The sequence below is a fragment of the Dermacentor variabilis genome, chromosome 7 (assembly GCF_050947875.1).
Source record: "Dermacentor variabilis isolate Ectoservices chromosome 7, ASM5094787v1, whole genome shotgun sequence".
Lineage (NCBI taxonomy): Eukaryota > Metazoa > Arthropoda > Arachnida > Ixodida > Ixodidae > Dermacentor > Dermacentor variabilis.
The window spans coordinates 87,612,993-87,857,608 of NC_134574.1; the positions used below are offsets into that span (position 1 = coordinate 87,612,993).

Sequence of the window (244,616 nt, forward strand, 5' to 3'; positions counted from 1 at the left end):
TGGATTGGGAAGAATTGGGGATAAAAGTTAGTGGAGAATACCTTAGCAACTTGCGATTCGCTGATGATATTGCCTTGCTTAGTAACTCAGGGGACCAATTGCAATGCATGCTCACTGACCTGGAGAGGCAAAGCAGAAGAGTGGGTCTAAAAATTAATCTGCAGAAAACTAAAGTAGTGCTTAACAGTCTCGGAAGAGAACAGCAATTTACAATAGGCAGCGAGGCACTGGAAGTCGTAAGGGAATACATCTACTTAGGGCAGGTAGTGACGGCGTATCTGGATCATGAGACGGAAATAATCAGAAGAATAAGAATGGGCTGGGGTGCGTTTGGCAGGCATTCTCAGATCATGAACAGCAGGTTGCCATTATCCCTCAAGAGAGAAGTATATAATAGCTGTGTCTTACCAGTACTCACCTACGGGGCAGAAACCTGGAGGCTTACGAAAAGGGTTCTACTCAAATTGAGGACGACGCAACGAGCTATGGAAAGAAGAATGATAGGTGTAACGTTAAGGGATAAAAAAAGAGCAGATTGGGTGAGGGAACAAACGCGAGGTAATGACATCTTAGTTGAAATCAAGAAAAAGAAATGGGCATGGGCAGGACCTGTAATGAGGTGATAAGATAACCGATGGTCATTAAGGGTTACGGACTGGATCCCAAGGGAAGGGAAGCGTAGCAGGGGGCGGCAGAAAGTTAGGTGGGCGGATGAGATTAAGAAGTTTGCAGGCATGGCATGGCCACAATTAGTACATGACCGGGGTTGTTGGAGAAGTATGGGAGAGGCCTTTGCCCTGCAGTGGGCGTAACCAGGCTGATGATGATGATGATGAATGGTATCGTAGAGGGTACCGAAGCAAGAGGTGCGCCCTCCCACAGTTTCTAGCCACACCGCGTCAACCAGAAGACGTTATAGCACTTCAATAAGTACATTGCACTCCCACACTCACTGGATACAACGCATACGCCGACAAGCATGACACCACCAAAGCACCACTAGCTGCCATCTTTGTGCCCAAACAAATCACAGTGATCGAGCCCACGCTCGACAGCTACCATATTCCGCATGTTCTCTTAGAAATTGTACCTAGGAATCGATGTGAAACTAGCTTTTTACTTAATATCTACAGTGCACCTAATTCGCGACGAGGCGACAACGAACAACTTTTTTCGGCCGCCATTAAACAAGCGAAAAATTGATTATTCTGGGAGATTTCAATGCGTTCCACCCAGCCTGGAGGTACCAAACAGAATCTCCAAAACGCTGCGGCCCAGCCCATGCCATGAGCCTTCATCAATTCACTCTGCAGACAGAACCTGACACACCGAGCAGAATGGGCAACAGCGCAAGCAGGGATACCTGCCGTGACCTAACAATGGTCAAAGAGTTGTCTCAATGCTCCTGGAACAAGCTAATGGAGAATCTGGGCAGTGACCACAGCATTCTAGCCACAGAAGTCCAACTGGTGGACAAACGCACACCAGAACGTCCAATTAAGATAACGTACTGGGACGCTTTCCGGCGCAACAGAACCAAATCTCAACAACACGACGCCATCACTACACGAGTGGACGCAACAGCTACAAGAAGATTTTAAAGCTGCCACTAAGCAACTTACTGCAACAACGGAGACATCGGATGTGGACAGACGTCTGCTCCATCTGTGGGATGCTCGAAGAGGCCTGACCAAACGATAGAAAAGGCAGCGGCACAGCCGTAGGCTGAAACAAAGAATCGCCCGGACCACAGCAGAAGCTGAATAATACGCCACCAGCCTCACTAGTAACAATTGGCACTACCTCTGCGACCGCCTTAATGGCAATGGCACACTATGTACTTCCGAAACGTGGTCCCTCCTCAGAGCACTACTCAACCTAACGCACACAAAAACGCAAACAACCAACAGCGTCCGCACTATGATCCACAAAGAACAAATGGTTGATGATACTCTCCTCCAAACACGGAAACAGATACATCGCTACAGGTCACCGACCGGAGTGCAAAGACCATCCACACGAGGAAGAAACCCAATTGGACGGCGATATTACAGAGACACAAGTGAGGGCAGCCCTACACGGCATAAGACGTAACACGGTGTCCGGAGCAGACGGCATTCACTATGCACTGCTACGCAACCTCGACGATCAGGCCATACGGCAACTCACTGCATACTACAACGACAATTGGAAAAACGGAATGCTTCTACGGGAAAGGGGAGACGCCGATATTACCTTAATTCTGAAACTCGGGAAACCGCTGTCCCTCCAAAATCTGAGACCCATATCCATGACTTCGTGTATTGGCAAACTTTTCGAGCACGTAGTTCTAATGCGCCTCCAGCCTCACCTCGAAGCGAATCAATTCTTCCCCAATAATTTATTCGGCTATCGACCAGGTCTGTCGGCGCAGGACATACCCCTACAACTTAAGAAGGATGTTGTGGATAGTCCGAGTGAAGCTCTAACAAGAGCCATTCTGGCGTTGGACTTCAAGGGGGCCTTCGATAACGTCTCACATGACCCCATTCTAGACAATCTTGCATTCTCCCGATGCGAAAACGCATCTGCGATTATGTCCGAGCCTTTTTATATGACCGCACAGCCATCATCGGCCTAGGTGATATTCGGTCGGATATCATAAAACTTTCCGACAGAGGGACTCCCTAGGATTCGGTTCTCTCACCCAACCTGTTCAACGTGGCGATGGCAAAGCTACCACCGCTCCTCGACAAACTTCCGAACCGGCAGGACGTCCTGTTCGCCGATGATGTTACAATCTAGGTGACTACAGGATCAGACGGCGCCATTCAACACGCACTACAGGAAGCAGTAAATATAGTACAACAGTATGCAACAGCCGGTGGACTCACCTGCGCAGATGAGAAGTCGGAGCTCCTGCTTGTATTAAAGAAACGCAATAAGGCCGATGTTCCACCAGCCATCACATTGCATCTCAATGGCAACGTTATTCCAAGGGTAGACAGACTAAGTGCACTAGGCCTTCACATACAACACAGAGGGAAGGCCACACATACCCTAGAGATGTTCTGCCAACAACTTACCCAAGAAACGCACATGATAAAGCGCATTACAAACCGCCGACAAGGACTCCAAGAAGAAGATGTACTCCGAATTGTGCAAGCACTCATAATTAGCCGATTAACCTACACCCTCCCCTATCAAAATCTGACTCAGATTGAGATGCACCAGATAGACACCCTCCTCCGTACGGCAATAAATACAGCGCTGGGACTACCCGAACACGCATCTACGCCGCTACTACTACGGCTGGGGGTGCATAACACCATCCACAAGCTAGTCGAAGGTCACCTTAACAGCCAATTGCAGCGTCTGCAACGAACAATGCAAGGGTGCCACATTCTATACCGGCTAGGATACCAAACACCAAGAAAACCACAACAGGAAAACCGCACACTTCTTGCGCTTAGCAGTTGCAACAATATTCACGTGGCCCCAGTTCCAAGGAATATGCACCCTGACCGTCATAAAGGCCGAAGAAAGGCAAGAGCAAAAGCCCTGGCTCGATTCTTTGGCGATGACACATCGATCACCGACGTGGTCTGCTACCCACAGAAACGTGCCCTATGTCTAGTCGTACTAGATAGTACAGACATTCTGAGGACTTGGGCCACGCTCAACACTGTGGAGTGCGGCACGGCGGAAGAGGCTGCTATCGCCCTAGCCATCGTACACGCATCAACCATGTTGGCACCGAATGGACCCATCACAGCGGTCACTGATTCACAAACCGCCTGCAGGACTTTGGCACAAGGGAGGGTGACACACTACACACACCGCATCCTTACCTCATTTCACCCCACAGCGTTACACAGGGTCCGCTTCGTCTGGACACCTGGACACGCCTCTCTCCATGGTAATGAACGCAGAAATGCGGTAGCCCGAGAGCTTGCTGACCGGGTGCCATTGGAAGAGCTGTCCAACCCAAACGGCGCACTGACAGAAGCACTGAACTACACTTGAACTCTAAAATATTACAGAGATACCAGGACACACTTCCCTCCACCACATAATTCCCTTAACCGAGAAGATGCCGTCGCGTGGTGACAGCTTCAAACTAATTAATTTCCCTGCCTCTTTTATCTTTACCTCTTCCACCCCGCACAATATCTCTCATACTGTCCCTATCGTGGAGCAAATCCCACAGTATACCATTACACCTGGGAGTGCCCACACCCTCCGGGTTACTCCCCTATTCGTTCACCTTCACCTTCCTCCTGGGAGACTGCGCTAACCAGCTCAGACCCGTAAGAGCAGCGACGGCTGATCCGGCGGGCACGCGGAGTGGCGCGAGCCAATGGGGCCCTTAACCAAGGGCTCCACCCTAGGATGAAGTCACCCATTCTCATTACAAATAAATGTCTTTTTTCTCTGTCTCTCACCTGGTCAAAATTATTCCAGAGCGCTTCCCTATGGCTTCCCTCACAACACATTGCGCAGTTTTGGTACGTCGAATTCCATAATATTTTAAAAATAGTTTAGTGTCCCTTTCGATAGGCTAACAGTGAGCATTGTGACTGCACAAACCTGGTACAGGGTCGGCACAAGGATGGATTTTATGTCGCGCACGTACGTCAAGCTGTTTTTGAACTCGAAATCCGAAAGGTCCAGCTCAAGGCGGGTGGGTGGGTTGGCGGCCATCACCGTGTAATGGTGCCTCAAGGCCACTACCAGTGTCTTCAGGAATGGGTCAGACTCGTCCAGGCTTGGCGAGGGACCCTCATAGTTGACGCGCGAGATCTTGAAGCCTTCGCCCGCGACGACGTCCAACGACGTGTTGGATACCAATTCCCTGGCCTTGACAGCAGTAGTGTGCTGCAGGGAAACAAGGTGACCATCGCAACGTTTTGGTCATCGAGGGGCTAGATGCAATCGACAATAAATTGTGTGTATAAAATAGCATAGGCTTGCCCTAAAAATCCTTTGCTAAAAATTAAATTCAGGGGCTTCACTTGACAACACCACGACCTGATTATGAGCCAGGTCGTAGTGGAGGACACCGGATTAATCTTTCGACCACCTGGCGTTCTTTAACGTGTTCCCAATGCACAGTATTCGGGCGTTTTTGCATTTCGGCCCCATCACAATGTGGCCATCGCGGTCGGGATTAAATCCCGCATCCTCCACCTTAGCCAACGGTGGAGGTCAAAAACGCCAAAGCCACTGCGTCGACCCGGCGGCTATCCTTTGTTTCGTACTTGCAAGCTTGTTACTTGACATTACATCCCGTTTCAAACGGCATTAGACGTGTCAAACAACTTATGGAAGCTTTTGTTGCCAAAGATACTCCTGGGTACCTCAATTTTGATATTGCAATTTATGCCGTAGGGCATACTGGCACCAATAAAAGAAAGTATTGAATATTTCATCTCATCATCCAGGGTCGTCTTTCTCGAATATTCATATTCTATTCAATTAGAAAATCTTGCTACTCGAACGTCCCTAATTAAGAAGAAAAGACAAAAGTAATTAGAAGGCCGAGCCGTATTCCTAATACAAACTAACAGTCAGATGCTGTCAATCTCATCGGGAACAGGCTCTAAAACATGTTTTCCATTTTGTGGCGTTAACCAGAACTAACAGAAAACCGAATCTGATAATGTTCATGTCACTTCGAAGCGTTGTGCTAAACATACGCTGTGATTTTTCTCATTTGCAAGCTGAAGAAGTTGCTGCGAAGTAACATCTGGCACAAGAAGAGTAAAAAAAAAAAATAAGATTTGCAAGGCCTCAAGGTTGTTCAGAATTAAGCATAGCTCAAATTAAACGATGTTTGTTTACCACCGAATTTGTCCTTTACAGACTTTGAAATGCCCATGTGATCGACGTTTGCAACCGAGCAAAGGGTTACAACTTGGCACGTAAGAATCAACTTGATGAACAATCGATATGTTGCCAAGTATGCAGAGCTAAATATCATGTATACACAACCAACACAACGTGTATCATAGTGGCTATACCGTTGTGGCTGACGCGGAGACGCTGCTTGTGTCCCAGTAAGAACGTTTGGAGCCGGACCACTCACACAGGTCTGCTAGATAAAATACGTATGAATACATAGGCATACGTATGAATACATAGGTATACTAATTAAATGCTTCTACCAGCTACCCGTATTCTCCAGCCTGTAATTATTTCACGAAAATCGCCGTTGCACACAGCAAATTCTGGATGAACGGAGGCTGCAAAATATGGCGGAGCTCTCAGAGGAGTTCGTCATGGCCCTAGGCCTTGAAGCCCTAGTAAGTAATACTATGTGCCCCAGAGCACTCTAAATAACTTACAATATTAGCTGCGCAATGTAGCAGCATAGCGGACGACCGAGTCAGACGTAGTGGATGCCAAAATGTCCCGATGGTCTGCTCTCGCGTGAATTCATACGTGCGTACATGTTCTGCTCCTACGAATTAGAATTGAAAGTTTTTCGTTGCTAAGTGATGTTATTCGTAAATGAAGTGGTAAGGCTGTCTTCGTTAATACGTCTGTCATCACGGCGACATGGCATCTGCTCTTGCAGAAAGGTTGAGCATATGTGCGTTTACGTGAATAGGGGCCGTTGTTTGTAGAAAATATATCATTTAGGATTGTTTCGTTGGTTGGTTACGGTGTTTATTGCAGGTGGCGTTAGCCTGGTAGTCTGGCTTGGCACTGGTTCCGCCTGTTCATCTCGCTGTTTATGAGTTCATTGTCGCGCAGATATTCGAGTGAACGGTACGATATTTTTTTGGGAACTATTATCTGGCATTCGAGGAACATTATCTGTTCCACACACACGTTTGTAAATGCTCTTGTTTGCAGGTTTTCATGTGAAATGTTACTTTCTATCCTGAATCGACGGCCGGACCAAATGATATTTTGCACGTCACCAATTTCGTGACCTTGTACGCGAAGCGGAGCGGTACCTCACCAAGTTCTGTACGACATGCTGGAGTGCAAGCCGATGAGCTTATTACTTCATCAATTAGAGTGGCTCCCTATCGGTTAAGCCCCTTGAATACACACGGCTCATGTGGCGAGGTTCAAAGCGACCAAAAGTGACTGCTAATTACGTGCTTTGACAAAAGGTGGTTCATCGGCGCTCTCACTGTCGATAGGCTTGAGAGCGCTTCTTGAGCAATTGCACCCGCTCTTTCATTCCCAGGAATATCAACACAGAAAGGTATTCACGGCAGGACAACACTGCATGCGTTGCTTCTCGAATTCTTGATGAAAGTCAGTGATTCGCGACAAAATATGTTGAGACGATCACCGCGGAAGATTTGTTAAAATGAGGATCTCGGGTCCACATAAACAACAGTGTTCCATGCACAGGGCACCATTCGATCCTGCGTAGCTCCGCTTCGAAGCAGGAGTCTTTGTGATTGGAGATAAATAAGGCCAGACAATTTAACCGGCCCGGCCGTGTGACCACAAAAAAAGGTATCCAAAATGCAGCAGCGCAGGTGACTTCAGCCACGTTGGCTGTACATGCAGGTAATCTTGATACATGCAGGCAATCATGCAGGTGTACATGCAGGTAATCTTGACAACTTGTGCCTAGGTATTCAAGTACTGAAGAGCGTGCCTCTGAAGAAGATGTGAAGTGCTTGGAGGATAATCCGGAGATGCTGAAATCACAATTATTGTCCTATAGCAGCAACCCAGGCGGATCACTCCGCTTCCTCTATTTAAAATTATTGATAATGATGGCGCGTAGTGTAAGTAGTAAAATAATGACAACTTCTCAGCTCATTATGAGAGGCCCAGTATCGATAAGTGGGCTTGAAGAGAGGAAACTGCCCCTGCGCTACGTGCGCTAGCCGATCCCGTTGGCACCCAGACTACACATGCAGATGTCTTCCTAGATTAGCATCATAGCTGCTTGATGATAGCTCCTTGAAGAAAGCAATGAGACGCTTTCGTAATGTCCTGAAAAAAAGACGTTTCGAAAGACCGTCATCTATGAAGTACTCGACGTGGCTCAACAAACCTAAGACGTTGTTTCGGGCGCACATTCTTTCCCATAATCCAGCCGTACAAATTGGAAATTGCTGATTGCGTTCTATAAACCAATTATACCTTGTGTAGAATGTTTCTCCGAAATGTTGGCCATGAAAGAAGTTAACACTTGGCGCTATAATGCTTGCTCTACGGCTGGCTAGGGCTTTCGTGGTCCGGTAAACAAAGACCCTATAAGACCGGTACACCTATGAAAAGCAGACGCAGTGAAACGTTTAACGCGCCGAGCGGCCGTCAACGCGCTGATTGCGTACATTCATCCAACTGAACACTTGATTCTTCTCCTCGATGATTTCCTTCGCGGACTTGAGAATGTTGAAGATGACGCCCTTGCTGCCGACCGGCGCGAGCAGCCGTGCGGCCAGGTAGGCCCAGGTGAGGCCCAGACACTTGTGGGTAAAATGGAGGCAGTAGAAGCCCTTGCTCACGTCGTCCTTCGAAATCTTGTTGTGCTTGGACAGCACGTAAACCACGTCGGCCTCGAGGATGGTGGCCAGGTAAAAAGTGGCATTGCGCAGGCCATGCTTCACCACCACCTGCATGGTGTGTGCGTGTGTTTGTAGAGGGAAGTGCTCACCGCGAAAATGGGCGCGCCTCTGATGCCAATTTGCTTAAGTTTCTGAATTCGTCCTCTGGATTTTCTGTTGCACCTAACCATCGAAACAAAACCCTTTAGCAGACACGCCGACATTTACTAAGCACACATCAGTAACTGAGTTAAATTGAAGGGACACTACTTTTGCGAGGATTTACAACTACAAAACTAGGCTCCTTGCAAAAATTTTAAACGAAACATGCAGATACATTTATCAGGTGCGTTGATTACAGGAAATGCTAAAGGTACCGTTTCGTGGCAGTGCGAGTCCCACCTGACGTGAAAGTCTCCGTCGCTATCTGGGCCTTACGAGGAGCGCATCGGCGTCTTTGACTGCTATAGCGTGCAACCGAGAGATGATTCGTACCGAAAGCCGGCATCTTCAACGGTGGCTTCTCTGATAAGTGCCCCATTAATTGTCTCGAGTAAGCGGACGCCAGTGCGTTGCAAGGGGATGCCTTCTTGCACACGTTAACCTTACATGCATCAACGAAGAGAGGCTAACCTGATTCGAAGCAGACTTTCGAGCAAAAAAGAAAAAAAGAACTGCCGCTTCGGTTTGTGTTCAGGTTCTACGGGCTCCGATTTCATTCCGGGTTCGCCAATCCGTTTTAAACTATGAACCGCTTCGAGAACCGGTTCAGCGTAGTAAACTTGTTTCTTGCCTTATGACGACACGCTGCACAGAGCTATCGACTTGTGAGCCCGGCAGATGCGCAAGCTCTCTCAGGAGGCCGCAGAGATGGGCTCACTGGTGCATGAGAGAAGGCACGTACCCGATTTCTTTGCATCAGTATCATGAAGTCCAATGCGATACATCTAAGCAGGCACCGTACATAAAGAAGGCCATGTTCGGCAGGGACGTCACAAAAAGAGTGCGGCACGCGGTGCAGCGCCCCCCACGCATCCATCCCTGAGCTCGCTCCTTCATGCGTTTTCTTTTATCGTGATCCATGCTGAGTACAGGCCAAACAGCAGAAATTCACACGGGTGTTCGAATCGCGAAACTTTCGGATCGAATAGAAATGCCTGAGGAAAGTAACCGTCGAATATCGAATTAGATATTGAATATTATTCCCAATTCCAAGTGAAACGATGAATTTCTTGCAGTCTGCTGGGTAGCAAAATGATTATTTGCACTATTTGATACCCGTACACCAGAGGTGATGCAGTGTGATCACATTTGGTGCCAGCTGAAGGAAGGTAATAAAAATCTTGGGCGAACCAACGTCCAATTGAAGTCAATGAAAGGCAACGTCTTCTTGAGCGAGTTGGGGTTGAGACTAGAGTGAGTGAACCAGGTAATTTATTGTGAGAGTACCGCAGTTCCCCTCCCACTTCCTGTCCCCCCCCCCCCCCACTCCAGAGCTTCTTCATTGTGCTGCAGGGTCCGGCGGACGCGCGAAGACAAGCAGTTTCGAAAACGACAAGCACTAGGGAAACAAGAACGGGGAGGGAGGGGGGAGGGCCAGCGTGATGCGGCATGCAGCATGACGTACGTTTAGATAAAGCGGGGGCTACTTGCGCTACCGACACTGCGACGGATTTGGTGCTTCGAGCTAACTCAACAGGGGCGTACGTAAGGCCAACGTGTGTGCTTGGGAGAGAAGAGAAAGGAATTGCAATGACTTTAAGGACACAGCGTCGATCCAGGCGTTGAGATGTCGACAACGCGAATAGCAGTCACGCGGTTTCGTGCTGGATCCTTCCCCCCTCTATATTTGTAGTATATAGTTCTAAGCACGATGACATGAATAAATATTTTGCGTTGCCACTATGCCCGCGGTTATACCGTTGACTTTGTAGAAATAGAGATGTTTGAAAACAGCCGAGGCACCTTGATTAGAAAAAGTGAAAGCGTTTTCTTTCTCTCTACAATGAATTACACAAATACGGAGAGATTTTCATGTAAATATCACAAACATTTATTTAGTTAGAGCGCCTGTGTCAGCATGCGATGGGCTTAGCCTCCATTCCTTGACGACTGTGAAGTAAATTTTCCTTTTGCTTCAAGAAATTGCTACTGGACAGGCGGTAAGCTTGGAGTGAACTATACCGGGTGCCCCAGTTATAATATGCACATAGGTAAATAAAACTCGGATCATTCTACGTGGTTAGACAAGTGCATGTAATTTGGTGTCTTGTTGAGAAACCGCAACTAATTGTTTACTCCCTGAAATTCACTTATTTCTTTAAAACTAGATAACATACTTTTTAATTATTCTAATTGTCAATATTTCATTTAGGCGGTTGTTGATAATTGTAAAACACGTCAAACTGACTTGTTTCCAGCAATGTACGCATCACGTGCGTACTTTTTCGGGAAAATAAAGAAAGCCCACGAAATCTGAAAAAAATATTCCCTGTGCCCGTGCACTGAATACCAGCGCCACCAAACACTTTCAGTGGGATAACAAGCTGTTAATCGCAGGCTCGCCGTTCCGGGTGGTGCATTGCCTTGACCTTGATACGGACTAATTGCTCGTAGCTGCTAGCACGTCGTGAAAGGCTATTTCTATTTGCCGGAAAAAGTAACACGCTACAAAAATACCCTGCAGGAAACATTTATTTGTTAGGCATTTTCCAATTTTTTACGACCTCCTAATTGACATCTTGGCAGTTAGAACAAATGAAAAGCTAGCTTGCTGATTTTATTACCCATTTGTATGTCCATGACTAAAAAAAGATTACTGCAGCTAGCTCAAGAAGAGTCTAAAGAACACGCACTTGGTCTTATTCGTGCAGAATGATCCGTGCTTAATAAACAAAAAACTCGGTGCATGACAGCTGGGACACCCTATATAATGTGTGCACGTCGGTGGCAGGAAGAATTCACATTATATTACTAGATAACTTACAACTACAAACTTATATTTCGTAGCAAAGACAGAAGCCAGCAACTAAGATTTCGTTCAGTTGTCTGCCTTTCAAAACAAAAACGAAGGTGAGGACACTGATGCTTCTGAACAATGAACAATGTCAGTTTGTGCTAAACACCGCGGCAGTCTTTCCCCCGCACATGCACGTGACGCAGTCTTGCGCTTACTTTGCGAGGACGAAAAGTCTGAATCACGCATTTTGTGCATCGGGAATCGTAAATATCGAACAGCGTCGTAGTCTGCTTGGAGAAGCCCAATGTACGATGAACAATGGCACGCAACAAAACAAGATTCATTTTACCGTTTACAGCCTTCCTTACCACTCTTTGAGAAGAGATGGCGGCATTCATTAGCCATCGCAGTGTTATTGTTACAAGCACCGTATTGTTACATGAACTGGTTGGCTTGGCAATTTTTCCTTTTCCTAGGATACCATCTTTTTTTCTTTCTCTCTATATTCTTGCGTGTACACTTTACGACTTGTCTAGTAATAGTACCAAGCTGACCTAATGGCCGAATCAGGACCTCCAGCAGAAACGGTTATTTTGCAGAGTGCTTGAAGCAACGCTTCGGGGCTCCGGAAAACCACCTTCTCCACTGACGAGGAGTGCGCCTACATGCACGTTACTGCGGAAAATAAGAGCGAACGACCATACTTCGTTACCATTCGCTCGAAGTACCAAGTCATCTCGTAGGTAAACACCTGCGAACATAATGGCTTTGCTCAGAGGCTGCCTCTTTTCAACGCCGTGTCCACCAATGCACTGCGGAAAACATCAGGTAGGGCCACATAATACCTCAAACGCCTCAAGGCCTTTAAAAAATTCACGAGGGTTGTAATGTGGGCTTGTTCGAAAAATGCCTTGAGGAGGAATAGAAAGCAACTGGAAAAATAAAGAAATAGAAAGGAGCAGTCTTCACGTTGTTTGTTTTGCTAGTGCACATGGAATAAGATTACCACTTTGTGCCATGGAAACTCGTGACTGGTGGTACGATTGACTACGTCGGTAACCAAGGCAGTAGTACTTGGAAGTGCCTTCGATTACGTAATCTAAGTACTGTTTTGAGACAGGCCCAAAAGCCACGTAGCGAGAGGCACTTGCGTTATGCGGTCCACTCGGCCTCCGGTCAAGGCGCCGATCTTCGCGGAACTCTGCAACTGATAAGCACCAGCGTTTGACCGTTAAGCGAGACACCTCAAGGAATGGTGGAAATGGTTTGAAAATGTTGGACACGGTGTTCTCTTCAAATATTTATCTCCTAAGTTGTCCTTATGCGTCGAGAGAATTGTTTGGTTAGCTAGATAATAACTTATCTGATCTGCTGAAATGACACTTGCCTGCAGGTTACTTTATTTTGAGACAGAATGCTAACTCAGACTCCACTGCAGCACCTACGGTATCCTCATCCTCAGTGCATGTGAAAGGTGATGCTGTGCGCCGTACAGCATGCCGCACCATATCGTAACAGAATTGAAAAATGAACCACCGGTCAATTGCGAACATAAAACGCAAGCTGTGAGTTGAGATTCACCTTCATCAACAATTATGGTAAACGTTTCACAAGAGAAAAAGTTGTGTGGTGTCTGACTTTACTCGGCTTCATCGGCCGTTGTATTTAGATGATTGACTAGTTAATTCGATGATGTACAGATTACGGCGCCAGCGTTTCGGTCACCTGCATAGCGGGCTTGTAAACGTTCAAGCCGTGGGTTTTTATGTTGTCCGTGGGCACGATCACAATTCTGTCGCGCTGTGAGTCGCGCACAGATGTCACCCACTCTTCGACCGAGACTCCAGTGACCATGTCAGTCACCACATCGCGCAGCGGCAACTGTTGCTCCGCACTCCTCCTCAAATCGAAGATTTTCCCAACTTTGGCGTCCATGTCCGCGAGGAGCTGTATGTGGGCATCGGCGTTGGTGAGGTTCAGCCAAGCCTGGTTGAAAACAAACACGAAGCAAGATGGTAATGTATTGCCGCGCCCATCACTTTCGGCAGTAGAGCACCAATATAGATACAGTATTATGGCTCTATAGGTAGAGCAACGACACAGGCAGGAACAAGGACCATTCGCGTTGACATAAGACAGTTGTAATGTCACTAAAGGCCGACCTCCGTGGAGTGAAATGAGCGACGAACTTTTGGCATCAGCCTCGCGGCGACGACCGCATGCCGTCCAGCGTCCAGAAACCGACTATTCGCCGCCTATCAGCTTTTTCCGGATGGTCGTCGCCCAGCGAACGCTGCCACCTGAAACGGTGGCGCGCGGCGTAGAGCGCGGACCAATGAGATTGTAGCACAGCCATTGGCTTTCCTCGGTCGCTCGAGTCGAGCTCATGTGGCAGCAATGGGCAGCTCAAGTTACCGTCCAAAGCCAACGCACACGAGCGCGTTCAGGCGTGCGTATACGTTTCATTTGGAGCGTATAGCGTAATGGCGATTTTAGGTGACCGTGCCCGGAAACACAAACGCGTCATCTGACGAGGGTTAGTCGCTTGCGCATCCGCTATCGCATTTCACGCGCTTTGTGGACATGGCACCACTGAAAAGCTGCTGCAGTTCTTGATCGACGATGACGAGCTCGAGGAACTGGACGTGGGGCGATGGAGGAAGCAGCAGCAGTTTAAGTTTTTGATGCACGCTGTTCCGTCTGTTGTCAGAGGTACCGCGCCACACGAATTGCTTCTGCTCCGCGATATGCCGACGGTAGTAACTTCTTTATTTATATAATTCTTCTATATTTCCTTTATCTATGCCCCACTTTAACGTATGTAGTCCATTGCAGATCGCAGGCTGATGGAGAGCCTTATGATTCAAGGCATTCAGAATTTTGCGGTTAACGAATTATGTGGCCAACCAAAAATGACTACGTACCAGTGCGTTTGACAGGCACAAATCTTGCAGTCATTGCCATGTTTTGCCCAAAGCAAGAGTGCGTGTGTGAAACTAAACAACGCTTGTCACACGTCAATTCAGCCTTGAAAGTATGAAAGTGTGAGGGCGGCGGCAATACGTCACCTTGCCGCAAGCCCTAGCAAATGCAAGCTCCCGCGTACCATCTCCCAGGTTGGAGAACGTAGAGCACGCTCCCTCATCGCGCACCGGAAGTCTCTTTCGGCCGTTAAGTTCATTTAGAGCTCCATCTGCCGACTAAAACACCCTCAAGCTCCTTAAAGGGGCCCTGAACTACCTGTCGGGCTTGGTCAAAAAACACAGTCCGCGGATAGCATACGCTGCGGTGAACATCTCAGCCAAATTATGCAGTCGTGAGCGGGCATGGATCTCGCGAGCGGAGCGTGAAGTCACCGTTCTCTCAAACGCTTTCTTTTCAACTGAAGCCTGCTCCTCACTCTTTTATTCACGCTTTATTTCGTAATGCCCATATACGTGGCTGCTAGCGGCCAATAGCTTATATCAATCAAGCCGGGTTTTTTGATCGGTGCGCTTGTTCCTACTCTGATTGGGCTTATATTTGTTGACGCAGTTTAATAAACAGGTTGAAGTAAGCGAACATCTGATTTGCAACTTCGATAATAATTACGTACTTCCGGAAGAAGCCGACTATCGTCTCCTCACGCTCGGCCGCGACTGCCAGCGTAGGAATTAAACTGTGGCCACCCTGGTTATCGGCGGCGGAGTCGTCGGGTCGCTCTAATCTCGTGTAGTTTCATATCCTCGACTAGCCTCGAACCACGCGAAACTTAAGGTCAGGCAACATGGACCCCGTCTGGTCAGAGGCCTTCCCAGACTTAGTTTCGTCTGCCATGCGCAAGTTGGATGTGGCTAATATCCGTTGGTCCAGCTGGTGAAGGACAAACCTGGTGCGCACCACGTCGCACAGCCAGACAGGAGCATATGGGCGCGAGCGCCCCTTCTAGCCATGTCGTGCACAAAGCAAGCGCTGCACTTACAATGTAGCTGCAATCTGCTACGTAGCGTAGATACCACGGCCACCGCGGGTTGCCGCGACGAGTCCACTGGCGGAGTGCACTGCGGCTCGCTGAGGATACAGTGTACTAGTACCGAGGATAACCGCGATTGGCAGGTTTGGCGCGTCCTAGGCGCCAAAATCGGAAATAATGTCGTCTACGTGAACACCCAAAATCAAAAGTGAACTGTGGGCCACGGTGACGTTCAGTAGGCGGGGCGTTGTTGGCACCCCATAACCCTCACAGAGCAAATCACTGAAGAAGGAGCGGGAGCACCGCGAACGGTATGTTTGCTTGCCAATAACTCCCCTTCTGCTGAACGCTTTGAAGAACTTTTTGGGAAAAACTGTTTACTGAGATACCTTAATTTACCTTCAAATGCATTTCTCGACTTCTCTTGAAAGGGGTTCAGGGCCCCTTTAAAGTGGCCCTGAAACGCTTTTGGAACATATTAAGAAGACGTTTCCGATCTGTCGATCTGTCACTGAACCTGTGAGCCAAATATTACTACATGCAGCAGGGAATTTACAATACCGTGTCAGAAACAGCAAAAAATCGCTTGTTCTCACTTCCTCAATGCAGCGTCATCGAGAGTAACGGGAACCACTTACGCTATTGGCTGACATTGTGATCGTGAGAGCATTCTCAGTAACACATAATTGCTAATATTGAGTTAAATAAATAAAGTTTATATATGTATGCGATCTTAAAAAGAGAGAAAAAGTTCAGCGATGATTACGCTACTCCCTAATGCGACATTTGAGCGCAGCTCTATATGTGTTTTCGTTTGAACGTGCCGCGAGGACGATGTCTCGCGCGGCACGTTCAAAGGGACCGAAGCGTGGTGCGACTGCCTCAATAATCGGAAGATTGCGAAAGGTGGTACGCGGGCGGGGATAGGGCGTAATTCCCAGCATCCGCCGCAGACAGACCTGCGTTCATGCAGCGCTTTGCAGCGGGGCTAGCGCACTGCTCTAGCTGCGCGCGCTCCTTGCGCCATATCTCGTGCATGGTGCGAGCCTTGCTCTCCCATTGTCCTACAAAGTCGGATCACGTCCTCTCGCCTATCCTCTCGCCCCCTTCCTCCGCGCAGTGCCGTTGCGGTGTCTCTCGCCGCTACCGTCCACTCCGCCCTCGCTGTCCTTTCTCCCGCTGTCGCGGCACTGTCGCGGTGCCGGCGGCGGGCGCTCCTTGCCGCCTCGCGCGTGATCCACGGCTCTCTTCTCCTCTCCTCTCCTCTCCTCTGTCTCCCCGTCGCGTGGCTGTACGGCTGTCAGCCGTGTCTCTCGCTTCCCCGTTTGCGGGGCGCGTTCCTCAGTGGTATTTGTCGCATCTGGCAGTGCTTGCGCCTGGCTGCCCTTCTCCCGCCTCCACTCTTGCCCTATACTTCACCTTACCGCAGTGCCGTTGCGGTGACTCGAAAGACAGCTATAGCGTTTCATCCCCTTAGTTCTATTTCCCACCCCAACCTCGTGCGGCCACATTGAGGCCTGTCTGTGAGTGAATGAGTGTGGCACCTCAACCCAATACCCCTATTCTCCACCCGTTTCTTCATGCCACCTCAGAAGAAGCAGTCAATAATAATTGCTAAACACAACACCCCCCCCCCCCTTTGAGCGGCGGTGACCCACTATAGGATGGCGCGATGGCGCGTCGTCGGAGCGCCGGCTTGATAGCGGCGGATCGCAGTGTGTGCTGCCCAATCCGAAACGCAGAACCGCCTCCGTTCGGCACTGCGTGTTCTGTATGCGGTTGCCTGTTGAAATAAGGCAGCAGCTGTGCTCAAAGATCGCATTACCTAGAAGCGTAATCGTCGGCCAATTTTTTGTTACCTTTTCTTGTACTTCAAATCCTGCGCGCGCTGCGTAGCTTCAATGAAATTAGACATAGCTTGACTTTCGTCTTTAGGTTAACAGCTTAGAAAATGCCGAAGGTACCACTTTTGCTTAGCCAAACAATATGCTATGTTAGAGAGGTTGCTCCGTTTGCTCCAGACCTAAAGAGCTATCAAATTATTTATTTAATTATTTAGCTCAAGAGCTAACTTCTCTTTTCGTTTACCATGGAGAATAAATTAGTCGCGTGGTTGTGGTAGGTTTACTAGTTGGACGTTTTTTTATGCCTAGCAACATGTGCTTTTCCTCTGACTATTCTGTATTGTATTGTTTCCCTGTAGTCTCATATCTGTCAGTGTTCATTAATGTGCTTGTAACCTGCAAGGGATGGCGTCACTTTGAAATTGTTGCTCCATTTAGTAGTGCCGTACAATAAGCATTCCTTCATTTATGCGGTGTCTGTTCTATGTGGCTCTACACGAAGTTGAACAGACAACAGAACCGCTAGTATTACCTTGCCTGTAACGTTACTGGTAAGTGCAATGTAACATTTCAAGGAATTAAATTTTTTGCCCTTAGAAGCATGCAGTCAATTAACCGAGACCGATATATCAAATATAGACGCTCTAACTAATGTATAAAAGCATCGGAATACCGTGCGGATGCCCATCGTCGCGAGCAACGCATTCCAGTACTGAAACTGCCCGCTCATATATATCAGTATCCAAGAAACCGAAACCGGAAGTTAGGCGTTAGTCTTCCGTCTAGCCCCTTTGTGTGCTGCAGTCAATGAGCCGCTGGGTTCTATGGGATTGTCCTATTTACAAGTCCTTCCTATCTCTACGCTACGCTTTCTTTCTGAACAGTGAGCGACGCAAACAGTGGAAATGCTTCGTCGGCCGCGGCTGCTAAACGAGCTGCCCATGCAGAGGCTCAGCACCGCCGCCGAGAGGATCCGGGCGTTCAGAATCACATTATTTGCCATAGTGCATCGCGAATTAAAAACACCTAAACAACTGCGCTCAAAATTCGCATTAGGGAGTATCGTGGTCGTCGGTGAATTTGCAATCGCGCTCTTCCTCCTACATTTCTAACACCGTCTTTCGTCATGGCTACGCAGGGTAGAAAACCGGGAACACTGACGTGGTTAACCTTCCTGTCTCCCCTTTTTTTTCTGTCTCGCTGCTCATGAGAGTACTTCTCCAGCTTGCTAGTGCACCTTACCTTGAGGATTCTATCGAAGCTCTCGCGAGTCGCGTTGAACGGCTGTCCGAGCTTTTTCGACAGACTGTAGCCCTCGGTTATGTACAGCATAGGGCGGCCAGCCTCGGAGATTAACCGGACGTTGAACAGCGTGGAAATGCCAACCTGCGGCGGCATGGCGTAAAGCGTTGACCTAAAGATTGCCGTGAGTGTACGTATATCGAGGGTAATCGAGGCAGCCAATTCTGAATGCTGAACGTACTCACCTATTGGAAAAAAAATTGGCAGAACCCATCTCACGATGAGTGCCAACGGTAACGTGCTTAGCCTTGAATACAGCGACCCAACATATGCCCACCGTCGAAACGCTTTCAGTATGAGGCGTGTAGTGTAGCAGCATGAACCTCGGGCGTCCCTACGAACACTGTGCCATCTAGCGCTGCCGCCGCGAATCCTGCGTGTACACGTGGTCTCCCGACATACATGGCGCGTCATGTACATGCGCTAAGAAACGCAACCACCGAGCACATACCGAGTGCATTCATTGCGCAGCTTGCTTAAGCGTTGGCGTGAAAGGCTTTCATGAAAAGAGGCGAATACCCAGTGTATTTGTGGTGTAGCTTGCTAAAGCATCGGGCTGTTGTCCTCGAGGTACCCATGTGAAGAGGGCTCGATTGTGCCCTGCACGTAAGAAATTGCATATGTGCTGAACTGATGCTTTGCACTGCAGATGCTGAGCCGTCTATAGTCGCCGCCATAAAGTCCACGCTCAGTGCTAGTTCGACTCCCACCGGGCACCGTAAAAATAAAAATAAAAAGTGGAAGTTTCGCCCGCAAGGCGAAGCATCGATTGCGATAGTAAATTAGTGAACAGCCATACGAAGGATAATAGTTTTATCGGCTGTATAAACTTGGAAACATTCGCTTACTAACTGAATTAACAAGCATGTGGTGACAGCGCGCTCGAGCGAACATCAATACGTCACACTCGATGAGCGCTGACGCTCGCTGTCAAAACGCTGGTGTGAGCACCGTAACAGCAGCAGCGAGCGAGCGAAGTGACCGCGCGGTCTACCATTTCAACCCAAGAGCGGCGAGCACACAAAGCGACCGTACAAAGCACAGACTTGTCGGCCGACTCGAAGTGGCCCCCCCTCCCTCCCACGCTGCCTCTGCGCTTGCTTCCATATACGGAAGGCGAGATTCAGCCGCGATAATCAGTTACCCTTTCGCCCGGTCGCGAAATGCGCTGTTGCTGCAGCAGCAAAACGCCGCCCCCTCCCCATCCCTCCCTCTAATCCCCAACGGCTTTTCGCGATAGGGAAGCTTGCGCGTTTGCTCTCATCTTTCTTTCTTCGCGCGCGCCAGATTGAGCCGCGATCGTCGGCTTCCCTCGCGTGCTTTCTCTCGCACATACAGCATACAACGCGCGGCGACAGTGCTATCGTCCTTGGAGTTTACACGGAACACCACGGCGATGGTGACGGCAAAAATGCGCTTGCATTGTCCATATAAGTGCTACCGCAATAAAATAAATATTTCTTCTCGTCATGGAATGGCACATTCGCAGTGGCAATTACATAGTTGCTGAAGTTGGCGTCCAATACGTTCATTGAAGAGCAACACATACCGAGTGACACATACAAAACGCTACAAGTCAGCGTGGAAGCAGTTAATTGAAGAGTGGTACATACTCATGCCGCATACCCAGCCGCGCATGAATCACTGCAGATGAGTAGCTAGGTAGGTACCGTTGTTCGAAGGAATTAACTCCAACGCCGACTCGGAGCACTGGGTATGTGCTAATAGGTCTGTGCTGTTCTTCAATAAACCTCTTTGATCCAAACTTCAGTCACTCGGTATGTGCCAGTAGGCGTGCCCCGCTTTAAGTTAACGTCCTTGAAGCCAACTTGGGTAACTTGGTATGGGAATATGCCGCTCTCAGTGACGAACAAGATGCCTTCATTTCCTGGGATGCTGAGCAGAATCGAACCTACGTCACAAGGAGGATTCCTCAAGGACAGCAACCCGACGCATTATCAGTTACGCCACAAATGCACTGGTTATGTGTCGCTTTCGATGAACGCCCTTCCCGCTAGCTCTTTAGCGAGCTGCGCCACGAATGCAATGGGTACGTGCCGCTCTTCAATAGGCTTCTCGCCAACTCGGCTCACTGAGTGTGTGCCACTGAGTGTGCGGCACGCGAGGGAATAATTTTCCACGTTCGCAGTCAGCGGTGCGCCATTTCTCTCGTCTCGGAGGCTACGTGCCAACTTCTGGGCAGCGCCCATAGATTGCGCAGCGTGTCAAGAATGGAGCGCGAGAGGAGCCCGGTTGCCGCATGACGCGTTTCTCAGCGTTCGCACCCACCGGTGCGCCGTGCATTTCGGAGGCCAAGCGCAGGCTTCGCGGTGGCGCCGCAATATGGTACCGAGTGTTCTTAGGGAAGCGTGGAAGAGGGGTACCGGAAAAGGGTCATAAATAACTCGTTTCGATGGTGACGTCAGGCCGCGTCGCTATACTGATTCAATGCAAGAAGCATTACCGTCGACGGTCATGGTAACTTGGGTTCTGCCGATTTTTTTTTTTTACTCGTGGGGTCAAAAGAATATCGGCCACCTCTGCTTGCTCTCTAATCCACACCGTTGCCTTTCTGTGTATTAACGTCACGCGTAACTTCTCAAGCTTCTTTTTTACCTCCAAGTTTCTGTGTGATATGTTAGACCCCTTATGTTTCCGTAAATCATACGTAGATACCCACATAATATATATAATATCCAAATCATATAATCGACATATTAGTACAGTGAAGTCTCGCATAAAAACTTTGTATGAGCGAATATATTGTCCCGTGGTAGTGACGGTAAAGAACACAGTAGCGAAAATAATTTTTTTGGTGAACCTGTGCCGACAAAAAGAGGCTACACCTAAAGCACAAACATAGCGGCGAACACAGTCGGCGATCGTCGAAACCTGCACAGCGGGTCAAGGGCGTCAGCTTTTATGCATGAGCCATCGAACGTTCCAGAGTAATCGCTGGTGCCCGCGTGTCTTCCAGAATGTTCTACACCACTCGCGTCGCGCATACGGGCAATCTGATTACACAAGCTTCGGCGACGACAACGGATAGAACCATCAATAACATTCCAGAAACTTTCGAGACATGCAGGCGCGTCAAGCGCTGAGCGATAACATTTGTTACACGGTGAAAAGCGCTCACCCATAAAAAATAAGTTCAGGAGTCAATGCCCCCATCTCAAAAGGCATCGTGCCGATGCTACAAACATAACAGGCGAGTGACACACATAAGGACGCTTATTAAACAAAAGTAACAAAAGAACGAAGTAACAAAATCAAAGGTAATACAATCCGAAAAAAAGCCCAAAGTTGAGCTATACAAAGTCCCACAGTTCATTAGCGCGGGTACAACGTCTTAACCGCACAACATCGACTACTTTGGGTCGTGAGCGGCGCCGTTGTGATAGAGAAATGCCGTCTGGCACGACGTCATAGACGAGTGCGCCCGTACATCGTATGATCTTGTATAGGTCCGAAATAGCGGCGTAAAAGCATCTCGCTAAGTCTTCGTCGGCGTATGGGGGTCCAAACCCAAACATGGCATCCGGGCTGGTACTCGACGTAGCGTCGTCGGAGGTTGTAGTGTCGGCTGTCGGTCGTTCGCTGGTTCTCGATCCGCAGACGGGCGAGCTGTCGGGCTTCCGCGCACTGAATATAGGCGGCGACGTCAATATTCTCTTCGTCGCAGACGTGCGGTAGCATGGCGTCGAGAGTAGTCGCCGGGTTCTTGCCTTGAACCAGCTTGAACGGCGTGATCTGTGTTGTTTCTTGCTCCGCCGTGTTGTAAGCAAAGGGTACGTATAGCAGGACCGCGGCCCATCATTGTACTCGACGTCGACATACATTGCTAGCATGTCGGTGAGAGCCTTGTTCAGGCGCTCCGTGAGACCACTCGTCTGCGGGTGGTAGGCAGTTGCCCTCCTGTGGCTTGTCTGGCTGTATTGCAGAATGGCTTGGGCGAGCTCCGCTGTACAGGCCGTTCCTCTGCCGGTGATGAGGACTTCTGGGGCACCATGTCACAGAAGGATGTTCTCGACGAAAAATTTCGCCATTCGGCTGCGCTACCTTTCGGCAGAGCTTTAGTTTCAGCGAAGCGGGTGAGGTTGTGCGTCTTTATGACGATCCACTTATTTCCGAATGTTGACGTCGGAAACGGTCGCAACAAATCCATCCCGATCTGCTTAAAAGGTCGGCAAGGAGGCTTGGTCGGCTGTAGTAATCCCGCTGGCCTTGTCGGTGGTGTCTTGCGTCGCTGACAGTCTCGGCATGTCTTGACGTAGCGGGCGACGTTGGCGGTTAGGCGCGGCTATCAGTAGTTATCGCTGATAACCACTGCAGTCACTCTGCTAATCTTTGTAGTCTTCTGACAAATACTTCGTACAAGTGGTGACATTATACAAGTGGCGACCTTTCTCAAAAGCAGACACGCGAATATTCGTCGTTTTCTGGTGCGTCAGGCCTTAAAACCCGCAAGGAAAGATCACTAGAAGCGCTTTGAGCGCCTTCGTCCCGTTGTCTGCTTCAAAAGCCAGTGTGCTCACTTCTGCAGTTTGCGGGGCTGTTCGCCAGCACGTCGCTGACGCGCCGCTTGCGCCTTACGACGGCAGCCCGGTGCCTATAAGAATCGCCAGCCGCCGCGTTCCGGTTCTTTTTACAGTGCTGACCAATTGTCCCCGCGACCTTGTCCTCGGAATATAGACTTTCTCACGGCGCATTTCACTCTGATCGACTCTTCCGCTGGTACCCTTGGCCTCGAACGTCCTCTTCTGCCGCATATTTGTGCCAAACTTCCGAACAATTTCAGTACGACCGCCTTCGTCCGCCTACTACCTTAAGATTGTAGTTTTGTCGATTTGTTGTGATGTTTCCCTCTGCTCGATGATGAAAACGTCGTCGCACATGTTCCCGGTGGCCTTTTGATGCGCAATATCACTGTGCCCCACTCCGTCCTAACTGTCGCTGAAAACCGAACATACCTCCTCGTCGTGAATTTTGGCCTGACAAAGTAAGTTCTACACTAAGGCATATCGGTGCCACGCTGCGTGCTATAGCAAATCGCCGCTTCACGACTTTTTCAGTAGACGTCTGCTCTGATTGTTCAGCATGTCTACGGGATGCAAGTTGCCGTGGATTAAGGAAAAAGAAGGCAGGGAGCACACTGCAACGCGGTTGAAACCAATTAAGCCTGGTGGCCGAACACTTGATCACACGTCAAAGTGCTTCGTTGGCTTTAGGGCTCCCGCTCTGCAGGCAGAGCCATGGCAGGGCGGTTGAAGAACCATGCAAGAAATAGCATATAAGAAGCTGAACGCACCCAATAAAAGCTACTGCCATAGCTACTACTAACCAAACATCTAAGCAAATATCGATTTTTGTTCCATGATCTCGACGCAAGAGGTCGCTTGTTGGGTCACCACTGCGGCTTCTGGGAGCATTCGCTTACCAAGGCTGGCTGCGTGACATGATGCTCCGTCCTATATTTTTTCTTCCTCTATGCAAGCTGCCTAAATGCCACACTTAATTCAATTATTGCTGCGAACCTATTGCCAGAACAATCAGCAGCTCTATAGCGCCTTTTGTTTCCTACCGTGACATCTTCTACCTCAACAATCGACAATTGGGTCAGGCTACACTTGTTAAGCATCATACAGCAACTAGCATACTGGTGATGCTAGTCTCATTTAGCGCAGGCCCTGTCGAGTTTCTGCATCAGAGCGTCAGGTTATTCAAGATGAAGTGAACAAGATGCTTCCCAAAGGCATTGTTGAACCCTCGTCGAGCCCTTTGGCATCGCCAATGGGCGATGCCAAAGGCCACGTGGCATTTTTGCGCAGATTATAGTAATACAAACCGAATTCCCCAAAATAACCTCTACCTCTTGCCTCGCATTGACAACGCCCTCGATTGTCTTCACGGTGCTAACCTCTTGTCATCAATACACGTCGGTCTAGTTATTGGCAGATCTCTGTGGACTAATAGGACCGAGAAAAGACCGTGTTCGTCACCCCTGATGGCCTATGTCAATGCAGTTGTCATTCGGTCTATGCAACGCCACAGCAACATTCGAACGTATGATGCACTCGTCAATGGTTCAAATGGTCAACATGCCTTTGCTACCTAGACAATGTTCTCGTATTTTCATCTACATTTCAGACACACCTTGAGCGTTTATGAGCGATTCGTAAGTATTCCACACGGCTGGGCTACAACTGAGTTCAGCGAAGTGTAACTTCGGTTACCGGCAGTTTACAGTGCTGGGCCACCTCGTCCACGCTTCCGGTATTCAGGCAGAACCGGAGAAAATTCATGCTGTCAGTCTTTTCCTGTACCTAAGTCTGTCAAAGACGTCCGAAGTTTCGTAGGGACTATGTCCCTACTTCCGACAATTCGTGAAAGATTTCCGCAGCGATTGCCCGACCACTTACTGACCTGAAGAAGGGTTCGCCGTTTAATTGGGGCCCTGCTCAAACTGCTGCTTTTGCCCACCTCACCAAGATTCTCACCACGCCACCTATGCTGACCCACTATGAACCGTCCTATTCTACAGAAGTCCATACCGATGCCAGTGGTCACGGGATTGGAGCCGTCTTAGCCTGACACACGGGGACATGATCGTGTTATTGCCTACGCAAGCCGCCTCCTCACAGCATTTCAGCGCAACTATTCGATTACAGAGCGTGAATGCCTGGCTCTCATCTGGGCGGTTTCCAAATTCCGCCCGTACTTGTGCCGCGCGCACTTCTCTGTAATCACGGGCCATCCGCGTCCTTCTCGCTTTCGTCACTTGGCATGGTAGTTGGGCTGTGTGGCTACAAGAATATTCCTATACAGTAGTGTACAAGTGGGGCCGCCTACCAAAACGTAGACTATCAAATTATCCACTCGATGAACCACCCGCCATTCATGACACCGATACCGACGCTTGCGTTTTCCTCGTTTCTCAACTGTTCCACGTCGTCGACGTGCAACGCGGTGATGCCACCTTACGCATCATCATTTATCACTTGGTATCTTCGCCTTCCGTTACGTCCCTTCACTTGTTTGTCCTCCGGGATGGTGTATTATAAAGCCAAAACTTTTGCCCCGACGGTCCTGCCCTTCTCCTCGTCATTCCTAAGCACCTCCTTTACGTTGTTCTCGATAAGTTCACGGCTTATCAACTGCCGGTCACCTCGGCGTCTCCCGCAGTCACGAACGGATTCACCGACGTTACTTTTAGCCAGGCCTTGTCCGCTCTGTTCGGAAATTCGCTGCGGCGTGTGAGAAATGCCAGAACCAAGAAACACTATGGAGGCTCCCTGCCGGGTGCCTTCAACCGCTCGACGTCCCGTCGCAGCCGTTCTTACGCGTTCGCTTAGACTTACTTGGCCCTTTCCCTTTATCCGCGTCTAGCAACAAGTGGGTCAATGTGGCGACAGATTACGCCACGTGGTACACAATCGTCAGAGCGCTTCCAAGAAGCTGCGCTAGGGATGTCGCTGATCTTTTACACAACGTCATTTTACAACACTCACTGATCGTGGCCGGACATTTCTTTCTAAAGTCCACGCCGACATCCTGAAATCCTGCTTAACCAGGCACAAGCTGACTACGTCTTACCATCCACAAACTAATAGTCTCTCTTAGCGGCTGAATCGAACCCTGAGAGACATGCTTGCAAAATGTTTCCTCCAATCATACTGATTGAGACCTTGCTCCACCCTATGTCACATATGTCTATAATTCTTCGCGCCGCGACATTAACGGTTATTCCCCGCTCTTTCTGTCATCCAGCCGAAAACCAACATTGTCGCTGGATGCATCCCTTCCATCCGCCGCAGCAAAGGCCATCGAATATGCACTTGACGCCATCACCAGAGTAGCCCAAGTACGCAATATTCCCCACGATCGCCTCTTGACCTCCCTAGAGAACCAAAGGTACTTGTACGATCGACGACACAGAGACGTGCAATTTTCGCCTGGGTCCCTGGTACCCCTGTGGTCCCCGACCACAGGAGTACGTTGGGATGTCCGAAAAGCTCCTGTCTCGGTACACAGGCCGTGCCGTGCGTGCCGTGACCCCCGTTAGGTATGAAATTGCCCAAGTCAATGCCAGTGCTTCATCTGTCCCGCATTCCACTGACGTTATGCATGTCGCACGCCTGAAACCTTATTTCTCTCCGATTAACACCGACATCTAGACGCACCGGGGCGGTGCCTCTGCATGCCGCCAGGGATAATGCTACATGCATATTGCGTGCTTCTTTCGGATGATCCGAGTGGGCATCCCGACGAAGAAGACGAACTGCTCCGGGGTCTCGAGCTGTCGGCTGAACTGGCCAGCGCTGCAGTTACTTTTGTAAATATACATTGTAAAGAGGCTTCACTGTTTCAACTTCGTTCGCTTAATAATATACTACTATTGCATATGATACTTACTGGTGTTTTGCGATAAAGGATCTTGGGCGGATTTCATGGAAAGACATCGTAGGGACCCATCATGCAGAGCCGCTTCGTGTAACTGGGGGTTCACTCAGGCGTCAAAGTTGTATCGCAACAAAAAAAGAACGAAGGGAAAAAATAACAAAAGACCGCCCCATAGTCTGCCTAGTAGCACATGAGGCCAATTAGAGCTCACGATATGGCTGTATTTGACCGCGTCCTGAATATCCCCGTTTATTTCCTTTGCACTAGGTACAGCTCAGACGTGTTCTGGAGAACACACAGTGTATATATATGCATGGTATTAAGCAAAACAAAACCCGAAATGCCACCCTTCAGTGAGAATTTCACTGACAACGAAGTATCATTTTGGTTGGAAGAGCCAGCAACACCGCGGTTCAAGAGCTGCACATTCAAAACACAGGGATTATGAGATGTTTCCGGCTTGACACTTGCTTCCGGTGCATGCAGCCCTCGAAAGCATTGCCGTCGAGATTTGTTTATGTTTCTCCAAGGAAGTGGGCCCTGGGCGCTGGACTTGGACACCCCCTATATAAACGAAACACTCAGTGGTCAATTCAAAGGGCGGCAGCAGCTTGATTCGAACGCTGCGTGCAGCGGCCTTGGGGAGATTGCAGAAGGGACAAGTCTGCGCACACTCCGCCCACCCATGAATATGACTCTCAGTACAGCTATTATGTGGATACATGCTACTACACAAGAAAAAGAAATGGCAGAAACAACATTTCATTGATCATTTGCCCGTGGCCTGTAAAGCGGCGTCGACCTAATAGACTTCTCTCTCCCCCCACCCCCACCCCGCTTTGTGTCTTCCTTCCGCGCGCTCTGCACCGGATAGCTGAGCTTCCCTAGGCAGGAATTTTCCGTGCCAGGCCTTATGGCAAAACACTGAAAAATAATTGAGGGGCGGTTAACGGTAAATACGAGAGAAATGCGTGAGGGTTATGTCGCACATCCTTGAGGTCACGGTTGCATGATTTAAACCAGATTGCGAAGCGTTGTTCGAGAGCTCACTCGGCACGTTTTACGTCAAAGAGGAGCGAACTGCAACTTAACCCCGTATTCATAAATGCGCGTTAACTTGAAGCCATGCTTGACTTGGATCTAAATGACACCTGGCATGAACGTGCCCAAGACGCTCATTGTGTTTTCTGCGGCTCGTTCACGTCAGGCGTTATTTGGAATCAAGTCCAGCATGGGCTTCAAGTTAAGATGCATTTAGGAATGCGAGAGTTAGTGGTCCGAAACAGGCCACCATCAGTCGCATGCATGCATGCATGCATGCATGCATGCATACATACATACATACATACATACATACTTACATACATACATACATACATACATACATACATACATACATACATACATACTTACATACATACATACATACATACATACATACATACATACATACATACATACATACATACATACATACATACATACATACATACATACATACATACATACATACACATACATACATACACACACATACATACATACATACATACACATCCACACACACACGCGCGCGCGCGCGCGCGCGCGCGCTTTCCTAAGTTTTTTTGTCACCTCTCGACCTCCTTGAAGTGACCGGCTTCCCACTGTTCACACCTTCACTTTTTATAATTTGACACATCTAGTCCTAACACTTAATAAGCAGCATCAACTTCAGAAGCCGAATGGAGAAATAGCGTACATACATATAATCTGGAGGCCCGCTTCCGTTCTAGGCGACAGCTGGCTCAGCGGAGCATGCACAGAGCGGGCGCATCTGGAACATATCGCAAAGAACCACTCCCAGCAGCCTGATAGACGCACCTGCAAGGACTGTCGGACGAGGTAGCGCACCACATCGAAGAACCGTGCTGCTTTCATCAGCTGCGCGATGTCGAGGTACTTCAGCGCATCGTTCAGCGCGTCCTCCAGTATCACTGGCTCTGACATGAACTTGTAGCAGGTGCTGCGAGCGGGCAAGGAACGGGCGCAGTTGGTTAGAAGAGCGAGCGGATGTTTTATAATTCACTTCGGAGAGAGATAAAACTCCTTAAGAGAAGCTTTAGCTCGGGTCTAACTCGGACGCGGCGTATTCAAATACATGTAAAATGCAAAAACATTTTCTGAGATACATACCCCTACCCCGATTTTAATTAATTTTTTTGCATTTGAGAAAGTTAAATTCTAGTGACTGTTGGAAGCGGAATTTCGATTTCGAGTCTAATTTTTGTTAACAAGATTTTCAAAAATTTAAAAGTAAAAAAAATAGACGCACCCATGTTATAAATTAATAGATCTGCATCAATTACGCGGTTCTGTAAACAGCATCCACTATGTCATTGAAAGCGCACAAATTTCATCTGTCATTTTATATCTTAGGCGAATTTGTTACGTTGTGCACGTGGGTTCCGCGAAATTTGTATTTCCATTTTACTAAATTTTTTGACATCCATGCGTAACATATAAATTTTGTCCGTTTTGATGAACTGTTAGATGCAATTCACATAATTGTGATTTAATTTTTCATTGTTGAGTTAGAATGTTGTAAACGTCGTAGTTGCGTTCTCCGAAAATTTTCAATTTTTGCTACCTTTTAATAAAGAATTGGCGACCTAAGTCAGGAACTCTAAAGCAACAGTCAATAGATTTTGAATTTTCTTTTGAATGCAACAAACCTCGTCAAATTTGATGCCGTTCGTTGCCGAGAAAAACGAATTCTCCTTTTACATGATTTATATAGGAGCACCCGAGCTAAAGCTTCCTCTTAAAGCCCTTAGTTACTTATACTTGGTAGAAACACAGTTTGAGCACATTCATTGCATCTTCACAATCATTAAATACACACGAGAGCAAAAGGGGGGCCGAATTCACAAAGTTTTTCGTTCGTAAGTACTGCTTTCCATTGGCCGGCTTCCTAAAAATATATCGGTCATTGCTCTGGCAGAAATCTTTGGCGTGCAAGTGTGTGTATATTTTTGTGTTTTCTTGTTTGTGTGAACACGAGCGCAGATTTGGAATCCCATATCTTTAAGCGAGTCTTTCTACATCTGCGAATATGGATTCCATGCCTGAACACGAAGTGCGGAATAATTAGCAATTACTCGACGTGAACTGTACTGCGCAGCATAATCCACTTTAGAGATCTGCCTTGCACAAATGATTATTGTCAAAAGAAAGAAGCGACCCCGCTACGTGGCAACGTATACTAACGTCACTATAAATATTGGTAGTTGACCTCTTAACTCTTCTGAATAGCGCGCTTAGCAAATTTTAATTTTAATATGGTTAACTGCTGGAAGCGATATATAAATTCTGACGGTTGAGGGCGCTGCTCGCATGTCATCTCTAGTTACTGTATATGCTACCGTAGGTAGCAGAGTTGCGCGTAGGTCCGCCATCTTGCCTGAGAAGCAACCAAGTCTATGCGGCGAAGCCGCACTCCGTTTTTGCAGGCGACATGCCTAGCGTATCGTCGATCGACCGTGGGCGCTTTTGCATCGCTGTGCACCGCTTTTCCGCCTAATCGCAAACAAAGCGCATCGAAACAGCTGACTGGATTAGATTGTGAAGAAAAAGGCGCTGCCCTTTTTTAGCGCGCGGCATAAGATGCAGCGCGTATATTAGTTGTTTTTTGGACTTGCATTTCCATGTGCACTTTCTCCGCCCTAATAACGCATGGGCAATCGCGTATCTAGAATAGATTCTGTATTCTATATACGCCGATCAGATGCACCATTCGTGAACCGCGACGGTAACGATTAGATCGCACCGAATAAACTTAGGGAATATGGTGATCTTATTTTATAGATTCCGGAAATGCTACAAAAAGTTTTGTGCGAAAAAGCTACTTCACAAAGTAGTATAAGGTTCGAAATAACATAGCGTATTAAAAACTGGACAAACGTTAGTAATTGAGGTGAACAATCAGATACGTTAATAACTTTCATTCGCTTGAATACTGCTTGGCACTCAGGTTTTGTTTCAACAGAGATAAATACGCTACTAAGAGCAGTGCAGTGCTCTTTTAGCATGTAAACAGTAACAAAAAGCACCGAGCCGCAACTGCCTCTTTTTTTGGCAATAAAATCACAATGCGAATTTCAGAGAAAAAAACAAAAACACTAGTGTATGTGCGTGCAAATATTTTTATGTAGTGAGCTTTATCAAGTGGTGCTCTTTCACAAAGGGAACTGTACTAAATATAATGAGGCCCATACTTGCTTATGTGCCATAGCTCTCGACATGTAGCCAGTCTAAAATATTACAGGTCAATCAATGACCAACCATTGATATTTCGACTCTGGTACCCCATTAGATCTTGTGTAGGAACATATCCATCTACCAGCAAGCAATGCATATCAGCTACACTTGCAAGTGTGATTTCATTATGTGCCTTTTCACTGCAGGGATTCCAAAAGTAGCCTTCTGTGGGAGTGTGGCGAAAGTTTTTCTCACACGATTGACATAGCTACATTATAAGGAATAATTCAAAACACAGTTAGGCCCTTACCGTATGTTAAATGACGACATTCATTCCTCTTGCATCCTGCTTCACATAAGCTGTAGTAGATTAAATATATTTACTTAGTAGTAACCTCTTTCATATTCAGAAATAACCCAAGCAGTGCATAATCATGAAAATGTGAGCTGGCTTTTTTACGACACTTCGGTGAAAGCAGTGTGGTGCATCACATGCAGAAAACTGGTAATTCCAGCTAAATCTCCTGTATAACTCTACGTGCTTCCATTACTTTAAAAAAAATCCGGACTTGCAGTAGCTTTTAATATTCCAGCTGTGAATTTTTTAGCACAGCCCAAGAAAGCACGTAGCTGTTAGTCAAGCAATTTCATCTCATACACAGTTGACGCAATAGGCAGCTGACTGAAAATTTGTTTGTTCAGGTGTCTTTACCTGAACACCCTTCACAATAGTTTTACAAAGGAAGAAAAACAATTACTGCAGTAAGGTGTAACGAGGCAGGCCGACGAAACAAACGTGAGATGCGCTGCGCACGTTGCGTTGTTGCTACGCAGCTAGCACGCACGTGAACAGCGAACGGCAAGATCGGCCGGATTGGATTTGAATTTGACTGGTGATAACTTGTGTGAATCCAGTTCGCTGCAGCGGCGGCATCGGGAAATACAAAAATTGGCCCGAACATCTGTTTCTCCGCAATGCACGGTTGCTTGGCTACCACGTGATGACGTTCTGCCAATAGAGGCGCTAGCGGCGTGATAAAACAGACGCGCAACTCTGCTACCTGCGGTAGCACATACAGTAACTCTAGTCATCTCCTGTTCGCACGTGCGGACGCCCATTCACCAAGCAAACCGCCAAGCTCCATTTCTCGGAATCATGTCCTCGGCGCGGGAAAATGGCGGACATACAATAACCCGGAGTTTTTATCTTGCAAACAATTAGGCGTTTACTGCTACTTTAATATATTAAGATTTATTGTCAGGATCGCACATTATTGTCGTGATTGTTCAATAACATTTGACGCTTTTACTATTTTGGTTGGTCAAGAAAAAATTATTAGCATTGGTCGGCATTCAGCGAGTAATGGAAGCTCGTTTGGAATACCGTGATTTTCCTTACTATAGATACCAGAAACGGCTGTGACCTTAAAGCCGTCACGTTTTGGACACCGCTTATGAGGGGGAGCTCAGCCGATGGTAAGTTCGAATTTCATTTTCAAGTGAAACTTTCGTTGCCTACCATTCCTTTTGGGTGCGGTCTGTAGGTCGCAGGTCGGGCTCTCTACGAATCAATTTAACCTCACTATAAAAAAAAAAATCAGAGGACACCTAAGCACTTCTTATACGTTGTGAATGCGAAAGCATGAATGTCCAACTGAAAGCCGCTGAGCGTTCCTTTTAGTTATGAACTCGTTGGGTAGCGAGGGCTTGAGACACGTGGCTCGTTTTCATTTGGCCTTACCGAGGCGCAGTTAGAACGCCGGTGAGAACTTGCGTGGACAAGCGACGCCCAGATAATACAGGCATCCTAGAGCGAGAGCGACGGTGACGTGGCGTCGCGGCGATTCCTTCTCCCCTCAAGCAATACTGCGGCAGCAGTTGTTCCCTTTCGCCCGCTCTGCTTCGCCTAGGCGCGCTCGTGCTGTGGAGTCGCAGCCAATGAAAACTTAGGAACCGTTTCGCTGCTACAGACGACGGACGCCCGCTTTTTTGCTCAAAATATGATCCGTTTGACACAAAGAAAAGGAAGCGCGTCCGGTGGCGGGATTCGAACCTCAGCCCGCCAGTGCAGCAGCAGACCGATGCTCAACATCCACATGTGTAAGCAGTGCAAAATACGAGGTCAGAAGAAACGACACAACACAGCGCCTGTGTTGGTGACCTTCCTTCTTAAAAAGCTTGTTCTTGCAGTCGCGTCGTAGCACTACAGCCTGTTGCTTCTACGTAACTTGAGGCAAAGCGCAAGATAACACATGACTTTGTTGCACATGGTTACCCCATATATACCGTAGTATTACAAGAAGAAGAAAGACACCTTCACAACATAGATCCCGTTTCACCAAAATTATTGTACTATTGTATACAGATGAAGTAATCATGTGCAACAAAAATTCAGTTGTTACAAGCGCTGTGCCTTTGTTCCCTTCTGTTGTCCTTCGTGCTATGTTGCACTTTGCCTAAAGTTATGCAGTACCAACTAGCGCACCAGGCTGTTCTCTTGTCTCTACTGCAGCGCGCATGTTCCTGTCGTTGCATGCGGGGGTCATTCGTGCTGCCCGTGCTACTCGCGCTGCGTGTGCTCTTTCTCTCTCGGTACTCGCGGCGCTGGCGCTGTATGTTGAAGAGCAGCGAGCGCAGTGGTTGCGAAACGGCAGTGCGTAAACTACAGCGCTGTTTTCCTGAAAGTGTCCGACGCAGAATACCTTTCTCGCGACGGGGTCAAAGAAAAGCGAGCGTCTGCTGGCCCTGTTGTTTTGGTACGGCAGATAAAATGTAGACGTAAGACGTAATTACAAAGGTCAAGTATGTTACGCACATGAGCAACAACATCTTCTGTAACATCAAACTTGAAGTATATGTCAGTTCAATTCAATATAAGTCACAGTGCTTAGAAATGTGTGATAAAAAACGAGTACTGTTTGCATGTATCATTATGATGTCAAGCACGCTAATAACGTTCCTGGGGTGTTGGGTTCATGGAGTGGCATTCATATTTCTTGGTACTTGCATCTGTGAGCAAGCTATCACTTTTTTGTGCTAGTCTGCCTGAGTAACGTGGGTGGTTCTTTGGCAGAGAGAGAGAGAGAGAGAACAACTTTAGTGAAAATGCCTGCAGAGTCGGTTAGGCTCCCTCCACGCAGGGAGGACAAGCTTTTACCGCGACGCGGCCACTACGTCAGTCTTGTGCATTGTGCTCCTCGAGGTCTTGGTTCCTCGCTACTTCCGCGGATCCGAGAGGGCCGCCGCCCCCTTCCTGGGGGTGCTGCCCCCCTTCTCCTCGGTTTCGCGAGGTCGCTGCCTCTCTAGAGCTGCCGAGACCTGCTGGACGGCCTTGAGTTCTGTATCTTGGTCATCGCTCCTCGTTGCAGCCTCTAGCTGCGGCGGGATCGTCGTCTTCTCGCTGGCTTCTCCTGGATTTATACTACAGTCCCAAAGGATGTGAGCCGCGGTGGCTCTCTCCTTAGCGCACAGTCTACACAGGTCACTCGCGTACACGCTTTGGCAACATCCGATTTCAATGACTTTGCAGACAACAGTCACATGTCCTACATCAAAGAAATTATTGTGCGATCATAACGTCGTTACGCGCTGAAAAAAAATTCACGCAGAAACTCCTCTGGGAGTTGTCTAAGCATACGTAAGAATAGTGCCGCCTGCTCATGTCCACGTAGCCCGGTGTCATTATAACTATAATGATCAGTGTAAACGACAGCGCTGCGGTGACACAAACTGCTGCTGGCGGCGCCGCAAGGTGAATTGACGACGCAAGCAAATTACTACAGGTGGCGTTGCCAGGCGCGATGATGACGTTCCGATCATTACAAACTGTTATCGCTCCTTAGAACTGGAAGGGTCTTTCTGCTGGCATTGTTGACATGACTTGTCCGTCTTTACTCCAACAGCGTGTGACGGGTCCTTTTTCCAAATAGCTAACGATGCGTACATAATGTGGAACTTCTGTAACACGCACTCCTTTATGTAATAACCACTCCAGGGGGTCTTGAGCAATGAACTGAACAGTGCGCAATTACCATTTGTGCAAACTACTACAGCTATATCGTTCTGTCACGCGGCCACCTCACAGGCTGGTCGACCATGAGGCATAATTTCCTGAAAACACTCATGACATTTGCTCTTTTCATTGCTACCAAAACATCGTATTGCAATTACCACGTTTCCGGAGAGCGCGATCAACCGCGACAAAGTTTCGCATCAGTTGGTCCTGCAGCGCTCTTCCTCCAGGAAAGGTGCCGCATTGAGTGAACGCGCCCGAATACCTTGCCTTGACGTCACGGCCACTCGACTTACTTATTACTCGATGTGCATCAGAAGAAAACGTGCGCACAGAAAAATGTGGGATTTCACCTGGCACAGTGCGGCGTTTATCTCGTCTGCGAATTTCCCTGAAATATACAGTTTGGCGGGCTGGTCTCAAGTGTTTCCGAGGCTGTGGTGGCACTGCACGACGCAGTAGTACTGCCTTCCAGGCTTGCGCGATATCGAGGTCGCACTTTCCATTGCGGAAACGCAAGCCATGCACCAGCAGCATGCGTGCATAGGCCAAAGGGCACGCACGTGCTCCGATGATAGGGGCCGGACGCGACCGCAAGCTTTCGTATCTGGTCGCTAGTGGGATAAAACGGCACTTTGCACTGCGACGGAAACTTGAGCTTGTCTCAATTATTGCCGAGCACAAGACCTTCACACGCGACAAAGCTCGCGCGCGACTTTTTCCTTCGTCTGCGCCTCTTGTGAAGCCTACACCGTCATCTTCATGCAGCGAGAAATAGAAAGCAATCTCTAAAGACACGCTCTGCCTTAAAGCACGCGACGGAAGCACCCCGATGACGTCACAGGCGCCATGTATTGGGCGCCACTTATGGATAGATGCCTAGACAAAGGGAGATGTAGCATTTTTTTTTCAGAACCTGGCAATAAACAGTGTCGAGTGTTATATTGAACAGCCGCGGACCATAAAATGCGACCTTTCTGCGAAATTTGTGCAACAGGGCAGACGTAAGCGCAAAATCGCGTTTCTGATGCGCAGGCAAAATCGCATGTCTCACGGCTTCCCAAGTGCAGCGCTTGATGAGCAACTGCTTCGCGTCGTTTCTCGGGAGAGTAGTGCTCGCCTGTATATGGGTCTCAGGAGGTGCATGCCGTGACGTACTTCCTCAGTGCGCTTGATCTGCCGCATTTGAAAGAGCGTCGCGTTGAGCCTGAAGAGCGCGTCCAGCCGTGCGTCGCCGTAGAAGCTGCCTCCTTTCCTCTGCCACAAGCCGCACACGTGGCCGTAAAAGTCGGTGCACGGGTCCCTGGTGTAGTTGAGCAGGTTGTCCAGATACTCCTTGGCGTCCAAGCACTCTGCGCAAGCAAGGTCCGCCACCCGGAAAGCCTTTTCGCCTAATTTAAACAAACCTAAGTCTACCAGAAGCCTACAAGAAGTCTCAAGAGGACAGGTATGAAACGACGACTGGGCGCCTGCACTCGCGTCTCACATTGTTTCGAAGAACTTCTTTTGAGCGTAGCTTCCAAGGAAACCAGCCGCATGCTCAAAATAATGTATTATACACTATCTAGAGGTTTATCACGTCTTGCAGTGGCACTTATTCTTGCTCTAGGGAACGCACCCTTAAAGGGTGCGTTTCCTACGCACCCGTAACCCCGTACCCGCACCCGTAAACCCGTAACCCCGTAAACGCACCCGTAAAGGGTGAGTAGAAACCCACCCTTTACGCGAGTAGTTCGTTGCGTGCCATTCGCAAGAATAGAAAGGTTGAGTTCCGCTTAAGAAACCTCCTCAAAGATGCTGCTAGTGCATAAACTCCGCTGTTTTGTGCTGCCAAATCCGCAAGGACTTCCAAAGCGCGAGCCGTGGCCGGAACGCTTACGGGGTGGAGTGGCTTACGCTAGCAGGAAGCTCCCTCTGACAATATATATATATATATATATATATATATATATATATATATATATATATATATATATATATATATATACACATATATATAGGTCGTTCTGCACTTTTAGCAGCTGCGGTCATCCTCTTTTCCTGGACACGATTTTTATGTCTCAGGAAGCGATAGCGTTGAACCCCGGTTTTAGAAATCCTCGCTTCACGGTCTGTTTTCTTTACTTTACGAGCAAATTCGAGATCCCAAAATGTTTTCTTGAATGCGTTTAGTGTATCTACTAATTCAATCTTACAAAGATAAGTTGACCATCACTCCCGATTTTACAAATGACTTTGAAGAAAAGAGGTAGTTAAGTTGAATTCCTAAAATATCTGTGCTCATATGGTGACATGCAACTAGGGGCGAAGCAAAACAGCCCATAATCATAGATGGCTGTAAGCATGCGTTTTAGGAATGTTCCACGACGAAGTTAGGTCGTATATACACCCGCCGTGGTTGCTCAGTGGCTATGTTGTTGGGCTGCTGAGCACGAGGTCGCGGGATCGAATCCCGGCCACGGCGGCCGCATTTCGATGGGGGCGAAATGCGAAAACACCCGTGTACTTCGATTTAGGTGCACGTTAAAGAACACCAGGTGGTCGAAATATCCGGAGTCCTCCACTACGGCGTGCCTCATAATCAGAAAGTGGTTTTGGCACGTAAAACCCCATAATTATTATTATGGCAGCTTTCAACAGGCAGCTTTCAGGTTCCTGCGAACAGGCGCGCCCCGGTGGAGGACTCTCGCGAGCTACGAGACCTGCGTAACGTTCTCACTGAAAAGCCATAGGCAGGCCAAAATAAGACACGTTCGCTAATAAATTGGTAATTTAACCGATGCGTTCGAGTATGTTTTGATTTTGCGAAAGTTTGACGATTCCTCGTCGATTTCATAAAGTCCTGGCTCAACTGTGACACATGGGTCTGGCAAAGAGTGCCGCAGAGTAGATTGGCAGGCTATGTAGTTGGCGCTGCATTTTTCTGCGCAGCCGTTTTCAACCTGCAAGGAGCACATCCTGCTATTCCAAGTCGTGCCGCTGCTTGCTGTTCTCGTACATCCATAGTTTGAGTGCAGTCCGTGAGCGTATTCAGGTCAAATACAGGTTTCGCGGTATGATATTGCGCGTAAAACTGCGATGTTAATCACGATCAGCATGATATCCTTTGCTTATTTTCTTGCGGTCCAATTACTTTTCGGGCACCCATTAAATACGGTATTTCATTGTTCCGATTAAATTTGAGGGCCACTGCACTTATTCCTCACTTACTCGGTGCGGGGTTTCTTCGTTCCTCCTCCTTAGTTGTCGAGACTTGTCGCCTCGTAGCCACGGATGAAACTGGCACGCGTACAGCTGCTGCCGCTTTTACAAATAAATCGTTGCTATGCAACGTGACGTACAGCCAGTCGTCTAAAAGCGTTATCTACCACGAAAGATCGAAGGAAAGCAACGTTACCAGTATTCGCTCGCTCGGTGACTGCATCTGCGCCCAAATGGGTATAAAACACCTGGCTATTGCACTGAGGCATCCTGGTAAAATAAGTATTGGGTTTTACGTCCCGAAACCACGGTCTAATTATAAGGCACACCGTAACGGGAGACCCTGGAAATTTAGACCACCTGGGGTTCTTTAACGTGCACCTAAATCTAAGTACACGGGTGTTTCCACATTTCGCCCTTATTGAAATTTGGCCGCCGTGGCAGGGATTCGACCCCGTGACATCGTGCTTAGCAGCCCAACACCATAGCCACTAAGCAACCACGACCAGTGTACCGTGGTTCGAATCCCACCACAGGGTTTTTTTACCGCGATAACGTTAAGGGCTTCCTGTCGCAGAAACTCCGACGTCGGCGTCCCAAGTCCAGCGTCCACCGTCTTGACGACGCTAGACACACCACGCATACCCAGCCACGCAGACCCTCCGTGTAGCGCAAAGACGTTACTAAGTGAATTTGCCAAAGTGAAATGCTTGAGAAAATTGTAAAGTATGACTTACACACAACCTACAGACATGATCGCGTCGGGTTGCAATTTCACTATAAGAGAAAACATAATTCTGTTACGCAGAAACTCAAACACAAACACCTTTGCAGCGTTTCTACCTTTCACAGAGCCGCGCGCGCCCGGTTCCTTGCAACACCAACCAGATAGCGCTTGTCTCCGCGCATGTGCGGCCCACGCAAGAGGCCGCGTTTCTATCAGAAAGCTCGCCTTCGTGCATAGTGTCAGCTGCCAGCGTTTCCCGCTAAACATTACGTTTACCTAAGCTACAGTTGCCGAAGCGTGAGAAGCAGTCAGGGATCTTTGAAACGATATTGTGTTCCTCGCTTAAAGGCTAAGCTTAAGCGTCCTCCACATTTTTTTCTTGCTGATGAGGCCCCGCACAAGCCACACAGTAAGCTACGTACCACAATACATAGAGTTTCGCACAAAAATTATTAGCGGCAACTATGACGTCAGTGTCCACAGGAGTTGCAAGTATGGCGACTGAGACTTGGCTTTGCCTAAACTTCGTCCATTTGGTTACAGACGGTGTTGCGATTTTTCGCACCACAAATTTAGTATGCTCAAAAAAAAAATATATATATATATACGTACGCAAAAGTTGGCAGGGACTATGCACGTGGGCCGAAATGTATTTCCTTCCTGCGTTTACTGAACTGTCATTTCTCAGAAATTCAGCAAGGTAAATTAAAGAATAACATCGCAATATTACCTGAAGGATGAAATAAAGTATGTAATTCATTTCTTACCCCTATTTCCAACGATAGCTATTATCAGTGCCAGAGTTCCATGTAATAATTTCTGGAACTATTTAGAAATTGAGTTTACATTCTGTAGTTTTACGTATCAGTACTACACTGTAAAACAAAATTGCACCCTTTGGTCTGCATCTTGCCACACAACAATAAACGTCATCTGTCTTGCCCGCATTTCCTTTCATAAACGCTGCGAGCCCGGTTCTTCCCAGCAATGAACGGCATGCGCGTTACCAGCGTGACAAGCATTCCCGACAGGAAAGTAGCGGGCGCGGCGTTTTCAAGAAAGGCAACGCAAGCAAGGCAGATGATGATTACCGTTGTGTGGCAGATACCTTTGTCTGAGAGTGTACGACCTGAAACGCGCGCCGTAGTTGGGGGCTCTGGATTGCTGCAGTGTGTTTGGAAAGAGGCAAAGAATGCTTCGCATTGATGAAAATTCCGGCATAACCCATCGGATGACGATGACTGTCGGCGTTGATGCCATTAGCACTCTAGCAATGCAGCGACACACCTATAACCACCGCCGCAACGCTCTATGTAAAAGACGTGCACTGCAGTCGGACTCTTATCTCGCGCTTCGCTGTGGACACGCGGCGCTCTCTAGCGGCACGCGAGCAACCTACCGCGCGATGTCCCTCATTTTACGCGTATCCGAGACTGCCCCTGCGGCGTGCCGGTGCGCGCTACAGTCGGATATTAATAGAGAGTGTAATTTAGGGGACGCAAGCGGCTTGCGTACGCAAGAACTAGGGGCGACGGTACTGCGCATGCGCGGGCCCCTACGCCAGGGTCTGCGCATGCGCAGTACCGGCCCCCCTAGTTATGGCGTGCGCAAGCCGCTTGCGTCCCGTAAACTAAAATTCTGTAATTAATCCCTAATCCCAGGCGTTCGTGGCGCAGCGTGCTTTGCCGTCAAACTTTTGTGCTCGAGAAACCCGTGCGACGCGGGTTGGTTTCCACCCAGCGCCAGAGAAAATTAAAGGATTAGATTTGATTGAACCGCGGCGTAAGAAGATAGACAGACACCAAGTGGTCGATGTAGGCTAAGGCTGCTAATCGAAAAGGATACCAATGGCTAACAGGCCTGCTCACTATCGCAGACTAAGTTAGAGTTAATCGGGTACCAAGAAGCTTAAAGCTTATTCCCGTGGCCGCACCATCGGTGATGCATGCGATGGTCTCGGGTATGTTGGGGCCGCCGACGAAGAAAACGAAGATTAGGATGGCCACGAAGACGACGAGGAACCCGGTCACAGTCAACACCACGAACAGAGACATCTGGTCCTTGCTGCTCAGCGTGGTCTCCGAGCTGCTTTTAGACCCGCCGGTGCCTACTGTAATGTGTGCACGCACTGTTTTCAAACGTCACACCAGTGGCACCAGGCTGTTTCGTGCATATAAGAGCCTTCTACAATAAATGCTATAGGGAACTTGTGCGTTATCTACAGGAGCAACATGCGTGGCGATTCACCCAGCATCGGGTGCGCCAGCATGAGGTGCATCGAAGGCAGTACATGGATTGACCTAAACTTGGTCCTTGCGGTTTCAAGTGACATTGTGACTTTGCGATGTGATCATACTGTACGATATATTGCTGTATAAATGCAACAATCTGCAATGAATACGCATGTACACAGATGCCAATTGTCCTGCTGTGTTTAGAACATTATAAGTGTCTAGTAATTTAGAAAGATCAAGCGTAGGAAACGACGTTACAAAAAGGTTTGAAGCCACAAGCACAAAGACAAGACAAATTGAGGTATTAACCATCGTAGCTTAACGAACGCAGCGCCAGAGTTCCCTTTAATAGCAGTTGTTGTGCTAAACTTTCTGTGCGCCGTTTCTTTGGCGATTTGTCGAACTGCGTAAGCATGAAAATTTGTCCATGCGTAAAATGTATGTTAAAATGTAACGTTGGCATCATCTCAAAGGAGGGTCGCGATCTTGTAGCGATGTTTTTTTTTTCCGATTCCATTTCTTTTCGCACATTTCGCGCTTCGTCAGTCAACTGCAGAGCAACACTCCGCCCAAGTTTGCAGTAAACTTAGCCGGCCGCAAACTGTATATAATAACTATGCCATAGGACCGAGCGGAAAGCATCTTTAAAAAGCCGCGGCCTAGCACGCCACAACAAAAGAAACCCATACGGGTCCAGTGGAAAGGAAGTTTCACAGTTGAACTACGGATCCTCGTCCGAGGATTGGACCTGCCATCGCCGCATTTCCGGGGCAGTTGGCCTACCTCATGCTATCAGGGAATGAATGAATCTGTGGTTTTTATTGGCGCAAGGGCCAGGTATGGCCAAAGAGCGCCATACTTCGCAGTGGAGTGATGTATTGTATGAAGTTGATGTGCCATGGCTGTAAAGGGGCCTAAAATAGTCGCTGTAAAGTACGTAAAATCTACTTGTAATATCATTATGGCGATGATTAATGACGTGTGCCTTAAGCCTTATTGCACATTGCGACAAATGATATGATATACGCAACATGTCAGAGGCAAAGATTGGCCACAACACTACGACCTCATCAGAGCCCTTGAGACACAAGGGCCTGGAGGCATGTGCTATAAAATACTGCTGTCGCAGCGGCATCCTGTGGAGAGATGGAGCGCTACGAATGTATGGGAATAATAATATGTAGGACAACATCATTCAAGAAAGCCAGGACTGCTTTTGCGTTAAAAAGTGGTTCTTTGCCAAGAAACAGCCGAATGAAGTGGGGTGCAATAGCGGTATGCCAGAGGAAGATGTTTCTCTCTCTCAGCTTCGGCTTCCCGGCACTCCAGCAGGACGTGGAGGACGGTCAGCCTCTCCTCGCATCTACCACAGTTGAAGGTTCATTTCAAGAAAGTAGAAAATTATGAGTCCCAAATGTGTGTCCTGTTGTGAGATGACAGAATATGACATCTGTTCGCCGTGATTTTGTTACGGAGAGCCAAAAACCTAACTTTGGCTTTATGACCTGCAGCTTAGTATTTGTTTCCACGTCCCACAAGCGTTGCCAGTGCTTTCGCAGCTTCCTTCGTAAGAAAGGCCTCAGATATGTGGCAGCTGGGACAGCAACGGTAGATTTAATAGCTTCCGATGCAATTGATGTTGCCATCTCGTCCGCCAGAACATTACCCTCGATGCCCTATGCACAGGCACCCAGCATATAATGACATGCTGGTTGGATATATAAGCTTTACACAGGATGGAATAGACTTCATTGAGTACTGAATTTTTGTGCTTACAGAATGACATCAAGGTATTCACGACACTTAGGAAGTCTGTATATATAACTGCTTTTTGGAGTTTTGATTGGCTTGTATGCTTCACAGCCGACAATAGTGCGTAGGCCTCGACCGTAAATATACTTGTTTCCGGATGCAGTACATCGGATTCCGCGAAGGCTGGACCGACGGCTGCATAGGACACCCCGTCATTTGACTTCGAAGCGTCTGTGTAGAACTCTGCGCAGGAGTGCTTGTACTGTAGCTCTCGAAAGTGCATTCGGATTTCGACCTCTGGAGCGTGTTTTGTAACTTACCGAAACGATATGTCGCATTCTACCACCTGCCACTCCCAAAGAGGTAACAGCTTGGTTGGAGGCATTAAGCAATGCTCGAGGAGTGGGACATGCATTTCATTGCTAAGCTCCCTCACACGCAGCGAGAAAGGCTGTCTTACAGAAGGGCGACTACGGTAAAGTGTAGCACACGCCTCATCGTCAACGGTATAAAAACATGGATGTTCATGATTGGAGTGTATTTTGAGAAAATATGTTAGGCTGATGTAAGTTCTCTGAAAATGCAGTAACCTTTCATTTGGTTCTGCATATAAGCTTTCAATAGGGCTTGTCCTGAAAGCGCCAGTGGTTAAGCGGATACCTAGATGGTGCGCAGGATCTAGCATCTTTAGCGCGCTGGGAGCGGCAAAGTTATATACTACGGCGCCATAGTCTAATCGTGATCGAATTAGGCTTTTGTAAAGATCCATCAAACCCTTCCTGTCGCTACCCCATGTAGTATGGGATAGAAGTTTCAGTAAGTTCATTGTTTTTCGACATCTTTCTTTAATGTGTGAATTGAAAGTAAGCCCAGAGTCAAGTATAATACCTAAGAATTTATGCTCTTTGTTGACAGGTATTTGTTGTCCACGCAGTTCCGCACAAGAATCTGGAACCAGGCCTCTCTTTCTTGTAAATAGAATGCAAGTGCTTTTGTGGGGGTTGCTCTTAAAACCGTTTTTGTCTGCCCACTGGGACACCTTGTTCAAGCGCTGCTGTACCTGTCTCTCGTATACTACGAGGTTACAGGATTTGAAGCCTATTTGAATGTCGTCCGCGTAGACAGAATAAAATTTGGCCGGTAGTAGTGAAGCACGAAGTGCGTTCATCTTAACGATAAAGAGTGCAGCTGAGTACGCCTCCCTGGGCCACAACAGTTTGTTCTATAAAAGGTCGGTATAATTCGTTGCAGATTTTCACGCGGAAGATATGATTCGACAAATAGCTTTCTATTGCGCTTAACATATTTCCACGGATGCCCATTCCCGACAAGTCTCGCAGGATCCCGTAGCACCACGCTGTGTCGCACGCCTTCTCCATAGCGAGGAATATCCTTGAATGCGCACAAGGTGACCGGTTGTCGACCGTCCTTCTCTGAAGCCACACCGATAAGGATCGAGCATATTGTTGAGTTCAAGGAAATGTATGAGCCAACGATTAATCATTTTTTCAAAAAGCTTACACAGGCAACTTGTAAGTGCTATCGGGCGATAACTTACCGCCGAGGAAGGGGCTTTACCTTGCTTCAAAACAGGGACCACAATCGCAGCCCAAATAGTATTGAAAAGTGCGAGTAGTGTAACCCATGTGTCAATGTGCAAGTTTTTGATTATGTCATACATGACTCTGTCAGGTCCCGGCGCAGAGCGCTTGCGTGCGTTCAAGGCACCTCTCAACTCGGCAATACTGAAAGGCCGGTTATACGGTGCATTCTGTCTGCATTTACGTATGACTGGTTTACCTTCTTCTATTTGTTTGTGTTTAAGGAAGGATTGAGAATAGTGGATTGAGCTCGACACACGCTCAAAGTGCTCCCCAAGAAAGTCTGCTTGATCCTGCAAGGTGTTCCCTTGGTCGTTCACCAGAGGAGACAGGTTAATTTGCTGCCCTTTTAGCTTTTTGAGCTCATTCCATACTTTTCTCTCTTGGGTATACGAATTGATTCTCGAAAGAAACTTGTCCCAGCTTTCTCTCTTAGCCTGTCGTTGCGTGCGCCTTCCCTGCGATTGGACAAGGTCTTCTGCCGTTGGGTATCGGCACAGAATGTCTCATGCTTTCTTTTGCTTTTTCTGCGCTTGTCTGCAGTTATCATTCCACCAAGGAACTCCTCTTCGACGCGAACGACCTTTTGTTTGACGGATGAACTTTTCTAATGCGCCAATGATAGAGGCGGTAAAATATGATATGGCATGATGTATAGTAAGATTATTTATAAAATCTCGTGACAAATATGTGCATTCCTTAAAAGGTTCCCAGTCAGCTGAGGCCAGCTTCCAGCGAAGTACATGCGGAAGGAAGTCATGTTGTATTACTAAGTTTACAGCTACTGGAAAGTGACCACTTCCGGATGGATTTTAATTACACACCATTCTAAATCATGGAAGATAGTTGAAGAGCCGATCGACAGGTCTATTGGCGAGTATGAATTATGGTGAGGATTATAGTACATTGGTTCCTTCTTATTGAAGAGACAAACACCGGAGTTTAAAACGAAGTTTTCAATAAGCCGTCCTCTCGCGTCTCATCGGGAGTCTCCCCACATTGTGTAGTGTGCGTTAAAATCTCCCACGAGGCTCGGGAAGCTGATCAGTGAGGTTGTAGAGGACGGCTTTTTCGAGATGATGGTTAGGGGATATATAAATGGAACATACATTTACTAATTCATTAAGAAGAGTGGCCCGAACTGATACTGCCTCAAGGAGCGTCTGAAGGGCAATGGGTCGGCAAGCGACAGACTTGTCGGCTATTATTGCTACACTGCCGGAGGCGTTAGCCTCGTCGCGGTCTTTCCAGAAGATGGTGTATGTACGAAGAAAATTAGTGTTCGTAGGTTTCAGATGTGTCTCTTGAACACACGGCAGCTTTGCATTGTGTTTGTGTAGTAGCTCTGTAATGTCGTCGAAGTTACGAAGGAGTCCACTGGCATTCCACTGTTGTATCTGTGTCTCCGTTTTGATAAATGTGTTGTGTGCTGTGCGTTTAAAAGATAAGGATTAGCTCACGGGCCTTTCCCAGGCGCCGCGACGCGAGCTTTGTCCTTTTTGGAACGATCGAGAGAGGCTCGCCGCTCCTTAGGCGCTGGTGGCGCCGTCTGGCTGGTCGTTGTGTCCATTGCATCTTGCAAGGCGCTGGACACGCGCTTTTGCAAGCAATTTGTTTGCCGTGAAGGCCTCTTCTCGGTTGAGGAGCCCTTTGAGACCACCGGCCCGGAGGGCGATAGCCCCTTCTGTTGGGGCGGTGGAGCAGCACTAGCTGCAGAAGCCGCGGGGGCGGATGGCGTCACAGCCGCCTCTCTGCGTGAGGGTCGGACAGCCGCCGGGGGCCGTTGTGGCGCTGCCCCCTGACGCGCCACATCGGCAGAGCTGTTCCTAGGCAGGTATGAAACCCACCTGCGTGCTTTCTTGAACGATATATTCCCTTTTACTTTCAGGGTTGCTATTTCTTTGTCTTTCTTCCACGATGGACATGACCGCGAGCACGCGGCGTGCTCCCCATCGCAGTTCACACAGTGGAGAAAGTTTTGACATGATTAAGAGGTGTTCGTTAGCACTGCATTTCGAACACGTCCGAGGGCCTTGGCAGTTCGGTCAACTGGGGTCGAATCGCTGGCACTTAAAGCATCCTAGAGGATTTGGGATCTACGGTCTGACTTGTATTTTCACATACCCTGTCTCGATAGTGTCGGGCAGGTTGCTTGAGCCTAACGTCAGCATTAGGTGCTTGGTATCAATTTCTTTTTCGTCAGGCCTCATTTTAATTATTTTGACGCTGTTCACGTTCTGATCATTCCAACACTCTAGAAGTTCGGCTTCAGACAATTCTAACAGATCAGCATTGGAGACAACGCCGCGGGAAGTATTCATAGTGCGGTGTGGGGTCAGTGTTACTGGGACACCCCCAAAAGATACAAGTTTGGGCAGTTTTTCATGTTGTTTCTGATCTCGGAGCTCTAGAAGGAGATCATCACTTGCCATTTTCGATGCTTTGTAACCGGGATCGAAATTTTCCGTCATATATTTCGAGACGACGAAGAGCGAGATCATTCTCACCGTCTTTCTAGGTTTGTCAGAGTGGATTACGTGAAAGCCGGGAAAGGTCTGTGTACGGTTGCTGAAAAACTTAGAGACATCTTCGGTGGGCCCTCGTTTCTGAGGGCGATCAGGAAGTGGGTGAAACAAGTTTCCATGAAAAGGCATAAAAATTCAGCAACAACGCCGACCGCCCACCACGGAGCCTAACGAACGGACGCGGCAGAGCTTGCATACAAGTCTGCACGACGCCAGTCGTACCCCATCACTATAACCAAGTATGGTGTACCCAAGGTAGGTTAGCCACACTGGATTAACCCTTGCCGCCAAAGAGAAAGGAAGTAAATGGAAAAGAGAAGATGACAGGAAAGGCCGAAAAGTGACAGAGAGAGACGAAGACTTGAGGAGAGAGAGACAGGAAAAGGCGACAGCCGATTTCCTCTAGATGTGTCAGTCTGGAGGTGCCGTCTATGTGAAGCACAGGCCGAAAAGATGTGTTGCCTCCGGCGAGGGGCCTTGAAGGTCCAAACACCCAGCATCGGCTCAAGCCCCAGGGTCCCCTTTTCCCTAGACACGGCTAAGCAGCGTACGGCTACACGCGGGCGGGTCCAACCCTAGTGTGATCGGGTACGTGGTGTCGCAACACATCAAACACCTGCTCACGCAGAAGCCCCTGCGGGGGTGCTAACAGGGAGCCTAGCATATGGTAAGACGAGAATGAACAGGGTTTGGCTATGCCTGACACTTTCAAATGCCTCCATGTTGTCTAATAGGTCATTCTGTCATCTTTGTTTGGCTCCTGGTGGGGCCTATAAGCTTCCTTTGCTCAAATCGCGCCGTCTTGTCGAATTGGCAATCCTGTCATTTTGGTTGACTTATGGCGTTGCCAAGCTTTCTCTGATCAGTTCAAATTTTGTCATTTTGTCCAAATGGCCTTGCTGGTATCTTTCATTGGCGGCTGCAAGGGCCAAGCTATGTCTAATCGGCTCAACTTGCGCCATGTTGTGGAATTCTGCCATGTTGGCGTCCTGAGCCCATCGCAAAAGGGGCAGCTGGACCGTGAGCCACTCGAAGATGGCAAGATTGTGAACTCGACCATATGGCCGGATTTGACCGTGTGCAGCCGGGAGGATAGATCCAAAGAACTAGGAGAGAACATCGCGCAACGCGGCTGAAGCCACACGTACAAAATAAGAGATCGGTCGTCAGAATGCGCGGTATGTTCTAGTGTTTTCAACTCTGCAGGCCAAGCTATACGGCAGTGCGGCCGAGCAAGTGGGCATCAATTAAAAAATACCATTAACCAAACGTTCCCCGCCAATACGATGAGTTTACAAGGTTAAGTTGTCGCGCCGATACTGCTAGGGAAAACGTGAAGGGAATGACTTCACGGAGGATGCGACTTGCCAAGGCTCTCTGCGTTACGTAACGCTCTTTCCTACTTTGTTTCCTCACTCCATAGTCTTCAAAAGGGCAACCCATGGGGCTACGAGACCTGGCCCAGGAGCTGCACGTTCTGAGTAATGCGTGACTTCCAATGTGCGGTAACGGCTTTTTTTTGTTCAGCTTCAGTATGAAAAACGTCTGCTTTTGCGAGCCTTTCGTGACTCATTCAACGGTTTTCCAAGCGGGGAATCTTGCACGGAGGCTGCTTTAGAGCTACACTGTCAGCAACTAGAGTCTGTATGCGACCCGGAATATCGTTACCATTCACATATAGGCAGCTGCTAGAAAGCGTTATACCGCCGTTACCCGAGAAGTTTCAAAGCATCTCGAACTAAGTATAGTTTTCAAAAGATGAAGGCCCACAGAGACTGCACACTAATGGAGAAAGAACAATGACCATGAGAAGGTACTACTTGCAACTGTTTATTGAGGTCGAAAGCGGCTAAATATATAGCCATGGGGAGAGGAGGGAAGAAAAAGAGGGAGCACTGACCATGTGAATGCGCACACGCGAGAACACAGAAAATGTATAGCAATGGAATCACAAGGTTAACCAAAATCTAATACCTATCTAAAACGCGCTTTCATTTCTGTAAATGTTCAGGGACAGGGTGCTGACCCAGGCGTTCCCTCTTTTCTTAATCTGGTTGGCCTCCAATAGTCTGGTTGGCCTCCAATAGTCCATGCGTCACAGTATCTTTTCTTTTAAACATGATTGTTGCATAATGAAGCATTGCTTCACATGTTTGCTTATTCTCATTCCCGCAGGCCTTGCAATGAAGCGGCAACTTTGAGGCACTCCCATTTTTTAACGAAAGTTTGTGCTTTTCGAGAACGGATGCGATGACTTCGGTCCAATCCCGAATATCGCACCGGTGAAGCGGCGGCGAAACGTCAACGAGTTGCAGAAGATCCGGAATTACGAGCTCGCGTTACCGAGCAAAAGCGTGTGCAACCAGACGCGTCGAGGTCGAGGTTTACAGAGGTGAAGACGCGCTGGACGAAGATTTGCCCTGTGTACTTGTGCCATCGGACGACGACGAGGAAAGAAATTACTGATAGTTAAAATAAAAGAACAAGACATTATACATACTTTAGTGACCGAGTGTTCGTTGCTCTGTGGAGGGCTAACGACGACACCAAGCAGAAAACTTGACCGAGGCTGGAAGCATAACCATGCAGAAAACTTGGTCGAGTCTCCAAGCATAACCAAGCATAAACGTACACGAACCAAGAATAACCTAGGCGGGGCCATCAGCTTCGCTGTTTGCCCAGTCCTCGCACCACTAGTGCGAAGCTGCCCCTATTTATTTTCACAAAATCAAATTGAATGGGTCTCAGCGATGCAGGTTCTACAGTTTCATTAGAAATGTTAGATTGGTGAATGTTGGTACCATAGAATTGCGCTAATTTACCAAGATTAATTGCAATCAAGCAAATCGTGAGATTTAGAACGCCGTAAATACATAATCAGACCAACCAAGATATTGGAAATTTGGGCTTGTTTGTCCGTAATCTTCGGGTGGCATACCGCAGAGGCCGAAACGACCACAAAGAGAAGGACAAGACGATACACAAAGCGCAAACTACAAAGAAAGGTTTATTTTTCCAGAGCACAATTATGTGCGCTCATACAGAGCCGGCCACCACGAATGCGCAGATGATTACCTCCTAAGAAATATAAGTTCCTTATAGGAAAGTTTCAGAGATTCGGTGCTTATGCACTTAGGACCTAATCTTAAAATAGTGTTACGGTGCATTTGGGCAGGACCGTGCGCGCCAGAGGGAGACAAAGAGGAAGTGGTAAACCGTCTCCTGGAGCTCTGAGACGTGCACCAGCCTGCGCGCTTAGCAGTTACCTGCACCATGTAAATAGTTGTACACACATTTGTGCATCGGGCTTCCTCTTCGTAACATTGATTCGTAACAACGTCCTCTGAGGTAACTCCAAAGTGCTTTCCGAGACGTTTAAAGTAGCAAAAGCTGCGCATCCTGGATTCAAACTGTGCACCTACAGATTGCTAGCCAGAAGGGTTACCTCTAACCAAACCACCCACACCACCAGGGGACTTCAATACAGCACCTTAGGGGTGCAGTAGCGCCTCTCGCTGCTCTAATAGGCTGACGCCACGCTGTTAAGCGGTTCAGTTTGTCTATAAATCGGCGCCAAGGTGAAACAATTTAAGTAAAGCTAGCAGTAAAGTGTGAAAGGCGGGAAGGAGAGACGAGAAAAAAAAGTTGTGCATTTCTCCTTTACGACCGGGGTGCGCCAATTCCACAATGAGTGTTCTGCTCTTATCGGCAGAAGACCCCTCTGCATGCACGCGCGAATGTTTATCGCAAACGATAACTGCAATAAATAGTGCAACCTTACTGCGCATAATAAAGCGTCGGCCCCAGTGAAACACCAGCCGAAAACTTGCGCCTGAAGAACTATGGTTGGCTGACACGTTATGACTCGCTGACGATTGGCAGATGCCCTATAAAACAGCACCGAGCTGAAACAACGTAAACGAAGTCAGTCGTAAAAAAGCGAAAGGAGGGGTAGCAAGTGCATGAAAAAGTGTCTTTCCACTTCACCGCCACCATGTATACGTGGAGTAGCATGTCGGCATTCATAGCCGACCATGACCATATGACGTGTTTAAGAAATGACTTTGGCGCAAACACCTGGGAAATGTGCACTTATGGTTTTATACTTTCTTGAAATCTTTTCATGCCCAAACACTCTTATATTGTGCGAGGTGTATGTTTCATAGAAACACTCTTTTACCACCCTGACATTAATGAAATGGTGCAGTAAGGGTTTTCTGCTAGGAAGGTATCCATTTTCAATATCTTCAGAGAAAATAAGGGCGACAAAAGGAGGTTTCGACATCCAATTCACCGTCGAGGGTGTATTTTTCCCTAGTGTGTACTTTAATTCCTGTAGGAACCACAAAGAAAATTAATGTGGGAAATAACAATTCCAGTGATTCTGCTCCGACAATATATGTAGGCTTGTTGCCGCAGAGCATTGGCTTTTCCGAAGGTTCCGGAAATGTCCCCACATTGTGGCGCACTACGGCTAGGTCCTTGTCCATACCTCTCTAGGCTGTGCATTCCAAGGCTGCCTACATTGCTTGGGGGGCGTGAAAAGAGCATTCGAATAATCTGCCATCGCAATTTCCACACTTAAATATATGAAAAATAAATAAATTATCATCTCACAAGCATTCTACAATATGCACAGTTCGATAATGTACAGCGGCATTTCTCTATTTTATTGTTCTCATGCACCGAATACGCATTTGTGACGTCACAAAACAAAACTAGAAAGGCCGAAGAGGTGGACTCCGTCTAGAAAATGGTCTTCAAGACCACTCACCCGGCTTCAAGGACTTGCGGAACTTGGCCAGGGCCGCCGCCACCATCGACCTGCGCTTTCTGTGATGGCGCTTGCTGACAGCCTCCGCCTCACCGTTTTTCCCGCCTGCGACGCCGTCGGCGGCAGCCGAGGTAGCCACGCGACCGTGCGCCTTACTCTTGCCGCGCTTCTCCGAGGTCGGGAGGGAGCCAGCCGTGCGAGGACTGGTCCCGCTAATAACGGCAGTGCTCGGTCCCCTCGTCTTTGGACTCGCGACGCCCTTGCTGGGACTTATGACGCCCTTGCTGGGACTTATGACGCCCTTGCTGGGACTTATGACGCCCTTGCTGGGACTTATGACGCCCTTGCTGGGACTTATGACGCCCTTGCTGGGACTTATGACGCCCTTGCTGGGACTTATGACGCCCTTGCTGGGACTTATGACGCCCTTGCTGGGACTGACGACGCCCTTGCTGGGACTGACGACGCCACGGTCCTTGGCACTCGCGACAGGGCTGCGCGGACTTGCCGCGCCGCTGCTCAAATTCGCGGTCCCCTGCGGCGTTCCGACGGGCTCTGGCTTCGAGTTCGGCATGGCGGACTTCGCGACGGCGGGCCTCGGGCTGGACGTTGGTGAACCCAATTCCTCGGGTTCAGGGTCAGTGCCGCCGGCTTTGGTGGGTTTCGGTCTCACAGCGGTGGCCCTTCCTCTGGCGACACCGGCGTCCGGTTTCTGGCTGGCGACGTTGCCCTTGGGCTTGAGCTTAGGCCTAGCACCCTTCAGGTTCGCCACCGCGATCCCCGGGCTCGCGGCGTCCAACTTCGCCTTGCTAGGACTGCCGACTTTGGGTTGTTGGAGGGGGCTCGACCAAGCCGGGGCCTTCGGCAGAGCGTTACTGGCAGCGCTTCCAAAAGCATCGACCCGGTATTCCTGCATCGCCATGCACGCGGACGTGCGAGAAACCTTTACTCCTAGAGGCCCCGATTCATCCGTTTATTTTATTTATTTATTGTGCACTCAGCAAACTCGTTTCGGCAAACTCGTGCCAAGCAATAAACGTTCCATGAGGGTGTTGCGGAGAGGCAACCTACTTTGTATAGTTGACTGTCCTCTTCAGCAACTCAGAGTATATTTTGCTATGAAGTTTAATTATTTGCAGAAAACTAATGAATGTTTGCAGTATTGCTTTAAACGCAAAATTTTCGAAACAGTACTTCCAGAGCCCTTTGTTACATAATTGGTTTAAATGATGATGGCTGCTGTTGTAATTTTTCTAAGCTTCAATAAAGTGCTCGAGATTAGAAAATGCACATTAGAGGCCTCAAACAGGCTGCCAACGAATTATCGATGCTGAACGCACACCGAAGACATGAACAGGCCTTGAGCAGCGGAGATTAATCGAATACATTGGTATTGGCTTTCGCTAAGTAATAGAGGGACGGGAGTCAGGGGATATGCGATATATAAGGCATGGAAATTCCTGAATTGAACGCGAAAGCGTTAAGAGCCCTGTCTCGCAGAAAGTATAACGTTGGCGTCCAGCGTCCAGCGTCGACCGTCGTCTCGAGAAATAATCATTGCGGTCCACTCATACCCGACCACGCAGGCTCTCCGTGTAGCGCAAACGAGTTACTGAACTAATCGGCTTTCGCAAAGTAAGATGCGCCAGAAAAATCGTAAAGTACGACTTACACACAAGCTGCAGACATGATAGCCTCGGCCTGTAATGTGAATATATGAGAAATGATAATTCTGTTACGCGGAAACTCAAATACACACCGCTTTTTACGCGATAGTGTTCTCCAGCTGCCATTTGAAGCCTGTCTTAGTAGGAGCGGAGGTGGGAGGGGGTGGGGTATTTGCACGCCATCAAAAAAAAAAAAAAAATGACCACAAAGCTGGCCTGCGTGCATAGGGTCCACCGCCAGCGTTTCCCAGTAAACATTACGGTTACATAAGCTGCAGCTGCCGGGAAGCGTGAGAAGCAGTCAGGGATCTTTGAATACTAACGCGTCCCACTCTTAAAGACGAAGCCTGTGGGTCCTCAATTTTTTTTTGCTGTTGTTGACAGACAGCGTAACGGGCGAGGTAGTTCTGGCTGTGGATGGCGACGTATCGAGGATGTCAGTGGTGGCCATCGACTATCGTTGTTTGTTTGCTTTTTTTTTTCGGAGCCTATTCATGCGTTCGGTCTGCGTGCTGCTTCGAACATTCGTTGGCAGCCTGTTTGAGATCCGCAATGTCGCTGCGCGCAAGCGCGTAGTCACGTGGAACATCTTCGAATATTGCGCACTTTATTTGCAGCCAAGAAAAAATTAAATCCACAGCAGCTATCCTCACGGAAAGTAATTATTTGGATATTTCCCAAAAGGGGCTCTAACAACTTCACCACTGAAAATATCGCGTTTAAAGCAATATTGTAAAACTTTGTTATTAATTTTCGGTAACTAATTACCTTAGTTCATAGTAAAATATACCCTGAGTTGCACAAGAGGAAAGCGAGAACTACTAAGCTGCTCGAATTTCCCTAGTGCACACGTCGATCTGTTAATGCTTCCACGGCATGAGTTAGATAAAACATGGATAGGAACGTAGCAGATTTGTCATATGCACTTGAAACCCGATTACATACGGTTACATAGTACGCGACCCTTAACTAGCGACATATTTGCGCAAAATGAATTCCTTTAAAGAAAACACATTCGATCAACCGAAATTTTAACATCCCATACCTAGTATATTAGACCGCATAAAATATTCTTTTTTTTGCATATGCTTTTCGAACTTGTCTTTATCGTGTGGGCCAGGATGCTCGGCAGCATGTTCGGGTGTAACCAAGTGTAGTGTGCAATACGGCGCATAACGCAATAGCGAAAACAGAGCATTTCAGCCACGGCGGGAAGCTTCTCGTAATAACCGTTTGTTGTATACGTCTTCGGACTTATCGAATTACTTGATAGACCGAACCTTTGGTACATTTCACTGTAATCAGGTTTGATTGCACATATTGATAAGGAGCCCACCTGGTGCCACCATGTTCTACACTGCACTGCAGATGGCATTTCCCACATAAAGTAAATAAACTCACTGAAGATCCATGAGGTTCCCGAACACTTGTGTCACAGCCGAAAAAAAAGTACTGCATGAAAATCGGTACAAATGAAACATGAACAGGTCAGCGCTAAATTTATCGCGTTCAGTTGTTCCCGCTTCCGTCGCTTGACGAGTTTTTCGCATTTCGACCCCACGAAAATGCGGCAGCCACGGCCGGCAATCGAACCAGCGACCTCGTGTTCGGCCGCGTGACGTCATAGGTACGTATGAAAGTAGTTGGTTGATTAAAGCACGCGTTATTAGGTTTTTTGTATCTGACGTCATATCTGCGGACCAGAGACGTGTAGCGGTGTGGAATTGAACCCTCGATTGATGATTTCGCCGTCTGCCACTTCATCGTTTTCCGTTCGCCTTTCATTTGTCCACGAATGTACGCGTCGATGGTGGCACGTGGCAAGGCACCCTGACGTGCTTAAACATTTCTAAGATTCAAATTCCGGTTAGAAAGATATCCACGTGAACACCTCCATATTCAGCATGGACTGTTGTGGGGTCCAGCTATAAATCGAGAGAAAGCAGCCTTCATACTCAAGCATACTTTCCGTTTCTAGGGGGGGGTCAGCCTTTGAAAAAGCACATGCCACTTCCCACTCAATGCTGGGCGAACCTTTCCTCCAAGTTTGACGATTTTTAGAATTAAAATGGTGGTTTGCCAAGAAGCTGCGAGGACTATAACTGGAGTGTAGAAGAAACAACGGCCGAGATAGGCTACAGTGCCCGCGATCATTGGCGTCATGCAAGTATAATCCCATTTCTTGAATAGCCATTGCACACAGCCGCACACACACAAAAAAATATGTATATGTAAGTGCTTCAGATTACACATTCACCGTGTCGTTAAACAGATCAAGATCATGGCGCACTGCTGACGACAAGCCCATCTGTTTTCACTGCTGTCGAATCGGGCACATTTCTCGGCACTGTCGCAGTCGCTGGACTTCCCCGACCCGGTCTGCTTATACTGCCTACTCTCGCCGCTCAGGTGGCCCTTCTCGTACCTATGCCGCACGCTCCGATAATGCCGCCACTGATTCTCCTGCACCGAACCGACCCTATTCTCATTCACCTTCGCCCCAATGACGACAATCTCGCTCTTTCCAGCCCCGTCGCTCCTTTTCGCCGACTCCCTTCGGACGCCGCTCCCAGCCGGAAAACTAGACGATGCAGTACCTCGAGGTGACGCTGCATTGCTCCCTACGCCGCCAAATCCTCTACTAACGTTGCGCACTCATATGAACCTTCTTGACGTGCAAGTCGACGGTGTTTCTGTATCTGCTCTTATAGACAATGGGGCGCATTTGTCGGTAATGAGCGCTGACTATCGTAACCGGCTCAAGAAAATAATCACGCCCGCCACGACGCCTGTTGTCCGTGTCGCCGATGGCGGAACAGCCCCCGTAATTGGTATGTGTACCGCCCGCGTCTCCTTCGCCGATCGCTCCACAATCGTGCTATTCACAGTCATCGCCCACTGTCTCCACGACATCATCCTCGGCTTATACTTCCTCTCCGCACATTCTGCTCTCATCGATTGTTCCGTCAGCACTCTCAGCCTTGACCTGCCTGTTCTGGATGCCGCTGAACCACACCCCAGTCGCCTCAGTTCCGTCGACTTCGTTCGCTTGCCACCATCGGCACTGACTTACGTTGACTTAGTGTCATCCCCACCAGTGCCCGATGGTTACTACATCGCGGCTCCTATGCAAGACGTCCTACTTACACACGGGATCACAGTACCTCACACCGTTTAATTGCGTCTACCTGCCAGTGGTCAATTTTGGCTTGACGACACAAGTGCTGCCACGCGGGATGTCTCTGACCCAGCTTTGCTCATTCGAGGGCCACTCAATAGCATCTATTGCAGTAGACGACAATTCAGCCGATCCTCCTCTACCATCGCAGTCGGCAACTTGTACCATCGCCGACTTACAGAATATGATTGCGCCCGACATGCCGTGCGAGCACGCTCGTGAGGTCGACCCCGTTCTGTTTTCCTACCAGGATATTTTTTACTTTAACGATCGTCCTTTGGCCCAAACTACAGCTGCTAAACATAGCATTAATACCGGCGATGCCCCTCCTATTCATCGCCGCCCGTATCGAGTGTCACCAGCTGAGCGTCAAGTTATTCACGCCGAAGTTCGCAAAATGCTTGCCAAGAAAATTATTGAACCATCATATAGTCCATGGGCGTCACCTGCAGTACTGGTAAAAAAGAAGGATGGCTCATGGCGCTTTTGCGTGGATTATCGGCACCTTAACAGGGTTACCAAAAAGAACGTGTATGCCCTACCTCGGATTGATGACGCCCTTCACTGCCTCCACGGTGCTCGCTACTTCTCCTCTATTGACCTTCACTCCGGCTACTGGCAGATTGCCGTGGACGATCTCGACCGCGAGAAGACTGCTTTTGTAACACCCGACGGTCTTTATCAATTCAAAGTGATGCCGTTCGGTCTATGTAACACTCCTGCCACTTTTGAACGCATGATGGACTCCCTTCTTCATGGTTTCAAATGGTCCACGTGCCTGTGCTACTTGGATGACGTTATAGTATTCTCCCCAACGTTCGCTACGCACCTCGAGTGCCTTTTGGCAGTCCTGGACGTTTTTTCGTCGAGCCGGTCTGCAACCGAAGGCATCGAAGTGCCAATTCGGCCATCGCCATATTACCGTCCTTGGGCATCTCGTTGACGCGAACAGAGTGCAACCGGACCCAGGCAAGATCCATGGTGTTACGCACTTCCCTGTTCCGGATTGTGTCAAGGATGTGCGCAGCTTCATCGGCCTTTGTTCGTACTTGCGCCGTTTCGTGAAAAATTTCGCGGTCATAGCGCGACCACTAACCGAGCTTTTGAAGAAAGACGCCCCTTTCCAGTGGGGCGATAACGAGGCCTCTGCATTCTCGCATCTAATCGACTGTCTCACAACGCCCCCCGTTCTGGTCGATTTCGATCCTTCTGCGCCCACCGAAGTCCGCGCTGATGCCAGCGGTCACGGAATTGGCGCAGTACTGGCACAACGCCAGCGTGGCAACGACCGTGTTATCGCTTACGCCAGCAGGCTCCTCTCACCCTCCGAGCGCAGCTATTCCATCGCTGAGCGTGAGTGTCTGGCCCTAGTTTGGGCGGTTGCGAAATTCCGCTCATAGTTATATGGCCGACCCTTTTCTGTTGTCACAGACCACCACGCGTTTCGCTGGTTATGCTCACTGAATGATCCTACAGGAAGACTTGGGCACTGGGCCTTACGCCTCCAAGAATATTCGTATACTGTCACCTATAAATCTGGCCGACTACACAAGGACGCTGACTGCCTGTCTCGCTACCCGGTAGACGAGCCTGACAACGCCGACAGTAGTAGCGCCTACGGCATTTTCTCTGTGTCTTCCTTCGCTAACATCACCGATGAGCATTACCGAGACCTATCGCTGCGAGCACTCATCGAGCGTCTGCGCTCTACACCTACCGACGCATCCGATCGCCGATATGTCCTTCAGTGGGGCATTCTGTATCGAAGAACTTCCTCCCTGACGGCTCTGATCTTCTTCTTGTCGTGCCAAAACATCTACGACAGACTGTGCTCTTTGAGGTGCATGACGCACCCGCTGCAGGACATCTTGGGGTAACCCGCACGTACGACCGCGTCCGCCGCCGCTTCTAGTGGCCTGGTCTCGCTCGCTCCGTCCGTCGCTATGTTGCTGCCTGTGATCCCTGCCAGTGTCGGAAAACACCTCAGATGCTACCTCCCGGTCATCTCCAGTCAACCACCGTCCCTGTGGAACCATTCTTTCGTATTGGATTAGACCTCCTCGGTCCCTTTCCCACGTCGTCCTCTGGGAACAAATGGGTAGCCGTCGCAACTGATTACGCCACCCGATACGCTATCACGCGGGCTCTCCGTACCAGTTGCGCCACTAACGTCGCGGACTTTCTCTTGCGTCTTCGTACGTAACAATATCTACCGCGGCGGGTTAAAGGAGACGAGAAAATAAATGTTGTAAGCGTACGCTAATAGGGGTCTTGGGGGCCGTCTCCTGCTGGGTGAGGTCTTCCGCGACGTTCCTTCTCTGCCCGGGGGTAGGCCGTGTGCCTGGGCCGTTCGAGCCGACGCCATCCCCATTGCGGCCAGAATTGGTACCTGCTTTGGCACCGAGTGCTCCAGCGCCGCCAGCCTTGCCCTCTGTGCCACGGCCTGTGCGGTTTAACAGCAATCCTACAGTTAGAACCACATTTCGCATCAGGAAAAGGCACGCGCCCATTAAATAAGACTCCATACCTGCGCAGAAAACGCGAGCGGATCGTCGAGTTTCGTGCAAAAATCTTAATAGAGGGAATTCTGACAATACCATCATTCAGTTACCAGGGCAACGATGGTTAGTAGGTTTATTTGCCCAATCTCATTGCTTGTGGCATAGATTTTGTTGTAGATTATTTAGAGTACCAATTATTAATAAAAAATTTCTACACTAATATAGTAGTTTACAAAAATATTATTTAATTCTTTATTTTTTTGTACATTGTACAATGGACCGAAAAAAAGGTAAATAGGTTGTCCTAATTTTTCCTGATGTAGAAGGGTTGTTTCAGCATTAGAGAGTTAACATGGGCTCTTCGGTACCCGCTAAAACACCTAGAAAAAGAGTGCAGCTATAGTTTAGAAATGTGGTGAAGCTTGGAAACGAGAGCATTGAATTTAAACTTTCGTGCAGGTTTAGTTAAGCCCCCATACGAGCTAGTCAGAATATTGAAAATTACCTTACAAAATTGAAAACATTTATTGCAGCGCCTTCATCAGAGGAGTTCGCCCTCAATCACAAGGCGGGAGATAGGTCTATATATGGACCGGTCTATATAAGACCGATATATATAGATATATATATATAAGACCGGTCTATATATATGGACCGGTCGATATATAGAACGGTCTATATATGGACTGGTTTATATATGGCGCCGCGCATGGCGTCGCTTTCAATCGGCGCCGTCACTTCGGTAAGTTCTGTCATACGCTCCGATTGACGAAACTTCGAGTTCGACTTCACAGTCAGTAGCTGCACCCGGCACGTTCGGACGTCCACGCAAGTACGCGAACGAGGCCGAGGCACGGGATGCAAGAAATGATACAAGACAACGCGAAAACGGTATCATTACGTTTAGTAAAATGAGTCGTAATCGGGAAGATGTCACAATGCCTTCGCATTCATACACGCAGGGATACCTAAATGACCTTGACTTGTTTTTGAACCACTCAAGGAGTTTAATGTCTGAAAGTGACACTGCCGCTACAAGAGACTCCCTATGGAGGGCTACCATTGAACTTTGCTTACTTGTGATTCTTTAACGAGCTCTAAAATCATGCTACAGGAATTTCTTATTACTGTTTTCTTTTGCAACTGCTCCCTTCGAAATGGGGCTGCCACGGCCGGGAGGCGAACCTGCGACCTCGTGCTCAACGACGGAGCAGCACAGCTACTGATTCACCGCGATGGGTGCTACAAGTTTCTCACCAGCCAAGCACGAACAGGCACGCTACGCTTGAAAGAAGAAACTGCTCTTAGCTCGCCCCAAACCCGGAGGCACACACAGGTTTGTGTTGCGTAGTTAATTTATGTTACTGCAACGGTAGCTAAAATAAAGGCACAAATAAATACAAAGATGTGCCACATTGGTAAATTGCGCTTCTAGGTCGGCAATTATGTATTACCCTGACAACAGGCATAATGTCGCGGAATGGGAGCGACAAGGAGCAGATCAGCAAAAAATAATTTCCTGCAGAAACCATCTCACGAATACTGCTGACGTTATATTTATTACTGTCTATTTGACGACCCACCGTAATGCTGAAGTCACTCTTACACTTTGTAGTGGGGAATCTTTCGCCTAGATGTTAATCGCACTGACACACCCGCTGGCCTCAGCGCCGCTATAGTCTACAGCGTCGCTACACCTTGAAACGCCACAAAAAAATTCACTAAACACGGCCTCCCAACCGCAGCAAGTTATGTCCTACTGGCACTGTGGAAATGGGTTTAAGCATATCTGATTTCTAACTAACTACGGCGTTATTCCGCAGGGGCCTTTTTCAAGCGTTACGTTTAATTGTCATTGACATCTAGAAAAGCGCGGGTTCTCGCTTTCATCAGTCAAATGATGAAATTTCATTTTTCATTTCGTAAGCGAGGCCCACCATTTAGGGGCTATGTATCAGGGAGCAACAGCTCGCCAAAGTTGGGGAAGCAGGTTAAGAAAGCTAATCGCATTAAAAATGAAACAAGCGCGGCGAAATTTCGAATATGTGTACGTATACAGATTTTTACACGTCGTACAAGCAGTTATACCCGAAAACAGTTATTGCCAACACTCATTTGCTTTCATGGCACGGTTATATAAAGTTATTCTCTGCAACCTGTATTTCGTTTTTGAACCGCTGCCGCATTGCTTGTGCAGCCGGAATCGGGCCTCACAAACACTTTGTTGTTGCTGCTATTCGTCTTTTTGAGACCACATTACTTTGGTCGGCGTACTTAGTGAACAGAGCATCCGTGTTTTACTCGGAAAGTCCTCTTTCTAACCCTTAAGACCAAACCACTTCGGTTGGTGCTCTGTCTTCCCTTTCCTTAATATTACACTTTGCAGTTCATGAGTTAGCACAACGTCTGTAAATACCAGCGCGTTATCTTGGTCTGTAACAAGGTGGGCATTCGACCCAGTTGTTTACATTTATCTTGTTAGCAGGATTACAGAGACATTTAAACGTAGAGAAAGAGAACAACCTACAGCCTATTTCACGTTTGAAAAAGGAAAAGACGGAAATAATTCGCAATTGTCTGTTTTTTCTCGCGTGGAACGCTTCCATAATATCACGATCCCTCCCATTTCTGGGTTAAAAAATCAATTTGACCTACTAAAGACTTGCTGGCTAACAACTCTGGATGCAATCTGTGGAATTCCCGAATAAAATAGGAATACTAACTGAATATCCTAACTACGCCAAATGCACAACGTCAAGCGCATAATTCTTTATTAAAGCAAATGGGCTTTTGGAAGCGTTCGGCTATTCGCTTACATTGACAATCACCGAAGATTCCTGCCCAATTTTTCTCTTTTCTAACATGCCCCTAGGAGTAGGACTCAGAATCCCATGTTGTATCGAACATGCCTACCGCCCCACGAGAGGCCGTTGAAGAAAGCTTGACTCGCGAATACACGTATAATTTGTTAGCAGCGGCATATTGCAAGAACTTTAACTGCGAACGCAATGTACATACCTCTCGAAGACTTTGTTCTGCGGGACGACTTTCCTGCGGTTGGCTTAGCCTTGCTGGCCATGTTCAAGCCGCCCTGCGAGTCTTGCCGAGTTCTGCGAAAGCCACCGTTTATCGACAAGGTTAAAGTGGCGCCGACGGGGAAATGCCGTCACTGTTCGAACTAGCCAAGTCTTTGCACTGGGATGTCCTCGGTATCTATACCACCTACGTTCAAAGCACAGAAGCCTGTGCTTCTGCGTATGTTATGCGTATATGTAAACGTTCTCGTCCTTCGTGGAGAACTGCCTGAGCAAATGAGAGTTCAATGCAGCTCTGTGGCTGAGAAATTATGAAAATCGCCCGCTCTGTCATTTACGTAATGCAGCCAGTATTTAAAACCGATATTTGCACGAACAAACCTTTTCGTAAAGTCATTTTTGTCCGAAAACAATCAACGATTGGAATGCCCTACCTGGAAATTCCCACTGGTTACAACCAGCCACTTCATGAATCTTGTTGACTGTATCCCTTGTATATATTTGTATGTTTGCTTTTTACTATTTGCTCACGTAGTCCCCTCCTGCTTGGACAGATGTCCGCAGTATTGTGAAAATAAATAAATAAATAAATAAATCTGCCTTGAAAAGAAAAGTAGGCAACCAGTGCAGTATGGCATGAGATACCTCGAAGTAGACGTCATTGATGAAAATCCCTCCGCTGAGCGATTTTCCGCTTTACTTTGTCCGCGAAGTCTCTGTAAGCCACCGTCGCCATAAAACTGTCACTAAGTAGCGCAGTGCACGAAGAACACTTTCGTGAACAAATCCGAGTCATGCACTGTTCACAGCTCGTTGGTGTCGCCTCTAGCGGAGGTCAGGCGCAGAGCCTCGTCTCTCTACCCTGGTCACAACAATAAGGAAATGACAAGTATGGAATGCAAAAAGAAGCCATTCCATGGACGCAAAGGCCAAACCACGGATTAATTCAAGATTCCTGTTCATGTCCTACACCTGCCTCGATTCCTTTAAGCGTCTTCGGTGTCCCGTCAATACCACTTCAAGGAGGCAATAAGGCGACAAGATAAATAGTCGAACTACGCAATTAGAGTCGTAGAACAATATCAACGCGCGACCAGGATTACAAAGTAGGACTATTTCCGAGGAACTAAATATTTTTACAGGATAAAGGAATAGCCTTGGGGCAGTCCATTCACGCACCTTGAGATTATTGAAACCTTGACCTGACAGGGAATGAACACCGACACCCATTCGGTCAATCAAACCTTGCAACAAGGAAAAAAAATCATACAAGTTACAAACTGACCCACTTACTGAATCGGCGTTAACGAGAGCACTGATCCTTCGAGGTAGATCGCGGGTAATTGCTTTTCCTCCTTGCCAAGAGTTGCTCGTCACGGCTTCTTTAGGGAGCAGAACACGAACGACGAGAGGCAACACCTTGCGAAGTTCTTCTTCTTTGACCTACCGCGTTCTCACGCGCTCGCGAGATGGCACGTTGCTGTCGATTTCTTGCTGCTGCTGACGTTTTTAGACTTTCGAAAGATACCTATACAATGTCTATAGGTCCTTATAATTTATGCCTAAAAAACACGCATTCCCAAAGATTAAAACCGCTGTTTATACATTTCGTTTATCCTAGATATGCAGTTTCGGTTCAACGGGCTTGAGCTGTTTGCAGAGGAGGCAAAGTTATGTTGATGACAATGACGATAGCCTTGGCGATATAGAAGGCGTTACCTCTTACCTCATACCACCAGCGGAGATCGACTGAGGTGCAATATAGTCTAGCTTTTTCCTCTCTATGATACTTTTGCAATGTGTGTAAAGATTTCACTAGGGTATTGTAGGTAGATCCCATTTATTACTACATTTTCCGGCTAACCTCGTCCTCTTCTTTTATCTCTGATTACCCCCTTGGCGATGTGGATCGCCAACATTTACATTGGCGCAGTCGGAAACAGGAACCTGTGGAGAAGAAGATGAACGTCGTGTTCAACAAGAGACGAACTACCATCGAGGGCTACAAAGCAAGTGACGAACATGGCGGGCCACTCGAGGATATAGCCACGATTAATGTTCTATGGAGCGTTCCAAGTGCCCCTGTGTTTGCAGCTGACGACCCCGTCACTAAAGGTACCGTTCCTGCCGACAATAAACAAGACGACTCTGCCTCAAATACTTTATACAAGTGCTCCCAAATAACCCAAATATACCCAAATAAACTTATTTCATTCACTCACTCTGAAACTCGTTTTAAAGGACCCATCTTAATCCATTAAACTCAGCCAGCTGTAACGCTGCCGTACAGTGATATAACCGTTCTGAGCGCACTGCTTGACCTTCAGAAATGCCAGGTGACGCAACACCAGCAGCCGGTAGAACTTCTTGTTACGCTGTGAAGATCTGGAAGCAAGAGAGGACAGCCTTCCTTAAAACCAGACATATTTGATGGAAATTCGTGCGATGTACATACCTCACTTCATTTTTATGAGTATGCTTGCTCCCGGAACCAATGGTTGACCGACGAGGATCGCATACAGGACATGCGGGCATTTGGGTGTGGCAACGCATGAAAATCGTACGATCTTCGGTTAAGTTCACAGTTGAATGAATCATGGAATGAGTGGAAGGATAGTTTCTCTCGAGCACCCAAAAATAGTCCCGTGTAACTTTGCAATAACGCCATAATATAAAGAAAGCAAGCAATAAACGTCAGAGAGTATGTGTTGGAAAAGTGGCATTTAATTTGTACAGTCGAGCCGAAACTTCTAGAATTGTCAGCTATCGCCCTAGTTATACACGGTATGGCTAGAGAGTGCCACAAACTAGTTCTAGCTAGGTCGCCTAGCACAATGGGCCAACTGCGTCAGTCACTGGCGTACGTTATGAGAAGAGATTTTAATGGGCCATCAAAAGAGACAAGAGTCACGACTCTAGACAAAGCGACAAATCCACGTGAGGCTCGGTACTTCATAACCAGCCATACCTCCAAAAGTCCAAGCACCAGAGAATCTCATCAATATGCTGAAGAAGTGTTGTTCCTTGTTAAATCAGGCGTTATGACAGTGCCGATGCTTGTAAACAACCGAAACATGTCAGCATTGATTGACACTGGTGCTTCCGTGAGCCTAATTAATGAAACTATAGTGGAGTCAACCAGCAACATATCCGGAAAGCCTATTCGTGTGTTTAGCTACGACGGTTCTTCTCGGGATTACCATAAATGGACAACAGCAGCTCTTGAGTTTGAAGGGCAGAAGTTCAAGGTGGAAGCGCATTTCGTGTCAGCGGTGAACTTCGTCTTTCTTTTGTCATGACCTGATATGAAGAACGTGAAGATCAACATACTATGGAATGATGAGGTGACTATTAAACAACTTGAGCAAGATATGTATTTCACGGAAAAACCCGACTAACGAAAGCCATCACGCGCGGAAGACGTGCCGCTGAAGTTGCCAAAGCTAATCTGCATTGGGCCATATCCCGAAGCCACAACCACGATTGAGTTGCCGTTCTTGTTGCGCGACAGCACAGTCGTCAGAAAAAAGCTGTATAGCCTGAGCCACGAAAAAAAAGTATGGCTAAGTCAAGAACTTCAAGGCATGTTAGAGGCAGGTATCATTAGGCCATTGACATCCTGTTTTGCTTCCCCTATTACCATTGTACCGAAGGAAGATTGATCATTCCGTCTGCGCACTGATTACCGAATGATAAACAAGCAGACCGATCTTTTTCCATACCCGATGCCTAGGATAGATGACATCATTGATGAGATTGGAGGATGCGAATGGTTTTCACGTATAGACTCATGCAAAGGTTACTGGCAAGTGCCACTGAAAGACGAGACTAAAAAGTTTACGGCATTTGTCACACCATTCGCCATCTACGAGTATATTCGGTTACCATTTGGCTGGAACATTTCCGGGTCGTGGTTCCTGAAGATGTTGAATAAAGCGCTGAGCAAATTCATTGGAAAATTTTTCAATGTATATGTGGATTATATCATTGTCTACTCCAGGACAAGGGAAAACCACGAGGAGCATTTGTATAAAGTATTTGAGGCACTAAGCACCGCACGACGTAAAATTAACATGAAAAAAGTGAACTTTTTTTTTGCAATAAGGTGGTTTTCCATGGAAGAGTGTTTGACGGTGAAACGAAAAGCACCAAGGAAGAGAGTGTTCACCTCATAAAGAAAATGGTTAAACCGTATGATGTGCATTCCCTCCGAGTATTATGGGGACTGGCGGGTCATTTCCGTGCATTCATAAGAGACTATGCCAGAAAAACCAAATGTCTCACCACACTGACCCAAAAGGGCGTGCCATTCATGTGGTCAGAAAAATGTGAGAATCGCTACACTGAGCTTGCCCGCATCATTTCATCAGACACTGTATTAATGCTCCCCGACTTCAAGCTGCAATTTGAGCTCTATACCGACGCATCTTACTATGGGGTAAACGCCATCCTCTAGCAGCATGATGTTACAAAGTACTAAGGAAAGGAGCTGAGGGTCGTAGGTTACTACTCTTCCACTTTTACGAAGACACAAGAAAACTATGCAACAACGGAGAAGAAAGCAATGGCGGTGGGTGTTAGCCTTGAGATACTTCAGAAGCTACCTCGAAGGCAACCACTTCAGACTGTTCACAGACAACCAGACGTTGACGTACCTGTTAGAGCTCTCGCAGCCGAAGGGCAGAATAGCTCGAACGGTTAGTGAAGCACAACAATTAAGCTTTGACGTCATACATCGCCCGGGACAGAAACATCAAAATGCCGATGCCCTATCTCGACTCCATGTGCAGCATTAAACTCCAACTAGAAATATAAACCTGTTACAGCTTTGGGAAGGTACACAGGAGAGGGAAGTAAATAAGGGCAAATTACACGTCCCGGAGAGCAAATTTCCGACAGTGCTGAAGCTTTACCACACTAGTCCATAGTCAGGAGGACACGACGGATTCTGGAATACATACCACAAAATATCCCAGCGTTTCAATTCGGGAAGCATGAACAAGACATCACAAATTATGTGAAAACTTGTCCTCAATGTCAGCTTGTTATAGCCAAGTACAAGCGTAGAGGCAACAGGATGGTATTGTCAGAGTATTACGATATCAGCTTCGAGGTTGTGCATCTTTATTTCGCTGAAATCAAAAGGAAGGGGGAGGGAGTTAGGAGCATGCAAGCATTCCTTGTGGCCGTGGATGAGTTTACGCGTTTTGTCGCCGCTAAAGCTGGAAAGGAGGATGCAAACTGCATGATATCATTGCTGGAACGAGAATTCTTCAAGAACATCAAAGTTGTCGTCGCAGAGAATGGCCCAGCCTTGAAAAACGAAAAACTGCAACTTTGGCCTGAGAAAATAAACATCACCCTTCGCTTCCCAGCACCTTACCATCCTGAAGCGAATTCCCTTGCAGAGCGAATGATAGCGGACTTAAAGAAGTACATACGATTATACCCCGAACGCGAAGTCGGCTCGAAATGCCCCTTGGAAGCCGCCGTCGCACATGACGCCAAATCATATACAGCAGGCTTGGGATGCAGCCCACATTTTGCGGCGTTTGGCACGAGCTCATGCATACCAGCGGCTACGAATGTGGCATAGTAAAACATATTGATCTAAAGGGACAGCCCAAGACTTCTCATCAGCGACAAAAATATCGAGCGACAATGAAAAAGAGTTTTGACCGAAGATACTGCTCAAAGATGCCGGAGATTGAACCAGATTCGTGGATTCTAGTGCGAAAGAGACTTGATTCGAAAACGCTGTTTACAGGACCTTACTATGTCGTCAAGACAGCTAAACAGCAAGGACTGCTGAAGACAATGTACTACCAAGGACCCAGTGAAAAAGTTGAAAAGGCTGCAGTTGGAAATGTGCTACCGCATTATCATCGTGGGGGCCAGGACAGCGGATTGGGAGTGTGTGGCGATCCACATCGCCAAGGGGGTAATGCGAGAAAGACGAAGAGGAGGAGAAGAGCCGGAGAAGTGTAGAAATAAATTGCGTCTACCTGCAATATCCTAGCGAAATCGTTGCAATATAAATCAATTCATTGAGTATTTCTTTTTCTATCCTGCCACCGAGTTTCAGGACGCGAAAAACTTCTACACGTTTTATTTTGCCAGCTTGGGCTATCACTAACTTCGTTAGCCATTCCAGCCCTTGATGGGCCTTTACCGAGATTCAGCGACCGAGACGCTTCTATTGCAATTTACAACTTTATTAGAGCCACAAATTGATTTGGCCATGTTTCCAAAATTAGGTTTTGACTGTCTCATTTTATTTATTTTAAATTATTTTATCTCACAATCCAACTTTATTCTCAGTTCACCATTTTTCTTCTCTCATCCGCGCTGTAATATTTGAAGTTTTCCTCTGTTTCTACTGGCACACGTTCCATTTAATCAGGCAACAACAAGTATTATCATACTCATTACTTATTATCATGCTGTTACACACCATCTTTTCTTCGTTTTACTTATTAAGCTTATTGAAAGTGGACCACGATAACGCAGTTTTCTGACGCATCTCTAACGATTACGCGTTCATTCATATGTCCCCACGGAAACAACGCTCAATGACTTCATCTTCTCGTTAACTAAACAGTATACTACCAAAATCAACAAAAGCGGTTGAGTACTAATACATTAATTCATTACCGCGCCTCAAGTAAAACAGTAAAAGAATATGGCCAATATTATTGTGAAAGAAGGTGCCTTGCGCAGAAACATGCGGCACCCTTTTCCTTTTCCGTCGGCTGCGTCATTAACAAACATTAATTGCATTTCAGGGCCAATCTCCCATAAGACACATTACGCATATCTTCATTGAAATTCAAGAATAAAACGATGATAAAAAAACAACTTGTCACAGGAGGGGCACGATCCCACAACCTTCGCATTTTGCGTGCGATGCTCTACCAATTGAGCTACCGCGCCGCCGTTTTCCCGTCCGCTTTCTTGGGTATTCATGTTTCCTAGTAGAAACCTGGTAGTGGTAGCCAGCGCCACCACCCGCAGACCTTGGCGGCGGATGCCGAACATCCTTTCTGCCGCAGGCGTCAAGAGAACGTGATCTCTTTCGGTGAAGGCAACTGGTCAATAAACCCACACATGCTACCTGAAGGAATCAATGTTGCCGGATTCGAGACAGTCGTTGTGTAATAACGACAAGAAAGAGCGTTACCCGAGGGGACCGATTTTTATTAGTCATATCATAAGAATACAACAAACACTGACAACAAGAACAACATAGGGGAAATTACTTGTGCTTAATAAATGAATTAAAGAAACGATAAATTTCATTTCCAATAATTTATCGTTTCTTTATTTGATTTATGAGGCACAAGTAATTTCTCCTATGTTATCCTTGGTATCAGCGTTTGTTGGTTTCTTATGATATGACTAATAAAAATCGGGCCCCTCGGCTAACCCCCTTTCTTCTCGTATTAAGCACGCAGTAATAAGGCCGAAGACTCGAGCTTACTTATATATACTTTCACGCAAACTCTAAGCGATACTGAACACGCTGACGTCTCATGAATACACGAACGAAACACGCACCACCGCTTTACTTCTCTGTGTGCGAGCAAGACATGCCCCTAAAGGAACGGTACAAACACTTTCTAAAATTCTTCGTTTGAACAACGGCTCCGCCAAATAACGCGTCTTACTTTCAAAGAAATTGCGACCACATGCGGAAAGTAAAATGATACTCAAGCGCGCCTCTACAGGTTTCCAACAAATAACTTAGACTTACGGCACAAGCGTATCTCACACACAAAAGAAATTAAGCTTATCTGCTTAAAAGAAGCAACGACATATCCAGAAAACAACGTTTAAAAAATTTATGAGCGTGCAAACAATCTCTTCCGGAATACCAGTAAGCTTCCAAAACAAACAATTGAAACGGAGCTCAAAACTTGCTTATGGCAACGATCTATCGATCCGTCTAACGTCTAACGATCCGTCGAGCGTCTAACCTAACACTAAAATTTAAAAAGCCATAAGGTTTCCACAAAACATGTATACCAATTTTCATTCTGAGTAGCCAATGGTTGCGTCCTCTCTCAAAGCCATACTCGAGGCGGGCGTGGTCAGAAAACTCTTGTCAACATTGTCAACTAAGGAATACAAAGAGCACGTAGGCCATTCCCCACGCCGCAGGCCCCCTGACACTTTACGTAATGGCAACATGTCTTCTTGGCATTTATGAATTCACTACCTAGTACGACCGCTTCGCGTCGCCTCACCGGCGCTCTCTCCCGTGTCGTACAGGTTACACCTCGAAAAGAACTCAACGAGGGGAAACATTAATTGCCCCTTGACTTTTGTCCCCCATCGCGCCGAACGTCTTTCTTTTCTTCCTCGTTTGGAACCTCGGACGCGCTCTTACTTGGAACATTCCAAACGACACATGGACCTCTCCAACTCTTTCCCAGCGTTCCCCACAGGATTTAGTGGCTTTCGGTTTATTCGGCCGCTTTGCCTTCTCTGCCGCATTCCTGACTCTGCGACGCCTCTTTGTCTTAGCACTCTTTCTGGGGCTCATTTCCGACTGCCTTCTTTTTTTCTTCCCGTTGGCGGCTCCTCAGCCTGACCCTCTTCCTGGATTTCTGTCGAAGAAATCGGAAAGAGTTCCTCCTCCGACTTAACTAATCTCCGGAGTTAACTGCTCCGTCCCCTTTCTTTGCACTCTGTTCATCGTCATGACTTATCTGTTGAGCTAGTTCGCATTCTTTGGACCTCGTCAAAGCCATGACCTGGGCTTCAGCAAACGTGCACCCACTTTTATTCAGTAGAGACTTTGAGCTGTTCGAGAACAGATAAGGGCGACCTTTCGGTAGCCCAATGGAGACCGCTGCTAATGTCTCGATTTCCCCTAAAACTTCATCAGTCTGTACCTTTGCCATATGTAGGCACACTGAGTCTTCGCTGACGGCCTGCCTTATCAACGCGCATTCGGACACGTAGTCGTCATTTTTCACATACTTCGCGGATGGACGACGTCCATGGTGGCCGCAGTCCCTTTACCCTACACACTTTGCCATTTAGCATTAGACTCATCATGTATGGCTTTAGAAGATCGACGTTGCTAGAATGATTGCTTATGCAAGCGAATCATCGACTATGGGACCTCCTCCTGTATATTATTGTTCTTTATATCCTATATTACGAATAAATCAATTCCATTCAATAGAGGCCCTTCGTTTGTGCAGTTTCAGACGATGTAACCCGTTTGCTTACGGTTATAACATGCCAGTTGAACTCTCGATTCGAACTCCGAATGATTTGCGGTTTTCTTTCTACAGCTTTCAGGTGATTTCAATATGCCTTCCGCGCGCTCCGAAGTGCGACTAGTGTAGTCTCGTTCTTTCATTGGGGTTTGCTGCCCTCCAGGGCAAAATTTGCCCATGGGGAAGATCTTTGATAGTACTGTGCGCTACTGCCCTGTGGCGTGAAGCCACGACTTTCCACATACTCATAGGCCAGCTGTGCTGCACTCTTCACAGACACAACTTCCTGTCTATCCTGAGCCCAAAGGCGCACTTTATACGTCAGGGTCTCGTAAAACTGCTTTAAGCAGAATAAATCTCGCAACTTACTGACGTTATCCGCCCCTGTTCCTTTTAACCACTCTGAAAAATTATCCTTCAGGCTACACGCAAATTGAACAAAGCTTTCATTAGATTTCTTTCTTGCCTGTCAAAATCTACGAAATTCCTGTGTAAAATTTGTATTTTGCGAGCGAACTCGATTTTACCGAACTGTAAACGCCTGCCTCGGCTGCGCACAGACGGGCTAGAACTTGCGAGGCTTCTCCCTGCAGGAACGCAAGCAACCGCTCCAGTCATGTGTCTTGGTGAAATACCCGCTTCTCGCAAATCCGTTCAATATTAATCAGGTAGAGACCGATGTTATCACCTGTTTTGCACGACTGAAGCAAACTCGTCATTTTCATTCTTTCTGTTTGTGGCGGCTCCGCATCCGCCCTGCGTGCTAATCTCCCTTGCTCTAGTTTTATTCTCGCAAGCTCAATTTCTGCCTGCCTTTGTTCCCTCTTTTCCTGCTTTCCCTTCTCTTTCTCGCTTTATTTCCTTTCACGACGTATCTTTTCCCAGGCATCCGTGAGCTTGCCGTCCGCGAAACCCATTTCGTCAATCACAGTACGAATTCCGGGCTTCCTCAACTTATGATAAATCTCCATACCGCGCGCTGCTGACAACAACAGAAGCTCCTATTTTTGTAACACTGTGATATCCACGCTTTTCCGTAAGCCTACTGCAACTTCCCCTGTATTGACCGCACACCCGATGGCGATCAATCACAGCTAATTTCCCGGTAGAACCCTGCCCTTGTCGTCCGGCAAAACGCGGTCGCTCTTGCACTCATTCAGCATTGAGCTTGAGAAGTTCGTGTCTCCTGAAGCCACGTTCTCAGGTACGCCGATCCCGGATCGTGAGAACTGCCTTCTGCTGCTCTTCCTTGAAGTTTTCTCGAGTCGCCCAAGACTCCATGCCGTTACTGCGACCGACGGTTGTGCCTCCCTGAGCAACAAAGAGGAGCTCTGCTGATACCGGATCCACAGATGTAGCTCTTTCGTTCGCAGTTTACTTCGAGCTTGCGAAGCTTCCTAGATCCGCCGATCCCGGATCGTGAGGACTGCCTTCTGTATTTCACCTTTGCCGCAATTTGTTGCGTCTAGAGGTGGCATTTGGGTAAGGAATCCACCGAGCCTATCGACGAATGCGTTCGGTAGTAGGAATGAAAGAAGAGGGTTTATTTTACATTATCGACACTGGCTCCAGATACGGAAGCCCACTACATGCAGGAGCATATTAAACGCCTGAATTCCCATCAGCACACGCCAGCACTACTACACTGCACGAAAGGTCTTCGCTTTTAGTACCGTCGTGTTCCCTAGGTGACAAGACCAGGGAATTTGATGCTGTATCGCGGCCAATCATAGGCGTCGAATCGGTCGTAATATCGCAACATTCCACCAAAGTCCGCCTCCGATGTTGTATCTACGCCCCCGCATATCTAGCAACCTGGAAATCCAAGAGTGAAGCCGTTCTCACGGTAGCATTGATGTTGGCCCCTTTCATCAATTAGTTTAGGGTGTCAGGTTCAGGGGTCTTTTGTTGACCCCTCAACAGTCGGCGTCAACGCTGCGTTGGCTTCTGGATAGGCGCTGCTGAATGGGTGGGGTTGCCTCGTGGTAAACGTCTAATTAATGTCCTTGGGCTTGTTGAGACGTAACACCAGCCAAGCGCAGTTGCAATGGTTGCTAGTGTTGACGTACATCATGGCAACCCTAGACAAACCCTAAGCGCCTGGGCCTCAGCACCATCGATTGTACGGATGTTCGTTCTGCAGGTTTTGTTCAGCACTGCCAAGCTGCACCTCAGATGCTCGAGAAACAACGTCTTCTACAGTTGCATCACCACATGCACTGTGGGGATGCAGCTTTTCTTTTTTCCAACCTGGGTCTTGACTGGCCGAGGTACGTCCTTTGGGCGTGTTCCGTTACACGAAGACTTCCTGTCCCTCGGACGCAGGCAAGAGTCCAGGCGTGGAGCATTATCATCTAATAAGGTAGATGGACCAACAAAGCCATGACTTGCGGCTAGAAATGCAGTGGAACGTTCACACCCGCCTCAAGCTTCATTCCCTTCTTACGGAAGTCATGCGTTGGTGCGTCCGAAGTGAACGAAGCTCCCCTGCAAGCATCGAATTGTCATTATCTTGAAGTCCATTTGTATCCCCCCATTCCAATATCTTTAAATACTCCCCACAGACTGTGTGTAAGTTAGTCACAGAAGACTTTATCGGCCTAGGAATCCATCGAAAGTAGCAAGTCCGCGATTTTGTTCTTATTTGTTTTTGTTTCATGGGCCTGCGACAGAGCCTCCCTAGTTCCTACCACCTGAACATCGAGAATAAGAGCCTGGCAATCCCTTTGGATAACCAGGTCTGGAATTTTCGTGCCCTGCGACGTGAAATAGTGCGGCTCAACTTTGACTTGCCAACCTAAGCCCTTCAACCTCCAGGAAAGGTATCTAGCAATGTCCTTATGCCTTTAGATTCTCGTGTGATGTGTCCTTCGCCACCGCTGCTGTATGCGACCCATGGACTCGTCTGCCTCACAGCCTAACCTACATCTTTTCGACACATCTCTCCCCGTTTTAATCGGGTCACATTAGGCATGGCTCCAATGTGGAATTTTGTCAGATCAATTAATTCCTTGCCCTTTAGGAACGATGTGCCCTCCCTAAGCCAATGGGTGGAACCTTTTGCATTCTAGCAACCCTCCAAAGACCTTTCGTCGCTTGACAAGTGTAACTGCGAAGTCCAGAAGCGAATCGACTCCTTCGGAGTTGGGATCGTTCTTTCTTTGAAGAGACATAGTCGTTCCGCCAGGTGTATCTCATCGGTTACTGTCTTTGTGGTTGCTGCAAATGTACAGGCTGAATAGGATGAGTGCATCATCTTCGAGAAGCGTTTTTAGCGCAAGGCAGGAATTGGTGTCCTCAGGCATGTGATTCCCAAGCCCCCCTGTTCAATGGATGCATAGAAAAATCTGATGGGCACATCATGTGGCAGTGCCAACCATTTACGCGTAGTGCCTCTTGTAGTTCTATCGATTGCTGTGTTTTGACCGAAATAGGGCCAAGAGTAAGATGGGAGTACCCCAGATGTGTCCTCCAACATGGATTACATGCCAACATGGCTGACCATGTCAAAGAACTCGCCAGTTTTTCTGCGTGCTGCTACGCAAACATAGTGCGATATTTTACGAGGGGCCCCGCACAAAGTACGTAGGTTACAATTCTCTATTAAATTAGGCACGGAGATCAGAAGAAAAATTGTTTTTTTTTTTTTGGTGGCGAACGCAGTGGCACAAAAGGTGTTGTTCCAGATGTGATCCATTCCCAATATTTTCAGCAATTCATTGTAGAACATCATTCTCTTTTGTATACTATCGTCATGTTAATCCACCGCCCGTAACTGAAACCAGCATGTCATTTCTGCCTGAACTGTATCGTCAGGGACAAAAATGTTTCGCTGCTAAAAACTGCTTCAGTTCTCAAGAGAAACAGCAGGACAATGTTTTGTCAGTAACGATGTTTCATGCAGCGGTCACGACCTTGTTTCGGTAAATGGAAGCCGCATTGGCAGACATCGGCATACGAAACAGATATCTTGCTTACTTGAAAAAGAATTGTGACAGGCAGCGTGGAATTGATTGGTGTAAGCAGAATGCACTTCTAGGCCAATCAAGCTACGCTACAACTTATTCTTAAAGAAAGGATAGAAAAAAACTGCTTTCGCATCATTCTATCCGACAATATAAACATGTTGCTTTTCTGATGTCCCTGCCACATTTATTAATGAATTGTAACTGTGGATGCCCCTCGCGTTACCGTAAACGCTGCCACAAGATTTGTGGGAATGTCTAGAAATACTATTCAGTATTTCTTGTCAAGGCGTCCGTTAGACAACACTTAGTGTGATGTGCGCAGGACTTACAAAAGTGTCGTTAAACGTACATTGCTAAAAGAGGGCCTTGATGAAGACAGCTAACAGACTTTTAAAGTAGCCGTTCAAGACAGCTTTCACAAATCAAATAGCTGCTTCCGTCTTTCGTGACTTTCTTCTTCTTTCTTTCGTGACTTTCTTTCTTCTCTCTAATTAGCACTCCGACTTTCAATACCTCCCTGTAATTTTTCTTCGCGCTATTTCTTTGTCATGAACGCTTAACGAGTCATTCGGTTTTCTGTTTTAGTGTGATCCGCATCGCGATGCGGGTGAGCTCTCGAGGTCCCGAAGAAGACAACTCGCGCTTCTCCTCACTGAGTCAGAGAAACCATCCTCCGGTTAAGCACAGCGGCTGTCATTTTCGAGAGTTGTCGCATTTCATGGCCACATCGCGCAGGTATTACCCCATAAATGTTGTTTAGGGCGCTCCAGAAGTACACGTTATCAGACGCTGCGAGCTACTGACTGAGAGAGAGTCGAAATGTTTCAGGGACCTGCCACTAGGACGCTCAGCAACAGGCCATGGCGTCGCACTGCAAGTGCAGCTACATCTGCGGCTATAGGGCGTGATTTAGGCGTCGCGAACGCTATCCTCTACAGAGCTCGGACAAACAGGTGATTACGCGGCGCGCTTTCGCTGTTGTGGGAACTCCGGGGAGCCGTAAAGGCTGCCTTTTTTATCTGATAAAGGAGCCGCGGCTAGCCCCACCACACCTCCCCACTTCCCCACCTACCGGTGACTTCTGCTTCCCATTGGCCGAGGCGGCTGTTTCGGAATATTTTCGCAGCGAGGTGTTCAGCCCTGTCGCTTGGGGCGGCCATAAAAAGAGGTGAAGCCGAGCGGCAGGCGGTCGCCCGAATTAAGCGCGGCAGAAGAATAAATACGCCCGCATGAGGCGAGATAAGAGCCTTTTATGTGCGGATAAGGTTCGCGGCGCGATAACGTCGATTTGAGAGCGCTGCAACCGGCTCCGTCCTCGTTAGCAGACGACGCGCGCGATCCTCCTCCGTTGTTTCTGCGGCCTGCCTTCTCGCTCGTCTGCCGCGCGAGGGCTCTAGACACCTGCCGATTTTTGTCAGGCGGCGAAGGCGGGCTATCCCGCAAAGGAAACAAAAGAGATTAGTGAGTTATCGAGTGGCGAATGCGTTGCGCTATCTCAGCTTAGTTCCTCCTCGCGCAATTGTGTTTTTGCGGAGGAGGCGCGCGGAGGTTCTGCGAACCTCGTTCTAGAATCAGTTCGTCTTGTATCCGTTCGCGAGTGCAATTATCCGTCTTTCGCTGTGCGGACTTTTTTTAAAAACGGAAGCTTTCGTCCGTTTTCTTTGTTTGCGCCGTCCGCTATGACCTGCACGACCTATTAGGGGTCCGGACTTGCGGGTAACCTTTCAACCACCGCCTACTTCTGAGGCAGCAAGTGGTTTCTGTCGCAACGCCGGCCCCCCGCATCGGGGTTCTCGTCAAAACGTCGCCCTCTGGACAGTTCCAGAACCCCAGGACTCATGGCTGTGGACTTTGCGGCAGGATGCTTAGGAGGTGAGTGTCCAGCGCCAAATGTCCGGCGCGCTATCACGGGTACGGGGGCGTACCGCGTATTGCGTGCCGCGGGGTGTTTTGCCATTCGTTTGCCTATCTTTGGAAATATTTGCGTCGAAGCATTTCCGGGGACAGGAACCGCGGTGCCAAGATTACTGCGCCAAGAATGCCAAGATTCCACAGCGTCGTCGCTGCTGTAAAATCGCGGATCGGTGCGTCAGTGACAACATATGCACTTGTGGACAGCCTACCCGAACTATATTTAAATATAGAGCGCGCCGCATGATTCAGAAAAATTGAAAAGTACGAAACCAATTGGATGCGTGAATCGGAATCTTACCAAACGTAGCCTACGAAATAATATAAAATCTAATGTAGGTTGTCACTTACGTTCGCTTATTCCCCCTCTGTTCAAGTGTTGCGGTTGTGGTAAGGGATTCTCGTGGTTAATTATTTCGTATTGATTACGACGGCGGTAACGCGCTATGAAGGCGAATAGCATTAGTGCGTCAGGAGAGAGTAGATCGAGACGGGTAACTCGACTTACGTGGTGCTTCTAAGCACTGGCGTGTCGCATCGAGGGAGACGGCAACAATCAGGTGGCAGCCGGCGTGTGCTCCCCTGAGTCTCCTCCACTCACCGGCGAAGCGCACCCGCTGAAAAAAAAAGGTTGCGGCTTGTTTCGGACGAAGGCGGAGGGGCTGCGCCACGTTATAACGCAAAACAAAAAAATTATGGGGTTTAACGTGCCAAAACCCCGTCTCTGATTATGAGACACGCCTTAGGGGGGACTCGGGAAATGTGCACCACCTGGGGTTCTTTAACGTGCGCCTAAATCTAAGTACCACGGGTGTTTTCGCATTTCACCCCCATCGAAATGCGGTCTCCGTGGCCGGAATTCGATCGTGCGACTTTGTGCTCGGAAGCCGAACACCTTAGCCACTAAGCAACCACGGCGGGTCCACGTTATAGCACTGTCGCGTTATGAACCTTGGTGAACTTTGGTGAACGTTGGTGAACCTAGGTGAACTAGAAAATGCGACGCGCTACTCGTGCAACCAGAGTGTAAGAGGAAGTAAACATGTGAAACAAATGAAGGCTTCACTCAATTATGCATTATCATTGCAAGGCACCGTCTTGTAATGTCTATGCTTGTCTTCATTGTCTTTCCGTTTCGGAAGGTTAACTTGTCGCGTGCTATTTCTGGCGAACCCTGGCATTGCTTCATCCACTATTTACAAACCTTTCATCCTTGAATCAAGTTCCTCTGCAGCGATTATTATTATTATTATTATAATTATTATTATTATTATTATTATTATTATTATTATTATTATTATTATTATTATTATTATTAGCTTGCACGTTCGGCTGCCAAAGGAAAGAATTACGAGTTTGGGTCACAGATGGCGAAATCGCCAAAAAAGAGGAAACCTGTGAAGGGGATGTGATAGGATTCGTGGATGTCTTAGTAATCAGTGAAATTAATATTCCTTGTTCTAGTATTGGTTTGTGTTGTGTGTGTGTGTGCGTGTGCGTATATATATATATATATATATATATATATATATATATATATATATATATATATATATTTGTGTGCGTATGCGCGTGTGTGCGCGTGTGTGCGTGTATGTGTTGAATGGTTACAGTGCTAGTTTCATGTCGCGTTCACGAAGCCGGGGTTCTGTAATCGATGGTTTTCTAAACGACCGCTATTCCGCATCTCAACTTGATATGTTTTACACATGCTGAATGCCTAACTTTAAGAATGAATCCTTCGGAATTTTCTCCTAATTTGCTGGTCATCTACCGCCCGCCGTCCCACAGCGTACGCCGTTCCGTACTACAATTGGAAAAAAAAATTTATTGGTGAAGACCACATGTGCATTGCGGGTGATCTGAATATTAATACTTTTTGTCAAGGCCGGGTACCGGCGTCAGATTACTTTTCTGCTCTTGCCGTGTGTGGTTTGTAAAGCACGATATCCACCCTCTTCGCACGATAAAACCGTTAAAGGTAGAATGATGCATGCTTGTTTGGACCACATTGCTGTATGGGCTGCAAATTGCAATTAAGCTTCATGTGCAATTGTACAACCGTCTAGCTGACCACTATTTCACAGCATGCCATTTATCTCAGAGCACCAGACCTTGTGAATCTAGCAATGGCACACAAGATATTGCAGCTAAGAAGTCGCGGATGAATGAGGTGGTTATGCGCAAATTGGGCGAATTAGATGAACAGTTTGATTGGTCACCGATTATAATCTTTGGTTGTCCAAGTGCAACTTGCATAATGTTCTGCGATCAGATAAATAGTTCCGAAAATAATCTGGTACGAAAGTTGTATGCAAGCGCAGAAAGAACTGCAACTGGTTAACGCCTGATGTCCTACAGGCAGCGGCTGCTCGATACAAACTTTTGGAAGCGGTTGAGGCGTACAGAAAATAATTCTACACTTCGAGCTAATACACAATTTCCAGAAACAGGGTGATCGATATTATGCGAAGAGCAACATGGCGACACTTTCGACAGCAGTTCAAGTTGTGTACTAAAAGCCCAGCTAAAACGTGGTCGTTGATCATTTCCTTTCGTGAATAAAAAAAAAAGATCCAGCCTCTTTCGTGGCCGATAAGCTTCCGTCTGATACGGCGCATATGCGAGGTGCATTTAAGCAGCACTTCGCCCATGCAGATGCTGGACACTAGCCGATACCGGTAGGCCGATGTACAATCGCCCAATTTTTTAACCTGAACGCGCGAGCATCGACCGGCCAGTCGATAAAGGACAAAAAAGCAGGTGGGGTGGGGTCCGGTTGCCGGAACAGCCTGGCAGAGGGAAGCTGCATTGGACTGTGCATTGCGCGCACGCGCGTATTCTCGCACACTTCGCCGCTGTACTCCGTTATACGGCGCTTATCGACTGGCCGGTCGATGCTCGCGCGTTCAGGTTAAAAAATTGGGCGATTGTACACTCAACAAAGCCATTGGGGCGCCCGTGTATCTGCCTCTGAAGACAATGTCTCAGCTTGCTGGAATAATGTTGTTTCATACGGAACAAACCAGGTGGCACAGATGGAATTTCACTTCATTTCCTTCAACGTAATTTTAGTTATGTTTCCACTAGCCTTCTTTTTATGTTAATGATATGGGTCAATAGTTTGAAGGATCAGATTTATTTCCTGACTTGTGTATTAGTGTTATTTTGGAAGTTTTCCATTCCGTAGAAAGGGTGCAGGTGGATGGTGATTTGTTAAATAGGAGGATTAGGAATTTTGGCATCCGCTCGGCATATCAATGGAGGAATATGTTAGGGATGGTATCTGGCCCTGGTCCTTTTTTTGTGTCAAGATTTAGTAAAAGATTTAGTACTCCTGTTTCTGTTATAAATAATGGTTACATTTTCACACCAGTGCCGGTGGTTATTTCTGGTAGTTCTCCGTTATCAGATGTAAAAATAGAGCAGAAATAATTATTCAAAGAAGTCGCAGCGTTTTTGTTATCCGCAGGAAATGTCGGTCTTTCATCTCGTTTTTTTAGGGTTTAAATAACGCCAGAATTTTTCGGGAGCATTCATAAAGTTAGGAAGTGTGTTTGTAAAATAGCGTGATTTGGCCTTCTTAATTTTTGTTTTCAAATCGTCCACGGCGTAAGTTAATTGTTGAGCAGTTCGTTGTGAGGAATTGAATTTTTTGTTTCTTCTGATTCGGCGAACTTTCCTTTTTGCATGAATAACGATCCGAGTTATCCAGGGGTTATGTTTATGAGTTTTCTTAGTTTTCTAGGGGACGTAGTTACTGATGCAATATGACACAACGGACTTAAATTCGTGCCATAAAATTTCTGTCTGTGTTTCCATCATGTGCGAGTTGATTGAATGACGATAGTTGAAATGACAGTGTACCAATGATGCTTGTATCATCAGCTCTGCTGTAGTCTTTATAGGTTTTTGTTGGTTGTGAAGAGGGTAGCGAATACTAGTTAGTGATCTGACAAGCCGGTTGAGAAATCGAATTTAGCGTTATGGGTGGGGAAATGATTGCTTAAAAATACTAGGTCTAAAATGTTAGAACTGTATTCTTGTACACGCGTGGGTTCAGTTATTATCTGGGTTAGGTTAAAAGAGAGCATAATGTCGAAAAGAATATCTGCGCAAGGTGAACGGTGATGCAGTGTGTGCCAATTGATATTAGGGAGATTAAAGTCGCCTAGTAATATGAGCTTGGTTTCCTTCACATGCTGCTGCTTATACACGTGCAATGATTGCAATACATTCAAATCAGTGGAAGGACTACGGTAAATGCATCCAACAATGAAGGTGGTATTGGCAAAGCAAAGTTTGCAAAATGCAGCTTCAACTCCGTCAACATCAGGCAACTTAACGTACGGAATTTCCCTTTTTATCAAAATAGCAACGCCACTGCCTCGTGTTGGCCGATCTTTGTGAATAATGACGTAGTTTGGAGGAGTAATTTCGAAGTCCTTGACGTCTTTGGTTAGCCAAGTCCCTGTTATGCCTATAAATTCCGGTTCGAAAGCTATTAACATTGATTCGAGGGGTCCGAGCTTACTACTAACACTTCGAGTGTTAATATTACCGAACGTTATTTTGGATGTTGGTGACGGCGGAAACGCAAGGTTTGCGTACCGATGTCCTCGTTTTTTGTATCGCTTGAAGTGGACGTAATGGGGGTCACCTCATTTTCCTCGTCCCAAGAATAAAGGCAACCATTAATCTTTAGTTTGTCGTAGACTAGGGCCACTTTATCACCGGACTCCTTCCTTGCTTTTCCATATTGCCATAGCTTCTTCCTAATATCTCGAACTCGCGGTGAAAAGTATTTGCTGATGGCGTAATCAGTATCCTTGAGTTTTTGACAGTTACGCAAAATTTTTGTTTTGTCTCGGAAGTCTAGGAGCTTAAAGATTATTGGTCTTGTTTTGTTTGCCATTGGTTTGCCTAGTCTGTGGATGCGTTCTATTGCCACTGCTTTTAACTTCAAAGTATGCCTAATGACCTTTTCATCCGCTGCGCGTTCCAGAGATTCGGTATTTTCTTCGGTATCTTCCTGCATACCATACACAATAATGTTCGACCTTCTGGATCTATTCTCTAGATCGTCTAGCCTTTATTCCAAGAACGATACAGTTTTTTGTAGGCTAGCGATTTGTTTAGTGCAAGCTGCAAGATTGTCTTCAAGGCATGATAGACGTTCTAGTTTGTTATCTATCGATGTCAGTCGTTCCTCCTTTATTGTCTTTATATCAGCGGCGATTTGAGTTAACTGTTTGGCAAGGCCCGAAAGGTCAGGCCCGGGATTTGTCTCGACATCTCCGGCAAGCAATAACAACTTTGCAAGGTACGCCTTGTCATACAGAGAATCGAGAAGCACCGTAGGGCACGGCAGCACGACGAGACAGCGCCCACTAGAGCGAAAACACTTTCCAAAATGCCTTCTTACCTGCACAAAGAAGACAAGCGGGTGAGCCATCTGCGTGCAAGCCCTGCTGCCGTGCCCTTTGGGATGTGCTGGGTCGTCGCCGGCTTTTATGCTCCGGGTGAGGTGAGGGACCGTGCTGGACGGCTTCAAGGATGTTCTTCCGCTGGAGGTAGACGATGACGGTTTCCCTTCCGCACATGGTAGGAAAGGAAACGACGAAAAGGTATCGTTCTGAAGCACATGCGCGTCGAGAATCACGAAAGGCTGATTTGGTTCTTGGTGTCCCGCTGGTATCAGCAGCAGGCTGGCGGTAATCTGCACAAAGAAGACAAGCGGGTGAGCCATCTGCGTGCAAGCCCTGCTGCCGTGCCCTTTGATTGATTGATTGATTGATTTTTAACTTCTTATAGTAACGCAGGAGCTATTAGACAAGCCGTATAAGGGCGAAGGGAAGGAGGGGGCAAGTACTCCGGTTTAACTTATAATATCCGGGGCTTTTTAAATACACGAGCCCACTATATATATCTAAGCTAAATACGTATTTAGTGATTATATACTGTCTTTATTATTTTACGTGACATGCTTAGGGCTATAATCAGGATGAACACATGCGTCACTCGTTTCTTGCAAACTTCTACTTCGATACGTGTTTTCTTCATGTCGTGATTGTTTCAATATGTGGCTGAAGAGGACCCAAGCTTCAAGAATGAAGACTTCGGCCTCGATCCGCTAAAACCTTAAAAAAGTCAATAAAGTTTTCCATTCCATTCCATTCAATATCTACCGCAGGCTCGCCATAGCTTATTACGAATTGGGCGATACATTACGGGGCTTCGCAAATTTACCAAATACGGTCTCAGCAGCATTTTTGTAATTTTCTTGTCACCTTGTCCTTCTTTCAGATGCTTTCCGCTTCTTCACACACAAAAAAACTAATAGTGTGCCTAGGATTTACGACAGATCATAGGGGCAAAGACTTTACGTACATTTCTGATTTAAAATTTCAATCAATCTCAATACTGCTGAGATTGTACTTTGGTTATATCGATATCAAATCCACAGCTATCATTATTGTGCACCTCAATCTCAGGACACGATTCCACCAGTTGTCAGTACGTTTATCAGCTGACCCTGCGATGAGCGTGTATCACGTGAGGCGAAATGTAGAAGCCAGAAGCATACTACTTCGAACCACTGCAGTTGTGCCTGGGGTAACTGATCTTAAATACACCGGGTTCCTGTATCACGTGGCCATAAACTCTGGAACCACGTGTCATGACCTCGTGCACGAAAGTCCAAAGTGGTGTAACCGGACCGAAAAGCCGTGTATGCACTGAAAAAGCTGTTGGCGCCTTACGGTGTTTCAATTAGGCGATTTGATATGTAGAGCAGTGATATCTGCTCTAAAATCGACAATGAAAGGTCCGATATAAGAATGCACAGTACTTCCCTTTAAAGAGAGGTCATATAAAATGTCGTGAAAAGCGAGAATTTCATGGTTCAAGAATATGTGAAGTCCTTACTCTTTCAATTACACGCGCACTCCAGTCACTACCTTTTTTTTCTTTAGTTATATAAGACAAGGAGGCAGCAATATTGTCACGTGGTGGTTACGTTGAAGAACACAGTAGCAATACTGTGAAAGACAAAACTAACTTTTATTGGGTGAACCTGTGCCCAGAAATACAGGCTACACTTATAGCTCAACGATAGCGGCGAACACGGTCGGCGATCGTCGAAAATCTGACCAGCGGGTCAAGCGCGTCGGATTTTATAGATCAGTCGTCGAATGTTCCAGAGTAATCGCTGGGACCTGCGTGCCTTCCACAAAGTTTTACATTATTCGCGTCGCGCACACATGCGATCAGATTACACAAGGTTCGGTCAGAGACAGTGGATAGAAGCATCGATAACTTTCCAGAAACTTCCGATACATGCAGAGGCGTCCTGCGCTGTACGATAACATTTGTTAGACTGTAAAACGTGTCGCCCGATAAAGACAAACAAGCACACGTGTCAATATATTACCTATGAAAGGAAAGATGGCTTGTGGAAAGTGCACGCTACGTTTCGCTACTACGGAGATTCTTACATTCGCAAATTTAGGGCAGCAAGCACAAAATGTTCAGCACAAATTTAGGCAGTGGCCTACAGACTAAACATTAGAGCTGGAAGGAAGACGGTTATGGTGTTGCCAGTGGCTTATTGTTATTCCTTAGTATTTAACAATGCTTATTCGTGAGTTTTACCAACGTTAGAAGGGGGCATCTCGTTTACTCCGCAAACATTCGCCTTAATGGCTTAAATTCAAGGCAGGCGTCTCTGTGCGCACAAAGCGTAGTTAAAAAGAAGTGTTTGCCGAGCTTATCGCCATAGATTTGCGACGCAAAGAGACGATCGCGCACGTTCTCTGCGAGTGTGCGCAAACGGTTCCAGCCACCGCCTTCAACAAATTTGAAAGCCATTCTCCTCTGGGAAAACACGACAGCCCTTCCGCTGTGAGAGCAGGTACGTACTTGAGAGGAGAAAAACGCCCTGCACTGCGGACTTTTGCATGGACCCTTCAAAATGTGCTCGAGAAGGTCTGCTCTGCTGAAGTCCGTATCTCGGGCTCACGAAGAACATAATGGTCAGCGCCCGGCGATCATTTGTTCGGGTCTAGTCAACTGGCATCAGCCACCTGTGCAACGTTGACTTAAACTGCATCGCACGAACTACTCAGAGACGTCCACAACACGTTTGATGCAATCAAGCCTGCCGATTAGCGTCATATCGCGTGATGCTTCGCTAGTTGAAAAGCTTTGACTGAGAGGCTTTGACAGATAAAAAGGAAAAAAATAATTACCAGCTTTTCCGTATCAGTCACGTTTGCTTATGTGTTTCTCTGAAAGACAGGCTGTCTAGCTTCACACTCTGTGCCTCAACAAGACGTCGTTTAAATGCATAAATACGTCATGCATCGTAAGTAGTACAACATTCTCTTGTAGGAAGAAGCCCTAATTGAATAAATTGTGAGGAGTAACGGCCCCTAAGCTTCCCAGTGTACTATATGAGGGACGCTGTAGCGGGATTGGTCGCAGTGGAGCTCCGAATTCACGTTGGCCGCGCAGGGTTCTCGATCGTGCACCTAAATTTAAACAAACGAGCGTTCCTGCATACAACTCCGATCGCAATGCGACCGCCGCTGTCAGGTATCCGAACCGCGACCACGTGCTCCGCTGCGCAACGCCGTGGACCCTGGTCCACCGCTCTAGAAGTGAGAACATCCAGACGGCTTTCTATCAAATTTAAGATAACGCAACCAATGGTAATTCGGAACGTGCACCCCGATTGATAAATTCGAACTAATAAAATTCTGTTTTGGAGGAGAGCGCCTCGACATAAAACAGAAAAAAAAATTTTACATGACGAAGTTTCGAGCTAGACCAATTGCTACACGTGCTAGCTACATAAAGGAATAAGCAGCGGTAAACAGGAAAAACAAGCGAAGACGGTGGGGCAGGTTGGGCAAATTGGTGAAGTTAGTGCGATCACGGCCAGGGCGGTCGCTTGATGCTCGCCCGACGGTGAGGCACAAGCAGTGACGTCACTCATAGATGGGCACGTATACTGAGGGCGTCACAGTTGCGCACTTGAGCTGTTCAGTAGCGCTTTTGTGTGCGAAATCGTCGGGAATTAATTGCGCTCTAAAAATTAGCACCGCCAAGTTGTTTTTTTTTTCTTTTACTTCTTGGAAATGGTTATGAGCTCCTCGTAGGGCGCGCTTCAATTCGTCCATTGAGATCAATCGCACTGGCTGTGTCGTGTAGAAAGTTAATTAAAAGTGCATAATAATTTCTCTAATTATTACGTCGAATCGTTTTTAAACGTTTACCTCTGTGGTAAACGTAATTCAAAGGAAATAATTTATTTATCTCGGCTCCGGTAACTTCAGCAAATACTGAACGGAAGTCGTGAAAAACCCGGTGTAAGATAATTACAAGACAAAGGCGCAGTATGTGTTGCGTAACATTTGCGATGTTGCATAAAATTGAGAATATCATCGAACTGAAAACGTAGCATGGAGTCCTATCTGCTGAGCGCCGCACAATAGGCATGATAAATAATGTTACACATTCTGAGATGGAATTTCGTCGCGGAAGAGTAACCTTTATTGCCTCCCATGCACGCACTTGACCCTTTAGCATTGCGTTTCTTTTGTATTCTCGTCCGAAACACCCACGTGCATGCAGTATTGTTTTTCTTGTTTCCTGTAATTGTCCTGCATTTAAGAATCATTATACGTGCAAGCGTGTCACAGCAGTTAACAAATCCGTAAAACAAATAATGTGACAGCTAACACACCACGTAATGTTTACAAAAAGCCCAGAGAAAGGCGTGGCAGTCAAGTGCTACAAAGCTGTTCATCTTCTGCACTGCGTTTCGCAGCGTCGCGATCACGAAAAGGGGCAGAGCTCCCCCCCCCCTCCCTCTTCCCGTCACGTGACTCACGCGACAGGGGATTACACTGTATGCGGCATTGCGCAGTTTTCGTTACACCTTCTCCGGGACCAGCCCAGTTTGCTCGGAGCGGACAATACGCACGCGCCGAACCCTCAGAAAAACGACGTGGAATTTTGCGCTTAAAAAAAAAAAACTAATTGTGCGTTTGATTGCCTGCATTTGTTGCCGTGAAAATATTTGTGTACCGTTTGTTGCTTGATTGCCTAATCCCTTCGAAAACAGAGCGGTTGGTCACACAGGTTCACCCGTACAGGAGTAGTCCGAATGGGGCTATACATATAGGGCGATTCGTTTTAGGAATGCTGTCCAGTGTGTGAGCTTCTCGACAAAAAAGCCGCAGTAGAAGCCACGGTAAGCAAAGTCCGGGGTAAGAGAGCTGCTGGAGGCGCGAAGCGGTGCAGAGAGGCACTGACACTGTTCGTGTGACACCGCAATGGGACGCTAAGGGACCGAAAGGTACGGACATTGCGCCAAAGACAAGGAGAAATACGAAACTGCGGGAAAACAAGGATGCCTTCATATAAGTGCAGGCGCCTCGACGAATAACGACCACCAATAAAGGCACCTGCCTCTGCAGTGACGGTCGACGCGAAGATAACCGTAAGAAGGCTGCGTGTGATGTTCGCTGTATACCAAACGCAATTGAGGCAGAAGAACGCGTTCAAAGAAACGAAAACACCTCTGAGGTCACTTTACCCGGTCGTCATGTTACTGTAGTCAAACCTTCAATCTACATAGTTCTACTGGAAGGGAAATCAGAACGTCTTGTCCCTTAACTGCGAGTCGGCCTAGTTGGAACATATTCATCTTAAAACTTTTTGTGCGCAAACAGAGACGATGTAAGTGCTCGTCCTTGTGTTGCTCCTATTCTTCGTCCCTGTCTGTTTGCGCAAAAACAGTTTTAAGATGAGTCTTGCCCCTGTTGGCGTTCCAGGAGGGTACATAGTAATTAACTAAACAATTAGTCATTAGTTTGCTTAACAAGTGGCAAATGAAAACATGCTACTGCGAATGAAAGACGTTTGTGTGAGTTTTTTCATAGTTTCCCGCGCTTAAGTGAAAATTTTCAGTTATGAAAGCATACCCCAAAAGATGCGTTGAGCTTTGCGAGGATAACTGAATATGAATGCACTTTGATATTGGGACAATTAGTGCGTTTGGAACAGCGTTTGAACGCTTTCAAAATGCTTCAAGATGGCCGAGTTATTGTTATATAGCAAGATGCACAGTTGGGCGGGGACATTACGTACGTTTTGATTGCAATTCAAAGGAGATGTAAATACGGCGTGTTTCTTTTAAAAAAAAGAGAAGATACACAATACAAAAGATTGGGAACGTAACGTGCCAAAACCACAATCTGATTATGAGGACTCAGAAAGAGTTTTGACCATCTGGAGGTCTTGAACATGCCCCTGAATTTCATTAATCACGTTTTTTTTAGGACGAATCTTATCAGAACACTAAATATGGGAGACTCGAGACAAAAATGTAAATTACTGGCAAATATTTCACTTGTGTCTAGAATCCACTGTTATCAGTATTCGGATAAGGGTGGTCACAAGAACATGCTGTATTTATGTGCCCAAGTTGCGAGCAAAATAAATCGTAATCAAACGGCATAGAACATTTGTTTGGCCACGTTGAAGAATTTGGAAGCCATTGAAAAGGTCTCCCAAACGCAGTAATTACTACAATGTCAGACCGCATTCATTTTGCCGGCCAGGCCTGCCATGATAACTACCGATAAAAATATTTATTAACAAAATGTTACTCATATCTTGAAGTAATTGACTTCCACAATTGCATTCAGCCAGTGTTAGAAGCATGGGCTCTCGCTAGAAAAATTTTAGCTATAGCACTAGTTCCAAGTAATAAGGACTCCAAGTGTACCGTGCATTGCACTCTTGTCCCAGGTAATTAGAGTGCTAATTAGAGGCTAGTTGTTTTACATGCAATGAAGAAAACAGTGTCGACATCATCTGTCCTCTTCGCTCACGTGCGCTGTTCTCTATGTTCCAGTTAACAGCTTTTCGCAATGCGTTCTTCTCCAGTGCGGAAACATATTACGTGGCACAGCAGCACATTGTACATTTGAGAAGCTTGCACATTTCTTGGGAGCTGCGTAGCCTTTTGAGGAAAAGGTTATCCTTTGAGTGGTACATAGCTTATACTTCGATTTTGGGGAACCATCGCGTCCCTTAAGTAAAAATAAAAAAGAAATTATTGAACTTTCGTTATCCGATTATTGTGCTGTCCATTACGCTAAAATATTTCCGCACTCCTTGGTGAAGCAAGGTTTAGGTACGGGCTAGTTGGTATAGCATAGTTTCAAACAACACTTACAGCGCATACAGGGACAAGGGACCAAAAGAACGACGAAGACAAGCGCCGACTTCCAGCTGATTTTATTTTAGATTTAGACATTAAGACAAAAGCGGCCCCCACAAAGCATCAAACCGACATGATTATGCATTCAAAATCCAAAGGAACCATGACCGCACACGCGCTCTCGTTCATCTTAGGCGGCGGTCATGGTTCCTGATTATGGACGGCTTTTCAGGGGCGAAATTGAAGAATGCATGCATTTAGGTTTCCGTATTTTGGGTACCGCTTGACATTGTGATCGACGCAGCTCATAGGCGAAGAAAAGAAAAGACGTAACAGATGCTAAGTCAGGAAAGCCGAACAGGGCACGTAATACGTGTCCGCTGATAGTTGCACCATTACCAGAGAGAAGAGTGATTGCTAAACCCTTCACACCCCAGTTTCGCCCCCCAACATCCATCTTTCCACCTCCGTTGTGTCAATCTGAAAGGCAACGCTGGATGATTTATGCCTTGTTCAGAAGTGCAAAACTTTCAGCAAGGATGTAGCGGTAAATGCGAACGAGATGCGTATATATATAAACATTACGTCGCGCGTCTCTCTCTCTCTCTCTCTCTCTCTCTCTCTCTCTACATATATATATATATATATATATATATCACACTATACCAAGCTCTCCCACCCCCTCTACATCTGCCACTTGACCGAGTTTCCACACATCGCACAAACACACTTTTTCCCACTTTGACGTTCCTAATGATAAGGCATTAAAAATGATGGTATGTTGGTAAGTGTGACAAATAAACCGGCTTCACCTACACAACGACAACAACACCAAAGAGCTGGTGAAGATCGCAGTGTGGGTCAGAAAAGCAAAGCAGGAAATGGTACACGTATGTGTTGATAGCCCATGCACAGGGACATGCTGAACATGCGCTTCAAGTTGATCACACGTTGTTTGTTTTGTTTCTTTTTTTAAGTTTTATTCGTTGTTATGGACAACTCACATTGTGAACGGTCTTCCTGTAAAACGGAAGCGTCCACATTAACGAGATTGACTGTACCGCCGATTTCATTGCCAGGCCAAACAACTAATGACCAGAACGTCGAAACCCACAGTGAAAATAACGGCCCTTTTTACCTTAGAGGGACACTAAAGGGAAAAATGATTTCTTCTGCAGCAGTGAATTACCGTTCTGCAACACCAAAAACACCACTCTTACAACGATAAGATGTTTGGTAAGCCAGAAAAAGCGCAAGAACGAAATACGGGTGGTGACGCCTACTTAAGTTCCCGCACCAAGAGGCTGTGACGTCTTGGATTCTGATGGCATCTTCTAGGGCCTACTAATTATATATAGCAGTACAGATTGACTACATTGTGTTCTAAAGGAACGAAATATTAAACATGGCAAGTTTCGGCAACCTTCATTAAGCCAACGCGTCCCAAATGCGAAAACATACTCTGGAATTCCTGACGTCACTCTGACGTACTGGCATTTGGGTTTCAGCGCGAAATTCAAATACTGATACTTGGACGTTCATTTTCTCATCTAATAATCAAAGTATTTTTTTTAAATGACTGCCTGCAGGGTTCTCAAATAATGCTTCATTAGTCTAAACTGATTTATTGTTTCGCTTTAGAGTTCCTTTAAATAGGGCTGTCAACATCATTTGCGGAAACGAGTGCCGTTTACCTTAACAAACGACACGAAAACGGTCATATTAAATTACCGTCGTTATAATGCAGAGAGACAGCTGTTCAGAGCCACAATTTTTGTGCAGACGTACGAGAGCGCTACGGCGCTTCTTATTCGAAAGTGGAGTTGGCGATCGCACCTCAATGGGAACGTGTTGACTACATGACGTGCGTGCGCGGGCGCGTATACCCACTCCTTCTTTCTCCCCCATTTCCCTAACATCATATACCCTCTTTTTCCTCCTCCCTTGTAGAATAGCAGACTGGATGCAATCTCGATGGACCACCCGACCTTTCGTTCTTTTTTTTCTCATACACGCATTCACGTTCAAACGGCGTTGGGGTGAAACAGGGTGTACGTGCGTAGTTTAGTTTGACACCATTGCTTGGGCGTCGGCCAAAACTTTAGTTAGCTTGAGGTGGCCCATCTAATTTGGCCAAGGAGTGTTCTAGTCCGCAAAATTACCTAATTAGTATAGTTTAAAACAACAGGACTGTCAGCGCTATTATAGGCCTAGCGGACAATCGGACGCCTTAAAGCTAGCCGTACTAAGGAAGCTTAAGCGTTCGTCAGCGTATTGCGCGCAGCTTATAATTTACAAGTGAACTCATCATTTACGAGCCCGCAATAATGCGCTGCGACGTACGCCAAATGCACGTGTTGGAATTGGACCGTCAGTGGGGTTCTCAAGTTTAAACGCGACGGCCTTTCCGCCGCTGTAAGTGTTCCACGGGCATGGCCACAAAAGCGCTTTTTCAATCGCACAATTTATCGGGGCCGTTACTGATAGCGGTCGATATAGCCCTTTGTCTTTCTGTGTTGACTGTTCACAAAAGAGGCCCGTCTCTGTATCTGCCTGGATGTCGCGACAGCTCGTCTTATCGCGTTCAGGATATAAGATACTTATCGCAATGTGGAGGCCCTGTGCCGTTTAGCTCCACAGCTGTGTTGAAGAGACGCCAATCTCAGCCGTGCACTACTAGATCAGTTAATATTGCCCCCCAGCTACCAAATAAGAAACTAGCGCCCTTATAAGACAACAAAATGGAACAGATGATGCTCGCGGTGTACTCTGCAGAAGAACCATATCAGTGGGAAAGTATTTCCACTGAAAGGTTTCTGTTTATTTTTTGCACAGCATTTCATTAATAATAATGACAAAGAAGTTACGCGCCTGCTATCTTGCACCACATAGAAATCGTTGCAGTGTTTTCCAGTAGCACGCGTTCAGGCTTTTTTTTTTCTGTGATAGGCTATGAACGCTTGTGCCACCTAACGTTTATTGCCACGTGGTCAGTGTTAGACCTGTGACAGCGATTCTCGGACTCTGCGTTTTTTTTTTTGCCTTCTCTAAATGGGACTCAAGCTTCGGCTTGAGTCCCCCAGCCCTGCTACCCTACTTATCAGTGTAAGCTGAATTGCAGATTTCTTAACATTTTTGCGCTGGAGATCAAACTGATAAGTGTGGAGTGTTCGTGGAATAAAACGCGTCAATTTAAAGCGAACTAATGCGCGTACTTTCGTTTCCACTGGATGCAGTCCGTGTCACATCGACGTAATTTTGGCGCGTACACTTAGATCGGAGTCCGCGCCACCTTTTATGAACAGATTTCTAGCAAGACGAAATGGTGCTCTCCAGTACTTTGCACATATGCAGGGTTCTACTGAATGCTCCCTGTCGCGATTCGTTCCCTGAGCGCTGTACAGTACTCATACGTGTGCAGTGTGCAGTATTTATCAGGGACGACATGATCAATAAGCGCGCTGGGAACCCGTCACATTCGCAGCTACGTTTATTGGCGGCAAACGGGGCTCCGAGGGCGTAAACCAGCCGGCCCGATAGCGAATGATCCTTTCGGTTCTCTGCGACGAGAGCAACGCAAGAAAATCAGTGACAGTGATCTCGCGCGATGTTACAGACGATGAAGATTGCATTGTACAGATTACTTCCCCCATCTGTCGCCTCAAATATGACGCTCGAATGAAGAATCACATGTCGTACGTACATAGGGGTGTATAGGCGTGCGGGTAAACTTATCCGTGGACAAAAGTTCAGGATAGGAAATCTTAAGTGAGCGGCTCTGGGAGCCACGGAGTGAGCGAGAGGCGCGATGTATCAATGGAAGTAAGCAATGATTCTGACACCCTTATAACAAACACCCTTTGAAAGTAAAGTTCGACACCCTTTGAAAGTAATCTAGCTTGAATTACACTTTCGTACGTCGTTTATGACTTGTTTGTATAGTTCCCACCCTGCAACAGCCCTAATGACTTAGAGAATAGTAAATTTAAAAAAAAATGTTTAGCTGACTTTAGAATATTCCGTTCAAGACCACTAGGTGCCGGTGAAATTCGAAACAAGCCACATTTGGAAGTTTCATTGAATACATTGGTGACACTGAAGACAATGTTTCTTACATCTTCAAGTAGTCAGCGTATCGAGCAGAGTAAGGAGTTGCATCAATACTTTTCTTTAAGAACGCTAATTGGTGTTTGACGTTCCTTAAAACATTCACTTTTCTAACCAAATCAGTTTACTGCATCTATATTGGGGAGAAAACAAATATTTCGAGAATTTCAGTCGTGTCACAGAGCATCATTATTATTGTCAACATCATCAGCAGCCCATTTTCGTCTACTGAGGGACGAAGGCCTCTTCCAGTGATCTACTGACACCTGTCGTGCGGCAGCTGTGACAGTCTCATGCCGGAAAATTTCGTCTTCGCATCACCTAGTTCTCCGCCATCCTCTACTACACTTCCCTATACATTTTAAAACCCCTCTATTACTTTAATAGGCTCCCGGTTAACGACTCGGCGCATTAGTGGACTGTACAAATCCATCTCCACCTGTTAATCTGGAATTGAATTCCGGCTACCCCTATGTACTCGCTCATACACAAGCACTGTTTTACTGCCGATAGTAAACTTAGAGATATATGCTTTCGGTGAGATACTTTGCTTTCCTCGTGTTTATTATACTAATGTTGTGATCAGCAACGGTGTTTCATCTTTCCGTTTGAAGATTTACGCAGATCAAACGCACACGTTGGAATCTAGGTGAAGCGAAGCTGTGATGGAGCGGTTAATACAATGTTATAAACTTGTCCATTTCTGTTTCATCGCCTTTGGCGTCAAGGTAATTGGCGCGCACATGTGTTCTCGCTAGTCCGTGCTACAAAATGTGACAAATCTGATATCGTTTTATGTGTCCACATTTCTTCTTATACATTTTAAATATACCGACCACTTCGTGCCAAATCCCCGGTTTTGAGTACGTGCCACTGTACAGAAATCATCGTCATAAACAACATACGACCATGTTTCATGGCCGATCCTTCATCGTAGTTATAGGTCATAGCACGGAAATCGTGATCATCGACACACAGTGACCCTCTCAAAGCACGGAGAAAAAAAAAGCGTAGGAGAGGCGCAGGCCAGCCGGGATGTCTCGGAGAAAGTGTTGCTGAAGTCATCTGCTCTTTTTCGCAAAGGAGCACTGGGACTGGTGCCCCAAACGTAAACGTTGTCATAGCAACCACGCTCTTGAACCTCTCATTGCTGCTCTCATCCTCCGAAAAGTCATATCACAGTTTTCGACCCGTGCCATTCTCGAAGCAAATTCCGTTCGCGAGATAATGCAAGTTTGGAGTGTGGTGTGTAAGCTTGAAAGTGGTGTTTTGGGTCTGCAAGTGTGATGGTCAGCCAACAACAGAGACACTCAAATAATTAGGGCGCGGCCCTTCGTCGGCTTCTTCAACGTGCCACCGAAAAACACTGGGACGCGTCTGCTTCACTAAAGCTATCACAGAAGTTTCGGAGGCTGTCTTCTGACGCGCGTCAGCAGCGCCCACTTCCGGCGGATCGTAGCAATGCAAATTCAAAGCGTGCGCTTATCTGCTCCGGCGAGCTGGTTAGAGGCGTAAAAGGATATGGCACACCAAAATTGTTCCACTTCCGGCTTCAGAAACGTGACGTCAGGACTTGTCCTATTTTGTGGCTTTCCTCCATGTGGAAAAAAAATAGTTGGCGCTGATGTACCGCCCACTTCTTCGCCAAACTCCCGTTGTGGGCGTGCGCCATTGTACCGCCCGTTTGTTGGGTATGTGCCATTGTATGTAAATCATCACCATCGTTATAAACATGCGGACACGCTTCTGGGCCCGATCTGTAGCTGTGAGCATGTGCCATAGTAGGAAACTACAATCCTCAACACGCGGTGATTACCTCAATGAGCCACTTGGTGGCTCTGTATGAATCGCCCGCTTCTTGGCCGATCCCCTTCTATGAGTATGTGCCATAGTATTGAAAGCATCGTCATAACCCTACACGTGGACGTGCTTCTTGATTGATACCCTCTTGTAGGTAGCTACCGTTGTATGGAAACCACCAACAGCATCAACACGCGGTGATCGTCTCAAAGCAGCTAGTTGCTTGCACGATCTGTGCAGCTCGTTTCCTCGCCAATAGCCCCTTCTGGCTATGTGCCACAAAGCGACCATCTGAAAGAGCTAATTAGTGTTGGCACGAGCGAAGTGCACGCGCGTTTCTGACATTCTATAACGGATGCTTAGAAAATGTATTGACAACACGCCATACTCAATTAGGCTTCTACCTTTTAAATATAGGGGTCGTCCTCCCTATGACGTGCTCACAGTATTGGTTCTATAAAGACTCTGGACAATTATACTGAGTGATCGCTATGCCTAAAGCCCGTGATCTACAAGATCCTTCTATCGTGAAAGTGCAGCTTATGTCAGAAGTTTGTACGCTGCGCAGGAACTTCCGCGGGCCTGGATGCACGTGTTGGACGCATATGTGTGTTTACCCAAGTTTTGAAGGTGCAGCCATGTTCGCCCTGTAGTATACGAGGAACGTTCGTCAGTAAGTTTCGTCATTTTTTGTTGAAAGAGAACATTGCACACCAGGTGAAAGAAACAATGACCATAAGAATCCACGCCTGCTGCTGGTTCAACGACGGAAAGAGCGCCAGCGAAGGAAGAATGACGCATGCGCAAAGCGCCGAAGGAGAGAGAGTAGCAGCAGACCGGCGGGTGCCCGAGGTTATTCGAGTACAGTCACGATGGCAGATAGACGTGTGCTGACAACGTGGTCCCTGATGGAAGTGCGTGTTGTCATCCGGTATGAATGGGCAGCTGTTCTCTGCATTGAAAGCCGCAATTTCGTGACGTCACTTCCAAAACAATGCTGAGGTGGATTGCGCTGTGCGAGAATTCCTTGCATGGCAGGGTACCCAGTTTTAACAGAGTGGTTTCTTCAAACTGATTGCACTATACGACAAATGTCCAAGTTTCCGTGGTGACTATGTGGGAAAATAATGCAAGGTGTATATTTCCTAATGCCATGGTGTACTTATTTTATTTTTGCACTAAAGTTTCCGTGGGAAAATAAATGACGAAACTTGCTTTCGGAACGTCCGTCGTATTTTCAGTTTTGTTCTCCATGCAACAAAAACAAAAGTTCGCTAGCGCACGGAGCTGCTGCACTGGTGGGGTGAGGTTCGAATCCAGGACAGAAATACCGACCTACCGCTGACCGTCCTAGGCCAAAGCATGATATGGTATGCAATGAAAGCTTCGCTTTAAAGAGACCTGTCTGGCGATGTAAAACATTTTCAAGAGTGAATTTTAAAAAAAGGTGGCTTTCGGTTCTCCAAGGGCGATCAAAGCAGTCTGGTGTGAAAGTTGATTTTGATGCGCATAAATAACGGAAGCGCTTTTCGCGCTTTTGAAGATCCCGGGCTGGAATTGGTGTTTTCGGCACCATAGCACATTGCTTTGAGGACATACGTTTCTCTTCATTGATATTGGTACTCGTAAGCCGCTGGTGAAGACATTGGAGTGCCTATCATATGGCGTTTCTATTCGGCCAGAGTTTTCCGCCATCTAGAACATCAGGCAAGGCAACAAGTCACCCACGGTGCCATGTTGTCATGTCATGTTGATGATGTTGCATCAAGTAACCATTAAAAAAACGTGAAAGAAAAAGTACTTTTGATCGAAGTTTTGGCGGGTTGGTGGTGCCAGAATATATGCATTTTTGAGTGAACAATTTCACATATCTTTATTTGAAAGACAGTATACATCTAAATGACTGCACTTTATTGTTGAAATTATGGTAATCAGATTTTCCCGCTTATTCCTTGCAACAAGTTTTCCCGGTAACTGCTTGCTAGATTTATGGAGGGTTGTCATAATCGTTTTCTCAATGCATTACGCGTGGCTGTTTTCGTCTCTTCCTCTCATTTTCTGTAATTGCATTCCTAAAAAAAATATGACAGTGAATAGTAGTATTTACGACAAGCTTATGACGCAAAATACCAAACTGAACGTGTACAACGACTGCAAGACCACTCATATACGACACCAAGGGCGGCTTGTATGAACATTTAATAACTAAAATAATAACGAATTTAAGAACGCGTTCTGAGATGTTGCATAGACAACGCCTAGTGCGCACAAGAAAGCGTTCTTAAATTCGTTAATAATTTCATTAATAAATGTTCGAGCAAGCCGCCCCAGGTTTTGCATGGTACCGTCTTAAAGCACACTTGAATTTATTTCCTCAATGTCTATCAATAGTAATGTTGGCAGACGGTTACATGTACAGTGTAGTACATGGGTAACATTCGATTGACCAAACGTAACGCTGCATAATGGCGCGGCAACTTCGATTCATCGTGGTGCAACATAATTTTGTGGTACCACCTACAGTCGCTAAGGTACATCGCAATTCGTTGTGGCCGTCCTATGAAGCAGCGGATGACGACAGTAAGGTGGGAATCGATAAAGCACTGCGTGCCTTGGTGCAAAACAACCTGATACCTTGTCGCGCTGTCAACACGAGAGAAAACAATGCAAAGTGCTTGACAGTGTGTTGCTCTATCTAGTTCTAGAAACATCTACACTCTTTTGTGGCATGTGGCATCAGTGGATGTTAATAAGGACGACTAAGGATGTGCGAAGTGCGAACATCTACATATCTATATAATCTGCAAACTGCCGCTTGCTTTTCTTCACAATGCGCAACAAGTATCTTAGCGTTTTCATGCACCTTTAAGCACCATCAATCACGGCAGTTTTCGGAGAAACACTTGTTACCTATGCGTCTTAGAGAAATAAAAAATAAATTGGAGAGAAAGAGAGGCCCTGAAATGAAACCGGGAGGGCTTTCCCCGGCAGTAAGCTTAGCCTGCTAGTCCTGATGAACGAAATGCTTATGAAAAAACAGAGACAGAACACAACCACAGTCATACCGCCGTAAATGGAAGGAAAGATCCAAAACTAACCATAAAAATATTTTGAGACGTATGTGTAACAGCAAGCGAAGCAGGTTTTTTCAAAAAAATGTTTTTTATCCTCCTCGCAGCAAGCAAGCCTCTCCAGTTTCCATTAAAGAACCTCTCCCTTTCTGTGGCTCACAGATTGAAATAGCCTTCGTATCGTGGGGACGTAGAGGGAACATTGGTTCATGTTTCAAGTTTGTCTCGAAAGAACCAGAGAACGAATGTACTTTTCTACCCTGGGGGGAGGGGGCGGCAAGGGGCACGGTGGTGAAATGACAAAGAAAGCAGGAAAGGAAAGAGTGTTGCCGGCGAGCCATCACAGCCTGTCGCATAAGTCTGTCGTCTTTGAGAAACGGAGCCGGATATTTATAAAGCCTGCTTTGACAGGGGAGCTGGGCTGAACTCTTCATTCAGAAAGCGTACGGTTGTGCAGCTCTTGTTGTCGTTGTCACCACTGCTATGCATTGCACGAAAGAAGGAATAGTGGACACAGGCCAGCACCCTGTATATCTATGTGACCTCGCAGTAATGCGTCGTGCTGTCTACACGCAGTACATTTCACGGTGCCTCAGCGGCATCTTGTGCGCCACACCGACTGTGTTTCAGGCCAGCAACATCTTGGCCGAGCCATTATTGCGAGGTCACGTCCCGCGTTATATAGCCGTGCCGTATAAACATTGTGACTATCTCGCTGGAGACCCAGTACGAGTTTGGACTGCGTAACTGTGATGTTCTGGTATTTTGTGCTTGCCGGCAGCTGTTTTTATTTATGCGGCTGTGAAATATTTTTCAGCTTCATTCGTCCGTAGCGTTGACACGGGCTGTTCATGACTCAAATGTGTGTGTTATCTTTCTTTTTCGCAGGGTGTGCTGGTGTTATAGTTGGACATCCTTTCGACACCATAAAGGTGAGTGAGATCCCGTAGCCTCGCTTTATATTAAGTTCAAGTATAAAAGGAAAAAGAGGAGAATTTCGCAAGCGCAGCAACTTGAACTGGTCGGTGAAGAGACCGCCAAGGCTGCTTGTTCTATTATTTACGTTCCATTAGGCAAAGAAACAAATCAACAAAAGAAAGGCACTAACTACGTCACATTTTTGTCGGGAGAACTCGGGGAAAGTGGTGCGTAGCATCTTCTGTGAAAACTCTGGCTGATCTAATTAAAGCAATTTACGCTATGTGTTGATTTCTATGAATCCATTTACACAGAGAGAAAGCACAACAGTTTCAATGGTTGCATGCATGCTGTTGGTATATAAATAAAAAAAAACTTATTTCTGTTTTTGTTTCGGAGAACAATGACCTGTTGTCTCTTTCCGTAATATTGTGCTTGCTAGAACGTGCGTCCTCACACTCTGAAAAAGGTTTACACCCTTTGGGGCTTATCTTGTCCCACAACGATGATCATCTGTCTTGACCGCGTTTCCTTTCTTCAACGCTGTGAGCCCTGTGTTTCCAGGTCACGGACGGCTTGTACGTTATCAGCTTGATACAGCATTCTCGGCAGGAAATTAACGAGTGCCAAGTTTTCAGAAAGGAAACGCAAGCAAGGCAGATGACGATTATCATTGTGGGACAAGATAAGCCCCAAAGGGTGCAAACTTTTCAAGAGTGCAAGATTTGAAAAGCGTGCACCTATACCATATATGATATACGAGTGGACTTTATTTCGTTCAGTTCAAAGCGGGGGACAAAAAGTAAACAAATAAACGGCTATTCCAAAGATATAGCCAGTGCTAATACTTCGTGGCAAATGGTCACTCTAGGGAACAAATCGTCAAGACGTGCTGTTACTTATTTTTGAAGCATCGGATGTGTGCGCGTATATTGAGGCCACTTGCTTCGCATCGGTTTTAGATTTGCCCTGTTGCTCTTCCTTTTCTCCTATAAGGTTAGGCTGCTGAGCACGAGGTCGCGGGATCTAATACCGGCCACGGCGGCCGCATTTCGATGGGGGTGAAATGCGAAAACACCCGTGTACTTAGATTTAGGTGCACGTTAAAGAACCCCAGGTGCTCGAAATTTCCGGAGTCCTCCACTACGGCGTGCCTCGTAATCAGAAAGTGGTTTTTGCACGTAAAATCCCATAATTTAATTTTTTTCTTTCTTTCCTCCCCTCCTTTCTATCTTCCATTTGTGTTTATGTCACCTCCTTTCTGAAGAGTGGGCAGGCGTTGTACCCCTTCCAGTGGCAGTTGTCAGCCTGCTCCTCGCTTGCCCTTTCCTGTCAAGTGTATACATGTTCTTGAAACAAATAATAATGATAATAATAATAATATAATAATAATATAATAATAATAATAATAATTCGCATCGCCTGCTTTCTAAGTAATATACGTATACTGCCACGTGTTCTTGGCACTATTGAAAGTGCGAACAATTTCAGGGTTTGCATTTAATGTTATAGTTCCTTCAATAGTGTTTTCAATAATTATTGATTTTTGATGCTTACTTCCTCACTGAACTTCATGGCATACTCCTACGTCATATTTATTTATTTATTTGTTTGTTTATTCATTCTACCGTTCTTAGAAAGCACCGTAGCTGTGAGACATAGTGAACTAGAGGGCTTTGAATTAATTTTATAGTCATGGAGGAAGTGTATCGGGGCCCGCCGTCACAACCGCATGAAGAAACCATCTAATGTCCAATGTACTCCTGTGTCTGAAACTGGGACCCGTCATCTAATCTGGACATTTTTCTAGGCAAAGACAGTTGGCGAAAATGCCGCAAGAGATGTCACGTCAAAAAACATTCTGGAAGAACCGATCTCTCAAATACAGTCGACGTTACTGCAATTAGCATTCAGTCAGTGTAGCGACACAGCGTATTGCTTGAGACACCTCAATTTAGATTCTTAGTGATCATTCGGAGATTTTTGTTCCTTCGGCTATGTGCGACTTACACTGTTTCCGGAATCGGCTCACTTTTCTGTGGCACTCGCTCGCAAAGGTGGGCCATCACCATGACGGTATAATGACGATTGTAGGGTGACGACTCAGTGACTATGATGGAATGATGAGAAAGAAATGAAGTCGATGGAACGATCAAGATGGTATGACGACGGCGGCATGACGGCAGTGGGATGAAGATTCTGAAATGGTGACGATGGTGTACCGCCGACACGACAGCGGGACAACGACCGCATGTAGACAATGGAATGACGGCAAGCGTACAACGACGATGGCATTGACGATGGCGGCGTGACCACGATGGTATGACGAGAATCGGATGACCAAGCTGGAATGACCACGAAGAAGCGACTACCATGGCATCGCCACGACGGTATGACAATGAAAGTATCAAGATGTTGGCATGAGAATGACGGCATAATCATGACTGGATAATAGCAGCATGATTAAATTGAAATGATGAACATGTAATGACGTCGATGATGCAACGAAGCTGGTATGAGGACGACGGCAAGACGATAATAACGGGGACGGAGTTTGTGAAATGATGGCGATGGTATGAAGACAACTTGACGACGGCAGGACAATGACTGTGTGATGGCAGTGGCATGATGACGATGCTATGACGAGAATCACATGAAGAAGCTGTGATCACAACAATTAAGTGGCCCTGACCGCGTCAAGACGGTGGCACGGCAACAAATGCATGACGACAGTATGACGATGACGCACTGACGATGATTGCATGACAACGACGGTGTGACAATGACGGCACAGTCCAATTCGAAGGACGACAGCCTTATTACGATGGAATGAAGATTAACTAATGAATAAAACGACGAACACGGCTAATTACGACGACGGCATGGCGACATTGAGTATACGACGACCGAGTTACGAGGACGACTTGAGTGGAATGACGGAGCCGGAATGACAACTACAGATGGATGGATGGATGGATGGATGGATGGAAGTCACTGCATCAGTGTCTGCACTATACGGGCCTCCATGCTCACATATAATTTTTGTGCCACGTTAAGCTCTTGCGCTCAAAGCTGGTTACGCGAACGTCTTTTTGAGAAAGCAATTATACGGAGAGTCAAGCACGGTCAGGCTCAAACGCAGCAGCAACTCAGCATACGGCCTTCCTACTCAACCGGCTTGCGCTCTTTCACGGCATCCGATGCTGTGGCCCTACTTGAGAATTCATCCTGAGAGGTGCCTTCGCGTAGGGCTGCTGCGTGATCTCGAGTGCTCGATTGCGGCCACTATAAAATCAATTTAAATTACACAACTTGTTAAAAAATTACATTGATGCGCCAACGTAGAAGAAGCTGTATGACGGGTTCGAAAGCGTTCGATGAGAGGCTAAGTGAACACAAGGCGCAAATATCGAATGACGGGTACTTTTGATAGACGTCCTGAAATTTTTGCTTTGTGGAAATGGGTCCACGTTTGTTAAGCCATCACTGCCTGCGTTCTGCGATTCATTCATTTAGCGTGAATGCTAAACATAGACATCGGTATGTAAATACAAGTAAAATTATAGTTCTTAAGGGAAACTTTCTTAGCCGCTTCCTTTGACGTTCCCGCTGCTGCTGCTGCTGCTGCTGCATGATGAAAACAAGCACTATATATAGTTCAAAGAAAGGCGACCGAAAAAAATGGAAAGTGGGCGGGGGCTAGTGATGTACAGCTTTAACACAAACACGTCGTCCTCGTCATTGCGTCGTCTTCATGTGTTCACCTTCATTCCATTGTGATCATTTCTTTGTTGTCATGCCGGGGTCAATGTTACGCAGCCTTCACTCTGTAGACGTAACTGCGTTATCATATCGTCTTCATCAACATTTCTTCATCAATCCGTAGCCATGGTTCTGTCGTCGTCATGCCATCATAGTCATGCACTCGCCGCTGTGCCGCAGTCGTCTTACCGTCATCATCATACCGTCGTTGTGATCTTGTGTCGTCATGCGGTCATCGTCAATGCGGGGACATACAGTCGTCTTTATGCATTCGTGGTTTCCTTGATGTCATCATGGTCGCACAATCTTCGTCATTCTAGCTTCGTCAAACAATTGTAGCCACGCCATTGTGTTCACGCCACCATCGTCATACAATGCTCTTTATTCAAGGGTTGTTATTTCATGGTCGTCATACAGTTGTCTAACGCCGTCATATGCCATTGTTTCTGTGTAAAAATTAATGGAGTGGTTTTTTTTCTTTTTCCTGGAGTTTGCAAGGCTTCAGTTCCTCAGACCCATCTACGCTGGATAGCTGTTCTTGAAAGAGTCGTCGAAGAAATGCACAAAAAATACCATGAACACCATGCAGGCTTCCGCAGAACTATTACTTCAGTACCATTAACACTTTCTTTATAGTGTCTCTTATGACAGCGGCCATGCGCCAGCGCTCGAAGCTTGGCAGGAAAGTCACTTCAGACGCCGGTCAGACGCGTTCGAGCTCACGATGATTTATTGGCATCCCAACAGTCACCTAGCCTGCTTGAACTAATCAAGCGATATATTGATATTTCTCACTCTAGAATTTTTTCCGCCTTCCTAATATTTTCTTGCTTCCTTAGGACATCTATATCTATCTTGTATAGTTACCTAACGCTGTAACAGATAAAGTCCTACCAATTACTGCTCTGTTTTTTTTTTCACCTATACCCCGAACGTATCTTTTTTATCTCTACTGGTTACTGAAGTAGCGTCTGCGCGCACCAAGCGGAAGGAATCAGGCAGCGGAATCAAACGCATGGGAACGCGGTCAGTGGGAAGGCCGTAAGCTGCGTTGCTGCTGCGTTCGAGCGCGGCGGTGGCTAAAACCTTGCTATCGCTGTCAATGCTTCACCCTTCGAGAGAAACTGTGCTTGTTTTTTTGCACAACGCCTCCATCTCAACGCGGCTTCATATTGAACATGCGTGGAAGCTGTGTTCGTTATCAGAAATTTTACTGCGGAGCTATATATGTTTAACCTCCCATACATTTTTCAGTGTCCGTGCCTCAAAACTCCCGCGCCCTCTGTGAAGAGGCAAAGAAAACCAGTGTGGCACGTGGTGACGCCTGGCGTAGCAAGAGGAAAGCTAAGGAACAACCAATACATAGCTTCATGCAATAATTGCTATACGGGACTCAGGCGCTAGTGCCTACGGGCATAGAGTTTCCTACAAAAATTACTAGAGGGAACTCTGGCGCTGCAGTCGTTGTCCTACCATGGGAATGATGGGAAGTACATGGATTTGTCTGATCTTCGTGCTTGTGGATTCAGACGTTCTTGTGGCTTTGTATATTACGCTATATAAATCTTATTGTCGTTTACTTTAGCGCAATCTATATTCCTCGAAGTGCAGAAGACGCCGGGAACGCGTAAGTTTGCTATTAATTGCAACAATTGAGGTTGTCCAGGTGGCCAAATCGAAACTTGCCAAGCGTCTCAAGGCGCTCGCATGCCCGCGATAAATTCGCAAGGGCGTTTCATTCGCTTGGCGATACATGCGTCCGTGGCTTAATGGTTTCAATATGAGGCTTCTGTGCTAGAGACCCTGTGTTCGAATCCTGCCATCGGGCAATCTTATGTTGTTTATTTAATTATTCATTACGCAGCACACTGTTGAAAATGACGAGTTTACAAAGTCACAAAGCCGTTTGAAGCCAAAAGGGCGAAGTTTAGGCAAATCCATGTACTTCCCATAATTCCCATGCTGGGACAACCGCTCGCATTGCAGCTCCCGTAGACACTAGCGCCAGAGTTCCCTCTAGTAATTTTTGTAGGAAACTCTATGCCTACGGGGGCTGCAATCGGGGCGGTTCAGCCAGTATGGGAAGTACAGAGATTTGCCTGAACATTGTCCTTTTGGCTTTAGACCTCTCTTTGACTCTGTAGATTCGTCATTTTCAACAAAGTACTGTGTAATAAATCAATTTACATTATTAAAGTCATCCGCCGACAGGATTAGAGCACATGACGTCTCTAAAAGAAGCCCGACATTGAAACTATTACGTCACGAACGCATGCATCGCCAAGTTGAATAGAACGCACTTACGAATTTCTTGCGGGCAGGCCAGCGTCTCCAGACGCTATGCGCGTTTCTATTTGGACCTCTCGACAGGCTGAGCCGCCTTTAGTAGTTATTGTGCGTGTTCGCAGAGTGTTCTACAGACGCAGAAAGGAAAAGCGCCGAAAGTAAGTAAGCATTTACACTCAGTCGTGTGCTCCGCTGTTAGCCCGCATTCAGAGAGTGGAATGGCTGAGAATTTTTTTAATGTTTCCCATTGGAGCGAAATGCGATAACGTGCCAACGCACTCGAGCGATAGTCGGTTGATCTTATTTTTCAGTAGCGTTTCATGGGGATAACGCTGCATGAGGCGAGGGTGTCTTTTAAAGCGAAAGTTTTACTCGCCACGAACTTGCGATTTCGCCCTGGTCGTGCTCCGAGGAGGCACATGACGTCACACCGCGTTCCTCGTCGTTGCGCTCGTCTCCGCTCGCTTCGCCAGCTGTGTCGCATGCCTGATAACATGTCAAAGGATTGAAAAGGAGAGCTCGCTTGCGCCGCAACCACAGTTGAGGCGGCAGTATGGACGGCGACAATTGTGATAAGCAGGAGGAGGCCTGGAATCGACATCGGAACGAGATTGAGAGGAAACGAATCGCCCAGGAAACAGACAAACAGCGAGCCGAACGACTGGCTAAACGCCGCAACATAGCTAGACAACCAGACTAACCTGGACTTGCAATCAAGATTAACCAAGGCTAACCATGCTATGCCTTAGCTTTAGCTACGTATAACCTGGCATAGCCGAGCTAAGCCACTGCCACTTTTTCCTATAGCGTAACTTTTATTGGACCGTTTCTTTACCCCATCCTTATGTGCAGAGTAGCCAACCGAACACTTAATTAGGTTAACGTCTTTGCCTTTCACCTCTTGTTTTCGTTCCTTCCTTCTTTGCAGTTGGGTCACACGTCGTTCAAAATGGAAGTAGAATGGTTGAAGCGAATACCTTCTAGTAATGACATAATGCGCGACTCGACAAAATACGCCGACGCGTGCGCTTACTGTTTATCCTGGCGCTACAGTTCAGTAGCTGTCATGCGCATTTCGTCACAGCGCAAAAAGACAAAACGCAAGGTTGGAGAAGGCCACGGGACAAGCGCTGACTCGCAACTAAGTTTTATTCACACACAACAAGATGCTTATGTACGCGCAGTATCGTGGCAAGGGCACGGCTGCCCGATTCTCTTTGGAGGCACGCGTGATCGAACTGCAGTGGCTAGAGCCTATACATGGTGCTCAAGCATAACAGGTGCACACGTTTCATGGGCTCAAGCAATAACACGTGTCATCCCCCATATGTAGCACACTCCCTATGTACAATGAGCTATCAAGGTTCTGTTGGCGATAGTGATATCGGTGCCTGTAATGCAGTCAGCACCCTTGCGTGCGATGTGAGCTGCTTACTATCGTGTCCTCATCCCCATGTCGAAACTGTACACGCATGTCGGCAAATAATGGCAAGCCCTTGCAAACACTTTGTCTGTGTGTCGTTTATCATTTTTTTTGCGCTGCTGTTACAAAATGGAGTTGTACCAACTGATCCAACCCTAAGTGTTGTGGTTGTCTTGAGGTTACGCCGAAGGTCTCTATATATGCCCGCATCGCGTGGTCGCCCCCACCGCAGCCGCTAGCACAAAAAAGCGAGGAGATAGCATTTGGGCGAGTCAACCAAGACCATATAGCCTTGGTCAGACCTGCTTTTGTATAGCGGCTAAGCGCAATCTTTAGTGAAACCATTATCACTGAAGAGACCGGATAACAAACCGCTCGTTGAGTCAGAATTTGTTTGCGCGTTATCCTCTAGTTTGCTTTCTCTGGCTGTTTTCCCAATAGTTACCCCAACTCGGCTTCGTGTCAACATGTCGATACGCCGAGCCCCTAGAAAGCTGACTTCTGTACACATACTTGTCAAGGCCTTTGCAGTCAGTGATATATATTTACTTTATGACGTGGATTGTATCCCTTTGGTACAAAATGGAACTGCATTAAAAGCACGTGAAGCTTTTCAGCATGGCTCCGCTTTCAAGGTCCTTACTTCAACCTACGACGCCAAAAAAAAGAAGACAATGTACAGTAATAGAGGTGAAAGGAACAACGCCGCTACTCGCAACAAATGCTCTCATATTGGATCCATATTAATGAAGCGCGCCTCACATGATGCAGGAGTGGGGTCGCGGGAACCCACCGTATACAGACAAGTCAAAGCCGAAGGTCAATGTCGCTCGTTTGACGAAGTCGACGGTCACCCAGAATAGTGCGCAATATTTTTTCTTCGTAGAGGCTTAAGATTCCAGAAAGACTAGTGACATATAATCTGTAGACTGAGTTCATTACCCTAGTAGTACACATAGAACAGCGCCCAGACAAGACGCATAAAAACAAAATTTCGGGAAAAAAGCACAGCCGAACGCTTCTGTTCAGGTCTCAAGACGAGGACAAAGAGAAGATGATCGATCGCGAGGTGCCTTGGCTGTTCGACAAGGTTTCTTCGCACCACGGTGGACCGTTTGGCATGTGGCTGCAGAATGCTCAAACGGATATTCGCTCTGTAATTTATATGTTCCTAAAAAAAGAGCACGAAACTCGTTTAATCTAATATTTGTTGAAAACGTTTTATTTATTTATTTATTTATTTATTTAATTCGCAAGACTACCGACTCCAGCGTGAGTCGTTGCGCGATGAGTTACGAGTGATGAGTATAGAGTTTAGCTACAACTTGCAAGTGACGTTCTAGCTGGAATTAACGTGAAACCTGATTGAAAGTGTGCGCGCCGATCCGTGGGGAGGGGGGAGGGGCACAAATCGCAAGGAAGCGCGGTTAATCGCAATCGACATCACCCTTGTGAGAATCATTCTTAAGTCAAGACGCTTGGTTAGACGGAGATTTGCGAAGCAAAGAAGAAAGAAACAAAGAAACAAAGAAAGAAAGAGTGGCGATAGCCAGATGTCACAGAAATTAAATTTTGAGATGTCACACATAAACGTCCGACATCATCAAAAATGGAAGATACATCGTCTGAGATGCTTCTTCGAGGCGAGCGTATATTGTACATGTAAGCCAGAGCTTGTGCACGCCAGCATCCACGGTAAGCTGTGTCCGACTAAATATAGTGTCTATGCAGTGACGTCATTTGCGTATTGCACCGTTCCACGTCTTTCATTCCCTCTATTTTCTATTCCTTGGTGCTTTGAGCTGCAGTGCGAACTTGTCCGCCTTATCAGCCATTCGTCAATGAATCTTTTCTCCTTTCTCTCCAGCATATCACTACAAATCGTCTCACTCTCTCTCTCTCTCTCTCTCTCTCTCATTTCTTGTTGTGCGTGCCCAGACACTTTAATGTATATCCAAAAGCTACCGGGGGCTATACGTGAGGTGCTGCCCCGCTGGATCACCAGTTCAATTTTTGAAAATACTGCTAAGAAAATTTCCGCGAGCGAGCTGCTTTGTGCTTCTTCCCAGACGCAACGTGGCGAAAGCGCCAAAGGTACGTGTAACACACGAGAGTCCTTATCGATCGCTACTGCGGATAAACTGTTCCCAGCGTCTAGATATTGAGCGGTGATGCGATAAGAGGGAGCATGCTGCAATTCGTTGCAACCACGTCGGAAAGGGCACGAGCAAAGAGAGAGGAGTGCGCCAGCCCGGGCTTCTGCCGCAACCCGTGAGAGTGATGGCCTGGCAGATAACCTGGCCTCGCAGCGCAGAGGAAAGTGACGCAGCTATTGCCTGCGCATGCGCGGAGAACTTTTTATATAGCACCTACGTCCCGGAGTGTAATTTTCAGTACAGAGCTTTAGCTCACCGTGTCAGGTGTTGGCGTTGCGGCAGCCTAAACATGACTACGTTCTGGGCGCTTTTATATTTTTGCAATACGGCTCACCAAATCGGGCCCGTGGCTATGTCATTCGTCAAGTTAGCACGATATCGTGGAATCGAATCCCTGCCGAAGCGGCCCCTTTGCGATGGCAGCGGGACCCAGAACACACGTGTGTACTTAGAATAAGGAGCATTCAGATAAAAAACCAAATCTCTAGATGGTCTAAAATATCACTGTCACGTTGTAGCGACGGCGATGAACCATATAACGTCGTATCTGTGAGTTACCAATCTAACAATTAGGTGAACCCGCGACAATATTCAAACGTTTACGGATACAATTGAGGCCTGTTGCGCCGAGCGAGAACTCGATAACAGTGACGCATCCGGTGAAAGAAGGTCAGCGTCAAAAACCCGAAATAATATACACGCGATAATACAATCGTGCTTAGGAATATACTGTGTGATCACTTTTAAGTTTTACACAATTTTTGAAGATATGCTGCGGTAGATAGCTGAACTCTTGTTCTCTAACTGGATTATTGAAGGATACGGACCCTACTAACATGAGAAATCGAAACACGTGTTCAGCTAATTAACAAAACCAGTAATGAACTTCTTAATTAATTACGTTACATTACATATTGCAATTTACGAACTGTAGCCGGTGAGCCGATGTTCAGCGAAGGCGCTGAGCACGCCACACGAGCACCACAAGCGACGTACGTCACGCGCACGCGCGCATGCGCGGAAGTGCAACCAACATCCTCATTCTTCTAGGCCCTCCGACAAGAGTAGGGGCCTTCGTGAACCAACTTATCGTTCAAAAGTAAACTGCGTCATAAAATGCGGAAAGTGATACTTACACGCAAGCTACAGACATGATAGCTTCGCATTGCAATACGGATATACTAGAAAAAATAATTCTGTTAAGATGAAACTCAAACACAAACTCATTTTCCAGATGCCGTTTTTGGGTGAGCACGCTATAAAAAAACATCTAGCGTCTAACAGCTTCTCTGTAAAATATGCAAATTCAACGCACACGTTCCAATTGATGTCAAGCGAAGCTTTACTGCGGTGGGTAATTAAATTAAATACACCCAACATAGACGCATGCAAAGTATTTGTTTTCATTCCATGGCATGTCTAACCACACCGAAAACGTAGCAAGCCTAATCTCCTGCATTTTTTGTTTATGAACTACACTGTTCGGAGGATATGCCTAAATGCGAATTCCAAATAAGGCGAATGCTTAGTGTGAGACGTCTATGCAGCGATGCCATCGACGCCATTCCTTGTTCGTCGTCATTCTATCGTAACCATTCTGTCGTCACTCAATTGTCGTTATGTCGCCGTTGTCATGCCATCGTGATCATTTCGTCGTCCTCACACAGACGCTGCCGTGCCGTCTTCGTCATTCCCGCTTTTTCATCCATTTGTCGTCGTGTCGTCGTCTTCAGGCAATCATCGTCATAGAATATTAGTCACGTCATTGTCCCGATGTTGTCGTCGTCACACTGTTGTAGTTATACCATCGTCATAGTGTAAGAATGGACATGTTATTGTCATCACGGCGACTTGTTATACGTTTTTGTCATTCCATCGCTATCATTCCTTCTTCGCCATCCCATCCTCATGGCGTAGGCATCGCGCAGTCGTCGTCGTGCCGCCATGCTCATGGGCGACCTTGACAAGCGAATACCCCAGCAAAGTGGGACAATATTGGGGTATGTGGCACACCAGCTGAAGCAACGGAAGTCTCAGAATAATCACATATGTTGAACAAACGTAACTTCAGGAACGTTCTCTGCCGTTAGATTGCTCGATTGCTATTCTCACTACCGTCGAAAGTCATGACGAGATGCTGATGATGCTGCTGCTGCTGATGATGATGATGATTATGATTATGATGACGATTGTGGTGGTGGTCCTCTATCATGGCTCGTACCAACTAAGGGGGATAGGCCAATAATCGGGTGGCAGTGGGGAGATGATGATGATGATGATGATGATGATGATGATGATGATGATGATGATGATGATGTCCGAGATGAGTTATGCCATAATTGCTATGCTTCGTCTTCCTCGAATTCCAGCCATGATCTATCCGTGCACTGTTACATGCAGATATATGTAGGTATATACAAAGACGGGCTGACCCATGGAATACACACGTTGCAATAGCAATAGCCATTCGTTGCAGAACACTTATATGATTAATAAAGCAGTGATAACCAAACCAAGACTTCTTCGCATCGCGTTGATGTCAGGTGGAGTTGAGTCTGCTTTCATTTTAAACACAGCAAGCCTCATCAAGTTTTGTGCCGCGGATACCAAGCAACTCGGTTTTTTTTATTCCAATATGTTTCGGTAGGACTTGCTAAAATAATGATTCCTCTTATGCACCGATGATCACCATTTTTCCAGTGTGCTCATGTATCCCTCGAGGACGAGTAGTCCTTCAAACCAATCACTTACAATATTTGCTAGGCATTTGATTTTTATCACTGACGAAGCACGAGTGTATTCAGAATCAAAGGCATTATTAGGTTCGTAATGTTGTATTTCACGCTTTTTACAGCTTAGAGGTCCGGGTTACGTGGCTTGACATTGCACGTGAAAATCGACGTTCACAAAAGGCTCGCTGTGCGCAATCACGTGATCGCACTTGTAGTCCACGAGCATCGAATCACTCTGATGCCGGCTTCTCTCGAGCTCTGATTAGGACCTATCTTCCTTGGTTTCTGAACTGGCATCTGCCGCAGCCCTTGCATCGAATTTGAGCCAAGCAAAATGTGGCAGCATACCTACCCATATACTATGTGCTTCACGTTCGCATATGTCCATAATACTCCAGTTTTTTTCCCGCACATTGTTATCCCCACTGCAGGTCGGCGTATTTCTGAAAAATCCAACGCAGTATTTGTAAGCTTCCCCGTTACAGGCTATTATCTCTTGCCCCAGGCGGCAATAACGTGAGCCGACGGTGATGGCGACCGCTGTTCAGCTGACTCGCAACACACCTCGCGTCCTTTGTTGTCCAGGTGCCCTTTATCTGCTAATCGCATTCCTCTCGCGATAGAGGCTTGGTGGCCATGCCTTCGCAGATAAAAAAAAAGGCGAAAAGGAGGGTGGCAGCGTTCAGCAATTACTTCTGTTACGGCTGGTGGAGGTCTATCCTTTCTTGCGACGACCGCGCTTATCGCCCCGAGCAGTGACGCGATTTACGCTGCGAACGTGACAACAGGATCATTTTACGACACTTTTCCTGGCACTAGTTCTCCGGTTTTGTCCTTCAGTGCGACACTGAAGACGTTCGCATCCATCAGGTTGGCTCGTGCTCACGCCACCGCATCGTTGACCAAACAAAGGCCACATCGTCCCCGGGGCTCAATGGCTCAATGGCAATGGTCCACGGTGGCTCAATGACTATGACTGTGCTGCTGCTAAGTGCGAGGTAGCGCGTTCGACTCCACGCCACGGCAGCCGCATTCCGATCGGGCCGAAAGCGTCCATGTGCCAAGATAACTTTACGAAAAATCAATTGGTCAAATTCCGTCTGGAGGTCTCCGATACGACGCCTATCGTAGACTAAAGATGGCCTTGACTCAATGAAATAATCAGTAGCGTGGCTGCATCGCATTCATTCGCACGGGCGCATCTTATTTTAACATGTGCCGCCTTCTTTCTGCGAGTCGTCAACCAGTCGAATACATTGTCACATGAAGTTTTTTTTTTCTTCACTTGGCATTGCTGATCTTGATGTTGACAAACCTCGTAGGCGGGAAGATGAGGTAACTTACACACGGTACATACATACAGTATCTCGTACCGAAGAATCTGCAATTTATCAGTTAGACATGGAAATTTGAAGGCGTTACATTAAATGCGCGATAGGCGTTTCCATTACTGTGGCGCACGTGGGTGTCGCGCATACGAACTTACTATCCTTGCCTCTCAGGATATATCGGACCGTATACCTCTTCAATATATCGATTGAGTTGTGGCTTATTTATCATGCATTGTCTTTTTTACAACCCAATTTGTCTTGGCCCCACACTGTCTTGCCAATAAAGGAAATAAACTAACCGAATTTAGACGTTCTCGTTGTGACCTCACTGATGGCGCAGCGACGCAAGTTGAAAGATACGCGTCAACCATGAGAAAGAGATGCTGTAGTTTTAATCGGAGCAATTCAAGCGACGGTGTCTAACAAACAGATTTTTCTTGTCGTGTAGGTTTTTTTTTTTGCATGTGAAATGTACTTTGGGAGAGACTTCCGTAAAACTGAGCGCGGATTTTATTTTTTTGCGAATATTTAAAGGCACACGTGGTGTTGCTACATCTGCTTAAACAAAATCGTTCGGAGCTTCTTAACAGGCACGCCAATCTTGAGATTCATCCGAACTCGGTAATCCCGCCTCAAGCTCGCACCACTGCGTTCCTGCAGTCATTCTTTGCCCGAACTGCCCGAGACTGGAATTAATGACCTTCTGAGGCCAGCTGCGCTCATTCGTGATACAGCGTGTTTTACATCTGTCATCGAGTGCTTTCACTAATCTTTGTAGTGTCATCATCCTCATTCCCGCCTTTTACGTGCCCACCCCTCATGTAAAGTCCGATTGGGATCCTTGATGTATGATGTAAGCAATAAATAAATAAACAAACAAGCAAATAAACAAGTAGACAATTAATTAATTAATTAGTTATTTGGTTATGGTCATGATTTCGTATGCGTAGAAGTTGCACTCACATGGCCAAGACAAGGTGGAAAACAGAAACCTTTCTTTTTCGTCGTGTTACCTGACGAGACAAATTTTTGTCCTACCCCTGAGTAGTTTTCATATGTGCCAGGTATGGCCGTTTACTGACTGTTGAGAAACCTAAAAACGCTGTTGTGTCGAGACCGACGTGAAAGTTTTCTAACGTAATAAATATTTTGTCTAGTCAGCACTCCTCCGATTGCAATTCCAGACGCCGAATTATCTTCAGGACTACGCAAAATGTCTGCAGAAACATTGATTAGAAATTTGTTGAATATGGTACACGACGTAAATTATATCTGACTTCTGGCGTTCGTTTTGAAACTTCCTGCGTACATTCCGATATTTGCGCTTTTGAAATTGACCTTCTGTTGTCTTCCTCTAATGTTCGTACGTGGATGCTTTGATTAATTCTTATTGATTTTTCGTGTACGCTAATTGAGAAGACAGAATAGCAAGAGCAAGGCGAGCGGTCAGACCGTTTGTAATAGGCTTTTGAATAGTGAGCTGCTGGGCTAGTTGGTTTGACATGATTTTAGCAAAGGGCAGCGCAGACGCGTTCCGGAAAAAAAGGAGACTTGGACAGGAGAGACGCTCAGTTTGTTATTGATGTTATGGATGACAGACAGTTTCTTAGTGCGATGTTATTGACGTGTTTTGTTTATTAAATGTCTTTTTTTCTACTCTTTCACCGCAGGTCCGCTTACAGACCCAAGATGGTTTATCTCATAGGTACAAAGGAAGCATCGATTGCTTCAAGAGCTTACTGAGAACAGAGAAGGTGAGTCATCGCACACTTCGCACCTTTCAGCGTGCGATGCTGTGGACATGCCAGCTGCATGTCAATTATTTCGAACTTGTGCCCCGCAAAGTGTATGACACAACTGTATCCGAACTCGCCCGCAAATGGTAGCGTCTGTGCCAAGTTAGCTTTCAACAGCCGTGGATACATGCACTGTTACAGCGCAATGTGCCGTTGTTTGTGATTACTGGTCCTATTATTCCTTCAGGTTTGGTCGTACTATATGTGGGCACATCAATCTGATTTGCAGGAGTCGGTTCAGGGTGTGAAAACTCTATTCTGAACAAGCAGCACTAAGCAAATACAGAAGAAAAACTGAGTCTTGTGTAAGTTTTAAAAACCCTGTGTCCTCTGACTCCAGTAGCCTCGTATAATGTCTCTTTGTTTTTGGTTTTTTGTTCTTTAGGGAAGCGTCCACATGGGTCGCATGAAGCAGCTTTAGCTTGCACCTGACACCTGCTTAGATGTTCTAACATATCCGTAATGCAGAAATGTTCTATTTGGGCAACATGTTAATCTATTTCATTAAAATTTTCTAATCATTGACTGAAAGAAAACGTATAATATTTTTGCCTGTGTGAAAGAAGAAGAAAGTTAAAGCAAGCCGAAATTAGGAAACGTCGAAATTTTTTTACAAAGTACGGCTCACAACTTAGCGGCTCCGCAGCAACAGAGATATCAAAATTTTAACAGCACCTTGTTCAACGCTTAGACTAAGCCAAAGCCACTAAGCGAAAGATTAGATAACCCGGCCGCGGACGCAAAACGCGAAGCTGATGCAGCTGTGTGATATCATCAAACGTGTCTTCATGGGAACATATATTTAAAAAGTATCATGAAAACGAAGCACTATAGTTATCAGCTAAAGGACGCCTCTAGGTCCTTGTTTTTATGTGCGAGCGCGCAAGAACTCGGCTTTCATAGAATTGCGCCTCCCTGACATGATTTCTGCAAAGAATTCCTTCAATAGGTCATGAACAGCTCAGCGTAAGGCGTCCTTAGCGAAGCGATGGCAGAAGACAGCCCCCCCCCCCCCCTCCCAGCACCACAGCTTTTCCCCGAGCGTTGCGTTTCACAGATGCTTGCTGGTCGCGTAACGCTACGTTGACTTCCACCTTATTAGCGCGCTGTCATTCATTGGCTGTCGCGAATCATGACAGCCGTTGTGAATAGAAACCACAAACGGAACACAACCTTAGTAGAGAGAGAGATAGGGCAGGAGAGGGATGGGGGGATGGAGGGAGGGCTTTGTAAAGGCAGGGACGTTAGCAACAGGGAGCTCTGGTTGGCTACACTACACGGTGGGAGGGCATAAAAAGAAAGAGGGAAGAAGAGCAAGTAAACCCTGTACACTGATAAGGAGTATAGGGCAGTCTTCTCAAAAATATTTCATGTGTAAGTCCGTAGGCTGAACAGTTTTTGTAAGTCATTTTGAGTATGTGTATTGCAGAGTCCCATCTGCGTTGTGTTGCGATCGTAGAGCTTCTCTTGCTAGACATCTCTGCGGGGTGCAGATAAGAGCTTGTCTCTCCCTTTCCATAGCTTCTTAGAAGGTAGGGATGCATCCGGAAACTGATTAGACGTGCCGGAGCCAGATGCGGTCATACTCTCAGCGACATCGCTTTTATTATTTTTTTTTACAAAATTTGAATGTACGTAATCTGCCTAAAACGACCGAGCACTGCTTCTGCACGCCAAGCAAGCTGTCACAACAGTCATCTTCACTGAGGGAGCAAAATAAGCCTGATAACAACACAGTTAACGGGCGTCGTCTGCTTTTCCACATTGATGGCCCTGTTTACACCCAACGACGTTATCTGTCAACACAGGAGTCATCAATGTAGGCCAGCAAAACGCTGTTGTGAGAGACATTGTTGACTGTCAACATGAGCCAACCCTTTGTCGCCTGTCCACAAACATACATCGTAGGCTTGCCTCACAGGGTAGCCAGCCGGTACTTACACTGGCTAACCTGCCTGTCTTTCCTCCTCTTTGTCTCTCCTCTCCTTAACGCTTAATGGTCAGGCCGGCTGAAGTGTGTTGTGCAAGTAGCAATGATTCTCGAATCTAAAATTTGTGCTAAAGCTACCTGGATAACCATAGTGCAGGGTACCAAAATATAGACCACATAAGGTTGCTTAACGTGCTCTGTAATTGGACCCTAGGCGCTTTTCCGCATTTTGGGTGGACAGAAATTATATAAATGGATATATATGGGTGCGTCTCTATGACCGAGGTAAAGTAACAGCAGCGATATAAAGCAGCGAAATCTTCAGAAAAGCATAGATGCAGCGTAAAAAAAATGCCGCAAATAATTTTCCTGAAGTATTGTAGCTTTTCTTGCAGTCTTTGTTGCGTCTTTAAATGCCTTGCGCAAACTATATAATCCCAGGTGTTGCGTCTCGCTTTGACAATGAATAGCCTCCGAGGCAACAACTTCCGTCTCCTGTTTCAATATTCCATTGCTGTTTATGCACAGGGTCGGCAGGGTCGAATTTGCTTGTCAGTTAAAGCTAATCGCTCATCGTGAGTGGTTGGTCGCCACTTGTTTACTCAGAGACGTTGGAGCGAGTCATCTGTTGAAAGGGTCAATGACACCGCAGGTCACCGCTTGTCAAGTATGAAGTGCGCCACTATTCGCGATATAGTGCCTACGATGATAGCCGGTACGTTGTCAGTGGTGAAAGTATTCACACGTATTTACCTATCACTCAACCGCCGCCGTAGATTATAGTGTCTCTGGCGTTCCACTGCTGTGCTCAAAGTCGCGGGCCGCATTTCAAGAGAGTCGAAAAGAAAATAAGATGCTCACGTACTTGGATTTAGATGTAGATTAAAATCAAATTCAGAGTCCCCTAATCAGATCGTTGTTTTAACCCCAGAATATATTTATTTAGCTTTAGCCTATCGCACACTGTAGTGCATGCTTCTAATTCAAAGGTCGTTGATCTGACCCTACCAATTTGAATCTGTGAAGACATTGTGGAATAAGCACTCAGTAAAGGTAACTCCTATTCTAGGTAACGGCTCCATGGCAGGTACACCTTCTAAGCGCTCAGTATTGATGCTCTATGGTTACTGCCCTGGTTAGGCGCGACTGGTCATCGCGTACGAATATGATAGTGAAGCTGAAAGTACAGTAATGTTAAGCAAAATCATTGAAGGCTTAGCAAAGGGCTACCTACCGCTTACTGTTGTTGCTACCAGCCCTACTACGTGTCAGATATCTATCGAATTCTCCTGGTTCGTCAGGCGCATGCGCTACTCGGATTATCTGGCATACGAGAAGCTGAATTGAGCATTAAAAGTATAAGCGGGAGCAGTAACGCGTGGCTTGTGGCTCTCCACAAGTGACTCTATAGTTTCTCTCGAATGTCTCCTCGACTGCTGTCTCACCCACCCGCGTTTCATACGTGTTCTGCAGGTGGCGGGCCTCTACCGAGGAATGTCATCACCGATGGCTGGCGTAGCACTGGTGAACGCTGTGGTGTTCGGCGTGTACGGCTACTCCCAGAAGCGGCTCGGCAACGATATCTGGGCACACGGAGCCTCGGGTGCACTGGCCGGGGCCGTGCAGAGCGTCATCAGCAGTCCAATAGAGTTGGCCAAGACGAGGTTACAGGTACGTAGAGCACATATGATACCATGACTGCTCGAACATTTGCTGCCGCGAAGGTTATCTTCGTGGCTATAGCCTTCGTGGGTGAAAAAATAAAAAAAGTATACAAAGCCATGGCGGTCTTTGTTGAAGCAGTCGAGTGGTGCGTTGCGTTCCGTTCGGCGACGTCTGTAGGCTTCTGCGCATGTCCGCTGTATATCAGAAGCTTGGCTTCAGGTTTATAGAAGCTGATCGCGATCACCTGTTTGGGGGACCGTCTTGTGAACGTCACATGCGAAACACAAGCTGTGACGCTGGCGCGTCGCGGTAGGAAGATTCATCGTGGCGCAAAAGTGAAATTGCCAAACTGTTCCAGAACCCAAAGGAAAGCGACCTGCACGTCGAAACACGCGATGCGCTAACACTATAAGCGCACTGAAAAGTAGCGTGTGCACGTGCGAAAGCCTCTAGGTTGTCGAGAACTGCGTATGCTTGCGTATGTGTCTTCACAGGCTGTGTTTATTAAAATCTGCATGTCTGTAAGCGAAGAGTCAAAGTGCTGACAGAAAAAAGGAAAACAACTGTATGATGACTTCTTGTTCTTCACTTTCACCCATTTTCTACAATAATCCCTACCCAATTCGAATCTTGGCTGCGGTAATAATCTTGCCTTCCGAGAAAATTCGCCGCCGTATGTGTATAACGTTACTGTATATTTTTACATTCGTCTATTTATTTGTACTTTTTTTATCTTTTTACTCGCGCACAATTTGGCGAAAGCGCTGGCGCACCTCCGCGACACCACTCTCTAAAAAAAGTGGGCGTCCCTCGCGCGAGCGCAGATCCAAGGCGAGAGTGGCGGTCGCGCTCTGTACAGGGGCCCCGTGGACTGCCTGCGGCAGCTGCTGAGGGCGGAGGGCCTGCGCGGCGCCTTCCGAGGCCTCGGCTCGACCGTGCTCCGAGACGCGCCGGGCTTCGGCGTCTACTTCGCCAGCTACGAGCAGATGGTGCGCGCTGGCGCCAGCGGACCCGCCAGCTTGATGGCCGCCGGCGGGCTCGCGGGCGTCTTCTCCTGGATGGCCTGCTACCCGATGGACGTGCTCAAGTCCAGGCTCCAGGTGGACGGCATGAGAGGACCGCGAAGGTACTCGAGATTGGTTGGTCGGTGAAATTCTAACGCCCCCGAGACATCGCAAGGTCTATCCGAAGCGGCGCAGCTGAGGATCTCTTTCTTTTTTTTCTCTTTCCTTCGAGCAGATTTCTTTAACGTGCTTGCGAGGCTCGATTCATGAACGTCATTTCATTCTACCGAGCTGCGACAGCTAGGGCCGCGAAATCTAACCCGCAATTTCATTATCGGTGCATAGCATCGTAACTACTAAGCCACCACGGTAGGTTCGAAGTTAGGAGATATTAAATAGAGGAACTCCTATGCGGCACGGGCCTCCTGATGGGCTGAATTGAATTGGATTTAATACGGGCGTTTTGCGTGCCAAATACACGATTTGGTTATGAGGTACGCCGTAAGGGGGAATCCGGAATATTTTTTAACACCAGGCCATCTTTAACGTACCCCATAATGCATAGGGACCGGGCGTTTTGTTGCATTTCTCCCCCATCGAGATGCGGCCGCCGCGGCCGGGATTCGATCCCGCGACCTCCATGCTTAGCGGCGCAACACTATGGCTGCTAAGCCACCACGGCTGTTGTCCCGATGGGTAGCCTCCATAGTGTACCTATACTGATTACTTATGGAACCAGACATGGAGGCCTGCAGAATTCTTGTTTCAAGTGTGACAGTCTATTGCACACATTGGGTGATTGGGCTGTTCTAAGGACGTGAGAATATTTGAAACTTTCGAATGACGAATGGAATGCTAATTCTATTCGGTCCTCGAATTGATTTGTATTCGATTTGATTCGCTTCTTGTGCTATTTGATTCGTATCTCATCTCAAAAGCACTATTCGCACACCCCTTGACAGTATAAAATAAGCAGGAGCTGTCCTTTGTTTACCGACGACTTTTGCCCGAAGAAAATAAATATTTTAGGGCAAGAGACACATGAGAGAGTGGAATATTAAAGCGTATATCAGCAGAGCGGGCAGTTACGAATCAAGAGAAGCAGCTTCGATTTTGACGATCCGACAATCACCGCTCCAAGCAAGCCGCGAAAAAAAATCGGAGTCCGTGATTTTCGCATTCCGGTAAGCTCTTGTGCACACGCAAAGAACATGAATATAGGAAGTTGGTCGGCGAGGTTTTTATTCGCGAGTTCCTTGAACTTGCTTCTTTTAAAAGTTTTCCGTGATCATTTACAGCTGACTGGACGTTCTATTTTGTGTTGAAACCACGGCATAATTTCTGACGCGGCCCTTGCAAGCCTTTAGAACCCTGTCGTGTTAGACCAAAATGTTGGCAAATATTGCCTGGAATATTCCGCACGCAACAAACAAGTATTACGTGATTCCTTGGTTAGGTAACTATGCTCTCGAAGCTAAATTATCTATTATTCTGCGAGACTTATTATTATACATGACGTAAACAGCATATGACCTAACAATTATCGTTGGTTCAGTCCAATCAGACCGCTGACAGCGGGTTGACGAAAAGTGTTAGCTAATTTGTCGGTCCAGTATGACAGGGACCATAGGAAGCAAATGCGAGGGACATCCCTATTTTTCACTGCATTTCACAGCGTGTATGAAACTGCGGGCCCAATAAGTTATAAGAAAGCTTATGCCACAATCGCAGTAGCGCGAACTTTTGTCAAATGAACGTGGTCACGCTGTTATAGCTATGATTCCAGCCCTTTGCGCACTAAGAACAATGTTTACCTCTTCAGTTGCGGAAGTGTAGCAAACGTATTGCGACTGACTAACGTATGTGCAGGTCGCGGACGGTATATAATCTTATATGAAGCAGCTAGCAAACCTGATGGCCTCCGCTGTGTGCGATCTTCCGAATAGCTATAAGGATATTACCTTCGGCGCTACGAACTACCATAAGTACTCAGCAACATTGGTAAGGGCCAATAAGCTCTCAGTGGCACACAGTACGGGAATTTCGTCTCATCACTGTCGTAATGGTTGGGCACGCGAGCATCTATTCGCACCTGTACCTTCTCTGTCACAGTCTTTGGCCATCACACTCCGTGTTTTCCTCTTCGCCCTTCCCCATTGCACTGTATACCGAACGAGAGTTCGCTAGATCAAGCTGACTTCACTATCTCGCTGAAATTCTTTGCTATTTCTCATATCAAGCTGCAGTTTTCTTCACATACGACCACAACGAATGTAAGCTAGCTCGTGTTACCGCTTCCTTGCCCTGGTCAGGAATGTTAGCTGTCATATGGTAAGTAGAAGCGAAGCGTACGTCATACCTGGCTATACGCGTAGCTTCTCAAGTGCAGAAACAGAGTAAACAGAAGTATCGTCTCAATTCTTGACGGTATTGTATTTGAAAGAGGTAAGGAGAAACCAACTGCGACTTTGTACTGCTTTGGACCTCCGCTGTCGCCTCCTTACCTTGCGCTTGAACGCAACCGACCGCTAGTAGGCTTGGGATCACTTGGCGAGAGTAGAGTGAGTTAAAAGCTCATATGAGAGCCATGTATGCTGAGAAGCTCTCGCCTGCCGCCGCAAGTTTTCCCGCCTATGTCTCTTCCACAAGATATACTACAGTCCCGCCCTACACAACGACCTTGTTCTTCCTCCACCATACATTTCCCCTCGTTTCGATCATGCACAAAAGGTGGGAATAATGTCGTGGTTAACGCAAACATGTTATCAATCATTTGTACCCCACACCTCACAGGACTCGAACCACCTTCCTGGAGCAGTCACGTCCACTGATCAATATTCCCAGTTTCATAATGTTTTAAACACAAGTGTATTGCAATGTAGCTAACCAACTATGTAATTATATTTGTTATCGGTCAATTGCTTGAATTTTTGTTGCTTCACGCAATTATCTCATCGTTTTAGCTAACATTGTATTAGCAGAAGAAAAACCTGTATACTGTCTTTTTCCGTATGTTCCACTCCCCTCTGTAATGCCTCTGGCCCTGAGGGTAATACTAATAAATAAATAAATAAATAAATAAATAATGGTCTTGAAGCATTTTTGGAAGTACACTCGAATCATTCAGTCAGGAGGAAGCGGTCATTTGGCAACAGTCAATAACGTTCGCTGCCATAGAACAATATACGTAGCTTATTTATTTATTTACTGGGTTGTGAAATGTAACTGTGCAGTGAACAATGATTGTAGTTTTAGTTATGGCAGTGCAGTGAGCACTGCAGGAGATACGGGAAACGTCCACCACAGGCTTGAAGACATATCTGCACATGACGTTGGATATGATTACACAATCAGTGCATGGTTGCAGGAGTTATGTGTGCAATGTCCTGGTCAACGGCTATCTGTAGCTCCTGCAGTGTGTGAGGATTCGTCTCGTACGCCCGTCCTTTGAGTGCACCCCGTGGAAGTTATCAGACGACGTGCAAGTTTTGCTCTATTATATCGAGTCAAACTGCGACGACATTCACAATCGTCATGTTTTTGTTCATTTTCTCCCTGCACAGGTACTTTTCGGATATCCAGTATTTGTTGACTTATTTAAACTGCAATAACAACTGCTTCTCGTTGCAGGAACACAATTAGACAGTAGTGGAAAAAAAGAAACATATACAGGGACTACAAAAGACAGAAGATGTTAGGCCGGGCTTCATATGTCCTGCACGCGTTTGCATTGTTTTGAGCTTTTTCTTCTTGTTTTCAACATATCTTTCTTTCCCTTACGGCTGACGGAAAATGTTAACGCTGCGCTGTTCTTTTTCCGCACTACAGGTACAAAGGTCTCTTGGACTGCGCCGTTCAAAGCTACCGCCAGGAAGGTCTGGCCGTCTTTACCCGCGGCCTCAGCTCCACCCTCCTACGAGCATTCCCCACTAACGCCGCCATATTCACCGTGGTGACGTGGGTGATTCGGCTGTGCGACCCCGATGCTAGGCCGACCAAGGAGCCCGTCACGCATCTGGCCATGACGCAGCACCATCATCACTTTCACCCTCAGCACCACCACGTCATGCACTTTGACCCTGAGCTCTACGTCAGCAGAGTCCTGGCCATGGCGTGGGACGATATACACTTTCATTTTTGAGCTTTTACCTATGATTTAACCTGTGATGCCTTTTGTCGCATTGAGAGTGCTAGGCCAGACTAATGTAGCGATTATATTCCGACGGCTATTCCTTTTCTCGCTTCGTCAATGGTCTGTGTGATGCTATGCCAGCGTTATCACTGCAGTCGGACGCTCGTGAACGGGGTATGATAGTAAAGGAATACCGTAGAGCGAAAAATAATCCCTACATTATGCCGGCCTTATATAATATTTTACCATGTGATTGAACCCTGCCTTGTACAGACCAGTTGTATCCTACTTTATCTTGACGGGCTATGCCTCACATTCGTTTTCAACAGATCTGTACAGTTGTAGAGGTGCAATAAAGTAAAAAAGTTTTTAAGAGTTATAACAAAGAGCTTACTTCTCTGTAGTCTTCCGCAATTACGAGCTGTCTGGTCTCTTAAGGCTGTCTTGGGAATATCCTGCCTTCAGCTTTAAATTGTCGAAAACTTGTACATGAAGACAAAAATGACCGACAACTTCACTTCATTGAAAAGAGCCCGAATACACTGAGAGGTTGCCTATGTAGCAACTGTGACTGCTCGACACTGTTCAACTGTTCAATGGTTCAACTTTTCGACGCTGTTGATATTACCGATGTATCGTATGTACAGCCCTGAGTAACGTTGCATCAACGTTCAAGTAAGTTATTGGTGAAGCTGGATAGCAGGACCACAAAAGCGAACTGGCGCCGTCTCATGCTGAAAAAATTTTCATCAGGCTATGAGCCCAATGGCAATACAATTACTGAATCAATCCATTGAAATAGAGGTACTGCTCATCTCTGAGCTTATCAGTAGCAATAACTATAGCAAAAACAGTTGTAAAACTCTGAAGGGCAAGCGGCAAGAACGGTATGCGCAAGTGCTGCACGTGGCGCTTCATTCCTCGGTGCGTCATGTGCGCCACGCCAGAGGACATAATTAAAATCAAACAAACCACCTAACACTGTTTCAGCATGACATATACAATTGCGTTGAAGTCAAAGTTGGAGCTGATGAGTGGCGACAATGAAATGCATGTGAAGAAACTTTTGGTAGAACTCCTGCATGCCCTGCTGTCTGTGGGCATCAAAACAGGTAAGAGAAAAAAAAACCTAACTTGCGCCTAAACACATTCATTTTCGGCCGTTGCATATGAAGGCTGAGGTTGACTGAGAGCTACCATTGATACGAGAGTGGTGCAAGGCATCTTCTAAGCATAGGTTCATCGTTTGTCGACTACCGAAAAGCGCAGCATTATTCACAAATATTTTCACCTTGTCTTGAATGTCTTGTGTGGCCAATAAAGTAAATTTATGTGTGCGTGTGAGATTCTAGACAGTCTCTCTCTCTCTCTTGCCCCCTGACAGCTTCTGTCGGTGAGCAGAAAACGGGGAAATTTAATGTAGAGTCATTATCCTGTCCGGAAATACCATGTTTTGGTGCTTGAAACAGCGGGCAACAAAGCTTCTTGAAAGTTTTTACCTCCTACGTTGACCATATCAGTTTCTTTCTTATGCTACAAGATGAAAAGACAGCTAGCTCTTACACAGCTTGCTTCAGCTGCTTTCGATTGATTTCGAGCTGCAGAAATCCCAACAGCACCAACAAGAAAAAAAATGATTTTTTTTGTCATCGAACAATGGCACATGCACAGTGACCCAAATCGACATCGAAGGGGCTCATTGAAGAGTGACACATACACAGTGGCCCGTACCAAGGGACCCATGTTGGCGTCAAAGACAATAATTGAAGAAGAGCATTTATCCAATGGCACAGACCCTGTCACTCAAGCTGGCGTAAAAAGGTTCACTGAAGATCGGCGCATACAAAGTGGTCCATACTCAGTGACCCAAGCTGGTTGAAAGAGGTTCATCGAAGAGGGGCACAAACCCGGTTTCACATACCCAGTCGCCCAAGTTGGTCCAATGGGGACCTGGTTCTCTCTGCACAGCAGCCTGATGCTCTATCAGTTAGAGCACGGACAACCCAGTGACTGAAGTTTGCGTGAGAAAGGTTATATATGGACAGACAGACATACCGCAAACAGGGTGAAGTTTGCAAAGGGTGCTAACTGCCTTAATGATCAACATTTTAGTGCAAGCAGAAGTGTTCAAGAAGCATAATATTAAGACAAACGGATAAGGAAATATGGCCACAAACTGATACAATGTTTTCGACCAAGAAAAGCCTCAGCTTGAAGCAAACGTTTCATTGACGAAAGCACCAACATGGAAAGCCCTGAAAGCTAATTAAAAAAAAAGCTCCTCGCTGCTCATTAAGTAATGCCTTTGACTCCCGACAACGCTGGTTGAAGGGCAACCCAATATATAGTTCCTGAAGTGTAGATTTGAAATCTGTAAGCATGACAGGGACCTAAGTAGTTTGAACAACTCTCCTTTTGTGCAGCGTGGTTGAAATGGCCGCGCAAGACTTCAGGACGCGACTGTTCTGTACCACCTTCGGTGGAGATCTTGGGGCAGCAGACAGTTCGCAAACGTCATCTGCGCAGTGAGATCACCATGCTTTATAGACTTTAGCAAATTATTACTAGAGGGAACTGGCGCTGCGATGATTCCGCCACCACGGGAATGATCGTTAGTACATGGATTGGTCTGACCTTCATGCATTTCACTTCGGCGTTCTTGTGTTTGGTTTATTGCGTTTGTTTGCCTTTATTGGCCTCAATTTCAAAGCAATCTATACTTTATTTTATGCAGAAGGCATGTAAAGCATGTAAGACATATTAGCAGCCGTTCCGCTGGTCCATGCGTCTGTGGAGTAACGGTTTCAATATCGGGTTTCTTTGCAAGACGTCCTGTGTTCGAATCCAATCTCAATATAGTATATTTAATCATATATAGAAAAGTATTTCCTTAAAAATAACCAGTTTGAAAAGTTACGAAGTTGTTTACAGCCAGAAGAACGATGTTCAGGCAAATGCATGTACTAACCGTCATTCCCATGCTGGCTAAAGCACTGCAGGGGCCCGATTTTTCAGCCCTGGCCCGCTTTATGAAGCCCGAGCCCAGCCCGAATCCGGCCCGGTCCTGTAGATCCAAGCCTGGCCTCGCCCCGGGCCCGTGTTAATAAGCCCGGGCCCGGCCCTGACTCAGTTGTTCATTTCTAAGCTCAGCCTTGGCCCGCGCGCGCATGACCAGGCCCAGCCCGGGCGCGTTGGAGGAAATTCGTTGAGGATGATGATCATTATTGGTGCCTTAGGCTTTGCAGCGGGCGATCAGACGTACTATCCGGTGTGTACCTGCATTGAAATGTTGTTTTACTAGTGGTACAAGCTTCGTGGTTAAGCTAAGCTCTGGGATGCGGGTTCCATTCCAAGCCAGGGCGGCCGCATTTAGATGGAGGCTAAATGCGAAAACACCCGTGTACTTCGCTTCAGGTGCAGGTTAAAGAACTACAGGTGTTCTAAATTAATCCGGTCCATGCTACTGCGCACGTCGTCATCATTTGTCATCGCTCTTTTGGCATCATCGCTCTTTTGGCACGTAATACGTCAACATTTAAATGAAATGTTGTTTATTATAGGAAAATTCATTACAATAATAGTATAGCGACAATAAAACATAGTAAAAGGTTTCTTAAAACAAAGTGTACAACTGCCATGAAAAAGCGCATAGATGCAAGCCCAGGGAGACAATAATGAGAACAAATTCCTACAAGAGGCTTTTGATTAATTATTTGTTGGGGAGGAGAAAAAAAACTTAAAGTTACATATGGTGAACAGCGAGCAAAAGCAGATGAAATGTTAATCGTTCATATTCTGACTTCTACACGAAACATGATCACGATGTACGATATAAGTTATATAATGAAGCTGTCACAAACTATGCTGCAGGCTGTCGAAGATAGAGGGGTCCTCCTTTATTTATGATAGGAAATACGCTGAAAATATCACGCAGTGATAGAAAAAGACTTCACCAGAAAACGATGCCACGAGAATAGTCTGTGCGAAAGCGGGCGCAAGGTGTAAAAATCTACATGTTCACCTGCAGAACAGCGGCATGTCCCGGCTCTCCGGCTTCAAGCAGGTCTTCCTGTCTTGGCGTACGTACCCATCTGCAGTGAAATTGCGTTCGCTACTTACAGATTGTACTCACCGCATGAGTCAGCCTCACCTTCTAGGGGTCTCATCAGCTACAGTGCATAAGTAATAAAAGACCGAAATCCTTGTTTTTTTTTATGGGAACGTCAGTGATGGGTGGCCCATTGCCTGTGCTCTTATTTTTCCGCGGGTGCGCGTGCACTTACCTTGATCGTACTATTTAGTCCTGTCTCTCTCTCTCTCTCTCTTGCCCCTGAAAGCTTCTGCCGGTCAGCAGGAAACGGGGAAATTCAATGTAGACTCATTATGCTGTACGGAAATGCCATGTTTTGGTGCTGGAAACAGAGGGCAGCAGTCTCTGAAAATATTCTACCACCTAAGTTTACCATATCAGTTTCTTTCGTTTGCCACAAAATGCAAAGACAGCCTAGCTTTTACACAGCTCATGTCAGCTGCTTTCGATTCATTTCGAGCTGCACAAAGCCCCTTTATATATATATATATATATATAAACGTTCGACTTTACGGGCATACAACATAAAATAATTGCACGAGTAGAAAGAGCCACCCTTGGGTTAGAGCTAGAATGACATAAGTATTTCGAGTTTGGTAATAGTGCAGTCGCCAAAACGGTACCAGGGAAATACTTTGAAGAGCGCTTTTTTTATAATTCATTTTTTTTTCTTACGCCGAAACAATGTTCCTTTTTGTGGAAAAAAAATTTGAAGTTCCTGTGGTTTTTTTTATTTTCTTTGCAAAGGTATACTAACAGCCAGCCCTTTACACGTGTCACTTCAGCTTGGCACAGAATGCTTTGGACCAAGTAATACATAACGTTCCCGTGTGCTGGAAGGCTCGACTTGGGCCCTTTGATGAGCGGGCGTGAGTCTGGCCCGATCCCGTGGCTTGAAGACTGAGTTCCGCACGAGCGCGCAGCCTCATGCCCTAGCCCGTCCCGGCCCCCCCGAAAAACGGTTCGGACGACTCGGCCCACTGGCCAGGCCGGGCATATGCAGTGCTCTAGGCTGAACCGCCCTGCTTGCAGCTCTCGCACACACTAGCGCCACAATGCCCACTAGTAAATCTATAAAACTCTATGCCACGCTTGCACAGCTGCACTCATTATCCACATCATCCTTCTTTATTCGACTTTCCCTGCTCGACAGGCTTAAGGGTCATTTATAACAAATTTTCTATAAGGTAAATTGACATAAAGAATGGCACAGCCAATCTCACGATGACTGTCGGCGGTCATGTGTCTAGCGATGAATCAATATAGCGACACAACGCATTTGCCCCGTCGAAACGAGTTATGTGTTCGACGTGAACTGCAGCGAGACTCCTCTTTCGCGCTTTGATGATCATCATCATGATTTATTGGCATCCCCTTTGAAACGGGGAGGTGAGTCACCTGGTCAACGCCCCGTTTCATGTATCATGTATGCTAGTCATCATAAATGCTAGTCATGCTTTTCCATCTGGCATTCTTGTGTACATCTCTTTAACCCTTTCACTCTTCCTCGAAACTTCTCTATCTACCTTGTACCATTACCTATGCCTGTGACGGAGCCAGTCGTAACAATCTCTTCCCTAGTTTTGCTTTTTTCCTCCAATCGTCTAAACGTCTTTTGCGTATGTCGATGGCTGACGAATTCATGATTCCGTGCACTACAATTGTACGTTACCTACTTGTCTCACTGGATGATGCCCTTCTAATTCCACTGGGATGTGCTGAGTGGTCGCCGAAATTTTCCTGCAGCAGGCACATACCTCGCCTTGTTGCGAATATTTGCTCCGATGTGTTTATATCCATAGGCAACTAGTTCGAGCCTCAAACTCCAAGGCACTGCCCTTTGTGGTGTCGTACAGATTTTCTCTCCTAATTTCTATACTCCCGTTTTTGTAAATCTGTGTGGTCTTTTATGTTTCCATTCTTTGAATTCGATTCTATTTCTCACACTTTCTTTTCGTTGACCCTTGGTCGCTTTTTTACACTTTCAGTTACCCTGTACTTGGTTGCCAAGTTTCTTGACCTCTTCTGCCATTTTGTATCCACAATTTCTTAGGTGCAGATGATTCCCAAATAACACACGGCGCCATCTAGCGCCACCGCTGGGAAGCCTGCGTGTCGCCTCCAATATGCATGGCGCGCCGGTGTGTGTCAACGGTGAGGAATGGGTCATACGCCAGCTGGGCTCGTCTATCACGCTTCTTTTTGCACACGCTGCGCCATCTCGTAGTACTGCCGAGAAGTCGTCGCGTGGCCTCCGAGACGAGAAGCGTGACGCACCTGTGCGTCGAAACGCTGAGAATTGTTCCTTCGCTGCCATGCACTGGATGCGCGGAAGGCGAGGGGATAATTCTTCTTGATGAAGTTCTCAACTGCTACTGAAGATCGTTCAATATCGGTCACAAGCTTCCTGGGGAGCCCACATGTTGCGAAAAGGTTCCGGAATTCTTCAGTCAATGTGGTAGACTCCGTATTGTGCATCAAGTGCACTTAAACACACGATTAGGTTTGCACCTCCCTTTATATACAGCTTGAGCGTAAAAACACTTTGTGAGAACAGGACGTTGTTTGTAAGTACTCTTTTCCATTGGCAGGTCACCTTGGCTAACAATATACCCAGCACTAGGGCTGGCTCACATTTTCTCCAAAGAACAGCTCTAGCGTAACAGATTCTGTGAACGCGGGCCCAATGACGCCGATAACGTAGAAGTATTTCATTCTGACTTCATTCCAATCTCCTGACGTCAGCTTTTCGTACCCACCGGTGCAAGTAAGAGCGGTTACCAGCAATGTTATTTCAACAGCCCAATCAAACACTCTCTTCGTTTATAGGTGACTTTCGCTTGATTTCAAAGCGAATAGCATTGCCTAAAGCGACATGTTTTCCTTTTCTAATTGAATAGCAAGGGGTGAGAAGCACCCATAACAGTAAAGGGTTTCGGCGGGGTCGAACTAGGGCAGTGAGAGTAGATAACCAGGTGAGGAGAATGGTGCCGGTGTTTCCAATTGGTCCGCTTCCCGTTCCTCAGCTTGCCGCCTAGAATGCCCCCAAGATGGATTCTCAGTGAAGAAGATTTGGCACAGCAATGTCGTAACGCTATACTGCCACGTAAAATGTTTAACGTACGCATAAATCAAGTCTCGCCCTCAGCTTCGAATACACAACGCCGGGGCGATCGCCGGGCAGCCATCTTTTATTACTTTCAGAACTGGCTCCACGCCCTCCATTTTCCGGCTATTATAGAAAATGTTCCGTTTATTTCGCCATATTAGTGCATCTTTAGTGTGTGCACGGTCGCTCACGTGGATCGTTTTCGCGGCTTTGTGACGTCGCGTGACGCAGAGGGCATATAGGCGAGGCCCGAAGCCAATCGTGGAAGACTAATGGTGACAAAGGAGTAGGATCAGGAAGAAATGTTTTTCTTTCGTTCGGACTAATCCTGCATAATCAGTGTCTACACGTCATCTTGAGGAGGGAAGTTACCGCGGCTTTCATGACGTCTCGTGACAGACAGGCGAATAGGGAATGGCTCCAAAAATACTTGACCAATCGTGGAGGGCTAACGAAGGAAACGGAACAGGAGCATATTGGAATATCTTAACACTATTACGCCCCCGTCTCCTGTCCGGTAAGCCACGTGATGTTCGGAGATGTGCTGAGTGGCCCGGACAACGGAGTAGCCAAGAAGCAGCCATAGAGTAGACACTAACGGGAAATCTGCCTCACAGCTGAGGCGCGGGTCAGCTATATATAATATTACATATAACTTGGAAATAAGATACAAATGCGCGCATCAGGAGTCGCTTTGAGTAGCTTTTAATGAAAACGAATAGGTAAGCGTTCCAAAAGCAAGTTTATTCAGTGATACATTATTTTTTTACTCGAGTCTGTTTTGAGTTCACTTCTAACGCCTCCTAGCAGAGTATTACTCGGATTATTCTTATTGCTAACACGACTATTTATTCCCGTGTTTGCTTGTTGTTTTACCACCCGCTTTGTGGCCAACCCTCCGTTTTGAGTGTGTGCCAGTGTCCGGGATCATCATCATCATCGGGCATTAACCGATCTGTGACGATCATCGTGGTCACGTGCTCGCGCGAGAGAAGTCAAAGAAGAAGAGATCCGTTCGTGACGAGCGTTTGTTCTTCGCGTCCCAGCTCTTTCAGAAGTCTGCCCCGACGAGGTTAAGACAAGCCGGCCGCGCCATCGCGTCCAGGAGGTGTCGTCGAGACTTTCGGCATCCTCGTTGCCACACTGACGAGGTGGTCAGAGCAGCGACCTGCGAAATCGCCCGTGTCGGACGTTTGAGCTGCACCTTGCGACGCCAGGCGTCCAGAAGCCAACTGCTCGGCCTCTTCGGAACGCGCTGCTGGTAAGTACAGGGTGCGGCTTTTTTTTTTATGGTTTAAGTGTACTTGCGGCAATGCGCAAGCACGACGGACTGAGCTATAATGTCTCGCGGCAGTTTCCAGTCAATATCATGTCAACTTGTCTATGCACTTTGTTTCAGAGAGAATATCTTAAAGAAAAACTGAGGGATTCAAGAAGTAAATACCAGTTGTATTGACCAAGCATCTCCTTTCGTATAAGTAATGTTTGCCCTTGGCCGGCCGTCCCTGTTAATATTTACAGCCTAAGCAATGACTGAAATTTGCTCTTATGAAGAATTCTGGCGCAAAAGCTTTTTTTTTTTTATTGAGCCGAGGAGCCGAAATCAAAGATTATCATTAGTAAGGGCTCTTTACTACTATTCAGCGGCTATTGCTAATATGCTTGCCGGTACGTCAAGCAACATGATTAGCTATATTTTCACTTCCGAAGTTGCCTTCACTAATATGCGAGAGATATTGTGAATATGTGTGAAGATCTTGTGAATTTTGGCAAATATTCACAAAATGTCACATATATTAGTGAAGGCGGCTGGCCAATGCAAAAAGCACTTAGGAACCAAAATCTCTGTGAATTGAGCCGCAGTTCACCACTGGCCATAATTTATGGCAGTGATAGACATCGGAAATTGCGAGATGACTGCCAGTGAGCTCGCTGTTTGCCGAAAATTCACAAATAAGCTTTATGAATAATTACTTTAGTACGCATGCTGCAATTGTGCATTGCAAGTCAATCATTGCAAGGCATTCAGTGCATTGCAAGTCAATCATTGCAAGGCATTCGTACATATTACAATTCCGATAGTTTTCCTCCAGACTAGAAAACTCGTGCCTAAAATCAACGACGAAATATATTGGTGTTCCAGCTGACGTGCGTCCTGCAGGACCTTTATTAAAGTTTGTCCAATCCAGCTGGTTTAGTTGTGAAGCGGGCCAATGTGACCTCCTTGTGGGAAAGCCATACAAGGACCACAGTGCAGTTAACAGTACTGTTTAAGGATTGCTATTTAAAAAGTGGTGTTAGCGTCACGGTTCTCGCTCAGCAGACATTTCTTGAGCACTTATGGTCTTAATGATCGCGGCTATAATACGCACCCAATTTTTTTTTATTACTGAGCTTGTTACTGATTATCGCGCAAGTTGTGACGTCCACTTCTAGCATTATTATTCGACAACAAAATTATTATTTTGCCCCGAAACGACTAAACTTAAGATTTGGAGGCAGTTGTCGCTGCAGCACTCCACACACAGTCATTTCTGCCTAAACTTTCTGCATGGTAGTATCAATCGAATTCAATAAGTGAAGCGCTTATTGGCGATTTTAACAGTTTGTGATCTCCTCAGCGCAATTATTTACGGCAAAAAAGGATTACCTTCTCTCAAATTTCTTTTTTTTTTCTTAAATGCAAACCATCATGACTGCAACACATGGTAAATGTATAGGCATCCACAAACTAGTCAAAACGTATCCTTGGCCTACTTGGTTAATTATGGCAGCAAACTGCAACCAGCGAACACGAGGGACTAGCTAGAGACCGCGACAATGACAAGGCGCATTAATAACTCTTAAAGCGTCTTGGGTTCGTCTCGGTCTTTTTGCTTGTCCTCCGTGTCCTACGGCGCCGTTTGCTGCCATTCACACAAAAAGCGGTATGGCTGCCGAAGTGTTCCTCGACGATGTCGTGTGCAGTTTCTCCTAGTAGCAGCCTCGCTCGTTTCTTTTTCAAAGGAGTCCATAGTTTGTTTCGTATGAAGAAAGTTTACTTTCTGATAAGCGTTGGACAAGAAACAGCCGGTCAGCATGGCGAGATTATAATATTTCCCACAGTACCGACCATATCTTGCCTAAGCATTAGCCATTTTATTCCGTTTCGTTACGTGAGCCTCTTGAGCGGTACAAACTATGCAGTTTGTTCCGTGGATACTAGAACAAGCAATGCTATTAACGTCAGCCCTTCTCGATTACTTTCGGAAAGCAAGTTATGCAGCATTGCATAGTTTACGACCTAGGTATTCTACACACTTAGGGCTGAATATTATATCGTTCGCTTACCAATTGTTGTTGCCGAGTGGTGACGGCGTTGTTCCATTGTGAGCAGCGCGTGAACGGACAAGCAATGCAGCACGGGGTAGCCATTTCATTTACGCTGCGGGCCGCAGAGTCCGGCCACATTGCTGAGGAGCAGGAAGCTAAATTGTCCATGTGGCTAGTTTAGATTAAAGTTAAAAGAAGGCATTATTCTTAAAAGTGTCGTTACAATGTATCGTGTAGTTTGAGTGTTGATTTGGGACATTATAATATATTTGTTAGTATATCGCCTTTTCTATACAAGCTCTTGCCGTCATATATATACCACGTGCGTAAATTTTATGCTACGGCTTTTCCTGCTACTGTTGGAGTTCAATGTTTACCGCCACTACTCGCTGTGTATTTGGCATCTGGTGTACGTACCTATCGAATATTATACCTAATGTGGTAGGTACCTACTAATGCACCTATCGGAGGAAAACGAAGGATTCACAGGAAGATGGTAGCTTGTAATGATCAACAGGGACTTAAAAAAAATTAAGCCACCGTTGAGACAAATCCTCTTCTCGAAACGTTGCCTGTGACTCCTTCCATTGTTCACCGGCTGTTTCTTGTACCAATAGGTACCTATATCAGAAGCAGGAAATAGTCACAGCCACATGTGACCAATCAACAGCGCACGCACATTCCTGATCTGGCCACTGCTACGTTGTACACACTTTCGTGTTGTGCAACTAGCATTGGCATACGACGCCGGGCCCAGTCAGGCTCGTCAACCTTTCTGCACCCACACCTCAAGCTGTGCAAATAAGAGTACTTTTTTGAGAGCAGACGTGTTTCCACAATTTTATGTGCCTAACGCCAAGTATTCGTGTACCACTAAGTGCCGCCGTTCCTTTTCAGCTCCCTCCGGTCTGAACGAACGCGACGGGAGTCCTCGCGAGGTGCATCTTCTGGACACCGAGATGTCGCAAGCAAAGCCGTTGAAAAAGAAGTCAGATGTGAGTGCCCTTAGTCACCGGCGAATGTGAACACATAAAAACAGTAATATACTTAAAAAGGTGCGTTCACAAGAACGCTTCTCATGGGTCCTTTGAGTGACTGTCCTATAGAGTTTTCTCCGAGGCGAACTGTTTCTATATGGGCGTGAACTAAATACATAATTAACTAGCTTAACTTAGCGAAGCTTAGCGGTAGCCCGCGCTGTGACCGCTGACGTTACTAAGGTGGTTAATAAGTACGCGAAAGCGGTGCTACGAATGCCCATTAAAGGATTGAGACCCCGTATGATTTTGCGGCTGTACGCCGGAAGTTGTTCAACACCGTCTAAAGAACGTTGTACCGAAATAATTTTTTGAGAAGAGTTTAGTCATAAAAGAGACAGAAAAGTTGAAATGCGGCGGAGTGGTGCCAAGAAGCAAGCTATTATGCTTCCCCGCCGAGGGCACGCCTTCGCATTGCGTCCGACCAGCGTCCGCAACATTCCTCATCTTTACTCTCCTACACTAGAACGGCTTCCGTCACGACCCGGCTCCTGCTTTGTTCCCCCTCTGTCTTTTTGCTGTGGTCTGCATTTCACAGGAAACCCCGGGCATTTCGAGTGGCCGCTAGCTGTTTGTGTGGTGCAGGCAGTATTTGTGATGTGGCATATGCAAAATATGAGATACATCGGCTGCTGGCGAGAGACAACATGGCTCTCCCGAGGTGTCGGGCTGGCTTTCGTTTTGAATTTTCAGCTGTTTTCCCGCAGATTTAAATTCAGGTAATGTGCGAACGTCGGCTGTGTGGTTTCTGTACCACATCTTAACAACCGTGCGAGAAATCCATTTCTTTACTTTGCCGCGTTTTCGCATTAGTTGTTCAGACTCGTCCGATCACGGGACGCAAACCATTCTTCTACGTCGGTGTCATCAGTCACAGTGAACGTGGAAGTATCTGGCTGGCGGAACACACCACTGCAGTTGACGGCCCATGCCTATGAAGCTCGCTGGCCGCTCTCGTCTGACATGGCTGGCGGTCGCGTGCGGATGCAAAGCTCCGGTTCACAAAATCCCGTGCTCATCCATTAATTTTAAAAACATTTATTGGCAAAGAGAATTCGCCAATGGGTTGAGCTCGTCCAATATACGTTTTTATGGCTCCAGCATCCACTATACGCACGAACCTGGTGGAGCGATGGTGCCCAAATGGTGTTTTGTTTTTTAACGCGATAGCGTTAAGGGCCCCGTGTGGCAGAAAAACCGGGGTAGGCGTCCAGCGTTGACCATCTCTTGAGCGACAAAAATATTCTGAACCACGCATACCCAACCACGCAGGCCCAATGTGTAGCGCAGAGCTGTTACTGAAGTAACTGGATTTCCCAAAGTAAAATGCGTCAGGAAAAATCGTAAAGTACAACTTGCGCACAACCTGCAGACAGGATAACGTCGGATTGTGATTTCAATATACGAGAAAACATAGTTCTGTTACGTTGAAACTGAAACACAAACCCGTTTTCCAGCGTTTCTGCCATTCATAGGGGGGCGCGCCCGGTTCCTTGATACATCATACAGATGGCGCTCGCTTCCGCGAATTCGCGGCCCACGCAACAGGCCGCGTTTCTATCAGAAAGCTTGCCTTCGTGCATAGCGCTCGCCGCCAGCGTTTTCGGTAGACGTTACGGTTACATAAGCTGCAGTTGTCGGAAAGCGTGAGAAGCAGTCGGGGATCTTTGAAAACTATCGCGTTCCACTCTTAAAGGTGTAGCTTAATAGTCTTCCTTTTTTTTTTTGGCAGACGCATTTGTAACAGCGTCCAGCAGGTTCTGCTTGCCAAACCTGGTTTCCAGTGTCCAAACCTAGTAAAATAGGCCTTTAAAAATGCACACGTGCTTAACTAGACTTACAGCGGATGTTCATAAATTATATTTCAGCTAACTTGTGCCGCCAAACATTAAATAGAGCACTTCTGCTCTAGGCCAACAAAACGAATTCAGTACTATTCGTTTTACTCTCGAGCAAATGAGGCTATTTCTCGCAGTAAGCCTAACTTACTAATTAGAAAAAAAATTATTACCTAACTCTTTATCGACTTCGTTCAATACATCCAATGCAATTGTTGAAGAGCATGCATCCCGAAGATGTATTTCCGTAATGACACGTCTTCCGAATACGAAAGAGAACGTGCAAGGTTTCAATAAATGTCACTTGACTACCTAGACGCCTGCTCGCCGCGGCGTGAGTGCCCTCTGACAGGGTTAAAACTAATGGTTGCTGCTGCACGCAGGCAGTATGTCTGAATGGGCCGTAAGCGCCGGTGATGATAGAATGAACTCAATAGTCCTGGCCTCCTAATATTTAGTCTAGCTTAACAGTTCTGCAATGTCGAGATTTGTGAAAAATCACGTCCAAGATACTCCCAGGCTTATTTTTTGGCTAAGCTCATCAGCCGCGTTTACATGGCTATGGTAGAAGCGTACCGCATTAACTTATCTTATATCGCATAGCCATACGACTCCGTTTAAATGAATGTGTATTTTCCGGTCCAGGAAACTAACACGACCTATAGTGTCATACTTGAAAATTAGTGCTCTGACTTCCCGTAAACCTGAGTTCGCTGGCTTAAGAATGGTATGTGGCTCAAGGTTAAAATTAACGAAAAGTATAGGAGGAGACAGAAAGAGCGTGCTCTCTCCCTCTATTTCATCCGGTAATTTTAACCTTACGCCATACGTCATTCTTAAAGGGACACTAAAGCGAAACAATCAATCAGTTTAGACTAATGAAGCATTGTTTGAGAAGCCTGCAGGCAGACATTTCAAAAAAATAGTTTGATTATTAGATGAGTAAATGAAGGTCTAAGTATCAGTATTTGAATTTCGTGCCGAAACCTCAGCGCCGGTGCGTCAGCGTGACGTCAAGGATTCCAAAGTATGTTTTCGCATTTGGGCCGCGTTGGCTGAGTAAAGGTTCCCGAAATTTGCCATGTATAATATTTGGTTCCGTTAGAACACAATGTAGTCAATCTGTACCGCTATAAATAATTAGTAGGCCCTAGAACATGCCATCAAAATCAAAGACGTCACAGCCCCCAGGTGCGGGAACTTAAGTAGGCGTCGCCAACCGTATTTCGTTCTTGCGCTTTTTCTGGCTTACCAAACGTCTTATCGTTGTAAGAGTGGTGTTTTTGGTGTCCCGAAACGGTAATCCACTGCTGCAGAAGAAATCATTTTTCACTTTAGTGTCCCTTTAAGCTATGCGCCAACTAACCCAACGTGGCACCCTGCTGCCTTTGCCTCGTTGTAATATGCACCGAAATTAGCTGCAGGGCATGGGCTACATTCCGTGACGTTCACCTTTGTTTGTCATCGTGGACAAATTTACGCGACGTTTACTTTGCGGAAACGTACCGTATTGCATCAGGATATTAAAATTTCTCAGCGGGTCCGCAACTGCCGGCATGTCAAGAGGTATAACCGAACGTGGCCGTCTCGGCTTTTTATCTCCTCAAAGCGGACTTGGCTGCGTTAGAGCAGAGAATCAAGGAACTCACCGATGTTAATGGAATTTATTATGGTCAAGGAAGGCACTGTTTCAATGCGCGTAATGTATTCACGAGTGAAAAGAAATCACGTGCAGCCTGCTTCGTAACGCGCGATTTTTAGTTTTAATGTCCCGCAGTGCGGCACAGGCCGTCGGTGGTTGGTTGGTTGGTTGGTTCACCGGTTCTCATCCTGCAGCGAATGCTTTCCCATAGCTCCTGATACGATACGCTTCTGTTTAGATGCGCCACTGAAATGCGCATTTTCCGTTCAGTACACCCATGTTTGCCGCATTTGGTGTCATACACCTTCCTAGCGAATTAGCGCGTTTACATGAGATGCAATATGCTTGAAAGTCTGTAGTCTACGCTTCCGTCACGCCCCATTCACGTAAATGCAGCTATCGTACAATCAGCAGGGCGTGCGATAGGTAAGGGAGTAGCCTTTGAAGCCTCCTCGGTAACTAAATCTAGATAATTGCAACTTATTGCTGCTACGTTCAAGATCCATATTACGACGGCCGTACTGCAGGGTGGTGTCGCAGGAGTCTATGGAACAATTTACGAGATCTGGAAAGCGTCATCCATTGTTAAGATATTTCGACTTCAGAAAAAGGAAGTGTACAACGATGCGTTCGCTTTAAATGTGCGTTAAAAATGTTTTTGTAAATGCACTGTGAACTTTTTCTAGTATTCTAGTATGCACTGCAAAACTCATCCCGGGATTTTGCTTTGACTTGCCTGTGTTCTTGGCGTTTGGGACGCAGTCTCTTTTCTTTTTTTTAACATCAGATAGCTCAATTCGGCCCATTTATGTTAACTACCTGAAGAGGTGAGCATTATCGCGTGACACACGGCAATGTCAACGTCGCACTTCAATACACTTCTTAATTATTAATTTTAGGACTTGTGTCCGAACTCCGAAGTTAAAACCAAGCATTTGTGAAGTCATGTTAGCTAAAAAGAAATCATATCACCAGTTTCGAGATGTCAGTCTGCAAGCCTAATTGCGCTACGAAATGCACTGGCGTTCGAGTGAGCCGTTTCCCAAAAGCATTCGGCTAGCACTTCGAGGTGATCTTAACTGGAACATCTGTTATTTTGAGATTTCGGGGCCAGTATCTCGAAATTGGTGCCAAACCTATCAGTTTTAATACGTAGACGTGACTTCGCCACTGGTCACCTCAATATTGCTGTTGCAACATGTGACCGAAATTAAAGGAATAATTAAGCGTTAATTACAGAATTATTTTATTATTGATTGATGCAGCTACGTTGACATTGCGACCGCTCATGCAGGCAATTAACGCCTTACCATAAATCCGACTGAAACGATGGAAAAGCGCTATCTGGCACGGGTGATGCTTAGAAAGTCTGGCTGAAAAATAAAGAAAGGAAAAGAAACAGACGTTGTGTATGCATACTGCCATTAGTGGGCCGTGTATTTTTGTGGGTACTGTTCCTTTCTCTCCTCAGTGCACCTTTCAAAATACGCCAAATGTCTAACTGACATTCTTTCTACCATCTACCCAAGGTAAACCTCTAGGCTCACACAAAATGGTGCCTTCAAAGCAATTGCGCTGATAACTGCACCTTCTCGCCGTGGTTGCTTAGCGGCTTTGGCGTTCCGCTGTTAAGCACGAGGTGGCGCGATGCGAACGCCGGCAACGGCGATCGCATTACGACAGAAGTCCATATGTCCTCGCAATGGCGGCTGGTGAAGCAGCGACTTCGCCATATACATATCGCGGGGCGAACTTCTCGATGAAAAAAAAAATCAACGTCTGCCGTTCGAGGCTTGTTGAGCCATGTCGTCTGGAGCGCCAGCTCAGAGCACGTCGCATTCAGTTAGCACAGAACAGTACAAATGAGGCGTAAGCGAGACTATTCGCAACAGCATCGCGTCACAATGTAACCTGTATGCACCCACTTGTATTTATAGCCCTCATTATACAATGACACGCAGTACAGTGGTGAGCCTTGAGAATTTTGCATGAATTCAGACCAATGGGTTCACCTCAATATTAACTAGGAACCACGTGCATTTGTTCTTAGTAGCAACAAACATCTGTTGTTCTGGCGATTATAAGATAAACTCACATTACATTGAAATAATTCACAAAACCAGACTCTAATATTCACTAAGACAGCACTTGTGCTACCTGTAGTCTTTCTCCAGTACAAAAGAGATAGCTGAAACATAATATTTAGTGAAAATACAGTTTAAGATATTTACTAATCAAATCTTGTAAAGTTAATACTATATATATTGTCATTGCTTTTTATGGCGACGCATAAGAGAATTTTGACGACATTACCGTGTTAAATACAGTAATAGAATCTGGGAATCCTGTGTGGAGGCATCGCCTCGAGCAAACTTCAGGAAGCCTGCGCAATTTCGTACTGATAATTATTCATGGATGGAAGCAAACAGCCTGTGACTTCACATTTCCCTATTCCAATGACATTGTCTGTATTTTCTCAAACTGTTTCTATCTGTGACGTATTGGATGCTTAATTTTCACCAGAAATTGTTTTGCCCCACGAGCTGTAGTCGCGCTTCAATCGCACGACGATAATTGATGTCGCTGCTCATTAGTTTAGAACCCAATTTCAGCCTCGCCTTCGCGACCATGTGATTTAACCTTGTCCATGGCATGGCCTCCGAGATCGGGCGGCACGTAGTCCTTCTTCAACCCGTTCCACTCATACGGGAAAGCGCGTAGTCGGCGAAATTGTTTTTCCCGCCGCAGTACCACCGATCACCGAGGCATGCTTTTCACGGGCGCGGCTTGCTTCACGCAAGGCAGAAAACAATGCCTTGAGCCGCCTCTTGCACTCTCAGGACTTACTACAGCAACGCATGTTCTTAGTTTAGATGATATTAATTACGTTCAGCTTTGTTACTCGGCATGCAGACGTAGTTTAACGTAGAACGTCAAGCACGACTGCTGGCAGGAGCGGCTTGACTCCGCACTATACAACTAAGCTTTTCAAGCAAACATTAACTGCATGAACAAACGGACCACAAAGACAGCATGGGACATGGACGGGCGTAGACTTGCAACTAATGTTTATTCCACAACAACCACATATAAGTACACCCCCGACATACACCACTGCGCGTGCGCGAAAAAAGGCAAGATAAAGGAAAAGTAAAACATTGTATAAGCAAAACGCGACCTGCCCACGCTCGTCAATAAACCTCATCTCACTGTTGTGTAAATAAACTGAGGTGTCACTGACAGTCTTGTCCCTTCTTTCTAATATGGTACGCCTCGAGTAGCTCTCTGGCTCGGCTATCTCGGCAGCGGCACAAAATCTTTACTTCCTTCATGATCGGCTTGCACGTGCACGACAAGCAGTGGACAGGCAGGTACCAATTAGTTTTATTTCTAATTGACAATTGATGCTCACGCAAGCACACATTCACACACCTTCCTGTTTGGCCTATGTAAACTTTGACGCATGATAGAGGTATCTGATAAACTACTCCAACACTGCAACCTACGTGGGAAATGGAGTGCTTTGTTCCACACCCTTGGAAGTTATTTTTACTTCTTATGCGCGAGCTTGCACGGGAGCCGAGAACGCTATCTCAACTCCATACCGTTTCACAACCTTTTTTAAGTTGTGGGAAGTCTTGTGAACATACGGCACAACTTTACTTTTCTTATATTTGCGCCCCCTTCCGTCTTCAGTAACATTGCCTTCCGTCTTTATCTTCTTAAGCACTGCCTCCACTACTGCTGAAATGACAGATTGCGGGAAACCTGCTTCGTCCAACCTTACAATCTGCCTGTCAAAGCTTTCCTGCATTTTGTGCGTGCAGGACTTTCTTAAGGCTGATATGATACACTGGGTGGCTATTGCCCGCTTTACCGTTTTCGAATGAGCCGAATCGTAGGGCAAAAATTTCTTTTGGGGTCTTGGGCTATATTTCCAGCACACATGGTCGTCACAGAAGCTTATAGCGTTGTCTAAAAACTGAATATTGTTATCCTCTGTTAGTTCATGGGTGTATGTTAAACCTTTGCCAAGGCGCTGAAAAATGTGTAGTATGCCTGCGATGGCGTAGTCATATGTGTAACTGGCTTGCTTCTTTAAAAGTACAAGAAAATCGTCAACATAACGGAACACGGTAACAATCTGGTCCCGATCGATCCCTTCGTTTACCGCTGTGTCAAATTCCGATAAGTAAACATTGCACAAGATAGGAGCAACGCAAGATCCTATACATATACATTGTTTCTGCACGTAATAGTCTTCTTTAAACTGGATAAAGGTAGATTTGAGGTAAAACTCAAGCAACGCTAAAAACCTATTAACAATAAACCCGGTAGAATTCTGAAAAGACACTTCGCCATTAACTTCAATACATTTCTGAACAGCCTGAAACAATGCAGCGTGAGGGATAGAATAAAACAAATCTTCTATGTCAATGAAAAAAAAAGCATGGCTAATATCGTCATTCGACTCTTTATACCTAGTAACAGCTTCCGAGTTCTTTGTTTCAAACGGGTCGTCCACTTTCAGGTGCGATAAACATTTCTACAAAAACTTGCTGACTTCGTTCTGCGAAGTTCCTCTTTCACTCACGATAGACCGGAAAGGGATATCTTCTTTGTATGTCTTGGCTGTAAAAACACGATCATTTTTTTTTGTCTTTCTATACTCGTTAGTAAACAGCCAAAAGCCTATCTTTGTTATTCCCTGTTTTGTGGGAAAACAAAGTAAATTTCAGTTATCTTCATCCATGATAAGTTGCGCTGCATAGCTCAAGGAATTAGGACCCGCACGAATAATTAAAGCACGATCACGCACACATAGATGATGCGGACTTCTGCTTTCTTCGTGAGTGTCTTGTAGTAACTGTGCTGCACAGCTTCGCATACATGACTAAGAATCACCTAGCCTTACACGCAACCTGTTAAAAAATCTTCACGCAGAAATAGGCGTTGTTAACACCGTGGCATCAGTTTTCCCAGAAGCATTTATTCTTTTTTACTTGTTTCTATTAGCGCGTCTGAATATGTGCCGTAAATTAATTACTTTACAAATAAGCCGTTAATTAGTGTAACAATGGTAATAATTCAATTAAGCATTCTTATTTCTCGTAGAAACAATGGCCGCCTCATCGAGTAATTTAGATCAAGGGTTAAAGGAGTGCTATCTGCTACAGGGAATTCTTTTTTTTATATTTGATGCAGTTAAAAAAAACCTTTACTGGTATATTGTACATTTACATCTGCCTGTAACGACTCCGGCCGGTTCTATCAATCGCTTCACTCCACAAATTTTTTAATCAATACTATAACCACCTTTTGCTTATCTCGACTGCTGACCGCTTTTATTCCCAGCGTTTCTGCAACTCGGACGATTCCTGCGAGTACCACCCTCTGTAGTCGCGTAGTGACTTAGGCATGGCGCTGCAATGCCTAAGTCACTACGCAGGATCGCGCAGTCACTACGCAGGGCGCGGGATCGAATCCCGGCCACGGCGACCGCGTTTCGATGGGGACAAAAATGCAAGGAATTCCCGTGTACCACGTATTTAGTTCACGTTAAAGAACCCCAGGTGGTTAAACTTGATCCGGACTCCTCCGACTACGGCGTGCCTCACAATCATATCGTAATTTTGCTACGCGAAACCCCCTAATTCAGTTCAATTCCGGCTGGTATTCCCAAATGAGCCCATTAAATGCCCCCACAATCAGGTGTTATGCAAAATGTTGTAAAATATTACGTTTTCCACGTCCTATAATTGATGTAAACAAAAATAATACTTAACTTACATAATATTATTGAAAGAAAACAAGCTAAAAAAAATAACATCGAATTCTGCTATTTTCGGTTTCTCCAAGTACGATGTACGCTGCTAATTATCCTGTAATTCTTGAACGGCCCAACGTAAAGCCATGATTCTTTATGCGATAGGTAGAATAATGCGTGTTGCCTGGAAACTCAAAAATTTAATCATCTTATTGTTTTTTTTTTGGAGAACATTGGTATTTCAAGTGCCCTTAGGGCTTAAAGATGCCTACGACATCCTTCATAATCCATTGTGCAAGTTCTGGACTTTAAAGCTCCATAGCCGAATACATAGGAACAGTCCCTGAACTCAACGAAGAAGGCGTGTATCGGCAGAAATTTGTCATATTTGGTGACGTAAAGTGGTTGCCACGGTAAATTTCAGTCGCATAGTTATAAAAATTTCTGTAGTGTGCCCTGATGGCATGTCGTCACAACAAGGCCGCTTCTGCCAACAAGCAGCCATATTTGAAACTTTCTGGCATATTTCACCAGCAATTCCATCAGCTTTCAGCCGTCGGAGGAAGACACATCTATGTGCCACGTCGCACGTGAAGGAATCACTTTTTTTAAGTAAGCCCTACTTGAAGAAATAAAAAAAATCAATACTTATACAATAGCCAATGCCAGTAGCAAATGGGCCAGTAGAGAAAATTACGTGTAGGTTGGCAATTATTATAGCTTGTAGTTGTACACAAGTGGGAGGCGGTAACGTGGGCTCACCAAGTGCACGCACAGTTAAAGAAACGAGCATTATTTAACTGAGCAGGAGTTGGGGCATATTGTACAAGTAAAGGCGTTTACATGCAAGGTGAAAGTGACCCGCCGTGGTTGCTCAGTGGCTATTGAGCACGAGGTCGCGGAATCGAATCCCGGCCACGGCGGCCGCATTTCTATGGGGGCGAAATGCGAAAACACCCGTGTACTTAGATTTAGGTGCACGTTAAAGAACCCCAGGTGGTCTAAGTTTCCGGAGTCCTCCACTACGGCGTGACTCATAATCAGAAAGTGGTTTTGGCACGTAAAACCCCATAATTATATTAAGGTGAAAGTTTCCAGTGAGCTTCATTTTCGCAGGCAATGCGATTAAAGTTTAAAGTTATCCCCGCCGCGGCGGTCGCAGTTCGATGAGGGTGAAATGCAAGAGCGCCAGTGCCCCGAGCATGGAGGGCACGTTAAAGATACCCTGGTGGTCAAAATTAACTTCCGGGGTCCCCCACTACGTCGTGTCCCATATTAAAATCGTGGTTTCGGCACGTAAAACCCCATAATTCAATTCCATGTTTAAAGTTTCAATTGAGAAGATCCAAGTTACAGCTAGTTGCCCGCCTATTGTCGATACGCAGAGTCGGACGCCATGTCATATGGCGTTTCCCCTACTTTACACGCCGGAGATCACTGTCGCCATTCGTGATACCCTGTAGCCATAGTTGTTTGTCACACTGCTTCCCAGAATGATCGTGCGAAAATTCTGCCCGCGCCCGCGTTTCTGACGCAGCACCAGTACGCCGGCCTTGTGGTAGATATCAAGCGTCAAGCACAGGCCAAGGCTGAAAAGCAGTCCAAGAAGCGGCCGAAGGCACTGCGCGACAGGAGGGCCTCCAAGATGCCCGTCCTGAAGCAGGAGGTGCCCGCTGAGACCGCTGCCGTGCAGCAGCAGCAGCCGACGAACCAGCCGCAGCTGCAGCAGCAGCAGCCGATCAGCTCGGCGATGGGCGCGGGCCAAGCGTTGGCGGAGCAGTGGCACGTGCAAGGCGCACACTGCGCACCGGCGCCCGCTAAGATATCACCACAAGGGTACGGAGAGTGCGAGCGCAACCAGCGCGTCGCATCGTCGCAGCGCGTCGCGCGTCGGAGAGTGCGAGCATCACATCGCGCAGTCAGCCTTCGCAAGGCAAGGCGAGCGCAATGTAACAATTCTATTTCGTTGCCATTCCCATGAGCATTCGACCCATATAGGATGTCACGTGGTGGTGACGTTGAATAACACAGTAGCAATACTGTGAACGACAAAACTAACTTTTGTTGGGCGAACCTGTGCCCACAAAACAGGCCACACTTATAGCACAACGATAACGGCGAACACGGTCGGCGATCGTCGGAAATCTGATCAGCGGGTCAAGCGCGTCGGCTTTTATAGAGCAGTCGTCGAATGTTCCAGACTGTTTGGGATCGCACCGCTGGTACGATCTGTTGGGAACTCGGCGCTGACGCCCGTGGTTGTACCTGGGTCGCAAGCCCCAAGGGTAGCGTTGGCCTGGCGGCCTGGGGTACAACGGGAAGCATCCGAAGGTCCCGGCAAAGCATGAGTCGACTGGTAACAACGAAACAACTTGTTTATTTTAACATCGCAAAGAGTTGGCGGTCAGGTTTGACCGAAGTAGAGAGACGGGAGAGCACTTCACTCAACAGAAGAAATCGGAGCCCTCCTTTTGACGTCCGGGGGCAGCTGTTTTTATACTCTCGCAGTTGAGGGCAAGAAGGAACCCCTCAAAAGACGAGCACGTGAATGTACAATGGGCTAATGGTGACGCACACTGTCGTAGCGCTGCCGTAGCACCATGTCGAGCACGATCTCGTAGCACCCTGTCGAGCACGATCTCGTAGCACCCTGTTGTAGCGCTGCCGGTCGGGCACAATGACTGTAATGAGAGGATGGTCCCTGCTTTGGCATCGCCTGTTTCGGGCACAATGACTGGAATGAGAGGATGGTCCCTGCTTTGGCATCGCCTGTTTCGGGCACAATGACTGGAATGAGAGGATGGTCCCTGCTTTGGCATCGCCTGTTTCGGGCACAATGACTGGAATGCGAGGATGATCCCTATGCGGTCGCATCGCCGCAGTCGCGCTTGGAAACACCTGGCGATGAGCGTTGCGGCGACGACGATCGGGCCAAAAATGTCTGCCGCCCCGCCGCAGTCGCGCCGGCAAAACCACGTGTCGCAGGCGAATCGCAACAGACCGCCCCGCCGGGGGAAGGAGATCCCGATGGACAGGGGACTGCATCCGCTGTCCGGAGGGATGTCGCTCGATGATGCACATAACCGAAGTCGGGCGTCCCTCGACGTTTCTTGAGCGCAGCGCACAGAGAAGGCCTCGTTCTCTCGTTCAGGTTCGCACGGGACACTGCAAAGTGACTTCGGGAGAGTTCACATTTTTGTTCTCGTTCCCGGCAAGCGTTAGAACTACGCTGAAACTCAACCGCTCAGTCAGCAAGCACGGCACAACCCTCACTAAGCCCTGCCAGGCTCTTTCCCCTTTTTATACCACTGCCTAGTTCCTCACAGTAGTCTAGCATCACTCAGAACGCGTCCACAAATTGAAAAATTGCACTAGAAAGCATATCATCACTTTGAAACACTAAACAAAAGCAATATGTTAAAAAAAATCCTGCCTCAGGAAGAAAAACATCAGTAACAAACAATTTTGAGGCTGATTCCTACGTTAGGGGCTTCGACTTAAGCCATCGGCGTTACCGTTGAGACTCCCCTTTTTGTAACGCACCTCAAAGGAATATTGTTGTAAAGCGAGGCTCCAGCGCAGGAGGCGGCCATTTTTGGGAGAGATGGTCTGCAGCCATTGGAGAGGGCAGTGATCCGTCTCAATGATAAACCTCGAGCCGGCTAGATAGCATGACAATTTCTGAACGGCCCACACGAGACACGCACACTCTTTCTCGGTGGCGCTATACGCCTGCTCACGACTGGACAGCTTACGACTAGCATACAGGACGGGGTGTTCTACTTCTCCATTTTCCCGTTGGCACAGTACAACGCCCATGCCTCGCTCACTAGCATCGCACTGAACAATGAACCCTTTTGTATAGTCTGGCGATCGTAGCACAGGCTGGCTTGTTAGGGCACTCTTTAGGGCGCTAAAAGCTCTTTCCTTTGTCTCGTCCCAGACGACTGTTTGAGGCTCTGTCTTTCTTAGAGCATCCGTCAGGGGAGCCGCGATATCAGAGTACCTAGGGATGTACCTCTGATAGTAGCCGGCGACACCCAAGAACGACCGAATATCGGTCTTGGTGCGCGGTTGCGGAAAGTCTCGCACAGCGGCCACTTTTATTTCAGAGGGGCGGCGACGACCCTGACCAATCACGTGACCGAGGTAGACAACCTCGGCCTGTGCTAACTGGCACTTAGGAGCCTTGACTGTCAAGCCCGCTTCGCGCAGGCGGGTTAGCACTGCCCGCAAGTGTGCCATATGCTCAGACCAAGATGCGGAGAATATCGCTACGTCGTCTAGATACGGTAAAGCGAATTCTTGCTGTCCCCGCAACACTTTATCCATGAGGCTTGAAAAACAGTATGGCGCGTTCTTCAAACCAAAACTCAACACTTTAGGACGGAATGTTCCCATTGGTGAAATGAACGCCGCATACCTACTAGCCTCTTCTGTAAGTGGAACCTGCCAATAACCCCTGACAAGATCTAGGGTGGAAATAAACTGAGCGCTACTAACTTTCTCAAGGCGCTCCTCGATGTTAGGGATCGGATAAATTTGATCCTTAGTGATGGAATTAAGCCTGCGGTAGTCGACGCAAGGACGAGGTTCCTTGCCCGGTACCTCAACTAAAATCAAAGGGGAGGTATAATCACTCTCACCTGCCTCAATAACACCGAGCTGTAGCATTTTCTTTACCTCAGCCTCCATAATATCGCTCTGGCGGGGTGACACCCGATACGCCTTGGATCGTACTGGCTCTGGGGAGGTAAGTTCTATATCATGAGTAAGTACCGAAGTCCTACCAGGCCTCTCAGAGAACAGACCTTGAAACTCTTGTAATAGCTGGTGTAGTTCGGTTTTCTGCTCAGGCGACAGCGGTGCTTTACTGATAAGGTCACTAATGACTTGACCGGTGTCTTCCCTGTTCGTCACTGAGCCTAGTCCCGGAAGCTCGACCGGAAGCTCTTCAGGAACGTTTACCATCATGCACACCACTGCTTCCCTTTGTCTATAAGGTTTGAGCAGATTACAGTGGTAAACTTGCTGTGCTTTCCGCTTTCCTGGCAGACTTACCACGTAGTTAACGTCCGACAGTTTCTGAACAATTCGCGCTGGGCCCTCCCACTGCACGTCTAGTTTGTTGTTTAGCGATGTGCGCAATATCATGACCTCATCGCCCACCTCAAAACGACGGGCCCTGGCTGTCCGATCATAATAAACCTTGGCCCTCTGCTGGGCCTTTGTCATTGCTTCACCTGACAACTCCTGTGCCCTTCTTAAGCGTTCGAGGAGCTTAAGTACGTACTCCACCACGACTGGGTCGTCGCCCCTGCCTTCCCATGATTCTCGAAGCATGCGAAGCGGAGATCGAAGCGAGCGACCGTACACCAGTTCAGCTGGCGAAAACCCCGTAGCCGCATGCGGCGCGGTCCTTAAAGCAAACATCACCCCAGGCAGACACAGCTCCCAGTCAGTTCGATGTTCAAAACACAACGCTCTCAACACGCGCTTCATGACGGAGTGGAGCTTCTCAACGGAATTCGACTGTGGGTGGTACACTGAGCTGTGCAACAGCTTTACCCCACACCTTTCGAGAAAAGTTGTCGTCAAAGCGCTAGTAAACACGGTGCCCTGATCTGATTGGATTTCCGCAGGGAAACCAACTCGCGCAAATATGGACAGTAGTGCATTAACTATCTCAACTGAGCTGAGTTCTTTAAGCGGCACTGCTTCAGGGAACTTTGTCGCTGGGCAGATCACAGTCAAAATGTGTCTGTACCCCGTGGCTGTTACCGGCAGAGGTCCCACTGTATCAATAACGAGCCGTCTAAAAGGCTCCGTTATGATAGGTACCAATTTCAACGGCGCCCTTGATTTGTCCCCTGGTTTGCCCACCCGCTGACAAGTGTCACATGTCCTCACGAAATGGTCTGCGTCCCGAAAACACCCTGGCCAATAGTACTCTTGCAAGAGACGGTCCTTAGTTTTCTTAACTCCTAGGTGTCCGGACCACGAACCCCCGTGTGACAAGCGCAACAGATCCTGACGATAGCATTGAGGCACGACCAGCTGATCGAACTCCACTCCTCTGCGGTCTAGATACTTCCGGTACAGGACTCCACCTCTTTCCACAAAACGCGCAGTTTTCCTGGCGATACCTTCTTTGACATTGCAGCGCACGTTTTCCAGGCTGCCATCCTTTTTTTGCTCGGCTATCAAAGCCGTCCGGCTGACTTTTAGCAACCTATCAAGTCCGTCTGACGTAGGCGCGATGAGCAAATCAGTAGATAGCTCTTCTAACTTTCCCGCGTCGGGCGTTTCCTCTCCAGTATCTGGCGCCTTTAACGTTACAGACTCAAGTTTATTCAGTTCGGGCGTGCTCGGAATATCAGCTTGCTGCGCCTCTGACCCTTTTTCGTTGTTTGATAACGTCGGCCCCGCAACTACCGCCTTTGCAGCGAGCTCCCGAACCTTCGATCTGGTTAAGGCCTGAACACTAGCTTCACCAAACAAAAGCCCCTTCTCGCGCAGGAGGTGATCGGACCTGTTTGAAAATAGGTACGGGTACTGGGGTGGCAGCATAGATGACACTGCCGCCTCCGTCTCAAGCGCTCCGAAAGGTCCTTCAATAAGCACCTTTGCTACTGGCAGACACACGCTATGAGCTTCCACGGCTTGCTTGATCCACGCGCACTCGCCCGTGAACATATGGGGTTCTACGTAAGATGGGTGAACTACATCCATCGTAGCTGCGGAATCGCGAAGCACTCGGCACTCTTTCCCGTTCACGAGGAGGTCTCGCATGTAAGGCTCGAGAAGCTTCATGTTCTCGTCAGTGCTGCCTATTGAAAAAAACACAACTTTTGGTGTTGTTTCCGGACACTGCGCCGAAAAGTGACCCGGCTTCTGGCACGTATAACAAACGCCCGCTCTCCTCATCTCGAACCGCTTTCTGCGTTCGGCTTCGGCTGCCGCCGTCTCCTTAGGTTCGGTCGCACTGCTTCCACTCGCATCCGCACTACGCGTGTTCCCCTTTGCTCTCATGGGTGTGAACTTCGGCCTCTCGAACTTCGAGCCAAATTCACCCTTTTGACCGTCCTTAGCTCCGCGAGCCCGACGCGTCACAAACTCCTCGGCTAGCTCAGCGGCTTTAGCCACCGTACAAACGTCTGGCCTATCCAAGACCCAGTATCGCACGTTCTCCGGTAACCGACTATAAAACTGTTCTAGCCCGAAACACTGCAGAACTTTATCGTGGTCACCAAACGCTTTCTCTTCTTTGAGCCACTCCTGCATGTTCGACATAAGCCTATACGCAAACTCTGTATATGACTCACTTTTGCCTTTCTCATTTTCCCGAAACTTCCGACGGAACGCTTCCGCAGACAGCCGGTACTTTTTTAGCAGACTCGATTTTACTTTGTCGAAATCCTCTGCCTCCTCTCTATCCAAGCGAGCGACTACGTCGGCCGCCTCGCCGGGTAACAAAGTGAGCAAGCGCTGTGGCCACGTTTCCCGAGAGAACCCCTGCTTCTCGCACGTTCGCTCAAAGTTAACCAGGAACAAACCAATGTCCTCTCCAAGCTTAAACGGCCGCATCAGGTCAGTCATTTTGAACAATACGCGTTCTCCTGCACCGTGTGCCTGACTTCCATTACGAGCGCGTTCCATCTCTACCTCAAGACGCTTCATTTCCAAAGCGTGTTGACGGTCACGCTCTTCTTTTTCTTTCTGCTCTTTAAGTTCGCGCTCCTGTTTCTCTTTTTGCTCTTTAAGTTCGCGCTCCTGTTTCTCTTTTTGCTCTTTAAGTTCGCGCTCCTGTCTTTTTGACCTGTCCTCAATAGTCTCAAGGCATTCCGACAGCTCGTCATCCTCAGCCTCTAACTCAAGAATAGCCTTTAGCAGTTCTGGTTTTCTGAGTTTGTCTGAGACATCCAGACCCAACTCTCTTGCAAGCTCCAACAATTTCGGTTTGCGCAACGACTTCAAATCCATGGCTGCTCTGAATGCTGCTTTCTCTACTGCTTACTATTGTCTTGCCGCAACTAACCCGGCAGCAACGACAACCACAATTACCAGCTCTGTTTCTAACACTAACAAAAGCCTGGCAAAGCTCAGAAGAAGAAAGTCCCGCACTCACCAAACCTCGCAGGCAGGAATTCCGCGCAGTCGTTCCGCTGCAGGCAACCAGTCGTCACACAGGGCTCGTTGCACTGCTCCCGGATCGTCGTTGAGCTGCTCAGCATACAGTCAACTGCATCTCTTCGCTGCTGGCCTCCGTTGTCGCGATCTCACCGCTGGCAGACAGTTATTTGAAGTCGTAGGCGATCTCACCGCTGCCAACCAGATGTTTGGGATCGCACCGCTGGTACGATCTGTTGGGAACTCGGCGCTGACGCCCGTGGTTGTACCTGGGTCGCAAGCCCCAAGGGTAGCGTTGGCCTGGCGGCCTGGGGTACAACGGGAAGCATCCGAAGGTCCCGGCAAAGCATGAGTCGACTGGTAACAACGAAACAACTTGTTTATTTTAACATCGCAAAGAGTTGGCGGTCAGGTTTGACCGAAGTAGAGAGACGGGAGAGCACTTCACTCAACAGAAGAAATCGGAGCCCTCCTTTTGGCGTCCGGGGGCAGCTGTTTTTATACTCTCGCAGTTGAGGGCAAGAAGGAACCCCTCAAAAGACGAGCACGTGAATGTACAATGGGCTAATGGTGACGCACACTGTCGTAGCGCTGCCGTAGCACCATGTCGAGCACGATCTCGTAGCACCCTGTCGAGCACGATCTCGTAGCACCCTGTTGTAGCGCTGCCGGTCGGGCACAATGACTGTAATGAGAGGATGGTCCCTGCTTTGGCATCGCCTGTTTCGGGCACAATGACTGGAATGAGAGGATGGTCCCTGCTTTGGCATCGCCTGTTTCGGGCACAATGACTGGAATGAGAGGATGGTCCCTGCTTTGGCATCGCCTGTTTCGGGCACAATGACTGGAATGCGAGGATGATCCCTATGCGGTCGCATCGCCGCAGTCGCGCTTGGAAACACCTGGCGATGAGCGTTGCGGCGACGACGATCGGGCCAAAAATGTCTGCCGCCCCGCCGCAGTCGCGCCGGCAAAACCACGTGTCGCAGGCGAATCGCAACAAGACTAATCGTTCGGACCCGCGTGCCTTCCACAAAGTTCTGCACCATTCGCGTCAGGCGATGAAATCAGATAACATAAGGTTCGGCGACAACAGAGTGCGGATAGAAGCATCGATAACTTTCCAGAAACTTCGGATACATGCAGGCGCGTCCAGCGCTGTGCGATTGCATTTGTTAGGCGGCGAAACGTGGTTGCCCGAGAAAGATAAGTACACGTGTCAATACATTGCTAGCATGTCGGCGAGGGTCTTGTTCAGGCGCTCCGGGAGACCATTCGTCTGTGGATGGTAGGCAGTTGTCCTCCTGTGACTTGTCTGGCTTTGCAGTTGGGTCTTGGCGTCGGATCATGGCTGCGTCGTGTTGAACTGAAGCTGGAACGTCGCGTGGTCAAGCCGTCTTTCGTCGGCGTAGTCTTCGCTTCCTGACTTCGTCGGGACGGCGGCGTGTCGTCATTAGGTCGTCGAGATGGTTTCTTCGTCGTCTTCGTCGGCAGCGGAGGATCTTCTTCAATTCGACGAACCGCAACCGCACCTCCATCGGTTGCTGCTTTTAGTTTTCCGGATACGGGCTCGCAGAGTGGCCCCGGGCTGGGCCGGTGTATGGTCGGCGCTGCGGCGACAGGTAGCGGCCTGGTGACGGCGAACGGGACGGTCGTCGAGGGCTCCATTGAGTAGCGGCAAGGTAGTCGGCGATGTCACGTGGACGCTCTCCAAGCTGTGGACGCGGCGCGTTGACGGCGAACCCTATCAGTACCAAGTCGCGGTATGGGCATCGGCGATACACATGGCCGGCTTCTCCGCAGTGATAGCAGAGCGGGCGGTGGTCGGGGGCTCGCCAAATGTCTGTCTTCCTCGGGTAGCTGCGCTGGGCGACGGGTGGGCGTGCTGGCGGTGGCGGCGGTGGTCGACAGATTGCGGCGTTGCAGGGCCCTGGCGCGGTCGTGGAGGGGGACCTTGACGGCGGGCGACGGCGGCGTAGGTCATCGCTTCTGGCTGGGGCTGCGATGACTGTGGTTGTAACTCGGGAACTCCGAGCGATCGCTGAACTTCTTCTTTGACAGTTTCGGCGACTGTGGCCACTTGAGGTTGCGATGAAGGGAAGATCCTTTGAAGCTCCTCTCGTACGATTGCCCTGGTGGTCTCGCGCAGGTTGTCGGTGGCCAGTGACTGAACTCCGGCGTAGTTTGTCGAGCTCCTGCGGCGGTTGAATTGCCGGTTCCGCATTTCGAGTGTCTTCTCAATGCTGGTGGCCTCGCGAAGGAACTCTTCTACCGTCGTCGGTGGGCTCCGTATCATTGCGCCGAAAAGTTCCTCCTTTACACCACGCATCAGCAGGCGGACTTTCTTCTCCTCGGACATTTCCGGATCGGCGTGGCGGAACAGACGGTTCATTTCCTCAGTGAAGATCGCGATCGTCTCATTCGGCAGCTGCGCTCTGGTCTCCAGTAGAGTTTGGGCTCGCTCTTTTCGCACGACGCTTGTATATGTTTGCAGAAAGCCGCTTCGGAACAGGTCCCACGTCGTCAAGGTGGCTTCTCGATTCTCGAACTACGTCCTGGCGGCGTCCTCTAATGCGAAATAAACATGTCGCAGCTTGTCGTCGCTTGCCCAGCTGTTAAACGTAGCGACCCTCTCATACGTTTCCAGCCAGCTTTCCGGGTCCTCAAATGTGGAACCCCGAAACGTCGGTGGTTCCCTGGGCTGCTGCAGCACGATGGAGGACGCTGGGGCTGCCATTGGAGTTGCCTTGGACACAATCTTCTTGGTCTCAGGTAGAAGTCCGTGCTGCGGGGGCAGCTGTTGAAGACGGCGGCTTGCTCGATGTTCCGGGACGGCGCTGGTGTTGCCTTTGCGGTCCGGGCTTGAATTACGGCTTGTCGGGGGCGTCCGGTACATGAACGTAAAGCACTTCCACCAGATGTCACGTGGTGGTGACGTTGAATTACAGTAGCAATACTGTGAACGACGAAACTAACTTTTATTGGGCGAACCTGTGCCCACAAAACAGGCTACCCTTATAGCACAACGATAACGGCGAACACGGTCGGCGATCGTCGGAAATCTGAACAGCGGGTCAAGCGCGTCGGCTTTTATAGAGCAGTCGTCGAATGTTCCAGACTAATCGTTCGGACCCGCGTGCCTTCCACAAAGTTCTACACCATTCGCGTCAGGTGATGAAATCAGATAACATAAGGTTCGGCGAAAACACACAGCGGATAGAAGCTTCGATAACTTTCCAGAAACTTCGGATACATGCAGGCGCGTCCCACGCTGTGCGATTGCATTTGTTAGGCGGCGAAATGTGGTTGCCCGATAAAGATAAGTACACCTGTCAATATATATATATATATATATATATATATATATATATATATATATATATATATATATATATATATATATATGCATCGTTGTCCGTTATTGACGGTGTGGGATAAAAAAGACTTTAGAATCGAGCGAAAGGAATCCTCTTACTCGGCTTCATTAGTCTCCCCTTTTCTGCAAAACTCGGTCCAACACGTCACCCTGCGCTTCGCGTACTCATCCCAGTGTATTTGGAGCCGTTCTATTTGGCGCACACTTTTTCGGGTACTTTGGTCGCTTCTTATAACGTACGCACTTATTCGTTGAAACGTGCGGGTGCATGCCAGCCGCACGTTGCTTTCGCAGATGTTCTTTTCGGCAGAGCCTGCTGAAAGAGGCGGTGGGAGGCGGTCAAGCTTACTTGGACATGATCACGTGTTGGGACGAAATTACCTGGCTTCAGTTGTGCCACGTCACGCTCCCACCTAAAGCTATTCCTTCCTCGACGGACGCGGCGTCTGATACGAGCAACGACGCGCCTGGGAGAAGCCTCTCCGGAATTTTTGAATTGTTGCGAACTGTGTCGAAGGAACGTGCTATTAGCATTCCAACGTGGCACAATTCCGCGGGCTATATTTCGCACCCTCTGTCGTGTACCAACAACCGCATCCTGCAAGTTTCTGACAGACGTTATCAGGTTACATGAAATTCCAACATCCGTGAGACGTCCGATACGACTACGACATCGAATGCACGTGAGAGATGACTGCTCCGACTATCAGAACCAGTGGAAGTGTTGAGGGAATCTGTTGGAAACATTACAAGTCTGTCGAAAACTTGTTAGACGCGTTCGGTTGGCCAACTTGCCGCAAGGTTTGCCACTGTTTTTACGTTCTGTAGTAGAAACGACCGCGTGCAATGAGCTTGCTAGAATGAGAGCAAGCTGTGCAAGTTGTACTCCATTCCATTCGCACTTATAAGAGCCAATGTTACGGATGTTTCGCAAGCACTGCGGTCATAAATGTATCGTTCTGTGTGCTCCGCAGGAAGGTTGTTTTTGACCCGCGACGCCTTCTCAGACTTCACACGTCAGACACGTCACAGAAAAATAGTAACCAGTTACAATGACTTTAAAAAAATTTTATTCATTGCGGTTACCATTTATTGCCCCATGAAAGTAACTGAGTAATTAGTGGAATGTAGTCGATTACTTTAGCTTTACTTTCCTCCCCACTTTGATTAACATTGCACAAGTTCAGTAAGTGGAACGAGCTGAGCTGGCTCTTGCGTCCTGTGCAGCACTTCACACGTTCTTTATCTTCCTTGAGAATTGCTTTCAAGACTTTATTCGGTACTCTTTCCTCCTTTGCTTGTGAATACATCTGGTAGCTACACTAAAGACTCATTCAGTGTGCGGACTGGAGAGAAATGCTTTGTATGGACGTACGAACACCTTGCTCGAAATACTGAGGTTACACAATGCCGCGATGCCCGGCTCTGGGTTCTCTGTGAAGCACAGCAATTTATTGTTGCTGGGGTTGTAGGCGAAATGCGCTCGTGACAGGGCCTGTGAAAAACTGAATAATCGTATTGGGTGATCTCCCGGCATCAGCGTCGGAAGTGGCAATCACTATTGAGCCAGAGAAGCGGCGTTTCGAGATGCGGCGGTCCACGCGTGTTGATCAACAACCCGTGGACCCCCCTGTCGGTGCCCTTCATTCGGTAGCCATGTAGACTTAAACGACTATCTCTACTGGTCGCCAGTAGAGCTTCACGTTTCTTGAAAGAGAGGCCAAATGTGTAATCTAATATAAAACTTCATATTATTGAGCCCCAATAATGATGTTCTTGGGTCATAATCTCGAAAGCATGTGTTCATGAGTCGAGTATATACCAATCAAATAACAACGCATTCGCTTAACGGCCACATACTTCTGTCTGCATCAGGGAAGACAGATTGCACTAAGCGATGAATTAAGCAGAAACTTCTAGTGCCTATGATGGCCGCTTAGAAGCGCGTCCAGGAGAAGGAGAGAGAGGGGCGGGGACTACAAAAGAAAAAAACATTAATTCGGTCTTCCAAGAGGAGGGGGCAAACCAACAAACCTGTCATGTGTAGGTGATCAAGGCTGCTGTGCGCTGATTCGTGGAATGAGGTAGGGCATGTAAATGTTTTCACCGCTTTGGACACTGTAGCTCCCGCCAAATTTAAGTGCTGATAGTCGCGTCGCTTGTTATACTTGCTTCGACAAAAATATAACTGGTTATATGTAATTGGTTATTGAAAAAAAGTAATTGAATTTCAGTGAGCTTTACCGACTAAACAAAGTAATCGCCAACTTACCAGGCTACTGCAAAAAAAAGGCGTAATGGATTACAGGTAATTCCTTGTGTACAAGACCGCGTAGCCTTTTACAAGATTATTTCGTATCCTATACGCTTAGAGCCAGAACTTGTAGCCTTACGCCCGCACGTCAAATCACGTTATTGCTCTCACATTTGGCCTTCCGGTGTGCGGCGTAATAAGTGTTCTGGTCAAGTGGCATGCGGTGCGTCGTGGCCGCTCGTCGCAGAAATTTGCCACTCCACTCGTTGAACAGGTCGATATGTGTAACAGCTTTCACGTAATAAATAGGTCTTATTTTGCGAAGTAAACTTTAGCGCATTGTGTTGTCGTCTCCATTCCGTCCTTGTTTGCTGGCGCTAAATATGCTTTCAATTTACCAACACGCCCAACAAATGGCAATGCTAAACTTTAAGGTCACGTCGAATCCCAAGACGCATATCTAAAATGAGAGGGAATATGGTTCGCTCTGTTCTGACAAGAGCCAAATGGCAGTGCTACAGCTTATATCGATCTTTAATTAATTTTTAAGTTTAGTTTAGCCGTCAATTATATTTTGTCGTACTTTATTTCTCTATCTTTCACAATTCTCGGTCAGACAAGCAATTGCACTCAATATTATAATTTTTTTTCTAGTAAGACTTTATTGCTCTTGAGTGGACACTCCTTGATGCGACTGAAAGCGTTTTCGAACTTGTTCTTGAACCATGCGCAGCATTCATCGTCTTGAGAAAAGCGAAAACGTTGTTTTTTATATATTTAATTTTTTATTTGCTAAGTATAAGCTCATTAGACAACTTTGAGAAAGGAGCTACCGTTAAACCCTCATGTAATCACTTATCTTCCAGCTGATATTATATTATATTTATTTATTTAATTTGTGTATACTGCAGTACAATTTGGGCTATAATATTAGGGAGTTACAAGATAAAGCAATAAGTACTACATGATAATAAAAGCCTTCAATAGCTGCTGGAAATTCATTTAAGGGCAATTCGCGAACATTTCCAGGCAAATCATTGCGCCGCTGAATGGCATCGGGGAAAAAATATTCATAAGCGTGTTTATACGAGAAGTATGTGACAGCATATTAAGATTCTTCTGCTGTCTAGTTGTTGAAGCTGCCGAAAAAGTAATGTAAACTATTTATTTATTTATTTATTTATTTATTTATTTATTTATTTATTTAATTTTAAGATACTTTCAAGGCCCGAAGGCATCACAGAAAGGAGTGGGTGAACATAAAGAAATTGTGCGAGATACAAAGACATATTCAACGTGGCGTTTCATGAATGCTGGTTTTGAAGGTGTCGGCATCCAGGATATGGCTGCGACGGTGGCGGGAAGGTGGTTCCAATCTTTGCTTGCGCTAGGGATGAATGCATTAGTACAAAGGTTAGTATGTGAAGAAACTGTGCTCAGAGCGAGATATGTATGATGGTTAGGTGATAAGCTGTTCTTTCAACAAAGGGTTGTGGTAGTAGATATTATAGAAGAGCGATAGGCGGAAGCATCTACGACAGAATGAAAGTTCTGGCAAGTTAAAGAGACACTAAAGCGAAACAATAAATCAGTTTGGACAAATTAAGCATTGTTTGAGAACCCTGCAGGCACTCATTTCAAAATAATGGTTTGATTATTAGATGACAAAATGAAGGTCCAAGTATCGGTATTTGAATTTCACGCCGAAACCCCAGAGCCGGTACGTCAGCGTGACATCAGGGATGTCAAAGTATCTTTTCGCATTTGGGCCGGGTTGGCCTAATAATGGTTCCATAATTTTGCCATGTTTAATATTTGGTTCCTTTAGAACGCAATGTAGTCAATCTCTACCGTTTTATATATGAGTAGAAGGCCCTAGAAGATGCCATCAAAATTCAAGATGTCACAGCCCCCAGGTGCGGGAACAAGAGTAGGCGTCGCCACCAGCATTTCGCTCTTGCGCTTTTTCTGGCTTACCAAACATCTTATAGCTGTAAGAGTGGTGTTTTTGGTGTTGTAGAAAGGTAATTTACTGATGCAGAAGAAATCATTTTTCCCTTTAGTGTCCCTTTAAGTGTTGTTTTCATTGAGGTAGCGCTAGCATATCGGGAGTAGTTTGATAAGATGAAACGTACTGCACGATTTTGAATGGCTTCTAAGCTGTTTATGAATGTAATGTTAGCCGGGTCCCAAATGGCGCATGCGTATTCTAGTTTGGAGCGAACTAATGTTTTGTAGAGAGTTTCAGTGATGATGGTGTGGATGAGAAGTTTCGGCGCAAATAGCCCAACATGCGATTGGCATTGCTACATATAATGTCTACATGCATGTGCCAGGAAAGGTTGCTGGTGATGTTTAGTCGAAGGTATTTGTACGATGAGACAACTGAGAGAGGGCTATTATTGAGGAAATATGTATGCAGATTAGTAGTATTGGTACGCTGTGATACCCGCATACATTTACATTTGCTTAAGTTAAGCTTGATAGACGACTTGTTACACCATAATGAAGTGAAGTGCATCGTGATGAATTTACAAAATTGTGCAAAATTTTTAAACATTCGATGTGATGACGTCCGTGCAGTCAGGTTACATACAAGCCTGGAAGACTTGAAGAAGGTGAGAAATTTGTATCACAACGGGCGGCAGATAAATCTAACTACTTTCATTTTGTACTGATTATAACGTTTTTATCATGCCTTCGATGAGTATTCCAGACGATTGAAGCATACCCTAAAATCGGACGGATAAGAGTTTCGTAGGTTAAGAGTTTGGTGTGTATTGAGGCAGAACGTAGCCTGCGCTGTAGGTAACCAAGTCATCGAAGCGCCTTATTGAATTTTAGGTTGATATGTCAAGACCAAGACATGTCGTGCGAAAAGCCAACTCCCAAATATTTAGCCTGATAACCTCTGTCTAAGGAGTGGCTGTGAAAAGTGTATGCGAAATCGTAAATTGATTGACGTCTTGAAAACGATAAAAGAACAGTTTTACTGAAGTTCACGCCATCTGCCACTGTGGGCACCATTTGCAAAAGCTCTAAAAAGTGTCGAGAGCGATATGATCAGTGCGAGATTTATTGATGGGGTAGATGACACAGTCATCGGCATATAAGCGGATATATGAAGACGTATTAGAAGACAATATATTTATGCAGAGCAGAAAAAGAAAGTTGGCCGAGTACGGAGCCCCGCGGTACGCTAAATGGCACATTTGCAGCCGGAGATTTCCTTGAGTTGAAGAGTACATATTGATAACGTTGGGAGAGAAAACTAAATAACCATTTTACAATATTCGGGTTTGTTTTGATGTCATGAAGTTTATGGAAGACTTTAGTGCAAACAACTTTGTCGAAAGCTTTTTATAGATTTCATAACGCATCAATTTGGACACCAATATCAAGGGACGGAGTTATATCAGTGGCAAGCTCAACGAGTTGGGAAGTCATGCTTAGGCCTTTTCTAAAACCATGTTGCGGCATAGATAGAGCGCTGTTAAATTCAATAAACTCTACTATGTGTTTAGTAGCTGTCATTAGCATCCGATCAGACTCAAAGTTATTCAAAAATAGTAAAGGAATCAGCTAAATGATCATTGTTGGACACATCATCAGCGCGGGCAAAATGGCGAAATGTGAAAGGAAATGCGTTTTTGGAACGTTTACCCCAACAGACACATAAACAACTTTGGGATCAAATGTACCATAAAAAATTTCGCACGTATAGCTAATTTCAGCCAAATGTTCACTAATAAAAACCAAATCTAACACTGACGCACCTCTGGTGTTACTGTCCACTATATGTGCCTGAGATTGCATGATAAGGATAAGTTTACCAGTGCCCTACAGACAGAGGGTCAAAACTGAAACTGAAAGGGATAGCCATGCAATGCCCGGTGTGTTCAAATCTCGTAACAGAGCTACATTAGGGGAATGCAGCTAATGTTCACAAAAAAAGTACTTAGGCTATGTAGTTCACTAATCGAAGAACACGGACGACGGTAAACAGTACCAATATATAGAGAATCGTTATCTAGGTACACTTTACACCCTACCCCTTCAATATCACCTGGGTGTTGAATAGCTGTAGGTCAGAGTGAAAAACAATAGCCATGCCACCTCATTTACCATTAATTCAGTCAGATCTAAGGACAGGAAAACATGGCAGAGTTATTTCAGCATCAGATGTATCACAATGTAGCCAAGTTTCTGTCACACCAACAAGTTGGGAAGAGCATGACGAAATGAAGGAAACGAAGTCTTAACTAGGCTTCTGGCATCAATATTTGAAATGTTTAGATTTTCGCGTGAAGGGGCTGACCGTCAGCGAGCGCTGGCAGCAGTACTGCTGCGCGCAGAATTGCTGGATCGGCCTGATACTTCAATTAGCTAGTTTGTTTCGTGGTCCCAGTCGTACCAACCATTAATAATAAATGCATGGTCACACCGCAAGCGTAAAGCATGCCCACCGGAATGAAAGGCGGCCGTGGCACCCCGTATTTTTTCCGAACAGAACACGCGTGAACCGAAAAGTTTTCACTGGAACAGCTATCATACTGTTAATTTGTATTTATTTTGTAAGATGGAAACTTTTTCACGGACGTCTACTAATTTCATCATAACAAGACGGAGCTCGGCCTTCACGAAATCTTGCAAGTCTGTGGCATCTTTCTATCATTGAGCTGCTCCAGAGGTGGCATGTAAGACAAGATTGTTTCAGCGTAAACGATTTTCAAAATCTTCACTTTTAGAAATAAGCGGATTAATCTTTTTGAGTGAGTGAGTTGATTTCTGAAACAACCTTGTATTGGTGATCGTCACCTTTGTTAGATTCAGGAGGCGATGATTCAAGATTGGCCACTCTTACCTCAATTTACCCAAGGCTCGTGTCTATTGATTGGTGGAAAACTTTCATTTTAATTAAGTGTTGAGCTATTTTCTTTTGACCCGCAAGAACTTCGGCTAGCATTTTATAAACGCTCTGATGTTCACTTGTGCTGAAATGTTCATCGTCAGCTGACTTTGAGGCGGCTGTCACAGACTGGCTAGAAACGGGGTGGTTGTTCGAGCGGGTTAATGAACCGCAGCCAGAGTCAATGACCTTAATCGTTTTAGGATGGCCAGGGTTTGGTTCAGTTGAACATCCCCCTCAACAAGGACAAAAAGTGTTGACAAAGACATTTGCTGCATGGGCGAGGAAACAGCAGCGAAAATCAGTTATCTGAACATATGCAATAGGCATACTTGGATGGTGTATTAATTCATGCCAAGGCATACTATTGCATAGTAAGCATACTGAGGCCTACTAATGATGGCATGCCATATAATTTTGTTATGGCCTTAGGCGCATTAAGAACGCCAAAAGTTCTTTTCGGAGCGGGGAGAGGGAGAGGGGGCAGCAGGCACGCACTCGACGGGGACGAAAGGATGGGTTGGGTAGGAAAATAGGCGGTGGCATCTTAGACACGTTTAACGTTCGGGGGAGGGGAGAGGGTACACCGGGCACACCGGGCACGTGACACTTTCCAGGCTAAGCCAATACCTGCACAGTATACCTGCACAGTATAAGTAAGCTCCAAGCCACGACGCCATTCTGGTAGGCGCCCACCGTTGCCTAACGCTAACCTGTTGGTTCGTGCAAGCGCGTATGATTCTAATCGGTCCAGAGTCATTTCTAGTTATGCAGAAAAATGAGCTGAGTCTCTGATATTGCTGCCACATAATGCAGTGCCTCGACGAGAAGTCGCAAAAAATGTTTCTGCACGTGATTTTGGGAAGTTAGAGCAAAGAACACACGAGACTTGAAGAAAGGGGCAATACGAAGCGAACACGAACGAACACGTGCCCCCACGATGTGTCTTCGATGTTTGGCGTTCTAGACCCGTCTGCTAGCCGTTGGAGGAGGGTTTCTAAAATCCATAAAGCGGAGTGCTGTAGACAAGTCAGAATCTTCAAGGAATGGCTTCGCACCTTGCGCTTTTGATAGATGTGGGACGTTTCGTTTGGCTGGAGGCAATGGCGACACTTCAAACGCACAGCGCAGCTATCGACGGATTTCATCTGGAACCGAGTACCTGGACAGCTTCCCAAGAAGTCAATAGGTGAAGTCAGTGGTGTTCCGGTCACCTATTTAGACAAAGCAACAGTTCCTGCTGAAGTGGAAGTAGTGCTGCAGCATGTTCCCAAATACAGCCTCCTGGTCCCATCAGTGGATAAGTGGAAGTAGTGCTGCAGCATGTTCCCAAATACAGCCTCCTGGTCCCATCAGTGGATAAGATGATTTGCTCGTGGCTGTGCACCGAATAGCTAACAACGCACCACCCGAAAAGAAACAGTCGGGCATCCTTGAAGGTGTTGGTAGCCTCCGGAGGAACTTCACCAAAAAAGCCAACTCTAGTAAAGTTTTAAGGGAAGTTGCAGGCATTTCCGAGGCCACGACCTTGCTCCGGTCCTGGCCGACAATGAGGGTGGGTTTACGGTGCTTCCTGGGACTTCGCTCAGGAAAAGTAAAGGCTGCTGTAAGAACGTCAAATTTTCAACCCAAGTTCCTTCCAAGGTCAAAAGTGGGGCCATTGCTCTACTGAAGGAATCTAACCAGGAGAAAACGGCAAAGCACCACGAGCCAACAGCGCTTTGTACATTGATGTGGAAGATCTGTTCTATTCGGTGCCTTACGATGATCCTTTGGTGCTGTTATGGAACTCATCTACTTTGCAGGAGCCGTAGATTTCCAGAACTCTTGTGATGTGTCCTCAGGTACCTTTGTAGAACCTGCTGAGTTTTTTACCTCAATTCGACAATTGTGTCATTTGCTGATAAACTGTAGGTACAGAAGAAAGGCATATGCATTGGGTCCAGTTTTGCACCGGGGCTTTGAGAAATTTTCCTTGCTGCTTTTGGCCGTGCACTGATGGTTAGGCAGACTGATCCTTCCGTTTGGGAATCTTTAGATACGTAGACATCTTTTAAGACCACACTACGTGTGGTCTTACACACACGTAGTAGTATCCATTTTCCTTAAAAATGGTTGGCAACAAAAGGACAATTACGACATCAGCCTTCCAGTTGGAGCTGATCTTTTTTTTTTGTAATCACTTCTGATCAGTGGCGCAGCCAGTGTGAGGGGCATTGTATGAGCTTCAGCCTCCCTCCCCCCCTTCCCCCCGAATTTTTTTTCAAGTCGGCGCCCTTCTCCCTTTAAGCCTGGCACGCCGCCTATGAGCAAAGGGGCATACACTTCGAGCAGATGCCCCAGTCAAGTACAGGATGGTGCACGCTTTGGGCAGGCCAAGTGTCTGCTCTTTGTAATTGGTGTATTATTGAGCACAAAGCATGGAAAATTTAAAACATAATAATAAAACCGTAGTACACCGCCCCCGAAAAATATTCCTGGCGACGCGCCTTCTTCTGATCCACTCCCGAAGAGCAGGATGGCTATTGTCCACGGCGGTGGACGTGGCACAACGGAAGGACCAGACGGGCCGCGGAACGCCGTGCGCGTAATCCTTCCCCGTGCCTTTAGCGTAAAACCCGCTCGCTTGACACAGCCACACAACGTTCAACGTGCGCAGGTTGAAAGACTCCCAAGCAGCGTCAACGACCACCCGGAAGCGGACCAAGTCGGGAGGTGCACAGTGCAACCAACAAACGCTGCTGGTGGTAGCCGTCATCGCAGTCACGGTCCTGCTCCTGGTGACCGTCACGGGCGTCTTTGTGGGCATCACAGTGGCTCGCGGGAAGAACAAGACGTGCCTGACCGAAGGGTGTCTCCGGTACAGCAAAGCCCTGCTCGAAAGCATGGACACGTCGACGAACCCGTGCCACAACTTCTCCCGATACGTGTGCGGCCGGTATTCAAACCCCAGGAACTACAGCGTCCAGGAGGTACAGCGTCGCACGAACCGCCGCCCCTGGCCGGTTTTCGGGGTTCGCGCCCAATTCGTTTCGAAGCGTTCTAATTTGTGAAATTCAAACGTCGAGCAAGTTGCCGCTGGTAGCACAAAGACTAAAAATATGAATCTTATTTGTTCGGCTGCTTTATTCGACCGTGAGCGACCCTGACTATAGTTGGTTTCAATGGTTCCTCGATTTGATTTTTGTTGCTCACGTGAAATTGTATAGAAGTAAAAATTATAAACAAATAAATATTGTATACAAATCAAGCTTGGGGAGGCTGAGAGCTTGATCACTGTCCCGTTAATACGGACTTACAGTAGGCCACGTCACATTCAGAAAAGAGTGAGATGAAGTATCAGCGAGAAGACTGTCAGGGAAGATTTTATTACAATGCGGCGCGCATTAATATAAATTGGCGAACCTCGTGCATACGCAACCGACACTCAAACAACGCGCATTTTACCGCGAGCTGGCCTTTGGTGACTTCACGCGGCCGAAACAAGACGGGTTACCAGTAGTCTATGATGGCGGAAGCTGTGACAGGTAGTTTCCCTTTTTTTTGTAATTTCTTTTTTCTTTAGAGGGTGTGATTGTGTAGAGGAACACTCTTACGTTGAATTCCAATGGCGGATTCGGAGCAGCCGACGGTCTCCGCGAGCGAGCACTCGACTCTGGTGCAGAGCAACGCCCCCAAATCCGCGAGTGGAACACAACCTGCGCCGCCGGAGCAAGGCGGAAGCGGAACTTCTTTTGCCGAGTCACCCAGGATGTCTTGCTTGTTGTCATTTCCTTCCGCTGTTTGCTTCCAGCACCGCCGCACCGGACACTTGTCTCTTCAGCGCCGTTCACCTGTTGTTTTTTTTAAAAGTGCTGAATGGATATCTCGCCAAGCGTGCACCAGCTTTTGCTTCCTCGCGAGTCGTGACCGGTGGCGCTTCCCAGCAGACAAACGTGGTAAAGGAAATACGTCACGCAGAGTTCCGGTCCACTCCGCCGATTTTGGCGGAGCATCTTTTTCTGCTCCCCGGAGTGACTCCCGCTCTGAGTCCCCTCCGACTCTCTCATTGGAACACCTTACTCCCGCCGTCACTCTGCCATTGGAACAAACTTGCTCCGAAACGAGCAGAAAAACTTGCTGCGACTCCGCCATTGGAATTCAACATTAGAAAGGCTGCGTCAGATACATCGGCAAATGGTGAGCAAGAAGGCGCTACACCTGTTGCAACCGGCAAAACAATGCCTTGGCAGTAGTAGCATCTTCACGACACAACGCCATTATAGCATACGTCATTAAGTCGACTGTGGTTTGTAGGAAATTCGGCGCAAATAACGGCGGAACCAAAATAGGGATGGTCTGACTGACAGTTGCCGAGAGGTGACGGAATCTTTTTTGTCCCGTTCGCGGCTTTAAAATAGTGGATAGAAAAGCATGTGCGGTACCGTCATATGGTTAGTAGCACCACCTGGCCACTAGTGCCTACAAATAAACATTGCCCTGTGACATTGTCAGTGGTGGAGCAAATCCGACATGAGCTGAGGTCCCGAGAGCACGCGCAGCCGTTAGTGGTCAGCCGGGCAGCTTCCATAACAGGCTCAAATTGGAGCTGTAAGCAAGAGTGATGGTATATAAATGACGGTCATGCAGTCGTCTGAAACTTTCAACAAGGTGAGCGCAATGTGGCTTCCAACATAGCACCGACCCACGGGTCAGTGATATCACGTGACGGCCCCCTCCTACACTCACCCCAAATTTTCGTGACAAAAACTGACAGAATTTTTGTCTCGCCTTTGTTTTTTTGCTCTGTTCCTCAACCATGCAACAAATTGTATTTATAACTTCTTTCAATGTGACAAAGTGAAAAAGTGCGCCAAATTTCATGGCTAGAGTTTGTTTAAAGCTCATCTATGTACGTCACGAAAATTGAGGGTTCGAACTCACGCGTTACCACGAATGCGTGGGTCGGTGCATGTAGTCGAAGTCGCATCGTGCTCACCTTGTCGAAAGCTTTTCAAGACGCAATAATAGGGAGCGAAGAGGAGAAGGTTAAACGGTGCCGCGTGTTTTAACACAAGCGACAGCCTATCCCGCACAGTCACTATGAGCATCGAGTGATAACCACAGGGGACAAATATTATTATATCCCGTTTGGAAAGCGTGAACGCGCAGAGAGAAAGAAAGTAGGAATCCCATGGAAGCGACTTTGCAAGCGACAGCGACAAGCGATGCGATTGATTGCTGTCCCGTTCGCTCGTCGCCTACAAGTACCCGACGACATTTAGCGACGTCTCCTCGGTGTTGCCGGTATGAGGCCAGCAAATACGCACCGAAACTGACGTGATGCGTGCTTAATTAATTTAGGCTCATATGCTGCACGGTAAGGAGCCGTGTAAAATATTTCTGAAGGCCTTGCAGTAGGTTCTTATCCTTGCACGTATCCAAATTTAGTCGTTTGCACGTTGCGTGCGACAATCGGTAGTACTTGACTGATCTACGTGCATCCAGTTCCGGCTTCGCGTTATTGGCTAGTCGGTCATAGCACTTCTGGGCTACGAGCGACGAATTGTAGATTTCCAGAACCAAGTGATCAAGCGGCAAGAACTAGCGATTGCCCGCTCGACGGCCCATTTAGTCGCTCAAAGCTGTCGCTCGTCGTCGTCACGCACGAAATAACTGTCACGGGGTTTGGGCTTTATAGTTAACGTGGAATGCGTCCTGTTTTCGGCTATACAATTTCATTTTGTGGCTTGGTAACACAGGAAATTTAGGCTGACCGGCGCATGTGTCAGCGGTTTGCGACCACCGCCTGCGATTTTCGTGAAGTACTGAGATAACATGTAAACAAATCTTATGCCATGAACTATTATTTGCTTACTAACAAGAGGTCCTATTTCAGTACTATAATCTGTGACTTCTTTCTGTACACCATTCTACCATGCACAGTTAATCATAAGGCAAATGAAAACACTACTACTTAAAAAAGCAGCCACGCTCAATCTGGCGCGCTTGTTGAAATGGTAGCCCTAAAGGAGGGTATTATTGACTATATCCTTGCGTATTCAATCATTGTGGCCCAACACTGTAGTTACGGGGTCGGCAGTTATCTCATAAAGCAAATACAAAAAACCGCCTGAACCCATCTCGCGATGATTGTCGACGGTAATGCGTTAGCATTGAATGAGTATAGCTACACAGCCGTATTGCCACAGTTGAAACGAGTTACGCGTGAAGCGTGTGCTGCGGCGGGGCCCCTCTTCCACGATTGTCCAAGAACACTCGCCGCCATTTAGCGGCGGTACCACGAAGCCCGCACTTTGCCTCCGAAATGCACGACGCGCCGGTGGGTGCGAAGGCTGAGAAACGCGTCATGCGACAACTGGGCATCACGCGCATGTTTCTCTCGCGCGCTTCTTTCTCGACACGCTGCGCCATCTAGTGAGGCTACCGAGAAGTCCGCGCATGGCCTCCAAGACGACAAGCGTGGCTCGCCGGTGCCTGCGAACGCTAACAATTGTTCCCTCGCCTGAGGCACACTCATTGGCACATACTCAGTGACTCAAGTTGGCGAGATGTTCGTTGAAGAGCGGCACGTACCCACAGCATTTGTGGGCGCAGCTTGCAAACGTGTCGGGTTTCTGTTCTTGAACAACCCCTATGAGGTGGGCTCGATTCCCCACACCAACGGAGAAATTTATAAAAGATATTTTTCATCATTGTAGACCGGCCCATTTCCAGTAGCATACACCTAGTTACCCACGTTGGCGTTAAAGAGCTTCATTGGAGACAAGCACTAGCCGCCGTGGTTGCTTACGCGTGCACTTAGATTTAAGTACACGTTAAATAAACCCAGGAGGTCCAAATTTCCGGAGTCCCCCAGTACGGCGTGCCTCATAATCAGATCGTGATTTCGGCAAGTAAAACCCCATAATTTAGATTAAAGAGTTTCATTGAAGACCAGCACCAACCGAATGGCACATACCCACTGGTCCAAGTCGGTGTCAGATCGAGTTTATTCGAACAGTTGTGCTTACCCAGCCCCGCGTCTACAATGGCCAATGTCGGCATGAAATAGGTTCGTTGAAGAGCGGCACATGTGTACAAATTGCCGCATGCTCATTGATCCCGATTGGTTACATTGTTGGTTTCGAACTACGTTACCTCAGCACTACCCATTCGACGACGATCTACCCAGTGATCCAGGTTGGCGAAAATACGGCTTGATACGAACATATATATCCCTCGGAAAGTGCGTGAATTACTGAAAGAATTCTATCGTATTAAGAACTTGGACAGAAAATTTTTGTGTGATTACTCCTCTAAGCCGAAAGTAAGACGTGGCCGTTGTCTCCGAACAGAACAAGGAATTTCGCTGTCTCGTCAAAGACACGCTCCTATAGAGAGTGTCAGGATGAAGTGGCTTGCGAGTGTGTGACTATATCCGCGAGAGCTCGGAGCGTGGTACTCGAACTGCATAAATCAGGTGATAGCGCTCCGCTGCATGAACTGTGGCAGGTTCTTCACGGTAGGAGCAACACTTCACTTGGACAATCATCCTGGCTTTACTTAAAAAATCGCGCTCGGATCGCTTCTGCCCGTTAAATGCAACGCATTTTTGTCGAATTAAACTCAGTTTTCGTCGTATGTCGACTATTTGGTCTTTTTCGCGAAGCAGCCAGTGAGCGAAGCAGCCTGGAACAAGAAAGGAACCGTAGTTGGATAGTCATTGCACATAGACTTCTGTGTAAGTTAAGGTAAACGCCTTGTACCCCTAAAGAAAGCGGTTAGACGTTTATAATTAACCATGACATCAATGCGCCTCTAGGGGAGCTATTTTTGCATGAATGTCTGGGCACCCTTGCTCCAGTCTTGGGGTCGCACTAGATGCTGGGCAGGAGTGCCAAGTGCGTCAGGCGTGCCATCGCCACTCTCATGTTCTCCGTGCCACTAGGCGGGTGCTGCTCTTCAATGAACCTCTTCCACACCAGCTTTAATTAGCGGGTGCCACACCACCAACAAACACCATGCTCTCTACTCCCCATGAGTTCGCAACACCTCGCAAAAGCATTAGCTGCTCGCTGCAGGACAGTTCTGATTCATAAGAACCATTCTCTTTCCAAATATGAATGCTTCGCGTTGCGTAGATGAGCAGTTAAGCCTGCTCATTTTTTTTCCAAAGCGAAGATTTCTTGGCTGCCCTCCACGGCTTCCTTTCTGCCCGTCCGTTTCTCGCCGTAATTTAGCAGATTGCGTAGATGCTGTAATTAAAGCTGGGACCACCCCACATGTAGTAGTAAACTAGGGCGATCCTTGAGGCAGTGTACTAGTAAACTGGACCAATTCTGGATGCAGTGTAGTAGTAAACTAGGGCGATCCTTGAGGCAGTGTAGTAATAAACTGGGCCGATTCCGGAGGCAGTGTAGTAGTAAACTAGGGCGATCCTTGAGGCAGTGTAGTAGTAAACTGGACCAATTGCGGATGCAGTGTAGTAGTAAACTAGGGCGATCCTTGAGGCAGTGTAGTAGTAAACTGGGCCGATTACGGAGGCAGTGTGCCTCTTCTACTAGCAGTCGGTGACAGTCCCGGACTGCTTGGGATCGAGAGAAAGCGCGAAAGGGAATTCACTCACTGCTGCTGCCGCTTTTGATCACGCAAACATTCTGTCAGCGAGTGTCCGCGCTCATTGAGTGAGATGTATTCGTGCTTGCCTATGCACGCGTGTCGGCGTGCTTGCTAATTTAGTTGGTAAGCGAATGTTTGCAGCAGTTTATGTAGCTGATTAAGCGACTAACCTCACTTCGTATAGCTGTCTAATAATTTGCTATCGCAAAGAATCCTTAGCCTGTCGGGCGAACGGGCGAAGCTGACTTTTTCGAACAGCGAAAGTCGCGGACTGTCCGCGGAGTCTTGGAGCTGCCAGCATATTTTTGCTCCGACCAGTGCAAACAGCTAGCAGATGACGCCTGCCTCCAAGAGCATGCAGAAACTCCAGTGGAGTTGTCTAAGCATGCATAAGCATACCCCCCAATTCCAGTTGGCCCACTCATAGTATTTACTTGAAGAGATTACAGCGCGTTATGGCAAACCGAGTAATAAATATTTTATGATTTTAGCGTCAAAATATTGCGGAGAACCTGAGCGACATGGTGGTGCAATGGCGACGTGGAGTACCAAGCCAAGCCACTTAAAGATGGCGCCAAAGCGGCACATTCTGGTAATTAAGAAGAATCCTTAGCTCGGGTGCTCCTATCTAAATGCACGTAAAAGCAGAATTCGTTTTCCTCAGCAACCACTGCACCAAATTTAACGAGATTTCTTGCACTTAAAAGAAAATCTTAAAATCTAGTGACTGTTGGTTTCGAATTGGCGATTTAGTTGTCAATCTTTTACTAAAAATTGGCAAAAAGTGAACATTTTCAGAAAACGAAGCTATCATGTTTACAACTCTCTAACTCAGCAAGAAAAAATGATATCAATTCTGTGAATGGCATCGGATAGTACATCTGAAGCGGAGAAAATTGATAGGTTACACATGAATCTAAAAAAAATCAGCAATATGTAAATACAGCTTTTGCGGAACCCTTGTGCAAAACGTAAAAAATTCGAATAACATATAGATTGACATATCGAATTTGTCCGCTTTGAATGATCTAATGTATACCGTTTACAGAATGGCGATATCTTTTTTGATGCAGAGCTATTAATCTTTGAACTTCGTGCCTGTATCTTTTTTCAAACTTTCGAATTTTTAAAAATTTGTTAACAAATTTCAGTCGCTAAATATAAATTCCGCTTGCAACAGTCACTAGAATATAGCTTTCTCTCTCAAATTCAACAAATTTCATTAAATTCGGTCCAGAGGTTATCTCAGAAAATCATCTTCGCGTTTTACATGTATTAGAATAGGCCACATCGGAGTTGGGCCCGCGCTAAAGCGTCCGTTTAAGAACACGCTGTTTGTATTTGCATGTCCCTTTAGCTGCTGTATCAGTTGGTGTGTGTGCATGTTTTATTGAATAATGCGACTTCATATACAAAATACATTCAGCTTATGACTTGTCTGTTCGTTGTCAATTCAAATGTTCAGTGGCTGGGCTGTTCTAGTGCCTTGCGTCCACTTGCCTGTTTCGTTGATGTTTGGCCAGTTTTAACTGCGATTTTTTCTACCTTATTGTGCTTGAACTTTCAAAACCGCAACGCAGTCGATAATAGTTAATATGTATGAAGAAATGCGGAGCTGACTACAAATGGCATCAAATTAGACTTGTTTTGAGAGATTTCTCTCACTTGTCTTGGTAGGAACGGGTTGGCCAAGCAGAGTTCTGCAGCTCCGCAGAGAGGAATGAATCGGGAAGAAGGAAAATAATCCTCGTGATAGCCTTGGGGGACAATGCAAAAAGGGGAAACAAAATTGTGTTTTTTTTTTGGAACGTTTCATGCCCTTGTAGTAAATGTGGAAACATAAAAGCGCGTTTTTCTGAAAATATCATTTGTTTGTATTTTTTAATGGTCTTAGTGTATTGCTGCTTGGCGCTACGTTGCTCTAGTGAGGCTGACGGTAGTCTATAGTTATTAGTCGACAAACAATTATCCAGGGTCCGCGACTTCTGTCTCATACCAGGGTGCATAGAACTTCGCGCGATGATGTAACGCTAACGATGGTGTTTGTTGCCACCATCTATATGGGAATATTTTCAAGAACGATGCGACACTCTGTTATTGCCGGAACACGGAGAGTCCGACTGCAATCTTCTACATGCTTGTTCTTTTATAAAACGTGGTCATCGCTGCGCAAACACAGCTGACTTACGTATCCCTTACCTCGTAATAATGTTCGCGATTGTCAAGTCGGCAAGTAATACGGCAACGTACATCCAAATGCCTTAGCTATTTACTTTTTTTCATAATACGCAGATCACAAGCACGGCGGAAATTGGTGAAATTGCAGCTTTCGTGAGCCGGCAGGTCGAAATGGCCCGTTACGACGACAGACTCACCACAGATTTCAGTGTCGAGCGCGCCCGTCAGACTTCATAGTGGACGTTGCAGCGCAAGCGGCATTCTTTTTTTTTTCAGCGTGAAGTCATGTTGGGACAAGACGTGCGCGACCCTGTAAAGACATTTTAACCGCACCACTGTGCTTCGGGCCATCGCTGACGGACCCCGAGCGGATGACCGCTGGCGCCTCCTCTTGGGTTCGACAGCGGTGGCCCGAGGCGTCTTCGCGAGGATCGTGGCTTTTCAGGGAAAGTTGCGAAAACCTTGGCTTCCCGGCATTGCCATGCATGAAACAGCACCGCGGCACCACTTTTACAGCTATAATAAAAACGGTGCGAAACGTTTAAGTGGAAGGTTCAGCTCGGCGCCAACTACGATTGACCCAATTCAAACGCATGTAAAACGCAGCAGCGACTCTATTAGACAACCGCAGAACCAAGTTGAATTAAATTTGCGTCACTTGAAAAAGAAAGACAAATTCTAGTGACTCTAGGAAGCAGAATTTAAATGTCGGAGTTTGATGTTTCTTTTTTTATTTTTTATTTATCTTTTTTATTTTATTTTATTTTATTTTATTTTTAGATTACCGAAAATCGGTAAGCTCCAACAAAATAAAATTTCGGCACAGCGACTCAAGACAACTTACGGGTGGGAATGCGAAAGCATTGTAGCCGCTTTGGTGAAATTCTGTAATGCGCAGGCATTATTTGCCCCATTACGCGAAAATCCGGCGTTATATAGTTGGCAGCGTGACCGAACGATCGTGCCGAAAATGGACGATGGCGACGAGTGAAACCACATCAACGAACACTCGATTTCGCGTCAGATGTCTCTGGAGGGTGGGGGAGTGATCTTGTAAACAAAGTACATTGTTGCCCCTTTGAGAAGAATATTAGGTAAATTTAAGTCTGGGTGGGAGTCGAACCCGGACCTCCGGGGTCCAATACGAGCGCTCTTCCCCGACGCTATGGCGGCTCCGCGCTTCCGCCTGACTAAATGTGTGCCTAGTGCGCAAGTCACTGCGCACGTGCCCGCGCAGCCAATGGGTAGGAGGTGGCACCATGTCATGAGTGTACAAAAAAAAACATCAATGTCCAATTAATGCCGCTGAGCAGGCCTTCGAATTATGAGCTCCTCGCAGGCAAGCGATCGCTTTGAGGCGCTTGGCGCGTTTTTGTTTGGCCTCACCAAGGCGCAGTTAAAATGCAGGCGGGAGCTTGAAGTCAACCGGCTGACACCCACGGCACTACCTCACATTCCTCCACCGACGTTGAATAGTGCACCTTTCTTTTCAATTCTGCACCCTCGCCGCTAGCACACCCTCGGCCGTTGCCTCGCCGACTCACCTTACCCGCTCTCCCCTTTTAAACAACCCTACCTATATGTACAGTGCCGAGGAAAGCATGTCGCCTTGAAAATGAGGAGTTTACTTGTCGAAACGTTGGCTCCCGCTTTTACCTGTATTGCTCATCGTTTTATTTTTTTTTTCAATTTTCTGTGTTTTTTTAAGAATTTCCCTAGAACAATTGACGGCATAGCTAAAATACTCCTTCCTAGAGTTAATTGATATTGGCAGTTGAATTTAAGTGCAACAAACCGAATCAAATTCTGTGCGCTGGTTGCCAAGGAAAACAGTGCTGCCTTTCAGGTATACGTATATGCAAGCAGATACTTTCAGGCTCAAGCTTTCTCTCAAGGCGGTAACTAATTTCAGGAAGCCCACTACCAGTTCCGAAAGGAAATAGCGGCGGCGGCGCGCAACACAAGCCTGACGGCCATGGGACAGAATGAGCTGCAGAAGACGCTGCGCTTCTTGAAGTCCTGCTTAGATGTCGTCGAGGCTAAAGACATCGACAACACGGACACGGTGCGGACCGGTCTAGGCGACGCCGGTATCGGCTGGCCCTCCCTGCAAGGCGCCGACGCTGACACGCTGCTGAAAGCCACGGTGTTCTTTTCGGAGCACCTGGGCTGGCCGAGCCTCCTGGACTACGTTATCGAGCACGGTACCACGCATGCTTCCCAGGTATGCACGCCTCTGGCACTGTGAAACATGGTTAGAGCGCCGAGGAAGACGGCGACATAAACAAGAAGCGCGCAGGACAGACGCTGGTCCTGTGCAGTTCTAACCAGCAGCCTTCTTGCGCAGTTCCTGTTTGTTTTCCTCTTCCTTGGCGCTATAACCATGTTTCAAGGTTACAGTATAGCAACCAACGAGTGACCAACTAGCACAGCCTCTAGAATTAGTAGACCAATGTATATATGTAAACTGGTAGCAAAGCTTCCATATAAGCCCACATGTGAAGGAAATGGCGGCTCGTTGGAAACGTTACCAACTACGTATCGGGGGGACAACTAACAGCAAAAAAAAAAAAAAATTGAGGAGCCATTCCACCCTGTGAAGGTGGTTGACTAGTGAAACTGCTATGGTGGTATAGATTGTGTTGGTATAGAGTTTTGTTGGTATGTAACTATACATATAATTATACATGCATACGTCATTTATGCGAAATACAAAGAAATATCAGGCACGCACTACATTGCGCATTATGTCCACCAAAGGGTTTTTACGACGCCACTCTAAAGACGCAGCTCTTGTCGACGCAGCTGTGACGGAGCGCAGTTTAGACACGGGTGGCCGTTATACGAATCTTCGACGCAAGCGACGATATGCGTTGACCGAGGCGCAGTCCAGAGGAGTGCACGGAATAAATCACGTTTGTTTGTCATTTGTGATTGAGCATACTTCCTAGTTAATTAGCTGAATGAAACTTAATTGGAAGGTCTAGATTTTTATTCTAGCCGATTAATATGGAGCTGTCAGTTTCCCTCCCGTAGAAGCCCATGTATTGACGGCAGGCGGCAATTTCACAATATTTACAACTTCAACGGGAACTAATTAATCATGACAAGTAAATGAAACTTGGCGTGATGAAAGAGTCGTCTTAGCGGCCAAATTGAATGCGATCTTTTCCAAAATACCTACATTAGATTGAGAGCTACAGAGCATTTGCGAAGTTCGCTTTGCCGCAAGGCGTTTTCTGTTCGCCGCCACGATATTTTCGGAGGATAGCCGTAGGCAGCTACGATGTAAAAGCCAGAGTTTGGCCCGAAAGGCGAAGCGTCGATTTCGATAGCAAATTAGAAGACCGCCCATAGTGTACATACCTAGTTCTTATCGGCCGTATGAACTTGTAACTATTTGCTTCCTAACTAAATTAACAAGCACGGTGTCAGCGGGCACAGAAAACATGAACAAATCACAGTCGATGACAGCGGACACTTGCTGCCGAAACGCCGGCGTGAGGAAATGCGGCAGTGAGCGAAGTGACCTTGGTGACGTCTATCGCTGCAGCGCAGAGTGAGCGCCGAGAACACAACACGCACAAAGCTACCAGCTGTCGACGCACCTAGACTCAGCCCCCAACGCAAATCGCTGTCGGAATACGGCCGCGCGACCGCGCGCCGCAGCGATATGCGCAGTTGCAGCCGGACCAGAACGCCGCCCCCTCCCCTCCACCCGGTGCCTCGAAACGTCAGGTGCCTCGCGCGCCAAAGAAAACGGTACGCTTCCTCCCACTTCCGTCCCTTTCACAAGGGCGAGATTGAGCCGCAATCGTCGTCTCCCCTCGCAAGCTTTCAGCCGCACAATACAGCGTAAGGCGCGCGGCGACGGTGTTATCGCGCTTGGACTTCATACGGAACCTCGCGACGACGACGACGCCGCCGGTTGAAATGCGTTTGGATGTCCATGTAATTTCTGTCGCAAGAAAATAAAAAAACAACAAGTAATGTCACAACCGGCAGTGATAGGGAGGTCATATCTTATGAAGCTTGTCGCGAACATTTGAATTTGTTTAGCGTCCGGCGTTTCAACCCCTAGGCCAGCAGTTATTCTTTTGAGGCTTAGGCAAGCCGCAAGCTCGCCTGAGTCAAACAAAACATGGTACAGTGGACGAAAAATACTATGGCCAGCGCAGAGTCATACTGTATGACAACATATGAGAAACCGTTTCACTGAATCATCCGCAATTCCATGCGACACCATGTATCCCTATCCAACAGTTATCAGACAAGACAACATTGCACCACATTATCATTGAGAAAACATTCGACGTACCAATTTTGCTGCCCGTCTGGCGCTCGATACCTGTGTGACGGAGAGTGAACGAACACAGCGCGACGTTTCTTTGCGGAGCGTTCCGCATTTATCGTCAAGACGAAATGCAGCGTGTAGGATGACGAAGCGTGAACTTGCACGAAGACAAAAAACCTGGGCTCACGCCTTTCGCCAATGAATGCCGTTCGTTAGGTCAGGCAAATCTTGAAGTAACACTCACGCCACCCTTTGAACAAGCACTCTAGGAAATAAAAAAGAAAACCTGATGGAACCGCCGCGTTTAAGTGAGCCCCGTCACTCCGCAAGACATGATTTCCACCGTCTTGAAATTTGAGGGTGGCCCAATTTGAAATTTGAGGGTGGCCCAACTTGAAATTTGAGGGTGGCCCTACTTGAAATTTGAGGGGGGCCCAACTTAACCTGGGAGCTGGCCAACTTCAATGTGGGAGTTGGCCAACTTAAACTTGAGGGCGGGCCAACACGAAATTCGGACGAGAGCCAACAGAAATTTGAGGGTGGGCCAACGTCAGATCTGGGGGTGGGCCAATGTGAAATCTGAGGGTGGGCCAAGTTAAATTTGGCAGTGGACGAAATTGAAATTTGGGGGCGGGCCAAAATGAAATCTGAGGGTAGGCCAACTTGAAGTCTCGGTGTGGGCGGACTTGAGATTTTGGGGTGGCCCAATGTCCAATTGAACGCTGCTAAGTGTCCCTCGAGTTATGAAAACCTCGAGGGCAAGCGAGCGCGTTTTCATTGGATCTTAACCAAGGCGCAGTCAGAACGCAGGCGACAGCTTGTGTGGACAAGGAACGTGCGCGTAATGCAGGCTTGCGTGAGCGACAGCGAGGGTGTCATGGCATCGCGGCGACGCACTCTCCCTTCAGGCAACTCCTCACGCACTGATGCGGCCGCTGCTGTTCCCTGTCGACCACTCTGCTCCGTCGAGGCGCGCTGGTGCCCGGCATTTCAGCTCAGGTAGTGCGGTAGCACTGAAGACGCTGGATGCTGCGAGAAAATCATACAATTGTCTACTAAAGCCTGAGCATTCTTTGCCACCGGAAAGGCCATGGGTAGACGCGCATAAGCTAGGAAAGGCAAGTAAGCAAAACTTAGCAAAAAACGAAGTAGCAGCTGAGCCAAACATTTCTTGCGCATTGGTAGACAATTCTAAGAGTTTCTGTACCTTTTTATTTATTTATTGCCAATGGCTTTGAAGCACAGGTTGTCATGTTGTTAGTTCACGAACGTTTTTTTTTTTTCGGTGCGATGTCCCTACATAATTTATTTAAGCGTAATCACTCGTGAATGTGTCAATTGCGCTAGGTTTCTTATGCCGCGCTCTGAACTTCAAACATCCCCATTTAGAACTTTTGTAGTAGCTTGCAGAAAAGACGCAATATCCTTCGTAACTCGTTTACGTTGTGGCTAATGAAGAAATGTGCAGCTTCGAAGATTTTTACGCCATGTGTGCAAGCTACTCATTCGTTGAAATACTACTCAGTAAGCTCGCTGATTTCTCATACTTTACTGCGAGTCTCTGTGAGTTTCAGTGAATGAGGCTGGACGATATTGACATCCAGAAAAAATGTCTACAAAACGGCTTAGTGTCACTGAATTGCGGTGCTAACTGGGCATCGTATTCTTCAGGAAACTATGACTTTGGTGAAAAAATATTAATCGCAAAATTGTATTGCCGCAGCAATGTCTTGGTTTGAGTTAGACAGCGATTCGGCATTTTAGTCCGAGTTTGGGCCGCACAGAAACAACTACAAAGAAAACCTGGGAGGACAGTGATTACAGCAAAGCACAGTTAGTGGAACGCCGTTAACTATGGTGAATCTTCTATTTTCGAGGCTTCTGCACGGTAAACACAATACATTGCGGGTTGATCAGCTTTTAGAAGATTCGAGAGTTGAGTCGGTAGGTTCATTCTGGCAGACTAGAAATCGCGCACAAAGTATGAAGGTTACATAAAGCACTACCGCGGTGCTGCTTTGTACTAATATCAATGTTTGTACTAAGGCATGCTTTTAGTCCGAAGATCCCTGACGGAAGCTTTCTTGTCGTTCGTATTTCTCACTAAAAACGCGAAAAACGAACGACAAGGCGCTAGCCTTCAACTAAAGTTTATTTGATAGTACACACTTCATGTATAAATCTACAAAATGGAAAGAGAATCAGTGTCCATGCGAGAGAAATGGTATCGTCGCCACAGCAAGGCCACGCACGGGTACTGAATTGTCCTCGTCTTTCGCACTGTTCAAACTTCTAAATCTACCAAGAAGCCCGCGTCGACGTCATAATTCATGTCAGAACGCCAACAGTGGCCGATCAACTAATGAGGAAGCAGAGCAGCCTTAAGAGTGCATGCGCACGACATACTGATCGTATTCTTTTACTGAGCAGTGGATTATGAGGGATGCGGTTCTGCTGTTTGTTGCTCCGGATTCATTTCGGCCATCTGGTGTTCTTGAACCTGTGTCTAAAACGAAGCACAAGATCGTCTTTTCGTTCCGCTCCTCTCGGAACGCACCCGCCGCTATCGGCAATCGAACCGCCACGAAGGAGGCGGGAATTGGGGACAGAAGTTGCTCGGCCAGTTTCCCAATGGACACTATGGGCTCGGCGCAGCGCAGCCGACACCAGCTTGCAGGAAGAGATGTAGCCGGTGAAAAGGGTATACACGTTACCGTTGCTGAATCCTGCCCACCACACTCGTCAGTGCTTCCTTGGACAAAATTCGAATGTTTAGATGGGTGGATTAATAGCTGCTATGTAAAAAAATAACATTCATTCCCTGGATGCATAGTTTGTCTCTAAGACAAGTGGACGGTAAGTGACGGCCCCTTCGATAGAGCAAGATGAAGAGCAGCCTTGTTCGGTTATTATGTGACAAGTCGGTGCACTAACCAGCCGCAGATCGACCCGCCTTGCTACAGCGTTCAGAATAGACGTTCCCTTTTCGTTGTCGTATCCACTGCTTGCACCGTCTTTCGCGTTGCATAATAAAATAAGTTAGGGTGGAGGACGATTTCCACGTTGATTTGTCTGGTCTTGTAGAGAGCAATAAAAAACTATTTTCTCGCTGCTCTTGCAGCTTAGAACGCATAAGGAAACATTTTGAGACGACGAGATGAAAACACTACCATTCATAAAAGTTTATTTGCGCCTAATATGCAGGTCTATGCGGGTGTTATGAGCAAGTGCTCGTTGCCGCGCAACCACACGGAACACCTCACGCACGGAGGTACCGAAACTGCCTCGCAGAGAAAAGCATAGCAATATATTACTCATAGCCATTCTGAGGCCTTCCAACGTGTTCATACTGTCGTCTTGAAGGATCAAAACCCGTATTTACGAAGTTTCTTGTTCGTTGCGCTCTGTGCCAATGACCAGCCGTCCTCTCTCGTAACATATCCTGCATCAGAATTGGCCGCAATTTTCCCTTACAAAATGTTCAGAGTACGAACTTCTTTGTGGGCCCGGCCTTTTAGTCGCTACCAGGCCAGGTCTACTTGTATGCCAGCGATCCGTAAATAGTGTTGTGCTGAGTTTGGTTCAGCTATGGTACGCTATAAGAAGCCGATCAATGAGTTAGCGGTAAGAGGGAAAATAGAGGAATGCCAGATCAAGCTACAGAACAGGTATTCGGCTTTAACTCAGGAAGAGGACCTTAGTGTTGAAGAAATTAACGACAATCTTGTGTGCAATAGAAGTCGCTGGTAACTCCGCTAGACAGGATACCATAAGCTATCGCAGGAGACGAAAGATCTGATCTAGAAACGCCAATGTATGAAATCATCTAACCCTACAGCTAGAATAGAACTGGCAGAACTTTCGAAGTTATTTACAAGCGTAAGACAGCTGACTTAAGGAAGTATAATATCGATAGAATTGCACATGCTCTCAGGAATGGAGGAATCCTAAAAGCAGTGAAGAAGAAACTAGCAATAGGCAAGAATCAGATGTATGCGTTGAGAGACAAAGCCGGCAATATCATTACTAATATGGATGAGATCGTTCAAGTGGCTGAGGAGTTCTATAGGGATTTACACAGCACCAGTGGCACCCACGACGATAATGGAAGAGAGAATAGTCTAGAGGAATTTGAAATCCTACAAGTAAAGCCGGAAGAAGTAAAGAAAGCCTTGGGAGCTATGCAAAGGGGGAAGGCAGCTGGGGAGGATCAGGTAACAACAGATTTGTTGAAGGATGGTGGGCAGATTGTTATAGAGAAACTGGCCACCCTGTATACGCAATGCCTCATGACTTCGAGCGTACCGGAATCTTGGAAAAACGCTAACATAATCCTAATCCATAAGAAAGGGGACGCAAAAGACTTGAAAAATTACAGCCTGATCAGCTTACTGTCCGTTGCTTACAAAGTATTTACTAAGGTAATTGCAAATAGAATCGGGAACACCTTAGACTTCCGTCAACCAAAGGACCAGGCAGGATTCCGTAAAGGCTACTCAACAATAGACCATATTCACACTATCAATCAGGTGATAGAGGAATGTCCGGAATATAACTAACCCTTATATATAGCTTTCATTGATTACGAGAAAGCATTTGATTCACTCGAAACCTCAGCAGTCATGGAGGCATTGCGGAATCGGGGTATAGACGAGCCGTATGTAAAAATACTGAACGATATCTATAGCGGCTTCACAGCCACCGTAGTCCTCCATAAAGAAAGCAACAAAATCCCAATAAGGAAAGGCATCAGGCAGCGAGATACGATCTTTCCAATCTTATTCACAGCGTGTTTACAGGAGGTATTCAGAGACCTGGATTGGGAAGAATTGGGGATAAGAGTTAATGGAGAATACCTTAGTAACTTGCGATCCACTGATGGTATTGCCTTGCTTAGTAACTCAGGGGACCAACACCATGCTGACCAATGCATGCTCACTGACCTGGAGAAGCAGAGCCGAAGGGTGGGTCTAAAAATTAATCTGCAGAAAACTAAAGTAATGTTTAACAGTCTCGGAAGAGAACAGCAGTTTACGATAGGTAGTGAGGCACTGGAAGTCGTAAGGGAATACATCTACTTAGGACAGGTAGTGACTGCGGATCCGGATCATGAGACTGAAATAATCAGAAGAATAAGAATGGGCTGGGGTGCGTTTGGCAGGCATTCTCAGATCACGAACAGCAGGTTGCCATTATCCTTCAAGAGAAAAGTATATAACAGCTGTGTCTTACCAGTACTCACGTACGGGGCAGAAACCTGGAGGCTTACGAGAAGGATTCTACTTAAATTGAGGACGACGCAACGAGCTATGGAAAGAAGAATGATAGATGTAACGTTAAGGGATAAGAAAAGAGCAGATTGGGTGAAGGAACAAACGCGAGTTACTGATATCTTAGTTGAAATCAAGAAAAAGAAATGGGCATGGGCTGGACATGTAATGAGGAGGGAAGATAACCGATGGTCATTAAGGGTTACGGACTGGATTCCAAGGGAATGGAAGCGTAGCAGTGGGCGGCAAAAAGTTAGGTGGGCGGATGAGATTAAGAAGTTTGCAGGGACAACATGGCCACAATTAGTACGTTACCGGGGTAGTTGGAAAAGTATGGGAGAGGCCTTTGCCCTGCAGTGGGCGTAATCAGGCTGATGATGATGATGATGATGATGGTACGCTATAGAAAAGTTTAACTGACAAAAAGTAATCGATCCCTTGATTGTTAACAATTGCCGCTCGCCCACAGGTGACCATCTTACCGTCCCGACTAACGAAGGCCATTCTGTACCGTGGATATTCACATCAGAAAAAAGAGGGGTTCCGCCACTTCTTCACTCTACTGACCCACAACTACGCGCGTGCCGCCAACGGCAGCGTCAACGTAACCTTGGAGGAGGTCATGAGCACCGAGCAGCGTTGCGTCACCTTTCCAGATTACCAGAAGGATGCCTCAGACACGGTGAGATATCGATCCACGCGAGAGATTGAGCAACGCCTCTCTTTAGCATGCACGTGCATCCAAATACGAGGTGGCGTGACGCGAGCAGCAGCATTGGTGGCGGCTTGTTGCGTAGGTGTGTTAAAAACCAGGGAGGCCTCAAAATAAATGAGTGACATCTTTATCTAAAAGTCTTGCGTATTGGCCTATGTTCGGCGACTAAGTAATTTAACATTTTGGAGTGGGTGGCTAGCACGTTGTTTAAAAGTAAATGCTTTAGCTCTTTCGCCCGTTTAAGCATTCGGCGACCTGACTATTTCCGCTGAGGTTACGTGCCTTCGTGCAACTTAGTCGCAACTTAGTTTTTTGTGGTGCCTAACGATCTATACGCTGCGGCACGGCCGGGCTCGGAGGCAGGAGCGACGCGGCACACTGGCTGCCCACTAACGGCACTTTCAAACGTTTCAATTACGCCATTTGATTCCTCCCGCTGCCGCCAGTGGCGCGCAGACCGTACTTTATAGCTAAGGCCCATGATTAACTGCAAAAACGTGCAACTTATTAGCAGCTTTTAATTTAAAGATGTGCATTGCTACCAGCTGCAGCACCTATGAGTTGGACGAGCTACCTCATTGGCTACTGAGGTTGCGTCATAGTTTTTCTAACTTTATGGAGAAAATATTCGCCGACGATTACCCAACTTGGTACTCAGTTCCTTTATTGACTGAGGTTAGGTCCACTACAACAATGTGTGAGTCAGCGACCGTAAGACATGTGAGCCATACGGATCGATGGCAGGAGCCGAAGGAGCTATTTCTTTATTCTTCTTCCATTTCCTGCTAATCTCGCAGAAACGGTGTTGTAATTTGAGCAGCCCAAGGAACTCACGGAGGTTTCGCAGTGACGTTGAACTAGGCAAATCGCGCAAGCCTCCAACTTTCTTTCCCAATGGTCTGATTCCTTCCGGGGTCACGCGGTACTCCAGGAACTCAATTTCGTGGACACGAAAGACACACTTCACGCGGTTGTTGAGAAGGCCGTGTTCCTGTAGCCGAGAAAATAGCAGGCACATATGGTTGCTATGCCGCTCACGGGAAATACTAGCCACAAGAGATCATCCAGGTATGCAAAGACGAAGAGGAGTCCCCTTGTTGCCTTGATCATAAAACCTCTGGAACGTCTGAGCAGCGTTTTCCAGCCCGAATGGCATGCAGACCTACTCGAAAAGCCCGAATGGTGTTGCAGTTGCAGTCTTGGTGATGTCCGCTGGCTCGACAGGGATTTGATGGTAGGCCTTCACCAAATCTATCTTGCTGAATATTACAGTTACAGCTAGTGTGGCTGAGAAATCGTGAATATGAGTAAGTAGATAGGCGATCAGGGACGGTGCGTGCGTGTAGCGCACGGAAGTCGCAGCACGGGCGCCAATCCCCTGGGTCACGCTTTGGTACCATGTGGAGAGCTGGGAAGCTATTCTGTAAGAGTTCACTTAGTGGACATGTCTATTTCGTCTACTGCTGAACTGCTGATTGGCCCTGGCGCCTGGTTGTTGTGGACGCGCAGCCCAGCCAATTAGAACTTAAATAGCAGACGAAATGGACCTGTCCACTAGGTGGACTCTTACAGAGAACCTCTCCTGACGACTAACTGCTCGACGAAGTACGGAAGTACCCAGTTGCAGCATGTGGATGCATTCTCTCCTGGCGATGGCAAGGTGGTCACCAGAGTGGCATCCGAGTCGGCAGAACCCTCGGGGGCCTGTGGTGACAACGTTACGCATGACATTGTGACGTACTGGCACTTAAAATTGGAAGGTTTCGTGATGGCTGGCAAGTCTGACAAAATTGAGATGGACGCAGATGATGGTATCTGTGCTACCGTTCTAGTGATTAATGTCATAGGCGCGAGGATGCCTTGCATAGTCATCCTAGTCGTCATGTCCACGAGGAGACGAGCGCGGAAGTCAACACTAAAGGTGACGTAGGTCAGAAAATCTGCACCCAGTATGGCCGTACAAGTACGACTGCAACAATGAACACCTTTGAGAAGGTGCGTGAGAGACCCAAGTCGATGGTAGGAGAGCGTTGGCCATATGTGTTGACAGAAGAACTGTTGGCTACTTGGAGGGGCGTGCTTTTTTTGGCAAGCTGCCGGTCTAGTCGCGTGGCATGAACGGCACTGACCTCTGCCTCTGTGTTCACGACAAATCGTTGTCCGACAATCCTATCAGTGACGTAGAACCCGCAGCTTGTCGTACGGCAAGAGTCACCGGCCAGCATCAGTGACTCTGCGGCATGTTTGACTGCCGGCTTCAAAGGGAACGACACTGACGTGCACTGGCACCGAATTATTTTAGCATCGAATTTGGGGTGCGTCCACGACGTCTTGGAACTCTCGACCACCTCTGTAGGTAGTGCCGAGATAGCGTGGAGGAACCTCGTGCTCTACGACGTTGCCAAATGTCCAAGACGGACTCCACCTGAGTAAATCAAGCTCCAGAATTTTATGGCCAAAAGGACAACAGGTGAATCTGCACAGTGGCGAGACCCTCTGCGCTCGTCGTCGGTCTCTAGTTCGTGGCCTCGTACATGACGTCGTGCTCCCCGTACGATCACATCCGCGTCCCACCGAGGTTAGGCCCACTACAACAATATGTGAGTCAGCGAGTGAAAGACCAGAGATGGCAGGAGCGGAAGAAGCTTTTTCATTCTTCCTTTCCCTTCCAATCTCGCCGAGGAAGATGACGATGGCTGCTAGATCTCAAATCCAAAATTTGAGCGCAGCTCCATACGTGTTTTCATTTCGCGATATACTGGATGGCGTGGATAATGTGTCTCATGTGGCATGTTGCAGAAAGAAAGTGCGGCGCGACCGCCTGGCTACTCGGGTGAGCGCGAGAGCCAGTGCGTGGGGGACGCGTGGGCGCGATTCACAGTAGCCGCCGTAGACAGACCTCCGCTCATACAGCGCTTTGCTTCCACATATGGTATCGGTGGACGCGCTCGCCGCATAACCATATATATGGCGTCATCGGTGCACAGACGACGGCGGGCTACTCTGGCGCCGCCTCGTAGCGATGGTCGTCGCAGAGCCCGTCTTGCGCGGCCCTGCGCTTTTCTTCTCACGCCTTTCGCCATGACCTCCTCCTCCGCTTTCGTCCTCGAGCTCACTTCGCTATCGCAGTCTTTCATCCCCCGCTGTGCTCAGCCTTCCCTCTTTCATCCTTCGCTGTGCTTGTTCGCTCGGTTACGCGGAGGGACGCCGACACTCCATGGAGGAACGGGCGTCCGAGTGCTGCGCTCTAAAACGTTGCTCGTAATAGTTGGAATATTGGTCAACTTGTTTAGATCACGAAAACTGACACAAAGAGAACACGCAAAAATAATTATCACTGCACTCAAGCACTTTCGGCACGCAGAGAGTGTCTGCTTCTGTTACAACGTTCTCCGTGTTGCCGCGAACTGCCCGGTCAGTGTTGGTCTCGAAGCTTCTTATCGCAAGCGCCATGAATCACCGTCGTTGGTTGCGGGCTGCAAATCTAGCAATTGGTGATGTGAAAAGCTACAACACCGTGTCCGTCTGCAAGGCAACGGGAGAGCAAAGTGGCTGCAGCCCATCGGAGTCGTCGGTATGCGATAAGCGCCCGGATCTACGCGTTTGCGGCCGTCACTTGATGCCGGAGGATTGCTACCGCAATACCGCACTTGAGCAGCGATTGAGCTCTGCGACAGACCTCTCCCAATGCACGCTGCTTGGACAGGATCCACGTCCGGGCTGCTAGCGCATAGGGTGCATGGGTTCGCAAGCTTCCCACGAGACACCGGAGGTAGACGACACGACATCACATCAGGACGCAGAGGCGGCAGAGCCAGTGCAGCCGGATCCGTAGGTCTCCTATTGTGAGAAACAAATGTTTTACTGTAGCTACACCTTAAGCGCCTGCAAAATTTCTACAGAATATTTCAGGGTCCCTTTAAGTAACGCTAGTGCAAAGATCTAATGTCGAGCTCGCATTCTTATCAACTGCTCTTTCAAGATAGGAGCATGGTTTCGAAAATCATAGCTCTCCACAAGAGTAGCGGTCGTGGCACAGAGTTGAACATTTTATTCTCCAGCAATTGTTAACAGGTGTATACCGTTCTGTAAGTCTGTGCACGGAAAAAGCCCCTGAATTACTATTTCGAAGGTGTATCTGAATTTCGCATGATATCTATGCAAGGTAGCACACATTCTTTTCAGAAGGTAGTTGCAGAATAGAGAAACACTCCTGTGTCGGAACGGTTTCACGTGGAAGAGCTCAAGCAAGTCTAATCGGGCAGGTCATCACCGTTAGAGAGCTTCGTGGAGTGAGCTCTCAGTTTACTGCCACAAGAACATTCTTTGAAGTCTCTAAGATCAAATTATGCATTTCACAGCGAAGCTGTATATGGTCTTACCGATTCGTCCCTTCGTCTGTCACCTGTATACCGAAAAATTCCGGCGCAACCTCATGAGCACGAGCGAAAAAAAAGACTTAGGCGCGCGATTGGCCATCTGTCGCAGCCTAGCGACCACGCAGCAGCTTTTGTACAGCTCTGAAACGGGTAGGCCGCGCGTCATATGTACTCCGGAGGAGCAGGCAGCTTTCGATCAGCAATTCCGCGAGCAGAACGGGGAACGAGCTCGTTTACGCCGTGCTGATGCTGCAGCCCGGGCATAAGAACAGGCTCGTGCCGCCGAGTGCAAGCAGGAACTGCGTAGCAATGATCCGGCAGCCTATCAAGCCGTCGTTTAATGAACCGTCGGGATAAACGCGGTGATAAAAACCGGGGCGGCACGTTTCAGCTTCTGTGCGGTTAACCATTACGGAATGCTTGGGCGGTTATTATGTTGTCCAGTCTGACCTGCAAGAAGCGTTATCTGAGGAGCTGCAATCTAGATATTTCGGGACAAGTAAATCGTGTTTTGACGCAAGCAAACATCAATATTGATCGTGTTTGCTGCATTTAAGAGAATAAATGAATAATCGTGTAACTGCAAGAAGCGAATTTACATTTCAGTTAGCTTTTAAAGAAATTCGAGAAACTCGCACAATTTCGATAAACGCAAGTATCTTACAACTCTCTAAGTCAACCATAAAGAATAATAATATCCCTCTATAAATTTCACCTAAAGATACATCTAAAATTGACAAAATTCATGCGTTATGCGCTCGTCTGACATACACCACTAACATTTGAGTAAGCCTTTCTCAAAACCCTCGTGAACAATGCCGCAATTTTATTTCAATAGTAAATTCGTACAAGAAATTTGTCCGCTCAATGTGCTTTAACAGATGCACATTACATGACAGAAATGTCTGCTTTTGATGCATAGTTGCAACTTTGTAAAGGTCATGCTTTCTTTTTTTCTTTTGTTTGCTACTTACAGATTGTCAAAACCTTTGTCAAACTTTTATTTACAGACTGTCAAAAATTGCTAACGCCTTAAAACAAGTTGGGAAGAACCAGAATTATCTCGAATAAAAATTGGTACATAGCAGGTCGTTGTAATAGGTGCTTATTCTACACAGCAGAGAATGGAAATAATAATTGTAACTCATATAATCACACTAAACTTGCATATGAAGTAAAAAAAAATATGCTGACCTGCCATTCGAAGGGCGATTCACTCAGCATCATCACCATCACCAGCCGCCATTCGAAGGAACGGCAGGCCTCTGTTGAACTTTATCGTAGCCGTGCTCCATGTACTTTGCCACTGGATCAAATATTGGGGGCGAGGACTTACGTAGTCGCCAGCTGTCGGAAGCGCCTCCCTTGCGTAGTATGAGGGATCACGCGGCGCGCCCTTCATAGGTTTCGCTTACGGCGCTCAATAAAAACACCACGGGGCAGCCCTCCTGGACATTGTTTTAAGTACTCTCAAAACGAGGGAAGTTTTTGACTGTCGATATAATAATCTTGGGCAAACTGAAAGCACAGAATTGTTTACAGCTAGACGCTATCTCTTTACCGAATATGTACAGTGAACGCCACTGCGCGCGGTCGCCGAGATGGAGTCTCCCGAACCGGCTTCTTCCGTGAAAGGTAGGCACACGCTGAGAGTAAACTATGTGAAATATGCTGTTACAGTGGGCTGTCTGTATAACCGAATGGAGCATAACAGAATGAAGCCTCAATACAGCGATCGCACGGGTTCGCAGTGACCGACTGCGCATTTGCACGCATGTCCGCGCACAATGTTTTGCTTTCGCTGTGAGCGCGTTTTCGCACCGTGCCGTGAGCTTTAGGCTGCAGCAAATGAGAATTTGACAGTACACAAGCAATCATTGTTGCGCGGACGTTATCAGAGCTGTTCAAAAATTACATTATAGAGACTTCGGCGCCTAGCTACGGTGACTGTGATGAGCCGTCGCGACGATTCAATCTTTTTTGTCTTCTACATTCTTGGACATTTCAATGTGATTTCTCAAGTTGCGTCGCACTGTATGTTTATCGGCCTTCTCAGCGTGCGATTTCCCTCGGTTTCTTTTTCGCAATCCAGTGCATTAATTCATTACACAAACATGACCATATTGCATGCCTTTTTTTTAATTCCAGTGAACTTGCCAGTATCTAGCATCAACGGTCATGACATTAGCCGGGCAGTAGGCGCGGAAGAGCGCCCCATGCGCATTCTACTACTCACCCAACATCCCGCAGCCCCGGCGCCGTAGCAGAAATGTTCCTCGCGTCTGTGCTTGCTGCATACCCGAGTTATAGCCGATGGCTCTCTGCCGGTTCTAAGTTTCGCGAGCCAAGCTTCACGCAGCTCCTTGTCCTGCGGCTACTACGTGCGAATAAGGCTCACACCGGGCTCCGTTGCACACGTCTCGCACTGCGGCCCCGAGCAGTAGCCTACCATGCTGCACGCCTCGAAAGGTAGCCACTACCTATTATAGTACTTTCAAGTGTTGTCAAGCAGGCACCCAAGGCCATAAAGCCTGACCACTTAATCAGAACGGCAGCGCAGCTGGGACTTCAAGCTTTCGTTTTCAGCTCGCTTTGCCGCTTCCGGAGCAGCCGACGCGTCCGCTCTGTCCACGTGATCCCTCTTGCCACGTCACGCCGATGGTGGCGCCAGCTTTTCCAGTGGTGGAGCTCGCCCCCAATGCTTCGCGCGTGTTTCGCAGGTGATCTTCAGCAATACCACCGAGCGTTCAGTCTTGAAGGCCATGGTGGCGCTGAAGGAGGCTCTCGCCAAGCTTCCATGGCAAACACTGCAGCTGGCCAACCTCAGCTTCAGCACCAGCTATTGGCCGCTGGTAAAAAAGGTGCTCGTGGGCATCGTCGAGTCGCCACGCGACTTCGAACTCGTCATGGGTTGGCATGTAGTGCACTATGCGGCGCCCATCACCAGTCACGAGCTGGCCACTGCGTACCACGACACCTACGCTTCGTCGATGGACGCACTGCAAAAGCACAGGGTCAGTGGATGCAGTGGCGCGGTGATGGAGTGCACGAGGCCGTTGTCATGGCCTGAAGGCCTATACTGGAGTTCTATTTCGGACGTTTCCGAATTCCGCCAGCTCGGTGTTTAGAGCCGTCCTGAGAGCCAGTCGGAGCTGACAAGATACGAATTCGACAACATATTGCGAGATCGTAATGCCAAGAGTAGCTATGGGTCGTGGAGACGGGGGGGGGGGAGGGGGGGCAGGGTTGATGTAACGCAAGACCAGGTGCAACCGAGCGTGAAGCTTTAATTCGAGGCGAACTGCGATTTTCTTCTGATGTGCGTGAAACACAAAACAAACAGGGGATGCCTTCCTTTGACAACCGCGGTATCGACTTTACACAGTGTCTCTTTCTTGAGAGAAATCTAAGGCCAACCGATGGTATGAAGCATACTACTGTCTGAATTATTTTAGATAACTTTCAAGGAAGCGGTAAGCTTCCAAAAAAAAACATTTAGTGACAGCAGCGCGAACGCATATTGCAAGTCCCTAATGGACCTCCTGCAACACTGTTCATTGAAGTCGTGCAAAGCACTTCGGAAAAGCAGCCGGATCTTCTAAAAGCCCAGCCACTGGCATGCGTCGGCACAGGCCGGCACGCGCCACAAGCGAACGCGTCGAGCCATCGGTCGTACCGTGCTCAATACGCCGGGTTTCCATCCAACGCTTTGCTCGGGCCCCAGGTCGGACGCGCGCCGACGCTCGTTTCTCGGCTGTGGCGCCACTGTTGCTTGACCATTTTGTCATACAGTCCAAATGCAGCCTAAAACAGCCTCCTGTAAACTAAGCTTGAAACAATAATTCAGTGATCTGTATGTTTTTTTTTTTAGATATAAGTAACACGTTTGATTAAGGGATGCATTCCTGCCGCAACAGTTTTATTTTTACCTTTAGGTAACAATAGTGCACAAGATATCGACATCAGCGATTGCGCTCACGTTCGGTACCCGCATGGCACGACCATGCCATATCATATCAAAAGCTAGCGTACGATTTTTTTGCTGGCTCATTGCGCAGCCAGCAATGTAAGAAAGTATAATTGAAAATCTTTATTAATACATAGTTATGCTTGTTGATGTGTGAAAGAAACACAAAAAGGCGAGGTCTCGGAAAATGGGCAAAAATCAGTGGAAGAACGTTAGCGCTCACAAAAGCATATAGAACAGCTAAAATTTATCAAATTCGTAGTTTTATCAAATTCGTAGCTCCTCATTCTTCCTTCTGTCTAATGTTACCCATATAACACCTCATTCATTTTTCTAGGTTATATTGAAGCATGAACACTGCAGCGGGATGCCTTCACATCCAGCGGTTGGTGAAACTTAAGAAATGGTTTCATTATGTAAAGTCCATGTTGTATTGTAACTGGTTTCAACATGTCAAGTCTGTCTGTCTCGGAATTAATAAAATCACAGAGCCTCAGATACTGCAAATTTCAGAAACGGAGGGTTTCAATAGGCGTCTTTTGTTGCCTTTTGCTGACTCGTACTTCTGAAGCACTTAATCAAACGTACGGTGGCACATCATTTGCATAATATCAAAAAGTAATGTATAAACATGCTATTTTACCAATTCATACACCTCGTTCCCAAAACAATAAACAATAAAAAATACAAATTTGTTGTTTTTAGCCTACGATGATGTTTCGATTGAGAAAGACATTCAGTTGCTTCTGTGAGGCGTGCAATAATTTGTCTGGCATATTATTAGAGCGCATGATGTTTTTCCTTAGGCCCCCGTTCCTGCGGCGAGCGTCGGCGTTGTCCCTCGTAACCGAGCGAACGAACACAGCAAAGGATGAAAGCGAACTCGGAGCTCAGCGGGAGCTGAAAGACGGCGATAGCGAGGAGAGCCTGAGGAAGAAAGCGGAGGAGGAGGGTGTGGCGAAAGCGTGAGAAGAAAAGCGTAGTGCCGCGCAAGACGGCCTTTGCGGCGACTATTACTACGAGATGGCGCCAGAGTAGCGCGCGTCGTCAGTACGGAAACAAATCGCTGCATGAGGGGTGGTCTGTCTGCGGCGGCTGATGTGAATCGAACCCACGCGTCACCCGCGCGCCGCCTCTCGCAATCCCCCCATTAGCGAGACAGTCGCGTCACACTTCACCGCGTTTGTAATGTGCCGCACGAGACAGATTGTCCGCGTTAGCCAACACATCGCGAAATGAAAACATGTATACAGCTGCGCTGAAATTTCGCATTAGGGACTGTCGTAATCGTCGGTGAGTTCTTTTTGTTGCGCAGCACCGGACACGGTAGCCAACCATTATTAAACCTCAGAAGAAATTAATCACGCAGTGCATATTACTAGACGCATTGCATTTTATTGCACTTTCTTTCATTTATGTACTTTAAAAAAATATTTCACAAAGGTTACTGTAGTGAAAATAGTATGCTTATACGTACGTATTTTGAAAAATGTTGAAAAATTTGATGCATCTAAAGAAACACCCTGCACGTATGCTGAAGCTATAGCGTTTTCCGTGATAACAACTGTCGTTTGTCGTATATCGCAAAACGTCCACTCCCCTGCTTCCTTTCTTTCTGAAAGCGCATTCTACTGCGTGCCTCTCTAGTTGGGGCGGAACGTGCAAATCTAATGCGGCCCTCATTGGATGCATCCGGCATAAATTTATATCTCTTTTCAAACAGCGCTTTTGCCGTTCCAGTGACCGCAGTCCAACTCTTTCAAATGTACATCAGCTCGCACCTCTAAAATCTAGACGTGATAAATGCACCTTTGCTCCTAAACAAGGTTGTTCGTACCACTATATGTTGCCCAAAGCTTCCTATAATCCTGTACAATTTTGCATACCGAAAAAAAAACCTTCCAGGCAGCGGCGCGGGTTTTCTGCGTGGCTTTGTTGTAGTAGTCACAGTCATATGGCTAGACTACAAGAAGCATGCGATAAATATTCTTCCTGTATTCACATATTTCAGACCCCATTCCTAGCGTTCTGTACAGGTGTAAATGATCATGTTGCAATCAAGCCCACCTCCTTGCTTTGTCTACCATATCTGTCTTTACCGTACATCGTGTGTATTACTCTGTAAGGGCAACAGTAGAAAGGTGTCTTAGGTGTTCCTGGTCACTATAACAAACAGTACTTTCATTGAAATGTTGATTGAGCGACATATTGATTGATTGATTGACATATTGATTGACATATTGATTTGTCGATTGATTGATTGATTTGTCGATTGATTGATTGATTGATTGATTGATTGATCGATTGATTGATTGATTGATTGATTGATTGATTGATTGATTGATTGATTGATTGATTGATTGATTGATTGATTGATTGATTGATTGATTGTGTTGATGTTGCAGCGATTCTGCTTCAGTAACACGGTTCGGTTCTTCGGCGTCGCGTCCTTCTCCTTGTACGTGCGGGATCACTACACCGCAGCCGTGCGCGAGGAAGTGGAGTCCATGGCGAAGGCCGTGCGGCGAACCTACTTCGCCACCCTGACCGACTCCACGTACGACTGGGCCTCGCTCACCTACACGCTTAAGTACCTGAGGCGGTCGCAGTCCTACCGCCTCAGAGAGGTAAGTTCGAGAAGTTCGCCGCGCAGGGTGTTTTCGTGGGGCGAGTAAGCGTGATGCTAAAAAGACAGCCTGCCTCCAACAGTTTGTTGACACCCGTTTGATCCTTGTTTCCACTGGATCGTGCTGCACTGTAGGCGTGCTGGATCACAGAATAAAAGAAGCCGTAACATCCGTGGTTTTCCTGATATTAACCAACGTTGTTAGGTTCGTGGCAAATTATGGCAGTGCCGGATCGTTCCAGTGAGGTAGTCCATGTAGAAATATGACAGCAAGTGCATTCTATGTGCATCTTTGTTGACTTTCTATTTACATTGTTACTTTGTTTTGATTTTAATGCGACACCGTTAAGGACCACGGGTCGCAGAAAATCCGGCGTAGACATCTCCATGAGCGAATATTTCCGTATATATTTAGGTATATGTATATGCCATGCCTTGCTGTATCACATGCGGTGTATGTGGGTTGTTTTGCCTCAACATTTTATCGCTAAAGTTCGTCATAACTTGTCTTACATTTTTGAGAAAGTTATTCCTCGAAATTTTGAGAATAACAGTCTCAAACTAATATCATGAAACAAAACACCGACAGCGCATGCCTTTTATGTTAAATCTTCTGACACTGAATTATTAAAGTACGACACAACAACACAAACCTGAAAATTATGCAACTTTTTGGCGCCGCTGTGCACTGCTTCGGGGATCGGCTCACGCTAGAGGTCGCGTTTTTACCAGAAAGCCGGCCTCGTGCATAGCGTTCGCCACCAGCGTTTCCCGGTAAACATTGCGGTTACATAGGCTGCAGTTGCCTGGAAGCGTGAGAAGCTGTCAGGGATCTTTGAATGCTATCACGTTCCACTCTTAAAGGCGAAGCTTCAGCTTCCTCCAAATTTTTTTATTGCGATAGCGATTATCCCCGTATGACTCATCCTCTGAATTAATGCAGATTAACGGTATCCAATGTCTTGAACAACGAAGAAGAAATTTACGTTTTCAATTTCCTTTCTTGCTTTGGAATCAAGATCTAGCTATTAATCATTCTCCATATCTATCGCTTTCAACGTCGAGGTATACACACCACCATCATCCTAATTCACTGACGCCGTATTTTGCGCGAACAGATTTATTCAAGTTTTCATTTTTTTTTCTCGCACTGTAACCAACTTGAATGATTCCTCATTGCCTTTCGCCACACTTTGATGTTTTTAATTTTGTGATTATTGTTTTGTTGCCATTTAACCCACCCTGCTTGGTCCTGTACAAGGTTTGCAGTATTGAATAAAGAAAAGGAAGAGAAAAAAAGAATATAGACACTCCAGGCGCATTTCTGCCGTCGGCGTCGCTGTCGCCGTGAGGTACCGTACGGGTGAAAGCGTGTGAAGCTGAGCGGGTGAACGCGGTTCAATCCCGTGTGCGCTAAGTGTGCGCGAGCGAGGAGAGCGGCCCGGATGCGTGCCCTCTCCTGTCGTGCGCGAGGCAGGGGGGTCAGGCGAGGGAGGAGGGGCGTTTTTCTCCGGTGGCTACTAGGGCAACACCTCCTAGACAAGAAGGCCTAAGAAAGCCTAAAAAGCGACAGGGGGCCATCCGCCCAGGCCGAAGGAGCAAAAGCTCCGATTTAGTCGGAGAGCAGCTCAACCCGATGGCCCGGACGTGAGTCGCTACCGCGTCCACACCTGCCTGTAGAGTGGTCTTCATGTCGCCAAGATTGCTGGTGGTCACCCAAAGGGTGATGTCATCGGCGTAGAAAGCATGAGACAGCTGGGATAGCCCGTAGAGCACGTGCCAGCGGGAAGAGGGTGATGATGAACAGAGGAGGGGACAAGACAGAGCCTTGGGGGGTACCCTTGTTGCCAAGGGAGAAGGAAGGAAAAGAAAGTGGGCCATATGAGATTTCGGCTGCGCGGTGGGCGAGGAACGCGGTGACGTAAGCATGTACACGGGGTCCGACATGGAGGGAGGAGAGAGCGTCCAGGATGGCGGTGTGGTGTACATTGTCGAATGCTTTGGTAAGGTCCAGCGCCAGGATAGCTCGAGTGCGTTTGTGGTGGAGGGGTGTAGGACATCCTCGGAAAGTTCGAGCATGACATCCTGGGTGGACAGCTGGGGACGAAAACCGAACATGGAGTCCGGATATAAGTCATGATCATCCAGATAGGTCTGGAGGCGGGCCAGGATGACATGCTCGAACAGCTTGCCGAGACAGGAGGTGAGAGAGATGGGGCGGAGTTGTTCGAGGGCAATAGGTTTGCTGGGTTTGGGGATGAATGAGACAGGTGCATGGGTCCAGGAGGAGGGAAGAGTGCCAGCCTGCCAATGTGTATTGAGGAGATCAGTAAGGGCTTCGAGGGAGGGGGTATCTAGGTTGTGAAGTGCCTTGTTAGTGATACGGTCCGCCCCCGGGGCCGAGATGGTGCGGAGTGTGAGTAGCGCCGCACGAACCTCGTCCACGGAAACGTCCGCTCAAGATCAGGGTTTGTGGAGCCGGAGTAGGTGGGAAGCGGAGTAGCTAGGTCGGTGCAGAGGTAATGGTCCCGGAAAGCTGCCAGGAAGTCAGTATCGATGAGTGGGGAGGAATGAAGGAGATTGGAGATATTCTTGCGCTGGAAACCTTTAGTGTGTGTAGGGTCTAGCAGCACCCTGAGAAGCGACCACGTGTCGCGGAGACCCAGGTTGCCTGCCATGCGGTCGCAGATCTGGCCCCACTGTTGTCTAAAGAGAGAGGCGCAGTTCTCCTCCATGTCCAACGCGAGTCGGGCCAAACGGAGGCGCAGGCGGCGATTGTATTTCTGAGCCTGCCACCAGGGGTGGACAGCGTGATAGGCCTCCCAAAGGTGCAGCAGACGGCTGTCTGCCGTAGGGGAGTGTGGTGCTGTAGGGAGTGTGGATGTGGCAGTGCGGACATCCGCCAAAGGGGTCTCGGTCCAGGCAGAGAGATCGGTGATAGGAGCAGAGGAGGAAGTAGAGAGACTGGTGGACCGGAAGCGGTCCCAGTCGACTGTCTGGGTCAGACGAGTAGAGGCGCGAGCAAGGGAGGGGAGTGGGAAAGTTGTTCGGAGGACGTAGTGATCGCTACCGAGGAAGACCCCTGAATTCATCATGATCATGATCATCCTGGTTACGCCCACTGCAGGGCAAAGGCCTCTCCCATACTTCTCCAACAACCCCGGTCATGTACTAATTGTGGCCATGCCGTCCCTGCAAACTTCTTAATCTCATCCGCCCACCTAACTTTCTGCCGCCCCCTGCTACGCTTCCCTTCCCTTGGAATCCAGTCCGTAACCCTTAATGACCATCGGTTATCTTCCCTCCTCATTACATGTCCTGCCCATGTCCCTTTCTTTTTCTTGATTTTAACTAAGATGTCTTTAACTCGCGTTTGTTCCCTCACCCAATCTGCTCTTTTCTTATCCCTTAACGTTACACCTATCATTCTTCTTTCCATAGCTCGTTGTGTCGTCCTCAATTTGAGTAGAACCCTTTTCGTAAGCCTCCAGGTTTCTGCCCCGTAGGTGAGTACTGGTAAGACCCAGCTATTATATACTTTTCTCTTGAGGGATAACGGCAACCTGCTGTTCATGATTTGGGAATGCCTGCCAAACGCACTCCAGCCCATTCTTATTCTTCTGATTATTTCCGTCTCATGATCCGGATCCGCCGTCATTACCTGCCCTAAGTAGATGTATTCCCTTACGACTTCCAGTGCCTCGCTGTCTATTGTAAATTGCTGTTCTCTCCCGAAACTGTTAAGCATTACTTTAGTTTTCTGCATATTAATTTTTAGAACCACTCTTCTGCTTTGCCTCTCCAGGTCAGTGAGGATGCATTGCAATTGGTCCCCTGAGTTACTAAGCAAGGCAATATCATCAGCGAATCGCAAGTTACTAAGGTATTCTCCATTAACTTTTATCCCCAATTCTTCCCAATCCAGGTCTCTGAATACCTCCTGTAAACACGCTGTGAATAGCATTGGAGATATCGTATCTCCCTGCCTGACGCCTTTCTTTATTGAGATTTTGTTGCTTGCTTTATGGAGGACTACGGTGGCTATGGAGCCGCTATAGATATCTTCCAGTATTTTTACATATGGCTGATCTACACCCTGATTCCGTAATGCCTCCATGACTGCTGAGGTTTCGACTGAATCAAACGCTTTCTCGTAATCAATGAAAGCTATATATAAGGGTTGGTTATATTCTGCACATTTCTCTATCACTTGATTGATAGTGTGAATATTGTCTATTGTTGAGTAGCCTTTACGGAATCCTGCCTGTGGTTGACAGAAGTCTAAGGTGTTCCTGATTCTATTTGCAATTACCTTAGTAAATACTTTGTAGGCAACGGACAGTAAGCTGATCGGTCTATAATTTTTCAAGTCTTTGGCGTCCCCTTTCTTATGGATTAGGATTATGTTAGCGTTCTTCCAAGATTCCGGTACGCTCGAGGTCATGAGGCATTGCGTATACAGGGTGGCCAGTTTCTCTAGAACAATCTGTCCACTATCCTTCAACAAATCTGCTGTTACCTGATCCTCCCCAGCTGCTTTCCCCCTTTGCATATCTCCTAAGGCTTTCTTTACTTCTTCCGGCGTTACCTTCGGGATTTCTAATTCCTCTAGACTATTTTCTCTTCCATTATCGTCGTGGGTGTCACTGGTACTGTATAAATCTCTATAGAACTCCTCAGCCACTTGAACTATCTCATCCATATTAGTAACCCCTGAATTAGTCCAGGTCAGATTGGCGACATTTTTAGCGAAGGTAAGGTCCGGATTGGTGTCTCGTTGAACACTAGATCCGATCCTTATGGGGCAAGCGAAGTCATTAAGGACCGAAAGGCACTCGTTGTGGATGAAAGTCCAGAGTGAGTGGCCTTTGCGAGTGTTCTGGGGGTAGTCCCAACTGGTATATGGGGCATTGAAGTCACCGAGAACGACCAGGGCGTTGCGGCCAGCGCAGGAGAGCGCTCTGCGGAGGACGAGGAGGAGAGGAGCTGAAGAGGCTTTGGGAGGACTGTACACATTGAGAACAAAGGGGCTTGTCTCAGTGCGACGGCGAGGAAGAATTTTAAGGAGATGAGCACAGTCCGAAACGTCCAACTGGTGCTGCACTACAGCAAGGTTGCGCTGCATCAGTGTGGCAACGTTTGGGTGGACCCCAGAAAAAGGATGGAAGGAGGAGTAGTCGCGCAGTTTCACGGGAGTTAGGGTTTCCTGGAGTGCTAGGACGCAGGGGAGAGTGTCGGGAGGGATGTTCTGGAGGTGGAGCTGCAGGGTGTTCCGCTTGCTGCGGAACCCCCGACAGTTCCACTGCCAGAAACTAAGGCGTGTGGGGTGTCTGGCCAAGATGGATGGCGGAGTGCCCTGACAGAGTTGGGGTAGGTGCCGGGGTAAGTGGGGCAGGGAGCGACAGGTGCGCGATAGTCGCGCTTTCGCGGGTCTTTAAGGCCGCGACCCTGGTGTCTAGGGCGATAAGGTGTGATTCGATGGTGGCCACACGGGTGTCGATACTGGCGACGCGCTCCTCAAGTCGCACAAAGCAGCACATAACGCGCTGCTCAAACGCCTCCAAGAAGGAGGTTGTTTGGTGAATCACGTCACGCTCGGGTGCGAAGGGGTCGGAGGAAGGTGATCAGCGTTTCAGCGGGGTGCTGCGGTTGGGAGAGGAGGCGCGCGATGATGCAGCCGAGGATGCCGTATTCATCGGCACCACAGCTAGCGCCGGCGGCTGTGGAGGTGCGGCAGCTGGGGAAGTAGGCGGAGCAGCGGGGGAGGACAGACGCACTAGCACGGCCTGCAGCTGGCGCGACAACTCCTGAATTTGGAGCTGCTGGGCAGCGATAGTGGCCTCGAGGGCCGCGGTTTGGGGGCCCGACGTGTGAGGCTGCGGTTTCCAGCTTACCGGTGATGTGGTGGTGGTAGCGGGGGCGGTGGACGCCTCGGACCTAGGCAGAGGCGGGAAGGAGACGGACCGGTGGCGGCTGGCAGACTGGGCACCACGGGTGACAGAGTGGCGCGGGAGGGCCGGGAGGTCTTGAGGATGGGCACGGTGGGTGGCGCTGGTGGGGGAGGCTGGTGCCTGGAGGTGGCCGGGGGCGATGACGGGCAGTTCCGATCGAATCGGAGCCCGCGTGGGAGCAAGTCCGTGACGTGGGCTCCCTTGCGCAGGATGCAGCAGGGGACTCAGGTCGGGGGCTCGACTGGCTTGTGGGCCTGGCCGCAGCGGTGACAGAGGGCGGACTTGGGCTTGGTGCAGACATCCGCTCGGTGGCCAAGAGCCCAGCAGTTCGTGCAGGCGTCGGCTCTCTGACAGAACGGGTGGCAGCGGTGGAACCCGCAGTTGAAGACGATGGTGGAGGGGAGGGTAGAAGCGCCGACGAAGGTTATGAGGATGGATTTGGCGTAGGGGGTGCTCACGTTCCTTGATTGAAGGTCTTGGGCGATCTCGTCCTGGGTTTGGGAGTCCACTGAGTTGTGTATGATGCCGCGGATGGCGTTGTCGGGTGCGGCCATGTAGGCACGCAGGGGGTAAGAGATGGCACCCAGGCAGAGTTCCGAGACGCGGAGGTAGAGGCGAGCGCGCGGCTCTGATGGGGTGCTGACAGTAAGGGAGTTGTACGGATTTATCCGTACATGGTCGGCGGTGCGTGCGGTGGCGTAGTCGATGGTGGCATGAGTGCAAAGGATTTGGAGCAGGGCTCCGTTAGAGGTTGTGCGGAGGTCAAGCCCTCCTCCCGGTCTGAAGACGATCTTGGCGAGGTAGAGGAGCGTGACGACGGGGAGTGGTAGTGCAGGGAGTTTTGGATGCTGACGAGGCAGCTGGTGGCTAGACGATGGGCTGGTGGGCCGCGGCTGCACGGTGTGCTCTCACGGCATGGGCCCAACGTGAGTCAGCTTCAAGCGCGGCAGGGCTGATGGAGGTGTCTGCGACTTGATGTTCCATGTCGGCATGTGAGCTGTATCGACGTTGACGGCGAAATCAGGCGGCGTCGACAGCAGGCGTTGCGCGGAACGCAGCTCTCGCGTAGGCAGAGTCTGATTCATAAAGGCGGTTGGTGGGAAACGGCGAGAAGGCCGCTTCCCATATGACTCCCGACGATAGTGGCCCAGGCAAGGGCGGTCGGTGAAGGTCGCGTCGTCTCGGTGGTTGTGGAGCGCGCCGACGACACGTCCGTTCACTTCGGCTGACTGATTGGAAATCGCAGGCCCCGGCGCGCCACGCTGCTCGTCTCGGAGGCCACGCGCTGAATTCTTGGCAGTGCCACTAGATGGCGCAGCGTGTCCAGAAAGAAGCGTGAGGGTAGAGCCCGCTTTCCTCATGACGTCTATTTTAGCGTTGGCCAGCACCGGCGTGCCATGAATTTCGGAGACTACAAGCAGGCTTTGCGACGGCGGCGCTAGATGGCACGAAGTGTTTATAGAGAAGCGCGAAAGAGGAGTCCCGCTGCCGTACACGCCTCATACATAACTCGCTTCGACGGTGCCAATGCGTTATGTCGCGGTATTTATTTATTTATTTATTTATTATACCTCAATGGTCCCATAAGGGGCATTACATCAAGGGTGGGTGCAAGGGATTTAACATAATTACAGTAAAGATTTGTGTATAAAGGTCAAAATAATACAAATCAGTAAGTACAAGGCGTGATAAATAAAGTAATAACCATGCGTAACAGTATACTCTATATTCCTATGGGCTAAAGTGAAAGTGTGCGATTTCTTCGACGGCAGATTTAAATTCTGCAGGCTGCAGGCTCGGTGATCGTAACGATACGGCCGGGAAGGCGATTCCGATCGCGTGCAGTACGAACAAAAAATTGTTGCTTAAATGTTGAAGTGTGGGCACGTGGAGGGGACGACGGCGTTTGGATGGGCGTTGCGTGACTTGCGATGGACGGGAACGACGAGTTAATTTTTAGGCGGTGAAATAACGTGTGATAAAAACTTAGTCCCGAATTTGTGCGGCGATGAGCCAGGCTGGGTAGAACAAGTTGTGATTTTAGTGCGGGACGCGATGCTAAATTTGAAGGAGTAATCACTCAACTTTCCCTAATGCTAACGCATTACCATCGACATTCATCCTAAAATGGGTTCTGCAGCTTTTATATTCTTGCGTTGTTTTGTACGCCCGGCCTGTAACGTCCGCGCTACCTTTGAGTCACCCGTTTCTGTAAAGCTCCCCGTAAGTTACGAGGTCGAACAGTCAACGACGGGCAAATTTCTGAAGGCCCCCGTGAACTCCGCGTATTGCACGCATGCAGATCCTAGACGACGTGGGGGACATCCATTTCGACATCGTGGCCAACTACCGCACTATGACCGTTGCGTACACCAAGGCGGGCGATGACATGGGGTGGCTGCTGGGACACGAACTCGACGAAAACATTCCCTACCCGTTCCGGGCCGGAGGCGAGGCGCCCTTGCTGCCATGGGCCATCGAGTTTCCTTACTACCGCCACGACGTGCCTGCCTACTTGAGGTATGTTGCCAGCACTGTGTTTCAGGGAATGTACGCCGACCACGTATAGGTCAGTGCAAGTTTTACGATTGGGACCACACGCACGCACGAAAAAACACCTAACTATGCCACCCCCCTTTCACGCAAACGCGCACTAACGAGATTTCTTTGCCACATTGCTAGCCACATTTATACACCATCGCCGCGCACGCGTGATCTAGTATCGAAAATATTCACTTAGAAGTCATAGGCACACTGTTCAAAATCGGGATTCTAAGCAGGTAATTGCCTTGGCAGGCAATCAAGAAAATGAAGGTTTGCTGACGCACAGGTTCTTATTCACCCGAATGGAAAAAAAAAGGCTTGTAAGGCCAGACGTGCCGTTCTTTTGAAGCTTCAGCTGAGAATCCGCGTATCAACAAATGGTTGATCGGACTCCCACGGCAAAAACAAGCGCAAGGAGATGCGCTGATGAGTCTTCCATTTGTTTCCAGCGTACAATTGCTCAGTCTTGACCACGGTGGTCTGGACGATGTGATCGTTTCCGTATGAGAATGTCACTGAAGACATGACCTCCGTGAAACATCTTGCGAGGGCACTGTCATGGTTATTTTGGTGTCTGTGCTTTCGGTTCGTGAAGACGCGCGGGCAAAATTTTCGTAATATTGTGCGGGTGGGGAGAGCTAGCGGAACAGCTTTCCTGGCCGCGGTTCTCGAAGGGAGGAATATCTTTTGAATGTAAGGCACAGCTATTCGCCTATACGTTGAACGCTTCATCGCAGCTTTCCCTCTCCGCGTTCCTCGTTTGAATTTTCGGGGAACCCGGCAACCAGTCGTCTACAATCCCTGTACAGATGTACAGGGATGTTCTGAAACCTATTGCGTCCGAGCGACATGCCACCATCAAGGAGTTGCAGAGGAATCACTGATATGAAACTAGGGCCTAGTGTGACGTCACGTCAGGGCCTAGCCTGTAAACGTCGGCATCGGATGCTCCCGTTCGTTTCGACGATGGCATGATCGTCTCCACAAAGTTTTTGTGTGCTTAGGCACGAGTCGGAAAAAGGAGTACCTTGCTGAACACCGCGAGAATATTTCTTGCACGTATTAATTACGGCAATATCGAAGTGATATTAAGAGGCTGAGAATATTATCAGGTCTTGTAATAACCACATAATAACCATGCATAGGTATCATAGTATATGTGGCAGCGCATTCGGAATGGATGCAGTGTCCCGTTCCCGATGAAAACGTTTTTCTAGGCAAAGTAGATTAGGGAGTATCTCCCACTGCCTCTCACAGTTACCGAAAATAAATGACGCAGTAGAAATTAGGAGGCGAAATTGCCAGACAACACATCGTTCAGGTATGTTGACATAAGGACATATGCCATAATCTCCTACGTAAGGATTCGTTTACAACTACTATTGTGATAGCACTATTCATTAAATATAATGGCACTTAATGCAGGCCTGACGAGGGAAGTTGGCATCCATCTAAAGCTAGCAAAGAGCGTGGGAAATAGTTTACATTTAAAGCACCAAGCGCCAGATATCGACTTGAAACAAAGCTTCATCTGATAGAGCAGTCTGATACACTATTAACCACAGCACGTATTCAGCGGACAGCAGCAGGAGTCAGCAGCAGACACACACCACGAGTGAAGTAAAAAAAGGGCTTTATTTGAACGCGCTCCGCAGCAACGTTGTTTGATATAATAGTGACGTTATCACACGTGACCACTCTAACCAGAGAAAATCTTCTTTTCTCGTCATTGGGAGTTTATTGTGACGGCACAGGAAGAGATAACGCCCACAATAATACATTCGTGAAATTCATTCTAATATTTCCGCTTCACTATACGTGTACGCTCCGAAGGGTCCTCGATTATACAGACACTATTTATTCCTTTTTAATGCTCCATTTCTGCCTTTACTGAATTGTGCTTCATGATGTGAAGTGTACTGAGAGAAGCTCTCTACCATTGTGAACATTATGACGTGAAGTTTGTTGGAAACATCGCCACGTTTTACCCAAGGTGGCAAGATCCCCACTGTTCCAATGACGTCGTGAGTTTCCTCTGACTTACCATATAGGCCAGGCCTTCATCCCTCGAGAAGCAATAGCAAGAAGGCCGCCGACTTAGCACCCGAACTTTGCTGACGAGGAGGTGAAATAAGGCGTAGTGGAAGCCTGCAACATTCACTGCCTGGGAAGAAGGCACACGGTTTAGAAAAGGCTTACCCGTCCGGCCTGCGGCGGGCAGGCCTAGACAGGACAGCTGGCGCCATGTCGAGCGATGACGTACCTTTTGTTGCATCTGTGTAACGCAAGCCTGCGAGAGACATCTACAAAACCAGCTTCTGTGGTGAAAACAAAAATAAAAACGCCCTGGTCATAATCGGCCCGAGCCCTATGCCACGTTTTCGGGGCCATCGTTTTACCCCCAAAAGAGCTCACAAGTAGTTTCTTTTTAATGATCACCTGAGATGTCCAAGAGGCTGGCAGTTGCTAAGGCGAGGGCGAGGTAATCGGCAACTCGGGGTGTGGAAGCACTGACAGAACGAATGAATTCTAAGAGTAGGAGCATCTTTATTAAGGCGGGTTGATTAAGCAAATTCCGCTGAACTCCTTGGTCAGTCTGCTGTAGGAATTTCGCCTAATACTTGACATGCATTGTCATGCCTGTAGCACCAAAACCAGGGTACAGTGGGGAGGCAGGGAGGGGGAGTCACTTAGAAGGCGTCAATTTTCCCGTAGTTGGTGTCAGCTTGTGAGTCACATTTATAGCTGCTCATTGAGTTGCATGCGGGGGGGATCCACAAGAAGGAAAAATTTGTCAGGCGAGGTGGCGCCGCAGCCCTTACATGTACGATTTCGTGCATTGCGCAGTGACTCGGCCAGGGGTGGCGCCAGGATTTTTAGACTAGAGGGGGGGGGGGGCACCCACAACAAGTGAGTTCTTTAAGGGGGCAGGGAGGCGGACAACTTACGAGTTGTGTTTTGACTACATTAACTGGGCCGAAGGCCTTCTAAACACGTCAGTGTGAATAAGCTATTCTAGCATCGTAGCTAGACATGACTTAAGATTTACCATATATACACAGCAGTGCTTCTTCTAAGAAAATGAAAACTTGTATAACACATGGTAAAGCATATAGATAAAGAAACAGTGTTAAATAAGGGAAAAAAAAAACAGGTACCCAACAGCAAAAAAATAACATCAGTTAACTGCATTGCTATATACCTTCAAAAGAGTATATTTCACAATAGGAGAGAACTAACACCTCTAAGCAAAGTGCATATCAACTCCAACTTTGGTAAAGACGCCATACATAACAAAAAAAATTAATAAACTCTTGTGCCGCCGACTGGTGATTCTAAAGCGGGGAATGGGAAAAAGAATAACAAGAACGTAGAGGGGAAAAGAATAACAGATAGAAGATAGGAGAGAACTGCAAAAACAGAGTACGCACTAGGTATCTCAGTCAGTGACACATTTGGTCATACAGTGCAACAGGTTTCACCAGCGCAAATAACAGCTCTCAGACTGCGCAATGTTCACTACACAAGCTAGGCCACCGATGTTACCTTGGACAGCACCTTACATGGAGTCTCTTTCAAAGCGATGACAGAATCAGAGGAAGGTTTCATCACAACCACAGATGCCAATGCCGGCGCTGTGACAGTACAAGACAAAACGCAGCCGGGGTTTATTCGATGGTCCAGCGGGTATTCTGATACCGGTATAGGTATCGGTCCTACGCCCGTGCCGCACAATTTCCTCGCAATAGCGCCGCAGAGATACGATGGGCTATCATTATACCGGTATACTAGTGCAGACACATACGTCGATAAATGTGCGCAGCATCAAACATGTCGACAACACGCTGAAGAGTTATCTTATTGACAAGAGATCTCTCGACCGCAAGCTGTCAGGGTTGGAGGTCGTAGGGAGGAACTTGGGAGGAACTAGGCGTGCATGATTTATTTACAGATATTTACATTAGAACAAAGCATATATTCGACAGTATAGCGTGACCCCCAAGTGGAGCACGCAAGACGAAGTGTACAGCATGCGAGCACGAAGCTCCAAACACACTGCTTGTCGAGCACGAGCACACGAGCACGATCACAGAGCACACTCTAGCAGCCGACAAACAGCTGCTTATAAACACTCCGCTCTCCCTAGATCCCTAGGTGAGGAAAAACGGCAGTTCACCACCAATTCGTAGCGTCCAACGTCAGCGTAGTTGACCCGGCTTTTTGTAGGAGGAGGTCTTACACACACACACGTACGCACTGGTTTCACTGCCCCCACCAAGGTGAGACAGGCTTCGCAGATCTCGGGGCTTACGTCATGAAAGGCGCGTGGGAACGTCCTATCTTGCTGCGAAGATAAGTCTTCAATCTTCGAAGGCACGAAAACGTGCGCTCGTAAGATGATGACGATGCCGGTATTGTCACGGCGATACCACCTATCTTGTGCAGTTCGTGGAAGGCCCAAGACAGTCACCATTTGCAGCGGTGTCTCTATCTTGCACTTCCTTTGGGCTTCGATGCGCTTAAGAAGTTTTGTTACCAGCTTGTACTTAACTTCAGCGGTTTCGATGTCGCTCGGCGAATGGCTTGAGTAAGGAGATGTCCATAAAATTCTCACTCCGTGGGTGGAGGGCGCTTGACTCCGCAGAGTACATCGTTATTCTCCGTGAACCGTCTAGCCAGCTCCGCAATCAGTTGGCCCAAAACGGATTGAAAAACTTTGACTCTGTATGTTCTCCTTTTATGTGGAGACTTTTCTTCAACGGGACGTTGTATATATACTGTTCTAAATGCAGTGGAAGGCACTCCATTCTCTGCTTTTCTTGTTCGTACACCCCGTTCTCCTCATAAACACTGCAGGTTTGCGCCCAGACAGTGTTAAATGCGTTCTGCTAATTTCTCATTTGGGAGAACTCGTCAATGAGTATGCATGCCATGAGGCATGCCTGACCAATATTGCCGTCTCTACTTTGGAATAGGTCCGAAAGAACCTTAAGGCGGCTGAGTACCTTGGTAGATAGGCTTAAATGGAAAGGAAACGATAAGTGTATTTGCACAAGCAGACCCCTAGCTTCCGTTGCCCGCCGGCTGTTTGTAGCGATGACTTCGGCAAGACATACAAGGATAGCAGGAAAGCTTTTCATCGCCGCTGTGCAAGCCGCTGTCTGGCAGGCCCATCCTGTATCGCTGAGACACTATAGCTATATCACTGGAAAAGACAACCTTTTCTGCACATCTACGTACAGAGAGTGAATTGCAGATCCACTCAGAAACACATAGCAGCATTCTAAAAGAGAGAAAAATTCCTCACCGGTTTTATCACCTTGCAAACCTCCACGATGACTAGATTGAGGCGATGGTTCATGCAGTTGACGCACACTGCCTGCGGCAACTCCTGCCTGAAGAATGCCTGGATGTCCCTCATGACACTCGCTCATGACACTCGCAACATCATATGTTTGAGCAATGTCACACCAATTCAACGTTTCCCTTACGTAGCCCAGGAGCGACCTTGCATCCAAATGTTTAGCGTTGCGGAATCCGAGAAATCGCTTAAACACAGCCCCACTTGCATAGTACCTTACAACTGATAATTGTTCCGTCTTGCTTAGGTCCTTGGTTTCATCGACAATAAGTGCGACGTGCTTGAAGCTTTTCATGTCTTCCTTGTTAATGTTAATAATGTTAATGTTAATAATGTTAATGTTAATAATGTTAATGTTAATACTTGTTAATGTGATGTGGCTGAGAATTTCGAGCATCTGGTCTTGTATCCAACGACGAACGTACTTCGCGTTTGCTGCTCCGTCATTCAATTTCTTTCTGACAATATCGTCATATTTGCCGAACAAGTTCTAGAGCTCAACAAGGTTTCCCTTGTTTTCACTTGTGGCACTTTCATCGCGGCCCCTCTGAGCGATTCGTTGAATGGCAATGAATGGCAAAACATCTACGACTATTGCTACATACAGGCGATTTTCCTCCACTTCCCTGAATTACGCGTCACTGAGATGTGTTGCAACTAACTTTCCCTGTCCTCCCGACTTGGACCCACGATGTCTGGAAAGACTTATGCGCGAGTGAGTTTTCGTGCTATCTGAAACCAGCATCTTTTTCTTTTTATTTAAGTTATTCTATCCACCATTGACAAATGCAGATTTCTCATTAGCCCCAGTAGGAAACACTCTGCAAGATTATGAACAAGGCCGCTGTATGGGAGCCGAGACGCCTTGGTTTCTTTTCTTTTAATGCTCTTGGTCAGCGTCCGTTTTACCCTTGTCTGCTCTGCAAGGGTAACAGAAAGCTGCCTCAGCCTGCGCGCTTTACTCCAACCAATGAAATAGGCGGTACCAGTCCGGATGGAAGCTTCTGCTCAGTTTGCCGTACTTCTTAGATGGAAATAGGTTCAGTATTGACTGTGCGGGTGACTCTGTATTAAATTCCGAGATGTCCAACTGGCCTGCATGGTCGACATGTAGGTGGCGAATTCGGTCGCGGAATAAGGTTCATCCCTCGCTGCACACGATGCGGAAAGCTCGTCGCACTCACTGTCCATTTGCACCGGCGAGTAAGGACAAGCGTCGTCAGAAGTGATGCTGTTCAGTCTCTTCAAGCGGAATCAAAACGGAGCGCTGAGCATGTTGTTGTTCACGAAGCATCTCCGAATCTCCCATGGTTGAAGCAGAAAGCTAGGTGTGGCCGCATTGTTGCTTGCCCCGCTTCCTTGCGTTCGAACAAAAGTCGGCAATAGACCTTTTCTGCGACATCCTAAGGCAACCCAAAAGTCCTGTGGCGTCGACCACACGTTGGAGCCTCTCCCGGTGGCGAGATGGGCTGGCGTTTCCTACCGCGACCCGAACACTGCTTGCGAACGAGCAGACGAACTGGCTGAAGTGGTTGGTGCCACTGCTGCAGTGAACAACAAGACTAGAAGGGGCCAGTGCAATGAGCGGAACGGCAGCGCCGCCATGCGAATTGTGCGCCCAGGGGCGATCGTAGCTGCGTCGCTGTCATCGCTCACTCCTGAAGCTCCTCTTACATCTCAATACGAAAAAGAGCATTTCTGAGACGTTACAAAGAGGCAAGCCACTGCACTCATCACCCGCCACGCTGATGACACGGGAAGGCAACGAAACGTTATTACTATTACTATTACTATATATTACTATATATATCACTATTACGCTATTACTATTACTATACTAAACACAATGCAAATATGTCAAGCGTAGAACTTACGAAGGGCGTGCAGAAAAAGAGCTGCATTAATTAAAGCACACCGCAGGGTCTAGGCGACGCCACAGGAGCGTCGGTACATCAAATCAACAATTCAGTGCCTGCCGCGGTAGCTTTCCGGCAATGTCACATTTCGAGATCGCGGATTTGATCCCGACCGCAGCAGCCGCATTTCGACGGGGCCGGAATAAAAAAAACACCATAATTCGATTAGAGTTTAATACTTCTGCCACTATGCAATGTGCCATGTGAAGCTATGACAATAGCCAACCCTGTCAGACGTTATAAAATTAGGCGCACAACAATGCCTCAACTCAAACATCTCTCCCTCTGTATGTTCTCTGTACTACACAGGCAAACAGAAGGGGTGCACGCAAGGTAACGTTTAACGTACACTCAGCGCTATCGCGTTGGACTGACCGTTGAATCAACGGAACATTCTCCGTCAACATCAGCGCTAATTATCGTCAATCAAAGCAAACAGCACAGAAAGCTTCGCGTGCATCAATTCCCACAGTGCGTGGGATCTGCATAATTTTTCCTTCATTCCTACTACCGGATGTACTCGTCGATGGACTTGGTGGATTCCTGACCCAAACGCCGCTTCGAGCCGCAACTCTGCCAAGTGCGTGAGCATTCGGCGCGTGTCATTAACGACAGGCGGAGCGGATGGCTGACTAAGTGGTGGCTAGGGTGGTTGCTTGAGCTAGTTGGTAATTCCTGATCAACTAGCTCAATTCAGTGGTGGCGTCCTGCAAGGGTTGGCGGCTTACCGGGTCTTCTTGAGAGTGGGCAGCCTTGTCCCGACGGTTTTCTGTGAGAAAAGCTGCGGCTTAGAAGGGTCATGACCTCTCAACTCGTTTGACCCCGTTGGCGATATTGTGGCGTAGGCTACTACATCCGAGGCGCGAACTTGCCAGGTTCACGCTAGCAGACCAAACAACGAAGAAATGTAGCCCGCTTTTAAATCTATTTAGAACTGTTGGAACCATTTTTATCTCATTGCGGCAGTTCGCGTTGTATTTCAAGCGCCTATTCTATCACAAGCGCGAGGGACATTGCTTCTGATCAGAAATGTTCTCTAATAAATTGTTATGCTTAAGCAAGGCCGTTCTTTGTAAGCGGCGCTGCTCTCATACATCTGCCTCCAAATTATAAGACATCACAATTGACATTTTATTTCATACCGCCTACCTTGAATCAGTTTTTCGGTGCTCTCGGGGAGGGCTGCCAGGGGGGGGAGGGCGAGAGGAAACTTTTGGGGGGCGGCCGCGCCCCCCCCCCTCTGTGCCTCCCCCTGGCGCCGCCCCTGGAGGGGGCAATGATGATGTGTCTTGACCTACATCCCCACGGCTAATGTGCAGGTACGGTTCGTTCGTCAGTGCGTTCGCGCGTGTCACCGCCTGGCGGCACAGATCCCACAAGGCGGAGTTTACGAAGACGCACGAGAGCTGCTGCCGGCGCTCAGCCGACAATGTGACACTCGCTGCCATAAATTCAGCCAGCGCCATCGAGGCGTCCGCGATTCTCTACCAGAAAGCCAGGTGGAGCCATGGTACGTGCTCCCATTTGCTTTCCTAGGATCTCTAGATAGCGGTTCCGTCGTCCAGGGCAGTTACAGCTACAGCTACTATATCTAAAGCTAAGGCATGAGCAATAAAGTGACTGTATGAGCGAGCGCATTGAGGTACCCTATCTAAAATCGGTAGTGCTTCACGCATGCGTTACAGTGGCTTTTGCGAAGTAGCGTAATAGAGCGAACGCTTGGTGTGCGCCACCTTTCCCTTACCTTTTGCTCACTTTACAACCATCGCACGGGCATCAAGAATTGTTCGCCGGAAGTTCCGTGTCATTTCCTGCACCGTTGTCCTTGATTACGAGGCCAGTGACAGCTAGTGGTTGTTAAGAGCGCAAGTGGCGGTGTCTAACACGACCTTGGTTGGTGCAAAGCGCGGAGGTGAGTTCGGCTATATTATGAAAGGACAGTTAGAGAGGAGGAGTTGTCAAGTTGCACCAAAATTCTTATGAGGCTTCGCGGAAAGTGCCATCACGGCTATTCACCTTGTTTCCTTCGCCAAGGTCACACCATTATATTTTCTGCAGTTTCCGCTTCCAAGATTTCCGCCTCCACTTAGAAGGCCATGAAGGTATTCTGCGTCCTTTGTTGAGTGAGGTATTATTTAATATGGCTGTATAACAATATTGCTAAGTTCTTGCGCAGTGCTCATGATGCCGCACGAACAAAGGCGCATTATATTCTTATCCATCAATAACAGGAGTGCAGAGGGACGTCGTCTGCCAGCATTCTTTACTGTACCTATCACGTACAGGGCTACCTGTCCAGCCTTTGGCTCCGGAGCTTCAGCAGGTCATACGGACTCAATTTGCCGAGGTCTTGCCACCTATGCCCAACAACCTGCCATCACTGCGCCACTTTCTTACGCTACGGTCATGGGTTGGTCGGCGCCACAGTCATTTCCCTGTGCTCAACCTGCATTGGCAACCCATTCTTTCCTGTCGGCCATGAACATGGTCCCTTTTACAGCCGCCAAGATGGCTGGTGGTCGCCTGACCAAAGGTCGATCTGCTTCGCTGGTGATATCTCTGCACATATTACCCGCCACTGTTGCTCATGCCCTCCGTCTACCTGTGACAAGATGGGCACGCTTGTGTTCCCGCACGGCATCCAGCTGTAATACTTTCTCATCCATCACCAACCGTAGTTCGCCGTCTCCGCGGCGGCGCTCGCTGCCACTCATGCGTCACAGGCTTTCCAGAGAAAATGGAAGCTGACTGCTGCAGTTACGAAGGCAAGAACTGGAGGCGAGTCGAACTGTCCAATGCCTCCATATTTTGGCCCGCACAATGTTGTCAACGTGAATGTTGGAGGAATCAGCGCTAGCACTTGTTGACGCAGGGGCCGCCATTTCTGTAATCTGTAAAAAAAAGGTATGTTACCAGATTAAAAAATATTGACTTCGCCATTTTCAGGACTAGCATTCGACACTGCCAACTTGCAGTACATTTCGCCTTCGGCTATGTGCACGGCGCGTCTTGTCATCCAAGATGTACTTTAGTGATCGAGTGTTTAGTGTTGCCCTCATGCTTCCACGACATTATCTTCGGGTTGGACTTCCTCTCGCGTCATTGTGCCATCCTAGACTGCTCGTTGGGAAGGGGTGCTTACACCGCCGTGTGGATCTCTTTCAGTGGACTCACTTCCCGACGTACACAAATTTATTGCTGCGGCCACTCATGTAACTCCAAAAACATGGACTCTTGTGGCGCTGGACAAACAGGACGGTTCTGTCCTGCTTGTGCCGTCATACTTTCCCGCCACCGCGCCAGACGACTATCGTTCGCCGTACTCGCCGTTAAAGCTGGCTCCGCAACGCTGTTTGTTTCCAACGCGCACACGTGCCCTCTAATTAATGGAGAATGTTCGGGTCATGTCCAAATAATTGACTTTCTACGCCCCCTGGATTTTTCTGATGACAATTCCTGGCCTAACTGAATGTCATGACCTCATCCTTTCATAATTATGCAGCTCCAGACCGTTTCCGACGTTGCCAACCCACCGAAGTGAAGTTCTGGAGCTTCCTTAGAACTGCAGCTCTTTCTATTGCGCCCAGCAGTCTTTGAGTCGCACGAAGATGGCCACGCACCACATAGACGCAAATTCTCCCGTGCCTATACGCCAGTTACCATATGGACTTCCGGCGGCAGAACTGCGCATTGTCAACGGACAGATCGACATCATAGGCGCCGACTACGGGGGGGGGGGGGGGAGGAGGAGGGGGGCTTCGGGGCGCGAGCCCCCTTTGGACTTTTTCCGGGGCGAGGGGGGGGGGGGACAGAGCTCCCCTCCCTGGGCGATGCCGAAGCCCTCTCCCCCTCCCGTGCACACACCTAAAGTGCCATTACCAGAGCTTTGTCACCCACATCATTCGGGATTTCCTTTGAATTTCCTCGACCTTATCACTTCAAATTTTACTGCGGCTAATGGCTTACTGCATCATTCTTAACGCGGGCGTGCATGGTCTTTAATTCATACTTTCGCTTTATTTCTGCGAATTCTGACAATAGGAGGACACGGGCATTAGAAGCACTAGCGGCGGCTGCCGCATCCATATTTTTCTCTTCAACATTGTTTTAAATTTGCACTGTAAACACCATGCACATAAACAATATATTTAGATCTACACACAAGACAAAGTTTATTACATTTGTGACAGAGAAAGAGGTAGCTAATTAAGAATTATTTCTGAAGGTATGGATAGCCTACGCCTAAAGAATTAATTTGTTGTTGTATGTTCTCCTCACTTCAAATTGCTTTGCGTGCCTTTTTCACCCTGGAAATAACCTATAGACTTCAGTTACCTCCTCGGCAGAGTCTTATCAATGCCGTGTGAAATGCACATGAATGTTGTCTGTCTCAGTATTGCTTCTTCTCTTTCCAGTAAGCAATGCTAACGACTCATAAAAAACATTTCTAATAACTTAGAACATTTGTTAGGAATGGAAACATCGTCACTTGCATGCAAAGGTCATAACTATATAGAGGGTGTCTTAATCAACTTTACTGCACAAATATTTAAACAGAAAAGCAATGCGTTACTTGAAGAAAACCTAGCGCATATTGTTTACAATACAGTGGAGTAGGCGCCAGTAATTTTTTCGTTACTGAGATTTAATTAAGTAACTGTAATTAATTACCTAACTCGAGACGTACTATTGTAATTATCAAAGTGTCAAGGAGGTATTTCTAAGCACAGCCAAGGGACATTTAACTGCGGTATTCTCAGCGACGTACTAATTGCGTACTAATTTTTTTCCGACTGATAAATAAACCCCACGAAAAATGAAAAATACCACGAGTTATCCAGAACAAAATAAAGGAAATAAAGAAAAACATCGTGATCAAGTTAGTTACTTATCTGCCTTGAACCGGGCGAAATAACACGTGGCGTTTGGCGTTAGTTGGAAACAAGTTGTGATTGCTGTTGTCTTAGCGTAGATAAAGTGCACGGCTGTTTTTTTTTTTATCTGCCACAAGGCCTATCACCACAAAAGCGAATTCACGTCAGTGCAAAGGTTTAAAGCTGCGTTTTGTTTCGTCCGAGTCACCATGCCTTTTTCTAATGAGTAGAACTTAGGCTTGATCCTTGCCTTGGGAGCTGCAAATGGCAACAAGAGGAAATCATTCATGGAAGTGCGGCGGTAGACCAAACGCATCGACTATCATCAGAAATTATGAAAACCTGAGACAAACTGCCAGCTCCAAGAAACAGCGATGGAGGACTCCATCTTTGACTCCTAGCCTACGCACGGATGTTCTAGCATTTATGGTCTCAAACCCTCAGGCGGGCGTGTGGGACGTGGCCGCCCAGGTACGAATTTCCAGTCATCAGTTTGGAGGATTCTAAACGACGGCTTTTCACCCGTACCACCTCAACCAGTACCAAGGCTTGGAAGATAGGGACCTGCAGAAACGTCCAGGTTTCTTGAATTGGGTCTCACATAAGCCGATGCGTCAGCAGACTTTTTCGGCATTGTCATGTGCACAGATGAAGCCAATTTTCGCAGGAACGCCTAGGTCAATTTGCATAATGCACGCCATTGGAGGGACTCCGATCCACACTGGGTAAAGCGCAATCGGCACCAGTACGAGTGGTCGCTCAATGTGTGGTTCGGAATTTACGCCGGTGCTATAGTCGGTACCATCTTAGATCACACACTGACGGCGGAGAGCGCTACGTGAAGGAGTATTGGATGAGCTTCTCAGCGAAGACCCGCTGTCACATCTTCCACTTCTGTGGTATAAGCAAGGTGGAGCACCAGCGCGCAGCAGCAGCCGAACAGGAAACTCGTTGAATGCGATTTTTTCTGCGCGATAGATTGGAAGGCACGGGCCAGTAAATTGGTTCGCTATGTCACCTGAACTCTCTCCACTACATTTCTTTCTTTGGGATTATGTCAAAGATCGAGCTTAGATGATCGAGGCGGACGTCATATTAGTTCAAGGCGAGGATAACGGATGTCTGCCGTAGAATTCGAGCGTAGGTCATCAAGAAGGCCACTGAAGATGTGATAAAACGGACTCAGTACTGCGTAGCTTCAGAAGAAGGCCTATTCGAACACGTCCTCTAGGCAGCCGCTGGTGTTCAACGGGGCTTATTAGTTCATAGATAATAAAATAATAAGGCCACACTGAAATCTTATGTTTCTTTATCTTTTTTTGGGCTGGCATCCTGTTTGCGAATTCGGCTCACTTAGAAGTGGTACATTTTCCTTCTTGAACGAATCGATTTTGCCTTTTCACTACACGTGTTTTCACTTCTCGGTCTGTTTGTATTGTTTTACTTTTTCCCACAAACCTGTTGTTGCAGAATGCATACACTTTCATGAATTTGTCTTTGGTCTGAAGTAAGTTTCTTGCGCGAAATATAGCTGCGTGCAAACCCTGTCGATGGGGTGCTAGCGGAGCCGGGATTTCGAAACGTTCCATGCTTATTCCATTGCTTCTGGCGTATTGTGCTTGGCCAGAGCGGCGCTTCCGCCGCATTATCAAGAGGCTTCTGTTATCAATGTGCTTAATTGGCCTTGAGAGACGGATAATAGGTGCGCCATGGAAATAAGAGGAAGGAATAGCTGTGAAACACGAAACCTGCTGTTAATGCTTCTTCCCTACCATATTCAAGGTGATGCGCTGTCTCTTCGGGTTCGCGACGGGCAATGCAATTGCTTTCAATCAGCTTATTTGAGGGCGCTGCTTTATGATACCGGATAAGTCACGTGATATTTTTCATATTTCGTGGGGTTTCTTTACCAGTCGAAAAAAATTAGTATGCAATTAGTGTACCGCTGAAAACACCGCAGTTAGATGTAATTTTGGGTGCCTACAAATGCCTCATTGACACTTTGAAAATTAGGACAGCACTTCTCCACTTAGATAATTAAATTCAATTACCGAATTGAATTTCAGTAACGAAATAATTACTGGCGGCTACTCCACTGTACTGGAAACAATAGGCCCTAGGTTTTCTTAGAGTAACACAAATACTCTTTTTAAAGTCTTAGTACATGGTAGTTTGGGAGCACTATAATTCACTCAGTAGCCGAAATGAGGCCCAGCCGGATTCACTTGAAATAAGAATCAACAGCAGTCATGCGCAGCGGCCCTTATACTCTGACTCACAGAAAAAAAACGAGAGTGAGGGAGAGAAAGAGAGAGACCGCAGTTTCGCCGGAAAGGCGAAGCAGTATTCGTAATAGCCAAGTATGGGACAATTAAACGAATGAAGAATACACCACTCAGAGGACTTAGGCTTTGAAATAGAACTGTCTCCTACTATGAGGTGTTGTGTATACTCATATGACGCTGTCACTTCAGCGCTCAATTCTTCGAGAACACACAGTTACTCCAAATGCTAGAAATGTTGCGTGTACACACACACACACACACACACACACACACACACACACACACACATATATATATATATATATATATATATATATATATATATATATATATATATCCATGTTTATCTTTATCAGGTGACCATGTTTCACCACCTAACAAATGTTATCGCACAGCGCAGGACGCGCCTGCACGGATAGGAGGTTCCTGGAATGTTGTCGATGGTTCCATCCGCTGTCTGTCACAGAACCTTGTGTAATCTTATTGCATGTATGCGCGACGCGAATAGCGGAGAACATTGTGGAAGACACGCGGGTCCCAGCGATGGCTCTGGAACATTCGACGACTGATGTATAAAAGCCGACGCGCTTGTCCCACTGATCGGATTTCGACGATCGCCGACTATGTTCGCCGTTGTCACCGTTCTTTCAATGTAGCATGTTTTTGTGGGCACAGGTTCGCCCAATAAAATGCTAGTTTCGTTAATCAGTTTTGCTGCCTTCTTCACCGTCACTACCACGTGCCATCTGGTGGAGGTGCTTTACGTTCATGTACCGGACGCACCCGACAAGCCGTGATCCAAGCCCGGACCGCAAAGAAAACACCACCGTCGTCCCGGAACATCGAGCAAGCCGCCGGCTACAGCTGCTGGCCCCGGAACACAAACTTGAACCAGAGATGACCAAGAAGATCGTGGCCAAGATAGCCCCAATGGCAGCTGCAGTGTCCCCAATAGTTCTGCAGCAGCCCAGAGAGCCACCAACGTTCTGCGGTTCCACATTCGAGGGCCCGGAAAGCTGGCTGAAGGCCCCTGAGAGAGTCACTACGTTTAACAGCTAGAACAGCGACGACGAGATGCGACATGTCTATTTCGCCTTCGAAGATGCCGCCAGGACGTGGTTTGAGAATCCAGAAGCCACCGTAACGACGTGGGACCGGTTTCGAAGTGGCTTCCTGCAAACATTCGCAAGCGTCGTGCGTAAAGAGCGTGCCCAAGCGGTACTAGAAACCCGAGTACAGCTTCCCAATGAGACCATAGTGATCTCCACGGAGGAGATGGCCCGTCTTTTCCGGCACGCCGACCCGGAAATGTTGGAGGAGAAAAAAGTCCGCCTCCTTATGCGGGGCGTCAAGCAAGAACTCTTCGCCGGACTGATTCGCAACCCGCCCAAGACCGTCGCTCAGTTTTGTACAGAGACATCAACAATCGAGAAAGCTCTGGAAATGCGCACTTGGCAGTACTCCCGAGAAGTGCTCACGCAGCAGTGCGCCATCCAAGGACTGGGTTCCAGCGACCTTCAAGAGACCATCAGGGCCATTGTGCGCGAAGACCTGCGCAACATCTTGCCTTCGACGCAGCCTCAAATGGCTTCGATCGCTGACATCGTGAAAGAAGAGGTTCAGCGATCGCTTGGAGTTCCTGAGGTGCAACCACAATTACCGCAGCCCCAGCCGGAAGCGATGACCTACACCGCTGTCGCACGCCGTCAAAGTCCCCCTCAGCGGCCGCGCCAGAGCCCTCTAACGCCGCAATTCTGTCGTCTACTGCCGCCGTCGCCAGCTCGCCCACCCGTCGCCCAGCGCAGCTACGCGAGGAAGACAGACATTTGGCGAGCCCCCGATCACCGCCCACTCTGCTATCGCTGCAGGGAAGCCGGACATGTTTACCGCCGATGCCCATACCGCGAAATGGGACTACGAGGGCTCGCCGTCAGCACTCCGCGCCCGCACCAAGATGAACGCCCTCGCGATATCGCTGACTACCTCGCCGCTACTCAATGGAGCTCTCAGTTCGCCGTCACCAGGCCGCTACTTGTCGCCGCAGTGCCGACCATACACTGGCCCAGCCCGAGGCCGGTCTGCGAGCCCTTATCAGGAAAACTAAAAGCAGCAACCGATGGAGGTGCGGTTGCTGTTCGTCGAACTGACGAAGATCCTCCGCCGCCGACGAGGACACCAAAAGAACTATCTCTACGACATAACAACGACACGCCGCCGTCCCGACGAAGTCTGGAAGCAAAGAATACGCCGACGAAAGACGACCTGACGACGCCATGTACCAGCCACAGGTCAGCGCGACGCAGCCGTGATCCGACGCCAAAACCTAACTGCAACGCAAGAGAAAGAACCACCGACCTTAACGTTCTTATCGACGGCCACGCAGTCACCGCCTTAGTAGACACAGGAGACGATTACTCAGTCATGAGTAGACCCATCGCCGCCCAGTTGAAGAAAGTTAGGACTGCATGGGAAGGCCCGTCAATTGGGACCGCTGCAGGACACCTCATCACGCCGACTGGAATCCGCACGGCAATAATTGCCGTTCATGACCGGACTTACCCTGACACCTTCGTTATCCTCCAAAAGTGTTCACGAGACGTCATTCTCGGCATGTACTTCCTGAACCAACACGGCGCAATAATAGAGCTGAAGTCGAAGTCGATAACGCTGTAGGAAAATGGAGCGACACCGCCGGAGGGCTCTCGTAGTCACCATGCATTGAGCGTGCTAGAAAGTCAAATCAGCATCCCGCCTCGTTTCAGCATTGTCATTTCCGTCGGCACCAAAACACCTGCTGGCATAGAAGGCGTCATAGAGGGTAACCAACGTTTGCTGCTCGACCGTGAAATGTGCGTCGCAAGACGGATCGCTCGACGGCACGGAGGAAAAACGAAAGTGTTGCTGACAAACTTCAGCCAGGAGTTCAAGCACATCAACAAGTGTACGACGATCGCGTACATCGAGGAAATTCTGGAAAGCAGCAATGCGTTTGTCCTCTCGGATTCTGCCGCATCTACACCGACGACCATAGCTCCCGAACCAGACTTCGACATAAATCCAAGTCTCCCCATGAGTAAGCAGCAACAGCTCAGAAGTCTGCTCCGACGATACAAAGACTGCTTTTCGACGTCATCGAGGATTCCACAAACACCAGTCGCAAAGCATCGCATAATCACCGAAGAGGGCGCTCGGCCACTCCACCAGAACCCTTACCGAGTTTCGACGCGAGAACGAGAAGCTATAAGAGAACAAGTTGACGAAATGCTGCGGGGCGACATCATCCAGCCGTCGAAAAGCCGGTGGGCTAGTAATACTCGCCAACTCACAAAGGTGACAAACTACTACTGCGACGCAGCGATGATCAATACGTGGAACTGCGGACGTGACGGTATGCGCGAACGGCGACTTATGATCCTGCTAGAGCTATATGTGACAGCGCGTGGATATGCCTCGTGCTTTGCAAAATTTCAGACGTGCGTTATCTGGGACACATGGTTACGCTATACTGAAGCAATCTTGGCAAAGCCACGGAGCTGGCCATCGTCAAACTTGTCTAATAGCAGCCTCTAAACAGCACCTCAACAGAGGAATCGTACGCCTGAGGGTTAGCGGCTGTGGCGTAAGGCCCAGCGCGTCGCCTGCGAGATTTTTCAGCGCGCCGCGAATAGTTTCACACAATTACTAGAGGGAACTGTGGCGCCAGAACTGTGGCATTGGAGCTGCAAGCGGGACGGTGCAGCAAGCGTGGGAATGAGGGGTACAGTGCATGGCTTTGCCTGAACTTCGATTTTCTGGCTTTAAGCGGCTTTGTGACATTGCATCGGGATAATTTTTTAAGAAAGTATTGCGCTATAAATAATGAAACAAACATTGCTAAAGCTAAACAGAATCACCATGTTCAAACCATTACGCCACGGAGTGTAGCCAGTGCAAATAGCAGAGGTTATGCTGAATTGTAGTGTCTTATTAGCTTCTACATAAAGATAATGTTAGATTCCTTTGAAATTTAAGCCAATGAAGAAAGATAAAGGGTGATGTACGAAGCCACAAGAACGTCTTTATCCAGAAGTATGAAGGTTAGACAAATCCGCGTACTAATCATCCCCATGGTGGCTGAACGATTGCAGCTCCAGTGTTCCCTCTACTAGTAATTGTAGGAAACTCTATGGCGCCGCAGCCATGACTCTTGAAGGCCATGCTGAGGAGCGGCGCAACGCGCCAGGTCAATGCATAACTTCGGGCGAGCGATATCGGCGGTGTTTCTTTTTATGCATTAATGTTAGCCCTTTCGAAGTGGAAAAAAGTGTGTGTATAGAGTGCACGAGATGAATATAGTGTATAGTGCGTCGCTCCTCGAACGAAGACGTCGGTGAGTGGTAAACGCGGTTGAAGTCGTGCATCCGAGACGTCAGAACGGTGCGATGTAGCGCGAACGCATTTTTCTCGCATTTACCGCTAATCGCAACTGAATTGCTTTTTTTTTGCTTAGTTTCAGTATAAAGTTTTGCGAGCGTTCTTTTTGCTGTTGTTCTCCAAGAACGTCGTCCCCTTTATATCTACCTGACCTTGGAAACGGGCCTTCCTGCAGTCTAAACGTTCGAGCACAGAGGTGCCCAGCATAGACCTGCAATGCACTTTTGCGAGGGCCTGTAAATGGCTATATATATATATATATATATATATATATAAAATATGCAACGCACTGCTTGCTCCGCAGGTGAGGGCGACGAAGCGTCGCTTCCGGGCCTGGCGCACATGTCGCCGCTGCAGCTGTTCTTCGTGTCCGGCTGCTACATCTACTGCAAGCGACACACGGATCGCATCCCCTGCAACGCCGCGCTTCGATGGAGCGCCGAATTCCGCGAGGCGTTCCAGTGCCCGCCGGACAGTCCCATGCTGGCCAACGAGACCTGCCCCGTGTTCAGCTCCTCGGGAAGCCGACCCGACGCGCGTTCTACGGAACGCGCGTGAAGCTATTCTATGCGGACATCTGCGCAGGCGCTGTCGGATACCTCAGCTGTGCGACAATGCTGTTAATCGATTCGCCTCGGCTTACTATATATCTCGTGCGCCAACTAGCGATTACGCAAGCTTGCGCTATGGCTTCGCTATAGTGCTGCGATCTTTCCATTGTCCGATGTTCTTGTTTTATAGTTATCTGTGTGCCCCCCCCCCTTCATTCTGTGACTCTTGAACTCTTGTACCCGTTTGTTTACCTTAGCAGCTTTCTTTCTTTTTTATTTCAATTTTGCCCATGTCGTTTTCTTACGCTTCGAGTATTGACTGCCGTACGGAAGAACCGGGATGAACATGAACGAGCTTCTTTTTTTAACACTTTGGTGCCATCTTGAGGCTGCACCGTTTAATTTACCTGAATTTTTAGAGTACTTTCACTTGAAAAATTTTTTTTGTCGTCTGATGAGACTATTCGTCTTCCAAACTGCAAATTATAAATGGATAATAACGACTATTTCTCATTTCTTAGCGTTTGTTCGTCACGTTCGCCTTTTCCCCCTGTTAACATGCCAGCCCATGAGGCATATAGAGCTGGGTTCTGGGTTCCTGTGTTTATCAAATCTGTTAGTACACAAGGCATAGATACTGACTGATTAATTTGTTGGTTGGTTGACTGATTGTCTAATCATGTGCTCAATCATGCTCAACGGCTTCTTTGCCTTCTTTCTGTTGTGCTGTCTTCACTGCTTTGAAGCATGTGTAACGAAGAAGAGTGGCCAGCCTGCGCCGCAGCACCATCGCTACCGGTATGAGCTCGTGGTTGAGGAGTCGGAAAATGCTGTCGGTCGGGTAGCGGCATAGGAGGAAGATGCTGTCGGTCGTGAAGCGGCATAGATGGCTGCAAAAATGTTGGCGGTCGATGCATAGAGTGCGGCAAGAGCGTTTGTGGACGAGATCGGGAAACTGCTTCAGCGTAAGTGAGAGGTGCAGTGACTGGTGTCTGTTCAGCGGCTGGAGGAGCGGCTTGATATACTTTCTCTTGAATGAAGTCGCGGATCATAGGAGGCGAAGCGCGTGGTGGTTCAGGGACAGAAGATATCAAAGATAGCTGGCGGGCGACCTCTGAGCGAACGAATTCCTGAATTTTTATGAACAGATCAGCATGGTTGTCGTCGACTCCAAGGGTTGACAGAGAGTCGGCGGGCGGAGTGGGACATCGGGTGTGAAGCCTATGCCTGCGCAACTCGTCGTAACTCTGGCACAATTCTATCACTTCAGCGACGGTGTGAAGACTCTTCGATAATAACATTTGGAACGCGTCGTCCTGAACACCCTTCATTATATGTTTGATCTTCTCCTCGACGCGTTCACCCGTTTGCAAAGGTCAACAACGTCCTCAGTGTAGCTCGTGAAGTTCTCTCCGGCCTCTTGGGATCGGTTGCGCAAACGTTGTTCTGCACGAAGCTTTCGTACTGATGGCCGATCGAAAACTTGGGTAAAGCTGGTCTTGAAGACCATCCACGAAGGGAGGTCGGCATCATGGCTTAGCAACCATAATTTCGCAACGTCCGTAAGGTAGAAGGCGACGTTTCTCAACTCGGTAACGTCGTTCCACTGGTTATGGGCAATTACTCGCCCATAAGAGGAGATCCAATCTTCAACGTCTTTGCCATCTGTGCCGGAGCAGATAGGGGGATCTGGCTGACGCAAGGCACCGGCACAAACCAAGGTGACCGGCGCGGTTGGATGAGCTGGAGGAGTGCGTGCGTCGTGGGGCATGGTGCGGGGTAGAGTGCGACTCCGAAGTTCCAGGGTGGTCGAAACCCAGCACGTCCACCACTTGCTAAGATATTTATTAGCAACGGGCGCAGACGAGTGGGTAGCAGTCAGAAGCGTTCGGCAAGGACAGCAACCACAAGCTCATACCGGTAACGATGGCGCTGTGGCGCAGGCAGGCTACTCTTCTTCGTCACACATCCCTTTTATTCTTTTACTTTGTGCTTATAGCAATTCACTTCACGGAAAGAGGAAAGTTTTCTCAATTTGTTTTCTTTACTGCAATAACCAGGTGTTTTCTCTTGTTTCACAACGGTGCATTTACTTTGTTCACCTTTTCACGCTCCCTAGTGTTATATAAGGCGTCGCTGCCTACCGCAGCGCCATGAGAAGGCGCGCGCTTGGAGCCGGCCAAGGGGGAGGAAAAAGAGGATGGAATAAACGCAGGGGATGAGTAATGTCTCCATTCCTGTCGTACTGAGTGATATGCACGATATAACATAATTGGCGACGAGGATTTAACAACCCATGTGCTACCGGCTTGCCCTTCATCTGTGCCGTCGATTGCTGCATATCATCATCTACGATGAGTATTTCGGGGCTACAGCCGCCACCCCCGTTCCTATCATCACCTGGAGACCCAGTCATCCCATGAGAGCAATGGATTCAAGCGTTCAAGAACTACATGGTGGCGTCGGGCGCCTCCGACCGACCTGCCATGCGTCGGAAGCCGATTCTGCTCAACTGCTTGGGCTTGGAAGGACAACGCATCTTCCAGACTCTCACGTCGGAGGACGACCCGCGCTTTTTGGCTTCGAGCGCTACCGGAGAGACGTTGACGACTCCTGCCCCAGATGAGTTCGACTGCGCTGTTGTGACACTTGAAAGTCACTACAAGAGCACTGTCAATGTCACCGCAGCGCGTCACCGTTTCCGTCGACGTGCCCCAGGTGAGACTGCGCTCGATTACGTCACCGCGCTACGAGGTCTCGTAGGAGCGTGCAACTTCGGTGACTTGGCGGACGACATGATGCACGACCAGCTTATTGAAGAAACTACTAGCGAATACTTGGGTGAACGTCTTTTACTGGAAGAGTCTCTTACGCTTTCTCGGGCCCTTACCATTGCGAGACAGCATGATCAGGCGACTAGAGAAGCGAGAGAACTTGCACGACATGAAGCACAAGTGCATCACGTTAAAAACACAAACACGTCAAATATGACAGAAAAGCACTGTAGCACTTGCACGTGCTATAAGACGCCAACTGAAAGTCGTCGAGCTCTGAAAGAGCAAGAATGTTATCGTTGTGGCTCTTTGGACCATAAGACACATAAGTGCCGCAGATGTGGAACGACTGGCCATCTGGAAAAGGTGTGCAAGTCTTCCCGAAAGTCTGAAAAGAAAATTCAGCATGTCACAGAAGCCGACGCAGATACAGCTGACACGGACCATCACACAAGCGTTTGTAACATCTGGAGTCGTAAGAAGGGAATTTATGCAGTGTTGGAAATTGAATGAATTTCCGCATCGTTCCTGATTGACACTGGATCATCGGTTTCAATCCTAGCCGAAGAACTTTACCGGCGCCATTTCGATACTGTATTTCCTCTGACATCAGCATCCGTCCAGCTCCTCGATTATTCTAAGTCAGCAATTCCTATAAAAGGATGTTTCTTTGCTCCAGTTTCATTTCATGGCCGATGCACTTCTGTCCTTCTGTACGTTGTGTCAGGAGGAACAACAATTCTTGGTTTAGATGGTATCGCGGCTCTGGATATGAAGATTCAAAGGTCGCCTCTCAGGTGTCTGCTAATGACGCAAGAAACTCCTGTGCTCCCTCCTGAATTACGTTCCGAGTTCGACCACTTGTTTGAAAAGCAGCTAGGAACTGTCAAAGGTTTCACTCACAAGGTCAGAGTTCGCGCATCTGTTCAACCAGTGGCTAGCAAACTGAGACGACTACCACTCGTCATTCGTGAGAAAGTCTCGGCAGAAGTACAAAAATTAGAAACTCAGGACATCATTGAGCGCGTCGATTCTTCAGAGTGGGTCTCGCCAATTGTCATAGCCAGAAAAAAGGATGGCTCGATTCGCATGTGCGTAGACCTACGAGAGCCAAACAAAGCTATAGTATTGGACAGTTTTCCCCTGCCACAAACTGAGGAACTTCTGAACAGCTTGGCTGGTGCACAGCGATTCTCCAAGCTAGATTTAGCTTCTGCATACCATCAGTTACCACTAAGTCCAGAGAGTCGTGATCTTACGACGTTTATAACCCACGACGGACTATTTCGCTTTAAGAGGGTGCGCTTCGGACTGGCATCGGCACCGTCAGTGTTTCAGAAGATGTTGCATGTGATCCTCCAAGGATGCAAATGCGTCTTGTTTTACATTGACGACATAATCGTGTACGGACGCTCCAGAGGGGATCACTTGGTCAATTTGCGCACTGTTTTGAAACGGCTCTATGACGCTGGCCTCAGGCTCAATTATAAATGTGTTTTTGACGTCACTGAGTTGACTTTCCTGGGCCATGTTGTCAGCGCCAAAGGGTTATTCCCACTAATGTCATCTATCGAGGCGATAACCAAGGCACCATCACCTACAAATATTAATGAACTTCGCTCGCTGCTGGGACTCGCAGGCTTCTACTCATCCCGCATTTTTCTGATGTCGTGGAGCCAATGCGTGTTTTGCTTCGAGGAAACGCGCCTTTCGCTTGGACTGCGGCAGCCCAAACCGGCTTGGAGCAGCTGAAAACGTTGATAACATCTTGCGAAGTTCTTCACCTTTTAGAACCTCAGTTACCCGTGTACGTGACAATTGATGCCATGGGATATGGATTAGGTGTTGTACTGCAGCAGGATAACGGAACATCACTGCAAACTGTCGCGTTCGCCTCACGCACTCTTCAACCGCATGAACGTAAGTACTCCGTCGGTGAACGTGAGGCCCTTGCCTGCGTCTGGGCCTGCGAGCACTGGCACGTTTACCTGTGGGGCCGACCTTTCACCTTGCGGACAGACCACGCTGCTTTGGTTATGCTCCTCTCAACGAAAGGCACTGGTCACCGTCCGTTAAGGATTGCGCGCTGGTCATCACGGTTGCTGCGCTACAACTACACCATGGAATACAGGAAGGGTAGCGAAAACGTCGTGGCTGACGCACTCTCCCGGCTGCCCATACAGAGTTTCACCCATGATGCACCCGAAGAAGAATTTATATGTCTCTTGTCCCCAGTGGTTACCTTGCAAGAGCTTCAAGAAGCAAGTGCCGCCGATCAGGCTATCTCTCAAGTTAAGCAGTTTAACACTACTTCTTGGCCTGACAAGAAATCCTTGTCAAAAGAGCTGATACCTTACTTTCACGTGCGATCTGAACTCTCTGTTGTTAGCGACATTCTTTGCCGGGGTGACAGGATTGTCGTGCCTTCCGCTTTGACCCGCCGTCTTATGCATCTGGCTCATGAGTCACACCCAGGAATTAGTCGTACCAAGCCTCGTCTTAGGGAGTCATATTGGTGGCCGTGCATGGATAATCACATTGAAGAACTTGTACGCACATGTGTAGCCTGCCAGTCATGTGACAAATCAGCGCGTACATCTGCAGCCCCAATGCAACCCGTCACTCTTCCCGAGAAAGCCTGGGACAAAGTTGCCATCGACATTGTGGGACCTTTCACGCAAGCTCCAGCTGACTGTCGATTTGCCATTACGCTTATTGATTATTACAGCAAGTGGCCAGAGGTGACTTTCGTACGCGATGCGACCACTTCTGCAGTGACCAAATTCCTACTTGAACTTTTCGCAAGAGAAGGATATCCACGTGGTAGCGTGTCCGATCATGGACCACAATTTTGTTCAGCGAATTTTAAAGATTTTCTTACAGAGCGCGGAATCGCCCATTACAACTCTTCTGTGTATTACCAGCAATCTAACGGTTTAGCGGAAAGATTTAACAGGGTATTAAAGTCCTATATTCATTTAGCCCTGTTAGAACGTCGTGAGATAAGAACAGCGATGTTTGATTACCTACAAACATATCGCTGTACGCCTCATGCGACTACTGGTTTTGCACCCGCTATTCTTCATGGACGCCAACCTCGCACCAGACTTGACATTGTGAAATTGCCTGACAAATCTTTCACCAATGACCCTTCAAAGGCACTACGGCAGTTGAGAGAGTGCATCAAGAACAAGCAAATGACGTCGAAGCGCTACACCGATCAAAAACGCGGTGCCAAGGAACCCAACTTCGCCGTGGGTGACTACGTGCGGGTTACATTACCTGCAGTTCATGGGAAGTTATCTTCACAGTTTTCTGCGCCCAAGAAAATTATTGGAACGCGCGGACCCGCCTCTTACCTCTTGGAAGATGGGCGGGTGTGGAATGCTTCCAAGTTAGCAGCCGTTCACCCTGGAGCTATCAGCAGAATGAAATTAGGTACCACTGCTGTCATGAACTGGTCACCGGCATCCGATCACTCAACTAGTGCGGCTGTAAGCCATCCTTCACAACCTGGCACATCAAGCACAGATAATGCACCCCTGAATCCTGAATCACCTGCTGCAGGGCGCACGCAACAAGCTTCAGGTAATTTGCCAAGATGCGAAGAGCGCGTGAGGAGAAGCGCCCGCAACAAGAAGACACCAAAGAAGCTGCATGACTACATCAGGAAGTAACGGACAATTATTTTTTTCACGAGGGGATATGTTATATAAGGCGTCGCTGCCTACCGCAGCGCCATGAGAAAGCGCGCGCTTGGAGCCGCCCAAAGGGGACGAAAAGTCACCGGCATCCGATCACTCAACTAGTGCGGCTGTAAGCCATCCTTCACAACCTGGCACATGAAGCGCAGATAATGCACCCCTGAATCCTGAATCACCTGCTGCAGGGCGCACGCAACAAGCTTCAGGTAATTTGCCAAGATGCGAAGAGCGCGTGAGGAGAAGCGCCCGCAACAAGAAGACACCAAAGAAGCTGCATGACTACATCAGGAAGTAACGGACAATTATTTTTTTCACGAGGGGATATGTTACATAAGGCGTCGCTGCCTACCGCAGCGCCATGAGAAAGCGCGCGCTTGGAGCCGCCCAAAGGGGACGAAAAAGAGGATGGAATAAACGCAGAGGATGAGTAATGTCTCCATTCCTGTCGTACTGAGTGATATGCACGATATAACACCTAGCTTATTTGCAATCCTTACTGATACTTGCTACTCGTATGCGCAATTTCTTCTTTTTTCGGGCGAAATCTGTCCGAGGTCACTTATAATCGTGCGTTCTTAACATATTCCGGAGGCACACACATCGCGCCGGGAATGCAGTGCTTCAATTTCCCCCTAATTAAAAGCAAACAGGTCTTGTTGACTACTCGAATGGAAGACGCTTTATCACCAATGTGCATAATGAAACATCTACACATGTGGAAACTTGCGAGAGGTTGACATTTAGTTGTGTGGGCAGGTATTCGGAACAAAGTTAAAAAAGAATTGACGCGTTCGATTCAAGCCCTATCATTTCCTTTCCACTGAAAAAAAGGAAGTTATCACACGCACATTTGAAATGAAGATTCAACATGCTGTGAAAAAATAGATGTTATTAGGAGCATTTTGAACCTCTTTTGGGGATTGCGCGAAAGTAACTCACCGTGTCCTTATAGGCCGATTCGCCTTACATTGCTGCTCTAAGGATATTCCGGGTTCTTGGTCGGACGCTTCGGCTACGACTGGGCTGCTCATCTTTCCGCCACGGCTCATTATCTCTTGGCCCAACGAGCGAAGGCGAACATAAGTCAGCCGTCGCCTGGCTACCGTCCCATATGTGACGACAACCGCAAGGCAACGGCACGATGTTGACCACAGGACGGCGATCCATGGCAGCGACGGTGATGGCATGATGACGAAACCCACCATCTGGCACTACTGTGTGTGTGTGTGTGTGTGTGTGTGTGTGTGTGTGTGTGTGTGTGTGTGTGTGTGTGTGTGTGTGTGTGTGTGTGTGTGTGTGTGTGTGTGTGTGTGTGTGTGTGTGTGTGTGTGTGTGTGTGTGTGTGTGTGTGTGTGTGTGCGTGCGTGCGTGCGTGCGTGCGTGCGTGCGTGCGTGCGTGTGTGTGTGCGTGTGTGTGTGTGTGTGTGTGTGTGTGTGTGTGTGTGTGTGTGTGTGTGTGTGTGTGTGTGTGTGTGTGTGTGTGTGTGTGTGTGTGGTCAGGATACCTTGCATAAATGGGCGTCTGACAGCAACCGCCTGCATGCCACCCCTTCACCCGGGTCAGGTGCAAGTACTGCTCCTCCTCCACCCCCGACCTCTCCTTGAAAAAATTCCTCGATATACTCCACTGGCGGGTAGTCTCTGCAAGAAAAACCGTAGTCCTATTCGCACTCTAGGAGCTCGACACCCTCTATACAAGTGGATAAAGGGGAGAGGATAGCCACGTGTGAGTTACGCGAATGCAACCAGCTTGGTATTGTTCACTGTCCTCTATAATTGAGCAGCTCAAAGTCGAATTTACAGTGATCTTACATAATTAAAAATGATAAATTAGGCAGCTTTTGGAGTATTCATTTAAACGCAATATATTCAATGTATAGAAGTGGTAAACCCTATTGTAAAATGCCCAAATAACTTTTTTTCCGAGATGACAGCTGCTGTGGTTGCAATTTTTCGGGGCTGTAGAGAGTGGGCGAGCTTTGATAAAACAGCACAGGAATACGCACTCACGCGCACATACTTTAGTGCCCGCAAACATGCAGCGAACGAATGATCGATGCCAACTATAGGCCCGTCCTTTGTTAAATTCCCTGCCTTTCCTTTTTTTGCTTTGTCTCTCAAGGTCACTGCAGTCTCTCCACACGCTTGAGCAACCGGCTTCATGGTGGGTTTCAAAAGCACGAGAACATCGGCACTCCCCGATAAATGTGCCCAAAATTTTTTAAAAATGTATGATACTGACCTCAACATAATGAGTAAAAATGCCAAGCTTGTACTGTACAATCACATCAAAGAATACAGCGCACCGCGGTAGAGTCCACAGCGCCAACCCCCGATAAATTGTCCCTACAATTTTTCACATAGCGTGGGGGTGCGGGGCCAAACCCCAACACTTAAAGACGCCTAGCGCGTCATTTGAGCTGTGGGAGGTACAGCTGACCGGCGATACCGTGGCGGGACAAGAAGCTCTCGTCCAGCAAGTACGTCTAGCAGCCATGGCCAGTGGTGCCCTGGAATGAGGACACCACCCATTCCACCTCAAAAGCAATGGCCTCGATGGTCCAAATAAATGTTTTCTCTCTTTCTCTCTCTCCGAAAGAGAGAAGTGGTGATGCTTCAGTCCCTCATAAATACCCTTCATGTACTTTTCAGTAAGTTGCATACTCCGTAAACACGAAGTGCAGTGCAAGCACTTGGTGCTCTTAATCCAGTGCTTGCAACTCTCGAGTAAGCCCCATAGCACCCAAAAAGATCACGTTCTCGTGACGCCTGCGGGAACAAGGACGGTCCACGTCCACCGCCAAGGTCTGTGTGTGGTGGCGCTGGCTAACACTCCCAGGGTTTACTAGTACACATAAATACCCAAGAAAGTGAATGGGGAAACAGCGCCGCGGTAGCTCGATTGGTAGAGCATCGCACGCGAAATGCGAAGGTTGTGGGTTCGGTTCCCACCTGCGGGGAAGTTGTTTTTTCAACCACTTTAATTTCCATTCATTTATCGTTTCTTCATTCCATTTATTAAGCACAAGTAATTTCCCCAATGTTGTCCTTGGTGTCAGTGTTTGTTGGCTTCTCATGATACGATCTATACAGAGTATCTTGAATAGGTGTATGGTAGCGCGATTAAAGCACCGCGCTAACGAACACCTAGTCAAGATGCGTTACCAACAAGCCCACATTGCAACCCTCATGAACTATACAGGGAATAGGTAATACACAGTCAGTATACAGATTATGCATAGATATTCAAAATATCAGCATCATCAGCCTGTTTTATATGCACTGCAGGATGAAGGCCTCTCCCTGCGATCTCCAATTACCCCTGTCCTGCACCAATCGATTCCAACTACAATATAAAAGGATGTAACTGAAAATTTAGCCGGGCAATTCGTTCTCTTTTTTTTTTTTGCGGAGCCTGCTAGCAGCAATGAAATCTCTCCTGTGAGATGTCGGAGTCGACAGCCTAGCCGAAAAACATGACTTTTTTTTCTTTCAATCGTGCCGATTTACGTGAAACCGTGATTGGAGATTGCTTGCATTGTTATATGGTTACGAAATTTACGAGTTGCTCAACAGTCCAGTCCGATTTGTTGCGAGGTCATAGCATCATTCGAAACCCGATCCCGGTGCACTTTCTTCGCGGTGCAACGTCACGCCCCATATAACCGATGATGTAAAGAGCTACAGTACTATGGGTGGCAAATAAATCCTCGTTGCGAGTGCCCTGCGAGACAGGCGTTGTGAAAATGCTGCAAAAACATTCGGACACCTCGAAACAATTTACGAGAAAAAGACCGCAAGTTGAACTGCACGTTCGGTCGACATTCGCTCAGTTCTGTCAGGCCTCCGTGGCAGGCCAAAATTCATCAAGCTTCCTGTCACGAAACATGAAACAAAGCTTAAAGTGCGCTCAGGAGCTGAAGTCAGAATGGTGTCAAGGTCGTTCGCTGGAGTACTGAAGCAGTGTCAGCGACCATAGGACGACTGACCCGCTTACGGTGGAAGGCTAGTCCGAGACGGCTGCATGTTCTCTGCACATTCGTGGTTACTCTGACTTTCAAAATGCGCCACTTCTTAGATTCGCCGCCGTTCAAGCTCTCGGGGTCATCAAATTTGTGGACAGTTTGGCAGAACAAGAAGTTCCGCTGAAAAAGAAAAACAGAAATTATCAACAGTATCGGAGGACTCCAAGGCTACGTAATGCATCTGAGGTCATGTGCTCAACAGTTCTCACTGCCGAGGCCAAAATATAATTCTCATTCCTCTAATGACGCAAACTGCAAAGAGCTAAACCGTCTGCAAGCCCAAGGCCTCGTAGACAAATTTCAGACATCGGCTGATTGGTGCGCTGGTATCGTCGTCGCATCAAAATGCGTCAGCTGATTACCGCATCTACGGAGATTTCCTTCGCTTCAGTGAGGTACTTTGGTGAGACAAATACTTCTAAGAGGAAAGGTTTTCATCGAAGCCAGACTACCACGTTCCTACGTGCTAGAAACGTCCTATGGAGTCCTCAAGCGCAGTCGTGGCCAGTTCGTGCCGTTTGGCTCTCTTGCTTCACGACATTCACAAGGCGTCATCTTGGCATCTCACGCCAATTTGGATAACGCTGACATGAGCCAAAGAGATCCGGCCGATACAGCCAACGAAATGTTAACTGACGAAACAAGCGAAAGCCAAAATGAGATGCCCTGAGAGGACCAAGCGAGAAAAGCGGCCAGCAATGGTTTTTCGTGGCATCCAACGAGGACAAACAGAAATGTGAAGCCTGTGCAGAGATACCGTGAATACAGCCTGCTACGAAAACGGGGAGACGCAGTGCGCGCCACCGGTAGGGTGATCCAGCCGGCACTTCAAATCAACAAAAGGATCAAGATCAATTGACTTTCAGCCTAGAACCACCAGCGTGTCATGGCAGGATCCTATGCAGCACACCTGTGTTATTTCACGCGGGCCTACAGCGAAGTATACTGGAAAGGAAGCAGCGCGTGTTTGGTGGTTCTGTAGAGATCCACCTCTTTGCCTCCTTGCCTTCTAGCAGAATGTGCTTTCGAGCATTGCCTTGTTTGTTGACGAAGGCTAAGTTTGGGGTGGATAGCAGTATCGACGCGAATCCAAAATTCCGGTGTAACTTCGCGCATGCGCAGTCGATCGACGAGGCTTTTTTAGTAAAAAGTAAGCGCTCACAGCGATTAATTTTTATTAGAAAACGCCCTGGGCAAATGTCTGTATAAAAATCTTTCTAGAATTGAACGGCGTCGTGTATGTTCGTCTTGCATATGTCGCAAGAACGCACTGTATCTTTTTCTGTTTTTTTTTTACAGCGAAGCTCTCTACGGCTAGGATCTGAAAAACAAATGTGGCCGAGGTGTTGACAAAAAACAAATCATCATGTGCAGAAAGGGTCGAAGCTAAATGGCACGTACCTCTGTGGGCTCGGGGACCTGTAACGCGCCCCTGAACTACCCCCGTAACACGGGGAACCCACGTGTCGAAATGTCGGTGCGCATGTAAAAAAATTAAAATTATATACAAACAAAAAATAAAAATAAAAACGAAAATACGAAATACAAAACAAAAAAGACGAAACAAACAGCGAAGTTATGCTGTTGACAAAAACAATGCGGCGAAGCGATGAACGCTGTTGAACAAACGCTAGTCTACGACGATGCGCGTAGAAACGTCAGCGTAAATTTATAAAGTAATGAAAAGCAACAAATAAGAAAAAGTAAAGGAAGAATCAATAAAAGACGAAACAAACAACCAAGTTATGTGTGTGTGCCTTTATTCAAACAAGATAGCAAACCACCAAATAGAACTTAATATAGCTATTGAGCAATATAGCTTCGTTGGTCTTCCAAAGGCTCTGAATTTTATTTAACGAGGGAGAACACCGAATAAAATAAATCAGCGATGTTTCATTTATTACCGTTACTGCTGCCCGTCAGTCTGGCTTCTAGCAGCGAAAAATTTCCACGGTTCTATTTCAACGTCACAGCTGGCATGTTCCAGCCGTCCCTGGCAACGTTCTAACAGGGCACTGGCGAACACTGCAGCAACAGAGTCGACACGCCGCCTGCAACGGTTGCCGAGCGTCTTGTTCCAGCTCGGCTCTCCGTCAGTTGGAGTGGCCTCGCAGTTGTTGAAAGCGTAGAAGAGCAGAAACAGCGAGTCGCTGTTCAGGTTGGAGCCAGGAAATGTCACTGCGTCACCCACCTGCCCCCGGTACGCCCGTAAGGAAGTGTAGAAAGAGGCCACTTCTTCGAGGTCCAAGTCGTGACTTTTCTCGGCTATGAAGCGCCTACGTATCTTATGCCTTGAGATGCAGTGCGACAACCTGGAGTCCTTCAACTCTGCGGCGAGCTTGTGTCGAAAGAGAGTCTTCAACACTCGAGGCCCTACCCTGGCCAGGTTTATGTTCCGCAGCCAAGTGTCACGATACGCCGTTGCGTTAAACACTGGTAGAGGGACATGCAGTGTCGAAGAGCTGTCCACAAAGCTCGAAGCCGCCGACAGTGCTGCGGGTGCTCTGGAACCATGATTCACCCACTGACTCCAGGTCGCGGCACGGAGGAGCGTCTGTAACTTGGAGTCGCCTGTGGTTGAAATATTGCCATAAATGTGGCTCTTGTACTCAGATATCAGTGTCTCGTTGCCGTAGGCTGGTGGTGGTGGACCCAGCTGGAATGAAATCGAAGACGATCCAGCAAATGCTTCGTCCAGCGATGCCTTTAGGACGCGCAAAGTTTCTTTCGCTTCAACTTTGAATGCCGGAGGAACGGTATTTGCGGCTACGGAGGTTAGCGAAGCGCTATCGTAGCCTTCCATTAAGCGCAAACATGCCCGTAGCCGCTCCTTGCTCATTTCAACGGGTGAAAGCGACTGGGCTTTTTCATCTTTAGCCACTCCGTGAGCACCCTTCGCGTCCGACAAGAGGGGCTGAAGCAGTGAAATGGCGCTTTCGCGCAAGCCCTGTACACCGATCATTTCGAACCAATGGCGCTTCCAAGGGACAGTGACGTTCGGAGAAAGTTCGAGTACGCAATGCTTGACGTTGCGGGTCATCTGCTTAATCTCGGAGCATAGCTGGCGCCTGAAAGCGCTCAGAAGCAATGACTTTGTCTCGTGCCCTGAAGCAGAAGTTGACACGCCTTGTGCTCCTCCTTCAGTAATTGGGACATCGGAGTTCGAACTTTCCCCCTCTAGGGACGTTGTTAGGAGCTTGACATATGCAGTGTGATTTGTCACGTTGGCGGCGACGTTAAAGAACGGAGATACGCCCAAAGATGCCATTCTGGCAATTCCTTTTGCAATATCTTCATCTGTAGAGCTGTTGCCAATCGTCTCGATTGTATCCAAGATCTGCGTCACATCTTGTTCGGTAGCCAAGCCTTCACGGACGCAGTCAGCAAAAAGGCTACGCAGTTCTACAAACGTGCCAGACTTTTCCGAGAGTAGAATGGCCACTCTGTCCTCATATACGCCAATGATGACGTCATCTACAAAGGCTCTGCCGACATCACTTGCTTGTTTTTTATGCTCCCGCCGCCAACGAGAACAAACATGGTCATACAGGCTACTGCACGGGTCGTAACTTGCATCCAGCTGGTCTTCCAGGAAGCGAACCATACGCTGACAGTCCGCAGTCCCGCAGAAAGTCTTGGCAACGTTCAAATCGTTATCTTCGTCTATCACCAATCTATGCCATTGATCCTGGTAGCGTTCGTCCAGAAACACCATGGTCACGCTGGTGTCGTTGTCAGAAAAGTGGGTGACTAGGTTATCTGTAGGGATGTGGCGGCGAGTAGCAGGCGTGAATGCGATGTCCGGCTCGGGGCCAAAGAAGAGCGCCATCCAGGTGATGCCTAGGATTGTGGACAAGGTAACCAGCACGATTGCTCCAAGAACCATCCCCATCTTGCGCTCTTGCGCGCGAATCATGTCCATTCGCCTGCGTTGAGCCGCGGTTGCGTTCAGTTTGTTCAGAACCTCGGAAAAGACATCGCCGGGTGCAGGGTGTGCGGCTGGAACTGCCTCGTCTTCAAGCTCGTCCTGTTCCACAACTGAGGCCATGGCCAGTGGGGTTGGCTTCGAGGCAGCGAAAAGAGTGCAGGACAAGCTGGAAAATGAGGATGCTAACGGCGTTTGCTTGCAGGCAGTAAATGTATATCCTTGTAATAGGTAGAAATCACTCGTATAGGCGGTCACAGCTCTCCTTCCTCTTCTTCTTCTTCTTCTTCTTCCTGCTTGAAATATGCCACATACCATCAAAGTCAATTTTCCCAATAGAATCACACATAGTACCTACCGCTACAAGTACTTCACTATAAAAATTGATGTACAAAGTTATAACAGTGGTGCACCTCTGTCGAATGAAGGAAGAATAAACTAGTAAGTGAACAACGAACCACACTCATGTGCACCAAATGAGTCCGCAGTTTTTGCCTGCTTGATTGATTTTCCTTTGTGGCGTTTACCCACTACGGGGGATTGACCAAGAAGCTGGCGGTTAAAGGTAAGGGAAGAGAGAAAAACCTGAACGGAAATGTACATGTTAATTAACAAATATATCTACGTGGCAGATACAGAAATAAACATGTTTATAATTTTATATAGACAACACATCTTGCAGTTCTTTTCGGGAGGTACTTGAGTAATTTCGAACACACAATCAGAGATTTAATGATCTATCAAAGTATTGATTTCGAAAAATAACATGGTAGACATACTGTGTCACAGAGATAGTCCCAAATGGCCACGCAGATGTTCCTGAGGCTAAAGACCAATGAAGAAGCCCCGAAGAAGAGGTTGTTTTGAGTAGTTAAAGAATTGCCCAGTTGTTGAATTGAAAATTCTAATTTATTTCTCTGATTTCTAAATCGACGGCGTGCTATTGGAAAGTGATCAATATTTTCGGGTTCCTGTAGACAAGACTTATATAGGCAAAAAATTAATGGTGGGAAGTGGCATCGTGATCTTGATATGGAGATGTCTAATTTAGGTGTGGGACACCATTTATTGTCCCATGAAAAGGACAAGTGAATAAATTCGTATGTTTGGATTTTCAGTTTTGTAGAATCTTGGAAAAGAGAAAATTTTCTAAACCTACCCGCAGTGACAGAAGCTAATGTAGCCATAACGGACATAGCTGGTCCATCAAGAGATAACCGCGCAAGTGTGTCTGCCATATCATTTAAAAATATACCACGATGCCCTGGAACCCATACCCACCGCACCGGGCTTAAGTATGGGGGGTATTACTTATTTAAATGTATTGTCTGCAGTAGTGCCTGAAGATGAAGTGAGTGATGTACATTTGACAGTGATTCAGTCACTATAACCGCTGTTGAACAGCTTGAAGGAAGTTTTCAATAAGTTAAGATAAAGGCTGATACTTCAGGCAGAAATATGGGCGTGAAACTCGGAAGGCGTAATACATAGGACCCAGATAGGGAATCGGACAAAATAGCCACACCCGCTTTCGCCTCACTCATTGACGCAACAGTCGTTATCACATGACCTATTGCCAGTTGCGTTAAATGATCCTGTAGCCTGTCATTTAAATATTTAGTGAGGAAGAGCTTGGCACCTGATGGAAATACATCATGAAATTTAATTTTTATATGAGGCAAGGGCTTCTCTGGACAAATTATCTCGCGTACACAAACGTTTAGTGGACCTAGCTCAGCTTGTACAAACAAAACCAAAGGTCTTTGTAAGTGGGACAAATTCCAATCAAAAATGCCCTCATTTCACTAATAAATACAAATTGTGATCTTCTCGAAGAAGATTCACAAATGTTTAGATAGTCTTTGCTGTTAGAATACGGAATCTGCAGCGAAGAGTAGGCAGTCGTGCTTCTTGATATACAACATTGTTAGCTACAAAGTTTGGCAAACCAGGACAATTCCGGAGAGCCTCCCGTTCTTGAAGAACCAAGGCATTAATTTGATGTGCTGGCCTGCCAGACAATATCCCACACCCAATATACAGTATCGGTCGCGCGTACAGGCGATAAATCACTTTGCGTGTATCCCTGCGTATGCCACCAACATATTGTCACGTGGTGGTGACGTTGAAGAGCACAGCAGCAATATTGTGAAAGATAAAACTAACTTTTATTGGGCGAACCTGTGCCCACAAAAACAGGCTACACTTATAGCACAACGATAGCGGCGAACACGGTAGGCGATCGTCGAAAATCTGATCAGCGGGTCAAGCGCGTCGGCTTTCATACATCAGTCGTCGAATGTTCCAGAGTAATCGCTGGAACCCGCGTGCCTTCCACAACATTCTACATCATTCGCGTCGCGCACGCATGCGATCAGATTACACAAGGTTCGGTCACAGACAGCGGATGGAAGCATCGATAACATTCCAGAACTTCCGATACATGCAGGAGCGTCCGGCGCTGTGCGATAACATTTGTTAGGCGGTGAAACCTGTCGCCCGATATAGACAAACAAGTACACGTGTCAATACCCCCCTCTTAGAAAGCATCGACCCGATGCTGCAAACAAACGAAAGTAATAAACAAAACACCCGTAGCAAAGAAACAACAAACTAAGTAAGTTCGTCAGCGTGCGTAAAAGGGCTTAAGACGCACCATGTGGACTACATCAGATTGTGCGCGGCGCCGCTGTGAATGCGGAATGCCGTCTGGCACGACCTCATAGTCTAGTGCGCCAATAACTCGGATGACCTTGTAGGGTCCGAAATAGCGTCACAATAGTTTCTCGCTAAATCCTCCTCGGCGTATCGGGGTCCAAACCCAAACAGGGTCACCGGGCTGGTACTCGACGTAGCGTCGTCGGAGGTTGTAGTGTCAGCTGTCCGTACGCTGCTGGTTCTTCATCCGTAGGTGGGCGAGCTGTCGGGCTTCTTCGGCACGCTCGAGATAGGTGGCGACGTCAACATTCTCTTCGTCAGTGACGTTCGGCAGCATGGCGTCGAGCGTCGTCGTCGGTTTCCTTCCGTAAACCAACTTCAACGGCGTGATCTGTGTTGTTTCTTGCACCGCCGTAATGTAAGCGAAGGTTACATACGGCAGGACCGCGTCCCACGTCTTGTGCTTGACGCCGACGTACATTGCTAGCATGTCGGCGAGGATCTTGTTCAGGCGCTCCTTGAGACCATTCGTCTGCGGGTGGTAGGCAGTTGTACTCCTGTGGCTTGTCTGGCTGTATTGCAGCATGGCTTGGGTGAGTTCTGCTGTAAAAGCCGTTCCTCTGTCGGTGATGAGGACTTCCGGGGCACCATGTCGCAGCAGGATGTTCTCGACGAAAAATTTAGCCACTTCGGCTGCGCTGCCTTATGGCAGAGCTTTAGTTTCGGCGAAACGGATGAGATAGTCCGTCGCTACGGCGATCTACTTATTCCCGGACGTTGACGTCGGAAACGGCCCCAAAAACTCCATCCTGATCTGCTGGAATGGTCGGCAAAGAGGTTTGATCGGCTGTAGTAATCCTGCTGGCTTTGTCGGTGGTGTCTTGGGCGGTACAGTCTCGGCATGTCTTGACGTAACGGGCGACGTAGGCGGTCAGACGTGGCCAGTAATACCATTCCTGTATTCTCGACAGCGCGCGGGAGAATCCGAGGTGCCTAGCAGTTTGATCGTCGTGTAGGGCGTGCAGTACTCCTGGACGCAGCGCTGACGGTACAACAAGAAGGTAGCTGGCGCGGACTGATCAGAAGCTCTTCTTCACGAGCAGGTTGTTTTGTAGCGTGAACGAAGAAAATCCGCGTTTAAATGCCCTAGGGACAACGTCGGTGTTCCCTTCCAAACACTCGACGAGGCCTTATAGCTCCGGGTCTGCTCGTTGCTGTTTAGTGAAGTCTTGCGCGCTTATTATTCCAAGGAAGGCGTCGTCGTCCTCGTCGTCTTGCGGCGGGGGATCGATGAGGGCGCGTGATAAGCAGTCGGCGTCAGAGTGTTTACTTTCGGACTAGTATATTACCATGACGTCATATTCTTACAGTCTGAGGCTCCACCGCGCCAGCCGTCCTGAAGGGCCCTTTAATTTAGCTAGCCAACACAACGCGTGATGGTCGCTGTTGACTTTGAATGACCTGCCATAGAGGTAAGGGCGGCATTTTGCTGTAGCCCAAATGATGGCGAGGCATTCCTTTTCAGTCGTAAAATAATTGCCTTCAGCTTTTGACAGCGACTGGCTAGCGTAAGATATCACCCGTTCAATCACCCGTAAGATATCACCCTCTGGACTAGCACGGCGCCGAGGCCTAGGCTACCTTCGTCAGTGTGGATTTCGGTATCGGCGTCCTCGTCGAAGTGTGCGAGTACCGGCGGCGTCTGCATGCGTCGTTTGAGTTCTTGAAATGCGTCGGCCTGCGGCGTTTCCCACTTGAACTCGACATCACATTCGGTTAGATGTGTTAGCGGCTCCGCGATGCGTGAAAAGTCCTTGACAAAGCGCCTATAGTAGGCACACATGCCAAGGAATCTGCGCACTTCCTTCTTGTCGATTGGCTGCGGGAACTTTTCGATGGCAGCTGTGTTCTGCGGGTAGGGGCGCACTCCAGATTTACTGATGACGTGGCCTAGGAACAGAAGCTCATCGTAAGCGAAGCGGCATTTTTCCGGCTTCAGAGTAAGCCCTGACGACTTGATGGCCTCTAGTACTGTCGCAAGCCGCCTGAGGTGATCGTCGAAATTTCCGGCGAAAACAACGACGTCATCCAAGTAAACAAGACACGTCTGCCACGTCAGTCCTGCTAACACCGTGTGCATGACGCGCTGAAACGTTGCAGGCGTCGAGCACAGTCCGAATGGCATGTCCTTGAACTCGTAGAGGCTGTCTGGCATGATGAAGGCGGTCTTTTCGCGATATCTCTCGTCGACTTCTATTTGCCAGTAGCCAGACTTGAGGCCGATTGACGAGAAGTATTTAGCGTTGCAGAGCCGATCCGATTCATTGTCTATCCGTGGAAGGGGGTTTACGTCCTTCTTCGTGATCTTGTTCAGTCGACGATGATCGACGCAGAAGCGTTGGGTTCCGTCCTTTTTCTTCACCAGGACTACAGGAGATGCCCACGGGCTTTTCGACGGCTGGATGATGTCGTCGCGCAGCATTTCGTCGACTTGTTGCCTAATATCTTCACGTTCTCGCGTCGAAGCTCTGTAAGGGCTCTGGCGGAGTGGTCGAGCGCACTCTTCAGTTATTATGCGACGCTTTGCAACTGTTGTTTGTCGAATTATTGATGACGTCGAAAAGCAGTCGTTGTATCGTCGGAGAAGACTTCCTGATCTGTTGCTCCTTACTCATAGGAAGACTTGGATTCACGTCTAAGTCTGGTTTAGTTTTCCGGATATGGGCTCGCAGAGCGGCCCCGGGGTGGGCCGGTATATGGTCGGCGCTGTGGCGACAGGTAGCGGCCTGGTGACGGCCAACGGGACGGTCGTCGAGGGTTCCACTGAGTGGCGGCGAGGTAGTCGGCGATATCACGAGGTCGTTCGCCAATTTGTGGCCGCGGCGCGTTAACGGCGAACCCTTGGTGCCCATCTCCCGGTATTAGTATCGGCGGTAGATATGCCCGGCTTCTCCGCAGTAATAGCAAAGCGGACGGTGGTCGGGGGCACACCAAACGTCAGTCTTCCTTTGAATGCCGGGTGGGGTGACGGGTTGGCGTGCTGGCGGTGGGGGTGGTGCTGCATGACGGAACTGTGTCGTCCCTGGGCCCTGTGGTAGGGGCGGAGGGGAAACGTGATGGCGGGCTACAGCGGCGTATGTCATCACTTGCGACTGAGGCTGCGGCGATTCAAGGGCTACTCCGAGTTGTTTTTGGAGCCCCTCACGCACGGCGTCGGCAATCGAAGCCACTTGAGGCTGTGATGACGAGAACAGCTTCTGTAGCTCCTCCCGCACAACCGCTCGGATAGTCTCATGCAGGTCGTCGGTGGCCAGTGACTGAACTGCGGCGTAGCTTGTCGAGTTCGTGCGGCGTAGCTTGTCGAGTTCGTGCGGCGGCTGAATTGCCGCTTCCGCATTTCCAGTGTCTTCTCGATGCTTGTGGCCTCGCGAAGAAACTCGTCGACAGTCTTCGGTGGGTTTCGTACCATTCCGGCGAAATGTTCCTCCTTTGCACCACGCATCAGTAGGCGGACTTTCTACTCCTCGGACATATCCGGGTCGGCATGGCGGAACAGATGGCTCATTTCTTCTGTAAAGTTGGCAACGTTCTCGTTAGGTAGCTGAACTCGGACATCAAGCATAGCGTCGGCCCTTTCCTTGCGCACGACGCTCGTGAAGGTGCGCAGGAAGCCGCTACGGAACAGGTCCCATGTTGTCATGGTCGACTCCCGGTTCTCAAACCACGTTCTGGCCGCGCCTTCTAATGCGAAGTATACATGCCGCAACTTGTCGTCGGAGTCCCAGTTGTTGAAAGTCGCGATTCGTTCGTAAGTCTCCAGCCAGGATTCCGGGTCTTCAGTAGCTGCTCCATGAAAGGTCAGTGGATCCCGAGGTTGTTGCAGGAATTGCTGAGGCAGCCATTGGGGTTGTCTTGGCCACGATCTTCTTTGCTGTTTCAGGTAGAAGTCCGTGCTCTGGGGGCAGTCCTTGCAGTCGGCGGCTAGCACGCTGGTCTTGGGCGTTGTTGGTTTTGTCCTCGGGCTTCGGGCTTGGATCGCGGCTTTGCGGGGGCGTTCGGTACATGAACGCACAAGCACCTCCACCAGATGTCACGTGGTGGTGACGTTGAAGAACACAGTAGCAATACTGTGAAAGACAAAACTAACTTTTATTGCGCGCACCTGTGCCCACAAAAACAGGCTACACTTATAGCACAACGATAGCGGCGAACACGGTCGGCGATCGTCGAAAATCTGATCAGCGAGTCAAGCGCGTCGGATTTTATACAT

The 244,616-nt window shown here is 47.6% G+C and overlaps 3 protein-coding genes and 1 pseudogene across 5 annotated transcripts; 2 read left to right on the plus strand and 2 right to left on the minus strand.

The window, feature by feature from the left end:
* Positions 1 to 13,072: 13,072 nt before the first annotated feature.
* LOC142588732 (uncharacterized) lies at positions 13,073 to 63,835 on the minus strand. The gene is made up of 9 exons (XM_075700548.1): positions 63,707 to 63,835; positions 62,397 to 62,488; positions 59,136 to 59,320; positions 52,033 to 52,942; positions 41,080 to 41,256; positions 36,339 to 36,570; positions 28,831 to 28,972; positions 18,505 to 18,648; positions 13,073 to 13,452 (listed from the first exon to the last, which is right to left on the minus strand). The coding sequence occupies exons 2-9, from the start codon at positions 62,455 to 62,457 to the stop codon at positions 13,168 to 13,170; spliced, it is 2,136 nt and encodes a 711-aa protein (XP_075556663.1). The 5' UTR covers positions 62,458 to 62,488; positions 63,707 to 63,835; the 3' UTR covers positions 13,073 to 13,167.
* A 13,017-nt stretch (positions 63,836 to 76,852) lies between these two features.
* On the plus strand, positions 76,853 to 125,207 carry LOC142587610 (mitochondrial basic amino acids transporter-like). The gene is made up of 6 exons (XM_075698749.1): positions 76,853 to 77,483; positions 99,624 to 99,667; positions 115,014 to 115,097; positions 118,543 to 118,740; positions 119,559 to 119,860; positions 123,567 to 125,207. The coding sequence occupies exons 1-6, from the start codon at positions 77,450 to 77,452 to the stop codon at positions 123,877 to 123,879; spliced, it is 975 nt and encodes a 324-aa protein (XP_075554864.1). The 5' UTR covers positions 76,853 to 77,449; the 3' UTR covers positions 123,880 to 125,207.
* A 10,074-nt stretch (positions 125,208 to 135,281) lies between these two features.
* On the plus strand, positions 135,282 to 224,083 carry LOC142587611 (uncharacterized). Of its 3 annotated transcripts, XM_075698750.1 has the most exons (10): positions 135,282 to 135,376; positions 146,203 to 146,501; positions 165,994 to 166,306; positions 176,026 to 176,337; positions 184,147 to 184,359; positions 191,492 to 191,785; positions 195,144 to 195,365; positions 203,618 to 203,835; positions 212,457 to 212,647; positions 223,014 to 224,083. In XM_075698750.1, exons 1-10 carry the CDS (start codon positions 135,341 to 135,343, stop codon positions 223,265 to 223,267), a joined length of 2,352 nt encoding a protein of 783 aa, XP_075554865.1. In that variant the 5' UTR covers positions 135,282 to 135,340; the 3' UTR covers positions 223,268 to 224,083. The 3 variants fall into 3 exon arrangements, with proteins under 3 accessions (XP_075554865.1, XP_075554866.1, XP_075554867.1); XM_075698751.1 differs by lacking the exon at positions 191,492 to 191,785; XM_075698752.1 differs by lacking the exons at positions 184,147 to 184,359; positions 191,492 to 191,785.
* LOC142588250 (uncharacterized) lies at positions 207,648 to 210,412 on the minus strand (annotated as a pseudogene).
* Positions 224,084 to 244,616: the final 20,533 nt, after the last annotated feature.

What these genes read in the sequence shown, in the direction of transcription:
- LOC142588732 (XM_075700548.1), bottom strand. Translation starts at nt 62,457, where the DNA reads ATGGCCAGCAAGGCTAAGCCAACCGCAGGAAAGTCGTCCCGCAGAACA. An exon ending in CTCCTGAGACCCATATACAG is followed by an intron (nt 28,973 to 36,338) that starts GCGAGCACTACT and finishes GCCCGCTCGCAG; the next exon opens with CACCTGCTACAAGTTCATGT. An exon ending in GCTTCGATAGAATCCTCAAG is followed by an intron (nt 13,453 to 18,504) that starts GTAAGGTGCACT and finishes GTTTTCAACCAG; the next exon opens with GCTTGGCTGAACCTCACCAA.
- LOC142587610 (XM_075698749.1), top strand. Translation starts at nt 77,450, where the DNA reads ATGGCTGTGGACTTTGCGGCAGGATGCTTAGGAG. An exon ending in ATCCTTTCGACACCATAAAG is followed by an intron (nt 99,668 to 115,013) that starts GTGAGTGAGATC and finishes CTTTCACCGCAG; the next exon opens with GTCCGCTTACAGACCCAAGA. An exon ending in GCTTACTGAGAACAGAGAAG is followed by an intron (nt 115,098 to 118,542) that starts GTGAGTCATCGC and finishes CGTGTTCTGCAG; the next exon opens with GTGGCGGGCCTCTACCGAGG.
- LOC142587611 (XM_075698750.1), top strand. Translation starts at nt 135,341, where the DNA reads ATGTCGCAAGCAAAGCCGTTGAAAAAGAAGTCAGAT. An exon ending in AGAAGGATGCCTCAGACACG is followed by an intron (nt 184,360 to 191,491) that starts GTGAGATATCGA and finishes CGTGTTTCGCAG; the next exon opens with GTGATCTTCAGCAATACCAC. An exon ending in ACGCACTGCAAAAGCACAGG is followed by an intron (nt 191,786 to 195,143) that starts GTCAGTGGATGC and finishes TTGATGTTGCAG; the next exon opens with CGATTCTGCTTCAGTAACAC.